This window comes from Podarcis bocagei (assembly GCF_964188305.1).
Source record: "Podarcis bocagei genome assembly, chromosome: 6".
Taxonomy (NCBI): Eukaryota; Metazoa; Chordata; class Lepidosauria; order Squamata; family Lacertidae; genus Podarcis; species Podarcis bocagei.
In genome coordinates this window covers 93,464,457-93,689,842 of record NC_138130.1, presented here as the reverse complement: position 1 = coordinate 93,689,842, position 225,386 = coordinate 93,464,457, and the positions used below count along the sequence as shown (strand labels likewise).

General features: G+C 45.0%; 3 protein-coding genes and 1 long non-coding RNA gene across 7 annotated transcripts; 3 read left to right on the top strand and 1 right to left on the bottom strand.

Moving 5' to 3' along the window:
* The first annotated feature begins 71,263 nt into the window (after positions 1–71,263).
* Positions 71,264–132,172, top strand: LOC308588721 (glutamate carboxypeptidase 2-like). Of its 3 annotated transcripts, none has more exons than XM_081197344.1 (19): positions 71,264–71,469; positions 73,168–73,276; positions 78,547–78,733; positions 80,447–80,548; positions 83,658–83,783; positions 86,325–86,511; positions 88,176–88,269; positions 106,165–106,263; positions 107,752–107,837; positions 109,157–109,276; positions 112,980–113,062; positions 114,080–114,143; positions 116,250–116,317; positions 116,828–116,919; positions 119,766–119,856; positions 126,124–126,388; positions 129,423–129,504; positions 129,787–129,879; positions 130,751–132,172. In XM_081197344.1, the coding sequence occupies exons 1-19, from the start codon at positions 71,352–71,354 to the stop codon at positions 130,938–130,940; spliced, it is 2,256 nt and encodes a 751-aa protein (XP_081053470.1). In that variant the 5' UTR covers positions 71,264–71,351; the 3' UTR covers positions 130,941–132,172. The 3 variants fall into 3 exon arrangements, with proteins under 3 accessions (XP_081053470.1, XP_081053471.1, XP_081053472.1); XM_081197345.1 differs by having other exon boundaries at positions 71,354–71,474; XM_081197346.1 differs by lacking the exon at positions 71,264–71,469 and adding an exon at positions 71,821–71,839.
* A 3,832-nt stretch (positions 132,173–136,004) lies between these two features.
* NAALAD2 (N-acetylated alpha-linked acidic dipeptidase 2) lies at positions 136,005–171,359 on the top strand. The gene is made up of 19 exons (XM_081197353.1): positions 136,005–136,182; positions 141,231–141,342; positions 143,951–144,137; positions 146,758–146,859; positions 149,471–149,596; positions 152,289–152,475; positions 152,627–152,720; positions 154,227–154,325; positions 155,444–155,529; positions 156,838–156,957; positions 158,302–158,384; positions 159,970–160,033; positions 160,767–160,834; positions 161,336–161,427; positions 163,632–163,722; positions 164,546–164,810; positions 166,802–166,883; positions 168,293–168,385; positions 170,254–171,359. The coding sequence occupies exons 1-19, from the start codon at positions 136,101–136,103 to the stop codon at positions 170,441–170,443; spliced, it is 2,223 nt and encodes a 740-aa protein (XP_081053479.1). The 5' UTR covers positions 136,005–136,100; the 3' UTR covers positions 170,444–171,359.
* Positions 171,360–171,563: 204 nt separating this feature from the next.
* CHORDC1 (cysteine and histidine rich domain containing 1) lies at positions 171,564–189,971 on the bottom strand. Its single transcript, XM_081197425.1, has 11 exons — positions 189,743–189,971; positions 182,963–183,012; positions 182,356–182,412; positions 180,981–181,141; positions 179,214–179,314; positions 178,871–178,929; positions 175,056–175,126; positions 174,832–174,937; positions 174,106–174,225; positions 173,607–173,669; positions 171,564–172,746 (listed from the first exon to the last, which is right to left on the bottom strand). Exons 1-11 carry the CDS (start codon positions 189,804–189,806, stop codon positions 172,594–172,596), a joined length of 1,005 nt encoding a protein of 334 aa, XP_081053551.1. The 5' UTR covers positions 189,807–189,971; the 3' UTR covers positions 171,564–172,593.
* Positions 189,972–190,091: 120 nt separating this feature from the next.
* LOC308588869 lies at positions 190,092–204,246 on the top strand. 2 transcript variants are annotated; one of them, XR_014008949.1, is made up of 4 exons: positions 190,092–190,228; positions 200,548–200,736; positions 201,423–201,615; positions 203,949–204,246. It is a non-coding gene; the product is annotated as an uncharacterized lncRNA (long non-coding RNA). The 2 variants fall into 2 exon arrangements; XR_014008950.1 differs by lacking the exon at positions 190,092–190,228 and adding an exon at positions 199,476–199,855.
* The last annotated feature ends 21,140 nt before the right edge of the window (positions 204,247–225,386 follow it).

The following is a 225,386-nucleotide window of genomic DNA, read 5'->3' as shown; positions in this document are numbered from 1 at the left end:
CAAGGAAAGGGAAAGAAATTGCATTTGGCTCAGTTTTGTAATCACAGCAACAGCAGTTTCTCCAAGCATAGTCAAGAGGTTTTATTTGTTTGTTTGTTTGTTTGTTTGCTGGTTTGCTTGCTTAAGTAATTAATTGTTCTTAGAATTATAGATGATCATCTAGTCCAATGCCCTGCAAAGCAGGGTGTTTTTTTTGCCCAACCTGGGGCTTGAACTGATGACCCATGAGATTAATAGTCTCATGCTTTTCTTGCACCTCATGGGGAGTTATGGGGACACCTTGCAATAGAAAGAATCTGGTGAAAAAAATGAAAAAGTAATAACAGAGCTCTTAGCAATACATAATACGACAACACGGCAATGGTGAAGAACAGCAGCCAAGTCTACAGAAGTGATGTTTACATCTCAAATCCTTGAATGTATGTAATATGGGGAACAGGTGAATCTCTCATTAGGAAGAGAGTACAATTTAAAAGTACGTCAAAGTAGATAAATAGGTACCACTCCGGCGGGAAGGTAAACGGCGTTTCCGTGTGCTGCTCTGGTTCACCAGAAGCGGCTTGGTCATGCTGGCCACATGAACCGGAAGCTGTATGCCGACTCCCTCAGCTAATAAAGCGAGATGAGCGCCGCAAAGCTGGGTGGGTAACTGAGTGCTTTTAAGGATAAAACAAGCGTCAAATGGAATTGAGTGGGATGAAATGAGAGTCCAAGACTTTATCTTGCTCAAGCTTCTTGTCTGAAGTTTTTTCCGGTCTGCCACTCTGCTTAAATTCAGTTTGAATCGTTCTCCAAAGAGCATCATTTTCAAAAATGAAGAGAGAACAGTAACCATCGAGCAATTAATATATATTATTTCCCACAGTCCAATGCACTCAAACAAATAAGGCCCTGAACTGGCATTTGCTCTAAGCTGTTTCGCTGATCTTAGGCCAATAAATGTGGAGGAGGGAAAGGCAAAAAATGTTATATACTGAGTCAAAATAATGAGCCAATTTTTCGGCGAAATCTTCCGATGTATTTTTTTTTTTTTTTTGCAGTATCTGAATTCACCAGCAGGAGAGTGTGAAAGTAAAGCCCCCAGATTCCACACCCCAGGAGTTTCATTTCCCTCCCTTCCTCTTTGAAGCATGAAGACCAATTTCCCTCTCCCGAGTTCCATTCAAAATATAACATAAGGTCACCCGGAGCGATGTCCTCAAATAACCCCTCCCACACATTCCTACCTTAAAGGAAAACGAAAAGCAAGGAGGCAGCGCTGCCATGCGTGGCAGCAGGGCTGGCAAAGGTAAACAGAGCGGGATGGGAATGCAAGGAGCATGAGTGCGTGGGAACAGCATGACATCAGCAAGCCATGACAAATGGCTAAAAAGAATCAACTGGATCCATTTGGTCCTGCTGTCCGGGTGATATTACATTTCATCTCATCATCATCACTGCACTAGCCAAAGACCATGGTATCATTCACAAAGGGAACAAAAGGAAAAGCAACAATCATCATAAAAACCATAAAAACATCAGGCACTGCAAATACAGTAAACCACGATCGCGTCTCCTAGAAGTTATTTGTTGCATACGATAGAATATGCCATCTTAAATGTCCAAATCATCTTTGCAATTGACCGCTATTTTATCTAGTTCTTTTCTCCTGATCTTCTTAGCTGCCAATGCATATAAAGGTAAAGGTAAAGGGACCCCTGGCCATTAGGTCCAGTCGTGGCCAACTCTGGGGTTGCGGTGCTCAGCTCGTTTATTGGCTGAGGGAGCCGGCGTACAGCTTCCAGGTCATGTGGCCAGCATGACTAAGCCCCTTCTGGCGAGCCAGAGCGCATGGGAATGCCATTTACCTTCCCACCACAGCAGTACCTATTTATCTACTTGCACTGGTGTGCTTTCAAACTGCTAGTTAGGCAGGAGCAAGGACTGAACAATGGGAGCTCACCCCACTGTGGGGATTCGAACTGCCGACCTTTTGATCGGCAAGTCCTAGGCTCTGTGGTTTAACCCACAGTGCCACCCACGTCCCACCAACGCATATAGTGCTACTTTATAAGTGATAAAGTCATCAGTATCACTCAGCAGCCATTTCACCCTTTCCACCCCGTTCAAGTGTGTTCCATTCATGAGCAGGGGTTTATAAATCGCTCTCTTGGTTCTATATATAGTGGGCATTGCAATAAATAGTGGTACAGGTCCTCTACGCAAGGTTGCGCACACAGGCAAAGTCTCTCCTTGTGCTGAACTTTGCCATACCCACCATCCACCACCGCCGAGGGCAGCGTTTCATCTCAGTTCCTAGCGCATAGCCTTAGGAAATCAACACAGACACCCCCCCAACACATTATATAAGAAATGAACATTACATACCCTCCAACATTTCACCAGTGAAAATAGGGACGTCCTAAGGAAAAGCGGGGCATTCCGGGATCAAATCAGATTCTGGGATTCTGTAAATCCAGGACTGTCCCTGGAAAATAGGGACACTTGGAGGCTCTGACATTAAACACAATTATTGTTATGGATTGCTTAGGGCTACACCCTGGGTTGAATGTGCAATGGCGGTGTTTGAATTCCACAGAGGGTGGCTCAATGCAATACTTTTCTTCCCAGGACCAAAAAGCAGCTTGTACGTAGATGGCCCTTTGGTAGCCTTCCATGTAGGACCAGATTCACTTTGTTTCCAAGGAGAGGATGCGTGCAAGACTGAAGTTGGCTCCACCTGCCACTGGTTCTGGCTCCACCTACGAACAGTTGGTCCTTCTGCCCCACCGGTCTCAATGGGCAGCAGCCACCACTGTTGTCTTCCTTGAATGATGGCAGCTCTCCACAGACTCTGGCAGAGGCCATTCCCATCATTCCCTGCTCTCCAATCCTTTCAGTACGTTTCCGAGCACAATTCAAAGTGTTGGTGCTGACCTTTAAAACCCTAAACAGCCTTGGCCCAGTATACCTGAAGGAGCGTCTCCACCCCCATCGTTCAGCCCAGACACTGAGGTCCAGCTCTGACGGCCTTCTGGCAGTTCCCTCCCTGCGAGAAGTGAGGTTACAGGGAACCAGGCAGAGGACCTTCTCGGTAGTGGCACCCGCCCTGTGGAACGCTCTCCCATCAGATGTCAAGGAAATACACAACTATCTGACTTTAAGAAGACATCTGAAGGCAGCCCTGTTTAGGGAAGTTTTTAATGTCTGATTTTTTTTATCATGTTTTTAATATTCTGTTGGGAGCTGCCCAGAGTGGCAGGGGAAACCCAGCCAGATGGGCGGGATGTAAATAAATTATTATTATTATTATTATTATTATTATTATTATTATTATTATTATTATTCCAGCTTCAGGTGCCAGTGATGGAACCTGGAGCTCTATCTCTGAGACCTAGTCAACTCCCCTATAAACTGCTGCGATGAAATGAAAAGGAATATGCAGTTTGCAAGCTGGCCATCATGGATCCATGCACAAGGCCCATGAGGGGTGCAGAAAATAATTTATTGCTTAGCTGATTTGCAACACATTTCAAATGTGCAGGTTCTTCCTCCGGGGAGACATTAGGAGATGCAATTAACCTTCTGTTCTGACATGTTCTCATCCAGATCACATAAAGGTAGACAGATTCCTCCCCCCCCCCCCCCCCGGAAAGTAGAAATAGGAAAAGAACATACTTCTCTGGCTTGCTGCTTATAGTCACAGTCACCTCCAAGACTGGTTATTCTCTTCCCCCCCCCCAACCGTTTTTATTGGGGGGGGGGGGGTTAAGAAAGATTTTTTTTTGAAGAAAAAAAAGTAGCCCATCATCAGTTGATGTTTCCTCTCTCTCAACTGTCAGTGGGAGAGATGGAAAGCAGAGCTCATTATCATATTTTTAATATTCTGTTGGGAGCTGCCCAGTGTGGGCGGGGTATAAATAATAATAATAAAAATAAATAAATAAATAAATAAATAAATAAATAAATAAATAAATAAATAAATAATACTCCATTGGCTTTGCTGTGACAGTTCTATTGGGAACCTCTTACCCCAAGCTACACAAGCTGTTAGTTACTATAACAGTAACAGTACTATAAAACTCAGTGCCTGAGTTTGATTTCTTTTTCCTCTTCCCTCCCTGTCCTTTCCCCTTTGTGGGTTGTGTTGTTGTTGTTGTTGCTGCTGCTGCTGCTGCTGCTGCTGCTGCTGTTTCAGATTGTAAGCCCGCAGGCAGGGACTGTATTGTTTTAATTGATTGTATGGGAGCCCTTTCAGCTGAGGAGTGGAGCATAAATGCTCAAAATAATTAAATAAATTGCAAAACACAGGAAGAGTCTCACATCGCCAGGAAAGGAAAAAAACGATCGCGTTAAGTTACAGCAAAGCAATAACAGGCGCAGAGAAGCAAGTCAGGAGAAGGAATTGTGCCAGAATGAAAGCTGAGGAGTGGGGCGGGGTATGCACACTGAAAAAATAGCTCTTTCTAAAGAGAAAATAATACCCATCAAAATGCAGCCCTTTGCATATTCGCATGACAATTTCAATTTATTCGATGGGCCTCACTCCCAAATAAATGTGCAAAGAGTAGCAGCAGAGGGTTTTTTCATCAGCATTCCCCAAAGTTTCCAGTGGAGAAAACTCTACCAAAACGAAGCAACAATCACTACGACCTCTATTTTTGTCCTGACTTCCCCCTTCCCAATTTTCCTGGCCTGTCACATCTCCTGTTCCACACGATCATATCCCTGGACCCAATATTAGATGTGTGCCTTCTCAGAGTTAACATGGTATCCATAATATTATGAAGTCCTCCCTCGTTTGTGCATAGTCCCCTGTATACATGCATGCATGCATGCATGCATACATACATACATACATACATACAGAAAATGCCAATGCAGGGCAAGAGTGCTGAGTGACAGCTTTTTCTCACCCCATTCTCACAATGGGGAAAGACTCAAAAAAGCAGAGTCCCCCACCTTCAGCCTGAAGTGGTACATTCCATCTCCATCACCTCATTCTCTTCAAGAGTTCTGGAGCCATCAGAGGATGTCCTGCATCTCCAGTCCTTAACCCAGCCCAGTGGAGGCTGGTCCATTAGGGAAAATGGGGCACTGCCCCATCAACGTCATTCTGCCCTCAGCCAGCAGCCACTTGCCTTTCCTCCTACTTATAACCAGTGCACTGCCTGCCAGCTCCCTTCCTCTTTAGCCTCAGGTCTTGCCCTTGTAGAATGCAACAGGGAGGAGGAGGAGGATGGGGACCAAATTAGATCTTGTTGGCTCTGGCACTGGCGCCACCTACTGTTCAGCTCCCTGCCTTTCATCCTACCAGCTGCCCTCACTGCTTATTGCCCTATTTTCTCCCCTATCTCGATGGCAAGATTCTAGCCTAAAACTGGAGTGTGAAACCTTTTTGTTCTGTTGAGGGCCACATTCCTTCAGAGACAATCTGCTGGGGGCCACAAGATGATAGTAGGTGGGGAAAATCAGAGCCAAACAAGGGCATGGACAATTGTCTCTCTGAATTCCTTTCTGCTACTCTCACCTAAGCCTTTAGCTTCTAGATGTCATTAGGACTGCCCTCCTCTGGCCTAGAATAATACAGTTTCTTTCTCCTTATTGCACACTTACTACTCTGCCTTCATAATATTGCTCAGATCTCCACATATCTCCCTGGCAACTACCTATAAACAGCAGGGCTGATTTCTGAACTCATAAAAATCTACAATGAATTATAAATCACTTATTCCTGTTTTCATTTCGTTGGAGGGGAAGAATCATAATTATATGGCCTTGGAAAGGAGGTTGGTGCAAACCATTGCGCCCGCTTCCAAAATAAAAATTCCTACCCTATTACTCACGCTTATTTGTCTAAGATGTTATGAATGCTGTGTAAACTAGAATAGCCAGAAAATGACATTGATTTCTCCATTACCTTGGCCTCTTGTTATGATTTTGTTTTGCATGTTATCTTTTCTTGATCAAGACTATTTCATTGTCGAGCAATCCCAAACCTGAATTTGAGCCACAGGTCGGGTCTGGAAGTTGGGTTCCTACTGCCCAAGCACAGCTCTGGAACAGCTGAACCAATGTAAAAAGGAAAAACGAAAAAGAAGGACTCTGAGCATGTGCTAAAAGGGTTATTTGGGTGAGGTCTGGTTTCCGGATGGCATAGCTACGCACACTGAAGGAGCTGAGTATGTTTAGCCTGGTAAAGAGAAGATTGAGAAGTGACATTACCTTCAAATACTGTATCAAAAAGGCTGGTCATGTAGAAGATGAAACAAGCTTGTTTTCTGCTGCTCCAGAGGTCAAGACTCAAACCCATGGATCCAAATGACAAGAAAGAAGATTCTGGCTAAACATCAGAAAGAACTTTCAGACAGTAAAAAAGGTAAAAGTAAAGGACCCCTGGAGGATTAAGTCCAGTCAAAGGCGACTAGGGTACAGTGCTCATCTCGCTTTCAGGTCAAGGGAGCTGCCATTTGTCTGCAGACAGCTTTCTGGGTCATGTGGCCAGCATGACTAAACCACTTCTGGGGCAACAGAACACCGTGACAAAAACCAGAGCACACGGAAACACCATTTACCTTTCCACCACTATTTATCTACTTGCACTGGTGTGCTTTCAAACTGCCAGGTTGGCAGGAGCTGGGACAGAGCAATGGGAGCTCACTCCGTCTCGGGGATTCGAACCGTCAACCTTCTGATCGGCAAGCCGAAGAGGCTCAGTGGTTTAGAACACAGCGCCACCGGCATCTGACAGTAAGAGCTGTTTGGCAATGGAACAGACTGCTTCGGAAGGTGGTGGGCTCTCCTTCATTAAAGTAAAGGGTAAAGGTCCAGTTGCAAACAACTCTGGGGTCGCGGCACTCATCTCGCTTTATTGGCCAAGGGAGCCAGCGTACAGCTTCCGGGTCATGTGGCCAGCATGACTAAGCCACTTCTGGTGAACCAGAGCAGCACACGGAAACGCCGTTTACCTTCCCACCGGAGCGGTACCTATTTATCTACTTGCACTTTGATGTGCTTTCAAACTGCTAGGTTGGCAGGAGCTGGGTCAGAGCAACGGGAGCTCACCCCGTCACGGGGATTTGAACCACCGACCTACTGATCAGGAAGCCCTAGGCTCTGCGGTTTTAATGCACAGTGCCACCCGCGTCTCCTTCATCAGAGGTTTCTAAAAACAGAGGTTGGATGGGATTCATTTGCTGTGATTCCTGTATTGTCCCTTCCAACTCTAGGATTCTATTCTCAACCCTCCCACCCAGGAAGAGCACAAAACAGGATATTGATTTGAATCAAATTTTCATTTGCTGATATATATGCATATACACAAAATTAAAAATGATGGCTAAACCTTAAATATAAATAAAACACAAATCATTAGAGTGACCAGGTGAGATGTGTCCCTGCTCAATCTGCTGTCCGGGAGCTAAGTGTTGACTGGCAGGATCTCTGCTCCTCCTCCTTGTGGTTCATTCACTTTGATCCTGGCCTGCATCCTAATCCCTCCAGATCCTGAAAGGATGGGGAATCTCTGGTCTGGGTCTAAAATGCCAAAAGCTAAAAAATACCCATGGCAGATCCGAGAAGATGGGTGGGGGTAGGAGAAACTATGCCTCTTTGCTGTAACTTACATGTATTCTGACAGGGCATCCCTATTCTGTTTAAGCTAGTTTTAACATCACTCCTTCTGCCCAAGAAACCCTGTGGTCCATAGTTCACTGAGGAGGGCAAGTCACCTTTAACAGATAATTATCACCATGTCCACTGGATTATTTGGAGGCAAAGCCATGACAAGCTGATATCAAACTGATATAAGTGGCAGTGCAGATAATAATACACCCTTAAAAGCAAGCAGGAAGAGCTTGCTCAGGTATCACTAGACAAAGCATGGCCAAGAATGCTGATGAGATTTAGACCTTCCTCATTTTGATGCTTCCTCATCTAGGCTTTCCTTTTTAGTTAATTGGGAGGGCTGAGTACATCTTGAGTTTCTTACTGAACTTCCTATAGGAGTAGCTGGTAAGATCTGTAGGATCAATGTAATCTTCCGATATATTTCTATGACCTAAACAAGAATGTGTTCAGCATGCAAAATTGCACAGCCAAAGAGGGCATTTGACACATCTTTGGGGCTCAAGGTGTCTAGAATCATTAATCTATGCTCTAGATCAAAGGGTTCAAAAAGTGGCTCTCCGGGCTTAAACTTGCAAGGATGCTTCACCATCAAAGGTCAATGCAAAGGCAACCATTTGGAATGGCTTTGGACAATGCAACAGATTGCCCGTTGCATTCCTGACAAGTATGTTCCATCCCTTCAAATCCTCCTTATCCAAACAAGCTAACATTCTCCTGCTGCTTAAGGATGAGAACAAAAGGGGAGAATAGGACGCAGCTGCATTGTTTGTTTCCAGGAGAAGTCATCAGTGTAGAAGTTGCACTTGGTTGATGATCCCATGTGCCCTAACTGTCCCTTACTGAACAAGGGCAGTTCCTATCTGCTCAGGACTGTTGATCAGTGGTCTGTGTGCAAATGGCCAGTCCCGAATGCAAGCTCTGACATTTTCATCTCCAGCCTGAAACCCTGAAAAGCCACCACCTCTTCTTTGCAGAAAATGCTGTGATGGACAAACCAATGGTTTGGTTATGCATAAGGCTGTTGTTGTTTAGCCGTTTAGTCATGTCCGACTCTTCGTGACCCCATGGACCAGAGCATGCCAAGCACTCCTGTCTTCCACGGCCTCCTGCAGTTTGGTCAGACTCATGCTGGTAGCTTCGAGAACACTGTCCAACCATCTCGTCCTCTGTCGTCCCCTTCTCCTTGTGCCCTCCATCTTTCCCAACATCAGGGTCTTTTCCAGGGAGTCTTCTCTTCTCAGGAGGTGGCCAAAGCATTGGAGCCTCAGCTTCAGGATCTGTCCTTCCAGTGAGCACTCAGGCCTGATTTCCTTAAGAATGGATAAGTTTGATCGTCTTGCAGCCCATGGGACTCTCAAGAGTCTCCTCCAGCACCATAATTCAAAAGCATCAATTCTTCGGCGATCAGCCTTCTTTATGCTCCAGCTCTCACTTCCATACATCACTACTGGGCAGTTTCGACTGAAAAATCACTGCCCCAGTCTCTGCCTTCTTGGACTAGTTTGTTAAAATATCACCACTGTGATTTGCTGAGCATCTTCTTTACATCCAGTGGGGTGTAGGGGTTGGCTGTGGGACTCAGGCTAGAGAAACAGGGCTTCCAGATAACCATGTAGCCTTTAACAGACCTCCATCAATTTGTCTAACTATCCCATTTGAGAAGAACATGGACTTCATCCAGTGCACAGACTCAAATTGCTGGGCTCCACCCCCTGACCTTCTGTAGGCCCTGTTCATCTACCAAATGTCCCATCAAGCCAACAGCATTTTCGAAATGAGTTACTGGCCTCCCTTTGGTGGAAGGAAGTCAATTGTGAGGACCTTGATGCTTCATTCATTGAAACTCGTTGATGAACTTTGCCATGTGCAGCTGTTACTGGAAGGCTGAGACCTGCCAACTGTCATTCATGAGCTGGTGGGAACCAGATAAAACTACTGTACTACAATTCACTATACACAGGGCTGCCTCTGGAGATAGTTTAGGAACATCTGCTGGAATAAGATGTGGCAGCCTACCTTTTAACAGGTGTACATTGATATTTTCATATATCACTTGTTTTGGAAAAAGTATATATATACATATATATATATATATGAGGGATGCAGGTGGCACTGTGGGTTAAACCACAGAGCCTAGGACATGCCTATCAGAAGGTCAACGGTTCGAATCCCCGCAACAGGGTGAGCTCCTGTTGCTCGGTCCCTGCTCCTGCCAACCTAGCGGTTTGAAAGCACATCAAAGTGCAAGTAGATAAATAGGTACCGCTCCGGCAGGAAAGTAAACGACGTTTCCGTGCGCTGCTCTGGTTCGCCAGAAGCGGCTGAGTCATGCTGGCCACATGACCCGGAAGCTGTACGCCGGCTCCCTCAGCCAATAAAGCGAGATGAGTGCCGCAACCCCAGAGTCGGCCACGACTGGACCTAATGGTCAGGGGTCCCTTTACCTTTATACATGAACTGATTGGCCAGTTTGTTTTTGGACCCAACACGAAGTATGGATTCTTTGCTTTGAAGTCCTACACAAATTGGGTCCTGATTATTTCTGGAAATATGTATTTTCAAATCTCAGTGTGATTTACAGCTAATGAATAGAGAGAGAAAAGCCTAGTATTATGCATCAGTGGCAAAACATCCATTATGGGCAACAGAAGCAAATTTAAAAGCCAGCACACAGAATATTAACAAAAGCTTTCATTGTACACAGAGCTTCTCGAATAATTTTTAAATTTATCTGTGAGATATCTCTCTTTTTTGCCCCCGTAACAGCTTATCGTCAAATTAAAACACAGTCAGTCGCAGAAACAAAACAAGACAAATTGATAAAAATCTAAATAAAAAAAATTCCTTCCTGTAGCACCTTAAAGACCAACTAAGTTAGTTCTTGGTATAAGCTTTCGTGTGCATGCACACTTCTTCAGATACAGTGCAGTGTATCTGAAGAAGTGTGCATGCACACGAAAGCTTATACCAAGAACTAACTTAGTTGGTCTTTAAGGTGCTACAGGAAGGAATTTTTTTTATTTTGACTATGGCAGACCAACACGGCTACCCATCTGTAACTGATAAAAATCTGTAAGTAAGGACAAAAAAAGAGAAACCAAGAACAACCCATACTTCTTGAATATTTCCAATCCCAATGGAAAGGCTGCCAAATAGCCTGGGTAGATGTTTATTTATATATTTTAATACGCACATAAATATTCCCAAGACAAGCAGCTGACAAATGGGAATATCATTATACAGTGGTACCTCAGGTTACAGACACTTCAGGTTACAGAGGCTTCAGGTTACAGACTCCGCTAACACAGAAATAGTACCTCGGGTTAAGAACATTGCTTCAGGATGAGAACAGAAACCGTGCGGCAGCGGCAGCGGGAGGCCCCATTAGCTAAAGTGGTACCTCAGGTTAAGAACAGTTTCAGGTTAAGAACGGACCTCCAGAACGAATTAAGTTCTTAACCCGAGGTACCACTGTAAAGGTGCAGAGTGTACGTAGCATCCTTGTAGAAGCTCTGCAATTGGTCAGTGCTTACATGGAAGGCTTCCTATAAACTCATGTCTGGCCTTGGGGATCAGTCAAATGAAGTTTTTAAGGTCGGATAGCCATCGGTCCAGGATTCTTTAGTGATTCCTGCATTGCAGGGGGTTAATGACCCCAGATGACCCTTGAGGTCCCTTCCAGCCCTACAGTTCTATTGTTCTGTGACACACACTGATTGGAAATGAAGCAGTAAGTACAACAGCAAACATTTGCAAGCAGAAACTGCGCTGAAACCAGGAGCACAAGTCATCCTGAATCACCCTAAATGGCCTCGGTCCAGTATACCCGAAGGAGCTTCTCCACCCCCATCGTTCTGCCCAGACACTGAGGTCCAGCTCCGAGGGCCTTCTGGCAGTTCCCTCACTGCGAGAAGCCAAGTTACAGGGAACCAGGCAGAGGGCCTTCTCGGTAGTGGCACCCGTCCTGTGAAATGCCCTCCCACCAGATGTCAAAGAGAACAACTACTACCAGAATTTTAGAAGACATCTGATGGCAGCCCTGTTTAGGGAAGCTTTTAATGTTTGGCGCATTATTGCATTTTAATATTTTGTTGGAAGCTGCCCAGAGTGGCTAGGGAAGCCCAGCCAGGTGGGCGGGGTATAAATAAATTATTATTATTATTATTATATTATTATTATTATTATTATTATTATTATTATTATTGAACCATAGAATTGTAGAGTTGGAAGGGACCCCGAGGGTCATCTAGTCAACCCCCCCCCAATATCATATCACTTCTCAGTCTCCTCCTTTCCAGGCTACACATACCCTGCTCCTTCAACCACTCCTCATAAGGTTGGGTTTCCAGACCCTTGATCATCTTGGTTGCTGCACACATTCTATGCACGATTTTTAAAAAAGACAATTGGTGGGAATGTAAGAAAGTAAAGAACTTCTGGGAAATGATATATAATGAGATGAAAAAGATGTTGAAATAAACATTTTTTAAAAAACCAGAAGCCTTTTTACTTGGTATTATAGGCCAGGATATTAATAGGCAAGATGTTAAATTGTTTTTATATGCAACAACAGCAGGAAGAGTATTGTTAGGCCAGAAATGGAAGCAAGAAGAAATTCCAATGAAAGAAGAATGGCAGATGAAATTAATGGACTATGCAGAATTGGACAAAATGACAGGAAGGATTAGAAACCTGCGGGACCAGAGATTTACAAAAGATTGGAAGAAGTATATGAACTATTTGAAGAGCAATTGTAACCAACAAATTACGCTAGTAGGATTACAAGAAGTTTTGTAAGGAGAAATATATGAAGTGTTACAAAGTAGATAAAGAATAGAGATACTGGTTATGAGTTTTAAATGTAATAGGAAAACAAGAAATGTATACTAAGAGATTAGATTGAAAAAGTTTCAGACAGGACTGATGGAAGTCAAAAAAACTGAATAAGATGTAAAAGTATGTTTAATTACTGTTGAAAATGGTATCTTAAAATTAATAAAAATTTATAAAAAAATAAAAAAGACAATTGGAGAGGCCTCAGTCTGACACTCTAACCATTACACCACACTTCCTGTAGAACACCATTGGTTGTCTGGGAAAGATGTGAAGGTTGGGGTGAGTTTCATTGATTCTCAGGAGTTCCCATTATTGCCTTCTTCCTCACCACCCCCTCATTGCAGAAAACCTCTCTGTCTTCTGCTTGCTCCAGATGCCAAGAGTCATTCAGTCTTTGCCTCGCAAGTTCTTTGTCCTACAGGAATGCCCCTGGGAGCTTTGCTAACCTCAACAATGCCCTCTGGTTAAACAACTCTTAATCTATGTATTACCAGATTCAACTGGGGGAGGCTATCTCAGCTGCTTCGGGCAGATGCCCCTTTGCAAAACAAAACCCAGAACTTCAAAGGCAGAGCAGCGTTAGGTAGGCCTGCCTGGTGGTGTCCTAAGATAACACCCCCCCGGGCATTAGAAAGCACTCGTCTCTGGAATCAGGGAGTTACATAAGATCCTGAGCCTCCATTTTGGATCAGGAGGGCCTCATCTTGAGTTGACCTCATCTTGAGCCGACAGCTTTGTGACGCAAAGCAGCAGAATGATAAAATGATATAATTCTGTTTGCTTTCAAACACGGGGAATTTTCCAGTCGACTGCAGGGGCATGGATTTTTGCACACCAGTTCCACACAGTTTGCTCTTGGCGCCGGATATTTCAGCTGGTGGTCCTACATGAGCCAACAAGCTGACTGTGCTGCTGTTTTCACTTCGTCGTGGGAAAATCAAAATTAACACGAGTCTCTCTTTCCCAGCTTTCGGACTCCCTGTGAACTGAGTGCAAAGGAAGGAAAACTCCCACCCCCTGCAGTGCTCCAACACACCCAGAGGACTTTGGAGGGGTGGGGCCAGACTTATGTAGTCCAGGCTAAACCACATACCATGTAATTTTAGTAAGCATAATTGTTCTAAAACTCCTGATTTCATCTTATATTGTGGCACGCCACCGCAGTCTCCAAGCAACATGAGATTCCAAGGCATTCTGACGCTTACTCAGGATTAATTTTCCTAGGAGTGAAGGACTGTATTGTGTTTATGATGTATGGTTTATTTGCACATATATACAACCTGAGCCTATGACGGCTTGCAGCATTAACACCCTAAGAGGTCTTGCTTCTCCCATAGCCACAGCCAAAGATTCAAGCAGAAATCAAGCATGGCTCTGACCCTTAGGCTTCTGGGAGCCAGTGTGGTGTAGTGGTTAAGAACAGTGGACTCGTAATCTGGTGAACCGGGTTCGCTTCCCCGCTCCTCCACATGCAGCTGCTGGGTGACCTTGGGCCAGTCACACTTCTCTGAAGTCTCCCAGCCTCACTCACCTCACAGAGTGTTTGTTGTGGGGGAGGAAGGGAAAGGAGAATATTAGCTGCTTTGAGACTCCTTAGGGTAGTGATAAAGCGGGAGATCAAATCCAAACTCTTCTTCCTCTTCTGCCACCAAGAACAGCCCATACATTATGAATATTGCCAACCCCGATGGAAAGGCTGCCAAAAGTCTGGGAAGATGTTTATTTATGTATTTTAATAGGCACATAAATATTCCCAACATAAAAAGCTGACAAATGGGAATATCCTTATAAAGGTGCAGGATGTAACATCCTTGTGGAATTATTATTATTATTATTATTATTATTATTATTATTATTATTATTATACTTCGCCCATCTGGCTGGGTTTCCCCAGCCACTCCGGGTGGCTTACAGCATATCTAAAAACATAATAAAAACATCAAGCATTAAAAACCTCCCGATACAGGGCTGCCTTCAGATGTCTTCTAATAGTTGTGTAATTCTTTATCTCCTTGACATCTGAAGGGAATCTTTAATGATTCCTGCATTGTGGGGGCTGGACCAGGTGACCTTTGAGATCCCTTCCAACCCAACAATTCTATTATTCTGTGACGCACACTGATTCCAAAACATGTAGGATGCACATAATTCACAAACTCCAGCCATCAGGGTATATACTGTGAACTGTTGTAATGTGAAAATGGCACTGGTTTCTGATAAGTGCTGTGGGTGGCTAAGAAATTTCAGACTACGTCTCAAAATTGTCCATTTTCATTATTTGTTCCCTCTACAATAATTTCAGGGTCTCTCTGTTATTTTTTTTAAAAAAAGAAGGGCAAAGTTAGATTACCTGGGATTATGCCCATTGTTTGGTCTTTTGGGATATTTCAGTACTTTCTGCATGCATACTATAATTTGTGTGGGGGGGGGGCTTTGCAAAAGTTACACTTGCAATCACACAAGGAGCCTTAAGTCAGGCCATTAAACCCACGAGAATTAGCCCTCTGCAAGGAGAGCGATCAAATGCAGACAATGAGTACGTTTGCAGCCTATGGCAGCCATTATTTTATGAATCCACCTTCCAGTTGAATTCGGAATGAAAGGCAGAAAAATAGTCCTTTGTGCACGGAGCTCTCGAAATAAGTGGTGTTTATTATATGGTGGCTTTTAAGCAAGTTGTTTTGTCACTGGCTTTAGGAGAAAACACAAGTATAGTTAGAAAGGGAGGTTGGAAAGCATTCAGAAAGCTACATGTATTTGCTTTGCATTCCCACCTCAGCCCTGCTAGCAGTTCTCTACTATTCTTTGGAAATTCACTGGGGATGGGAAGGGTTCTCTAGATGAGCAGTTGAGACAAGGAGACACCATTGCCTTTCCTCCAACCATCCTGAGCTGAACAGGAAGATCTGACAGGTCTAAGAACGTTCACAAACACACTAGACTTTCCCACTTGATGCAGGGAGCTTTAGGATGGAGCAAGCAGAAATAGGAATATGTAGGGGCAGAGACTGCACACACGTTCTCTGAATGCAGAAATGTGACTTTTGACAGCCATTAGGGAGGTTTGCTTCCAAAGACTGGAGGTATACCAAAAGTTGCATTGGATTAATAGACCTTACTTAGATTCTGAATGTTGACTGAAGAATTGCAATTTGGGGGGGTGAAAAGAAAGGTCACAGCAAATGGGAAAAGCCTCCATAAAATATATTGCTGGTTGGTTGTTTGGCAACAAGTACATAGCGAGAAGCGTATCTGATCTTGGCTTTCAATAATTTAACAGGCTCTGGGGATTTTAAAAAAGGGCTTTGGATGTGTCTAGAGGATAACCTCATTTATCAGGAAGCCTTTTGCCCAAGATTAGAACGATTATAGAGCCGGGCCAGAAAATCCATTGATGAAGACGCATGAAGAAATTTGGATTCTTTCCCGCTTCAAAGAAACGAATGATTTGCATGCATTATCTTGCATGCTCACCCTAAATATAGTTACTCAGAAATAAGTGTTTGTCATGTCAATGGAAGTTAGGGCCTCAAATGTAGGCGTGTGTGTTTTTTTAAGACTCTGGGTGTGGCCAGATAATACTTTGCCTGCTTTGTATGTAGAAAGATCCTAGGTGGGCTTCTACCTAGGAGGGACAACTAGTAACTAACTCCCCAGTGTGTGAACATGGTCTTTGTGCTATGTGGGAATTTCTTTCTGTCTTTATGTTATTCATTTAAATTATAGTTTTTATTATTACCAGTACTAATATATTTCCACACCACTTTTCAACTATAAAATTATAGTTGGTTTTAAAAGCTGCTATGCTTTAACCTCCTTAAAATGTATTTATTTATTACTGTGTTTTAACAGTGTTGTGTTATGAGCTGTAAATAGCTTCAACAGAGATATGCAAATAAGTGGGAGTTGTTTCTAGCAAGTATTAGATATGTTAGTCACTTGTTACCAAGGGCTCCAAACAACTTGCATTAAAAAACCTAAACCTACATATTTTTGTTGTTGTTGTTGTTTAGTTGTTTAGTCATGTCTGACCCTTCGTGACCCCATGGACCAGAGCACGCCAGGCACTCCTGTCTTCCACTGCCTCCCGCAGTTTGGGCAAACTCATGCTGGTAGCTTTGAGAACACTGTCCAACCATCTCGTCCTCTGTCATCCCCTTCTCCTTGTGCCCTCCATCTTTCCCAGCATCAGGGTCTTTTCCAGGGAGTCTTCTCTTCTCATGAGGTGGCCAAAGTATTGGAGCCTCAGCTTCAGGATCTGTCCTTCCAGTGAGCACTCAGGGCTGATTTCTTTCAGTATGGATAGGTTTGATCTTCTTGCAGCCCATGGGACTCTCAAGAGTCTCCTCCAGCACCATAATTCAAAAGCATCAGTTCTTCAGCGATCAGCCTTCTTTATGGTCCAGTTCTCACTTCCATACATCACTACTGGGAAAACCATAGCTTTAACTATACGGACCTTTGTCGGCAAGGTGATGTCTCTGCTTTTTAAGATGCTGTCTAGGTTTGTCATTGCTTTTCTCCCAAGAAGCAGGCGTCTTTTAATTTCATGACTGCTGTCACCATCTGAAGTGATCATGGAACCCAAGAAAGTAAAATATCTCACTGCCTCCATTTCTTCCCCTTCTATTTGCCAGGAGGTGATGGGACCAGTGGCCATGATCTTCGTTTTTTTGATGTTGAGCTTCAGACCATATTTTGTGCTCTCCTTTTTCACCCTCATTAAAAGGTTCTTTAATTCCTCCTTACTTTCTGCCATCAAGCTTGTGTCATCTGCATATCTAAATACATTATACCATAAAAATTCATAGAAAACATGAACATTCTCATTCAGACGCCTGCAGTTCATTCATGTGCACACACACAAAAGCACACACATGCTCACAACAGCCACAGAAAGCTTTTGGGATAAGTGACAATCTGACTGGGCAGCCATAGTTCTGAAATTTCAGTGAGCATTAAGTCCACATAGTTGGCCATCTTGCAGGCTGGCTCTTAGCCTTCCTGCTTTTGGGAAATAAGCACTGTTTTGTCTGCACAGTTCTCATCTGAGATAAGACCATTTATCCCCTAGAACAGCCCTGTTTAGATCTATTGGTATGTCTAGCATTTACTGCATAAATAGCAACGGGTGAGGTATGCAACTGGCAGCACTTTCCTTCGCAAAACACGCAAACAAAACACAACAGGGAAAGTTCGGTGGTTTGTCTGGGCAATTCGTTTCTCAGAAGAGGTGCCAGCGTTCAAATACGGCAGATTTCAGGCTTGCAGAACCTACTTTGCTTTTAAATTGAAAATAGGGGGGAATTTCCGAAAGGAAACAATTTTTGGGGTGTCCTGGTTTTCCCTTTTTGAAATATGGCAATGCTAATCGAACACAGGGCTGCCGACTGAAACCAGGTGGGAAATGGTGGCAGGTGGGGATGGAACCAGGTTCAAAATGGTGGCTCAGGAGCTGCAGCCAATTAATTATGACTCTCCATGAGCCCAAAGATGGAAGGAGGGAGAAGTGCCGACAAGAGAAGAATGACCTGCCAGGTGAATGGAATATGCAGAGATGGCGAGACTGACGGGACAGATCAGAAACCAAGAAGATCAAGTATGTTTAAAAGACTGGAATATTTTTTATAACATACTTAAAAAGACCACTGTAAACAGTTAAAATCATTGGCAGGGATACAACAACACTTGTAATGTGAAATGAACTTTGAAAACTGAAATATACTCTGAGTCGAGAGTGGATTTCATGCTCTTTATTCAGCTCATAGTGGTGAGGAGGAATGGAAGTTCCCCTAGAATGTCTGCTTTATATACATTATTTACACAATGGGCCCCACGTGATTGGCTAATTCCGGGATTCACCTGTAGACCACTCAGGTTACGGATTCACTTCCACCTGGAGCTGGATTGGGTGGCTCCTGTGGACCAATCAGACTGCTGCCTTTTGGATCCTATTCAACTCAGTACATAACAGAAACTATGAATATATAACAGATAGATAATGGTAAAAGATGCAGAAAAAGAAGAAAGAATATATTTTCTTTGGAAATTGAACCCATGGAGGGAGGGAGGGAGGTCCAAAGTTTCGAAAGAACCTTTTTATTTTAATGGTTTGAAATGGTTAAAGTTAAAATGTATAAAATTATGTAAAACCAATATATTTTTTAAAATTAACTATGACTCTCCATGAGCCACACACAGGGAAGCTTGGCCACATCTGCATGATGCTTTTAAAGCAGTATTAAAGGTAAAGGTAAAGGGACCCCTGGCCATTAGGTCCAGTCGTGGCCGACTCTGGGGTTGTGGCACTCATCTCGCTTTATTGGCCGAGGGAGCCGGCGTGCAGCTTCTGGGTCATGTGGCCAGCATGACTAAGCCGCTTCTGGCGAACCAGAGCAGCGCACGGAAACACCGTTTACCTTCCTGCTGGAGCGGTACCTATTTATCTACTTGCACTCTGATGTGCTTTCGCACTGCTAGATTGGCAGGAACTGGGACCGCGCAATGGGAGCTCTCCCCGTCGCTGGGATTTGAACCGCTGACCTTCTGATCGGCAAGTCCTAGGCTCTGTGGTTTAACCCACAGCACCACCCTTAAAGCAATATTACACCACTTTAAACAGCCAGAGCTTTCCCCCCTGAAGAATCCTGGGAGCTGTGGTTTGTTAAGGATGCTGAGAGTTGCTAGGAGACCTTTATTCCCCTCACAGAGTTACAATTCCCAGAGTTCTCTGTTAAACCACTCTGGGAAGAAAACTTTCTTCTTCTTTCATTTTAATGTGGACTTTCATTCAAAGTGGCAATAAGAAAGCATTGCAGTTTGAATTGGCACCATCCAATTTTACAGTCTCCATCCCATTGCTCAGTCCACAATGTGCTGCCGCAGACCAGACCTTAAACCAGGTCTTGAGAAGCCGCAAGCAAATGTTTGCAGACAGATTTCCCTCCCGCTTGATGTTTCCAACACTTCATTCCACCTAAATACAGCATCGAGCTCTCTGACTCTATTGCTGGCAGCTCCCAGAAGTATTTGGCGTGCTGCAGAGTTACTGTAAAGTAAGAGAGACCTTTTAGAGACCGTCAAAACAGAGCAGGTTTATTGATGAAAGAGTTTCACAGATTGACTGAGGAATAAAGCTGGTAGGCAGTGCTGGCTCTATTTTATTTACTGAATTGTGTCAATGGAGAATTTCACACACACACAACCAGCTCAGGGTGCTTGGATACCCTAAAGGAAGATAAATAAATTGTTGTTGTTGCTGCTGCTGCTGCTGCTGCTGTTGCTTTACTGCTTAATTCCAAAATAGGCTTCTAAGTGTTGAAGCATTTAAAAAAAAAGTGATGCAAACATTAAAATAGACGCGACATTATGACCTATACCCAACTTATTTATATCACAATTGGCACTTTATGTTTATCCTTCTACATGATTGTTCCAGTGAAATATGTTATGGATATTGATATGAACGGCAGGACTGCTCTGTGCTGAATTGTTGTATTTTGCACTGTTAATCATAAAACTGAAATAGAAACATTATTTTTTTTAAACAACCATTAAATTTCTTCCCAGAACCTTGTACTGAGTGCCTCTGTGTTGTGTGTGTGTGTGTGTGTGTGTGTGTGTGTGTGTGTGAGAGAGAGAGAGAGAGAGAGAGAGAGAGAGAGAGAGAGAGAGAGAAGGATAAACTGCATTTTCTCCTCAAGGGTTTTCCTCACTACACCCCAAAGTGATTTCTGGTCCCACACAATGCTAGGAGAAAGGAAAGGAAAGGAAAAGAGAAGCACACTTGTCTCCACACCTGTTTGTGTTGCCTCAAGTGTCTACAACAGGTGTGTGGGTATCAGGCATTTCCCTGCTGCCAAAAGCAACCGATTGTGCTGTCTAGATCAGCGTTTGCCAACCCTTTTCAGACTGTGGCCCTCTTCCAACCTTGTTTCCTTCCTGTGCCACCCCCCCCCATGGGCATAGTTATTAACCCGAGGTACCACAGTACAATCATGGAACTGGAAGGGACCCCAAGGGTCATCTAGTCCAACCCCCACAATGTAGGAAACTCAGCTAAAGCATCCATGACAGGTGGGCCATCCAACCTCTGCTTGGAAAGCTCCCGAGGAATATCCATCTTCCATGTATGATAAAAAGTAAACAACACTTATTTGACCCCGAAGACCCTGATCCACTAGGTGCTGCGGTGGATTGTACCCTGTGGCTTGTAGAGTCAGGTCCAGGCTGCTACCAGACCCAGCATTGGCAGCAGCAACAAGCAGTTCTGGGCTCGTCCAGCCCTACCCATTGCTACCCCACCACCGCACTTACCTGATGGGAGTTCTGGACCGCGGACTTTACTGGTCAAAATGGGAGCCTCAGCAATTGCCCTCTCCTGCCCGAAACAAACAAAAACTGCGCCAAGAAAGCGCTCGTGGCAAAAATGAGCGCTAGGTCGCCCCCTTACCCGCTTGTGATTGGCTAAGCAGATAGCCAGCCAATCAGGACACACACACATCCATGTGTGATCCGTGCGGGATGCATGTTCGCAACCTGCAGTGTTCACATCCTGCAGCAGAGCATCTGCGCACCCACAGGTTGTGAGTCGGGCCTTCTGCATATGCGCAAAGTTGTGATTTAGCACTTCTCCACATGTGCAACGGCCAAAACCCAGAAGTAACCTGTTCTGATACTTCTGGGTTTCGGTGGTCCGTAACCCGAAAAAACACAACCTGAAGCATCTGTAACCCAAGGTATGACTGTATATATAACGTATTTTTCGCCCTATAGGACGCACTTTTTCCCCTCCAAAAATGAAGGGGAAATGTGTGTGCGTCCTATGGGGCGAATGCAGGCTTTCGCTGAAGCCTGGAGAGCGAGAGGGGTCGATGCGCACAGACCCCTCTCGCTCTCCAGGCTTCAGGAGAGCCCCGCCGCCAGCCCCGCAAGCTCCGGGGACAGTGGGGAGGCGCAGCACGTCTCCCCGCTGTCCCCGGACCTAATCTGAAGGCAGCCGGCCGGGAGAAGAGCGCTTCTTCCCGCTGCCGGCCTTGCAAGCTCCGGGGACAGCTGGGAGGCACAGCGTGTCTCCCCGCTGTCCCTGGACCTGATCTGAAAGCGGGCTGCGGGGAGAAGGGTGCTTTTCCCCTCTGCAGGCCCCACAAGCGCCTGGGGAGGAAATAATTTTTTTTTCCTTTATTTCCCCCCCCCCAAAAAAAAACTTGATGTGTCCTATGGGCCGGTGCGTCCTATGGGGCGAAAAATACGGTATTCACTTCTCAATTCCCTCTGTGGCCCCCTAGCCCCGTGCTGTCCCCCCCCCACACACACACATTTACACAATTTTCACCTGTGACCCCCTTGGAATATCCTAGGGCCCTCCAGGGGGTGATTTGGCCCCCGGTTGGGAAACACTGGTCTATAGGGTTAGGAGAGAAATTCACCTCAGTTTGCATTCAAAAGGGAAAGTACCTAATCTGTGGTTTCCTGAGCAATAAACGAAACGAAACCCAGCAACCCTTCAAAATTCATGCTTCTCTGAATTTTGCTGTGCAGCTCCCCAGGCAAGTAATAGGTTCAAAAAATGCCATGGCAAAGTGTGCATAGGAATGCATATGCTCTGCCCCCCCCCAGGCTATATGCTTCTGAACACCAGTTGCTGGAAGCTGCTGGAGGGAATAGGGCTCTTGTGTTTGTCTCCTGCTTGCAGGCTTTCCACAGGCATCTGGTTGGACCCTGTGAGAGCCAGTGTGGTGTAGTGGTTAAGAGCGGTGGACTCGTAATCTGGTGAACCGGGTTCGCGTCTTCGCTCCTCCACATGCGGCTGCTGGGTGACCTTGGGGTAGTCACACTTCTCTGAAGTCTCTCAGTCCCACTCAAATTAGAGTGTTTGTTGTGGGGGAGGAAGTGAAAGGAGAATGTTAGCCGCTTTGAGACTCCTTCGAGTAATGATAAAGTGGGATATCAAATCCAAACGCTTCTTCTTCTTCTTATGTTCTTAAGGGTTCTTATGCTCTGCTGCTCTGAGTTACTAATATAGCTAAGAATCATTGGGAAATGTGTTGGGCGATATATGTTGACTAAAGGTGAACCTGAATCACTTCTTGAGCTTAAAGGAGAACGTTGCTTGAAAACCTGATGAGTCACATTTGCCTTCTTGGAAGAGAAGGAAGGAGATAAGCAACCCAAAGCAATGACATTATGGAATGATCGAGGGAGGTTAGCAGTAGCCAAAGGAGAGAAAGTGAAAACAGGAACTTTGGCTGATCTATTAGGTCAGAGGGAAGCATCCATCAGCGAAGTCCTGCAGTGAAGCCTTGAATAATGTAATTTGCGAGTGGCTAAAGAGGGAAAGAGCTTTGTTGACAAGCATGTCCAAGGCAGCCCTGTATTCAAAGAACCTGCACAATTCATAGAATCATAGAATCATAGAATCATAGAATCATAGAGTTGGAAGAGACCACAAGGGCCATCGAGTCCAACCCCCTGCCAAGCAGGAAACACCATCAGAGCACTCCTGACATATGGTTGTCAAGCCTCTGCTTAAAGACCTCCAAAGTAGGAGACTCCACCACACTCCTTGGCAGCAAATTCCACTGTCGAACAGCTCTTACTGTCAGGAAGTTCTTCCTAATGTTTAGGTGGAATCTTCTTTCTTGCAGTTTGGATCCATTGCTCCGTGTCCGCTTCTCTGGAGCAGCAGAAAACAACCTTTCTCCCTCCTCTATGTGACATCCTTTTATATATTTGAACATGGCTATCATATCACCCCTTAACCTCCTCTTCTCCAGGCTAAACATGCCCAGCTCCCTTAGCCGTTCCTCATAAGGCATCGTTTCCAGGCCTTTGACCATTTTGGTTGCCCTCCTCTGGACACGTTCCAGTTTGTCAGTGTCCTTCTTGAACTGTGGTGCCCAGAACTGGACACAGTACTCCAGGTGAGGTCTGACCAGAGCAGAATACAGTGGCACTATTACTTCCCTTGATCTAGATGCTATACTCCTATTGATGCAGCCCAGAATGGCATTGGCTTTTTTAGCTGCCGCGTCACACTGTTGGCTCATGTCAAGTTTGTGGTCAACCAAGACTCCTAGATCCTTTTCACATGTACTGCTCTCAAGCCAGGTGTCACCCATCTTGTATTTGTGCCTCTCATTTTTTTTGCCCAAGTGCAATACTTTACATTTCTCCCTGTTAAAATTCATCTTGTTTGTTTTGGCCCAGTTCTCTAATCTGTCAAGGTCGTTTTGAAGTGTGATCCTGTCCTCTGGGGTGTTAGCCACCCCTCCCAGTTTGGTGTCATCTGCAAATTTGATCAGGATGCCCTTGAGTCCATCATCCAAGTCGTTGATAAAGATGTTGAATAAGACCGGGCCCAAGACAGAACCCTGTGGCACCCCACTAGTCACTCTTCTCCATGATGAAGAGGAACCATTGATGAGCACTCTTTGGGATCGGTCAGTCAGCCAGTTACAAATCCACTGAGTGGTAGCATAGTCAAGACCGCATTTTACCAGTTTCTTTACAAGAATATCATGGGGCACCTTGTCAAATGCCTTGCTGAAATCAAGGTAGGCTACATCCACTGCATTCCCTTCATCTACCAGGCTTGTAATTCTGTCAAAAAACGAGATCAGGTTAGTCTGACATGACTTATTTTTCAGAAATCCATGCTGACTATTGGTGATCACAGCATTCCTTTCTAGGTGCGCACAGACTGTTTGCTTAATGATCTGCTCCAGAATCTTCCCTGGTATTGATGTCAGACTGACTGGGCGGTAATTATTTGGGTCCTCTCTTTTCCCCTTTTTGAAAATAGGGACAACATTTGCCCTCCTCCAGTCTGCCGGGACTTCGCCTCTTCTCCAGGAATTCTCAAAGATGACTGCCAGTGGTTCTGAGATCACATCTGCCAATTCATCTTTGCGGAAGGAAACAAGGATGAGCTGGAGGCATCACCTCCCAAGAATGATCACACATCCGTCAGTATTTTAAATTTAATTCTGGGCTTTTTGCCCTGCCAGACAAATTTCGCAATGTCTTTCTGCCACCTCTTAAAACAGTCTATCTTGTCCAGGATCTGCAGGGTTTGAAACAAAAATAACATTCTAGGCAATACATTCATCTTGATAACTGCAATTCGGCCTAACATTGAGAGTTTCAGATTTGACCATATTTCTAGATATTTTTTAATTTCTAACCAACATTTTTCATAGTTGTCCTTATACAAATTCAATTTTTTAGATGTCAAGTAAACCCCTAGGTATTTCACCTTCTTAACCACCGTCAAACCTGTCTCCTCTTGGAATTTCTCCTTCTCCATATCTGTTAAATTTTTTCCTAAAACTTTAGTTTTTTGTTTATTCAGTTTAAATCCAGCTACCTGGCCAAATTGTTGAATTATTTCTAACACCTTTTTCGTACTAGTGTTTGGCTCTTGCAAGGTCAATACTAGATCATCTGCAAATGCCCTTAACTTGTAATGTTTCGCTCCGACCTGTACACCTTTAACCTGCTGGTCATTTCTAATCATATTCAGCAACACCTCCAGAACCGAGATAAAAAGCAATGGGGAAATTGGGCACCCCTGTCGTGTTCCTTTTTCTATCTTGAGTTCCTCAGTTATTACGTTCTTTACAATCAGCTTAGCTTTTTGTTCAGAATATATTGCACCCATACCATTCTCAAATCCTTGCCCTACCCCCATCCCATGAAGATTCTTTTTCAAAAAGCTCCAAGAAATATTGTCAAAGGCTTTCTCCGCATCCACAAAAATCAGCACTGCTTTAGTATTTATATTCACCTCTAACTTTTCCAAAATATCTATTATATTCCTTACATTGTCTGATAGGTGCCTTTTTGGGAGAAAGCCTGCTTGGTCCTTATGAATCTTCTCCATCAACACTTTTTTAAATCTTTTTGCCAAAATGTCTGCAAAAATTTTGTAATCCACATTAAGTAATGATATTGGGCGGTAGTTCTTCAATTGGGTCTTTTCAGTCTCTGTCTTTGGTATGAGTGAAATATACGCTTCTTTCCACGATTCAGGTGCCTTTTTTCCCTCTAGGATCTCGTTGCAGACTTCCTTTAACGGTTGGATCAACCACTCCTTCAAAGATTTGTAATATCTGGAAGTCAGTCCATCTGGCCCTGGAGACTTGCCCAATTGCATATTCTGAATGGCACCCTCTATCTCTTGTTCTGTTATTCTCTGGTTCAGATCCATCTTACTTCGATGAGAGATTTTTTGTAATCCATATTTATCAAAGAAATTATCTATATCTTCTTCATTTTGTGGTCCTTGCGCATAAAGTTTTTTAAAATAACTCAAAAAGCAATTTCTAATCTCATTAGGTTTAGATATATTCTTTCCATCCACTTCTAGGCTTGTAACTGTATTTAGTTTCTGCCTTTTCTTCAATTGCCATGTCAGAAGTTTGCCACATTTGTCTGCCGATTCAAATGTCTTTTGTTTCATTTGCTTTATCTTCCATTCAATCTCTTGGTTCATCAATTCCATATATTGTGTTTGATATAACTTAATCTCTCTCAGAATCTCCTGGGACTTTGGCTTTGCTCTTAATTTTTTCTCTCCTTCCTTTATCTTTTCCAAGATCTTTTCCTTTTTCTCGTTTTGTTTCCTCTTCTTTATTGAGTTTTGTTGAATCAAGAAACCTCGCATCACAGCTTTACTTGCGTCCCAGATCACTCTTTTTTCCACATCGAAAGAGGGGGATTTGCCCTGCCGGACTTAAAACTGTATTATGAAGCAGCTGCGTTTTGCTGGCTGAAAGAGTGGATGCTCCTTGAGAACACAGACATTTTGGATTTGGAAGGTTTTAATAACGCATTTGGTTGGCATGCATATCTATGGTATGATAAAATCAAGGTGCATAGGGCCTTTAAAAACCATATTGTTAGAAAAGCATTGTTTAATGTCTGGATAAGATATAAAGATCTGTTGGAAAACAAAACCCCTAGATGGGTGTCACCTGTGGAGGCTAAGGCATTGAAGAAACTCAATATGGAGGTCGGATGGCCGAAGTATTGGGAAATTTTGGAACAGGAGGGAGATAAACTGAAATTACAAAGTCATGAGAAAATGAAACCTAAAGTACAAGATTGGTTTCAATATCACCAAATAATGGAGATTTTTAAACAGGACAGGAAAATTGGCTTTCAGGTGGAAAAATCAAAATTAGAGACTGAACTGTTAGAACCCAATACTAAGAATTTGTCAAGAATGTATAACTTGCTGCTGAAATGGAATACACAAGATGAAACAGTCAAATCGGCTATGATTAAGTGGGCACAGGACATTGGTCATAATATTATGTTTGCTGACTGGGAATGGTTGTGGAACACCGGTATTAAATTCACAGCATGTAATGCCTTAAAGGAAAACATTATGAAAATGATATACAGGTGGTACATGACCCCAGTCAAGCTAGCAAAAATTTATCATTTGCCTGATAATAAGTGTTGGAAATGTAAAGAAACTGAAGGTACTTTCTATCACCTTTGGTGGACATGCCCGAAGATTAAGGCTTTCTGGGAAATGATATACAATGAAATGAAAAAGATACTTAAATGTACTTTCTCTAAAAAACCAGAGGCATTTCTCTTGGGCATTGTCGGCCAATTGGTGCCAAAGAAAGATAGAATTTTCTTTATGTACGCAACGACAGCAGCAAGAATACTCATCGCAAAGTATTGGAAGACACAAGATCTACCCACCCTGGAAGAATGGCAGATTAAGGTGATGGACTACATGACATTGGCTGAGATGACTGGCAGAATCCGTGATCAGGGAAAAGAGACGGCGGAAGAAGAATGGAAGAAATTTAAAATTTATCTCAAAGACTACTATAAACTTGATGAATGCTAGAATGTCGAGGTTTTCAGAAAGAAAGGGTTACAGCGATATAAGATTAGATTAAAGAAAAGATTAAGAAGATAGAGGTTGGAAAGAAATACTTAGAAGCTGCTAAAAAATTATGGACATTGGGATGCAGAAAGGGGGGGGGTATGGGGGAGTCCGAGAAAAGAGGTTTATGAAAAAAATGTTATGAAACTATACGTGTTTGTATGTCTTTTTGTGTGTTTGTTTGTTTTAAAAAAATTTTGTAAAACCAATAAAAATTTTTTATAAAAAAAATAAAAAAAGAATGATCACACATCCATTATTACCCCTTGTAAATGTGGAGGGTGGTGACTAACGCCAGCGAAAGACAGACAGGAAGAAAGGTCACTCAAAAGAATGCATGAACAGCTGCTCGTAATGGCACAAGTACTGGAACAGAGCAGGGAGGAACTTCTTGAACGGCCACAAAGTGCATTCTTCAATCCATCAAAAGGGAAGGCAGAGAATGAAAACTATGGACCTCGAGGTCATCAAAGCCCTCAGAAGCGAGGGGGAGACCATTTATTGCAGGGATGGCAAATCCTTTGGCCCTCTAGTTTATGAGCTATGGGCTATAATTCCCATTAGCCCTGCTCACTGAGTGAAATATACTCGGAGTCGAGAGTGGATTTCATGCTCTTTATTCAGCTAATAGAAGTGAGGAGGAATGGAAGTTCTCCCAGAATGTCTGCTTTATATACATTATTTACATAATGGGCCTCACGTGATTGGCTAATTCCGGGATTCACCTGTAGGCCAATTAGGTTGCAGATTCACTTCCACCTGGAGCTGGATTGGGTGGTTCTTGTGGACCAATCAGACTGCTGCATTCTGAATCCTATTGTTCTAGGACCAATCAGACTGCTGCCTTTTGGATCCTATTAAACTCAGTACATAACACTGAGCCTGATGGAGGTTGGAGTCCATAGCAGGAGTGGGAACCAGGCCATGAAGAGCTTGTCTGAGGCTGGGGCAGGAGTCTTGTTAGAAGAAAGTTATAAACTACAGGGTAAAATGTCAACTCCACCCCCAAAATTTCCTACCATTCAGAGGAAAGTTACAGCATGGGGTGGGCATTCTCTCTCTCTCTCTCTCTCTCTCTCTCTCTCTCTCTCTCTCTGTGTGTGTGTGTATACATACACCTTCACACACAACCCCCCCCCCAATGCATCAACCTTCCAAAGCCAAAAACAATGTTACATTGTGCAATTGAGGAACGTCATATCATATCATTATTATTTCAGGCAAGATTAGGATGTTCAAATAATGCAATGTTCCTAGATTATACTGCAGGATACTTGGGGAATCCAAAGTTCTTGAGAAGACAGATCATTCAGAGGACAAGACTGAGATAAACGTAGGCTAGAGGAATACAAATTAATTAATCCCCCCCCCCAGCCTGAGCCAATGTTATTTTTCTTTTTTGGACAAAGTTATCATGTTTCCTCATCATATTTGCTTTCGGCAGAAGCCCTACATGTTCTGAAGGGGGAAGGAACAGTTCCCAGAACAGCAGAGAAGCACAAAAAATACTCAGACTTTGGAAAGCAAGAAATCTGGCATGACTTGGCTGGATTCTAACCTCTCCATGCTAGGCTACATGATGTGCTGGTCCCGTGGGTCAACCGAAAGGCAAAGTCCGAGTCCAGTCTGAAATCAAAGGAGCAATATGGAGGCAGTCCGTAAAAGCTGATGAGGGGTGCAGGGCAGGGAGTCCGAGCAGGAGAGCAGGACAGGGTTCAGGCAGGAAGTGGCAACCTACAAAGTTGCTCCCGCAACCTGGGACTGGGGCTGGCTGGCTTTTATCTGCCCCGAGGCATAGGGCGGCCCCGATCCTCTGGTGACTCGCCTCTCCTGGCCTGGAGTCACGCACTCCTCCTGCGGGAACTTAGTTCCCTCCACCTCTCTGCCCTGAGCCTCTGTAGCTCAGGAGAGGCTGGAGGGTTACCAGACCTAGAGGCAACCTCAGCTTCCTCTGACGGGGCTGAGAGTGGAGCACCTGCAGGCAATGGGTCCTCCATCACCTCAGGAACCAGAGCAGACTCAGCTGGTGCCTGCACCTGAGGACCCAGCACAGGTGAGGACACTTCAAGCTCATGCCCCAGCTGGTTCTGGAGGCGGGGAATCCTGTGTAGGCTGGGATCCCTCAGGTTCAGCCAAGGGATCCCAGGCCACCACACACTAGGATATCCTAAGTGAAGAGAGCACTGTGGCACTCAGGTCCTGCTTGTGGGTTTCTCACAGACATCTGGTTGGCCACTGTGATAACAGGATGCTGGACTAGATAGGTCACTGAATGTTACTTGAACTCCAACTCCCATCAGCCCCATCCAGCGCAGCCAATGGGCGGGGTTGATGAGAGCTTCAGCCCAACAGCATCTTGAAGTCCACAGATTCCAGACTCCAGCTTTAGAAGCAGTTCATGTTCTTGGCAGTAGCGTTGGAGGACATATCAGGAAAGAACCGGTGGGTCTGTGTTCAGCTGCCCCATGTGGTGAACCTTTGAATTGCAAGTCCAGGCCTACCCCAGTTGACCATTGGGTCCTCCTTCTCAGGAAAGGTCTAGGAGGGCATTCAATTCCAGTTGGGCGTGGCGTGAGCAGCAAGGTCTTCCTGAGCTCTGGTGGGCTCCTAAATAGTTGGTTATACTTTGATCCTGATTTCTGGTTTGCTCCTGCATCCAGCTCTGGATTTGTCTGTTGGTTGCGGCTTATGATTTGTTCCTCAAAACTCTTGGCTCCTATCAGCACTCCTGGTTCCTAAGGGAAGTATTTAATGTTTGATGTTTTATCGTGTTTTTAATATTCTGTTGGGAGCCACCCAGTGTGGCTGGGGTATAAATATATTATTATGATTATTACCATTATCATTATCATTAGGCTGTTGACAGCTAGTCACTGCATTTGGCTGTAGACAGCCTAGCACTGAATGCAGAGCTCAGTATTTTCGCCATTGAGGGGCCATGCTACAAAGCAAGACTTTATCTCTATATTATTATTATTATACCCTCTAAATCATCATCATCATCATCATCATTATCATCATCATAAATTATTATTTATACCCCACCCATCTGGCTGGGTTTCCCCAGCCACTCTGAGCAGCTCCCAACAGAATATTAAAAACACGATAAAACATCAGTCATTACAAAACTTCCCTAAACAGAGCTGCCTTCAGATGTCTTCTAAAAGTTGGATAGTTGCTTATTTCCTTGACACCTGATGGGAAGGTGTTCCACAGGGCAGGCGCCACCACCGAAAAGGCCCGCTGCCTGGTTCCCTGTAGCTTTGCTTCTTGCAGTGAGGGAACCACCAGAAGGCCCTCAGAGGAGGACCTCAGTGAGGAGGACCTCAGCTGAATGATGGGGGTGGAGACGCTCCTTCAGGTATAGTGGGCCGAGGCCTTTAGGGCTGTAAAGGTCAGCACCAACACTTTGAATTGTGTTCGGAAACAGATGTAGGTTTTGGGAGCCAATGTAGGTCTTTCAGGACCGGTGTTATGTGGTCTCGGCGGCTGCTCCCAGTCACCAGTCTAGCTGCCGCATTCTGGGTTAGTTGTAGTTTCCGTGTCACCTTCAAAGGTAGCCCCACATAGAGCACATTGCAGTAGTCCAAGCAGGAGATAACTACATAATGCTTGCATTCAGTGAATATCCATTCAAGGCATTTTCCAAGGTTTTTTATTTGAGGATGTCCAGACAATGCACTAGTTTCTCTCTGTGTGTGTTTTTCCATGTATAAATTGAATTCTTTAGTCTTCAGAATTTAGATTTTGAATCCTAAATATTGCTGGACTTAGAGTAAACAGGATGCTTTCTAAATAAGTAAATCAACATTCGGTTTTATTGAGTTTGGTCTGGAGCATTTTCTTTCTTTCATTTTAAAAAATGTTCATAATGGAATGTATTTTTGTTTCATATCCACTGTACGTGACCTTGAGTGTGTCATGTGTGTGTCAGGCAGAGAAGGCAGGCTCAGAAATCTACAAGCCAGTGCTTCATTGGCAGAAAACGCAACCCTAAAAATGCCTCAAACATTTAAAGAAATCACTACACAAATATGCCCCTGTCTTTCAAGGCAGTTCAGGGTCTAAAGCAATGGCTTCCAAACAAGCAGACAAGATACAAAAAAAGATTAAAAGGGTTAGGAGGAAGAAGGAAATGAGCAAAACTGAAAAATGAATGCTGCCTTAGAAGACAGTTCTGGGAGGAAGAAGTTAAATGGCAGCTGTTCTCTGCCAGGCTACTGCCTAATTTATCCCTGGTGCAGACAAATGGAATGGTCAGTGATGGAAAGACAGTTTTAGAAAGGGAGGAGCCAAATGGGAACTGATTCCAGCAGAGCAAAAGTGGGAGGGGCATTGTTATCTCACCATTCCGTCATGCATCCAGTGCTATTTTTTGAGGAAAAGAGATGCTGAAACTCACCATGAACAGCTCCCTCATCCTCTTAGAATGGCAACGGCGCCCACCTGAGAGATGCCGGAACTGAGTACTGGCGACTTCTGGCTGAAAATATACCCTGTGCTCAGTCCTTTTTTTCCTAGAAAAAAGGTGCTCAAACGGAGCCCTTCACTGCCCTTCCCTTCCCAGGTTGATGGAATTAATTGTAATAATAATAATAATAATAATAATAATAATAATAATAATAATAATAATAATATATTTATACCTCGCCCAACTGGCTGGGTTTCCCCAGCCACTCTGGGCAGCTCCCAACCAAATGTTAAAAACACAATACAGCATTAAAGATTAAAAAATTTCCCTAAGTAAGATAGTTGCTTATTTCATTGACATCTGATGGGAGGGGGTTCCACATGGTAGGCGCCGCTACTGAGAAGGCCCTCTGCCTGGTTCCCTGTAACTTGACTTCTTGCAGTGAGGGAACCGCCAGAAGGCCCTCTGAGCTGGACCTCAGTGTCCGGGCTGAATGATGGGGGTGGAGACGCTCCTTCAGGTATACTGGACCGAGGCCATTTAGGGCTTTAAAGGTCAGCACCAACACTTTGAATTGTGCTCGGAAATGTACTGGGAGCCAATGTAGGTCTCTCAGGACCAGTGTTATATGGTTTCGGCGGTCACTCCCAGTCACCAGTCTAGCTGCCACATTCTGGATTAACTGCAGTTTCTGGGTCACCTTCAAAGGTAGCCCCACGTAGAACGGATTGCAATAGTCCAAGCAGGAGATAACCAGAGCATGCACCACCCTGGCGAGACAGTCTGTGGGCAGGTAGGGTCTCAGCCTGTTTACCAGATGGAGCTGGTAGGGAGCTGCCCTGGACACAGAATTGATCTGCACCTCCATGGACAGCTGTGAGTCCAAAATGGCTCCCAGGCTGCACATCTGGTCCTTCAGGGGCACAGTTACCCCATTCAGAACCAGGGAGTCCTCCACACCAGCCCACCCCCTGTTCCCCCAAAACAGTACTTTTGTCTTGTCAGGATTCAATTTCAATCCATTAGCCGCCATCCATTGGTCTTGACCGCTCAATGTGCCAGAGCCTGTCTTCACATGCAGGGGAAGTCCCTAACTCACCAAGGGTTTGAGGCCTATCAACTACCCTGTTTTAGCTGGCCAGTCAAAGCCATTCCTGGGATGTGGCTGCTGTCACATGCTGACAGCTTCTAGGAGCCACAGGTGAGAGCTGAGTGCAGGCTGGGGACCAAAGGTGAGCCACTTACCCCAGAAGGAGCACAACGTGTCCCCCAGCCCTAACTTCCCCATCCCCTAACACCTCATACAATAACAATAGAAAACCACAATATTAAAATCAGTTAAAGCAGTGTACAAGCAGACATGGGTTCCTGTTCTGTTTCTGCTGCTCTTTTGCAAGCCCCCGATTCTGATCATACCTCCCTGGCGATGTGAGGATGGTATCATTTTGGCTATGTAAGGGTCAACACTCTTTTGCTTAGCGAATGAGATGGTAGCAGGCACAGTTTGTTATGCAAAGATAAATAGAGAGTAAGCTGCAGTTACTGGGTTTTTCTGTCCTTCCTTATTGAGAAACAACCTGCACTCTGCGCAGTGCCTGGTCACTGAGTCACTAGAAGAAGGAGGAGGAGGAGGAGGAGAAGAAGAAGAAGAAGAGGAGGAGGAGGAGGAGGAGTTTGGATTTGATATCCCGCCTTTCACTCCCCTTCAGGAGTCTCAAAGCGGCTAACATTCTCCTTTCCCTTCCTCCCCCACAACAAACACTCTGTGAGGTGAGTGAGGCTGAGAGACTTCAAAGAAGTGTGACTGGCCCAAGGTCACCCAGCAGCTGCATGTGGAGGAGCGAAGATGCGAACCCAGTTCCCCAGATTACGAGACTACCGCTCCTAACCACTACACCACACTGACTCTCAGTGGAGGAGGAGGAGGAAGAGGAAGAGGAAGAGGAAGAGGAAGAAGAAGAAGAAGAAGAAGAAGAAGAAGAAGAAGAAGAAGACTGCCACTGGCAGTAGGAGTACAATATGGGCATGTATTTAAGTTAACACCTTACATTAAAAACCTGACAGTACCAAATGATCAAAGGTTATTCACCAAGGCCAGACTAAACGTCTTTCCTTCTGCAGTGTTGGATGGCAGGTTGAGAGGAGTTCCCTACCAGGACAGACTTTGCTCGTGTGCTCAAGACATCGATTCTATAAAACATATTTTGCTGCACTGTGCGAAATAGGAGCAAGCCAGGGCTGAACTGATATTACCCTTGCTGGTACCTTTCCCGGGAAAATCTATTGGAAGACCAGACAAACGCTAGAACATTAGCAGTGGCGAAGTTTTTATCGGTGGTTGCAAGAAACAATGATCCCCATCTTTAAGTCTGAACAAAATGCTTGTTTAACCTGGAGGTAGGCTGTCTGAATTGTGCATTGCTTTGTAACGATTTGTTGGGTCTCTGGACCGTAATAAAGATTGATTGATTGATTGATTGATTGATTGATTGATTGATTGATAATAATTTTGAAAGTGCTCCCTTGTGACTGGTACACTGCAAGATGGTTGAGAGAAATAATGAGTGTGGATGGAGAATGAGATGGTGGTTCCTCTGCCATGAAAGCTGGATGGGAAATGAACCCTTGAAGTCTTCTTCCCTCCCAAGCCAGGGAGATCCTCCAGCAGCTCGCTTGCCTGGAAGAGGGAATCCACTTGTGGCTGCAAATCAAGTCTCCAAAGAAAATCTTTGCTTTGGCAAGTTTCCTGCTTTGAATTTGCACTCTTCATGATGACATCTTTGGCAAAGCGCTTCGATAGAAAAACTCCCCCAAATGCCTTCTCCTCCTTTCCGCCTCCTTGCTCATTTTCAACCCCCTACTCCACCTCCATTTTTTTCTTTTCCCAAGCTTGCTGTTGGAGTGCTGAACAAACATTGCCAGGTGTTAAGGCAATGTGATATAGTGGAAACACTCTTTGCGCTGGGAATTAGCAGGTCCAGTGGCAGACACGAAAGATGCTGTTAACTGTTTGTTCCCAAGATATGTTGGGCCGTGTTAAGAAAGGACTATTTTATTTTAATCCATTTATGAGTCACTTCCTATTAAACCTCCAAGCTTATATGTGTGAGGGAGAGTGAGTTAGAGAGTAAGAAAGATGTTCAGTTTTCATTTTCATTTTCTTTTTAAAAATTATTATTATTATTATTATTATTATTATTATTATTATTATTATTATTAAAATTGTTATACAAGATTCTGCAAAATACAGTGTCACAGGATCTGATGGCAATATACCGTATTTTTCGCTCCATAAGACACACCTGACCATAAGACGCACCTAGTTTTTAGAAGGGGAATGCAAGGGGGAAAAAATATTTATAAAGGGAGCACTGAGCAGAACCTGTATGCATCCCAGGCTCTGCTCAGCGCTCCCTTTCACGAGCTGTGCAGAGTGTGTGTTGGCACTTGCAGGCTTTTCCCCAGGAGGACTGCCCTTCTCCCTCCTTAGGGGGAAAGCCCCCAAGAGCCACACACATGCTCCGTGCGGCCCTCTGTCCCTTCCCCCACCTCCCACAAAAGCCCGCAAGAGCCGCACGCTCTTTAAAGGGTGCTTTTCCCTGAGGAGGGAGAAGGGACTGACTGGCCACATCAGTCCCTTCTCCCTCCTCGGGGAAAAGCCCCCAAGGACTGTGCACTCCTTAAAGGGTGTGCGGCTCCTGCGGGCTTTTCTACGAGGTGGGGAATTCCCCCACCTCCCGCAAAAGCACACAAGAGGGAGTGTGGCTCTTGCTGGCTTTTTTACAAGGCGTGAGAAGGACAGCCCATCTTGGGGGCTTTTCCCACCTGCCTCCTGCCTGCATTCGCTCCATAAGATGCACACACATTTCCCCTCACTTTTTAGGAGGGAAAAAGTGTGTCTTATGGAGCAACAAATACGCTACATAGAATCACAGAATTGTAGAGCTGGGAGGGAAAAGAAGGTTTATCTAGTCCAAACCCTCTGCATTGCAGGAATCTTTTTGCTCAAACCCAGAACCCTGAGATTGAGTCTCATGCTCTGCTCCATATACAGTTATAGATCACTGCCAAACAAATACAGACATAAAATGAAACCAAAATAAATAAACCATAGGTAGAAGGTAGCAACTAGAACTATTTACAACATAAGTGATTCAGATGGATGCCAGTCAATAGGTTTAAAAAAGCAATACAAATAATACTGTTTGTGGAAACAATTAAAAGCAATCCCATGTATTTAAAACAGTATCAAAATCCAATACAAATGCAGACTGGGGTAAAGGAAGGTCTTCAATGGACACCAACACCAAAAGGACAATGGAGGCATAGACTGCCTGATACGTAATGGGAGGGATTTCCATAGTCTCGAAGCCACCACAGTAAATGCCATATTCCCTGGGCCTGAGGTTCCCCACTGGTCATAGACTGGTTGGTCTCAGAGGAATGGTGGTGAAGAACCAGGTGGGGAACCCCTAAAGGAAGAAGGCTCAGAACGTGGGGAGTGGTGGTGGGACAATGGAGAGTGGCCAGAGGGAGAAGGGTGGGAAGAAGAGGAGTCAGAAGCTGAAGAAGTGACAGGCCTTAGTGAGCTGGGAGAGTTGGTGACTGTGGTGTTTGCCCTCCTATGTGTGTGACACCATATTGGGTTCATAGGGAAAGGGTTAACTAATTGTAAAATGACTAACCAATGGGAACCCAGGGAGCAGAATTAACTGTTTATAAGGTTTAAGCACAGAGGGGTTTTTTGGAGGATTTAGAGTGGTTGAGAAGACGGTCTGGAGTTCTTAAACTCAAGGTACTATTTCTGGGTTAGTGGAGTCTGTAACCTGAAGCGTATGTAACCTGAATCGTATGTAACCCGAGGTACCACTGTACTTTATGCAGAGATGGCTAGATTGACTGGGAAAAGCAGAAATCAGCAGGATCAAAACTTCAGTAGAAAATAGGACAAATATAGATTGTATTCAAAAGAACACTGTAAACATTTGAACTCTATGGCAGGCTTTGAATAACTCTTGCAGTGTCACAAAGGCTTTGGATATATTGGAGGATTATGATTTGGATGAACTATAATATGGAGTTGACTAAGATATTTAAAGGACTCACGGAGGGCAGGGGGGAATTCTAAGATCCAGAAGAATCTCATTTTATTTCAAAATTTAATTGTGTTGTGTGATTTATTTAGTAAAACCAATAAAAAAGTATTTCAAAAAAAGAAGTCCAGAAACTGAAGCAAGGGAGGAGGGAAGCCAAACAGCAGAGATGAATCCAGCTGGTGAAGTCACAAGCGTCTTCCCATCCTGCTGTGTCCAGCTCCTCTTCCCGCTGGTCTCTCAGAACCAGGAGAGGCATGAAGAGAGCAGAGGAGAAGTTAGCTTCATGCAGGCGCAGTCTCAGATTGCTTGGGGAAAACCACGGAGAGGAGGAGACATTGGCAGCTGTGGGGAGGCGAGAACCTTTAGTCTTGGCAACTGTTTTTTTTTTGGGGGGGGAGGCAAGACCTGATGCAGGAGAGTTGCTGCTCTCATTAGGCCTGGCAGATCCTGTTTTTGCTAATAGTTAGCTCCAGGTTGTTTGGTGTGCTTTCTCGCTGGCTCCCTCCTTCCACCATCTCTGAAAAGATGGCTATGTGAACTAGCCTAACAACTCCAGGTTGTTATGAAATGTAGGGTTTGCAATTGCCTCGTAATTTCTTACCTCTGTGGTTTGTTCCTCTGTACTGTATTGAGCTGTTGCCATTGCACCCAGAAGTCATTACAACATTCAGGTTTCTGATACGCCGGATATTCATTCATCCTGTTTGGTCTTATAATTACTAAAGGGCGCCACTTTAATTAAATGTGTGTGCAATAACTTACGGCAGATTCTTCTGAGGGAATACTCGGGTCTAAGAGGTTATTAATGGAAGAGCTAAAGCAGGCAAGTGCTGATGAATCGCAAGAAAGAAGCATTATTAAGGCTGCAATCCCAAACACACTGACTGCGGAATAAACCCCACTGACAAGAGCGGGGCATATTTCTGGGGAAACATAGATGGAACAAAGTTTTTGTATTAATTATACCCCACCTTTCTCTCAAGGCAGTGCCCAGGGCTGGTCACTGCATCAATTAAAGCAGATGCAATTATTAAACACAATTAAATAAGTAGCCCTATTTTTAAAAAAGCACTGAAAACATTTAAATTGAATTGTGCCTGGAAATGGACTGGTAGCTAGTGGAGCATTTGTAAAAGCGAATTGCATTGCAAGGGTTTGGACTGGAGCCCCTTCAAACTCTACAATTCTATGCATCCATGAATATATTTTATCCCCATTACTGGCTAATACAGTCTTGTTTCGCCAAGGCCACTGGAAGAGAGGAAGCTAGGCTGCAATTCAGAAGGTAATGCACAGAGTTAATTCACTGTACGCGAATACAGCTTGCTTGAGACTAAAACCTACTTAAAAGCTTTGCCTCTGACCTTGGCAAAGCTCTGATCTCTTATCTCATACGAAGAGAGGTGTGGAAGTGCACTATGACTGATGAGGTTAAGGCAATCTCAAAATACTCACTGATGCATTCTCCTCCCTAGTCAAATAACAAGCGAAATGCTCTCATTAGAAAAGGACAAAAAGGGAAGCTTTAAGAACAGAGAGGGATGGAGGCAATTTTCAGGACGTGGCAATCTTCCGCAGAAGGAGTATCTAATTCTGGGTGCACAAGGCAAGTCCGCATTAGTATTCAAAGACAATTTGTACAAACCACATTTTCTTTTCTTTAAAAAAATAATAATTAGAGAGACAGACATTTGTATGAAAATAAAATATCTCATTAGAACACAGAGGCAGTCATACTCTTTGCAGTAATAGATTGTGGGCCCAAAGCAATGGAAGATGAAATAATCACAGGACAAGCATCCTGGGTTTTATACAAGCTGCAATTTTATTCATTACAGATGTCAGTAGGTTTTGGCATAGGTATTAGGTGTGTATCCTGAATCCTAAAAACTCCTTCAGCTTTTCGAAATTGGCCTTCTTAAAGACCAAAGTGCGTGTCCGACTACACTTGGTTTTCCCTTGCCTCTGTATATTGAAACCCAGGGGAACATGATCACTTCCTCCCAAGTTTCCGACCACTCCCACTTCATCCATCAGTTCCTCCCTGTTGGTGAGGATCAGGTCCAAGATAGATGATCCCCTTCTTGGTTCTTCCACCTTCTGGGAAATCAAATGGTCAGCAATGCAATTGAGGAATTGCATCAGACCTTACACTCTTGGCAGTGTTTGAGTCCCAACAGATATTGAGGAAGTTGAAGTTCCCCATGAGTACTATTTCACTCCTTTTTGAATATTTGGTATTCTGCTCTAGTAAGACATCATCTAAGTCTTCAGTCTGGCTTGGTGGTCCATAGCAGACACCCACAGTAAGGTCACTGTTGTTTCTCTCTGCTACAATTTTTACCCATATACTCTCAATCTGCTTTTCATACTCCAGGTTATGGATTTCTTCACAAGTGTACACATCCTTTATATACAATGCTGCTACTCCTCCCTTCCTGTTTGATCTATTCCCTTTGAACAGGTTATACCCTTCAATTCCCACATTCCAATCATGAGTCTCATCCTACCAGGTTTCAATAATGCCTACCAGGTCGTATTTGCCATCCTGTATTAAAGCTCCAGTTCATCTTGTTTGTTTCCCATACTCTGTGCAGTTGTGTAGAGACAACTGAAACCATGAGTCATTCTCTGCAGCTGCTTCCTTCCTGTAGTTTCTTGCCCTTTAGCAGGTTTTTGGAGCACCAGCTCAGTTTCGTATGCATCAATGAAGCTATAATCCGCAGTGCCAGGTGCTCTTTTGTCCCGCTCAAGATCTAGTTTAAAACTTTCCTGATCAGATTCACAAGGCTCTTGGCAAGCAAATTCAGTCAGCCCCTCCTTTAAAATTATGGAATTACAAAAGCCACCCCAGCTTCTAATTTGATCCTGGAATGTCCCTATTTCCCCCACCCACATAGTGAATCGCAAGGAGTCTAGTTTTTTTTTGTTGTTTTTAAAGGCTTTGTGTGCATCTAATCTTTCCCCTTTCTAAAATGTATTTATTAGTGTGTGTTTTTCTTTCTGTAAATCTACCTCCAAAATAAAATATCTACCAAAATTTGTGAAAATCTACCAAAGAATGGACAGAGGGTGTGTGTTCTTTGTCTGGCTGGTGCAGCAGTGGTAGCACACATCTTCCTTCTGAGAGGAAATGCTCTGCAAAAAAAGTGAGGGCAAAAAATGGGAGTCGATGAGGGTAAGTTGCCAGGGGAGTGAGAAACGTCCCTGTTTTCATCTGAGGAACGTTGGAGGTTATGCCGTGCATAAAACCACCTTCCCCCGAATCCTTCATCTTTGTGAATTTGAATGAAATCTTTCCCACCCACAATTGAGCATCATTTGCCCAGCAAGGAGCTGGGGGAAATCTAAAGTGTGAAATGCAAAAGGGGAGTGAATAATAATAAAGATAAAAAAGGATTCAGAATTACATGATGTGCTTCTGTCCCCTCTTCATAACAAATGCCCCCTTTTCAGTGCATACTTTTGAATTATGGTGCTGGAGGAGACTCTTGAGAGTCCCATGGACTGCAAGAAGATCAAACTTATCGATTCTTAAGGAAATCAGCCCTGGGTGCTCACTGGAAGGACAGATCGTGAAGCTGAGGCTCCAATACTTTGGCCACCTCCTGAGAAGAGAAGACTCCCTGGAAAAGACCCTGATGTTGGGAAAGATGGAGGGCACAAGGAGAAAGGGACGACAGAGGACGAGATGGTTGGACAGTGTTCTCGAAGCTACCAGCATGAGTCTGACCAAACTGCGGGAGGCAGCGGAAGTCAGGAGTGCCTGGCATGCTCTGGTCCATGAGGTCACGAAGAGTCGGTCACGACTAAATGACTAAACAACAACAACAACATATAAAATAAAAAAGATGACCAGAAGCCAAAGCTGCAAATGACTCAGCTCTGGCATATCTGCTGATGCCTGTGGCCTGCGCCACCTCTGGCTAGCTATTCCAGCAGCCGGATTATCAGAGCGGCTGCAGCGGAGAATATTTCCATTCATCGTTTCATGTGGCTCAGCGAGGGAGAATCTCAGTTATAAGCTCACTTGTATGTTCACCTTATCGGGCAGAGGCATGCCTGCCTGTACCACGTTTGGCTTTTGTATTACAGTCCCGCAGGTCCCCATTAAATGAGAATAGTGTTACACATGTGGGACCACCAGGAAAACAGTGCATTTTCAATGTGTGTGTGTGTGTGTTTTATCTGGTCCAGCAAATGAGCAAGGAGCATTGCTGGAGCACATCAAATCACTCCTATTATGCCTAGCGGCTACAACTCCAAGAGGAATGGTTTTCCTAGCCTTTAGAATCACAGGCAGAAAGCAATGGTTTGTTTGCCCCTATTATTAAGGGGAAAGGCACTCAGAGGCTGTCTGACTTTGCTTGGTGGGTGGGCAGATAAAGGTCAAGGACCCCTGGGTGGTTAAGTCCAGTCAAAGGCGACTATAGGGTGCAGCACTCATCTCACTTTTCAGGCCAAGGGAGCCAGCGTTTGTCCACAAACAGCTTTCTGGGTCATGTGGCCAGCAGGAATAAACAGCTGCTGGTGCAACAGGACACCGTGACGGAAACCAGAGCGCCTGGAAATGCCAATTACCTTCCCGCTACAGTGGTGCCTACTTATCTACTTGCACTGGTGTGCTTTCAAACTGCTAGGTTGGCAGGAGCTGGGACAGAGCAACGGGATCTCACCCCATTGCAGGGATTCAAAATGCCATCCTTCTGATTGGGAAGCCCAAGAGGCTCAGTGGTTTAGACCACAGCACCACTCGCATCCCTGCCATTCATGTTACGGTCCCAGGATGGGTTGCAACATTAAAACAATATCAAGGATTCGGGGGCCAATGGGAAAAGCAGGTGGCAACCAAGCAAATGACCATTTTAGCTCTCTGTTAGAGGAAGGGCTGTAGCTCAATAGTAGAGCATCTGCTCTGCATTCAGACAGTCCCAGGTTTGATCCCCAGTATCTCCAGAGAGGGCTGCCAATGTCTCCTGCATCCAACCTTCAAGTCAGTGCAGAGACAATACTAAAACAGATGAACCAAAAGTCTGAGCCAGCATAAAGCAGCTTCCAATGTCCCAAATGTGTTTATGGTTTTTATACTGCAGACAGTAAAATGGGTGCATTAATATACAATCGGCATGCTTATCTGTAAAATATTAAAGAATATGCATACAGGCAGAGTGCTGAGGCTTCTGCTCTGATTTTTATTTTTATTTTTTTTAAGCTTTTAATTATGATTCCGAAACCACTTTCTATAAACCTGCAATCACTCTTACCTTTGGAATTCTGCTCACTCCCTTTGATTTACTTTTGGTATTTTACGTTTCCTTCCTCTGTCTGCAGAAACATAAAGGGAGAAGAAAGTATTCAAAGTTCATGCGTGCAGGGCATGCATAATTGGAAATATTTTATTGGCGACGACAGAAAGATGAAACGTTAACAATGCGTTCTCCCCCACCTTGCAACCAGACACATTTTTTAAGAAAGTAATTATGCAGGTTGAACATAAACCACTGTCTTCTCTTCCACCTAAAAAAGAAAGGGAGAGAGGAAAATGCCGCATCATCCAGAAATCATTATTTTAGACAAGCAAATGAAGGCTAGGAAACATACAGCGCAAATGCAATTATTTATCTGTAGTCACAAAGTACTTGCCATATACAGAAGAGTCTTAGGAGCACAGAAAGAACCTTGGAATGGAGGTGGTGGTTGAGCAGCTATGTACAGCTATGCACATCAAGGATTCTGAGGCTGGATCTAGACACATTAAAAAAAAAACGTTTCAGGAAAACGCGTTGTAATGGGAAATCACGTTGCTGAAAGATGGAGCTCTACAGTGCCATCCGGTGTCACAGTGTTATAGCGCATTTAAAACTGCAGGGAGCAGGGCCAGAGAGGAGCAGGGTCGGGAAGGGTGTGGTCTCGGGAGAGGGGTGTGGCTTTGGGAAGAGGCGTGGCCTGGAGAGAGTTTCAAGGGGGGGACTGTGAAGTCTGGAGGGCCACACACAGCCCCTGTGCTGAGGTTCAACGTTTCTGCTTTAGAAAGAGAAAGAGAGAGAGAGAGCAAGGAGAAATTGGTTGTGCCCTGGAACAGCAAGTCAGTATTTCACACACCCTGCGAATTGTTGGGAAACTGTGTACGTGCAGCTACTCACACAGAGTCAATTAAGGTTTAGCAGACAGCCAGAAGGCAATCTGAAGGAGTAAGTCTGCCTGGTGATAACAGAGACAAGGAGACCTCTCCCTGATTGGTCAAACTCTCTCAAGGGAGTGATAATGGCCTACTAACTGGAATGTGTTAGTTTGTGAGTTCAGAGGTTCAGAGTTATGTGTGTCAGTGTAGGAGTTGTGAGTCGTGTCAGAGAGAGCTAGCAAAAGATCCGTGTTGTGTTCCTGTAAACAGTCCACTGTAAATAATAAACACCTAACTACAAGTTCCTGGTTCCTGCTTCGTCTATCCTGTCTGCAGCCAAGTTGCCAATTGCTTCCGTGGATTCTGCGTTTACTCTGCTAGGTCTGGCTAAGGTCTTGCAACTAGTCAGAAAGTTTGCAAAACACCAATAGGTTCTACCAATACGAATGTCCTTTTGAAATCTGTGCGCATTGATTGATACCATCTTCCTGAGCCAAAAACATAGTCAACGTGTCATCTTAAATTACCAGCTTGGCATGTGTGTCTCTTCATTCGCACAAAGTGCTCCGCGTTTTTCTGACGATGCTCAGATATGTCTTGAAAGGCAGAGACGGCGACGTGTTTTAACTTAGCTCTCTGTCGGGAATATGGTTAACCCTGTCTTTAGGCAATCCTGAAACTATCAAAAAGGCAGGTGCCTGTGAATAGCACTGTACTGAGAACAGACAAATCAATGTGAAATAATGTTATACAAGAAGGTCTTGGAGAAAACATACTGCAGGGCAAGACTCCTTTCCAGAGCCCATAGTAACCTTCTCTGAAGCCTATAGAAGATGGCTCTGATTTCAAATCAGCCTATAGTTTCAGATCCCTGGGTGGTTTCGTTAGATTATTTTGCAGGTCAGGCTGAACTGCAGGAAATGAGAACTTGCCAGAAAAAGGCTAGTGGTAGCTAAAACCATGGTTGCATATACAGTGGTACCTCGGGTTACAGACGCTTCAGGTTACCAGACTCTGCTAACCCAGAAATAGTACCTCAGGTTAAGAACTTTGCTTCAGGATGAGAACAGAAATCGTGCTCTGGTGGTGCGGCAGCAGCAGGAGGCCCCATTAGCTAAAGTGGTACCTCAGCTTAAGAACAGTTTCAGGTTAAGAACTGATCTCCAAAACGAATTAAGTATTTAACCCGAGGTACCACTGTACAGTCGTACCTTGTTTTGCGAGCAGCAAACCCTGAAGTAACTCGTTCCGGTACTTCCGGGTTTGCTGCGGACGTTCGACGAAATGGATGCTCAACAAGGTGGACTCAAAATGAGGTACCACTGTGTGTGTGTGTGCGCGCGCACACACACACACACGGCACAACTCTTTAAAACAATGGTTTGCTAATGTCTGGAAGATGGCTTGCTCTCTCTGCAGGGATGTCAGGGCTGCCAATGTGTGCTCCGTTCAGTTAGGTGGGTCTCTGTCCATCTGTAAATGTAGCAATAATAATAATAATAATAATAATTTATTTCTACTCTGCCCATCTGGCTAGGTTTCCCCAGCCACTCTGGGCGGCTTTCAACAGAACATTAAAAACAGAATAAAACTTCAGACATTAAAAACCTCCCTAAACAGGGCTGCCTTCAGATGTCTTCTAAAAGTCGAGTAGTTGTTTATTTCCTTGACATCTGATGGGAGGGCATTCCACAGGGTGGGTGCCACTACCGAGAAAGCCCTCTGCCTGGTTCCCTGTAGCCTCACTTCTCGCAGGGAGGGAGCCACCAGAAGGCCCTCAGCGCTGGATTCTAAGTGACAAGACTGCGCCCTCCTGCTCAGGCTCCTGTTCAGTTGCTGTAGCCTCTTGCTGTGCCCCTTTCCGCAGTTGCCCACAGTCCTCCACAGCCTCCATCAAGGCTCTCCACTGTGCTGGAAGGTTGGAAGGTAGAGCCAGCATCCATAGCAGGTGAAGTGAAGACACCATGGAGAAATCTCCTGCCTCCAACCTCAGTTCCCATTGTTCAGCCCCCACCCACACCCCGTGTTTCTTCTTCTTCTTCTTCTTCTTCTTCTTCTTCTTCTTCTTCTTCTTCTTCTTCTTCTTCTTCTCCTCCTCCTCCTCCTCCTCCTCCTCCTCCTCCTCCTCCTCCTCCTTCTTCTTCTTCTTCTTCTTCTTCCTCCCCCTCCCGTCCCCCTCCTCCTCCTCCTCCTCCTGTCAGGGTCTGCCATTCCAAACCCAATTCCTTTTTTAAAAAATTTCTTTTTATTGAGTTCTTTACAGCAAAAAAACATAAAAGCATTAAGAAACAAAACAAAGAAAAATACAAACAACAAAAGAACGAAAAAGAACCGAAGACAACACATATAGCAAATAAACAAACAGATCAACTCTAAAACGCTAATTGACTTCCCTCCATCTCGGCTTGAGCTATACACACACCATACCTCTCTGCAGTTTTATTTGACCAAATCTGTACGCCGCAAGTTTTACGTTTCACCTACTGCGATTTTAATACTTCCTAGATTTCCCAATTCCAACCATGTGTCAAAACTCAGAAGTTGGGAATGAACAGCGTGTCCAGGTTTACTACAGAAAGAAAATAGAGGGAAGGGGCACCTGCTTCATTTGCCAGGTGTGTGTGTGTCGGAGCCAGAAATCTGGATTCCTTTCCATGGAAAATAAAATAAAACCTGAACATTTGAGTACAAGCTGCATTTTATTTGCTCATTAACTCAATTTATAGGACCACTCCATAACACACATTTCCGGGGCAGCTCACAAAACAAAGCACATGCAACAATTAAAATTTAACCCAGCCTTTATCTATATTGGATTTGAAATTGCTTTTGCGTCAGAAACGGGTTCTTTGGAATGTTATCATTTTCAATATATGAAATTGTGCAATTGTTTTTATGGCTTGTTTTTTTTTTATAGTGAAATGGCTTCGGGATATTTCATGGGGAGCAATTCATAAATGGAAATAAATATATAATTGTTCTCTCACTTCCGGGTTGACGCGATCTGGAAATGGCGGATTCCCTCCGAGCTGCGGAGGGAATCGGCTCTACCGAGGACGGGTCTTTGCCGCGCCGGCGACGCGGGGACCCTTAAAAACCGCAGGCGCGGATGCCTGCGGACTGAAGACTCGGCGGGTGCCTTAAGCGCCCCCCCCGATCCACGAAGAGCCTTTTTAAAGGCTGCGGAGAGGATACGGGGGTGGCGTGGCACTGAGAGTCGATCGCTACCTCGGTGGAGCGAAGCCGCGAGCCATGACCAGAGAGCGCTGACTTCCTTCCTTGAAAATTTGGACTGAAAGAATCACCCGTGAGTAAGACGGATTGGGACTTTAAAAAAATTTACCCTGAATTGGAGACGACCGGGGGGTGTGCTAAAAGGAAGTCTGCACCCCCCCCCCTTGCAGACGATCTAAGCAACGACATAAGAGCTAAGCTGGAGAGCCTACCCTTGGTGGGGTGAGTTAAAAAGGACACTAACTTTCAAGATTTGGCTAAAGGAAATTTTGGGCTGGAGAGTGGAGTTTTGGAAACCTTCTTTTTGTTTTAAACAACCCCCCTCCCGGGCTCGGGAAAGTCCTGCCTTTGTGCCTGTGTAAGAGCTGCGGAGTTTGACAGCTGTCAAAGCTGTCAAACGGGCGGTTTAAAGTGGAAAAATCGCTATCTAAGATCCCTCTGGACTAAGACGAGTTATAATTGAGCCAAAATTGTTGGAAACAAAGTAATAATAATTTGTTAAAGGACTGTTGGAGAAAAGACTAATAAGTAACCAGATTCCCTCTAGGGGGAATTCTGTGAAACTACAATGGATACAATGGCTGTGGAAGGAAAGTTACTAGTGGAAATCGAAAGGATGTTTCAATTGGTGGGAACCTTACAAGAGCAGAGCTTGGCCATGAATAAACAACTTGTGACTATGACCTTGGGAACAGGCAACTCTGCTCTCTGTATTGAGGACCTGAACGAGAAAGAATCCACAGCTGAATGGGAAACAATATCTTCAGAGGTGGAAGAGACTAAACAACAAGAAAAAGAAGAAGTAACCTTGGGAAGTAACAACCAAAAGCTGACATCTGTGGAACACAAGCAAGGAGACGCTGGGAACTTATCTACCACAAGTCTGCGAAAGACACAGAAGAAGAAGGAGGAGGTCCCGGGACAATATGGAATACAGGAACTTAAAATAAAGAAATATGACTGGGGCCTCCGTTTGGACTTTGATTCTGAAGATACAGGCTTTGTGGAAATTTTTCAGCAGTTACTTTCCAATCTCCTTGTGGGAAGAGAATACACTTTGATGGTGAAAGAACTTTTTCCAGACTCGACGATTGACATAAAGGACTACCAACAAGACAGGCGGAGAGGGACTGAAATAGACTTGAAAGCCTCGGACGTGAGGAACCCAGGCTGAGAATCTCGAATTTGGATTACTATTGGGAAGGGACAAAAACCGGGGATGGGAGGGAGGGAAGAGGAGATTCTTAAAAACTCTTAAGACTTTTAGGTTTGGTTAATATGACTCTTAATTAAGACAAAATGAAAATCGATGGAAGAGAACTTAAGTCCAACTTAGGAAAATCAATTTTTATTATAAAAGAGGTAATAAGATGAATAAGATGGTTAAGAGGAGAAACACCAACTTGCTGATATAATCTTGGGAACTGGGATGCACGAGGGGGGGTGGGGGGAAGTCAGGGAACAAGGTTATGAAATGGAGATTTGCTGATTTTATACATGTTTTTGTTTTGTGTCTTTTCTTTGTGTGTGTTTTGTTTTTATAAAAGCAGAAAACCAAATAAATTTTTTTAAAAAAAAAAAATATATATAAAATTGTTCTAAAATTATTTTAAAAAGCAAACCAAACACAGATTTTTGAACTAAGAGGAGTAGCTCACTGCTGATACTGGTTATTTCAAAGGCCTGAGTGTATAAACAGCTCTTCAACTGATGTAAAAAAAAGAAAGGCTGCAAAGACTTCATTGGGAAGGCTGTTCCATAACTGGGGTGCCACCACTGAAAAGGTCCAGTGAGGACCTCCTTGGCAAAGGCATGCTCAACAGGGCCTCTGAAGAAGATTGAGCTGTGTCACTCATAATGCTCAACAAGGCATCAGATAGTAAGCTCTGTCTACTTTTGAATGTTACTCGAAACCAACAATTACCGGTAATCGACAATGCGGAAGGTAGACTGGTGACTGGCAGTGGCCGCCGAGACCACATAACACTGGTCCTGAAATATCTACATTGGCTCCCAGTACATTTCCGAGCACAATTCAAAGAGTTGGTGCTGATCTTGAAAGCCCTAAATGGCCTTGGTCCAGTATACCTGAAGGAGCGTCTCCACCCTCTTCGTTCAGCCTGGACATTTAGGTCCAGTTCTGAGGGCCTTCTGACAGTTCTCTCACTGAGAAAAGTGAGGTTACAGGGAACCAGGCAGGGGGCCTTCTCGGTAGTGGCACCTGCCCTGTGGAAACAACTATCTGACTTTTAGAGGAACGCAGGTGGCACTGTGGTCTAAACCACTGAGCCTAGGGCTTGCCGATTGGAGGATTAGCAGTTCGAATCCCCGCGACAGGGTGAGCTCCCATTGTTCGGTCCCTGCTCCTGCCAACCTAGCAGTTCAAAAGCATGTCAAAGTGCAAGTAGATAAATAGGTACCACTCCAGCGGGAAAGTAAACGGTGTTTCCGTGTGCTGCTCTGGTTTCACTAGAAGTGGCTTAGTCATGCTGGCCACATGACCCAGAAAAACTGTTGTGGACAAACACCGGCTCCCTCGGCCAGTAAAGCGAGATGAGCGCCGCAACCCCAGAGACGTTCGCGACTGGACTTAACTGTCAGGGGTCCTTTACCTTTACCTGACTTTTAGAAGACATCTGAAGGTAGCCCTGTTTAGGGAAGTTTTTAATGTTTGATGTTTTATCATGTTTTTAATTTTATTGTGTTAATATTCTGTTGGGAGCTGCCCAAAGTGGCTGGGGAAACCCAGCCAGATGGGCGGGGTATAAATAAATTATCATCATCATTTCTTCTAAGAAGCAACCTCAGCTCTGCTAAAAGACCAGCACCATCTGGAGCGAACTCCTGCCCCTCCATCCCCCCACCCCCCCCCCAAAAAACCCCTGGGTATGCTCAGTAGGCATGGCCTGCTAACTGAATTAATGGGGTCTGGAGATTGTATGGAATGGAGCACATAAAACTGCTAGCCCATTTGCAAAGCTAAGCAGGGTCCGGTGTGGTTTCCAATTGGATGGGAGACCATTTGTTGAGATTTCTGCATTGCAGAGAGTTGGAATAGACAGGAGTTGGACTAGATGGCCATCAGGGTCCCTTCCAATCTACAGTGTCATGATTCTGTAACTCTAAGATTTACATCGTTGACCTTCAAAGTGTGTTTTGCGAGATGATGCAGAGTGGTCTGCCTGCGCGGCTGCAACACTGCTGCCCCCTGGCTGTGAGTCTGCAACTTTACAGCTATCAGCTCCTGCCGCCCCCAACCAAGTACATCACGACTGAGGTGATATATGTAGAGACTTCCCATTTCGGGATGTGAGTGCGTCAAAGTGTGCAAACAGTTCAATTGCCCAAAGGCAAATAGACCTAATATTGTGTTGTGGGAATTATTCCTCTTCCAGCAAATAATTACCTCTTGGAAACATGACAGAACATTATTATTTTTTTGTACTTTTAATACCAGTGTGTCGGTAAGGCCTGAGGCCTACCTTAAATGTAGACCTTTCTCTATTGCTGTTTGTTTATAGTGCTGGCTGCCACCCGAATCAATGGATTTCTTAACACATTATTTCCTTGCGTCCTGGCTCCAGGTCTCTCTCATGTTGAAATATGGAATAAATTTGACAGTCATAGAATCATAGAATCATAGAGTTGGAAGAGACCACAAGGGCCATCAAGCCTCTGCTTAAAGACCTCCAAAGTAGGAGACTCCACAACACTCCTTGGCAGCAAATTCCACTGTCGAACAGCTCTTACTGTCAGGAAGTTCTTCCTAATGTTTAGGTGGAATCTTCTTTCTTGTAGTTTGGATCCATTGCTCCGTGTCTGCTTCTCTGGAGCAGCAGAAAACAACTTTTCTCCCTCCTCTATGTGACATCCTTTTATATATTTGAACATGGCTATCATATCACCCCTTAACCTCCTCTTCTCCAGGCTAAACATGCCCAGCTCCCTTAGCCGTTCCTCATAAGGCATCGTTTCCAGGCCTTTGACCATTTTGGTTGCCCTCCTCTGGACACGTTACAGTTTGTCAGTATCCTTCTTGAACTGTGGTGCCCAGAACTGGACACAGTACTCCATGTGAGGTCTGACCAGAGCAGAATACAGTGGCACTATTACTTCCCTTGATCTAGATGCTATACTCCTATTGATGCAGCCCAGAATTGCATTGGCTTTTTTAGCTGCCACGTCACACTGTTGGCTCATGTCAAGTTTGTGGTCAACCAGTCATACCCCTTGCCTCCTTCCCTCCCTTATAGTACACCATAACCTAAGGAATTCTCATGCTAAGTGTTTCATACCCCCCCTCCCCCAGATTTAACAAACTCTGCTTCCAGAAAAGAACAGAGATGAGTTAAAAGGGAGTCCATTTGTATGTGTTACATACTGAGTTGAATAGGATCCAAAATGCAGCAGTCTGATTGGTCCTAGAACAATAGGATCCAGAATGCAGCAGTCTGATTGGTCTTAGAACAATAGGATTCAGAATGCAGCAGTCTGATTGGTCCTAGAATAATGCAGCAGTCTGACTGGTCTGCAGGAGCCACCCAATCCAGCTCCAGGTGGAAGTGAATCCACAACCTGATTGGCCTACAGGAGAATTCCGGAATTAGCCAATCACGTGGGGCCCATTGTGTAAATAATGTATATAAAGCAGACATTTCAGGGGAATTTTCATTCCTCCTCACCACTATGAGCTGAATAAAGAGCATGAAATCCACTCTCGACTCCGAGTATATTTCAGTAAGGTAGGGTACATCTGGGGAAAGAAATGAAAAAGCTCAAACAACTTTGCCAAAAAATAAAAAGTCCAACAACCAACAAAATGAACAAGGGGATGGCGCAATTCCCCTATGAAGAAAAGTCGTTGGGACTTTTTAGTTTCGAGGAAAAGGTGATATGACAGAAGTTTATAGAATTATTTCACGGTATGGAGAAAGAGGGTCCAGACAAGCTTTTCTCTCTCCGTCGTAAGACCAGAACTCATGGATATTCATGAAGATGAACGCTGGAAGATTCAGGACAGATAAAACAAAGCACTTCTCCATGCCACACATAGTTAAACTGTGGAACTCCCTCCCACATGAAGCAATGATGGCCACCAGCTTGGATGGTTTTAAAAGAGGACTAGACAAATTCACGGAGCTGAGGGCTGGCGATGGCTACCAGCTGTGCTCTGCTCTCCACAGTCAGAGGCAGTCCTGCTTCTGAAAACTCAGGAGGGGTGAGGGTTCTGGTACTGAGGTCCCGCTTGTACTGAGGGACCACAGGATATACTCCTTAAGCATATCTTAAGGAGCGTCTCCACCCCCATCGTTCTACCCGGACACTGAGGTCCAGCACCGAGGGCCTTCTGGCGATTCCCTCATTGTGAGAAGCCAAGTTACAGGGAACCAGGCAGAGGGCCTTCTCAGTAGTGGCGCCTTCCCTGTGGAACACCCTCCCACCAGATGTCAAAGAGAACAACAACTACCAGGCTTTTAGAAGACATCTGAAGGCAGCCCTGTTTCGGGAAGCTTTTAATGTTTGATGTATATTATTATTATTATTATTATTATTATTATTATTATTATTATGATGGTTGGCCACCGTGAAAACAGGATGGGCCATTAGCCTGATCCTGCAGGCTGGTCTTACATCCTTGTTCCTTGTGTTTCCACAAGGACATTTGCAAGGCTGGGTGTTATGGATGCAGCCTGCAGCCCATGGCCCTGCAGGTTAGCCAACCCCTCAATGGGTTAAACGGCAAAAAAACAGATCTAGCCAGCTTAGTCTTCCAACCAGACATGGATGTGGTAGCTTCATGTGACCTGAGCTTACATCCTTTACTCGGGGCTTTTTTTTCCAGCTGGAACTCACAGGAACTCAGTCCTGGCATGGACAGAGGTCAGAGATGATGGGGCTCCAAGCCCAGCAACGCCTGGAGGGCTATATACAAAAGCGCCAGATTTCTGAAAGGGAGTCTCCAATCCCTGCTGACCTTAGTGGGTATTAAGATCTGCAGCGGGGGGTGTGTGGAATGCTCTCTCCATAGTTCTTCCACCTTTGGAAGAGTAAATAATGGTGGCCTGGGAGAGGGATTTCTCCCCATAATTGCTGAGAAGGCCCTGCTCACAGTCTGGCTAAGTTGCCTCAGTAAAGACAGTGCTATTTTTCTAGAGAAACAGGTGCCAGGACTCACCATGAACACCTCATTCGTTCTTTCAGAATGGGGTCTTTGCATATGGAAAATAACCATTTACAGTGGTACCTCGGGTTAAGAACTTAATTCGTTCTGGAGGTCTGTTCTTAACCTGAAACTGTTCTTAACCTGAGGTACCAGTTTAGCTAATGGGGCCTCCCGCTGCCGCTGCGCCACTGCTGCATGATTTCTGTTTTCATTCTGAAGCAAAGTTCTTAACCTGAGGTAATATTTCTGTGTTAGCGGAGTCTGTAACCTGAAGCACCTGTAACCCGAAGCTGTAACCCGAAGTCTGTAACCCGAGGTACCACTGTATATGGTTTTCAGTCTTCTTTATATGAAATGGTTTCCATAATTCTTTAAAAGATTCTAAATTTGTATCTTTTATCAGTGCCGTCCATTTTGCCATCTCTGCATCTTCCAAGATTCCTGTCAGCCATTCTCCCTTGGAGGGTGATCTCTTCTCCTTCCATTTCTGAGCGTTGAGAATCCTTGCCACTAGAGTCACATACATAAATACCATGGAGGCTTTCTTTGGATTTCGCTGTCTGGTATCCCAGAAGGAAGGATTCTGGCCTCTTGGGAAAAGTCACTTTAATTCTTTTTTTCTTAATTTCATTATATATCATGTCCCAAAAGGCCTTTGAAAAGAACCTTAGAGAAAGGGTCAGAAGTGCTAGCATTATATTTGGGGAAACTAACGCAATAATTCCAATGTCCAAATGCACCCTATGAAAAATGGTCCTTTCTGTTTTGCTTATCATCACGGTTAATCTCTCTACTCTGTATGTCTTCCACCACTTCCTTCTCTTCCAACAGAGCCCTATCAGGGTTTGCCGTTATTCTGTTTGAAAGGCAGCCGATGATGGATGGCTGATGTTTTTCCCAGCACCAGATGTTCTCTCCAACTGCTGCTGGATAAATGAGGACCCTCTGCAAATATGTCACCGGGTAATCATCCTGAGCTGGCAACATCTGGCCCATTTGCCGATGCCCCACGTCGCCCTAATGGTATCATCTTCAACGTCAACGATCTGCCATGAGTGACTAAAATAATGGATGTTTCTGCCAGGCAACAATCCTTAAAGAGCGGGGAGGGAAGCAGGTGGAGGATGAGGGAATCAGGGCAAACACCGAAAACTCCATCATATTAGCACTATGACCAGAAGTTATAGAAATGGGGGGGGGGGGACTCCGCACGAGAGGAGCATTGCAGGGTGCAGCAAGCAAACTCTGCCCCGCTGTCCCCATTGCCCACTGCAAGATGAGGGGTGACTGTCTAAAGTGGGGAGCCTGCTTCTATTCGACACCCCAAACTATGGAGTCCCCACCACATACAGGTTCCTCACTTCAGACAGTCACTTTCCGGAAGCTTCTAGCAGTTGTTGGAAGGGGACTTTCTTGGGTCCTACAGGAATCTCATTGGCCAATGTGAAAACAGGATATTGGACTAGGTGGGCCACTGGCCTGATCCAGCAGATTCTTATTATGTTAACCTCAGACAGGACACTCATGTGTGAACACTGTGGGCTGCATTTAATGTTGTTGGCATCTGTGTGTCTCAAGAGACAATGGAGTGCACCAGGGCCGGATTTAGGTGTGATGAGGCCCTAAGCTACTGCAGGTAATGGGGCCCTTTTTATATACTTTGTCAACAACAAATTGTCGCTGTTTTTTGTGTTGAATATACGCTATATGGTAATTTATGGACCTAATAGGGATCTAAAGCCATTTGCACATGTAGAATATAGGCACCTTATATATAGAAATGATCAAACCAGTGATATTTTAGGGAGCAGGCTAGCAGGCGGGGCCCATTACTTACATCATAGGAGCCTGCACAGCACAAAACACTGCTTCTGTATCTAGTTTTTATTTTATTTTATTTTTTATCTTATATTTTGGAAATGTACATCCAGGTTTGTTTTTTTTACTTAAAAATTTTTGAGGGCCCCCAAGAGAGTGGGGCCCTAAGTTATAGCTTTTTTAGCTTATACAGTGGTACCTTGGGTTACATACGCTTCAGGTTACATACGCTTCAGGTTACAGACTCCGCTAACCCAGAAATAGTACCTCGGGTTAAGAACTTTGCTTCAGGATGAGAATAGAAATTGCATAGCGGCGGTGTGGCGGCAGCAGGAGGCTCCATTAGCTAAAGTGGTGCTTCAGGTTCAGAACAGTTTCAGGTTAAGAACGGATATCTGGAACGAATTAAGTACTTAACCCGAGGTACCACAGTATACTTGTTCCTCCGGCAAAATATTTTGTGCCAACAGAATTTCGTCGTGCAAGAGAATGTCTAAGCAGGTTGCTGGTAATGTTGTTGCACAATTGTTGTGCAACAACGTCCCACTAGTAGAGCTGTTGCACTGCATCCCTCCACTGCACAACATTAGAAGTCACCCCTCGTCTAGCGCATGAGACTTTGTGGTAGTGGACAGAGAACATTCCTGCTTCCTGTTCTTTTCATGCATCTAATTACAAAGCCCAGTGGTGTCGCTGTTTTCATCTGCTCACCTGGAGCAACCCATACAAATTGAAACACAACAAAGCTTTTGATGGTGATCGTTGGCTACAGACCAGCGTACTCGTCGGTGCGCAGTGCAGTCCCATTGTTAGCTTTGAAAGTAGAGCTGTATGTCAGCAAAGTATTCTGCCTCCGAGAGTGGGACATCCCCAGCTGTAAGCGTTGTGCTCTGTCCCTGGCCCCTGGCCATGCATTTGAAATTAAAAGCGAGAAACAAAAGAAAGTATTCTGTTTGTCAAAGTGCTATATCAATAGATCTTTAAAAAGCATGCCACTGAAACTGTGTTTCTATCCCCCCCCCCCACAGCACTGATTTAAATTACCTAGTTTTTCAGTTAACTTTGCTTTAAAAGACACAGTTCCTTTTTGTTGACACAACCACTTTCCTCCATACTCTTTTTCCTATTCATTTTGATTTGGCTTGTTGTACAGATCACCCCGGGGACATGGGTGGTGCTTTGGCTTAAACCACAGAGCCTAGGACTTGCTGACCAGATGGTCAGCAGTTCGAATCCCGGCAATGGGGTGAGCTCCCGTTGCTTGGTCCCTGCTCTTGCCAACCTAGCAGTTCGAAAGCACGTCAAAGTGCAAGTAGATAAATAGGTACCACTCCGGCGGGAAGGTAAACAGTGTTTCCGTGCGCTGCTCTGGTTCGCCAGAAGCGGCTTAGTCATGCTGGCCACATGACCTGAAAACTGTACACCGGCTCCCGCGGCCAATAAAGCGAGATGAGCGCCGCAACCCCAGAGTCGATCACGACTGGACCTAATGGTCAGGGGTCCCTTTACCTTTACCTTACAGATCACCCACTTAAACGGATGTCTTAAGCAACGGATGCCAAGTGACAGTGCTTTAACCCGGTTTTGATTTTTAAAGATTTGCTTATGTGTGGCAACGGTTGCAGAGGTTCAAGAGCAATTGTGCCCTTCTGAATTTAAGTTAGATCAGGCCTCCTCCCACAAAAAAAAGATCCCGGGTCACATCAAGGCATGTTGGGGGTCAAGGAACAATGTCTACTGTCTCTTTGAAAAGACAAAAAATGACAGTGATCCTGATCTGCCTCTCTTACTTTTCAGCATGCCAAGAGAACTTCCAAAGCACAGAGCAGCAGTAAAGAAAAATGTGACATAATAGCAAAGCTGGGGAGATCTTTGAAGGCTGTGATCCAAGGGTTGGAGAACATGTCTCAGCCTGAAGGACACATCCCATTCTGGACAACTTTCCAGAGGCCACAATTGAGTGGTGGGTGGAGCCATGGGCAACTGTGGGTGGAGCTACCAATATAAATGTTAGCTTTGTAAAGGAGATAAGATGTTGTTGTTGCTGTTGTTTAGTCGTTTAGTCGTGTCCAACTCTTCGTGACCCCATGGACCAGAGCACACCAGGCACTCCTGTCTTCCACTGCCTCCCGCAGTTTGGTCAAACTCATGCTGGTAGCATTGAGAACACTGTCCAACCATCTCGTCCTCTGTCGTCCCCTTCTCCTTGTGTCCTCCATCTTTCCCAACATCAGGGTCTTTTCCAGGGAGTCTTCTCTTCTCATGAGGTGGCCAAAGTATTGGAGCCTCAGCTTCACGATCTATCCCTCCAGTGAGCACCCAGGGCTGATTACCTTAAGGATGGATAGGTTTGATCTTCTTGCAGTCCATGGGACTCTCAAGAGTCTTCTCCAGCACCATAATTCAAAAGCATCAATTCTTCCGCGATCAGCCTTCTTTATGGTCCAGCTCTCACTTCCATACATCACTACTGGGGAAACCATAGCTTTAACTATACAGACCTTTGTTGGCAAGGTGATGTCTCTGCTTTTTAAGATGCTGTTTAGGTTTGTCATTGCTTTTCTCCCAAGAAGCAGGCATCTCAAGAAGCAGGAGATAAGATAGCCCTCTGCAAATAGCTAAAGGGTTGTCCAATGGAAGATGGAGCAAGCCTGTTTTCTCCTGCTCCAGAGGAGAGGACCTGAACAAATGGCTTCCATGACTCACAGCCAAGTAGGTAGCCATCATGTTAGCATAATGGAAATGGCAGTGATGTCAAATTGACAAGTTGTTCAATTGTCAATACTTTGGGATTCTCCTACTTCCACTCTTAAATCGTTGCCCGATATTATAAAACCAGATTTCAATATCTATTTGCTTTGCAAGATCTGAAGGTTGTTACGGCAGAAAATATTGCCATGGCGGTTATTGGAAACACCAAGGGCAAAACTGCCTGTAGACTTTCTTCACTCAGGTCCTATTGAAATGAATGGGAGCTGTGTGGGAGCTCCTAATCATTTCAGGGGTGCTTTCCAGAATAACATCTCCATGGACCATGCCCCGAAGCAGGGGCAGGTAGGAGAACTGTCGGGATCTACTAGATGTGATTTGATCTCCATTCTGATTCCCATTTGCTTAGTCTCAGCAAAAGGACTTTTTCTTCTTTTGTCGATTATGTTGCTCAAATGAAGAAAACTTGAGGTGGTGGCAGAAACCAAGAATGGATTTTTATGCAAAAGGATTGTGAGCTTAGGAAGTGGAAGGGGCCAAGCAGAATATAAAATGGAAGAATGGTATAAAGAGGTGTGGAATATAGCTATTAAAGATAGATTAACATGTACCATTATGGTAAGACGGGGAATGTGCAGGAGAAATGATTTTGAGGAGAGATGGGGAGTTTGTAGAATTTGTACTGTTAAAACCGAAAGAGGTCAAACCATCGCAAGTGGTGTTGAAATTTTGGGAAGTTGGATAGTTACAATGGAATGGTCTCGGTGGTGCAGTGCACATTTTTATTCCTATTTATTTATGATTATAGTCAAAATAATTTTCAAAAAAGAACTGAGGGAAAAAAGGATTGTGAGCCTAACTCTTTTTAAAATCATATTTTATTGAATTTTCAAAATAATAATAATAATAACATATACACTCTAATACATTGTGAATTTTCCTTTTGTTTATTGACCTTCCACCCCGTTTTCCACAGCGTTTTTTATTGCCGCACCTTTGCTGAACCTTATCTTCTGCCCCTTATACCACAACACAACGATCTCCAATTCCTTCCATTGCTCACAGTTCAAATCCTGCTGGCGAGTTCAGCACACTAAAATATTTCTTTTAAGTAATCTGAAAAAGGCTTCCATTCTTGCATAAAACAATCATCATTAGGTGATTGTGAACTCAGCTCTTGTCCTGAAAAGAGATTCCTGGGCAGAGAATGTGGGCCTTAATTCTAAGAGCAATTTGCCCTCCCATTATTTTGCTTCTGGTTCTTATTGGTGGATCTTGGGGTTCTTCTTAAAAACAACACCACCACAAACCCCCAAAAGTGGATCCCACATGCCAGAAGTCTTCCTTCCCCTGCCCTAGAGGATCCTTTGAAATTCAGCAGTGTAGTGTATTGCAAGAGAGGTGGGAAGCCTGGTGGGAGCTGCTAGATCAATAAACATAAGAACGAGTGTAGCGCAAGCTAATGAGATTATTGTTGCAGAGAAAGGAAGTTGCGCAGTGAGAGAGAGAGAGAGAGAATGTTCCTGCCAGCACCATAAATCTCAAGCAGATGCTAGGCATTTAATTTTTACTACAGGGTGCTTGCGCCGGATAGTTGAGAAACGACTATAAATATCTGCTTTTTTATTATGTCTCTGTGAAGGCAAGAAAACCCCACAAAGGGAAGGAAAGCTCACAGTGTGTCGTTTGACCGGGGAGCCACCAGCTTTAGGAAGCACGAATCCACAATTTTATGAGCTGGACCCCCAGGCTAAGCTAAAAGGAAATGGCTCCCCAAGACAATTTAGACTCCTGTACATCCGATTCTCAGGTACCGGTCATTCCATAGGTTCGAGACAACTCTCTTTGTATGCTCTGTGCTCCATGATAGCAATGGTGGCTTCATTATTCAGCATCCTAAGGGCCACGTTCTTAATGTGAGAGATATTTGCCTTATGACACAAATGTGACAAGGTCAGTGTATGATTTAAAGAATACATTGTAATTTGGCGCGGGGGACGGGGGACGTCTAAAGAAGCGAAACGAAGTTACCAGGGCCGGATATAAATTTGATGAGGCCCTAAGCTACTGAAGGGAATGGGGCCCTTTAGATGTCCAGCTGTCCTGTGTCAACAAATTTTCGCTGTTTTTTGTGTTGAATATATGCTATATGGTAATTCATGGACCTGATAGGGAACTAAAGACATTTGCACATAACAAAATATATATTTTATCAAAGTAATTGTTGAACTGAAATACAACTGGAAATCTACATCCAGGTTTTTTCGCTTAATTTTTTTGGGTGGGCCCCAACAGAGTGGGGCCCTAAGTTATAGCTTTTTTAGCGTATACGTAAATCTGGCATTGGAAGTTACAGGGAACCAGGAAGAGGGCCTTCTTGGTAGTGGCGCCCACCCTGTGGAACGCCCTCACATCAGATGTCAAAGAAATAAACAACTATCTGACGTTTAAAAGACATCTGTTGGCAGCCCTGTTTAGGGAAGATTTAAATGAATGATGTTTTAATGTATTTTTAATCTTTTGTTGGAAGCTGCCCAGGGTGGCTAGGCAAACTCAGCCAGATGGGGGGGTTAAATATTATTATTATTATTATTATTATTATTATTATTATTATTATTATTATTATTAATGTGAATTTGTGGGGGAACTCATCACCCTGGCTGGTCTCCTCAGGCTGGAGCATGTGCTCACCCAGAGTTTTGCAAACCAATCTGATCTTTTGATGTTATTGCAGCTCTATAAACCAACAGACAAATAAAATTCAATTGGACAGTAAAAGGTTTTCATTGTCTAATCTATTTAAATGATAGCTATCTGCATGCAACTGAATTAGCAGACAAAATATAAAGCTGTGCTTTGCTTTAAAACTGGCAAGGGCATTATTATTATTGTTGTTGTTGTTGTTAATTTATATACCTCCTATACCCACAGGTCTCAGGGTGGTTCACAGAATAAAATCATAATATAGAAACACAAGTGTCAGGGGTTCAGAAGCAGAGACGCAGAGAAGGGAGGAGACAGAGAGCGAGGGGGAGGAATACGAAGGAAAGATGAGTGGGGATGACGAACCGAGATCGCCGAGCTTATCCAGTGAGTCCGAGGATTCCCAGAAGGGAGCGCCAGCAGTCAGAGCAAGGGGGGAAAGCAGGGGGACACCCCAGGAAGAAGGGTCCAGAGAGGAATCAGAGAGCAGCAGTTGGAGATCGGGACCCACGTACCCAGCCGGGAGCAGCGGGGAGAAAGGGGACCAGATATCGGGTTCCGGAGGCTTTCAGAAGGAGGGAGGGCATGAGTCAGGAGTAGTCACGCCCACCTCGGGGAGCGACGAAACGATCAAGAGGAAGGTTGAGAGTTGGGCGCGCGCGCCAAGTTCAAATGTAGCGGAAGCTGGCGCAGTAAGCAGCCCAGAGAGTGAACCAGGTCCCAAAGCCCGCCGCAAGGAGGCGGAAGGGTCAGGGGGGTCCGCGTCAGAAGAGAGTAGGAAAGAAGAGACCCCGGGGGGCAGAAGGACCCAGAGACGGAAGGAAAGGCGCAGGAGGTGGAGCAAGGCTAGGGTATTAAGCTGGTGTGCTAGAGGCGGAGACTCAGACGGGTCTTCGCCGGTCTGACCTAGAAGAAGTAGGGCTGCATATTGCAGTTTGGAAATGGAAGCTGTAATCCAATAAAGACTCTTTTAACCTGAACGCTGGCTAACGTGGTCCTATGTGAGCTGGGACTGAGTGGCAGTCCTGACAGTAAGACCCGTCTCATTTAAGCTTCGGACACCTGATACCTCGCAGTGGAGGCAGAAGCAGCGAGAGGAGGAAATTGGTGTTTGGGAGCGAGCTCACAACGGTTGGCAGAGATGACGGAAGCAGAGAAAATTTCAGCGCTGCAACAGGCAGTGACCCAATTGAACGCGGAGGTACAGGCATCCAAGAAAAGGGAGGAGGATGCGGCAGCCGCCTACAGAGATCTCCACGCCAGGTTTGAAGCATTGGTTAAGCATGGGCAGCCAGGACCCAGACCGGAGGGGGTTGGGTTGGCACGGAGAGCAGGAGGGCTTGTGGCTCACTTCGATGGGAATTTACAACAGTACCCCAATTTTCGAGCAGACGTAATGTGCGCACTGCAACTGCTGGCGAAAGACTTTAGGGATGAGGAAGAGAAAGTGGGGTTTATACTATCCCATTTGCATGGGGATGCTAAAGCGTGGCTACGCAATTTGTGGAGGGATAAAGATCCGGCGCTTCAGAATGCAGATGCCTTTATCAAAGCGATGGATGCGTGCTTTTTATCTACCATTGACGTGGATCTTGCCCGACGGGAGATTCATGGACTGAAACAAGGGAGGGCGAGCGTACGCCAGTATCACGCCCGCTTTTTTGCGCTGGTCAGTGCCTTGGAATGGGACCGGGATTCGCCCCCAGTCAGAGACCTCTTCTGGGAGGGATTAAGCAGTGCTGTTAAAGACGAAATTGCGAGGGGGGAGAGGCCCCGGAGCACGCAGGAGGTGGTCCAAAGGGCGCTGACTGTGGGGGTGAGGCTGGAAGAACGTCCATGGTGCAGAGACGAAGGACGTGGAGGGCGCGAAGCAGCGAGAAGTTTCTCTTTCGTTCCCAGGGACGCTACGCGTGCGCAATCTACACCTCCGCCAGGAGGGGGAGTGGAACCTATGGAGGTGGGAGGAGCCAGGGCTCAGTCAGCTACCAGAGCCCCTGCACCGGCGGCAGTCAAGACTAAACCTCCTAGAGGGACCAGGAAGTGTTATATATGCGACAGCTCTCAACACTTGGCGAAAGAGTGTCCCCAGAGGAGCTCCAAGCACACTGCAGCCTCCGCAACGGTGAAAGCGGCCACGCAACACAGCGAACACCAGCAGGGAAACGACGATGTCTGGCTGGAGACAGAGGCACTGGGGCCCAGCCAGACGCATCACTGAAGCAGTCCCCAGCGATCTTGCAACCCACAGACCCCCTCCCACCCAAACCAGTAGTGCAACTCACAGCATCTCTCCAGCTGCCCGATGGCGTCACTATCGAAGTCCCGCTTTCTGTGGATTCTGGAAGCAACGCAGACTTTATAGCACAGGATTTTGTGGAGCAGCACGCTATACAGCTATTGCCGGCCACTCTGCCCCTGCAAGTCGTCACAGTGGATGGCAGAGAGTTGCTGGGGGGGCAGGTGGTGAAGCAAACGCCGCCAATGGTGATGCGCCTTGGCAACCACAGGGAAGTCATCAGTTTTAACGTCACACGACTGTCGGACACACCCATTGTGTTGGGCATGAGTTGGCTGGACAGGCACAGTCCGACACTGGCTTGGTACCAGCGACAGCTGATCTTCGGCTCCTCTTACTGCGCAGAACACTGCATCCTGCCCGGACAGGAGGGAGAGGAGGAGGAATCACAACTGCAGTTGGGAACGTTGCAAGCAGTCCCCCACAAATACGCGGACTTTCTGGAGGTCTTCTGCGAGAAGGAGGCAGACAAGTTACCACCGCACAGGCAATATGACTGCAAGATTGACCTCCTACCAGGGGCGACGCTACCGAAGGGGAGGCTGTATTCCATGTCTGAGGATGAACTACAGGAACTCAAACAGTTCATAGATCACAATTTGGAGCGCGGTTTCATCCGGGAGTCCAGGGCAGTAGGGGGCAGTCCTGTTTTCTTTGTGAAGAAGAAGGACACGCCCCAAAAGAGGCTGGTGGTGGATTTTCGCCTCTTGAACAAGATGACCAAGCCCTCTGATTTCCCCATGCCCAGGATTGACGACCTACTGGCGACGGTGCGCAAGGGACGCGTGTTTACCAAGTTGGACCTGCGAGGGGCGTACAATCTCATCCGCATGAGGGAGGGCGATGAGTGGAAGACAGCCATGTTCACGCCTCTGGGCACCTACGAGTACAGAGTGATGCCGTTTGGATTGCAAAACGGTTCTCACTGTTTTCAAGCTTTCATGCATCATGTGTTGGCGGGACTCCTCTACAAGAAGTGCGTCTGCTTTCTGGATGACATCCTGATATTCTCCGAGTCGCAGCAAGCGCATGACCAAGACGTTCGGGAGGTGCTGGAGAGGTTGCAGCAGCATAGACTGTACGCCAAACTGGAGAAGTGCCAGTTCGACACGACGGAGGTGGATTTCTTGGGTTACAAGTTGTCGGACAAGGGGCTAGCCATGGACAGCGCCAAGGTGCGAGCGGTGTTGGATTGGAAGAGCCCGCGCAACCGGAAGGAGGTCCAGCGGTTTGTCGGCTTCGCCAACTTCTATCGCAAGTTTATCAAAGGGTTCGCGATGCAGACGGCGGCTATTACGGACACGCTAAGCTCCAAGAAAAAGAAATTCATCTGGACGGAGCAGGCAGAGCAGTCCTTTCAGGCACTCAAGCGTCTCTTCGCGTCGGAAGAGCAACTGCTGCATATCGACCCCAGCAGACCGATGTGGGTAGAGACAGACGCGTCCGATAGAGCAGTGGGAGCTGTCCTGCTGCAGAGGGACCCACAGCGGGTCTGGAGACCGGGAGCGTTCTACTCCAGAAAGCTCAGCAAGTCGGAGCAGAACTACACCATCTGGGACAGGGAGTTGCTTGCCATTCATGCAGCATTCAAAGCATGGAGGCACTTCCTGATCGGCGCCAAGCACACGGTGCAGGTCTGCACGGACCACAAGAATCTGGAGCACTGGCGCACGGCGAAGTTCCTGAACCAGAGGCAGATACGTTGGGCGGAGTTCTTTGCTGACTTCGATTTCCGAATAGAGTACGTCCCAGGCGACACCAACATCATGGCGGATGCACTGTCCCGAAAACCGCAATACCTCGAAGAGGCGACGCCAGCGGCAGCCATGCACATCTTCGCGCCAACAGCGTGGGCGTGCGCTTCAGCCACAGTAGACCTGGAGGCGGTGCGGCGGGCGTTGCAGGACGACTCATTCGCGCAGGCGAAGATGGCCGAGGTGCACAAGGGCACGGCGAAGAGCGACGAGTTCCAGATACGGGACGGCTTGCTCTTACGTAAAGGGGCCATCTACGTGCCTGGAGATGACCTTCGCGCCAAGGTACTGCAGCAGTTGCACGACGCACCCACGGCCGGGCACTTTGGCACGGAAAAAACGGTGGAATTAGTCGCAAGGGACTTTTGGTGGCCCAGACTGAGAGGGGAAGTCGCGGACTACGTCGCGAGGTGCGACACCTGCCAGAGGGCCAAGCCGGTGCACAAACCACCGGCGGGACTGCTCGAACCGCTGCAAACGCCGTTTGAACCGTGGGAGAGGGTGGCCCTGGACTTTGTCACGGATCTACCCAGCTCGAGAGGCAAGACGGCTGTACTAGTGGTGGTGGACTTGTTCACCAAGATGGCACACTTCATACCGTGTGCGAAGGTGGCCACGGCAGAACAAACAGCCAAACTGTTCATAGATCACGTGTTCAAAGTGCACGGGCTGCCGCGGTCTATACTGTCCGACCGCGGTCGCCAGTTCATCTCGAATTTCTGGCAGAAGCTGATGGGCTTCCTGAACGTCAAAATCAACCTGACATCAGCGAGACACCCGCAGACCAACGGGCAAGCGGAGAGGGTCAATGCCATCATGCAGCAGTACCTGAGATGCTATGCCAATCAACAGCCTGCGACGTGGGTGGATTACCTGCCGCTCGCCGAGTTTGCCTACAACAACACGAAGCACGTGTCCACAGGGGTGACACCGTTCTTCGCCAACAATGGGAGGAATCCCAGAACCTTCCCGGGACTGGACAGAGTGGGGGAAGGGGAACCGCAGACGGCGGACGCTTTCGCGTCTGAGTTGCAGGAGGTCCACGATCAACTCCGACGGCAGCTGGAGCTAGCGAAGCACGCATACAAGGTGCAAGCGGACAAGCACAGGCGGGTTGGCGAAGAGATCCGAGTGGGAGACTGGGTCTGGTTGGCAGCCCACGCAGTGCCGACCAGATCGTTAGCCAAAAAGAAGTTGGGGCACAAGCAACTTGGTCCATACCAAGTCGAAGCGCAGATCAACCCAGTAGCTTTCAGGCTGGTGCTCCCGGAGGGTTCCAGGATGCATCCGGTGTTCCACAGGTCGGTGCTCACTCCCTACAGGACACCTCACAGGTTCCAGGAACCAGGAACAGCACCGAGTCCGTCTCAGGAGCGGTCGGAGGCGGGAAGATTGCCACAGCAGGACCCCATCAACGAAGTCACGGAGATTTTGGACTCCAGATGGGGGGAAGACGGAGTGGAATACCTCCTAGCCAGAGAGGGCACCCGGGCTAGTGCTAATAGCTGGGTGCCAGACTACGCTTTGGAGGAACCCCTGCTCAAGGACGAGTTTCATGCCCTTTTCCCACACAGACCCATGCCAGCAGGCTTCTTCGACGACTGGTTGTTCACGCCCACACTTTCCTCCAGCACGTTCCATGGCTTCGACTCGGACGGGGAGCCCGCACAGCGCACACATTCCCCAGAGGGGTCACCGGAGGGTTCGGCGTCCGACACCTCGTATTGGTGGGACGATCGGCCAGAGGAGCAGTGGCGCCGGAGGTGGCTGGAGATGCCAGGTCAAGCGACCGACGCAGAGACTGACATGGACGTGTGCGGGGAGGATCTCGGTTTCGAGCACGGCGGCACTGAAATGGAGGCGGAGCAGCTCACCGTTGACGAACGCGAGGAGGAAGACTCGGAGGTCTTCAGTTGGCGGCCAGCAACGAGGAGCGAACTGTATCCGGCATTCACTCCTGTGATGATGGAGCACCCTGCAACCACCCTTGAAAGTGGGGAGGGGGGAAGGGGGGGCTTCGAGGGGGGGATGGATGTCAGGGGTTCAGAAGCAGAGACGCAGAGAAGGGAGGAGACAGAGAGCGAGGGGGAGGAATACGAAGGAAAGATGAGTGGGGATGACGAACCGAGATCGCCGAGCTTATCCAGTGAGTCCGAGGATTCCCAGAAGGGAGCGCCAGCAGTCAGAGCAAGGGGGGAAAGCAGGGGGACACCCCAGGAAGAAGGGTCCAGAGAGGAATCAGAGAGCAGCAGTTGGAGATCGGGACCCACGTACCCAGCCGGGAGCAGCGGGGAGAAAGGGGACCAGATATCGGGTTCCGGAGGCTTTCAGAAGGAGGGAGGGCATGAGTCAGGAGTAGTCACGCCCACCTCGGGGAGCGACGAAACGATCAAGAGGAAGGTTGAGAGTTGGGCGCGCGCGCCAAGTTCAAATGTAGCGGAAGCTGGCGCAGTAAGCAGCCCAGAGAGTGAACCAGGTCCCAAAGCCCGCCGCAAGGAGGCGGAAGGGTCAGGGGGGTCCGCGTCAGAAGAGAGTAGGAAAGAAGAGACCCCGGGGGGCAGAAGGACCCAGAGACGGAAGGAAAGGCGCAGGAGGTGGAGCAAGGCTAGGGTATTAAGCTGGTGTGCTAGAGGCGGAGACTCAGACGGGTCTTCGCCGGTCTGACCTAGAAGAAGTAGGGCTGCATATTGCAGTTTGGAAATGGAAGCTGTAATCCAATAAAGACTCTTTTAACCTGAACGCTGGCTAACGTGGTCCTATGTGAGCTGGGACTGAGTGGCAGTCCTGACAACAAGATACACAATCAAAATAAAAACAAGAACGACCCAGTAAGACCCCTCTCAACTAATTAGAGAGGGAAAACAGAATTTAAAGCACACATTCACAATATTTCTAATAAAGCGCATAAATATAAGCATCCATCAGGCATTGTCAAGGAGTAGATTAAAAGATCGATTTGACTATCTCTCAAAAAAAAAACATTTTAGCCATTGGTCCCATCCCCTCCCCAACTGCAACCATTCATAGAAGCTCTTTGATCCAGAGGAGGCTTCTATGAAGGCCCGCTGGGAGGCAATCCTCTATCATCCCTCCCTTCCTTTGCTCCCATCCCCAAATCCCCAAAGGGCTGGTGAAACCTTTGGGACAGAATTTGGTGGGAGCAGGGGAGATGGCCTTGAGGGCTGCAAGAGAAAGGTGGCATTTGCAAAAACTGCCTCCTACCTGTTAAGTTGTGGGTGAGCATATCAGAAGACACAGTGATTCTTCAAACAGCTCTTGTTTATTCACAGGCCAGAACAGAACTGAACTGAAGGCTTCAGCCAGCCTGCTTATAGCGAGCTCAACTACAACGCAACAGTAACAACTTTCTGTAACTATCCAATCACTGAACGTCACTTTCAATTCCTTATTTGCATATGTGGACCTGAGTGAAAACTATCTACAGTATCCCCCTGCTGGCCCAGGGTGAGAACTTCAGTACATAACACTACTGTCCATGAAATTGGGGTTTGGGGTGGGGGCTCGTACGGTCGAGTCCCACTGTGTATATTCCTCCACCCAGTGGCAACATGAGAAAAATAACTGGGGAGGGGGACACAGAAGGAGCAAAGCATATTTCTAGGTGAGCAAGGAAGAAAAATAACAGCACGTGCTAATGACAGGAGTTCAGAAATGGGGGGCAGGAAAATAAATGCAGAGTGATCTCCTTTAATTGGGGGGGGTCATTTGTCCCCCTCCTGTGTGCTGCCTGTCACAAAAACATTCAGCTTTCATTATTTTATTTCTTAAAGCGAAGTGTGGAGATATTTTGTTTGTTTGTTTCATAAAATTTATGCACTGCTTGATTCTAAAACAAAAACAAAATCCATCTCAAAGCAGTTTACAAAAGACATATGCAAGTTAAAAGGTAAAGGGACCCCTGACGATTAGGTCCAGTCATGGCCGACTCTGGGGTTGCGGCGCTCATCTTGATTTACTAGCCGAGGGAGTTGGCGTACAGCTTCCGGGTCATGTGGCCAGCATGACTAAGCTGCTTCTGGCGAACCAGAGCAGTGCATGGAAACGCCGTTTACCTTCCCACCGGAGCGGTACCTATTTATCTACTTGCACTGGTGTGCTTTCGAACTGCTACGTTGGCAGGAGCAGGGACCAAGCAACGGGAGCTCACCCCATCACGGGGATTCGAACCACCAACCTTCTGATCGGCAAGCCCTAGGCTCCACAGCGCCACCCGGATTAAAGTACTCATTGAGGGGCAGTATTTCAGTATGAGTAGGAAAATGAGAGTACCCCTAAACTTTGTTTTAGAAAAAAAAAAGCACTGCGCCCCTACAGTTGTTAGCAGGCAAACATCCAACACAGCTATAACCATATTGGTTCTAAGGTTGGGAGGAAAGGCAGGCAGCTGACAAATGTACCACAGAGGGAGGGGAGGCAGGAAAGGTGGGCTGCCCCATAGATCACCGTGTTACAAGCCTGAGCAGGGAAGGAAGCGGTTTTCTGTAACTGATAATTTCTTATTTAAAAGCCCAGAAAGCAGGGAATGATGGCAGCGATTGTTCGTGGTGTATTCCTGCCATCTAGTGGTAAATTTGAAACATTAGTGGAAATTGAAAGCTGCTTCCTTTGCTTGCTTGCTTCCTAGAATTAAATAAGGGATCATAAAATAGTGTAATTGTAAGGTTGGAAGGGGAAGGGACGTGGGTGGTGCTGTGGGTTAAACCACAGAGCCTAGGACTCGCCGATTAGAAGGTTGGCGGTTCAAATCCCCGTGACGGGGTGAGCTCCCGTTGCTCGGTCCCTGCTCCTGCCAACCTAGCAGTTTGAAAGCACGTCAGTGCAAGTAGATAAATAGGTACTGCTCCGGCGGGAAGGTAAACGGCGTTTCGGTGCACTGCTCTGGTTCACCAGAAGTGGCTTAGTCATGCTGGCCACATGACCTGGAAGCTGTACGCCGGCTCCCTCGGCCAATAAAGCGAGATGAGCGCCGCAACCTCAGAGTCGGACACGAGTCGGTCAGGGGTCCCTTTACCTACCTTTTTAAGGTTGGAAGGGACCACAAGGGTCATCTAGCCCAACCCACTTCAATGCAGGAATCTTTTGCCCAGTGTGGGGCTTGAACCCACCATGTTCTACCAACGGAACTATGGTTTTCTCTTTCACTCAAGAAAGGCTCATAAAACAAACAGGCCTGCAGCCTCCTTGAACATACAAGGTTAATGGGAGCCATAGGAAGGCAGAATGCAAGACACTGTATTGTATTTGGTCTTTAAACATTGCATTTATAATCGACCTTTTTCTCCAAGGAACTGTAAGTGGTCGTCATGCATGTGGTTCTTCCCCATCGCCACAACAACCTTGTGATGTAGGCCAGGGTGAGAGGCAGTGATTGTGACCCAAGCGAGCCTCATGACCAAGTGGGAATTTGAATCCTGTCTCTCAGGTCTTAGTCTGACACAAATCAGTACACAGTGCTGCCTATTTATTTATTTCTGACTTGGAAAATGGTTGACTTCATGGAATTGGCTGAGATGACTGGCAGAATCCGAGACCAGGGAGAAGAGTCGGTGAAAGAAGACTGGAAGAAATTTAAAGACTACTTAAAGAAATATTGTAAAATTAATGAATGTTAGAAAGATGTTGGATAGAAACTAAGCGGTTTCCAGCTGTAATGCTTTAGGAGATATGAAAAAAGGATTATAAATGGGTAAAAGTTTAATGGTAAGGATTTGCTGAACTAACAAACTGAAATGGAATACAAAGAAGGGAAGTATGCGGAGGTCGGAGGAAATAAGGGTATGGAAGTTGTGTTATTGAAAATTAATGTGTGTTTTTAACTGCTTATTATTTTGTATGTTTATTTTTATTTTTTCTTATATTAAAAAAAATTCTCAATAAATATCTTTTTTTTAAAAAAAAAAAAGGAAAATGGGCTCTGCAAAACACCTATTATTATAATTACTTTATACCACATAATGCCAAAATAGGATTCTAAATGGCTCAGGACCACAGTGCCTCAAGGGCTGCCGCTCCCCACATGAACTGATCTGGACTCTGAGATCATCTTCTGAGGCCCTTCTCTGTGTGTCTTCTCCATGAGAGGTCCAGAGGGTGGCAACACAAGAATGGGGCCTTTTCTGCAGTGGCTCCCCATTTGTGCAATGCTCTCCCTAGGGACAGATCCTGAAGCTGAGGCTCCAATACTTTGGCCACCTCATGAGAAGAGAAGACTCCCTGGAAAAGACCCTGATGTTGGGAAGGATGGAGGGCACAAGGAGAAGGGGACGACAGAGGACGAGATGGTTGGACAGTGTTCTCGAAGCTACCAGCATGAGTTTGACCAAACTGCGGGAGGCAGTGGAAGACAGGAGTGCCTGGCATGCTCTGGTCCATGGGGTCACGAAGAGTCGGACACGACTAAAAACAACAACTCCCTAGGGAAAATACAAAACACAATAATAATAATAATAATGATTTATTATTTGTACCCCGCCTATCTGGCTGGGTTTCCCCAGCCACTCTGGCCGGCTTCCACAAAGACCAAAAATACACTAATATGTCATACATTAAAAACTTCCCTGAATAATTGTATAGAAAAGAAAAAGAGCAAAAGTAATAAAAAAGAGTAACTTAAAAGACTCTCTGTCATATTTATATTGTATATATATCTTATCATTTATCCACACATAGAAAGGCAGACTCCCTTCCTGTCTATGTCCTCTTTAATCCATCATAAAGGAATACATCCCTCACTATTAGCCATAGGTAAAGGTAAAGGGACCCCCCGATCATTAGGTCTAGTTGTGGCCGACTCTGGGGTTGCGGTGCTCATCTCGCTTTATTGGCCAAGGGAGCCGGCGTACAGCTTCCGGGTCATGTGGCCAGCATGACTAAGCCACTTCTGGCGAACCAGAGCAGCGCATGGAAACGCTGTTTACCTTCCCGCCAGAGTGGTACCTATTTATCTACTTGCACTTTGATGTGCTTTCGAACTGCTAGGTTGGCAGGATCTGGGATAGAGCAACGGTAGCTCACCCTGTCGCGGGGATTCGAACCGCCGACCTTCTGATCGGCAAGTCCTAGGCTCCGTGGTTTAACCCACTGCGCCACCCGCGTCCCTCACTATTAACCATACTGGCTGGTACAGATGAGAATTGGAGTCTGCCCACATCTGGGTTGCCACCGTTTCCCCATCCCTATATTTATGACGGCCAACACCTTTGCCTGTTTTTCAAATTCATTTATTCCTGAAGGGCACCTCTCATTAATTGACAACGGATGCTGCCAAAACCGAGGCTGCCAAACCAGCCCAGCCCTTCCAGAGCATCCCCGGTGGGACAGCGGTGGCCTCAGCCTGAGAAGACACCTGTTCCTGGCTTTGCTCTCCTCCCGAGCGAAGGAATGGCAGTGCCAGGCCGCAGACCTTGGCAGCGGTACAGTACTTGGAGCCTGGTTTGCAGAGGATCCTTCTCGTCTCTGCCTGCCCTCTTCGTAGCCTGCAGGAGGAGTCGAGATCTGTGCGGAGGAAAAGTGTGAGGACTTTGCCCCCTTGTACAGAGTCTCTCTCTCTCTCTCTCTCTCTCTCTCTCTCTCTCTCTCTCTCTCTCTCTCTCTCTGTATATGTGGCAGGGGACTGGAAGAGGCCAGGCGGAATCCAGAGCCTGGGAAAGCTTTCTTTTGCAACAGGAAGGATGTGGAGCTCCCTGCATGCTGCCACCGAGCCCACCTACGCAAGGGGCAACAGGAGCCGTTCCTGGGTGCTGGCCGTGGGGGTGGCAGTTGGCGTGTTTCTCCTCGGATTCCTCATTGGTATGGTGCTGGCTGAGCCAAGAGTCTCGTTTTATCTGCAAAAGGGCTTGGAGAGGAGGAGGCTGGAGGTCGAATTGCATGCGCTGCTGCTCTGCCACTCATTACGGGAGGGAAATAATTGCCTTCGCATTCCAGGGAGCGAGTTCTCCTCCTGGAACTTGTTAGGAGGGGGAAGAAGAAAGTTTTTTTTTTTAAAAAAAAAAAAGTTGTTTTAGTTTGCAAGTAAGAAGCTTTGTTTCTTTAAAGATTTGAACAGATGAGGTTGTTTTTTTTAAAAAAAAAAAAAAGACATGGAAAGCTCTCGCCTTCCTCTCTTGCAGCTTACTAAGAACAGGCAAAGTGGATTTGCGGTATTCGCTCAGCAGCATAAGTCAGTGGCTTTTAAAAAGCGGAAAGATTCACGGAGGGCAAAGTCAACAGTGACAAGTTGTGATCATTCAAGAGAACCTCTGCATACAGCAGCAAAATACCTTTGAGTGCTGGTTGTTAAGGACAGAGTGCTGTTTTTGTGTCTTGCTTGTGGGTTTGGCGGGGTTGGTTTGGTTGTGGTTGCACTTTACCTGCTGAGAGTAAGCCCCCTTGAATGCTGAAGGGACTTACTTCTGAGTAAACATGCAGGTGGACTGGACTGCAGGTGGATCTTTGATCTGATGTGCCAAGGCATTGCTTGTCTGTCTGTTCTCTTGCCCGTTAAAGGCACATTTGCTTTGCTTTAAACAGAACAGAACAAAAACAAAATTCAATTTCTCTGTGTTAAAATCATTTCAAACTTCTCTACTTCCATCCCTTTGCGTCTTCAAGGGGAGACTCTCATTGCTTATGGAGCCTAATGGCCCCACATACATACACTCAGTATTGTCAGGCTTTGGGGACAAAAAAACCCTGTGGGGCACCTCAAAAACAAACCCATGAGAACTGGACATGCTCAGTGGGTTCCTTGTGTTTTGGATTCCTGAATGGAAGCACTTCACACTGCAACATTTCGTTGCAGGGTCCCGCTTGCTATTTATTTACACTAGAACCAATGCACATAAATAAACCCTTTACAAAGGCTGTATGCACACAATTTAAATCTCATGTCTTATCCCCAAAAATCTTGGGTATTGTGGCTTGTTAAGGGTGCTGGGAAATGTAGCTTCATGAGGGGTGAACTACAGCCCCTAGGGTTTTTGTGGGGGGGGGGATTGTGCTTTAACTGTGCTTCAAATGTCTGGTGGACATTAACCCTAGGTGAACAAACCAAAATGGTATGCCTTCGCCCCAAAGGAGCTTACAATTTATTTATTTTTTAAAAAATAAAGACTATAGAAGGAGAGGACAAAGAAACAAATTAGTAGGGGAAAATGTTTCTCTCCCCAGCCTTCCCAGTTTCTGAAATTTTAGCAATCAGTAAAAATGAATGGATTTCCTCTGGCATTTTTTCATATTCCATGAAGGTGAATGCATGGTTAACATTATGAACCTCAACGGTTGTATGGATAAAACTCACTCTGTAACAAGCAAATGGCCTTTAAGCCATGTCTGTCTAGGATTTGGGTCTTCAGTCAATGAGTTGACACTGCCACCGCCATGTTGGATTCCATGTTTTTAAGCAGACGGGTGGACTAGAAGACCCTTGGGGTCCCTTGCAAATGTACAATTCTGTGATTCTGTGATGGCAGTTGCAGTTGTTGCAGCTCTCTCTGGTCTATCTTGCAGGATGGCTGAGTAAACCTGAAGGTCATTTGCCAGCAACAGGTTCTCACGAGAAGATGAAGAAGGCGTTTATGACAGAAATGAAAGCTGCAAATATCAAGCAATTTTTATAGTAAGCAAAGTGCACTGCGTTGATTTTTGTGTGTGTCTTTAAATTGACCCAGAAACCACTTTTTGTGACTCTTTTGGAACAAGGTGGTTTTAGCAAATGACAATAAACTCAGTCACCAGAGATCTATCAGTAATGGTAGATTTCTGATCTCTGATTCTAGTTGTACAGGATTATTTATTTGTTTTGAATCTTTACTTTTCCCATCCCAAGAAAAAAACAAAAGACAGGGCAAAAGAGAATTAGATCAATGCCTAAATTCACCCCCAAGCTGGTGATATATAATAGCTTTTTTGAGAGTTAGAAGTGGCAAGATAAGGGGTTCATTGTCCGCGATGTGCACACTCATTTCTTTTGTCTGGCTATCATCCCTGATCAAACACTAGAAAAAAAGAAAAAGACTGATGCACAGTCCTGAACTTGTGGCACTGAACTGAAAAAATAACAACCCTGTATTTGAATAACAGAAACAAGAAGGCAGATATGGGTAACTGCTCTAGCCATGCCTCCCTATGGTGCAAATATTCCTGGTATATGCTGCCATTTTTAGAGACTGCCTTAAATTAGATACAGTGGTGCCTCGCAAGACGAAAAGAATCCGTTCTGTGATTCTCTTCGTCTAGCGGTTTTTTCGTCTTGCGAAGCAAGCCCATTGACGGATTAGCGGATTAGCGCTATTAGCGGCTTTTAGCGGCTTTTAGCGGCTTATCGGCTTATCGGATCAGCTGATAAGCGGCTTAGCGGCTTAGAAAAAGGTGGTGGTGGGGAAACCCGCAGGAACTCGCAAGACATTTTTGTCTTGCGAAGCAAGCCCATAGGAGATTCGTTTTGCGAAGCACCTCCAAAACGGAAAACTCTTTCGTCTAGCGAGTTTTCCATCTTGCGAGGCATTCGTCTTGCGGGGCACCACTGTACTTCAAGCACATTGCAGCAAGGAGCCCTTAAGTCAGGGGTAGCTAACCTCCAGGAGGAAAAAAAGAAGAAAAATTAAAAGTAGACTGGGTGCCGAGACCATTTAACACTGGTCTTGAAAGACCTACACTGGCTCCCAGTACATTTCTGAGCACAATTCAAAGTGTTGGTGCTGACCTTTAAATCCCTAAACGGCCTCGTTCCAGTATACATGAAGGAGCATCTCCACCCCCATCGTTCTGTCCGGACACTGAGGTTCAGCGCCGAGGGCCTTCTGCCGGTTCCCTCACTGCGAGAAGCCAAGTTACAGGGAACCAGGCAGAGGGCCTTCTCGGTAGTGGCACCCGCCCTGTGGAATGCCCTCCCACCAGATGTCAAAGAGAAAAACAACTACCAAACTTTTAGAAGACATCTGAAGGTAGCCCTTTTAGGGAAGTTTTAATGTTTAATAATTATTGTATTTTATTGTTCTGTTGGAAGCCACCCAGAGTGGCTGGGGAAACCCAGCCAGATGGGCGGGGTATAAATAATAAATTAGTAGTAGTCGTAGTAGTAGTAGTATTAGTGTTAGTATTAGCATTAGTATTAGAATTATAAGCCAACCAGACCCATGTAGCTTTCCTATGTACAAGAAGCTGGTGTAAATTTACATCAGATGTAAACCAGCAGGGCTGTTGCTCTTCCTATGCCTGGTAGAGGGAAAGCAAGCCTTTAAAATAGTGTTCTTTGCCAAGCGGGCAGGTGAAATGTTCTGGCCTTGCCTCAGCCAGATTCAGCTCAGCTGGTTGAGCCGCAGGTGAGCCAGGATGAACAAGCTACACTGAAGTACCTTTGATGGTGCCAGGACTGCAGGCTAAAATATATTTTTCGGTTTGGTGGCATTTCCTGAGATTAACTTAGCGGCATACATTTGTAATTACAGCGTTTTTAGTCCATGACAAGCGTTTAGTAATCAAAAAGCTGGCACACAGAGCACGTTTTCAAGTAGGAAAGAAAACTATCGCTCAGACTTATTTAGCAAATGAGTCAGTGTTCCAGTTATAAATGCTAATATGTTGACGTTTGTCCACCCAGCGCCAGCTCAGTGTGTTTTGTGATTGTTAAGCAGTGTTAAAGAGGAACATTTCCCTCCTTTTATTCCTACTTGTTCATGAGGGTGTGTTACACATTTTAGATGCCTACAAAATGGATGCAGGGTGAATGAATGAATGAATGAATGAATGAATGAATGAATGAATCTTTATTTGCGTCAGCCAAGGGCCATAGCAATAAACCAACAATACAATATACAATGCCACTTAAAGGCCAAAAGAATAAGCATGTAGGTTTGAATTGCTTAGTCAATCACAGCTTTTATTTAAGCACATAAGAACCTTAGACAAGCCTGTTGGATCAGGCCAATGGTCCATCTAAGTCCAGCATCATGTTCTCAAAGTGGCCAGGCCAGATGTCTGTGAGAAACCCGCATTCAGGATCCAAACAAAAGAGCATTTTCCCTCCTGTGGTTTCCAGCAACTGGTGAATTCCTGCCTCCAACCGGAGCTTTACATCTCCAGAATTGCTTTTGGCCAAGTTGTAGATCTATCCTTAGAGATGCAGAGAGGTTCTAATTCACTTCTTGCCCATCGTGCAACAAATCCGAGTTAAACAGAAAGCATAGTTCATATATAATAATAATTTATTATTTATGCCCCACCCATCTGGCTGAGTTTCCCCAGCCACTCTGGGCGGCTTCCAGCAAAAAATTAAAATACAAGAATTCATCAAATACTAAAAGCTTCCCTTAACAGGGCCGCCTTCAGATGTCTTCTAAAAGTCAGATAGTTGTTTATTTCTTTGACATCTGGTGGGAGGACATTCCACAGGGTAGGAGCCACCCCTGAGAAGACCCTCTGCCTGATTCCCTCCAACCTCACTTCTCGCAGTGAGGGAACCACCAGAAGCCCCTCAGAGCTGGACCTCAGTGTCCGGGCTGAACAATGGGGGTGGAGACGCTCCTTCAGGTATACTGGGCCGAGGCTGTTTAGGGCTTTAGCAAGCATGCCAACTGGCCAAGCCAACCAACCAACACACTTGGGGTACATTTCAGAACATTCTCAGTTGCTAACTTTTTTTTTTGCCGCAAAGCATTTGAGAAACCTGCGAGTGAAGAATAATTAACGATTTGTTTAATCAAATCTTTCCCCCGCCCCAGCCGGCATGGTAGCAGGGCTGAGAGAGATGGGAAATGTGCAGTAGTTCAAATCAGCCAGAGGGCATCAGGTTGTGGAAGGCTGCCTTAAACAAAGAAACAGAAATAGTGGTGGTGCGAGCTAAGTGACTGAAGAGGTAGCAGGGCCTAGGGATTGAGGAGTGTCCACAATCTGGGCAGAAGCTGATGCAGGAGAGGAAGGATGGTGAGAGGCAGAGATGGGTCAGGCTTGTGAAGAAGCCTTGTGAAGAAGAACCAGTGAAGGTCCTGTGTGAGTGCCTGGAGGCAGTTGGAGGATGGATGGCGGCTAACAGATTGAGGTTGAATCCTGACAAGACAGAAGTACTGTTTTGGGGGACAGGGGACAGGGGACAGGGGGCAGGCAGGTGTGTGGGACTCCCTGGTCCTGAATGGGGTAACTGTGCCCCTGAAGGACCAGGTGTGCAGCCTGGGAGTCATTTTGGACTCACAGCTGTCCATGGAGGCTCAGGGGTCAATTCTGTGTCCAGGGCAGCTGCCTACCAGTTCCATCTGGTACGCAGGCTGAGACCCTCCCTGACCACAGACTATCTTTCCAGAGTGGTGCATGCTCTAGTTATCTCCCACTTGGACTACTGCAATGCACTTTACATGGGGCTACCTTGGAAGGTGACTTGGAAACTGCAATTAATCCAGAATGCAGCAGCTAGACTGGTGACTGGGAGTGGCCGCCGAGACCACATAACACCACTCCTGAGAGATCTTCATTGGCTCCCAGTACGTTTCCGAGCACATTTCAAAGTGTTGGTGCTGACCTTTAAAGCCCTAAACGGCCTTAGTCCTGTACACCTGAAGGAGCGTCTCCACCCCCATCATCCAGCCCGGACACTGAGGTCCAGCACTGAGGGCCCTCTGGCAGTTCCCTCGCTGCGAGAAGTGAGGTTACAGGGAACCAGACAGAGGGCCTTCTCAGTAGTGGCCCCTGCCCTGTGGAATGCCCTCCCAGCAGATGTCATGGCAATAAACAATTATTTTACTTTTAAAAGACAACTGAAGGTGGCCCTGTTTAGGGAAGTTTTTAATGTCTGATGCTGTGTTGTTTTTAATATTCAATTGGAAGCCGCCCAGAGTGGCTGGGGAAACCCAGCCCGATGGGCGGGGTATAAATAATAAATTATTATTAATATTATTATGGTGTCTCCCCATCCTGCTGTGACAAGCTGTCTTCCTGTTTGGTCTCCCAGAACCAGGAGAGGCATGTAGCGGGAGAAGCAAAGAGAGACACACAGGTGCAGTCTCTGATTGCTTGCGGGGGGGGGGGGAGCTGGAGAGGAGAAGACATACCTGGCTGTGGGAAGTTGTGGATCTTTAGTCTCAGCAATTTGATTCATGGGGGCAAGACATGGGCATAGCCGGGGGGGGGGCAAGGGGGCAACTCCCCCCCCCCCCGATCAAGTAAAACATTCTAAAGAAGAATGGCAACTTAAACTGATGGAATAAGTGCAGCTTGCGTACCTAACATATAGAATAAGAGAACAAGGAGAACATACGTTTAAAGAAGATTGGAAAATGTTTATTGAATATATGGGGGGAGATTGTGTACACTTGAAAACGTTGGCAGCATTAAGATAAATTCAACAGTGTAAATAAGTTTTGATGGATGTAATAATGGAATAGTGAATGGTTTCGTTTATGTAAAATATGCAGGGATTTATGATATGCAAAGTGAAGCATAGAAAGAGAAGAAGGGAAATTATTGGTATCTTAAGGTTGTTTAATATTCTAAATTGCAAAACAGAATATGTGTGTGTGTGTGTGTGTGTGTGTGTGTGTGTATAAATACTTAACTAACTGACCAGTCACATCAGTTTTGCCCCCCTAACAAAGTCCTGCCCCCCCCCAAAAAAAAATCCTGGCTACATCCATAGAGCAAGACCTCAGTTTCTGTGCTCATTAGGCCTGGCACTCTTTTAGACATCCTGTTTTGCTATTAAAGAGTTAACTCCTGCTGGATTGGTGTGATTTGCTGCTGGCTCGCTCCTGTCAGTGACCCACCTTTGGTCAAGATGGTCACCTGGCTGCGATTTGTGCAACCTGCACAGCGAGGACCGACGTCCAACAGCAGCAGCAAGCCCAATGAAAAAATAAATAAATGTGATTTCATTCATTATACCCTTCTCCTCTTTTGCAGTAATTTCACTCGGCTGCCTCACTTGGCAGGCACACCAGAGAACCTGCGCCTGGCCAAACAAATTCAGACCCAGTGGAAGGAATTTGGCCTGGATTCGGTTCAACTGGCTGCCTACGACGTTCTGCTGTCCTACCCAAATGAAACAAATCCCAACTACATCTCAATTGTGGATGACCAAGGGCATGAGGTAAAGGGGAGAGGGAGAGAAAATGGATTTCCCCATCTGGCTTTAGCGTTTTTTTAGTCAACCATCCCTGTCCCTTTCAGAACATTCAGTTTAACAGATAACGATGCAGTTATGAGAGGTAAATTCTGCTGAGCTTTGAAAAGAGCAAAACACCTGGAAGAGATCTTTTCTCCAGGTGAACCTGCCCACACTTTGAGGTGACGATTCCTTAAATGCCAGTGTGGTGTGGTGGTTAAGAGCGGCGGACTCGTAATCTGGTGAACCGGGTTCGATTCCCCGCTCCTCCACATGCAGCTGTTGGGTAACCTTAAGCTAGTCACACTTGTCTGAAGTCTCTCAGCCTCACTCACCTTGCAGAGTGTTTATTGTGAGGGAGGAAGGGAAAGGAGATGGTTAGTCGCTTTGAGACTCCTTAGGGTAGTGATACAGCGGGAGATCAAATCCAAACTTTTCTTAAATGGCTTTCCCACCTTCCCCCAAAAGGAGTTCACACCAGCAGTGGAACAAAGCGAATAGAATAAAATGAAAACATATTTTATAGCTTTTAAGTCAGTCACACACCCTCACAGGTATTAATTTCAAGGATGCCAGGGTAGTGTCTTTCAGCCATCAAATGCCTGGGTGAAATAGTACTGTTTTTCTATTCCTTCTGAATGTTAATAATGAGGAAGACAGGCACATCTCTCCAGAGAGAGCCTTCTTTGTCACAGAATCCCAACCTTTCCTCAGATATACCGTATTTTTTGCACCATAACACTCACTTTTTTCCTCCTAAAAAGTAAGGGGAAATTTCTGTGCGTGTTATGGAGGGAATGCCTACGGGTGGCATGCCTACGGATTTTCCTCCTCTAGAAACTACGTGCGTGTTATGGTCGGGTGTGTGTTATAGAGCGAAAAATACGGTATATGCCCAGTGCTTACTTTCTGTGTGCATTGTGGAGGGAGGGACTGACCACATTTTCTTTTCTCAAGCTTTTAGCAACATCTTCTCTCATTCTGCTAGGTTGTTTGCTTACAGTTGTGATACCCCAAGTTGATTTTGGTGCCTGGTCATAGATGCCACCTGCAGCCCTAACATGAATGCAATGCGGGACGTTAACTGCGATTCCTGCATTGCAGACAGTTGGACCAGAGGGAAACCCTTTGGATCCTTTCCAACTCCACAATTCTATGAAATTTAACAAATGGACTGACAACATGATAGCGCTCACAACCTATGAACGGACTGCTTACAGACGTTGACTTGAATCAATATGGCAATATTTGGAATGAGCTTCTATGAAATGTAGTAGGCTATTAATATTTGCATATGTCTTAGGATAAGAATATCAATTTCATATAAGAATGTATGGGCTAGGATGTTTTCCATATATTGTATATATTCGTATACTGCTTCTTTCTACATGTTTTTGTTTTTGTTTTGTTTTTATATATACATTTTTATTGATTTTTTAAACATATCAGTTCCAACAGTCATACACATCTTATACAAACTTCCATCAACACGTCTGATGATTTTCCATTCCTTATCACTTACTTTCCACGTGTTTTTGAGCCTTTTTATTTTTTCTTTTCCCACATGCCTCACTTTATTTCTTTATATTTGAAAACTTTGCAATTAAAATATTAATATTGGGGGGGAAATTATATGAAATTAGTCTAAACCTGACCTTAATATTCTGCCTCCTCCTCTGCTCCTTGTTAACTGCCCAGATTTTCAACACCTCATTATTTGAGCCTCTCCCTCCGGGGTATACACACATTGAAGATGTTGTTCCACCCTACAGTGCTTTCTCTGCTCAGGGCATGCCAGAGGTAAGGACTGATGTGGGGTAACGGGTTGTGTGAATGTGCCCTTTGGTTATGCGAATGACCCTCTCTCTCTGGATCAGGAGTGGTGATCACTTTTCAGATCCAGTGTCTCTTTCCCTTGTGTGCAACCTTCTGGGGACCACGTACCAGAGGTGGGCGGGGCCAGAGGCAAGAGTAGGCGGAGCATCCGATGCAAATTTTTTACTTTAGTGCAGCAGTAAGCTAGTTTCCACACATACACACACTGTGCCCTCCACCCAGACAAGCAGGAGGCATGGTCAGATCTTAAGGACATATTCCAAATAGGCAGATAATCTCAAGGGCTGTGTGCATCCAAGGCAGCAAGGGGTGTGGTCTGGGGAAGATTCAGGGGCCAGATAGAGAGACCTCGGGAGCCACATGTGGTCCTCCTAACCTGAGTGTCAGGGGCTGGTCTGAATCGGAAGATTGGGGAATGGAGTCACAGGGAGATCAGCTCCTAACAGAAGAGGAGGAAGACTCCCCTGCTTCCAGCATTTCCAGAAACAGAGAGACAGGTAGACACAGCAGCTGCTCAGTTGAGAGGAGCTACCCAGCTATGAGATAGTAGCTAAGCAACCAGAAGGGAGGGAGCAGCTGGGTGATACATCAATAGAGAGTGGGGGAACCCCCTCCCCCCTGAACTCAGAAGTCCAAGCGTGTCAAAGAACAAAGGAGACGCAGAGGGGGAGGAACTTCCCATTGGCACGCTTCTTGCTGTGGAAGTGGGGAGGAGTCAGAGTAAGGCAGTATGGTGTAGTGGTTAAGAGCGGCAGACTTGTAATCTGGTGAACCGGGTTCACTTCCCCGCTCCTCCACCTGCAGCTGCTGGGTGATCTTGGGCTAGTCATACTTCTCTGAAGTTTCTCAGCCCCACTCACCTCACAGAGTGTTTGTTGTGGGGGGAGGAAGGGAAAGGAGAATGTTAGCCGCTTTGAGACTCCTTAGGGTAGTGATATAGCAGGATATCAAATCCAAACTCTTCTTCTATCCTTGCGGAGTGTTGCCTGCTTGTGCTTGCAACATAATGCTGTAATAAAAGGCCTATAAATCTACCAAATGCTCGTTAATTCTTATCACTGAGCTCCCAGAAGAGAGAGGGGAGCTTGAGTACCTGACACTGAGGTTCTCCACCCCTGCTCTAGGTTTTTATATCTCCCAAGTTTGTTGCTATACAAGAGGATTGTGACTAAACTTGATGGTCAGCAAGAATTTCAAGCTACTAGGTTTCTGCCTCACCTCTCCTGCCTAGGTGGGAGCTAAAATAAGCCAGTTCCTAAATTTGGGTATCTGGGCTGGATCTACACTGACCTGTTTAACATTATTTCCCCCCATTAGACTAATAATAGATATATCATTCTGAAACATCACGGGCTATACTTGTTGATTAAAAGGTTTACTACCTTGGTTTGTTGGTTTGGCAAATGAAAGTTATACCCGGCCACACTGTTTTCCAAAACACTGTTTCTTTCCCTGCTGATGATTTCTGGTTGCTCTGCTCTGCCCTCCAGTATCACATTTTAATTCTCCCTCCCTCCATTTTTAAATAAAATTTATTTAATCATTTTTTCAATACAAACAACAACCGCAAAAGACACATACAACAAAAACCATAATAACACTAATAACACAATTTGACAATTCAGATTTGAATACAGTGATATACCTATGACTACACCTTTTTAACAATATTTTCCCACCTCTCTCTCCTCCCCCTACTTCCCACCACTATCCGCCTTATCGCTTAAATATTCCTTCCAGATTTCTTCATATTTATCCATTCTTAATTTGCGTCAACATGCAATTCGTTCATATGTAGCTAATCTGTCCATATCCATGTGCTCAATGGAATCTTTTTGCCACAAAATTCTCGCTCCCTCTGTGTCCTTTGTTATCTGCACATGCCACCACCCCTCAAATTCCACTGGAGGGCGGTCAGCGTTTGAATGCAGTGGAACATTACATAGGGACATATATAGAAGCATAAGACACAGGGACCAATATGGCAGCATAAAACTATTAAAAACTAAGCTATAAAAAAGGCAAGGTGATAAAGCATTATGAACATAAAAAGTAGGATGGCATGTGCCCATCTACATTATCAAAACCCTGCCTTAAACCTTCCTTAACGTTAAAAACCATGAGTGTAGATCTGTCCCTCATCAGAGAAAGATATTTTTGAAAAAGATATGAGGGTTCTTTTGGCGCTCCCTAGGAAGAAGCAGCCCCCCAGAACTGCAAAGGCATACAGCTGATATTGGGGGAACTGCTGTTGGCTGAAAGACTCTGGGCACCACAAACTGATATTTTAGCATTATACAGAGCAAACAGCAATCTGGGGAAACCCGACTGCTGTTTATCCGATTCAGTGCTAAACCACAGGTTTTCCCAGGGGAAGTGGCAGGGCAAACTGGCGTGGATGAACCCTTGATCTTGACACAAGAATAGCGCATTGTTGGTAGACTTATTCTGCTCTAGTTTGTATTCTGCTGCTTCTCCAATGCCATCATATTGGGTGCATTCACACAGAAGCATATTCTATTTTCCCTCCGTTGTTTTCTGCTATTCTCTGCATTTGAGCTTTCAGATGCCACAAAAACCACTTCTGGAAATATAGCAGAATATAACTTAATGCAAGTTTAGCACTCATATCTGTATTCTGTGCAAGTAAAGGTATGGTAAAGTAAAGGACCCCTGGACGGTTAAGTCCAGTCAAATGTGACTATGGGGCTGTCGCTTTTCAGGGGCTGTCGCTTTTCAGCTGAGCAAGCCGGCGTTTGTCCACAGACCGCTTTCCGGGTCATGTGGCCAGCAGGACTAAACCACTCCTGGCACAATGGGACACTGTGCCGAGTGCCAGAGCGCACAGAAACGCTGTTTACCTTCCTGCCACAGTGGTACCTATTTATCTACTTGTGCCGGTGTGCTTTCGAACTGCTAAGTGGGCAGAAGCTGGGACAGAGCAACAGGAGCTCACTCCGTTGTGGGGATTTGAACCACTGTCCTTCTGATCTGTGCAAGTAATACAGAATTCAGCACTAAACTTCTTCTATCGAGCAGGCTCTTCTTACATTCTGGTGTTCTTATACCCCAGGGAGATCTGGTTTACGTGAACTATGGAAGCATAGAAGATTTCCAAAGGTTAGAACGAGAGCTCGGAATTAATTGCTCTGGGAAAATTGTCATTGTCAGATATGGGAAAATCTTCAGAGGAAACAAGGTAATAATGATTATATCCCATCTCAGTGTGTAGGGGATGCTTTGACACACAGACGGAATTTGCCCAAATGTGAGAGCTGCTTTTATATTTTTAAAACAACAACTACGAAGGCAGAAACTTACGGAGAGTAACTTAATACTGATGTGTGGTATTTGGATATTTTTTCAGGTGAACATAACAACAGTGAAGGAGGGATCTCAGCATAGAGGAGGGCCTGGGGGCACTTTGATCATGCTCCCCCCCCCAACATACCCATTTCACAGAAGGAAAATGGGCAATTCTCAAAATGCACACACTTCAAAACCAGTAGAACAAGTACAGTGGTACCTTGCTTCTCAAACTCAATCCATTCCGGGAGTCTGTTTGACTTCTGAAACCATTTGAAAACCAAGGCACAGCTTCCGATTGGCTGCAGGAGCTTCCTGCACTCAAGCGGAAGCCGTGTCGGACATTTGGCTTCTGAAAAATATTTGCATACTGGAGCAGCTACTTCCGGGTTTGCGGCGTTTGGGAGCTGATTTGTTCTGCAGCTGAGCCGTTCGGGAACCAAGGTACCCCTGTACAACAAAAACCTTGCACCCCTTTGAACAGAAACAGAACCCACAAAGCATTCCCACAACAAGCAAACAAAAAACACCTCCAAACATTAATGTTTAAGATAAAAAATGAGACGGCCAGGGAACCTTTGGAGGCAACAAGGATGCTATGGTGACCACCAGTACCACATTGGGGACTCCAGGTTTAGGGGGCAATCCTATGTCCTGATTCCCCATGATAAATAGTTTAGGATGCAACCGATTTCCAGCTCAGGCAGCTGATTCCTGGCTCTGCCAGCATTAAGTCTCCAACCTCAGTTCTACCAATGACACGCCGGTGTAGCTTGCTGATCCCGGCTCAGCCAGGGCTCAGACAGCTAAGCCAAAGCTGGCTGAACAAAGGCCAGTGTCAGTCCCCCAAAAGAGGTGTTCTGGCGGAGCTATGTGGATGGGACCAGCGAGGGCAGGGGCTGAGGCTGTATCCTGGCAACTCAGCACAGAATACTAATTTAAAAGGCTTGTTTTCTGACTGCCAGGCTTTGGCAGAGCAGCAACCTGCTGCTGAACAGGGTTTGGACGTGCTGTAGTTTTACACCAGCCTAACTTACGCCGGCATCTCACACATAGAATTGCTTCTTTAGTGTTGGAGCTCATGATTTCCTTACTCCTTCGGTCCTGGTTGGCAGAAGTTCTGGAGAGCTGGTCCAATACATTTTGTTGCCCGAAGCGAACAGCAAGAATCCAACTCTCCACCTGTCTCTCCACCAGTGGCCAGGGCTGGATTTAGGTTTGATGAGGCCCTAAGCTACTGAAGGTAATGGGGCCCTTGATATGTCCAGCTGTCCTTTGTCAACCACAAATTGTCGCTATTTTTGTGTTGAATGTGTGCTATATGGTAATTTATGGACCTAATAGGTATCTAAAGCCATTTGCACATAACAAAATATGTATTTTATCAAAGTAATTGTTGAACTGAAATTAATCTGGAATGGATTAATCTGTTTTGCATTACTTTCTATGGGAAAGTGCGGCTTGGTTTTGGAACGCTTTGGGTTTGGAACAGACTTCCAAAATGGATTAAGTCTGAGAACCAAGGTACCAGTGTATATAGAAATGAGCAAACCAGTGATATTTTAGGGAGCAGGCTAGCAGGCGGGGCCCATTACTTACATCATAGGAGTCTACACAACACAAAACACTGTTGCTGTATGTAGGTTTTATTTTATTTGTTTTTTATCTTATATTTTGGAAATGTACATCCAGGTTCTTTTCCTTTCAATTTTTTTGTGGCTCCCAAGAGAGTGCAGCCTTAAGCTATAGCTTGTTTAGGTTATGCATAAATCTGGCACTGCAAGTGGTTCAGCAGTGGAATCTTATTTGAGCACTGGGATCTGGTGGGGATGGGATAGAAATCCCATTAGGTTAGGATTTCAATGCAAACCTACCTGCTTTGCATTGCCTAAAACTGTATGCAAAAATGAAACGCAGTGGTCTGAATTTTGTGATGCGGTTCTCCAGCCAAATAATGTGTACAAAAATGTTATATTGGGGAGGGGGGATGTGTGCATAAAACATATGAAAATATATTTTAAAAATAGCATGAACTGCATTGTTTTAGGGTAAATGGCTTGCAAAAAAAAAAAAAATCCCTAACATGTTGATGAATTTTCATGAGCTTTTTTTTTAAAAAAAGAAACAAACTGATCCAGAACAGTGAAGAACTAACATAAGACTGGAAACTGGGATAAATTGGAAGCGATAGATTCATCCATCCCTAGAAACTGCTGACACCATCAAACTTTGAAGGCAGCATATTAGGGAATGTCATATGCAAACTGGGGGGGGGGGATGTCCCCATTGGCTGCTATGGTGTCTGGCTGTGTCCGCAGATACAGACTTGGCCATCTCTGGCAACTACCAGGCTTTGCCATATGGAGGCAACCTCTCACCTTTGCACGAAGGAACAAACTAACTGCAGCATCAATGTGATTCCCGCCCTCACCAGGTGAAGAATGCTGCTGCTGCTGGAGCCAAAGGAGTCATTTTATACTCCGACCCAGCTGACTCTTGTGCTCCTGGAGTAGACCCTTACCCAGCAGGGTGGAATCTTCCCGAAGGTGGAGCTCAGCGTGGGAATGTCCTGATTCTGGATGGAGCTGGGGACCCCCTCACGCCAGGGTATCCCGCCAAAGGTGGATGAGACTGAAAATTGCACTGCTTTATTTTGCATTCCCCCATTGCGTTAGAGGGATACATTCTGAAATGTGGTTAACTGGACGTTGGGGGAAACGGCAAGACAATACCATAAGGTGATATATGTTTGAAAGGATAGTGGAGACTGCGGATTATAATCGTACTTCTGTATCCCAGATTTAAACTGGATTAGCAGTGTTTCCTCTGCTCGGGAAAATTTGGCAATATTGTTTTTTTCCCCATTCCTCAGAAAAGTTTATTTATGTATGCCACTACTGCAGCCCGTGTTTTGTTAGCCCCAAAATGGAAAACGAGCGAGGTCCCAACTAAAGAAGAATGGCTACTTAAGAATGAACGTTTAGAGAAGATTGGAAAATGTTTATTGAATATATGGAGGGAAATTGTGTACACTTGGAAATGTTGGCAGCATTAAGATGAATTCAGCAGTGTAAATAAGATTTGATAGATGTAATAATGGAATGCTGAATGGTTTAGTTTATGCAAAATAGGCAGGGGTTTTATGATCTGCAAAATGAACCATGGAAAGAGAAGAAGGGAAGTCACTTATATTTTAACGATGTTTAAATGGGCATTCTAAATTGTAAAACAGAAAATTTAATAAAAATTAGGGCGGAGGGAATTCAGGGTTAGAGGAAGCCAGGGCTCTTTAGAAGAAGGATGGGGAAGAAGTGGCCCACCAGACGCACCAGCAGTTGCCCCTCCTTTTCCTTTCCCATCATGCACCAGCTTCAGTGCAGAGATCCTTGCTTATGGGGCTTTTTCTGCAGATCAGGAAGCGCAAGGAACAGGCTAGACTGCAGAATGCTGGAGAAATATTTATAGTGGGAACAAAAAAGCATGCGCTCCCCATGACCACCTCCCTTTGATAAGATAAGCCCAAGCCTGCACCCACCGAAACTCTAAAGGACTCTGAGAAAGAGGCAGAAAAAGTGCAAATGTCTTTCACAGGGGGAAAGGGGGTTTGAGAAATTATGGGACAGGGTTTGGCACAGCAGTTTTTAGAAACCTGTCTCTGGCACCCAGGCCAATTTTGGGAATGCATCGCATGAAGTTGGAGCACAGTAAACAAATGATATTGACAGTACCAAACCATCTGCCAGTGAGCGGTTCCTTTTATATGACAAACCTGCAGGCAAGGTTTCTTGCTTTTAACTTGGCTGGCAGGGAGTTTGAAGCCCTTCGTAATTAAGCAATATTGTAATTAAATACATGGGGTGATACTCCAAAACATTTCTCTTCAAAGGAACTGCTAATGGTTTCTGGTAGCTGCCAGACTTTCTATTGCACACACAAAAATGGAAGAACTTAAATGATGTGCCTCTTGATCATTGTGGCATAAGAACTTATGAAACCTCGGAATTGCTGAAAAGATAACTCACGGGATTCATGTGATGGAAGGCAAAGAACCAGCAGAACAATTTTATGCAACTTTGTGGGACTTTTTCATCCTTACCTGCCCCTAAAAAAAGAAATACAGTCCTCCAAAATTTTGCTTTTGTTTAATGTATCTGTACTTACCATTGTTGCATAAGCATCTTTCTGGTGACTTTCTGCATACTTGTGTTGGAAACTTAATTAATTAATTAATAAGCGAGCAATGTTGTAATTATTATTTTCAATATTTCCCCCCCCCTTGACCCAGAGTACACCTACCGCTACGATGAAGCCCAGGCGACAGCCCAGTTGAACATTCCTGTCCACCCTATCGGTTACCATGATGCTGAGATGTTGCTGAGGTAAGCATACCCGGTGGTTAACATTTACAAGTTTAGTCAATTCCACAATCAGCTTTGTGGGCCAGCATGGAGGGTTTCATTCACCTTGCTCCCACCCAGCTCGGGCACCAACAGATGCACAACACCACTGGTGTTTACTCCCAAAGCCTATATAAAAAATGGCAAAGGACCGTACAGTCTATTTACAATTTTTTGTCTCTCCCCTGCCCCCGCCCTTATATTGCTTTCAGGTAGGCAAAGTTCTTGCCCTTCCACAGTGGTGAAACATATCTGATACATAAACCACTGAGCCTCTTGGGTTTGCCGATCGGAATCCCTGCGATGGGGTGAGCTCCCATTGCTCTGTCCCAGCTCCTGCCAACCTAGCAGTTCGAAAGCACACCAGTGCAAGTAGATAAATAGGTACTGCTGTGGTGGGAAGGTAAATGGCGTTTCCATGCGCTCTGGTTTCCGTCACAGTGTTCCGTTGTGCCAGAGCAGTTTAGTCATGCTGGCCACACGACCTGGAAAGCTGTCTGTGGACAAACGCCAGCTCCCTCGGCCTGAAAGCAAAATGAGCGCCGCAACACCATAGTCACCTTTGATTGGACTTAACCATCCAGGGGTCCTTTACCTTTACCTACATATCAAACTCCTTTCCTATGGTGATGTTTGCCCTAATGTACCGCTGTGTTTTGTCTTGACTCAGTCAACTGTGATTTCTGTACTTGCCTTGCCAATTACGGGATTGTTCGTCTGCTTGCAGAGCCTGATTTCTGTGTAAGAGTAAGATCTGCAGTGCAATGAAAGCATAAATATGCAGGCTAGCAAAGCTTTCCATTTCTCAACAGTAGATAGGTAGCCGTGTTGGTCTGCCATAGTCAAAATAAAAAAAATTCCTTCCAGTAGCACCTTAAAGACCAACTAAGTTAGTTCTTGGTATGAGCTTTCGTGTGCATGCACACTTCTTCAGATACACGTGTGTATCTGAAGAAGTGTGCATGCACACGAAAGCTCATACCAACAACTAACTTAGTTGGTCTTTAAGGTGCTACTGGAAGGAATTTTTTTATCATTTCTCAACAGGCTGTCATTTTCCCCCAGCGCTACAAAAAGGGTCAGGCTAGTCGGTTAAACAAACACCACACCCTTGATTCACTGAGAAGCCCTGCATTCGTCACTGAACAAGGTAGAACCCACATATACCCAAGTGACTTGTTTATTTTTGAAAGGGCTCAGAACAGAGCCATTGAGATTCCAGAGCATGGCTTGGCTCCAAGACGTCAATCTCCAGTAAGCTAATGCCAGTTAAAATCCTAAATGTCCAGTTTTGAGCAAAAGGTTACCTTGTGCGTCTACCCACAGTGACTGACAAAGCCAGCCGGGGTTACAGTTCCCAAGCCGAGACTTGTTCCTTGACGCTGGAGGAGTCCATCTAAGGATATGGGGGCAACAAATAATGACAAATTATAGAAAAATTTATAGGGAGGGAGGGAGGAGGATGGACGGAAAACAGGGAAACGGCTTTCAAAAAAGCTATTTCACTTCAAGCATCAAGGAAGCTGATGGGAAAGAGACTTATCTGCACTATACTTAAAGAGTCCTTGTGTTAGAACAATTAGTTATAAGAGAGATCATTCTTTTTTTAAAAAAACCATTAAGAGAACACTCTGTGCTGGTACATGTTTTTCAGCCTTTCCCCACTTTTCCTTGTCTTACAAAGGCAGAAACCTTGAGCCAAAAAGAGAGAAAGTCAAGGGGTGGGAGAGGAAACCAGGGCTTAATACGGCGAACAAAAAGGTCATAGAATCATAGAATTGTAAACCCCAAGAGTCATGATTTTAAGATGAAGAGTCTCATGCTTTACCGACTGAGCTTTCCTAGCAGCTTCTGAGATGAAGTTCTCAAATATATTTTCAAAGAACACATTCCCCTCTTTTCCTAAACGGATCGTGAACTTTATTCTCACTGTGGCAAGTCTTGAAGTATGTGGTTCATTGTGTAACTCACAGCCCCTTTTCTGCAACTCCATCCCAGGCGTTGCCCCCTGCCCCAGTTTAAGCTATAATGCTAAACCTGCTTCTTAGGAAGCAAACTATTGACCACCGTGGGATTTCTTTCTCACTTAGACATGCATTGGGTTATGTTGTAATAATAATAATTTTTTATTTATACCCCGCCCTTCCCGGTTCAAAAACCGGGCTCAGGGCGGCTAACAAAAAATATAAAACACTTAATTATAAAAGCAGCATAAAATACAGTTATAAAAACCTGAATAACAATAAAATTCAAAAATCAATTTAGGGGAAATAAGCATTAGATAATCCCCAGGGCTAGCTGGCTGACTTGGGCCAGCGAGGAGGCCAGGGGGAAATTAGCTGTGGGGTCTCAGAGCGGGTGATCTTCATAAAAGGGGAGGGAAGAGAAGGGAAATAAATGATCAGGCTGAATTCAAATTAAAGGCCAGGCGGAATAGCTCTGTCTTAGAGGCCTGACGGAAGGAGGTTAAATCCTGCAGGGCCCTAGTCTCATGGGACAGAGCATTCCACCAGGTCGGAGCCATCACTGAAAAGGCCCTGGCCCTGGTGGAGGATAGTCTAACTTCCTTAGGGCCCGGGACCTCTAAACTATGGTTATTCATGGACCTTAAGGTCCTCTGCAGGGCATACCAGGAGAGGCGGCCCCATAGATACGTTATGTTGCCATAGAATCCTAGTTGGAAGGAAGCTGAAGATCATCTAGTTCAACCCCCTGGGATTCAGCAATCTTTCACCAAATGTGGGGCTTGAATCCACAACCCCCTACGTTAAGAGTCCCATGCTCTACCAACTGAGCCATGAGTGATCTTGTCCATGTATGTCTACATGGTTCTCAGCCACATTATTGCACTAGGAAGATTTTTGCTTGCAGTCTTCCCACAGAGATTTGGTTGGCTGCTAGTGGGAAGTAAAAGACGAGCTTGTCAAAGCCTCAATGACACACTGGGCAATAGATATAGGTCATGATATAGATTTTAACCTCTGGGAGGGGGGACTCTGGAAAAGCTATTTGAAGTTCACAGCATGTTACTCTTTGGAGGAGAACTACTTGAAAATGATTTACAGATGGTGTTGAACTCCGAGTAGGCTTGCTAATACGTATAAGGCTGAATCAGATAAGTGCTGGAGATGTAATGAGTTTGAGGGAACGAGAGCCAGTGTGGTGTAGTGGTTAAGAGCAGTAGACTCGTAATCTGGGGAACCGGGTTCGCGTCTCCGCTCCTCCACATGCAGCTGCTGGGTGACCTTGGGCCAGTCACACTTCTCTGAAGTCTCTCAGCCCCACTCACCTCACAGAGTGTTTGTTGTGGGGAAGGAAGGGAAAGGAGAATGTTAGCCACTTTGAGACTCCTTCAGGTAGTGATAAAGTGGGAGGTCAAATCCAAACTCTTCTTCTTCTGAGGCATCAGGCATAAGCCTGCATTTTATTAATGTTTGATCAGGACTTGTATATTAAAGAGGGCTTAGATTTTCAAAAGTAGATTTTCAAATGTTTCATGCCAGGCAAGAAGGCTAGCTGCTTAAGAAAACAGTGTTTTCCTCCTCTTAGACAAGGGGCCCCTTTTGATTGATAGCAGAAAGCAATTCTCAAAGTCATAAAAGCTGAAATTACAGACTGAGTAATGACACTGACCCTACATGTTACAGAAGATAACAAAGGCAGAGATAAATATAATTAGGAATGGGCAAATAGTAAAATGATACCATGGGCCTCTCTTAAACCTTGAGCTGTATTTTCTAAGGCCAGAGGCAAATGGGGAGAAGCATCTAGCTGACAGAGAAAGAGAGGCTTTTTTGGGAAGTCTTTTTAAAACTGTTTCTTTCTTAAACTGAGAGAAAAGGCAACTGGCTTGGCTGGGGAAAAAGAAGCTTCTTCCTATTTTATTTTGAGGCTGGAAAGGAGGGTGAAAGGGGGAGGTGTAAACTAAAGAGCCTTCTTTAAAAACTGTTTTTTTTACTGAGTTCCTTCCTTTCTACTTTGAGAAGCTTTATTCTTTTAAAAGGTTACCTATGATAATGTATGAAATATATTAGCTTAAATATATTGGCTTAAATGTAATTATGCAAAGGATTTAACAAATGCTAGAAGAGTTGTATTTATCCTGGAATTAAGTCAGCCAGCAGTTTAGCCCCCCTGCCAGACAGGAAGACGCCATCAAATGCTGTCCTGATATATTAGCTGTCAGACATTTGTTTAGAAACCTTCAAATGAAGGATATCTTTCAATGTTGATGTGAAACTCAAGATCCTTGACATATGTTTAAGATAAAAATTTAAGATTAACCATTTGTTTTAGAAGGCAATAGGGCAGGGAGGGCAAGAGGTGAGCTGGTAATTAAGATTCCTTGTTGAGACACATGTAAGATATATTACTACTTATTTGTCATTTATAGATGTAACAATATATAGCTGTTTGTGTTCCATATAAGGACAGGAGGATGTGGGTGTATCTTTTAGGATTGGATATAGCAATCAGCCAATAGGAAATCCAACTAGGCTGATTGGACAGAGGCAGCCACAGGAGGAGCAAAGGGGGGCTGGATTAAGGGAATATAAGGGCTGGCCATAATGGCAGGAGCCAGGCCAGAGCTTGGTAACCATATACCACTGTGCCTCTCATTTATTTGTCTGACAAATAAATAATTATTTTAATTTCTCTATTGCTGCGTTGAATATTTCATTCCAGCTAAGCGTTAACCACAAGCAGGGTGCTACATTTTATGGTGCCCCTGTGACTCGGATAAGTGGTCTGCTGGAACGCAGCCCCTTCGCTCTACTGAGCAGGGTACAAGAGAGAGGATCTCTAAACTGCTTACCCAAGCGCGCACTGGTAAATTTTTCCAGGGGGAACGCAGAAGTCTCGTCTGTCTGATACCCTGCTCACTGGCGGCGACGGACCGGGGGGGAAACGGAACCAACCAGGGGTAAGTGCACAAAGGGATTTTTGGCCCTCCAATTAATTGGGAGGAAGAGAAGTCTTGATCAAACTTCTGCGTCTCAGTAAGTGGGAACTGAGTACGCTAGGTGGTTGGATACATCAGATGGTGATCTGGTGGGGGAAAAGGGAAGAATGGGAGGTAGTGTGTGGTGAAGTATCTAACGCATTGTATGTGTGAGAAAGTACAGAGCAATCTGTAGCTGACCTGAGTGTGGAGTGGGTAGTACTTCGGTTCCCAGTGAGGCGACTCCATCTGGGCAAGGAAACCCACGAAGCGTGTGTGTGAGTGACTGAGTGGATACTTCACAGGGCCATACAATGGGAGTTGGGGGTTCAAAAGGGGAAAATACACCTCTTGAATGTATGTTAAATAATTTTAAGAAAGCCTTCTCAGGGGCGTATGGAGTCAAAATGACGCCAGAGCGCCTGAGAACGTTATGTGAATTAGAGTGGCCGAAGCAAAATACTGAATGGCCATCTCAAGGAACCTTTGATATAAATTTAGTAAGCAAACTTTGGTCTAACATCGCCAAAGAAATTGGAGGGTGCCCAGAACAATTTTCATATATAGATTCCTGGCTGAGCACATTAAATAAAAATCCTCCATGGATAAGGGAATGCAAAGTCCAACGATGCAAATTATTGGCTGTAAAAGCCGAAGCTAGGAAAGGAATCTTGCCAAATAAACTCAAACCCATTTTTGAGGGACCAGAGGAAGAGCTGCTTCCACCTCCACCTTATGCTCCACATCGAAGGGAGCCTAATCCAAACACTCCACCAGTTGTAACCCCAAGGCAAGAAAGTGGAATGAATAATGGGGCTGGAGTCACAGAACTTGATTCCTTGATAGATTATGATAAATATCTTCAGGAGGCATTGGAGGCCTATAATAAAGCCCAAGCAGAAGTGGTTATTCCATCTGTGAGTCCCAGTAGAACTCCATCTACAGTCTCTTTTAGTGAAACAACTGATTTCCTACCCCAAACCCCTGTACATCCAAGTCCTAGAGAATTATTACAGAAGTTACAGGGAGACCTTAATCGGTCAGCAAGCAATACAGCCAGGCGTATAAAGCTGCTAAAAGAACGCCTTGGGACAAATACCATCCCCTATGATTTGAGGCCCCTAGAGCAAGGCGAAGAGAAAGATCACGTAGTAGCCCCTCTCAGAAGAGTATTTGATGCACTTGAGGAGCCTGTGCTGGTTAACGGGCAACTCGGACCACGGCCACCTCGAACTTCGACCCTGCAATATATTCCATTCACGACTACAGATCTGATGAATTGGAAAACACACACCCCATCTTTTGCAGAAAAACCTCAGGCTATGATGGACTTGGTGACTTCAATAATAAATACTCATAGTCCTACTTGGACAGATTGCCGCCAGCTCCTGAATACTCTGTTCACCACTGAGGAAAGGAGAGACATAATTGAAAAGGCACAGATATATTTGCGTGAGCAGGCCAGAGTGGGAAATATTTATAATATTGACCGTCATCTCCAAGACAACTTTCCCTTGGAAGATCCTAATTGGGATCCAAACAATGTAATTCACCTGGCCAGACTTACCACCTACCGCCAGACGCTTGTGCAAGGTATCCGCAGGGCATGCCAGAAGCCCACTAATATGTCTAAAGTCTCAGAAGTAGAACAGAAACCAAATGAGAGTCCAGGAGACTTTTTAGAGAGGCTGCAAGAAGCCTATCGTATATGGACTCCTTTTGACCCTGAAGCCCCTGAAAACAGCAGAATGATTACTGCTACATTTGTGGCCCAGTGCGCTTCTGACATTCGTAAGAAAATTCAGAAATCCGAAGGATGGGAAGGGATGCTGATGAGCCAAATTATGGCCATTGCACGCCGAGTTTATCGGAATAGGGATGAGGCTGAGAAACAAGAGAAGAAGAAGTGGCAGAAGGAAAAGATGGTAATGCTAGCCACAGCAGTGAAGCAAGACTACCGCCCCTTAAATGGAGGAAGAGGGCGGGGAAGGAATCCACCACTGGGAAGGAATCAATGTGCAAATTGCAAGAAGGAGGGTCATTGGAAGCGGGAGTGTCCTGAACCCCTGAGGTTGGAAGAAGTACGCCCAGGCCCAGGCCCAGGCTCCGGCCCAAGAAACCAGGGACGGGGACGGGGAATGATCCGAGATGGAAGATATCAGAGACCTGGACAAGGACGGAGTAGGGACAATGTCATTGGACTGGCAGAGGAGGATTTTACCCAAGACTAGGAAAGACCGGACTCCATAAAGTTAGGCTTCCAGGAGCCCACGGTCACGATCCAATTAGGAAGCCATTTAATAGACTTTATGATTGATACTGGGGCTGAATACTCAGTACTCCCAGAACTATTGCAGAAAAAGGCATCCAAAAGTGTAGTCATTAAAAGTGCCACTGGTCAGTCAGCTAAGAGGTCTTTCCTCCAACCTTTGGAATGCCAGATTGGGGGACATCGTTTAACCCATCAGTTTTTGTATATACCTGAGTGTCCAATACCTCTCTTAGGTAGAGATATGCTGTCCAAATTGCAGGCCCAAATCACCTTCACTCCTCGAGGTCCAGAAATGAAACTGCCATCAAAGGCAGCAGGAATAATTTCCCTCTCAGTACCTAAGGAACAATCATGGCGCCTAATGTCAGCCCTGCAAGTCCAACCCACATTGGATACAGAGTTAAACAAGCTCCTCCGAACTCTACAGGTGCCACCAGGAGTATGGGCCGAAAATAGCCCACCAGGAATGGCCAAGAATATAGCTCCAATTGTAGTAACCTTAAAACCTATGGCTACCCCTGTATCTGTAAAGCAATATCCTTTACCCCGGCGAGCAGCAGAGGGCATCCAGAAACATTTGGACCGCCTATTAAAATATGGTCTGCTTAAGCCCTGCCAATCAGAATGGAACACACCCCTTTTGCCTGTTCGAAAACCTGGGACAGATGAATACAGGCCAGTGCAGGACTTGAGGCTCGTAAACCAGGCTATCGAGACCTTGCACCCAAATGTACCAAACCCATACACCCTGCTGAGTTTGATCCCACCAGAAGCAACATTTTTTACTGTATTGGACTTGAAAGATGCATTCTTCTGTTGCCGGCTGGCACCACAGAGCCAACCTATATTTGCCTTCCAGTGGGAAGACCCTTTGACAGGAACAAAAGGCCAGCTAACCTGGACGAGATTGCCCCAGGGATTCAAAAATTCCCCAACTTTATTTGGCACTGCCTTGGCGAAGGATCTAACAAGTTACCCCTCAATACCTGGAGAAAAGGTGGTTCTGCAATATGTAGATGACCTTATACTAGCAGCAAAGGATTTTGATACCTGTAAAGAAGGTACAGAGGAACTGCTCCACTTGCTCTGGGAAGCTGGCTACCGAGTTTCCCAGAAAAAGGCACAGTTATGTTTAGAAAAGGTCAAATATTTGGGCTTTGACATCTCACACCAACAACGAGCATTGAGGCCAGAGAGGAAAGAAGCTATTTGCCTTATCAAGGAACCTACCACAAGGAAACAACTCAGAGGATTCCTGGGAACAGCAGGGTTTTGTAGACTATGGATACCTGATTTCAGCAGTCTGGCCAAACCCTTACATGAAAGCACTCGAGGTGCAGAAAAGGACCCATTCGTATGGGGACCTGAGCAGCAACAAGCCTTTTTAGTTATCAAACAACGACTTATGGAGGCCCCAGCCCTTGGACTGCCTAATTCGGAAAAACCCTTTCAGCTGTATGTACATGAACAGAATGGGATTGCAGCGGCAGTCCTGACCCAGAGATTAGGAAGTTGGAACCGTCCAGTAGCTTATTTGTCAAAACAATTGGACTCAGTAGCAAAAGGATGGCCTCCATGCCTAAGGGCAGTAGCGGCCACTGCCAGCCTTGTCAAAGAAGCTGATAAATTTACCTTCGGCCAGACGATGTATGTGAATGTACCTCATGCTGTTCTGACACTCATGGAATATAAGGGTAGTTATTGGCTAACGAACCCAAGGATGGCTAGGTACCAAGGCCTATTGTGTGAAAATCCCAGGATTCATCTACGAGTAGTGAATATGCTCAATCCAGCGACTTTGCTGCCCCTACCAGAGGTAGATGATGAAGAATCACATGATTGTCTCCAAATAATGGATGAAGTTTATTCCAGTAGACCCGATCTGAAAGATGAACCATTGAAAAATCCAGATGTTGTATATTATACTGATGGTAGCAGTTACCTGCATGAAGGTGCCAGACGAGCAGGATATGCTGTGGTCACCAATGAGGAAGTTGTGGAAGCTGAAGCTTTGCCTGCTGGCACCTCGGCACAAAAAGCTGAACTTATAGGTTTAACTAGAGCTCTGCAATTGGCAGCCGGATGTAAGGCAAACATCTATACTGATTCTAAATATGCCTTCTTAACCCTGCATGCACATGGTGCTCTATGGAAAGAAAGAGGTCTAATAGGAGCCCACGGGAAGGCCTTGAAATATGGACCTGAAGTAGAAATCCTGTTAGAAGCAGTATGGGCTCCAGAACAGATTGCTGTAATGCACTGCAAAGGTCATGGACGAGGAAGGGATCCAATAACCAGAGGAAATCATGCTGCTGACAAAGCAGCTCGAGAGGCAGCCCAAAAGCCTGTGGGAGGATTTATAGCAGCCCTCATACCAGAGGTAGTTCCAGAAGAAGTTAAACCTCACTATACCCCAGAAGAGAGGAAGTGGGCTGAACAGGAAGGAGCAGTTGTGAAGGACGGTTGGATGATCCTGCCAGACAATAGGATTTATGTACCTCATCATCTAGCAGGCACAATTGTAAGAAATTATCATGAATCTACTCACCTTGGCGGTACTGCAACCAGAGAGAGTCTCAGTCGGAAGTTGTATATTATTAACCTATCACAATTAGCAACTTGCATTTCACAGAAATGTGTTCTTTGTGCTAAAAACAATCCCAGGCAGGGACCGGTACAACCTCCTGGAATCCAACATGTGGGATATGTCCCCATGGAAAGCCTAATTGTGGACTTCACAGAGCTGGTCCCTTCTAAGGGATTCAAGTATCTCCTTGTGTTTGTAGATACTCTTACCGGATGGGTTGAAGCTTTTCCCACCCGAACTGAAAAGGCACGAGAGGTAACTAAGAGACTCCTCACTGAATTGATCCCGAGGTTTGGATTACCTAGATGCATTGGAAGTGACAATGGGCCAGCGTTCATTGATCAAGTAGTACAAGAAGTATGTCGAGTCCTACAAGTGAAATGGAGACTGCATGCAGCCTATAGGCCTCAGAGTTCAGGGAAAACTGAAAGAATGAATCGGACTCTGAAAACCCAATTGGCAAAATTAACCCAGGAAACGGGATTGGGATGGGTAGATGTGTTACCCATAACACTGTTTCGTGTTCGGTGTGCACCCACAAAAAGACTTAAGTTGTCACCTTTTGAGCTCCTGTATGGGAGACCGCCCTCCTTTGTTCAGGATATTTCAGCTGATCTTAAACAAATAGGAGACCATGTGACACAGGGACAAGTGCAATCTCTCTCCCGTGTTTTTGTTTCTCTTAACAGGTGGGCCCTCGAGCGTACGCCGTGCAGCATTGCCGAGCCGATTCATCAGTTCCAGGCTGGCGATAGCGTATGGGTGAAAGAGTGGAAACGTGATCCACTTGCACCTAAGTGGCGTGGACCTTACACCGTCTTGCTCTCTACTCCAACAGCGGTGAAGGTAGCTGAGGTGACCCCCTGGATTCATCACTCCCGTTTGAAGAAGTCCGAAGGCAGTTGGACGTGCAAAGGTGACCCCTCTAATCCTCTTAAACTGACTCTCTCCAAAAACCCCTGTATCTAGCCCTACCGGGAACGGGCTAGGTCACGGGCAACATTAGACGACCGGCCTGCTGCAGCCACAACCTGGAAGCTGGCTGACCTGCGCACGCCTGAAGCTTGAGGAGCATCTGAACCAGCGATTGTGAAAGGACAGATTCTCTTATACAATTAATTGACTGCCCCCCCCCTTGTGGAACAATTATCAGAGATATTACTCATTGGGGATCCTCGGGATATATGTTTTGGTCTTGGTGGTTCCCCATTTCTGTCACTGGGGGAATTATATTGGGACTAATATTTATTTGCTATCACAATAAGGTAATCTTTTGTGGGAGGAATGCATATGCTAGACATCAACATGATTCTATTAATCCTGATCCCTTGGGAAGGGGAAGGGTCCTTGAATCTGACCAAATTGACTAAATATGGATTCCGCCATGACCACAATATGTGGGTAGGTTTAGCTGAAATGGTAGCCAATGTTGCAAATAGGACCAATTGCCTTGTTTGCTCTCTCGGGCCAGATGATTCAGAGGGAGGTATGCCCTTATTACCGATACCATTAGATGCCATTGGTATGGTAAGCGAAATACCACACCAAACAGAAGTACAGAATTTCCCCGGATGGAACTCAACTAAACCATTACGAGTTATACCTGTACAAGGGGAATTCTGTGTACATAAATCATCAAATGCAGCTGATTCTACCATGATAGGCTCTTCTCATTGTCACTATACTTGGGATAATATTAAGAATACCTGGGCACACGATACTACCTATCGAACTCGGGATGCCTTGCCCTGTGCACCTCCTTTTATTCATGCATGGAAAGTGGTATGGAACATAACTGTGACAGAAAAAGGCAATCTAACATACTGCACTGTGAACTCTCTACCTCTTTTGCTATTTCGCCTTCTGTACTCCACGTACCAAAGACCTCAGACACGATGGTTGTGGTGGATATGTGGAGAATGGGCATACAAGAAACTCCCCTCCAAATGGAGTGGGACTTGTTTCCTGGGATGGGTATTACCACCAATGTGGATTATGCCCACTAATTTGGCCAAGCGTACACGAAGAAACGCTGATATTTCTCATATAGCAGGAGGAAGTACCCAAAGTTGGAGCGGTACTGATGATTGGCCACCAGAGCGCATTATAGCCTATTATGATCCTGCCTCCTGGAATCCTGGTGAGCTCATACAAGGGGCACGGGATCCTATTTATAATCTAAACAGAATAATTCGATTGCAAGCAGTAGTGGAACTTGTAACCAATGCAACGGCCCGGAGTTTGAGACTTATTGCACAACAGTTGGATGAAAGTAGAGCCGCCATTTTGCAGCTGAAAATGGGAATGGATTATGTACTTGCCAAGCAGGGAGGCCTATGTGGAGTCTTGAACTTGACAGGGAATGCCTGTTGCTTTAACATTTCAGATAATGGTGAGGCAATCCGTGTGTTGGCCACAAAGATGGAGAATATAGCACATGTCCCAGTACGAACATGGGAAGGATGGGATATGGGATGGCTCACCAATTGGTTACCTAATGTCACAGGACTCAAAGGGATACTATTGTCTTGCTTGTTTTTCTTGACAGTAGTGGTAATGGTTTTATGTATGATGCCATGTATCATTTCATGTTTTAGAAGTACAATTAGCAAGATGGTTTCAAATGAAACTCTACCTCATATCATGGCCCTATACAGAGCTTTACCTCAGGAATATGATGAAGGTCAAGCTATCAAGGACACTTGGGATGAAGGTCCTTGAGCTTGAAAGGGGGGAATGAGGCATCAGGCATAAGCCTGCATTTTATTAATGTTTGATCAGGACTTGTATATTAAAGAGGGCTTAGATTTTCAAAAGTAGATTTTCAAATGTTTCATGCCAGGCAAGAAGGCTAGCTGCTTAAGAAAACAGTGTTTTCCTCCTCTTAGACAAGGGGCCCCTTTTGATTGATAGCAGAAAGCAATTCTCAAAGTCATAAAAGCTGAAATTACAGACTGAGTAATGACACTGACCCTACATGTTACAGAAGATAACAAAGGCAGAGATAAATATAATTAGGAATGGGCAAATAGTAAAATGATACCATGGGCCTCTCTTAAACCTTGAGCTGTATTTTCTAAGGCCAGAGGCAAATGGGGAGAAGCATCTAGCTGACAGAGAAAGAGAGGCTTTTTTGGGAAGTCTTTTTAAAACTGTTTCTTTCTTAAACTGAGAGAAAAGGCAACTGGCTTGGCTGGGGAAAAAGAAGCTTCTTCCTATTTTATTTTGAGGCTGGAAAGGAGGGTGAAAGGGGGAGGTGTAAACTAAAGAGCCTTCTTTAAAAACTGTTTTTTTTACTGAGTTCCTTCCTTTCTACTTTGAGAAGCTTTATTCTTTTAAAAGGTTACCTATGATAATGTATGAAATATATTAGCTTAAATATATTGGCTTAAATGTAATTATGCAAAGGATTTAACAAATGCTAGAAGAGTTGTATTTATCCTGGAATTAAGTCAGCCAGCAGTTTAGCCCCCCTGCCAGACAGGAAGACGCCATCAAATGCTGTCCTGATATATTAGCTGTCAGACATTTGTTTAGAAACCTTCAAATGAAGGATATCTTTCAATGTTGATGTGAAACTCAAGATCCTTGACATATGTTTAAGATAAAAATTTAAGATTAACCATTTGTTTTAGAAGGCAATAGGGCAGGGAGGGCAAGAGGTGAGCTGGTAATTAAGATTCCTTGTTGAGACACATGTAAGATATATTACTACTTATTTGTCATTTATAGATGTAACAATATATAGCTGTTTGTGTTCCATATAAGGACAGGAGGATGTGGGTGTATCTTTTAGGATTGGATATAGCAATCAGCCAATAGGAAATCCAACTAGGCTGATTGGACAGAGGCAGCCACAGGAGGAGCAAAGGGGGCTGGATTAAGGGAATATAAGGGCTGGCCATAATGGCAGGAGGGCAGGCCAGAGCTTGGTAACCATATACCACTGTGCCTCTCATTTATTTGTCTGACAAATAAATAATTATTTTAATTTCTCTATTGCTGCGTTGAATATTTCATTCCAGCTAAGCGTTAACCACAAGCAGGGTGCTACACTTCTTCTTCTTCTTCTTCTTCTTCTTCTTCTTCTTCTTCTTCTTCTTCTTCTTCTTCTTCTTCTTTCACATGTGGTAGACTTGTAAAAGGGTAAAAGAGTACAGTGGACGCTCGGGTTGCGAACGTGATCCAAACGGGATGCACGTTCACAACCCGCAGTGTTCACAACCCATGTCTGTGTGTGTGCGCACGCGTGGGTTGCAATTTGGTGCTTCTGCGCATGCGCAACCATCGAAACCTGGAAGTAACCCGAAAAAATGCAAATTGAAGCGTCTGTAATCCAAGGTGTGACTGTACTGGGGAATGATCCATAATGAATTGAAATAATGTTTAAAAGTACTTCCCCTCCCCCCTCCAAAAAACCAGAGTCCTTTCTTTTGGGGATAACTCAGACTGAAATCCCCAGGTGTCAAAAAACGTTATTTATGTATGCCACAACTGCAGCCTGTGTTTTGTTAGCCCCAAAATGGAAAATGAGCGAGGTCCCAACAAAAGAAGAATGGCAACCTAAGTTGACAGAATATGCGCAGCTTGCAGACTTAACATATAGAATAAGAGAACAAGAAGAACATACATTTAGAGAAGATTGGAAAACATTTATTGAATATATGGGAAATAACTGTATAACTTAATGCTGACAGCATTAAGATAAGATCAACAGTGTAAATAAGGTATGATTGATGTAATAATGGAATGCTGAATGGTATAGTTTCTGTAAAATAGGCAATGATTTATGATATGTAAAATGAACCATGGAAAGAGAAGAAGGGGAGTCATTGATATTTTAAGGATGTAAAAATGAGTGCTTTAAATTGTAAAAAAGAATTTTTTAAAAAATATTATATACAAACATTTGGTTGGTTGCTGTGAAAACAGGATATTGGACTAGATGGGCAAAATACCTTATCCAGAAGGCTCTTTTTTATGTTCTGATGTTGCTTATGGCACAGAAGGGCATAAACAGGGAGGGCAATTTATCCCTTTTAGGGAGAACTCGACATCTGAGTGGCACCACAGCAGTAAAGGCCCTACTCTGTGCCTTAGCAGTTCTGACATTGGAACACTACTAAATTTGTATCAAGACCTTATTTGATGGTGTGAGGATATAGGGAGGTGAAAGAGAGATGTTTTCCCCCTTAGATATGAAGATCCCGAGCCATTAAAGAGAGGGGGAAGTTGCTTGAGTCTGGGTGTTAATAGGGAAGGAGTGCAAATATTTTAAAACTGGTGAGACATGTTCTTTGTGAAGCCAACTCCATTCTGTGATGCGCCATTCTGTGCTAGCAGAATTTTCTTAAGGAAATGTATAAAATTATGGCATAATCAGAAGTATACACACAGCCCTTAATAAAATAAATGGAAGTGGGATTTTGGAGGGAGGATTTCTGATGAGACATGGAAATGAGTTTGGTGGCTGGTCCCTTCCAAAATTCCACGTCTTTATCATGAAAAAAGCTTCTACAAAGCTCTTGTTGAGTTGCTATCTTAAAGAATGAGCTACCTACTTCCAGAAGTTGAAGATAAATATTGGGTATATTGAGGCGTAAGAGCTGACTTTGTACTTATTTTGAGGTAGTGTGCTGGTATTTTTATTTTTATATTTTTAAAAAAGAAGCAATGTCAAGAAAATGAAAGGATATTGATTGACTCCTGTTGTGATAGTTATCTTGTTTGGCAATCTTAAAAGTGAAGTATTGGATGGAGATGGAGAAATGATTGCTGCGCTGGCCAAATGCTGTACATAGATAAGCAATCAGCCATAAGTGCAGACAAAAAGTACCCTCTATTAATCAGAGATCCATGGAGCAGGATATAGGCCGTGAAAGCAGGATTTATGTTGAAAATGACTGACAGTATTAAATATAGAGAAGGCAGGCAAAGGAAGTAAAAGTTTCATTGGGAAAATGGCCAGTGGTTATTATTGTACTGCAACAGATAATGTGCAACCATATAGCTTATTTTGGTGTGCTGTAATCCTATGTTATTTTCTTCGTTTTCTCCTCCTCCTTTATATGGAAACTGTATATATACAGGAATCGTAAAGTTACTTTTTCATTTCAGGTTTTTTTTCTTTCTTTTTCTTTTGCCTTGCTTGTTTCTGCATTACAGACTTTTGCATTCCAGATTTTCCTTCAAAAAGTAATAAGCGGAAAACGATGCACTGTTCTGCATTGGTATTCTATGGCTTGGGAACTATCTTCAAGGGGAGATCCACAAGGAGTACATTGTAGTAATCTGTGTTGGAGGTTCCTAAGGTCTTGTTTCTCGGGTCATAACACAGAGGGCCTTCTCGGTAGTGGCGCCTGCCCTGTGGAACACCCTCCCTTCAGATGTGAAGGAAATAAGCAGCTATCTTATCTTTAAAAGGCATCTGAAGGCAGCCCTGTTTAGGGACGTTTTTAATATTTAACGCTGTATTTTTAAACACTTGATTGGAAGCAGCCCAGAGTGGCTGGGGAAACTCAGCCAGATGGGTGGGGTATAAATAATAAATTATTATTATTGTATGGTGTCCCTGTGCCAAAAGCAATAGTGTCCAGTCGAACCATCCCATGCCTCCAAAACTGCCTCCTTTCACTCCTCCAAGAAGTACTGATGGCCACCAACTTAGGTGGTTTTGTAAGGGGGTTAGACAATTTCCTGTGGCTACTTCCCACGCTGACTGTGTTTCACATCCTCTGTTGGAAGCAGTAGGTCTCTGAATACCAGTTGCTGGAAACAGTGGCGGAGGAAGGATGAACCGCCCGGTGACGCATGCGTGGCAGCCTGTACGCAAGCGGCAGCCCATATGGACACTATGTGGACACGCCCTGAATGGCACCCACACTGACTGCATGTGCATCCTCCGCCGCTCTACAGCTGGGGGGAGGCAGTGGGCCATCTTCTCACCCCTCCCCAGCACGGTGCCGGGGTGAACCACCCCCTCCGCCCCCCACTTCATACACCCCTGGCTGGAGATCACAAATAGGGTGAATTCAGGTCCTGCTTGCAGACTCCCCATAGACATTTGGTCAGTCGTTGTGAGAACATGATTCTGGACTGGATAGGGATTTGTATTGATCCAGGAAGTCTCCTCTTAAGTTCTTGTGTTCCTTATGGTCGCTGGTAAGTTTGGGTTTTCCTCTTCTCTCTTGATCCTTCTGCAGCAGATGGGTCTTCCTAGTGCAGGGGTCTGCAACCCGCGGCTCCGGAGCCGCATGTGGCTCTTTTACACCTTTGCCGCGGCTCCGGGGCGGATACTAGCAAGAGGAGGAGGCGCATTGTGCGCCCCAACACTCCCCACTGTGGCGGGCGCTGTACTGGCTGTGACGTCACATGGGGGCGGTGCGTGCGTTAGTCATGCACCGTCCCGACGTCACCTTCCCGCCCACCCGCCCGCCCGCTACACTGTAAGGGGCATGTACGCTGGTCACTGCATTGAAAGGGGGCATGTATGCTGGTCACTGTTTTGAAGGGGAGTGAAGAACACACACACAAAAAAAGGTAACTTGTTAATTTAACGTTTAATTTCTATGAGGAGGAGTAATTCTGAGGGGTCAAACAAAGAAATAATAAAAAGTGTCAAAAAAGTTATTTTTATAATGACGAGTTTTGTGGCTCCCAGATTTTTTTCCTTCGGAAACGGGTCCAAGTGGCTCTTTTTGTCTTAAAGGTTGCAGACCCCTGTCCTAGTGGATCACCCATCTCTAGCCGAAGGCATTCTAGGAAACAAGGTCTTCCACCCTGTGGCACTCAGCTGGCAAGTGATCTTCCAGACAAAACAACCCACCACCAAGTTTGAAAGCTTGGTTATGCCTGAAGTCTTTTCACCTTCCAATTTTTATTTGCCAATCATTACCCTTTGGGGTTTCGCAGTTACAAAATGGAAGTGCCAAAAGAGGGACTTGGGGGGGGGATTATTCTGGAAGCCTACATGCCAGAAGTTACTTCAGTTTTGGAATTTTTGTAAGGAGGATCACACAATTGCTCCTACTACTTTCTCGGATGGATGCCAACTGTAATGTTATCTTTTTCCAACAGGGACATGGGAGGGCCACCCCCGCCAGATGACAGCTGGAAGGGAAACCTCTCTGTGCCTTACAACGTTGGGCCAGGCTTCATAGGAAGTTCTTCAAAAAGGTGGGAGGAGAATGTAATCTTGTGATGTTGAGTAAATGGTCAATAGGAAAATGGAGCCACAGAACCTGCACTGAATAAGAAAGGTTTAGTTGGTTAGGGTAATGAAGGCTGTCTGTCAATCCTCTTTGTTTGGGACCAATCGAAGATCCCTCCTTAAGACCACCTTATTGTACTTGTATGAGCCTACCTGAACTTTATTTATTTACTTATACGCCACCTTTTTCCTGACGGGACTCAAGGCAGCTTACATATAAACTCAATTACCACTAAAAACATGGAAAAAAATCAATCATTAAAATACAATTACATATTGATGGAATTAAAATGATGTGCGTATATAAAACTTGTTCAAAACATACCAATAATTACAATAAAAAAACAGCACGGCAGCAGCCCTTTAATGGAAAGCAGTCAGTTCCCAAAATCCTGTTGGAACAAAAAAATATTCACTTGCTGGAAGAACAATAAGGAGGGAGCAAATCAATAACTTCTCTAGGGAGGGAGTTTCAAAGTCTGGGAGCAGCCACTGAGAAGATCAGTGTTTGTACTCCTGCTTTCTGGCTGACTGGTAGAAAGGTAAAGGTAAAGGACCCCTGGATGGTTAAGTCCAGTCAAAGGCGACTGTGGGGTTGCAGTGCTCATCTCGCTTTCAGGCCGAGGGAGCCAGTGTCATGTGGGTCATATGGCCAGCAGGACTAAACTGCTTCTGGCGCAATGGAACACCGTGATGGAAGCCAGAGCGCACAGAAACGCCATTTACCTTCCCACCACAGTGGTACCTATTTATCTACTTGCACTGGCGTGCTTTTGAACTGCTAGGTTGGCAGGAGCTGGGACAGAGCAACGGGAGCTTATTCCATTGCGGGGATTCGAACCACTGACCTTCTGATCGGCAAGCCCAAGAGGCTCAGTGGTTTAGACCACAGGGGCACCCTTTACCTTTTTGACCCATAGAAGATGCTAGAGTAGCAGATACATAAACAGGGTCTTCTCGGTTTTGGCCCCTCAACTTTGGAATTCCCTCACTAGGGAAATATATATGACCTCATTGCTGCTGGTTTTGCGTATGACCTCATCATTGCTGGGACTTCCGCTTTCTTTCTTCCCTCTGCAGCCCACAGCACCCCCTTCCCCTCAGATCTGCTTCAAATGGTCGCCTCAAACCCTTCAAAGCACTTTGGGTGGGGCGGGATGGGGGGACTGCAGAGGGAAGGGGAATCCATTCTGCCAACAATTTCTGTTTAGCTGATGGATGCTTACATGTTGGACTCCATCTAGAAAGATGAGCACACAGGTTCAAAAAAAAAAAGTGGCTCTCATCTGGTGTTAAAACTAAGTCCACCTTCTGAAAATGATATTTTGTAATTTATACAGGACTATAACTGTGCAGAATTTCAGCCTTAATCCGTTCTGACCTTAAAGTCTAAAACATGCATTTATTTCTTAACCTGACACTTGATTTTTTTATATATATTGCACTTGCATTAGCAAAGTCAAAATGCATGTCCACAGCATCAAAGAAGTAAGAAGAATTTACAACGTGATCGGTACGCTCCAAGGTGCAACAGAGCCAGGTAAAGCCATTCCCTTGCTCACGTTCTTTGTGGGATCAAGCCAGCGGCAGGGTTGTAGTTCAGAGGTAGAATGCATGGTTTGTATGATAAATGCCCCTAGCATTCCTGTGTAGAGATAAGAAAGGCTTTCACCTGAAATCCAGGAAGTCCTTCAAATTTAGCCAGCCCTCCAGACTAGATGGACCAATGATCCGACTCCTGTTTTAATAATAATGCTATTTTTTCCTAATATAGTTGTACCTTGGTTCTCAAACGGAATCTGTTCCGGAAGCCCATTAGACTTCCGAAAACATTCAGAAACCAAGGCACGGCTTCCAATTGGCTGCAGGAGCTTCCTGCACTCAATCGGAAGCCGTGTCAGCCGCTTGGCTTCTAAAAAAGATTTACGAACAGGAACACTCAAGCCGAAATGCTCAACCCACAAGGCATTCATGTAAAAAGCCTTAAAGTAACTTTAAGAGCATAGAGAAACTGGGGGGAAATAACAAATGCCATAGAGTAACCTATAAAATAAATCCAGCGAAACAACAGTAAAAACTTCAGTGGCAAAAAAGTACTATCATAGACACCATAATTGTCATAATCCATCAGATGCTGGCTAGAAGATGCTGAAGGAAATTAATGATGGTACCTCGTTGGTGCCTTTTTGGGGACAGCATTAGACATGCAGGGAGCCACAACTGAAAAGGCCCCTTCGCTTTAAACTTCCCTCAGAGGTGAAAGAGGGACCTCAGATTGAAGGGTCTGGGTAGGTATGTTCTGAAGATATGTTCTGAAAGATATCGAGGTCTTGAGCCATGCAAGGCTGTCTAGTCAAAACCACGTCTATTTATTTGTTTTTATCCTGCTATTCCTCCTTTCATCATGGAACCAAAGTCCAGCCATCCTTCAGAATTCACACATCTCCAAATTGAAGCACACTTCTCCAGCTACAGAAAAATGTGCTACAGCAAAAAGGCACATACTGGGGTGAAGTGTGCATTTAAATGCATTTATTACTGAACATAGCCTATAAAAATGCAATTTGTTAGGGGGAATGTCTCTGCAAATATGTATATCAGACAAAACGACATATAAAAATGTACATTAGGGGAAAGTGACGCTAAAATGCTGGTGAATTTTCATGAGGACTTTTTAAATAAAATTGCAGACTGATGTGGGAACGGAACGAAAGATTGGAAGGATGAGAAAGGGAGACCAAAATGGTCAGAACCCCTCATCTCTAGCTCCAGGTTATCTTCAGAGGGGCCCTTAAGTAGAACTCTCGCCATGATTTATTGCGCCCATTAAAAAATTAATCCTCAATTCCATTGATCCAGACAGGTATGTTATCCTAGGTGGCCACCGAGACTCTTGGGTTTTTGGTGGGATTGACCCACAGAGCGGAGCAGCTGTCGTTCACGAGATTGTCCGAAGCTTTGGAAAGCTGAAGCAGCAAGGTGAGACAAGAAGAATGCAGAACCTAAAAATCTGTTGGTTCAAGGATCCATCCATCCACCCAACATCTCGTCTTCCTGTGAGCTGTTCTGTGGGTTCTTCCACCCCCTATCCTGAGGCATTTTTGAGGGGTGCATAGGGAGGAGGAGATGGAGAGGAAAGCCTAGGCTTCTGCTAGCAGAACTTGCTACTTGAGTCCAGCCCAGCCATAGGTGCCAACTCCCTGGGGCCCTGGATGCCCAAGCACCCACAAAATTCCCCAAGAAGGGGCTGAGTTGTTGTGCATGAAGGGGGAGCAGGAAAAAACTTAAACATGTAGCAGAGTTTCCAAAAAAATAGACCAGAGGCAATTGTACTTCATCCAGCAGAGCTTTACTTGCTACTGAAGGTGAGTAGCTGTGCCGAAATGCCGGAGGAGCCTGGGCCCATAACCTGTCGTCTATGAAGGAGAAACAGAAAAAAAACTTAAACACATAGCATTTTCCGTACGTCCCCTGTACAGACGACACTGTGACACACATCCAGTGGAGTTGTGTGCACGCTTTAGCAGAGTTCTGCAAGTAGCCAGACGGTGAAGGAATGTGTCATCACGATTTTATTCTTTATAGCAAATTAAAACAACAAAACATGGCTGGTGTGAACAGCATCTCTCACACACGTCTTCTCTGTTGGAGAGCAGAGAACAAAAAGGACAAAGAACAGAAGTTCTCTAGTCTGAGTTCCATTCCCACACTTGCAGCAGTATGGAATGTAAACATGGAATCATGTGACCCAGCAATGGAAGAACGAATTACTGACATTCATGGGCACCCATGGTTGTGGGACCTCCTGGATCCAGGTGCAAAATACTGGTATGGGTGGGATGCAAGACATTCAGCCATGCAGCCAATCACCTTTTGGACCCTATAATCTGTACACTGGGATGTTTTGCATATATGATTCTTCATTTGGGATAGTAAAGATTGGGCATCTAATGTAAGGTTGGGGGAAGGGTTCCTCATTTTATCCTTGTATGATCTACATCTTCCCTGCAACCCCCTGGTGTAAACACTGTTACAAAATAGTTTTTTCTGTTTATTAGTTTGTCACTTTGTAAAATGAGTTCTGTAGGACAGCAGTTCAAATTCTGCGCTCAGGGAGGGGGACGACCTGAATTCTGCAACCTGAATAACTGATAACAATAGAACGCATTAGGGCGATTTCCCCTATTTAGACATAATTTATTCTGGTTTGGGCTATCTTGGGGATGTGATTTTGGGTACAGATTTTTTATTTATTTTTTATTACTATATTGTGTGTGTCTTTTGATCTATCTAATATGCAATGTTATGTAGCAACATGCAGAACCTTTGCAAGGAAAGGCCACTGCTCAGCAGCAGAGCAGAAGGTCCTGGGTTCAAATCCCAGCATCTCTAGGTAGGGCTGGGAGATACTCCTGCCTAAAATCCCGCAGAGCTGCTGCCAGTCAGTGCAGACAATGCTGGGGTAGATGGAACAATGGTCTGCTTTGGTATAAGGAAGCTTCCTAAAATCCAAAACGAAACAAAAATTGAAGCAAAAATCCTTGCAATTTAGAGGGTTTCAGTCTGTTTTCATTATTTCCTGTAACAGCGGCAATCCTGCATGCACTGAGATTGCTCAGATCTGATTGAAATCAATGGGATTTAAGCAACCACAAGGACTGACAAGCAGAAAAGAACAGGGCATGCAAATGTCTTGCCTTTGAATTGTTTTATTGATGATGGAGAGGCTTTAAGGAACAATGGCTTGTTGTTGTTGTTAAACGACCAAGTCAGAACTGCAAAGGACTTGCTCGATTTGGTGTGAATAACATTTTGCAGAAGAATACGGCATCTTAATGAGTAAAGAAGCATGATACAAATCACTCCAGTTGATAGCAAGCTCAGGTTGTGAGTGCTGATAGGAATGTAGCCAAAATGGGACACTGACAACATGGCCTTTTTATAATGGTTTGGGGGGAGGTTATTGGGTTGTTGTTGTTGTTATTTTGATTATGTATTTTGTGGTTTTATATTCTGATTTTATCCTGTGAACTGCCCTGAAACCTGCGGTTATATGACAGTATAATAATAATAATAATAATAATAATAATAATAATAATAATAATAACAACAACAACAACAACAACAACAACAACAACAATAATAATAATAGGAGGAGGAATCAACATGCCTGAGGGACCCTGAGATTGGCAGTAGTAGAAAAAATCTGCAAAAGGCACTTCAGAAGGGCAAAACTTCCCCTCCCCCCCAAAAAAATGCCTTAGCCCGCTGAAACTGAGCCCGTTCAGTAGCCACAGAACGCTGACTGTCAGTTAGAGAGGAAAACAAGCAAACCCAAAACGGGATGTGATGGTGGAAAGCTCTGCTTGAAGTCCTTGCAGCTTGTAGTATCCTGGATGAAGGCACGGTTGGTAGACACGCAACCCTGAATGGGATTCCCTCTTACAACAAATCAAGGAGCATACATTGAAACATACCCTTGCAGGTCCCTCTTGTTAAATTCTGGTCCTGATCCCACTCAGAAAAAGGCCTACCTCAAGGTTATTTTCACCACTAGCTTCATCCTCTGATGAGCTGTGTGTGTGTGTGTGTGTGTGTGTGTGTGAGAGAGAGAGAGAGAGAGAGAGAGAGAGAGAGAGAGAGAGAGAGAGAAGAGAGAGCGCTGGCGCAGAATGCAGTGGCCAGACTGTTGTCTAAAACACCTAGACCATGGGTAGGCAAACTAAGGCCTGGGGGCCGGATCTGGCCCAATCGCCTTCTAAATCCGGCCCGTGGATGGCCCGGGAATCAGCGTGTTTTTACACGAGTAGAATGTGCCCTTTTATTTAAAATGTGTCTCTGGGTTATTTGTGGGGCATAGGGATTCAGTCATCCTCCCCCCAAACATATATATATATAGTCCAGCCCCCCACAAGGTCAGAGGGACAGTGAACCAGCCCCCTGCTGAAAAAGTTTGCTGACCCCTGACGTAGACACACACATATTGCACCTGTGCCAAGTTTTTCCTGGTTTTTGATCAGCTGCCAAGGTCTTCTAGTTAACATATAATTTTCTTAAGAACTCAGAACTAGGTGACTTGAAAGACCACTTGCCCCTGTATAGACCTGACATCGCTGTCAACCTTTTCCTTTTTTTAAGGGAAATTCCCTTATTTCGAATAGGATTCCTCGCAAGAAAAGGGAAAAGTTGACAGCTATGGTGTGAGATCATTTCCGGGGAAATTATATTCATGGCATTGCACCCTACAGAATCTCACACTGCAGTGAACCCCAAGAATGGCCTTTTTTTTTTTTTTTTTTTTTTTTTGCTGCTGCCCCTATACTGTGGAATGCCCTTTCAGAATGTCTTCCTTCTGCCGTACACGACACAGCAACCGTTCATTGCTTCAAACGTCTTGTAAAGCCTTCTCCTTTTGCCTAGGCCACCCCTGACCCACAAGACAGGACCCTGTGTTTCATGTATGAATCCCCTGAATTTCTGTTTTAGGTGCTTTTATTTTAGTTTTATTTGCCTTTGTTTTATGGTTTCCATTTGTATTTTTGTTTTAAATCAATAGTGGTTTTTATATCTCGCGTGTCATGCGCTGCTGAGGAGGTTTTTGAAATGCTAAGTGGTTTAGAAATGGTTTTTAATAAACAAATATATTGTGTTCATAATGATGCTCTCAATATCTCAACTGCAGGATGGAGGCCTAGGAGAACGGTGATATTTGCCAGCTGGGATGCTGAGGAGTTTGGCTTGATAGGATCTACAGAGTGGGCTGAGGTAAATCAATAGGAACGACACTTCCAGGTGGTTGCTGTCTCTGAGTAGGATCCAGTCACATACAGTGGTACCTTGCTTCTCAAATGCCTTGGTACTCAAACAACTTGGAACCCAAAATAAAAAAATTCCTTCCAGTAGCACCTTAAAGACCAACTAAGTTAGTTCTTGGTATGAGCTTTCGTGTGCATGCACACTTCTTCAGATACACAGCTTCTTAGAGAAAGTGTTGCATAGTTTTCTTGCATATTCAGTGGGATACGTGGATTGTAGAGGGTTCTTAATTCTAAGACCCTTGGGTATAATGTCCAGGTTCTTGCATTTAGTAAGAAAGAAGATATCAGTCTGTACCTGTGCAAGTTTCTTGGTGAGGTTGATGGACTTCCATTTCATGCGGCTCAATGTGGTGCCTTCCATGGTTCCAGTTACAGATAGGTAGCCGTGTTGGTCTGCCATAGTCAAAATAAAAAAATTCCTTCCAGTAGCACCTTAAAGACCAACTAAGTTAGTTAGTTGGTTTTGGAACAGACTTCTGGAATGGATTAGGTTTGAGAAGCAAGGTACCACTGTATTGCCCAGTTCAGACTGCATAGTTACAGCCGATTTGGAACTCTTGTACAATAAACGCACGTCCTAAAAAGATCAGATTTTTTTGTGATAAGGAAAATGCTGAGGAAATTGGGCTAATACTATTCTTGCTGCAGTTGTCACATATATAAACAATTTTTAATCATGCTTGTGAATCTCTGTACCTACTATACCTAGTAAAAGAGCTTCTTGTTTTTTTACAAATATATATTTCAACATTTTAAAAATCTCATTATAAATCATTTCCCAGAAGTCTTTTACTTTCTTACATTCCCACCACATATGGTAAAAAGTACCTCCTTTTCCCTTACATTTCCAGCATTTATTATTTGTTTTGTACATTTTAGCTAATTTCATCTGTCCATCATTTTCACCATGGAGAAATATTTTAGGCATGAACACGAACAAACATTTTCTTCATTTCCATTGTAGGAAAATGTCAAAATACTGCAGGAGCGTGGCGTGGCCTATATCAATGCTGATTCCTCCATAGAAGGTAAAATATATGCAAGTTTTAATAGAGAATGAGAAGGCTGTGGTCACTGAGTTGTCTTTTGGGGTTAAACTTCATAAACATGTAATCCTTGGGTTGGGGAACTGTGGATTTTTAAAAAAATCAATATACCACCACGTCATGCTAAATTTCATTCGCACCAGTGGGTGTAATGTGATGCAACAGCGACCTCATTTGCACTTCTGTTCCTCCACTAAAATGAATATTTGGTCCATTAAGTTCATTGGGGGTGGATCTAGACACAGGGGGGAAACCGCGGTAAATAAGTCAAAGATTAGATTGTTATGACAAAAGGAAGAAATCTCTATGGAAAGTCGCGTTTTAAAATTTCCTGCTCTCTGGCGCCATCAGGTGTTACATGTTTATAGTGCATTCAAATCACTGTATCTTTGCTAATGTAGCTGAGTCCTGGGTTTGATCTGAATAAAACTTAGTTGAATACCACCCAATAAAGCATTCAGGCCAGCATGCATCAGAAAATACAACATCATGCACTGAAACTCAAAAGAGAAGAAGATAGTGAATTGAAGGAGTTAATTTTATTAGAAATATGATCTTGGAGAACTGTTACAATGTGATACAATGAAATTCAGTTAGGGAGGATTTGAGGAAGTCAGTAAACAATGAAAGTTAAATTAGGTCTTTGAAGTAATAAGTGTTTTTCTTGTTTTTCTTTAGTATTGTAATGTGTTTCTCTTTTTTATGTGTTTTGTATATACGGTAATTTCTGTTATAAATGTGGAAAATTAATTTTAAAAAATTGAAGAAGAAAAAAGAAACTCAAACTAGAAATTTAAAAAGATGGGTTGTATCCTCTGCTCTTTGGAGGCTAGTGGAGGCTTCTGGGACTGGGGAAAAAAAGGTCTTAAATTTCTGTTGCCTCCCACAGTTCCGAATGGCCCCCATTCCCTGGGGGTGCAGGGATTGCAGATACATAGCTGTCAACGTTTTCTTTTTTTAAAGGGAAATTCCCTTATTCCGAATATAATTCCTCGCAAGAAAAGGGAAAAGTTGACAGCTACAATCCCCTCCTTTCCCTTCTGTTTATGGAAGCTGTCCCTTGGATTAAAGAGCCTTCCATTAGTGGAATTTGGTGCATGCTCTGCCACTGGTTGCACAAATGCGCATGTTGTTGTTTAGTCGTTTAGTCGTGTCCAACTCTTTGTGACCCCATGGACCAGAGCACGCCAGGCACTCCTGTCTTCCACTGCCTCCCACAGTTTGGGCAAACTCATGCTGGTAGCTTCGAGACCACTGTCCAACCATCTCGTCTTCTGCCGTCCCCTTCTCCTTGTGCCCTCCATCTTTCCCAACATCAGGGTCTTTTCCAGGGAGTCTTCTCTTCTCATGAGGTGGCCAAGGTACTGGAGCCTCAGCTTCAGGATCTGTCCTTCCAGTGAGCACTCAGGGCTGATTTCCTTCAGAATGGATCGGTTTGATCTTCTTTCAGTCCATGGGACTTTCAAGTGTCTCCTCCAGCACCATAATTCAAAAGCATCAATTCTTCGGCGATCAGCCTTCTTTATGGTCCAGCTCTCACTTCCATACATCACTACGGGACAAATGTGCATATGAATTTTCCACCTCTATGATTCTATTCCATGACTATTAAATGGGGCCTGAACATGAAAATCATGAAGTTGTTTTAAAGGTCTATATACAAATGCGCATATAGACCTTTAAAACAACTTCATGATTTTCATATTCAGGCCCCATTTAATAGTCATGGAATAGAATCATAGAGGTGGAAGATTCTTCCAGTCTAACCTTCTGCAATGAAGGACCCCCTTGCCCAACGTGGGGCTCAAACCCACATCCCTAAGAACCAGAGTCTCGTGCTCTACCAACTGAGCTATCTAAAAGACAGTAGAGTAGCAACTACCTGTGTGGCATAGTGGTTAGGGTGACGGGCTATGATGCAGGAGACCAGGGTTCTAATCCCCACCCAGCTGTGAAGATTGAGTCACCACCTCTCCGCCCAACCTACCTCACAGGGTTGTTGTGAGGATAAAATGGGGAGGAGAGCTTGACCTCCCCGGAGGAAAGGCATGATACAACTGCAATTAATTGATGTTACTTCTCTTTCAGGCAACTACACCCTTCGAGTTGACTGCACCCCACTGATGTATAGCCTGGTATATAATCTGACTAAAGAGGTAAAATAAAAGAAGAGGAAGGGGGGAAATGAACTCTAAGAAGAAACATAATAGATTTATAATATTAATAATAATTTATTATTTAGTACCACTGTACTTACAATCAAGCGGTGTACAAATTTTAGGACATGAATGAATGGAACTCCCAGCTGGGCAAAAAAACCCACCTGCCTCTAACAGTGCAATCTGAAAACTTTTTATTTGCTTTGAGATACAGCCATTGTTGTCTCCAACTTTGTTGCTGTTCTGTCTTTGATTGGCAGGTGCTAATGTGGTGGTTGTTTTTCAAATTACTGTTTTGTGATTGCATTCCTGTTCTTTTATATCACTACCTGCTCTGTGGTGCTTTGGGAATGGGGTGGGGGAAGGCAAGCAATAAAACTGATGGGGGGTGGGAGGAAGTTCTTTCTGCTTCCTGTCTCTTGTTTCCCATGGAATAGGAAGAGGGCAGCTTGTTTGTTGCCCATCGATTTCGTTTTCACGTTTGCAAAACTTACTATGTTTTAATAGATACCAAGCCCCGATGAAGGCTTTGAAGGCAGATCTCTTTATGAAAGCTGGCATGAGAAAAACCCCTCAACGGAGCAGGAAGGTGTTCCCAGGTAAATTCCAGGGGGGTTGGGATGGAGAGGGGATGGCGGAGGAAACAACTGTGGTTCCTCCCAGAAGTGGGGTCCCACCCAGGAACTTAAACAGGAGTGCGCCATGATAGAACAGTTGAGAGAAGAGGATGTTGCTGAATCTTGGGAGCCAGAAAGGGAGGAACATTTGGCCCTGCAGGAAAATGAGCCTTTGGATTTGACAAATGAACTTGGGAAAAAACAGATTTGGAAAGATAAAGTTTGGATTGAATTGGAAATGGGGGGTTGGACTGACCCCCCTATGCAAAGACGTTTGGACTTTCCGAGTCTGGCAATGGGCCGTCAGATGTTTGGAGCTGTGGGGGCTCCCAATTTTGGAGGGAATTGGAAACTTGTCTTAAAATACCACATGGAGTCTAGTCTGGATTATGGGAAAGGGGCTGATTTGTTGAAAAGGGTCAAAAACACTACCAAGCTGGAGTTCCCACGAGTGAAAGGAAAATATGAAGAAGAGCTGTGGAAGGGACATGGAAGAGACTTGAAGGCCTCGGATATAAGATCACCAGGTTAATATGCCAGACTAATGGGATAAAAAGGACTGACAGACCCGGGACCAGGAGGAAGGGACGCTGGAAGAAGATTGGATTGTTCTTACTTTTTTTTCCTATCATTAGGAATGTTTTATAAAATTGATGAATGTTAGAAAAATGTTGAAATGAAATTACTTGGCTCTTGTAAAAATGTTTAAAGAATTAGGTAAAAAGGTAATGGTCATGAGAAGTTGGGAAAAAATAAGATTTAAGTTTTAAGCTTTAAGGTTTTTTATAAGATAAGATGAAATTAGAGAAAGGTAATGTAATGACAGAATACTATGAATTATGGAAAGGATTTGCTGTGACAACTATTAATCAAGATACAAGAAAAGGGAGGAGGAGGAGGTCATAGAAAGAAGGTAATGAAAGTGGAGAATTTGAAAATGATGGTTTTATTTTTTCTTTTTCTTTTTCTGTTTTGTCTTTTTTCTTTGTAATTTTAAAAAAATTCTTTTTTCAATAAATATCATTAAAAAAAACAAAAACAGAAGTGGGGTTTCTTCATTTACCGTATTTTTCACCCTATAGGACGCACTTTTTCCCCTCCAAAAATGAAGGGGAAATCTGGGTGCGTCCTATGGGGCGAATGCAGGCTTTTGCTGAAGCTTGGAGAGCGAGAGGGGTCAGTGCGCACCGACCCCTCTCACTCTCCAGGCTTCAGGAAGACATCCGCAGCCTAGGCAGCCCTGCGGGAGGCCCCACAGGGCTCCCCACGCTGCGGATAGCAGCCTGCCGCCCAGCGCGAGGGGCGCCTTGAAGCAGAGCGCCCCTGGCGCCGGGCAGACATCAGCCAGCCCCACAACCTCGGGGGACAGCAGGGAGGCGCAGCGCCACCATCCCGCTGTTCCTCGACCTGGTTCGGTTTCCCCGATCTGCTTTTGGGGGGGGGGGAAATAAAGGGAAAAAAATTTCCTTTATTTCCCCCCCCCAAAAAAAAACTAGGTGCGTCCTATGGGACGGAAAATACAGTACCTGTTGTGTCACAAGGACCGAAGTGCAAAACAAGCAGGGCAGAAGTGGGACAGCTGTGCCCCGTTGGCCTTCACTGGATCTCCCTAGAGAGACAGTGTGGTGTAGTGGTTAGAGTATAGGACTAGGAGCTGGGACACTAGGGTTCAAATCCCTGCCTGGCCATGTAACCTCACTAGTGTTGTTGGACCAGTCAGCCTACCTCACTGGGTTGTTATGAGGATGAAATGAGAACGAACAGAGAGAGCCAAGTACACCACTGTGAGCTGTTTGGAGGAAAGAAGGGTTATGCATTTGTTACTATGCTTTCAATTTATTAGTCACTTAAACCACAGAGCCTAGGACTTTCCGATCAGAAGGTCGGCGGTTCGAATCCCCACGACGGGGTGAGCTCCCATTGCTCGGTCCCTGCTCCTGCCAACTTAGCAGTTCAAAAGCACGTCAAAATTGCAAGTAGATAAATAGGTACCACTCTGGCAGGAAGGTGAACAGCGTTTCTGTGCAGTGCTGTGGTTCTCTGGTTCGGCCAATTAAAGCGAGATGAGCGCCGCAACCCCAGAGTCGGCCACAACCGGACCTAATGGTCAGGGGTCCCTTTACCTTTACCTTTATGTAAAACAAAATAAAAAAATTCCTTCCAATAGCACTTTCGAGGCCAACTAAGTTAGTTATTGGTGTGAGCTTTTGTGTGCATGCACACTTCTTCAGATACTTTTAACTCTTTACTATGTAAAGAGTCTCTAAGTGGCAACCCAGCCAGATGGACGGAGTATTATTATTATTATTATTATTATTATTATTATTATTATTATTATTATTATTATTATTATTTGCAGTAGTATTTATTACTACTACTAAGTCACCCTCCCTTGTGGAGTGTTCCCTCAGCCTCCTCTCTTCTCCCCTCTCCTTGGGAGTCCTCTGGGCAGCCGCTACTGCCGCCTCTGGTCTCTGAGCTGCCCCCCCACCTGCCCCAAAGAGAGGTGCCTCCTCACACTGCCCCACAGGGGCCTGGGAAGCACCCCCTGGCTAGCCCCAGAGGCACCATTCACCTGGGGAGCTTGTAGCCAGGGCTCCTGCTGCAACAGACAGCCATGCAAGCCTTTGGGAGGCAGAGACAATAGCAGAATTTTAAAAGCATAACATAAAATTAGAAAAAAAGAGCAATGTGTTACAATGAAAGCGAGACAATAACCCTTAAAAAAGATCAGTGTGTACACTGTGTTGCTTTGAAAACAATAATTTTATGGCAATGTTTACCCAGTTTGCCCTCTCTCCTGTCTCTTTTTTTTCATTTCACAAAAGGATTAACAAGTTGGGCTCCGGCAATGATTTTGAAGTCTTTTTCCAGAGGTTGGGCATCGCTTCCGGAAGAGCTCGATACACGAAAAACTGGGTAAGCCTGTTCTGTTACTTCCACAGCATCTTGAAATAAGCGTCCTGGGGGATTTGGATATAAATCCCTTTAAAAGCTCAGTGATTTATTGTTGCTGGCATATGTCTATCTGGGAAGACGATGGAGGAGTGCGCCTTTTGGGGGTGAAGTCAAACAGTTGGAAGGTTGCAGCGCCTGCTGTGGCTGCAGAGACCGATATGGGAGAGACATGTTTTGTTGCAGCTGGGGCAGATGAAGGCGTCTGGTTGTGCTGCTGCACATGCACCATGACATTTCATCTCTCTATACTCCTCCCAGCCGTCATTCCTTCTCTGGTCAGCACTGTGGATTCACAACCTGACTGTCTGTCTCCAGCATAGGAGCCAGTTCCTAGGGGCTGAGGTCCCTGCAGCCCCCCTAGTAAAATATTTGTTGTTGTTTTCTTTTCAAATTTTTTTATTAAATTTTCCACAATTACAACAAAACCACATAACAGAACAACAAACAAAAAGAAAAACAAGAACAGAGAAGTACATCAAAGAAGAAAACAATATGAAAAGCACCATTCTTCCCGCCACAATAAAAAAATAAAAACGAACTTAATCCTTTGAAAACCCAACCTTATTTACATGTGGATTGACTTCGTGTAATCTCTCCCTTCTGAATTTCTGCATGTAACAGCTTTCCAATATCATTCTTAAACAAAAATATTTCCAACTTTTATCTATATTATTCACTTTTCTTACCAATCTAAATCATGTTTATATAATTAAATCCTAATTTAGTCCTAGGCCTATTTGGTACTTTCAAGTAACTTCTAATTATTTATATTCCCCTAGTAAAATATTTGAGGGGCTGGTGAGTGATTACCTGCCCCCTCCCTCAATATTTTATTCAAGCTGGCACCCCTGGTCTCCAGGCACTGTGAATTTATTGTAGATGCCAAGTTATTATTATTTTTTAAAAAATAATTTTTTATTAACTGGCCAATCACATCAAATTAAATCACATCACATAAAATTCCAAATTACAAAGCCAAATTTTTAAATTTTGTTGGGGGAACCCATACTTCAAGATCCAAAGGGGGATTCAAATCATCTTCTTATTACTGCATTAATGTCCAAATCAGTCCCAATCAGTCCAAACAGAGTTCATAGTTCTATCCAATCTTATCTTGGTGTTTCCACATCATATCTTATTCATATAATTTCTCTTTTCCCTTTACGATCTCTTCTGTTAGTCTCCTTAAACCGATAAGCAAATATAATAATCCTGTGTGAATTTCCCGTTCTTCCAATCTAAGTCCAGATGGTTTCCATATATCATCTCCTTCGTAGATAACATCGCTCTTTCCATCATAAATCTCCAGGCACCGTGAATTTATTGTAGATGCCAAGTTAACCTGGCAAAATTCACTGGAAGCGAAAGGGGTTTGGCTGTGGAGTTCTGTAAGACTAAAACCAACTCCAAAGATTATTTAAGACCAATGGAGGCTGGCACTCATTCAGATTGACAGGGCGGAAGCTACTGACAGGTAGAGGAAAGCCATTTTGCTTTTGCCTTCATCCTCCTCCCAAATCTATAAAGGCCACGCTAAGGAGGAGATCCTATGACAAGATGCACCAGGATGAGCAGTTTAGTATTCATTGCATCTTTGGCTCAATCAGCCAATCCCTGGCTCAGCTTGGCTCAGCCAGAGAGTTAAACTAGCTGCTGCAAAGGACAGTGTGGAAACAGGAGGCTGGAGTAGATGGGCCATTGACCTGACCCAGCAGGGATGTTCTTACATTCCTAAGAATGTAACCAACCCCAGCTCAGCATAATTTCCTCACTGCGGCTCAGATGGGGCTCAGCCACCTGAGCTGAGGCCAGTGAGGTTCCCCCCAAAGGGGTGTTCTGGAGGCACTGCACGACAAGACCAAGCCTGGATCCTAACTATGTCCAGTTGGGTCATGCAACTTGGAAACCCTGAATTCCATACCTGAATGTGCAGGCAGGCAGAAAGTCTGCATTGTATTTAACACTCGATTGGGAGCCGCCAAGAGTGGCTGGGGAAACTCAGCCAGGTGGGCGGGGTATAAATTGTTGTTGTTGTTGTTGTTGTTGTGATGATGATGATGTCGACCAGCAGAATATTTACCAGCAGAGCCCAACAGAAAGCCCTTAAAGCATGACATTCTAAGAGTGAGTGTCAGGCTTCAGGGAATCTGACCCCCCCTCCCTCAAGGTAGGCTGCCAGTCATGGATAAACAAGAAGCTCTTACCAAAGTCTTTATTCAGTATTTGCCTCTTGGGGTAATGGCATTGCTCCAGGTAATCTCCTTCCCCCTTCGCTTCTCAGTCGTCAACAGTGCTACCCATTTTACGGTGGCTGCTTAAGGCCAATTGCCTCTTAGCCCTTTGCTCTCCTACTTTCACTGCTCACCGTGTTCTGAAGAAGGCGGGTCTGGAATGCTCTCTAGTGATAATGTAGGTACCGGTGTTGGTCTGACGCGGTCGAAATATATAAAAAATTGTCCAGTAGCACCTTAGAGACCAACCAAGTTTGCTCTTGGTATAAGCTTTCGTGTGCGAAAGCTTATACCAAGGACAAACTCCGTTGGTCTCTAAGGTGCTACTGGACAATATTTTATTTTTTATATATACAGCGGATGCTCAGGTTGCGAAAGTGATCCATGCTGGAGGCATGTTCGCAACCCGCAGCGCTGCATCTGTGCACGCGCTGGTCATGATTCGGCGCTTCTGTGCATGCGCAAAGTGCAATTTAGTGCTTCTGCACATGCGTGAGTGCCGAAACTTGGAAGTAACCTGTTCCGATACTTCTGAGCTTGGCATGGTGCGCAACCCAAAAACATGCAACCTGAAGCGTCTGTAACCAGAGGTATGACTGTGTCATACCATAATGTGTCATCCAGCTGTTCCTGCTCTGCTTCTCCCATTATTTCCCAGCTCTGCGCCTCTTCTATCTCTGAGTTGTGACCCTCCTCATACCACTGTTCTAAATCTATACTGTCTTCCTCTTCTTGGGAAGGTTCAGGGAGAGGGGGAGGCGGTCTCCAACTTTCCTCCTCCGATGTCCAGTCCCTGACAGTGAGGCAAGGCTGAACTGACCCATATCCACCAGATCCTGAGCTGATCTCACAGCCAGTGCTGGCCAGCATGGGGCCCAATCCCACCACAGCACCTCCTGATCCTGCCATGAATGACCAGGCAGCTGATGTGGCAGTGGCTGCCAAGAGTTTGCAAAGTTTGGGTGGCTACACATTTCACCCAACCCAGCTCATAGGGCAGGCTTCCTCAATCTCGGCCCTCCAGATGTTTTTTGACCTACAACTCCCATGATCCCTAGCTAGCAGGACCAGTGGTCAGGGATGATGGGAATTGTAGTCTCAAAACAACTGGAGGGCCGAGGTCGAGGAAGCCTGTTGTAGGGTTTTTTTTGGCTGCGCATAAAAACCGATGAGATGTGAAAATGCGACAGACTTCCGGGTCAGCGCCATCAGTGAATGGCGGAGTTCCTCCGATCGGAGGAACGGGCTCCGTGGAAATTGGGTCTTCCCACCGCGGCGAAGGTGGGGACCTGCTAGAAATCCCAGGCGGAGGAAGCCTGGGAACGTGGGGTTCGGCAGGGCACCATTTTGGGGCTCCGGAGTGAAGTGGGGTGAGTGGCACGGTGCTGCGAACTGATTGCTATTTTTACGGAGTGAAGCCGCACAGCCATTGCCGGAGAGCGCTGACTTTTTCCTGTGGACAGTTGGATTTAAAACAAGTACCCATGAGTAGAAACGGAAAATTGGATCAAGAAATATCTTAATTTGGCACCGAAGCGGGAAGGTTCAAAACAGGAAGTCCGCCTTCCGCTTTCTGTATATAGACTAAAGCAAAAACTTTGTAAGCTAAAGCCTGGAAAGCCGTTTAAAAAGTCTAAATTTCCTTCATCTATAATCACTGAAACCCCCTTGGAAGTAGGAGAAAAGGGGGGAGAACTTTGTTTAACCCCTGCAGGAGAGGGAGTGAAGAAGGATAAGTTTCCACCGTCTCCAACCTGGGAACGGGGTGTCAGAGACAGAAATAGTTGGAGAGGTTCATTGACTATGAATGGAATACTTTGACAGATAGCTAAAGAAGAGAAATAAACTGATTCCAATGTTGCCTTTTGCATTCTAAAGAAACAAAATAACTGAAAAATATCTGAAAAATGAAAGTAATTTTCCTTTGTTGGACTTGCCTTAAAAAAATGGATACAAATAGAAATTGTCTCCCCTAGAGCAGTGTTTCCCAACCGGTGTTCCGCGGCACACTAGTGTGCCGTGAGACACCGGCTGGTGTGCCGTGGGAGGGAGGCGGGCGAGAGGCGGCGGCGAGAGGCGGCGGCGGCGAGGATCCGCGTCGAGCCGGGGGCGGCTCCACGGTGGTGGTGCCGAGCGGCGGGGCAGCGCGCGCAAAAGGGAGGAGCGCGAGACAGCGGAGGAGGAGGAGGCCGGCATGTCCGGGCAGCAGCAGCAACAGCAGCAGCAGCAACTCCCGGCGACGGCTCCTCCTCCGCCCGCTATCGCAGCCGCCGCCGCCTCAGCTGCCGCCGCCGCCTCAGCTGCCCTCGCTCTGCTGCCTCCTCCCACCCCGGCAAGGGGGAGGGAAAAAACGTTCACTTTTGTGCGTCCCTCCCGGCGTGACGCTGCGCGCTGACGTCACGGGGCGGGGCTTTAATGGTGGTGTGCCGCGAGATTTTTTTCCCGTAAGCAGGTGTGCCGTTGCCCAAAAACGTTTGGGAAACACTGCCCTAGAGGGAGCTTGTTAAACTGTTGCTGCAGTCTACGTGAGGACTCAACAGCTGTGAGATTAAGATCGTGGGACTAGTCTTTTCTGACCTTGACTAAAGATGAGCTGTGAGGAAGACTGGGTGCTTGCTTTATGCAAGACAAGTGCCTTGCTGGAACAGATGCATGAGAAGATGGATTTGATGAATGAGAAAATGGACTTGATGACTGTTGTGGTTAACAACTCTGGACAAACAGAGAACATTGATACAGAAACCATTCAGGGACCAACTCATGAACCTGTACTGATTGGGCAAGTGCAGAAAATAATGGAGGAGGATGCGGTTGCACCTCAAATAATACAAATGGAGAAACCCGAGGCCCTACAGGAGCATAAGCCGCTGCCATTGAAGATAGAAGTTGGATTGGGCCAGGGGGAGTCTGGAGCTGAGGAGGTTCCTAATTTTGGAGAGACCTTGAAATATGTTTTTAAATACTTTTTGGATTACACTGATGACTGTGGGGAGTGGGACTGTGGGGAATGGGTGGGTTTGATGAAGGGAGATGGAGACAATTTTGGGTTGGAATCCCCCAGAGACCTACTCCTCAATGAGAAAGGAAAGAAATTAAGAAAGAGACCAACAAATGACAAGGAAAAGGGCAAGTATAAACAAGAAGAAGAAGATCTGCAGAAGGGACATGGAAGAGACTTAAGGGCCTCGGACATAAGACTTCCAGGTTGATGGACTAGATGGAATGGACAGCAAGGCCTGACATGACCAGGAAGAAGAGACGTTGGATGAAGATTGGAAAAAAATCTATAAAGAAAAATTTTATTTGGGGAATTAGCCTAAAATAAATGAATATTAGGGAAAATGTTGGAATGAAACTATATGACTCTAGCAGAAATGATATCAGGAGCTATGTATATTTGAGCATTAAGATTCAAGTTTTAAGGTATTTTAGGGTAAGATAAGGTTAAATAAATCAAGGTAATTTAAATAACAGAATATGGGGAAAGATGGGAAGGATTTGTTCCTTAGGTTATTAGGTTAAAATGTTAAGATAAATTATTTAACAAAAATTGAGAAAGATGGAAAGAATTTGATGAAATAACTAATTAAACTAGAATACAAAAGGGGAGGTGTGAGGAGGTTAATGAAACAAGCAAATGGAAGTTAAAGATATGTAATTTGGGATTTGTGTTTTTTTTTCTTTTTTTGTTTTTTTGTTGTATTGCTGTATTGGTTTTTATGTTTTGTGTTTTTTTCTTCTTTTTTATGTATTGTAGTGTTGTTTTTTATTTTTTATTTTTTTTCTATTATTCTGAAACTCTTAATAAATATTATTATTTTTTTAAAAAAAGAGAGAGATGTGAAAATGCACTTCTTACTTTTCTTTTCTTTTTTATAATAATTTTTATTAAATTTTCCATTATACAAATATCACCATATCAAACATTTTCACAAATTTCAACTTTTGGACTTCCGTCAGCTTCTCTGCCAATAATCCGTCACTTCTTACTTTTCAGAGGGTGGACAAATACAGTAGCTACCCTGTTTATCACAGTGTCTACGAGACCTACGAGATCGTGGAGCAGTTTTATGACCCCACTTTTAAGAACCACCTTGCTGTGGCTCAGGTGCGTGGAGGGGTGGTGTTTGAACTGGCCGATTCCGTCGTCCTTCCTTTCGACTGCCGGGATTACGCCAAGGCACTCAGCGGTTACGCGAACGTCATTCACAACATGACCCTGAAACACCAGGAAGCCCTGGTGACATACAACGTGTCGTTAGGTATGTGCTATCGGGCATAAGACAAGAATCAGAGAACAGCAGAGTTGGAAGCAATCTTGGAGGTCATTTGTTCCAGGGATAGCTAACAACTAGATGTTTAGGACTACATATCTCATCAGTTCCGGCCAGCATGGACCAATGGATGGTCAGGGATGATGGAAAGTGGAGCCCAACAAAACCCGTAGCAAACCAAATTATTATTATCATGTTAGCTATCCGTACTTTCCTCCTACCAGAACCCCAAGAGGCTAAAGACATTCCGTTAGAATTTTATTTTCTCATTTAACAACATTTGTATACTAACTTGATTGTAATAAGACCTCTAAGAGTGTGGGGGGGAAACCCAGCCAGATGGACGGGGTATAAATAATAACAGTAATAATAATAATAATAATAATAATAATAATAATAATAATAATAATAATAATAATAAATTATCATTATCATCTAAGCAGATGGGGGGGACCCACAAACAATTAAAATTATAAATAAAAGACATTTTAAAAAGGCATTTTAATGAAGCCGTTTTAAAACATCCAGAAATAATTAAAATCAACACTGAGCAAAAAGGTTAAATCACCTGTCAGTAGTCTGCATGACTGGATAAAGGTAAAGGTAAAGGGACCCCTGACCATTAGGTCCAGTCGTGACCGACTCTGGGGTTGCAGCGCTCATCTCACTTTATTGGCCGAGGGCGCCGGCGTACAGCTTCCGGGTCATGTGGCCAGCATGACTAAGCTGCTTCTGGCGAACCAGAGCAGAGCACGGAAACGCTGTTTACCTTCCCGCTGGAGCAGTACTATTTATCTATTTGCACTTTGACATGCTTTCGAACTGCTAGGTGGACAGGAGGAGGGACCGAGCAATGGGAGCTCACCCCGTCGCAGGGATTCGAACCGCCAACCTTCTGATCGGCAAGCCCACAGTGCCACAGGCTTGCCTAAATAAAACCTTTTTAAACAGGCACCCAAAAGTGTACAAGGAACCCCCCCCCCATATATCAATAGGCAGGGAGTTCCAAAGTGTTGCCACAGAGGGATTTCTTTCAAGTGCAGAACAGTGCATGGTGTGCATCTATAACTGTGCCAGTTCCACAGATCAAAGGGGTTCAGAGAACATGGATGGGGTAAGGACATCCTGCCGTCCAAATGGTCCCAAGTTGTTATGGTCCTTACATGCTAATAGTAACATTTTGTACTTGTCCCGGAAACAAATCAGCACCCAGTGCTGATCTCTGAGCAGAATTAATGAACCGGGTGGCACTGAGCACACTCTGAGCCCAGGGATTTGTTTTCATTACCCTAACTGAACCGAACTTGCAGTCCTTTCACACGCCCTGGTTACCTTTCTTTATTTCAGCAGCCTGATTTAGATGGGGGAAAGTAATTTTGTTTATTGCCGTGGTCAAAATCCATGGCTGACCACTGCAAAAATCACCCAAGGATCTACCAGGTAAACCTTCTGCCCACCTTTGCCTTGCTGCAGTGCAGGAATCTTGCAGCAAAGACTCATAGAGGTTCCTTGGAAAGTCTCAAGAGAAAGGTTGCAAAGTGGGACTCCTTAAAAAAAAACAGTTCCCCAGTGACTCTGTTAATCCAGCTGCTTTGCATATCCCACTGGTGTTGGATCAGTACCCCACCTGCGCATGAGTGCATCATAATTCCCTTTGTGGGCTCTTTCCCTTGCTACGCTGGTTGTGTCCAGGTCTTATGAACAAGCCCTGGTTTTTCCCTGGTCAGCAACTAGGCTTCCCATTGCTTAGGGGAGAAACCACAGGCCAGTGGCAGAGCACATCTTTCACGTGCAGAAGGTCTCTCTTTAGTTTTTTTAATTCATTTTCACTTTTACCATTTAACATCATATATAAATCATAATCCTTTTACAAACAGGATTTTCAGAATCCCCAAACTTCCTTCCACCCCTCCGCAGTTTCCCCAGATGTTCTTTTCAAACTGCATTGTATCATATTCTCCATATTTTCATAAAACTCCATTTGTAATTCTCACTTCATTGCAAGTGTGTTTTTTTTAAAATCCTGCCAATGTTTTCAATTGTTTACGATGTTCTTTCAAGTAACTTATTAAAAATTCCCCATTCTTTGTTAAATTTATTGTCCTCTTGATCTCTGGTTTTCCCAGTCATTTTCGCCAATTTGGCATAGTCCATCATCTTTATCAACAATTCTTCTTTCATAGGTAGATTGTCCTCCTTCCATCTTTGGGCAAGTAGCATTCACGCAGCTGTTGTAGCATACATAGATAGTCTCTTCTGATCACATGCAGAAGGTTTCAGTTTGCCCCGACGTCTCCAGATAAAGCACTTTAGCTGGTGCGGTTGAAAATTAGTTCCCCTTGACATCTTGCAGAACCACTGCCCATCAGAGCAGTCAGTGTGGAGCTAGATGAGACCTTGGGGCTGTAGTGGATTTTTCAATGAAGTTGCTGACCCAGTTTGCAGAAGTTGTGAAAAAGGCACATTCAGTTATAGGGATCATTGGGAAGTGAATTCTTTGGGAAACTTAAAACCAAATCACCAGCATGATAGGCATATACAATGTCTATTTGTCTGCATTGTTATATGTAAATTGTTTTGCAATAAAGTTAAAATTATAATAATAATAAAAATAAATAAATAAATTTTCTTTATACCCCGCCCTCCCCAGCCATGACCAGGCTCAGGGCGGCTAACACCCAATATAAAAACAAATTGATTGAAATACAACTTAAAAACAAGATTAAAATACAACATTAAAACATTAAAATACAGCCTCATTTCAATGGAAACTCAAATCAAAAACTTTTTGGGGGATGGAAACATCAAGTCTTCACCAAGGCTAACTATCCAGACTGGTCCTACATGGGCCAGAAAAAAGCCAGAGAAGTCCCCAAATAGGACTTCCATCACAGGAGGAGAAAGGAAAAAGATGAGGGGGATGGAATCAAATTGATTAATAAACATTTAATATTTCCGTGGATGGAGCAGACAAGATTCATGAAATCCAATGATGAGCTTTTCCCCCTCTTTGCTGTCCCAGGTTCTCTCATGGATGCAGTGGGGAAGTTTTCAGAATCTGCCAGTGACTTTCACAAGAGATCGCAACTACTGGACACCAATAAGTAAGTCGCCTAGAATTATTGGACACCTGGCCTGTTCTGCCCAGGGGCAGAATTCTTCAGGCTGAGGTCTGTTGATAAATGCATGCTAAAGAGAGACGTCCCCTCAGTGGACTGGGAGGGTCTAGCTAGGAAAGTCCAGCGCTCAACTGCCAAGAAGCTGTTGAATAGACCTGTGTGCATTTGAGAATATCGGCTTTTGTGTTGGCTCCCAAAGGGAGCAGCTCTGTTGGAGCAGCTTTGATGCTTTTTTTTTGTTTTTTGTTCCTGTGGTGTAATTTGCAGCCCTATTGCAGTGAGATCTTGGAACGATCAGCTGATGTTTCTGGAAAGAGCATTTATCGATCCCCTTGGATTACCTGGCAGGCCGTTCTATAGGTAAGAAAACATATGCTCTTTGTAGCTCAGTTGGTAGAGCATGAGAGTCTAAATCTCCGGGTTCTAGGATCCACTTTCAGCAAAGGATTACTGCATTGCAGGACGCTGGACTAGATGACCCTTGGGATCCTTTCCAAGTCTACAATTCTATGATTTATCACCTCTACATTCCCTTCCCTTCCTTAAAAATCTTTAGATTCTCCACCCCTTTCATTACCAGAAAACAACAACCAAAAAAACAACCTCTGAGAGTTGGATGCAGTTTGTCTCACATACAGAGACATTTATCTCGTGGTTTTAAAGTGTTTAACAAGTGATGGGGAGCCTCAAACACCAACCTATGTTACAATGGAATGTAAATAACCCAAATGCCAAAAACAAATCATAATTGGGAAACGGCTCATTTGATTTCCAAGCATTTCTAAATGTGACCTGAGCTTCTGCCCCCAAACACCTCAACTCCCTTCCTCCTACCTATCCTAATCCATCCCCCTTTCCCTTCAAAACTCACTTACTGGGGCCAGCAATGGGAGTGATGGTTCTCCAACCACCTTGAGAAGGAAAAACAAGTGGTCTTTCCACCCTTCCTTCTTCGGCTGATGTTGGAGTCAGACCTAATATACATCACCTTCCTGTCTTCCTAAGTGTGATGTGCATCTATCAGAAACAAGAAAAACGCTTTTGCCTCTGGTCCATGGCAGAAAGAAATTCCCCGCTTCTGACAAAGAGGAGCAAAGGGATGGATGTTGAAAGATAGGACTTGAGTCCCTGAAAAATTTCAGTAGGGTTGGTTAAGGTTCCTCCCCAGGCACAACCTCCCCAGATTTTATCATGAGCTCTGCTTTTTAAATATGGTTGCTTGTGTTTCCAGACACATCATCTTTGCTCCGAACAGCCACAACAAGTATGCTGGAGTGTCCTTTCCTGGTATCTACGATGCCCTGTTTGACATTACCCATGCAGAGGACCAACACAAGGCCTGGGAGGAAGTCAAGAGACAGATCTCCATTGCAGCCTTCACAGTCACTGCCGCAGCTGGGACTCTGAAAGAAACAGCGTGAATCCCTAGAGGGTCCAAGGAGCTGGCTCTACTTGCCAAAGTCCTGCTGAGTTTGGAACTTGGTGGCCGTAGAGACTTTCCTTGGGGAGGCTTGTTCACATGTTGCACTGAACACAGCTACAAGCTGCCTTTACCCATGTACAAGTGATTGTGTGAAAGAGTGTGCCCTTGTTAATTTGTTCACCTCAACCATTGTGCACACAGACAACACAGGCATTGAACATTACTGTGCACATAGGTACACAGGTTGTACACTCATAAATCCCAGGGATTTCAGTGGGCACTTAATCATGGATAACCATATAGGTTTTCAGCTCAGAGGACTTAACACCAAAAGAGAAATCCAAGCTATTCACACCATCACAACCCAATCTTGACAGGCATCTCTTTCATTGCCTTCCCTGCGTTGAGGTTTTGAGGGCCATCAAAGCCAATTTCTTGATGGAAAAACAAACAAGTAGTTCAATTGGTGCGGACCTTGATGCAGAAGAATGCCCACCTTCCAGATCCCCAAAGATGTGATCTGATGGCACACCAATGTGTTGATGGATCTCAGTTCCCTTGAAGGCATGAGGGGTGTTCACACATTACATTCAATATGAGTCACTTTGCAAAAGATTTAAATTTGGGCTTTATTTTAAAACTTACTTTTAAATTCCATGGCTTTATTATCTAATTGCACCCCAAAGTTTTGGGTGAATCTTTACAAACTTGTACACAACCAAGAACAAAAACAAACGAAAGTTCTATGGAAAGGAGGGTGAATGAGCTACTGAAGTTTTGGATATCTACGTTTAGAACTTAGAAGCTTGAAAGTCCCATCATGGTTGGTATTCTCACTGGTGGTGAGCACATGTTAGATACCATTTTAAATTTCCCACAATGCCACAGAACAAGTCTACATTGGCTATTCGGGGGCACTGTGTGAAAATTAAATGCTGGAAATTTAAATAAAATTAAGTTCTGGTGCTACCTGGAGTGCCATCACCATGGAAGTCCATGTGGGGAGGGGAGCATTGGGCATAGGAGTGGCCCCACAGACAGATGTGGCCCTGGGGGCCCCTATTGGCTTTGAAAAGCAAATGATCCCAAGCTCAATACCTTCTGGAACATACACTGAAAAACGACAGATGAAGTTGCTGTACTCAGTTTCCCCATCAATAGAACCTCCCTTTAGAAATTGGTTTTGCTTTTGTGCCTTTACAAATCAAAATAAAGTTCCCTCTAAAAAGATTCCCGAGTGTGGCATATTGTTCTCCCAGGATGTTGGTTTACAGAGCAAATGCTTTAAACTTAAACCTGACCTGTTACAGGATGAGAAGGCTGTTGATCCATTGATGAGAAAATAATTACTATTATTAATATGAAATACACCTAACCACCTTTGGGAAGAGCAACCAAGCTAGCTACTGATGGGCACCTGCAAGGCCCTGGAGCTCTCCTTTGTAGTCCTCTATCTTTAAATTGGACTTCAACCATACAGGACTTCAGATAGAGGCAGTTCAAGCTGTGACTGACTCAAGGTCACCCAGTAAGAGTAGTGGGTTTTTGAACCCAGGTCTCCGAAGTCCTGTTCTGATTCTCTAACCATGACACCACACCAGCTGCAGAAATGGTCAAAGGGATGAACAAGGACAAAATTTCCGCTATCATGTCATCTTCTCATCCCTCACCCTTGAAGTATGGATCCTGAGCCCCAACTCTGATATAACATTTATGGCTACGCATCTTCTGCTTTCCGTGGAGTGAAGCTTTCCTAACATCACCACCTAAACGCTTACATAACACTGCTAATAATACATGTTGCTTTCACAGCTATGGTTTGTGGAGGTGGCATCCCATCTGGTTAGACATATCTTTGGCGAGATTTGTTGAAGCAGGGGCACCTCAGATTTGTCCGTGTTTTGACGAGAGCGTCACAAGATGCCCTCAAAGGGCATAATGACAAACCTCGAGGACAGCTAGGTTTTGAGAGATCCAGAGGATAGCTAAAAGCAACTGATACAGCTCGTATCTTGAAGGAAACAAGAACTGTGGCAGAATCACAGCCAAGGAGCATCGAGCAAAGTCTCAGCTGCCTTATTTTGAGTCGGGCCATTAGCTGACTGGCAGTGGCTCTGTAGCGGGATTGAAAGCAAGTTTGGACATAGCCACCCCTATTCAATGGGGATGCTTAATGGAAAGGACATGTGGAGAAGTCCATGTGCAGCATCTGCTACATGACTTAAAGCTGCAACTGGGCATCCAAAATACCTGATTCAGCTAGTACAAAAAGTAACTAAAGGAAGCAGCAGCAGATATTTATTTTCTGTGGCTACAAAGAGGACAGCTTTTAAAACAAGAGCAGCGAATGGGACACCTACACAATTTGCCCCTGGGGGTGGGAGGAACATATGTTTTAGACATTTTGGAAGAGTATTCATATTTTCTTGATAGTATTTCCTTGGCATTTGGGTGTTAGGAGAGAAATAAACGCCACTTCATAAGACTTTTTCTTTCTGTTCTTTCTTGCACAGATTAATCTTTTGTCTCCAGGCAAACTACATACAGCACAGGAAATCCAATTGGCTCTCCCAATCTCTCTTTTTAACTCTTATCTGCAGTCGTGGTGTTGGGAGGGGAAGGGTTTAATGTTTCTCCCCACGTACTGGTACTCCCCACTGCAAAGCTCCTAGAGGAGGGGAAATGTTATGTATAACATTTGAATAGGATCCAAAATGCAGCAGTCTGATTGGTCCTAGAACAATAGGATCCAGAATGCAGCAGTCTGATTGGTCCACAGGAGCCACCCAATCCAGCTCCAGGTGGAAGTGAATCCGCAACCTGATTGGCCTACAGGAGAATCCTGGAATTAGCCAATCACATGGGGCCCATTGTGTAAATAATGTATATAAAGCAGACATTCTGGGGGAACTTCCATTCCTCCTCACCAATATGAGCTGAATAAAGAGCATGAAATCCACTCTCAATTCGGAGTATATTTCAGGGAAACAGGTACAAGTGGGCCTTGCTTCTTGGTCCTATCACAGCGAGTGTTAAAGGCTAATAATATATCTCAAGAGATTTCATTTTCCACATCAGATGTGACTTGTCCAATGCCTGTCTTTGCCTGCCTCAAACCTGATATCGTTTCCAACATCAGGTGTAGGGCGAGTGGACATAGCTTGGATAAAAAGACCTCACAGGTCAAACTGAGAGAAATGGTAGAACACAGAGATCAAGGCCCATCTGTACTATACAATTAAAGTGGTATCATCCCACTTTAAAAAGCCATGGCTGCCCCCCACCCCAAAGAATCCTGAGAAAGTGCAGTTTGCTAAAGCTGCTGAGAGTAGTTAGGAGACCCCTGCTCCCCTCGTAAAGTTACAATTCCCAGAGTTCCTCAAGAAGAGGACTTGACTGTTAAACCACTGAACAGGGCCTCCTTCATAAGCTAAAACTTGTACATACTTGGCCTTGACAAGGATAGAACCTGGGACCACGGCTGGTCCAAAACATCTTGGAACCTGAGGCAGAACCTAAGAAGGGAAGAAGGGACAAAGGAAGACCTAGTTCTTGTAACTCAAAGCCATTGGTTCAAGTCCTACCCTCCGGAGCAGGAGAAAACAAGCTTTCTCCATCTTGCACGTGACAGCCCTTAAGACAGGCGTCCTCAAACTCTGCCCTCCAGATGTTTTTGGCCTACAACTCCCATGATCCCTAGCTAGCAGGAGGGGATGATGGGAATTGTAGTCTCAAAACATCTGGAGGGCTGAGTTTGAGGAAGCCTGCTGTGCTGGTCCCATGGGCTACCCAAGAGGCGAAGTGCAAGTCCGGTCCATGGTCAAAGGTGAAACATGGAGGCAGTCCATAGTAGCTGAAGCTGGGTGCAGGGCAGGGAGTCGGGTGAAGTCAGGAACAGGCATGCAAGCAGGGAACCAGGGCGGGTCAAGAGCTCAGGCAGGAAAGCAGGACAGGGTTCAGGCAGGAACTAGCAACCAACAATGTTGCTCCCGCAACTTGGGACTGGCCTGGAGGCAAGCACTCCTCCTGCGGGAACTTAGTTCCCTCCGCCTCTCTGCCCTGGGCCTCTGCAGCTCAGGAGAGGCTGGAGGGTTACCTGACCCAGAGGCAACCTCAGCTTCCCCTGACGGGGCTGAGAGTGGAGCACCTGCAGGCAATGGGTCCTCCATCACCTCAGGAGCCAGAGCAGACTCAGCTGATGCCTGCACCTGAGGACCCAAGCACAGGTGAGGACCCTTCAGGGTCATGCCCCAGCTCCGGCTCAGCTGGTTCTGGAGGCGGGGAATCCTGTGCAGGCTGGGATCCCTCAGGTTCAGCATCCGAGTCCGAATCCCAAGCCATCACACCTGCCTTAAGATATTTGAAGATGGCCATCATTATCTCCCCTCCAGTCTCCTCTTTTCCAGGCCAAACATACCCAACTCCCTCAACTGTTCCTCATAAGGCTTTGTTTCCAGTTAGTGGTGGGTTGCCCCTTGCAGGCCAGCTGTCCTCCATCTTGTATTTCTGCAGCTGGCTCTTCCTGCCTGAGTGCAGAACCTGACATTTGTCCCTGTTGAAAGTTTCCTTCCAAAGGGAGAGAGAGAGTTGCAGGAAGCAACACGCAACCAGCGCAACGGAAAGGCACTTTGCACATGCTTGAGGGCCCTCTCTCCCTGATTATCCGCCACAGATGTCCCAGGCCCAGCCACTACAAAACAAACTCAAAACTCCCTCAAAACAAGCCCTGCTTTGCAGGTGCCGAGTCTGAGAGTAATCATTAAGAAAAAACACAACCCTCTAATTATTATTTATCTGATTCCTATACAGCCCTTTATCCAAAGATCGCAGGGCAGTATAATTAAGTACAGGGGGGGGGGTGGAAAAGAGAAAAACATCTTGATCTTTCCTTGTTTTCTTTTTTAATGGCAGTTTTGCAAACTTCTGGGGGAGGGAACCTTTGTGTCTTGCCGGCAGGAGACGTCCAGTGCCCACACAGGGCCCCCCTCCTGGCCTGGAGCGCCCCTCCAGCAACCTCGGCTCAACTCTCCCCTGCCCCCTTTCTCTCGACGTGAGAAAGATCTCACAGTGGGAGGAGGGACGGCTCGGATCCTCTCCCAAGAGGGTTGCGAAAGCCCGTCCCGTCCTGAGCAAGCCTCCTTTCGCTCCGGGACGCGCCATGGCCAGGAGGAAGGTGGCTATCTGCAGCTGGCTGGGCTTCGTGGCTCTCCTGGCGATCTTCCTGCTGGGGCTCTTGGTGGGTGAGTCGAGTGAGGATCCTGGCTTGTGGGCTCCGGGAAAGGGGGCAGCCCCCTACTTGGAACAGGGCGCGCGAGGTGGGGTGGGCGAGGCGGAAATCAGAGCTGGGCTTCGCGCGCGTCAAAGCAGCCAGACGGGCTTCCCTGAGCGCACGGATCTCTTCGGGGGAAGGGCTACGGCTCAGTGGTTAAAGCAAGAAGATCGCGGGTTCGATCCCCGGCATCTCCAGGGAGGGTCGGGAGAGAAACCTGTCTGAAATCCTGATTTGCTGCTGCCAGTCCTGAGCTGGGCGCAGCGCACAGTGAGAGGAGAGGTGGCGGTGGGGTGGTCAGGTAGCAACAGAAGAGGGAAATCTCTGCTGTCTGACACTTCGGTGGGTGTGGGACAAATAGTTCCGACCTAGTTAAAGGCAGCTTCCTCTGCACCCACACTGCATGGGACAAGCGCTTTGCACATGCTCCGAGGCGCTCTTGTTGCTCCCGCTTTGCGCATGCTCCAAGGCTGAGCGTAGGCATTCCAAACGGACTCTGCCGTTTGCTGGAAGTCCCAGCGAACCCCAATAATAATAATAATAATAATAATAATAATAATAATAATAATAATAATAATAATAATAATAATATATTTATACCCGCCCATCTGTCTGGGTTTCCCCAGCCACTCTGGGCAGCTTCCAATGAAACACTAAAATACAGTAACCTATTAAACATTAAAAGCTTCCCTAAACAGGGCTGCCTTCAGATATCTTCTAAAAGTTTGGTAGTTATTTTTCTCTTTGACATCTGATGGGAGGGCGTTCCACAGGGCGGGTGCCACTACCGAGAAGGCCCTCTGCCTGGTTCCCTGTAACTAGGCTTCTCGCAGCGAGGGAACCGCCAGAAGGCCCTCGGCGCTGGACCTCAGTGTCCGCGTAGAATGATGGGGGTGGAGACGCTCCTTCAGATATACTGGACTGAGACTTTTTGTATTCCTGTTATGTACTGACCTCGTCACAGGCACCCTTTGGATTCGGAACCTCTTCCCACCAAGGCACAGGGTTTTTGGCAAACCTGCTGGACCCTTCCGCGGGCGATGTTATTGGGGAAGCCCATCCCTTAAACCTTCCATGCCCATCGCATCGCCCATCCAAGCTAAGTTGATGCTTGGATAATCAGATGCCTTTTATTCTCCCAAAGCGGCACAACCAATTACAATGGAAGGACACCCATTTTATCATCTAGGACCTAGATAATAGCAGAGTAATCAATATGCTTCTGGCACCACATTCTCAAATTTCCCGTTTCTAACGTATTTATAGGGCGTCAGAAAACAAGCCTCCTGTAAAACCTCATGGCTTTTTATATAAAAAAAAATGTTGACAGGTGATGAGTGTGACCTGCAACAGAGTGTTGCAGCGCATCTTCCCTCTGAAGAGGAGTGCTCCTGTTGAGGGTTCAGATCAGCCATTCATTCCAAACAGATTATCCCAATCCTCCCAAATCCTGGTTTTCTGTTTGTTTGTTTTCCAACTGATAGTCAATATTCTGTGGATATTGAGCATGCAGAGTAGTCTCCTATTTTGTGTGTGACCTTTGAGGTTTTGTACTTCCGCAAGCTTCAGGAGATGCCTTGAATACACTGGATAACTCTGTTTTGGCTCCAGTCCTGTCGGCACCTGAGTTCACTGTTAGAAGGACTAATGAGAAAGACCTGAGACCTTGGGGAACTGCTACCAGCCAGAGCAGTCAATATTGGCCTAGATGAATTGGCCAAAATGATAATGACTCCCTGTGTTCTGTTGCAGTGAGACTGTTTCGGCTCAATGCATCTTTATGCTTTTTTTTTTTTTACGGTCCTCTTTATGGGGGAGGATAGAGGTGAAGCTTTGAAACAGCACAACTCTTAAGACAGGCAGGCCTTTTGCTGAGACTGAACACTTACATAACCCTGGTAAAGGAAGCAAGTCTGTCAAGGCAAGATTGTTGTAATTGTTGTTTTTTCCCCTTCCGTCTGCTCACAAATACACAAAAGGAGTAATTTGGAAAGCTCTGTGTTATGTTCGATAAGCTGACAGTGGGGGCTTTTATTTCCTTAGCAAAGACATCGTGTCGTGCTGGTTCCTCACCCCCCAATCCACCCCGATCATCCAAAACTTCTGTTTTTGCTTTAAGCTGCTGAGGTTTTTTCTAAAGAAGGCAGGCTTACAGCTTCCTAGCAGTGGTGCTCTCTGAACAGGACTTTGTGGCAGATACCCCAGGGTCCACTCAGCAGAAGAAGCAGCCCCAGCATTGGCTTATCACGTTTTGAAACCAGTGAAGTAATGTGCAAGTAATGTATGGGGTGTTAGGGGAGGGGTCATATTTCTGGTGGGGACACATCATGCTCCTTCTGGGGTAGTTTGTCTACCTTTGGGTCCCACCCTGCATTCACCTCTCACCTGTGGTGACAGTACAGTGGTACCTCGGGTTAAGAACTTAATTTGTTCCGGAGGTCCGTTCTTAACCTGAAACTGTTCTTAACCTAAGGTACCACTTCAGCTAATGGGGCCTCCAGCTGCCGCCGTGCCATCACTGCATGATTTCTGTTCTCAGCCTGAAGCAAAGTTCTTAACCCGAGGTGCTATTTCTGGGTTAGCGGAGTCTGTAACCTGAACCATCTGTAACCCGAGGTAGTCACAACCTGGGGAAGCAATCTGTAACCCGAGGTAGTCACAACCTGGGGAACAGCTTCCCTGGCCAGCTAAACCAGGTAAGGGTAGCTGGTGGGGTTCAAACTAGCCTACTGCACAGTGGTAAAATGCACATTCATTGCCCCACCAATAACAACAACAACAGCAACAACAATAACAACAACTTATTACTTACTCCCCAACCACTCTGGGCGGCTTCCAACAGAATATTAAAAACACAATAAAACACTAAAAACTTCCCTAAACAGGGCTGCCTTCAGATGTCTTCGAAAAGTCAGATAGTTGTTTATTTCCTTGACATCTGATGGGAGGATGTTCCACAAGGCGGGCACCACTACCAAGAAGGCCCTCTGCCTGGTTCCCTGTAACCTCACTTCTCCCAGGGAGGGAACTACCAGAATGCCCTTGGAGCTGGACCTCAGTGAACTATGGGGGTGGAGACACTCCTTCAGGTATACAGGACCAAGGCCGTTTAGGGCTTTAAAGGTCAGCACCAACACTTTGAATTGTGCTCGGAAACATACTGGGAGCCAATGTAGGTCTTTCAGGACTGGTGTTATATGGTCTCGGCAGCCACTCCCAGTCACTGGCCCCGCCCACCCCTGGCATGTGGCCCCCAGAAAGTTGCCCCAAAGAGAATGTGGCCCTCAGACTGAAAAATCTTTCCCACCCCTCACTCTAGAGTGGATTCATTTCCCTCCTGCAGCTCCTCTTGCTGACAACTCTCTTTTGTGATCCCTGAGCGAGGGAAGGCATCTGAGCAATGCCACCGAACCAGCCGAAGCTCTGCTCATCTCTTTATTAGGCAGCCCAAGGGAGCAGTGACTCAGATAGCTCTTGCTCAGCTCAAGGGCTTTCTAATTTTATTTTTAATAAACAGAACAAAACAGAAATGCGGGCCGCTTACTGGTTTAGCTCCAAACTTGCCTGGGTATATATACAAGATTCTTTCCTGTGTCTTGGCAGCTTGTTTCGTTTAGCCTGGTGTTGCCAACTTTTGAAGCAGCTCCTATAGCTGTCTATTTGCTCCTAGAGTACATGGGGAGGAGTTAACCCTTCCATCCCCAGCTGCGAGCCTTCCCCAAAGATGTCCCCTATAGCCGCTGGACTGAATACAGTCTTCCATTGGCTCTAATAGGAAGCCAATTCCAAACCTAACTGCCACACCAGGGAAATTGTGGAATGGTAGAGTTAGAAAAGAACCCAAGGGCCACCTAGCCCAATGTCCTGCAGTGCAGGAATCGCAACACATGGTTCCCCATCCAGTTTGAAACCACCCAGGACCCTGCTTAGCTTTGCAAATGTGCTAGCAGATTTACTGCTGCACCACTCCTCACGGGGTTGTTGTGAGGATGAAATGGAGAGGAGGGTGGGGGGAGATCCATGTTGGCCACCTTGAGCTCCTTTGAGAAAACACAGGGTGATTCATAATGGAAGCTGTATCCTTCATTATGAATCACCCCGTAATAAGACCTAAATATATCTACGCAGTATATACCTGAGGTGTGAGGACACATGGGGGGGGGGGAGAGAGGGAGGCTGCTCCAACCATTACATTACACTGCCCCCCATCAGATGTGAAGGAAATAAGCAGCTATCTTATTTTTAAAAGACCCCCTGTTTAGGGGAGTTTTTAATATTTAATGCTGTATTGTTTTTAACACTCGAATGGGAGTTGCCCAGAGTGGCTGGGGAAACTCAGCCAGATGGGCGGAGTATAAATAAATTATTATTATTATTATTATTGTTGTTGTTGTTGTTGTTGTTGTTGTTGTTGTTGTTGTTGTTGTTGTTGCATGACCTTGGGCCAGTAACTCCCTCTCAGCCTAGCTGACCTCATGGGGTTGTTTTGAGGGTGAAATCAAGGGGGGAACGACATCTGGGTAGGCCCCCTTGAACTCCTTGGAAAAAAGAGCACGCACACACACACACGAAACTGGGGGATGAGGACACAAGGAGAGGAAGGGAGAGAGAGAGAGAGAGAGAGAGAGAGAGACTGCTCTAACCACTGTGCCCCACTCCCTTGCATGACCTTGGGCCAGTCACTGTCTCTCCCTCTCTCTCTCAGCCTGAATCCAGAAGAGGAGGCCACTGCGGTTACATATGGTCCATGGAGCAGAGATTCTTTACCCCTCCTTTAACAGATGCAGAACTTGCCAAGGATAGTGTTTTGTTCCACAGTATGAGAAGCCTACTGATTTCTCTGGTCACATCCACATGGCACATTTAAAGCACAGGTTTTCCCTGGAAATAATTCCATCACATTGGATGATGGGCAAGTGAAAGGAATCTTGATACCTTGGCTGGTGCAATCCCATAATAGTAGTGCTTGGAAGGACAGGGGGGTCAGAACTGACGGTTGTCATTGCGATGGCATTGCAGGATGGTGCGTGAAATCGTCGAACAAGCCAGCTGGCACAACACACGTCTTTCGAAATGCAAGAAGGCAACTTTTTGCAGAACTGAAGGCGGAAAACATCCGGGAATTTCTGCGGTGAGTTTTGGTGCTTTCTTTGGTGACTGTTTTAAAAGTTGTAAAAATGCAGAGCAAGCTCCAGAATGACATGAACAGACTGCCAAGTGAAAGGCAGTGGAAGCCAAAACAGGATCAGGCCCCTGCTTCAGTCTGTTATAGGAAAAAATGGGGTTGGCATATGCAGCCCAACTCCCCATCGAGGGACCCTGTGCCCTCTAAATCCATTATCAGTTAGAGAAGAATGGATGGAGGCAAAATCCAGTGAAAACAAGTCAGATCTTTATTTTTCTGTTGCAACAGAGTTCCCTCCCCACCCCACCCCCATTGCAAGGAGGTGAGGACCCAGAACAAAGGTGTGCAAGAACTTTTAAAGACTTTAGAAATCGCCCGGCCCCTTAGCCAAAAAACACCCCAAAAGCATCATGCATAACATCACAGAAAGAGGCAGTCTACAACAGAAATTAGAGTGTGTGGCTGAGGGCCATATTTCCTTCCTTCCAAGGATCCACATGTCAGTGGTGGGTGGGGTCCCAAGCAAAAGTGGGGAGAGCAATAAATGTGAATTTTACTTTTGTGCAGGAGGCTAGCTTCTGCACATGCTCACACACCCTTCTCTATGTGGTGGAACGCTCTGTCACAAGAGACTAGGGCCCTGCGGGTCTTGACATCTTTCCGCAGGGCCTGCAAGACAGCTGTTCTGCCTGGCCTTTGGTTTGGACTCAGTCTGACCCTTATGGTCTTGATTGATCAGCTACTTTAAAATGAGGCTGCATTTTAAACTGCATTTTAACCTGTATTTTAATCCCCCCCTCTTTCCCCCCTATTATTACTGTGATTTTATTGGTGTTAGACGCCCTGAGCCAGGCTCTGGCTGGGGAGGGCGGGGTATAAATATATTATTATTATTGTTGTTGTTGTTGTTGTTTATGTTGCATTCAGATGAGCAAAAGGTGCTATCAGAGGTCAGGCAGAAATGCTCCTGGTACAAGGCAGGGGTGGGTGGGCAAGGGGGATTTCCAAGGCTCAGAGAGAGAAGCTTGGAGGGCCACATTTGACCCCTAGGCCTGAGGGTTCCCCCACCTCTGTCCTAGAGGGGGACAGGGGTGGTGCTTAGCATTCTTCCCCCCTGCTCTTGCTGCTCAAACGTTGAACATCTGGGGAGAGATAAAGGAGGTACAGATTGGAAACCTTCTCAGATGCAGAGCATCACGTGAAGAACAGACTCAGCTGACTAACCATCAGAGTTGCTTGGACTGTAATTTGCTGCAGACGTTGATTAATCATTGAACCACAATGTCTGCCTTTGGAGAGGAGGCAGTCATGTGCCTTCATCCTATCTAACCTGGTTTTCTTTTATCCCTCACCACCCCCACACATATTCCGCATACCCTACTGACCACAACCCTGCAATTTCACATATAGACATAGCACTCATTTAAACTTTAACCAACTTGAGAATCCACTCTTGGAAAATACTCTGAAAAGTTGGAATTTTTCCAGTTTGCCACATATCTGCTCTGCTCAAGGCAGCAGTTAATCATTCTTGCCCCTTGCCAAATGATGACTACTTAATTTGTTTGCTTTTGGACACGGCAGTACAGACTTGTGGAACTGTAAGCATTATCTTACTATATATAAAGAAAAGTAAGGCTGTTGTCACGCTGCAGTTTTCATGGCCAGAAGCAGGCGGCCCAGGGAAGCTGTAGAATGAAGAATCATACAGGGAGGGAGATACTTCACAGATGGACTAGATAGGCTTCTGGTCTGATGCAGCAGGATCTTAGGTTCAGAGTAGTACAATAGTTCACTAGATGGACTGATGAATTTTCTTAAATAAGGGGTAGGCAACTGCTTTCAGACCAAGGACTGTATTACTATCTGGGAAACCTTCTGAGGGGCAGATACACAGGGCAGAAAGGGTCAGAGGCAAACTGGGCAGAGCAATGCATGCAAATAGTGTCTTTACACAGCAGGCTAGTCACGCTCAAACATCTTTCATCCAGGAAAACAAGAGACATCATAGAATTGTAGAGTTTGGAAGGGGCCATTAGGGTCATCTAGTCCAACCCCCTGCAAGGCAGGAATCTTTTGCCCAGTGTGGGGCTTGATCCCACAACCCTGAGATCTAGAGTCTTGTACTCTACTGACTGAGCTATCCCAGCAGAGTTCAGGCCAGAGCTCAGCCAGGCAAATAAACCCAAGGCCCAAAGTAAGGACCAGTGAAAGCAGTGGCCCCTGAGAAGAGTTTTGAGGGCCACATTCAGAGGGCCACATTCAAGCCCCTGGACCAGTCCCTCCCCAGCTGTTGTTGGACCACAGTTCCCATCATCCCTAGCTAGCAGGACCAGTGGTCAGGAATGATGGGAGTTGTAGTCTCACAAGAGCTGGAGAGAATAAAACTGCCCTGGACTGTCTTAAACCCCCACACCCATTTTTTAACACAAAGATGCATCCTTTGTGGGAGGGGCAGAGATGATATGGAATAGAATTATTTTGGAATCACCTACCTTGGCTATTCTAAACCATTTTGGAAAAGGTTTGCCTGCTTTGCCCTTTGGGGAACCGGAGATCCCAGCGCTTATCCTCTCTCTTTTTTAAAAAAACCAACCTCTGTGGTTCATTTCAGCTCTTTCACGAAGCTCCCTCATGTGGCAGGAACAGAACAAAATCTTCACCTGGCAAGACGGATACAAGCCCAGTGGAAGGAATTTGGCTTGGATACAGCCGAGCTGGTTCATTACGATGTCCTACTTTCCTACCCAAATCAAAGCGCCCCCAACTATGTTGCCATTACTGATGATCATGGAAACGAGGTAAAGAGGGCAGAATGTTCTCTCTGCTGCATGAGAGCTGAAAGAAAAGAAAGAATCGCATTCAGGAGGGCTAAACTGTGACAGATCTCGGAATCAAATTTGAAAGTGGGTGGCTTTTGTATTCCAGGCGCTGCCAATCTTTCTTGGGGGAGGGGTTTACACGGGTACATTTGGATTTTTGAGAGGGTGCCAAGAGTACCACCTCTTCAGGTTGCTTCTCTCCTCTGCCCTGGCAGACACACAGAAAGAGAGGAACCACACACATGTGTGTGCAAACACAGAGAGTGTCTTTACTGGGTAAAAAATGGATCCGGTAGAATGAAGATGGATTCGCATTAGTTTGCATGATTTCATATGATGTCCTCTCCAAAAAACAAACAAACACCCCACTATCAAATCAAACCTTTGTAGGGCACTGCAAAGTAAGAAGAGCAGTGCAGGATCAGGCCCAAGGCCCATCTTGTCCAGCACTCTGTTCTCACAGTGGCCATTCTTATGGGAAGTCCAGGATTCCCTGGTCCTGAATGGGGTAACTGTGCCCCTGAAGGACCAGGTGCGCAGCCTGGCTGTCCATGGAGGCACAGGTCAAATCTGTATCCAGGGCAGCTGTTTACCAGCTCCATCTGGTACGCAGGCTGAGACCCTATCTGCCCGCGGACTGCCTCGCCAGAGTGGTGCCTGCTCTAGTTATCTCCCGCTTGGACTACTGCAATGCGCTCTACGTGGGGCTACCTTTGAAGGTGACCCGGAAACTACAACTAATCCAGAACACGGCAACTAGACTGGTGACTGCGAGCGGCCGCAGAGACCATATAACACCGGTCTTGAAAGACCTACATTGGCTCCCAGTACGTTTCCGAGCACAATTCAAAGTGTTGGTGCTGACCTTTAAAGCCCTAAACGGCCTTGGTCCAGTATATCTGAAGGAGCGTCTCAACCTCCATCGTTCTACCCGGACACTGAGGTCCAGCTCCGAGGGCCATCTGGCAGTTCCCTCACTGCGAGAAGCCAAGTTACAGGGAATCAGGCAGAGGGCCTTCTCGGTAGTGGCGCCCGCCCTGTGGAACACCCTCCCACCAGATGTCAAAGAGAACAACAACTACCAGGCTTTTAGAAGACACCTGAAGGCAGCCCTGTTTCGGGAAGCTTTTAATGTTTGATGTATTATAGTATTTTAATATTCTTTTGGAAGCCGCCCAGAGTGGCTGGGGAAGCCCAGCCAGATGGGCGGGGTATAAATAAATTATTATTATTATTATTATTATTATTATTATTATTATTATTATTATTATTATTATTATTAACAGAACCTGTGAAAAATCACAGATCTAGTGTGTTTGCCAGAGCCAGAAAAAGATTGGAATGCTTCTGCAAGGTCAAGGCACAACACTGGAACCAGTGCTGTGAAGAACTAGACCAGTGTAATAGTTAGTGTCAGACTAGGACCCAGGAGACCAGGGATCAAGTCCCCGCTTAGTCAGGGAGCTCCCTGAGTGACCTTAGGTCCAGCACAGCCTCTTACTATAACCTACCCCAATAATAATAATAATAATAATAATAATAATAATAATAATAATAATTTATTATTTATACCCCGCCCATCTGGCTGGGCTTCCCCAGCCACTCTGGGTGGCTTCCAACAAAATATTAAAATACATTAATGCATCAAACATTAAAAGCTTCCCTAAACAGGGCTGCCTTCAGATATCTTCTAAAAGTCAGGTACTTGTTTTTCCTCTTTGACATCTGGTGGAGGGCGTTCCACAGGGTGGGTGCCACTACCAAGAAGGCCCTCTGCCTGGTTCCCTGTAACTTGGCTTCTCACAGTGAGGGAACTGCCAGAAGGCCTTCAGTGCTGGACCTCAGCATCCAGGCAGAACGATGGGGATGGAGACGCTCCTTCAGATATACTGGACCGGGGCCATTTATACTACCTCAGAGGGTTGTTGGGTGGATTCAATGAGGAGAGGGAGAACCATACCCACCACCGAGTGAAAAAGGTGGTGTATAAACCAACAAACTTTCCTTCCCTCTCCTCTCCCTGAACAGATTTTTTTTTTTGGGGGGGGGGGTTAACAGGAAAGGGAAGGGAAATTCTGTTGGACAGCCAAAATTCCCTGCATTAGCTGAAGCCCATTGCTGGATGTTGCCTATTAACCCAAGGCACGGGTCGTCAAGTCTTCAATATTTTTTTAAACAGTGTGACCAACAAATTATGCCACACATCATGGGCCAAAATGTTTGGCGACCCCTGTTTTAGCTGCTCAGGTACCGCCCTGAGCCATGAGAAAAACACAGAGTTAGGAGAGGAGTTGGGAAAGGCAGTACTCTCCCAATTCCCTCCTTTCATTCTGTGTGTTTTTCAAGAGGGGTAGTCATGCTCTCCACCTCGACCAGTGAGCAAGGTTGTTGGAGGACTTGGAGAGTTTGTGGACACCAGCGAGGTCCTCAAACCATGGGCACCTACCTGGTAGCCCAGCTCTTTCCAGAAACAACAACAACAATAGAGGCTATTTGGCATTCAAAATATCAAATTCCAATTCTTAATGAGTACAAACTTTTTCTGAATGTATGTGAGATGCTACTCCAGCTCTCTAATAGTGTCTCTTCTTCCGAACAGATTTTCAACACGTCACTCTTTGAGCTTCCTCCTCCAGGATATGAAAACGTCTCAGAGGTGCTGCCGCCATATAACGCTTTTTCGGCACAAGGCACGCCAACGGTAAGGAGTGGGAAAACACAAATCCAGCCCTCGGAAGTCAGTGTGGGAAGGAGAGTGAAAAGTTTGCAAGCTGGGCAAGAAGACAATAATGGTATTGATATTGAGTATCTCCACGTTGTGCCTCTGAGCATGGGCGAAGTGTAAAGGGAGGGTTTGGGGTTGGCGAGCGATATGAGTTTCATAAACATTTAGTCTGGGTGCCTGGGTCTGGACACTCTTATTATGGGGTGCAGAGCTGACAAGACAGTGAGTTAGGGTATTGTTGCCCCTTGCACATCTCTCTACATCTCCCATACATCTTCCTGACATGTGTGGACTTACAGTCTTTCCAGCTTGCGCATCACTGGTTTTAGAGTCATTGAGCACCCCAAATGTGCTGTTCTTCTATCTTCTTTCTCCTTTCCTCCATATCGACGGGACCTTGAAAATAACACTTATCTCAGCCTCCTTGCTTCAGCTTCCTAAAACAAACCCATCCAGGCATTCTGTGACTTCGTTGTGATAAGGTTCAAATTGCTACAGCTAATAGTGTGGCAGAAAGCAGGTGTTAACTTCAACTGTAACCTAACTTCAAGGTTTTAAGGGTTTAACTGCAGGCTGCAATTTGATTTATTTATTTTTGTAGGGTAATTTTTTTCTTAAAAGATTTCTGTTACATATATTCCACATTTATACAATAGCCAATAAAACAAAACATCAAACAGTTACGTATTGTTTGTGGAACGAAAGCAACAGCAGTAAATACCAAACTTATTCGCTGATATGATTTCCATTCTGGACATGAGACAAACAAATGAAAGACAGTAATTTCTGCTTCTGTTTTTCCTGGGATATCCCAAAATCTCTAGCCAGTACCCTGTTAGCAACATTGGTATCTCTTCCTCTATACAGTGGCGTAGCGTGGGTTGTCAGCACCCGGGGCAAGGCAAGTAATTTGCGCCCCCTAACCTGTGGATTTGCGCCCCCTAACCCTAACCCCCAGATGTTGCGCCCGGTGCGGCCGGCCCCCCCTGCACCCCCCACGCTATGCCACTGCCTCTATAACAGGGGTCAGCAAGCTTTTTCAGCAGGGGGCCGGTCCACTGTCCCTCAGGCCTTGTGGGGGGCCAGACTATATTTTTTTTTGGGGGGATGAACAAATTCCTATGCCCCACAAATAACCCAGAGATGCATTTTAAATAAAAACACACGTTCTACTCATGTGAAAACACGCTGATTCCCGGACCATCCGCAGCCAGATTTAGAAGGCGATTGGGCCAAATCCGGCCCCTGGGTCTTAGTTTGCCTACCCATGCTCTATAATATTGAACTCAAGTAGTCAGTGTCAACAGCTGTGGAGTCAAAATTGAGAAACAAGAGGGAGATATCAATATGTTCAAACTTACTGTGGAAGAAGGGAATCCCTCCCTCCACCAAAGCAGGCAAAAAAAATTGTTTCTTGAGTTTCAAATGGTAAAGAAAAAAGGAAAATTGGTTGTGGGACACAACGGAGTATCCTGGAAGAAGGCATGGCTGGAATCCTGAACAAGGAATATTTTACCAGGCGCTAAGAGCACAATACAACATTTTGTAGCGGGTCTTACTTATTCATTTTCTGGCCCATTCCCAAGGGCATCCCCCTATATAATGTATCACAGTAGTCTAGATGCGAGTTGACCATTGCAAGGCTCCCCTAGTTCATGCATTTTGATATAGGTGTTTTAAAGTGTACCACAAGTACAGTGGTACCTCGGGTTACATATGCTTCAGGTTACATACGCTTCAGGTTACAGACTCCGCTAACCCAGGAATAGTACCTCGGGTTAAGAACTTTGCTTCAGAATAAGAACAGAAATCGTGCTCCGGCGGCGTGGCAGCAGCAGGAGGCCCCATTAGCTAAAATGGTGCTTCAGGTTGAGAACAATTTCAGGTTAAGAACGGACATCCAGAACGAATTAAGTACTTAACCCGAGGTACCACTGTACAGTGGAACCTCGGTTTTCAAACGTAATCCATTCCAGAAGACCGTTTGACTTTCGAAACGTTCAAAAACTGAGGCACAAAGGGCTGAGAAAATTGAAAAACATGCAGCGGGAGCCATTCGACTTCTGAGGCACGTTCAAAAACGGAAGCATTTCCTTCCGGGTTTTGGGCGTTCGGGTTCCGAAACGTTTGTCAACAGAGACGTTCGAGAACCGATGTTCCACTGTATAAGAGATTCCCAATGTAACCATGGACAGTGACATCAAATGTAATATTTTTGCAAGTTAAGATGCTGAGTAAGGCTAAATGATAGAGGGTAAGGATTTGCTGAACTAAATATCTGAATTGGAATACAAGAAGGGAGGTGTGAGGAGGTCAAGAAACTAGTGAATGAAATATAAGATATGAAAATACTATCTTTTTTCTGTTTTGCTTAATGGCGTTTTTTATTCTTTTTTATTCTATTCTGTTAACTGTTTTTTATTGTGTATTTCTTATGTGTTTTGTTTTGTATTTTTTATTTTATTTTTGTAGTTTTCTTGGCTTTTGTATTCTATGTTTAAATTTTGAAGCCTTTGATTGTTTATGAAACTTCAATAAATATTACTTTAAAAAAAATGTAATATTTTTTTCCCCACCCCACAAAAAGGCAGATCTGGTGTATGTGAATTACGGCCGCACCGAAGACTTTTTCAAACTAGAGCGTGAGATGGGAATCAACTGTACAGGAAAGATTGTCATTGCCCGATATGGGAAAATATTCCGAGGAAACAAAGTAAGTTGATGATATCTCTGCTGTTGCTGCTGCATTCTCTTTCCTTCTTCCCCCCCCCCATTCCCTTCCCTAATAATAAATCTTTTCAGAGGCTGCTTTTCAGGTTTCTGTGTAGAAATACATCAGGTGGGAATGAGGGAGCAAACTCCCCAGGTGAGGGGGGGTTAGGGTGGATCATACCACTTCAGTTTGCAGGTAGAGATCCCATTTTTTAGTTCTACCTGCTATAAAAACACCTCCCCACAAGTAGAAACCTGCATAGCATAAAGCAAATTATGCCAGAAGCAATATTCCTAATATTACTGCGGTTTGTTTTTACCTGAAAAGCTTTGTTTCATTGTTAATGCCAGGGAGTGTTTGAATATGTTATCTTCCCCTATAATCTGCAGTGGTGTGTTCCATTTCATCATATAGTTGTATGGCAGGCGCTCCCATTAAAGGTGGCAGATGGGTAGCCAGTGTTCTGGGTGTTTAAAAGAGTCAACTCTCCCCCTTAGCTGTAATGGAGATGTCTGTTTTAACTGTTTGTTGTAAGGTTCCTTTATTAAAGAGCAGCCGGGTATTTTGTTCATGTGTAGAATGCCTTGTGTCCACTTATATCCCACCCAGAGGGCATAGCTGTCAACTTTTCCCTTTTCTTGTGAGGAATCCTATTCGGAATAAAGGAATTTCACTTAAAAAAAGGAAAAAGTTGACAGCTGTGCCAGAGGGTAACATTAAAGAGGAGGCACTTCTGAAACAAAACTATATATTTTTAAGGACCAACTAAGTTAGTTCTTGGTATGAGCTTTCGTGTGCATGCACACTTCTTCAGATACACTTCTTCAGATACACTTCTTCAGATACACTATGGCAGACCAACACGGCTACCTATCTGTATATATTTTTAATTTATTTACACTCAATGAGGGTTTCAAGCTTTATGGTTTATTCATGTGAGGCGCAATCCTTAGCTTCAGGCAAATACTCTTTACAGAGAACTTCAAAAGCTTATTCAGCTTATTTAAACATAGGGTGGATCTACACACAGGGGGAAAACATTATAAATAAGTCAGAAATTAAATTGTTATAACAAAAGAAAAAAACGATATGGAAATTGCTTAATGTTTATTATTATTTTGCTCTCTGGTTCCACCTGATGTTGCATGTTTGTAACGCATCCCGAACGTTGTTTCTTGGCTAATGTAGCTGAGTCCCTAGTTTCAGGATAGACTATTTCCACCTATTAATATTACCATACCAGCAACACTCTCACTGTCCCTTCTAGGAATTGGACTTGGAATGAAACTGAGTTGTGCTGCCTAGCTAACCCCAGATCCCTAGCCGGGCAGATCCTTCTGTTCCCCAGAGAGCCAGTGTGGTGTAGTGGTTAAGAGCGGTGGACTCGTAATCTGGTGAACCGGGTTCGATTCCCTGCTCCTTCACATGCAGCTGCTGGGTGACCTTGGGCTAGCCACACTTCTTTGAAATCTCTCAGCCCCACTCACCTCACAGCGTGTTTGTTGTGGGGGAGGAAGGGAAAGGAGAATGTTAGCCGCTTTGAGACTCCTTTGGGTAGTGATAAAGCGGGATATCAAATGCAAACTCCTCTTCTCCTTCTTCAGAGGCGAGGGGGTGTCAGGGGAGGCAAAAACTTGGCCCCCACTGGAGAGGAGCCGCGGGGTACAGCCAGAGGGGCTCCCCCAATTCCAGCAGGGTGGACAGCTCTTCTCTGCCTCCTCCTCCTCCCTGCTGCTCCAACGCCACCTCAGAGTAGACCACTTTGAACTTCTCCTCCTGCAGGTCCCACTGCAGCAGGAGGCACAAATTTCGTCCTTGCTCCAGGCACCATATTACCAAAGTCCGCCTCGATAGTAGCTGGGGGTGGTTCAAGCACATCTAAAATGGCCACAGGTTCTCCAGTCACATCATCATCATCATCATCATAATTATTATTATTATTTATACCCTGCCCTCCCCAGCCAAGACCTGGCTCAGGGAAGCCAACACCAGGTATAAAACAATTGATAAAATACAACTTAAAAACAAGATTAAAATACAACATTAAAATGCAGCCTCATTTCACTAAAGGTAAAGGGACCCCTGACCATTAGGTCTAGTCGTGGCCGACTCTGGGGTTGCGGCGCTCATCTCGCTTTATTGGCCGAGGGAGCCGGCGTACAGCTTCCGGGTCATGTGGCCAGCATGACTAAGCCGCTTCTGGTGAACCAGAGCAGCGCACAAAACCGCCGGAGCGGTACCTATTTATCTGCTTGCACTTTGGCGTGCTTTTGAACTGCTAGGTTGGCAGGAGCAGGGACCGAGCAACGGGAGCTCACCCCGTCATGGGGATTCGAACCGCCGACCTTCTGATCGGCAAGTCCTAGGCTCTGTGGTTTAACCCACAGCGCCACCCGTGCAGAAACTCAAATCAAAAACTTTTGGGGGGTGAAAACATCAAATCTTCACCAAGGCCAACTATCCAGACTGGTCTTACGTGGGCCAGAAAAAAAGCCAAGGAAGTCCCCAAATAGGAGTTCCATCACAGAAGGAGAAAGGAAAAAGGATAGAGGAGAAGGGGATCAAGTTGATTCCAAGCTAAAGGCCAGCCTTATTCCAGTGGCAACAAGACAAGGAACAAATGCCACTGATTTCTTGGTCTACGGCGACGCACCTTTTGAAAACCACTTCTTAATGTTTGGCTGCTCTGTAGGTTAAAAATGCCATGTTAGCTGGAGCTAAAGGGATTATCCTTTACTCAGACTCTGCGGATTACTGCGCCCCTGGAATCGAGCCCTATCCGCATGGGTGGAATCTCCCTGGAGGAGGAGTGCAGCGCGGGAATGTCTTAAACCTCAACGGTGCAGGAGATCCCCTTACCCCGGGGTATCCAGCCAAAGGTTAGTGATGTACCCAGCACAGTCTTACACTTGGGAAGTAAGTTTAACTATTTGCTTCATGGGGTGAGTTTCAAGGTTTCCTGTCTGTTCAGCATTCAACCAGATCTGCTTGCACAAAGCTTACACAGTGGTTATCCTCTTGGTTCCTCAGAATATACCTTCAGATATGGAGTTGACGATGGAGTAGGGATTCCCAGAATCCCAGTTCATCCCATTGGCTACCACGATGCTGAAATTTTATTACGGTATGTGGATTTCAGTCGTCTCTGGTGTTTGCAGAAAGCAGGCTGAGCTCATATTGTTATTCTAGCAATATTAAAATATTGTTGTTTTACCCCCTGTTTTTATTGATACAGTGGTACCTCGCAAGACGAATGCCTCGCAAGACGGAAAACCCGCAAGACGAAAGGGTTTTCTGTTTTGGAGACGCTTCGCAAGACGAATTTCCCTATGGGCTTGCTTCGCAAGACGAAAGCCCATAGGGAAATCTCCGGGGACCTCTTTTAAATGCTCCCCACCGCCAGCATTTTAAAAGCAGTCCGGGATAGCAGGGAAGCGCTTCCCGCTATCGCGGACGGCTTTTGAAGGCAGGCGGAGGGGGAGCAAAGACTTTCGCCCCCCGCCCGCCTTCAGAAGAGACCTCTTCTGAAGGCGGGCGGGGGGCGAAAATCTTTGCTCCCCCCCCGCCTGCCTTCCCGGGAGAGCGGAGAAAGGCAGCGCGTTTCTCCGCTGTCCCGGACGGCTTTTGAAGGCAGGCGGGGGGGGGAGCAAAGACTTTTGCCCCCCGCCCGCCTTCAGAAGAGGTCCAGGACCTCTTCTGAAGGCGGGCGGGGGGCAAAAGTCTTTGTCCCCCCTGCCTGCCTTCCCAGGGGCTTTTACATCGCCCCGGAAAGCGGAGAAGTCCTCTGCTGTCCCGGGCGATTTTAAAATGCCGCCCGCCAGCATTTTAAGATCGCCCCGGACAGCGGAGAAGTCCTCCGCTATCCCAGGGTTTTTTAAAATGCTGGGGGTGGGAAGAAAAGCCCTTGTCCCCCCCCCCAGCCTTCAGAAGAGGTCGGGGGACAGACTGTCCCCAGACCTGGTCTGAAGGCGGTTTCCCTAGGAACACATTAATTGATTTTCAATGCATTCCTATGGGAAACCGTGCATCGCAAGACGAAAAACTCGCAAGAAGAAAAAACTTGCGGAACGAATTAATTTCATCTTGCGAGGCACCACTGTATGGGAAAAGAACTGGCGTGACACCGTATTTATCTTGGAAATATGAGCTTGGCTCCTAATCTCACACTGCTTAAACTAAGATTTAGGCTCAAATCTCCATTTAGCCATGAAGGTCATTGGATGGGTCAGCCTAGTTTATTTTTAGCCTAACTAAATTTCAATGTATCTGTGAGGACAAAATTGTGAGGTGGGCATGCTTTATATGCTCTCCTGAGCTCCGTGGAGGAAGGATTGGATTGAAAACATTATAAGTAAAGAAAATAAGTTAAACTGGATGTTTCCTCTGAAAGGGACAGTGAAACACAATCATTTTGACATAGTAGGACTGCTACCTGGAATACAGCAATTCACAATTCTGCATGCATATCCAGAAGCCTTGACCCTAAAACAGAAAGCATATCACATATTAATTTGATGACAAGCCCTAAAGCCACTAAATTTTGGGCCCCCTTCATCCTTGACATTTGGAAATTAAGGAGATGATGGCTGCTAATTTAATGACCTTGTCTGTCTTGGTTTCCCTGCTACAGGTCCATGGGAGGCCCTCCACCTCCAGATGAGAGTTGGAAGGGAAATCTCAATGTGTCCTATAACATTGGGCCCGGATTTTCCGGCACCTACTCCAGAAGGTCAGTCTGAACACTTCTACCATCTAGCTGCCGTTCCGAACCCTATGAAACAGCATATGAAATATGAGAGTTGCTGCCATTTCCTGGAAGGTCTTCTGTGTCTTTCACGTATCATATTGCCTACACAAATGGCATATCCCAGTGGTACCTGGTGCCCATCAGAACTGGCAAGGCAGAAGGTATGGAGGCCAACAGTAGGTGGCGCCAAAGCCAAGGACGGGCAGAGCCAACTCATTCTGTTTTTGTCCTTGTTCTCCCTGCAGAGTTCAACAAGGGGAAAACTTGAGACTAAGGAGAAATAGAAGAACATAGGAAGTGGACTTATATCAAGGCAAACCATTGGGTCTCTCTAGCTTTGCTACTAAGCTATGGCCCTTTCCCCCAATCATGGCCAGCCCTATCATTAGGCAGAAGGACGTGACCATCTCAGATGGTGGATGCTGGAGTGCTGGGAGTGGTGGTGAGGTGTTGTGGGACACATGACCTGTTTTGCACCTCCCTCAGCTACCCTGCAGTGGAAGATGCCATTCTGTCACCAGTGTCAATGTTTCTACTGCCAGTTGAGTCAACTTTGAGTGGTGGCGGCAGGTTCCATGTTGCCTTTTGCCTCAGTCGGCAAAATCTCTTGTGCTGACCCAGTTCATGAATTCACCCTTTGCTCCCAGAAAGAGGTTGCATGAGCCAGAGCAGGAGTACCTGAAGGCTTGATCCAGGGCAGCTTCTCGCAGTACCAAAGCCTTGTTTTCTTGTATAGTCGTACCTTGGAAGCCGAACGCCTTGGCTCTTGAACAATCGAAACCCAGAAGTGCTTGTTCTGGTTTCCGAATGATTTTTGGAAACCGAACGTCCAGCGTGGCTTCCGATTGGCTGCAGGACGTTCCTGCAGCCAATCGGAAGCCAAGCTTTGGTTTTTGAATGGTTCCGGGAGTCAAACGGACTCCCAAAATGCATCCTGTTTGAGAACCAAGGTATGACTGTACAATCAAGAGATGAGCTTAGCTCTTTGGCACCAGGAGCAGACCCCCAATGCTAATTCATCCCCTCACTGTTGATCTGGCAAGTCTTAGTTTGGTTGACACTACTATGCTCTCACAGAATACTGTGTTTTTATTCTACAGGAAAGTCAGAATGCACGTTCACACAATCAATAAGATCACGCGAATATACAACGTTATTGGGACCATCAAAGGAGCCGTGGAACCTGGTGAGCTGTTTCTGGCCTAACGGCTGTTGGTTTTAGTGTTCCTAGAGTGAAAGGAAATTAAAAGGTGTCTGCTCCTTGGGAGAAAGGCGAGGGCAAACCTAGACAGCATCTTAAAAAGCAGAGACATCACCTTGTCAACAAAGGTCCGTATAGTTAACGCCATGGTTTTCCCAGTAGTGATGTATGGAAGTGAGAGCTGGACCATAAAGAAGGCTGATTGCCAAAGAATTGATGCTTTTGAATTCTGGTGCTGGAGGAGACTCTTGAGAGTCCCATGGACTGCAAGAAGATCAAACCTATCCATTCTGAAGGAAATCAGCCCTGAGTGCTCACAGATCATGAAACTGAGACTCCAATACTTTGGCCACCTCATGAGAAGAGAAGACTCCCTGGAAAAGACCCTGATGTTGTGAAAGATTGAGGGCACAAGGAGAAGGAGACGACAGAGGACGAGATGGTTGGACAGTGTTCTCGAAGCTACTAACATGAGTTTGACCAAGCTGCTGGTCGCAGTGGAAGACAGCAGTGCCTGGCGTGCTCTGGTCCATGAGGTCACGAAGAGTCGGACACTACTAAACAACAACAACAACAGAGTGAAAGGTCCACCCAGAGGCCCATTTTGCCATCTTGTCCCTCCTTGAGATGGAGTTGTTGTTTTTTTACATGGTAGCGCAAGCGCAAGCTCAGGCCCCATAAAGCGATTTGCAGATATTGGGGTTCCTTCTGTCCTGCTGATTTATACAGCCCCTTGGAAACCCGGCTTGGAAGAGTTTGTTGGGAGAGATGGTACAAGGGGCTGCTGTTAGAAAGGGGGGAGATCAGTAAATAAATGCCGCTCCTTCCTGGACTGTAGCAGGAGCTTCTGTCAGACCCCAGCTCCTTCTGCTTTATTCTGCTGAATGGGGCTCTAGGATTCTGCCCCCGAGCCTTACCCCTGCCAAAGCCACTGTGGGGAGCTGCAAACACCGCTAGCAAAGCCAATCCTTCATAGATCACTTCGGCTCAACCCTGGTTTTGAGCCTGTTAGTGCTCTGCAGTCATTTCTTTTGCAGAAGCTTCAGAGCTAACCGGAATTTGAGAATCTGAAAGAGCACTTTTTGCAGCATCGCTGAATGGAATGAATTGGGTTTCCTCTTATTCTTCCTCTGAAAAATTCTATTCTTCTCCCACCCCACTAGCCCCTTTGCAGGGGGAAAGTCTGATCAGAATAAGGAAAGAAAAATCTGCCAAGTATATTTTGAGTTAGATCCAGTTCTTTGTAACGTTTCTCTCTTATATTTTTGTTTTGTTTTTGCTCCCTCTCCCTAGATAGGTATGTCATTTTGGGAGGCCACAGAGATTCTTGGGTCTTTGGCGGCATCGATCCAACCACTGGGGCAGCCGTCCTTCAAGAGGTGGCTCGGAGTTTTGGCAAGTTGGTGAAGAAAGGTAATGAACTGCGCAAATAGAAAATAAAACATGAAACATGCTGCCCAGGCTATCTGTTTCTAGACCCAATTCATCGTAATAGTGATTCACTTTACAGCTATATCCTGTTCTTAGAAATAAGTCTTGGCAAGTCTAGCACAACTTTCATAAAGTTAAATGGGTACAGGATTGCAGACTTATATAAGCCTAAGGCAGCTTTTTAAAGTTGTTGGACTTTAGCTACCATCAGTCCCTCCCAGAATGGCCAGGGGACATGAATTATGGGAGTTGTAGTCCAACAATAGACACTAGTGGCCAAAATTGTGGAAACCTTTTGGAAAAAGTGCATTTCTGAGGTTTGATGGCTCATAATACCATTTTATTTTGATAGTAATACCATAAAATTGCATATCAATGGAAAGATAATTTAATGAGGAATGTAATGCAACAAATTTTGTTCAGTTATCTGTATTCTATTAAAAGTTATAGCCAAATAACCAGAAAAAGGAAGCACAACTTGCTTAGGTTGATATGCAGTAAGTTTCCTTCATTTGAATGTAGCCAATGAGCAAGAGTGTTTAGAGAGTCAGTCAGGTGTTATGAGCCATCAAACCTTGGAAATACACTTTCCCCAAAAGATTTCCATAATTTTGGCCACTAGTGTATGGAGGTCACCAGGTTGGGGAAGCTGGTTTAGATCCTCAAGTCCATTCTGAGCCCACAAAGTATTTCTTCCTAAGTCCTAAGATCTGGAGATGATTTGGGTCCCAACACTTAGGTTTCATGTGCACTTCCATGGGGCATGAGAATTTCTTTGGTGGAACAGTTTCCCCAAAGATGCTTATTAGTCTTATCATCATCATCATCATCATCATCATCATCATCATCATGTTTCAAAGGCATTTCTAAAACCCGATTCCATTTTTGTAATGGCATTGTCTTTTCAATTTTAATTGCTCTTGTTGATCTGAGTTGAAATTTTAAATGATTTTTTTTTTTAAGAGGTTGTAAGGCTGCTTGGTCCTTTGCTTAAGGAATATAATTGCCGGCGGATGGAATGAGAAGCAACGAATAAAACAAAATCCTGATCCCAAACTAAGGCAATCAGAAACAGAGCCTTATTTTATAGAGGTTCCTGAAGCATGGTTTTTAACTGCCCTGGGGCTGTGTTTAAAAAGCAGGCATGGGAAAAGCTTTGGTCCTCCAGGTGTTGCTAGACTACAACGTCTATCCTCCCTGGCCATTGGCCATGCTAGCTGAGGCTGATGGGAGTTGTAGTCCAATCCAGCTGGAAACCTACAGATTCCTCAGCCTTGTTATAAGTTGAGCCACCCAGAGAGATGATTACCTTTTCAATGCCAACAGGTTGGAAACCTAGGAGAACAATAATTTTTGCCAGCTGGGATGCAGAAGAATTTGGGCTGTTGGGTTCCACCGAATGGGCAGAGGTAAGTGGTGAAACCGGTTCCAGAATATTTTGCTGAGACTCAAAGGAACTATCTATTTTTTTACTCAGAACATACCCATGGAATTTAATGATCTAACCTAGTCTTGTTCATTTATTGCAATGTGCCCCTCCAGACAGCAAGAATACACTGGTCCGGAGGGGGCCTGAATTTTCCCACAAACAGTGCAAACATCTTTTAAACCATGGGTTATGAGCAGATTTGGGGGTCTGTCCCAGTAAATCCCATTAGCAGTGATGTGATGACCTCATGGGGGAGCCACCCTTCTATTGTCTTCATTTCACTCTGCCCCCAATCCTGCTCTACATGGTGATTATCATTATCATTAATTAAAGGAGCCTCTCCACCCCCATCGTTCAGCCCAGACACTGAGATCCAGCGCTGAGGGCCTTCTGGCGGTTCCCTCATTGTGAGAAGTGAGGTTACAGGGAACCAGACAGAGGGCCTTCTCGGTAGTGGCGCCCGCCCTGTGGAACGCCCTCCCACCAGATGTGAAGGAAATAAGCAGCTATCCTATCTTTAAAAGATACCTGAAGGCAGCCCTGTTTAGGGAAGTTTTTAATATTTAATACTGTATTGTTTTTAACACTCGATTGGGAGCTGCCCAGAGTGGCTGGGGAAACTCAGCCAGATGGGTGGGGTATAAATAAATTATTATTATTATTATTATTATTATTATTATTATTATTATTATTATTATTATTAAATTTCTATATCTCCTTCCTTGGTGGTTGGATGGCCATCTGTCCGGGATGCTTTAGCTGTGATTCCTGCATTGCAGGGGGCTGGGCTAGATGACCCTTGGGGTGCCTTCAAACTCTAAAGTGTGTGTGTGTGTGTGTGTATATATATATATATATATATATATATATATATATATATATATATATATGAGACATCATTTTCATCAATCATTTCACATAATTTCATAGCTTATACCATTTTTTTTTACTTCTATCAATCACATCTGAGAATTTCCCCATCTTTTTCACTTAATTTACATTTCTTAATTTCACTATTACTTTTAATTATCTTAACTAATAACTCTCTTCATAATCTTCTCTTTCGCAAAATCCTCCTTACAAAACTTCTTGTAGTCCTACTAGCGTGATCTGTTTATTACAGTTGCTTTTCAAATAGTTCGAATATTTGCTCCAGTCCATTGTGAATCTCTGGTCCCGCAGGTTTCGAATCCTTCCTGTCATCTTATCTAATTCTGCATAGTCCATTAATTTCATCTGCCATTCTTCTTTCGTTGTAGTTCTTCTTGTTTCCATTTCTGGGCCAACAATACTCTTGGCTGCTGTTATTGCATACAAAAACAGTTTGTTGTCCTGTCTGTCAATATCCTCACTTACAATACCAAGTAAAAACGCTTCTGGTTTTTTTACTCTAAAGTTCTATTGTTCTATCCCTGCGTCAACTGTAGAAATGTGCATAGCTATCACAGTTTATACATGTGGTTGCACCAGGATGTTGGTTTCATATACAGCTGCTGCTGTGGCAAAAAACAACCCAGTTAACTTTGTCATCAGCCTGTGGTGCTTGTATCTTTTTGTAACTGCAGGAGAATGCCAAAATTCTTCAAGCACGGGCTGTGGCTTACATCAACTCGGACTCTTCTATAGAAGGTGAGCATCGTTTGACCATCTTCAGCTCTGTGCCACTTTTACATTTGGAGAGATACCGGGGCTTAAATAGCCAATACTGAGAGACGGCACTCGAATAGCCAATGTCGAGAGAGGTAGATTTAGGTTTGATAAGGCCCTAAGCCACTGAAGGTAATGGGGCCCTTTATATGTCCAGCTGTCCTTTGTCAACAACAAATTGTCACTGTTTTTCGTGTTGAATATATGCTATATGGTAATTTATGGACCTAATAAGTATCTAAAGCCATTTTATTTGTTTTTTATCTTATATTTTGGAAATGTACATCCAGGTTTTTTTTCCCTTTAAATTTTTTTGGGGGCCCCAAGAGAGTGGGGCCCTAAGCTATAGCTTGTTTAGCTTATACAGTGGTACCTCTGGTTGCGAATGGGATCCGTTCCAGAGGCCTGTTCACAACATGAAAAGTTCGCAACCTGAAGCGCCGTATCTGCGCAGGTGCGCGGTGCAATTTGGTGCTTGTGTGCATGCACAAGCGGCGAAACCCAGAAGTAACCCTTTCTGGTACTTCCGGGTCGCCACAGGACGCAACCTGAAAAAACGTAACATGAAGCAAAGGTAACATGAGGTATGACTTTACGTAAATCGGGCACTGTCTGGTATGACGTAGCCTATTATAATTTTTTTAAGTCACATTTTATTTTTTTAAAGTGTCCCATTAGTATTAATACAAATGTCTATATATACTTTGGTTTCCAGGCAACTACACATTAAGAGTAGACTGCACTCCTCTTCTCAATCAATTGGTGTATAATCTGGCAAAAGAGGTACAAATCATCTCATTTTCCTGGCTCCGCCCCCACCCCCCTTCTTCCTTCTCCTAGTTTCATCTGTCCTTGTGTGGCAGGAAGAAGCACTTGAGGTAAACAGTGGCAGGGATCCTCAGTGCAGGGAATACTTCTTAAGGAATCAGTTTTTTAAAATAAAAAAATTCAAGTTTCTAGACCTCATGGTTCTGGGGAAAGTTGCAAATGCAGGTCTTGTGTTTTTTTGCACCGTTTTGTGCTGAATCAACATTCCAAAGGAGGCAGGGTTCCCACAGTTCCCTGGGAAGTGGAATCGACTGTTAAACCACTCAGAATTTTGGCTTTCCAAGGAGAATAGGGGTTTTCTAAGAACTCTCAGCATCCTTAACGAAACTGCAGTTCCCAGGGTTCTTTGGGGGAACTGGCTGTTTAAAGTGAAAGGATACTGCTTTAAACGTATAGGACAGATGGCACTTCTGTTATAGTGCTGAAATCGTCATATTCATTGTTTTCCTTCCCTAGATAGCAAGCCCTGATGATGGATATGGAAGCAAAACCCTCTATGAAAGCTGGCTTGAGAAAGACCCATCCCCAGAAAGTAAGACTCTGCCCAGGTAAGAGAATCCCTTGCTTCATCCACACATGCAAGTCCATAACTTTTCATTTTTAATTAGAAGTTTGTTGGCATAAACTAGGATTGCCAAATTTTTTTTTTTGGGGGGGGGGGTGTTGTTGAGCTTTCTGTTGCATAGGCTGACAAAAAAAAGAAGTTTTGAGCTATTTTTAAGGAAATTCACCAAAATCTACACTTCCATGCATCTGGATTTTCCTGGATGATTGCTGCCCTGACACTGTTTGTGAGGGCCAAATCCAGGTTATGTCCAGGAAATTCCGGATGTATGGCAGCCCTAGCACAAATATCCGTTACTTACATAATTGCACGTATGAGTGTGCCATCAAAATTCCCACACAAGGGGCAGCTAGAGCTTTCTTATCCTTGCTTTCATTCATTTAGTGTCACCAGCCCTGTGCTGCAGAACACTCTTCCAACAGGGATTTGGCAGGCACCCTCGCTTTTTATTTTCAGAAGTTCCTTGAACAACTATTCATGCCAGCAGACATTTTTGCGCTTTAATTTTCATCTTAATTAGCCAGTCACCTTAAAAATTATTTGTGGAATGCCCTCCCCAGGGAGGCTTGCCTGGCACCCTCATTACACCAGGCAAAAAAACATTTCTCTTCAACCCGCCTATGGCTTTTAAAATGTGTCTGTGGGAAGTGGGTCATTGGTTTGCTTAGGTTTTATTATGTATCTTACTTTGTATGTTTCACTTGTCAGCCGCCCCAAGATCTTTGGATGAAGGGTGGTATACAAATTTTAATAAATAATAATAATAAATGTGTATTTTTATTCACATTTTTAAATGTGGCTTTATCTATTTATCATTAACAACGTTTATATCGCTCTTTATTGCAAAACAAAAGAAACCCCTCTGAGTGAGTGCTTTAAAGAAATAAAATAAAACATTAAAATCATTGATTTAAAACAGTCAAAGCCAGGTTTTTTTTATTATTTTAACCAAAAGAGGATTAAAAATCAACACTAGCTTAAAAGAAGAAATAAAGCACACATAACTTCTGCATGTCTGGATAGGCGTTCCTAAACAAAAAGGTTCACCGGCAAGTGTATTGGGAAAGCGCTTGCCTGATGTCATGAAGCAGGGCATTCCAAAGTGTAGTTACGGTACGTTTTATGTTTCAAGATTTTATGGCATGGCAGAATAGAAATACTTAAATTAATAAGTAACTAAATTGTAGTCCAAAACATCTGGGAGGCACTATGGTGGAGAAGTCTGATACAGATCCTTATGGCCCTATCTAACAACCCTCCCCCTTCCACGTATACTCCCAGTTTTCGGGTTTAGCTTCAGAGTTTCCTTTCCTTTTGGATGTCACCCATGGTGATCTGGCAAATTGTGGGCATGTAGGTAAGCATCCCATTTGGGTCCCTACTTTGAGTCATCTTCATTATTTTCAGAGTGCTCCAAAGCTTCTTTTACCCCCCCCCTTTTTTCTGCTGTGCCATTGCAAGAAATCTAACCCAGGCACAGGCAAACCCATCATCCCTGACCACTGGTCCTGTAAGCTAGGGATGATGGGAGTTGTAGTCCCAAAACAGCTGGAGGGCTGAGTTTGCCTATGCCTGATATAACTAGTACAGTGGTGCCCCGCAAGACGAAATTAATTCGTTCCGCAATTTTTGTCGTCTAGCGAATTTTTCGTCTTGCGAAGCACGAAATCCCATAGGAATGCATTGAAAATCAATTAATGCGTTCCTATGGTCAAAAAAAGTCGAAACAAAGCCAAATTTGGTACAACAACAGTTTATTAACTGCTCTTTAAAGTCACACATACTGTAAAGAGCAGTTCAAAAATTGAAGGGAAAATAAATTAACTTTATAAACAAAACATGTCTTTGTTTTTAGACAAAGGAAACAAAGCCGCGAGACGTTTTCGTCTTGCGAAGCAAGCCCATAGGGAAATTTCGTCTTGCGAGGGAACTCGAAAACGGAAAAACCTTTCGTCTAGCGAGTTTTTTGTCTTGCGAGGCATTCGTCTTGCGAGGTACCACTGTACTTTTTTTCCTAAAAAAAAACATGTTTAGGGGTACTCTCATTTTCCTTCTCATATTGAAATACTGCCCCTCAAGGCCAAACTTAGATTCACAAAATGTTTAGGGGTATGCGTACCCCTGCGTACCCCCAGAAAAAAAGCACTGGATCTAACTATAGCAACGTCTTCCCCTCTTTCTGGGCAGGATCAGCAAGCTCGGATCAGGCAGCGATTTCGAAGCTTTCTTCCAGCGATTGGGGATTGTGTCTGGCAGAGCCCGGTACACTAAGAATAGGGTAAGCCGAACAGCCTGTCCGAAAGATGACATCCCTCTGTTTATTTCTGGACAGCTGTGAACACACCACAGCAAGTGGGTCTCCTTTTTTATTTTTGGGAAAGCTCCCAATGGGGGGAAAATGGACAGGGAAGCACTAATCCAGTCTTCTGCAAAGAATTGTAAAAGAATAAAGCAGCAGTCCACTGCACGCTTACCTGGGAAAAATCATAAGCCCCGCTGAGTGGCAGAGCTTTTGAAAAAGGTCTCAGTTTCCATCTCCCTGCTTGAAATACTGGGGTGCTGCTGACAGTCAGTGTAGACATTATGGAGGTAGATGGACCAATGGTCTGACTCTGTATAAGACAGCTCCCTATATCCCTGTGCCCAATTTGCCCCTTAGTGCTTGATCTTGCCTTTACCAAACTGACAGTGAGCCGAGTTGGACTGGGCCTGTGATGTGGGGAAACTTTAATACAGTGGTACCTTGGTTCTCAAACTTAATCCGTTCCAATCCTGAAACTGTTCAAAAACCAAGGCGCGGCTTCCGATTGGCTGCAGGAGCTTCCTGCACTCAGGCAGAAGCCATGTCAGAAGTTCAGCTCCGTAAAACGTTCGCAAACCAGAACACTTACTTCCGGGTTTACGGTGTTCGGGAGCCGATTTGTTCGGCAACTAAGCCATTCGAGAACCAAGGTACAACTGTAATTGAGTTTCCACCTTTATTAGAATCATAGAACTGTAGTTTGAAGGAACCCTGACGGTCACCCCCTTCAATGCAGGAATCTCAACTAAAGCATCCAGGAAAGGCACATTTGACCCATATCTTTGCTCTCCTTTTCCAGAAAGTAGACAAATTCAGTAACTACCCTCTCTACCACACCACGTACGAGACCTTTGAATTAGTTGAGCGGTTTTACGACCCCGAATTCAGGAAGCAGCTTGCCGTTGCTCACCTCCGGGCGGGCTTGGTCTACGAACTGGCCGATTCCCAGGTCCTTCCTCTCCGTTGCCAAGATTATGCAGAAGCGTTGAGGACCTACGCCGACGAAATCTACGGCGTAGCCAAGGGGCACAAAGCGCAGCTGAGAACCTACCAAGTATCGTTTGGTGAGCCTGACGCAAAAGGGGTACAAAGTCCGTACAGATGTGCTTCATGTTGCTACGGGCCTCTGTTAGCGACAGATGTTGGTCACACCCACACGTTTAAAGCACATAGGTTCCCCCCAGAGCATCCTGGAAACTGAAATTTGTTATTTGGAAGACCGTATTCCCTCCTGTGAACCTGTCTGGGTTCCGAGATCTTCAGAAGATCTCTCGGTCCTACCACCCTCACTGGGACGCTTGGTGCAGGAGAGGGCCTTCTCGGTGGTTGCTCCCAAAGAACTCTGAAACTCCTTCCCTGGAGGAGCCAGACTGGCTCCCTCCTTGTGGTCCTCCCACCAGCAGGCAAAGACCTTCTTCTTCCAACAAACTTTGGGAAACTGACTGCTTTTAATGAAAGGGCTGGTGCTGTGCTATTTTTATGGTAGTTATTTGTACGTTTATATATGTGTATCTATAATAATCACTTTAATTCTATTAATGTTTCATCCTTTTTTTAATGGCATTTCCCCCAATGTTTTTAGTTGTTCCTATTTTAATTGTAAGCCATCATTGTAAGGGGCAAGGCTATAAAAAAATATTATAATAATCATAATACTTCTGGGAATTGTAGCTCTGTGAGAAGGAAGCTACAGTCCTCAGGATTAATATTTTTTTTTGGGGGGGGGGAGTCATCTGCTTTAAATGAATAGTGTGGAATCATGAATCTGGCAGGGAAGCCGGAGCTAAAGTATCTCCAAGAAATGGTTGCCCAACATCTGCTTGAAGACCTCCAAGTCTGGGAGAGTCCACTACCCCATTTGGAAGTTGGTTCGGCTTTAGAACTGCTCTTACAAAAGGTAAAGGGACCCCTGACCATGAGGTCCAGTCGTGACCGACTCTGGGGTTGTGGCGCTCATCTCGCTTTATTGGCTGAGGGAGCCGGCGTACAGCTTCCGGGTCATGTGGCCAGCATGACTAAGCCGCTTCTGGCGAACCAGAGCAGCACATGAAAACACCGTTTACCTTCCCGCCAGAGCAGTACCTATTTATCTACTTGCACTGGTGTGCTTTCAAGCTGCTAGGTTGGCAGGAGCAGGGACCGAGCAGCAGGAGCTCACCCCGTCACAGGGATTCGAACCACCGACCTTCTGATCGGCAAGCCTAGGCTCTGTGGTTTAACCCACAGCGCCACCCACGTCCCTTAGAACTGCTCTTACTTTCCAAGATTTTCCCCTAAGGCTCAGTACAAGAACGTAAGACAAGCCTGCTGGATCAGGCCAACGACCCATCTAGTCCAGAATCCTGCTCTCACAGTGGCTGAACAGATTCCTGTGGGAAGCCTGAAAGTTGGGCATGGGCGCAAGAGCACTCTGTCCATCTGTGATTTCCCTGCAACTAGCATTTAGAAGTGTAATGCTTCTTTCAGTGGAGATGGAACATAGAACATAGTACTCACTGATAGCCCAATTCTCTATGGTAAAAAGGTAAAGGACACCTGGATGGTTATGTCCAGTCAAAGGCAACTATGGGGTTGCGGCGCTCATCTCGCTTTCAGGCCAAGGGAGCCGGCGTTTGTCCAGACAGCTTTCCAGGTCATGTGGCCAGCAGGACTAAACTGGCTCCGGTGCAATGGGACACCGTGATGGAAGCCAGAGCGCATGGAAATGCAGTTTACCTTCCCGCTGCAGTGGTACCTATTTATCTACTTGCACCGGTCTGCTTTTGAACTGCTAGGTTGGCAAGAGATGGGACAGAGCAATGGGAGTTCACTACATTGTGGGGTTTTGAACCGCTGACCAGCAAGCCCAAGAGGCTCTGTGGTTTAGACCACAGCACCATCCTCTATGACAGCATAGTCAATACTGAACTAGATCTGATTGGCCAGCTTAAGGCAGCTTCCTGTTTGTTTGGAACTGGAGGTGACCAGGATTTAAGCCTGGGAATCCCTGAAACTAAACTGTGAGCTTTACTCTTTTCTAAATTAGGAAATTGGCTTATCAACTCTGTATTTGCAGATCCTCTCTTTTCTGCTGTGGCTAATTTCACAGAGGCAGCTGCTGATTTTCACCATAGATTATCACAGCTTGATCAGAACGAGTGAGTATGTGTTTGCAAAACTGGTTTTTCTTTTTTAAAAAAATAAACAGATGGAATGCGCTACTGTTCAGCATTTTTCAAATACTCTATTCTTAAGAAATTTATGTAACGGAGATGGAGATCAATGTTGAGTCGCAAGACAAACACAAGGCACATTTAAAAGCAGTAAGCAACTAAAAAATAAAAATAAATGGTTTGGGGTTAATAAAGAGCCTGGCAAACTTAAGTCCATATCCCTGATTTGCAAACCACAGTTTACTTGGAACCAGCATTGCATTTCCATCGGACCCAAGATTCCTACAGTGTTGCTGAAATGAGAATGCCTTTATGCAACTTAAGTAAAGATGCAGGTGCAGCTACCATCACTTGTATTCTTCTTCTCCTCTTCTTTAGTGATCACTCATAGCTGAGTAAGATTGTCTTCCATAAACACGGTTTTAACAATGAGTCCTTAAGTGACTGTGGAGGCCAATTCTGGACCCACACGTCCTTCCACAGTGGGGACATTGCTTTCCGGGCGGGAGTTGATCATGATATGGATTTGCCAAGCGTGCCTTCCTCTTAGCACGTTTCTCCCTTGTGTCCTGAGTTCGAGTGTCTTCAAAGCCCATGACACCTTTGGTAAAGGCTATTCTCCAATTGGAGCGCTCGCAGGCCAGTGTTTCCCAGTCGTCAGTGTTTACACTACATTTTTTTTTTAGATTTGCCTTGAGACAGTCTTTAAACCTCTTTTGTTGACCACCAGCATTACGCTTTCCATTTTTAAGTTCGGAATAGAGTAGTTGCTTTGGAAGACGATAATCAGGCATCTGAACAACATGACCAGTCCAATCAAGTTGATGTTGAAGAATCATTGCTTCAACAGTAGTGCGGCTCGATAAATTTATATATGGAAACAAAGCCACAGAGACCGCTTCTGTATGTCACAGGCTCTGTTGACAGCAGATGGAAGGCAGGTGAGCAGCTGAGTGGGTGAATGAAAAAGCAAGGAAAGGCAAAACAGCCTGGATCTTCTAAGCAACATGATTGCTAAAAATACATTAACTTCAAAGCTGGTTGGAATGTAGTATCACACACTTTAGGAGAGAGCCTATGGAAAGCAGAACATTAAGCTAAAGCGTATAATCATCTGATGTCATACAAACTTACAGATCTAAGAAAGGACTGGACAAACTCATCGAGGATAAGGCTAGCATTGGAGGTAGCATATAGCCTGGAGACAGTAATGGGCATAATGTCTGTCTTCTACCTCCAGGCTGTGTATTTCTGAAGACCCATCGCTGGGTTATTGTCCTTTTGCTGCGCTTGTGGGCCTTCCCAGAGGCATGCTTGACCATTGGAAGAAATAGTCATTGGTGTGGTCCAACAGGGCTTTCCTATGTTCTTATGATGTCTCTCTCACTTTACAGCCCCATTGCTGTGCGGATGGCGAATGATCAGCTGATGCTTCTGGAGAGAGCATTTATCGATCCCCTTGGGTTGCCAGGCAGGCGATTTTACAGGTAAGCCATCATAACACAGAGAGGGGTTGTTTGCAGGGCACAGGGCAGGAGACCTGTTTCCCCGCTCTCTCAGACAAATGGATTAGAGCTGTGGTTCCCCACCTCTGACACCCAACAGACCACTCAAAATTTGCTAATGGCCTTGGAGGGAGGGGGTGGGGACTTAATAGTTTTTTCTGCCTTTTGTAGCAATTGTAATGTTCTGGGAAAGACAATTCATGATTTTTAAATTTTATTTTTTTGTTGCTTCTTTTATTTCAACAATGCTGTATTTCCTTGTATTACAACCTGAATTCCACGGAACTCAAAATTGCAGTACAATAAAAAGCAATGTAAGAAAAGAAGCAATAAAAGTGCTATAAAAATCCAGCATATATATTTAATATGTCATGCAGCAGACCACCTGAATGAAGCTCACAGACCATTGGTGGTCTGGGAAACCTTGAATGAAGGTACCCATTTCCCCACACACTCAATGCCCATAGTTACCCCAATAGGAGGACAAGTTAGATAGCTTCTAAAAGCAATGTTTTCTGTGATAACAGTTGAGCAGATGGATGTGGAACCATAGTTAATGCCAGCAAGGAAAAAGAGGGAGTGCCCATTCCAGAGACAGCATTTATTATTATTATTAGAGTAGTGCCCCGCAAGACGAATGCCTCGCAAGACGGAAAACTCGCTAGACGAAAGAGTTTTCCGTTTTGGAGGTGCTTCACAAAACAAATCTCCTATGGGCTTGCTTCACAAGACGACAATGTCTTGCGAGTTCCTGCTGGTTTTTTCCCCCTTCCCCCCTTTTTCTAAGCCGCTAAACCGCTTATCAGTTGATCCGATCAGCAGATAAGCCGCTAAAAGCAGCTAAAAGCAGCTAAAAGTCGCTAATAGCGCTAAGCCGCTTATCAGCTGATCCGATCAGCAGATAAGCAGCTAAAAGCCTCTAAAAGCCTCTAATAGCGCTAATCCGCTAATCCTTCAATGGGCTTGCTTCGCAAGACGAAAAAAAAAACCGCTAGACGAAGAGAATCACAAAACGGATGCTTTTCGTCTTGCGAGGCACCACTGTATTATTATTATTATTTATATACCACTCTTTATCAAAGGATCCCAGGGTGGAAAGTAGGGAGTTGGGAATATGCACTTCTGCATCTGCAGATTTCCAAACCAAAAATTAAATGCTTTTGCATAGTCCGAGTGATGTTGACCCCTCATGTGAGCAATGGGCACCCTTACCGACCACATACTGCACTAAAACCACCCAGGCGACTAAACACCTAGCATTGGGACAGGTCTTTGCCAACCTATCTTGCCAGTAATGTCTTGCACAATTTCTAAGCCAGGTGCTGCTTAACTCAACTCATAAAACCCAAATGCCTGACAGGTTTTCATTTACTGGGCTATACATTAAGGTCATCAGCAGTGGTCCTTTTCCAGGGAGGGGAGGCAGTGCTGTAAGAGGAGAGGGAGTATTCTCAATTGTAGTGTCCTTGTTTGCGCAGCTGATCCCCAAGAAGGTTCAGATAGCAGCTGTGCCATTATCATTTGCGTCAGGAAAGATGTATTTTAATTATTTCAGGCTTCTAAAATGCTCACACTTGTGCTGCTTTAGTGTAATGCTCTCCCTGAACTGTAGCTTCTGATGTTTTATTGCTTTGGAAAATGGCCCTAGGAACCCTATAAAGGTCCTGCAACAGAAATAAAGACTTTGGGGGGTTGTAGTCAGCTGTTTTACTCGAGTAGACCCACTGAAATTAATGAAACAAATTAGGTCCATTAATTTTAATAGGTCTACAGTGACTAAAACTTGGCTAACTTCCTGCAAGAATTTGCTTGCTTTATTTTTTAAAAAAATGTGTTCCCTTGCCCCACAGACACATCATCTTTGCTCCAAGCAGCCGCAACAAGTATGCAGGTGTGTCCTTCCCTGGAATCTATGATGCCATGTTCGATATTGACAGCAGGACAGATCAACGGAAAGCTTGGGAGGAAGTCAAGAGGCAAATCTCTATTGCAACGTTCGCAGTTCAGGCTGCTGCAGGAACACTGAAAACTGCGTTGTAGGATAGTTGGGAGCAGCAGGAACGAGAACAGAAACAATCTATTTGCAATGCATGCCCAGAAAGCTGATTCTTCTCAACACGGACATAATATTCAAACAGCAGCACCGTGAGGCTACTTCCCTTGTCATGTTCAGTGCTCATGATCAGAAAGACCCACCAGAAAGTTTGACTGGAGGGGATGGAAAGTTAGACTGCCCCCCTCCAAGGACCTTGGAAGAAGGGGTGGGATAGACACCATTAACAAATGGACTTCGCAAGAGATCTTCTTTGCTGCTCATCTACACTTTCAACCCAGACTGATGACAATAATACTTTTTAATCAGACAGTGCTACTTCTGGCAGTTTTAAGCATTCACTCACATGCCATTTCTAAGCTGTCCTAAGCCAGCTCTAAAGCTCTCGTTTATAGCATGGGCCAAGACTGAGAACATTTCCAGCAAAGTGTGCAGCTGCCAGTGATTTTGATAGCCACAGTGGAAGAATTATAAGTTTTCAGCACCAGCCACCATTTAACCTTGCCTGGAACAATATTTCACTCAGAAGCCCAGCTGAATCCATTTCACCTTGCATTCATTTGACGCTACTCACTAGTTCATCTAATTCCACTCCTCCTTCCCTGACAGTTTGCAGTTTCCACCTCTATTCTACCAACAGTGATATATGGCTTGCATGAAACACACAAGACTGCAGCTGAGCTACCTTAGAATAAATCCTCAAAAATCATAACTCAGACGCTACTGGAAAGAGGGTTTCCCTTCAAAGCTGAGTAGAAGAAGCACCTGGATGTAGAACAAAAATGAAGAGTGAAATGACTTTAAAATTCTATTAAATGTTCAGCGTGGTTGTGACTACAGTTACCCATTTAAAGAAGCACTATGTGTAACCACTCTTAAAATAAAAAATATCAGTGTACCTTCTACATCGTTTTACCACCATAAAGAAAGCCATCAAGGTGTGCAAGGAATGTTTTCTGACTGGGGTAGGCAGAACAGAAGGCAGGATGTTAGACCAAAAGTAATATTTACTGAATTTGTTTAACTGAACTCCTAATACATAACCAAAACTTGTTCAAACACTCATTCTGCTCACACTGTAGAAATCAGAAACTGAATGAAACCAGCTCCAGGTTAACTATTTATTCCATAAATTTATAAAAAGGTCTGAAGGGATGAGACCTTTAACAAATGTTCTTCATCAACAAAAATTAAACACACATCCATGCAGGGAAAAAAACACTAGGAAAAGAAGTTGGTTTTTGTTTTTTAAAAAAAGAACCTTGATTTTTTTTTTAGGTGTTCCAGACACCTACTTTTTCCAGTTTCCCTATACAAATGAAATTCACGGCCGCAATATGGAAAAACTCATTTAACTTAACCACTGTTGTATATATATCTTTTTAATCCTCATGCTATAATTTAAAGCGAGTAGTTGCATTATTACACAGAATCAATTCTTTTCAAGGCAAAACAATTAAAAAGCACAGGCTGCTGAAGTGGTGACTTGGCTGAGTAACATTTCAAGCACTGAGAAAATCTTAACACAGTGTGGACCACAATATGAACGTATGTCGATGCTGAACCAGGATGCACGTACAGCTTTGGAATTCTAAAACTAAAAGTCGTGGTCCAGGGTTGATTGCTGCAGCAGCTGCCAAAACTGACAGCTGTATTAGGTTGTGAACATTGAGCCTGGCCCTACGCGCTGCCAGTAAGCACCCCTGATAGAGTACTCACAGTAGAACACAGCCATAAGCAAATAAAAGGTTGCATAACACTGCCCTACAATAGGGAGGAATAAACAAACAACTTCCTCAGCCCTTTTCTGGTGTTAAAAACAGGGACTTGCCAGGGGGAGAGAACCAGCGAGCAACGGCAGTGCTGAGAAGGTGGCAAAGGGCATCTTCCTCGGGTGCCTGTGGCTATTGGTTCCAACTGCTGCTGCTCACACCCACAACACTTCCATAAGCACCAGCCTTAACTGTCTGGGGAAGATCCAGTACAACAAACAAAACAAACATTGTGCTACTGAAAAGCCTAGAACTACACCCAATCTGGAATGCAACTTTTTTTGTGATTATGCAGAAAATTAAGTTACATTAAAACAGCAAAGTCACCACTTCACCAGGGGCAAAAACTGGCCTCTTCTCAGATTTCAAGCTTGCGCCGCAATTTCTTGCTGCTCTTTTGGTTTTACTTTGGATACTGGGAGTTCCAAGCCTGCCCATAGCATGGGCTCAGCTTTCCGCATTGTGAGCTCAATCTTTGTAGCCGTCATATTTACGTAACTCCTTTTCACATCAATCACCTGGAAGAAGACATGTACATTTCAGTTTACTACTTAACTGCATGCCTGATTAACACTACAGAATTGAGTTTTTTCCAGCTTGCTGCTATAAAGTAACTGCTTTTAAAAACAAAGAAGCAAAACCCAGAAAAAATATTGTAACTATTCGTAAGAGAAAATTTAAACATTGCCCTGTGTAACGTAGGACTAGAAAAATTAGCCTAAGTGTAAGGTCTAATGAATACAGATAAATAAGTGCTTCCCCGTTGACACATGTTCCAAGATACAAGTTGCCTCCTATGTTGAACACACACCCCTGACTGTTTTGCGCACAGATTATGCTGCTATCAAGGAAAGAGTGAATTGTTTAAGAGCAGGCATTTACTTAAGAGCATTTTGCTCTAAACCAGATACTTACTAATTCAGTCAAAACTGAAAAGCAGAAAGTTATGTTCAGGAAACTAAGCATAGAACTACAGCAAGACTGAGGAGCAGGAACGGCTTTAAATTACTCATCACAATGCCAGGATTTTTATTTTTACACAAAAGTAGACTATTTTAAATGCCTCAGGTTTGCAATAAATCAGAATACAAAAGGAACAAGGAAAGTGTAGATTTTATGATTTGTATCTTCAACTGCATTGAGATTAGTAGACTATTGAATGAGAGGTATTCTGTAGTTAGCATCTACTTATCCAACTAAGTTATACTCAGAAGTTAGTCATGTCCATTAATTTCAATGGATGTACTCTGAGCAGGACAAATGCAAGATATACATATCTTGTAGTACTTAATCTTGTCACTTAATCTTGCTACAAGCGCCTGGTCGTGATTTTGAACCTGCCTGAAGTTTACTTGAATGCAAATATGTATGTACTTACACCCCATAGATTCAGATTCTGATTAAATTCCTTATCACCTTCGAAGACAATATGGATATTTAACTGGAAGAGAAGGAAAAGATTATGCAGTAGCAGTAGTAGCTAAACATGCAGTATTTCAGCTTGCAATGCTAGAATGCAGAGGGGGTTTTGCCCAGGTGGGAGTTCCATTCATTCATTCACTCACTCACTCACTCACCCCATAAAATTTATACATTGCTTGATTGTGAAAAAGATAGAACAGTACACAAGATAAAACAGTAAAATCAAGAAATATTTACAACCCTGCTTTAAAACATACAAATGGTAAAATGCTAAAACAGGTTAAAATTACCTAAACTTTCTACGCAGCTGAGTAAGCTCGTCTAAACAAGAATGTTTTTAGCAGGCGCCGAGAAGAGTACAGTGAAGTTTCAAAATGCAGGTGCCACCACAGTAAACAATCAATTTGAACTTGGAGTTAAAACGGGAACAATACAGGCTAATTAGGGTAACTCACCACCGTGCTATTTGCTTCTACATGACTAAGTTCAGGAACGGAATTCTTGGCATAAATAGAAATTGTCACTTCACCTCCAGTTTGATGCCAATCGTGCCTGCATGGAACCACTTTTTTCTCCTGTAGGCGATTAGAGTTAAAGACACAAATCATGGTTTCAACCCATTTGCAAATACTTTCCTTGCTACTTATCTTTTTCCAAAGTACACTGGGCTCTATGGAGGCATAGCCTAAGACTCTTTCCATACCGATTCTTAACAATTCCTTCAATGTCATTGTTATTGCACCCCCCCCCCCGCCCCCCAATGTTCTATGGCTGAAGCCAGAAGCTCACTTTAACAGGATGGAAAGCGAGTCAATGTTTCAGCATTTGTCATCATTTTACAGTATATAGCCTAGGTAAAAGAAAACAAAAACAGAGAAACCGACAGAACCACGTTTCTGAAGAGATCTTTAATTAATTTGAGGCACAACTTCTGTGTTATGGTTCTATATGGTTAGTTGCTCCACTAAACTCTGTGCCCTCTGTTTTATTCTGCAAAGTCCAAATATTGTCATCTCACTGCATTCAAGTCGTTGTTGTAAAGTGAAAGTTGATTGACCAATGATGGAAAAAGAAATATTCAAAGTTTCATACACAAGTCAGTCTATCCAAGCAGGTGTATTAATGTTTAGCAACACAGGTAAGAATAGTAAGCTATTAATAACACAGCCCTTGCTACTTACAGCATCCTTCTTAATCCATGCATGTATTCCTGTCGCACAACCCTCTTGAGACAAGAAAGTATTGAAGTCTGATGTTTTCCTCTTGCAGCAACTCCAGTATTTCATCCTGTGTATTAAGATTTAAAGACTCATATAAACAACTGCAACAAAACTAATCTCAAGTTTCATTGTGCCTAGCTAGCGGATGGTTAACAGAGAATTCGAGGAAGACACATACTACTAACCCTTCATGGAATATAGGGACACCTGCGTGGTATGTACATGTTTCTTCCATGCTGTGTGGTCCTTCAAATGTCTAAGGGAAATAATAATAACAGACAAATAACGTTTTACTAGTCATTACATTAGATTATCGCTTTACAGCTTCCACCCAACAGCTGAGGTAGCCGCTTACAGTGCAATCCCAACCACATCTGCTCAAAAAGTCTATAGAATTCAATGGAGCTTACTCCCAGGTAGGTAAATTTAGGACTGCGCTTGTATCAAGTAGAAGCTCGGTTTCCTCCGGTTGACTGGTCCAATCAGTGCCAAAGCATTCGTTTGGGGGTCTAAGTAGAAACTTGTAACAATGCCCCCCACCTCCCACGTGACCCATAACATGACCCATCCCATCCATGCAACCTTTTGAGTTATGAAAGAGATTTCTCCTTTAATTCTAAAATTACGCTTTTAACATTTCTGAAACTACACCATGGCACCATAGCCCACAATGGGACTCTTCTGCCATGCTCTCAACTCCCTCTATTTTTGTGCTATTTTTGTTTTAACATCTAAGCCTGAAGAATATAGTCTTACAACGCTTGCTGACTATTTTGTAACTTTTTAATTGGACCTAGGAAAATCTCTAATATTAATATGCCTGGGGTTTCCTTTCCTATCCTAAGAGGTTGTACTGTGTTATGATTGTTTTTAAATACCGTATTTTTCGCACCATAGGACGCACTTTTCCCGTCTTAAAAACTAAGGGGAAAAGTCTGTGCGTCCTATAGAGCGAATGCAGGGAGGAGGCAGGCAGGAAAAGCCCTCAAGAGCCCCACACAAGCTTCGCGCGGCTCTTGTGGGCTTTTCCCCAAGAGGGAGAAGGGACTGACGCCGCCAGTCAGTCCCTTCTCCCTCCTCTAGAAAAGCCTTGCACAACCTCTCCAGCCGGGGGGAGGCTTCGCAAGGCTAAAGAGGAAGCCAGGGCAGCGAGCGCGATGCATCCCGTTCGCTGCCCTGGCTTCCTCTTTAGACTTGCGCGCCTCTCCAGCGGGGGTGGTGGGGGTGGGAGGCTTCGCAAGGCTAAAGAGGAGCCAGGGCAGCGAGCGCGATCCATCCCGTTCGCTGCCTGGCTTCCCCTTTAGACTTGCGCGCCTCTCCGGGGGTGGGGGTGGGGAGGAAGCCAGGCAGCGAACGGGATGGATCGCGCTCGCTGCCTGGCTTCCCCTTTAGACTTGCGCGCCTCTCCGGGGGTGGGGGGGGGTGGGAGGCTTCGCATGTCTAAAGGGGAAGCCAGGGCAGCGAGCGCGATCCATCCCGTTCGCTGCCTGGCTTCCCCTTTAGACTTGCGCGCCTCTCCGGGGGTGGGGGGTGGGTGGGAGGAAGCCAGGCAGCGAACGGGATGGATCGCGCTCGCTGCCTGGCTTCCCCTTTAGACTTGCGCGCCTCTCCGGGGGTGGGGGGGGTGGGAGGCTTCGCATGTCTAAAGGGGAAGCCAGGGCAGCGAGCGCGATCCATCCCGTTCGCTGCCTGGCTTCCCCTTTAGACTTGCGCGCCTCTCCGGGGGTGGGGGGTGGGTGGGAGGAAGCCAGGCAGCGAACGGGATGGATCGCGCTCGCTGCCTGGCTTCCCCTTTAGACTTGCGCGCCTCTCCGGGGGTGGGGGGGGGGGTGGGAGGCTTCGCATGTCTAAAGGGGAAGCCAGGGCAGCGAGCGCGATCCATCCCGTTCGCTGCCTGGCTTCCCCTTTAGACTTGCGCGCCTCTCCGGGGGTGGGGGGGGTGGGAGGAAGCCAGGCAGCGAACGGGATGGATCGCGCTCGCTGCCTGGCTTCCCCTTTAGACTTGCGCGCCTCTCCGGGGGTGGGGGGGGGTGGGAGGCTTCGCATGTCTAAAGGGGAAGCCAGGGCAGCGAGCGCGATCCATCCCGTTCGCTGCCTGGCTTCCCCTTTGGACTTGCGCGCCTCTCCGGGGGTGGGGGGTGGGTGGGAGGAAGCCAGGCAGCGAACGGGATGGATCGCGCTCGCTGCCTGGCTTCCCCTTTAGACTTGCGCGCCTCTCCGGGGGTGGGGGGGGTGGGAGGCTTCGCATGTCTAAAGGGGAAGCCAGGGCAGCGAGCGCGATCCATCCCGTTCGCTGCCTGGCTTCCCCTTTAGACTTGCGCGCCTCTCCGGGGGTGGGGGGGGTGGGAGGAAGCCAGGCAGCGAACGGGATGGATCGCGCTCGCTGCCTGGCTTCCCCTTTAGACTTGCGCGCCTCTCCGGGGGTGGGGGGGGGGTGGGAGGCTTCGCATGTCTAAAGGGGAAGCCAGGGCAGCGAGCGCGATCCATCCCGTTCGCTGCCTGGCTTCCCCTTTGGACTTGCGCGCCTCTCCGGGGGTGGGGGGTGGTGGGAGGAAGCCAGGGCAGCGAGCGCGATCCATCCCGTTCACTGCCCTGGCTTCCTCTTTAGCCTTGCGTGCCTCTCCAGCCGCAAGAGATCTACCAGAGGTAGATCTTAACCCTTGCCTCACCTGGGAGCTTCTCTGGGCAGGAATTCCCTCAGCTTAAGTGAGGTGGGGGAAGTGTGGCAAGTAGGGGGGTACCTACCTAGACACTGAAGCCACATGTCTCTCAGATGAAAATTGGGAGTGGGCATTGTGTGAAGTGCTCTGATGGTGTTTCCTGCTTGGCAGGGGGTTGGACTCGATGGCCCTTGTGGTCTATTCCAATTCTATGATTCTATGATTCTAAGTGGCTGTGGATCTCCTGCTGCAGAACTGTAGGACTGTATAGAGTTGGGAGGGCCACCTGAGGGTCATCTAGCCCAGCCCCCTCACAATGTAGGAATCACAGCTAAAGAACGCCAGGCAGATGGTCCCCCAACCGCTGCTTAAAAGCCTCCAGTGGTGGAGACCCCAAACACCTTCCGAGGTCATAGAATTGCAAGGTTGGAAGGGAACCCCAGGAGTCTGTGCTGTTTTATTAGCCGTGACCCCCGCTAATTGATTTACGAACCACGATTAGCGATTTATTAGCTGCCCGGCACACTTCCACTCCAGCTCTTCCGTCACGGTTCAGCAGAGCTTCGCACAGCACCCGGGCTTCCCCCGCAGCCCCAAGAAGCTCTGGGAGAAGCAGACAGGCTGCGCACAGCCTGTCCGTTGCTCTTTGTGGCTGGGGGGAGGGATATTTTTTTCCTTGATTTCCCCCTCTAAAAACTAGGTGCGTCCTGTGGTCCGGTGCGTCCAATAGAGCGAAAAATACGGTAGATTAAAAAATTTTGCATGCTGTTAATTTTGTTGAAAGTTGCCTGGAGACTAACTGATGTTACATGACTGAACTAAATTAATAAGAAATGATTTTCTGAACAGTCTCTGAAAGCCATAAATGTTTACATGTGCCAGTGCTGACCAAACACATGACAAAATTCTGATGGAAGTGTAATGTAGAAGCTTACACAATACTTTATAACTGTAAAAGAAATGAGTAACAGCTCACATTCTTGGCAGTGCAAAAAGACATGCCCATACAAATATCCCTCACCTGTACTCAAGAACTATATGCTACAATAATTACTGGTGCGTGCCGAGAGACGTCATGCAATATTGGGTAATGTGATCTGTACTGAAGTGATAACTTACTGATTGGTTTTATTTATAAAGATATTTTTATATTGCTATACATAAAATAAATCAAAGGAACTAACAACATACATACATATATACAATAAATCTAAAATCCAAGACCACCTAATTCCCTGCATAAGCTTGGCAGCAAAGAAAAGTTCTCAGCAACTTACAAAAGGATGGGGAACTAAGGGGGTTTGAAGTGTGGCACATTTCCATAACATTGAGAAATTTACCTTTTTACAGCCTGCATTTTTACATGGAGTCCCAATCTTTATCTCATCACTATCATCCTCTGTAAAACAGGAATAGTTTGCTTTATAAGTCTTAAGAATTCACTTTCTTTTCTAAAGAAATGAGCAGAACTCAAGCATATAGGAGAATACAAATGACATTTTCTACCCAAGATGTTTATCTTTCAGGAACCGTCTGCTATACAGACAGGATACTTCCATGTTCAGTGCTCTGAACTCCAAGGAGGGGTTCAATAATAATAGCAATAGATTCACTGAACCTATCTAGCACTGAGCTACAACACACTCAATTAGGTAAAAACATGAACCCTATCAAGCTATATACCATTTTTTATTTCGTTTCCCGACGACAGCTTTAGCTTCTCTAATGCTTGCTTCAAGGAAGCAGATACTTTCAGCTCCAAGCAGCTCATCGGCTCATCTGGGCTAAAGAAAGAAGAGGGAATAAGTTGTGTTACTTTTTAATGTGACAAAAACAATTCGTTTCAAAATACTTATGAAGTCTTCTAGAACACGGGTTTTTACAGGTGCATTAGGACAGATAAATAGGCTGCAGCCTGACCCAAGGTAGTTTGCACCAGCATGCACACATAAGTGCTGTATAAATACAGTGGTACCTTGACTAAAGTCCAGTCTATTATAAGTCCGTTTTGGACTAAGTCCAATTGCAACCTGGAAATGAGTACTCTGGGTTCAGTCATTTTTTTGATATAAGTAGGGCCCAGTTGTTTTAGGGGTCGCTTTTCATCGTCTGGTTCCTGTTGAGTGTGTTTCATTTGTTAATTGAGTCCCTTGCTGCTAATCAGAGGCTTCCTGTTGAGTCTGCCAGCTGTTGCAACACAGAGGTGATATTTGGAGGTTTCGTTTTTGCTCTTTTTTTTGCATTTTGGTTTGTGTGGCTTTTTCGGTTTTTTGACTGTGACGTCGTTTTATGGGACCGACCTGTGACTGTGAGTTGTGACTTTGTTTTTGTGACTTGTTTTTGTGACTGTGTGGAACCCAGTTCAGCTACTGGCTGATTGTGTGACTGCAGAAATGGATAAAAGCCCCCCATTCAAACAATGACTATCATCAGTGCACATAAGAAAAACAATTAATGGTAATTTTTTTTCATCTACAATACTGTCATTTTTATTTTATAGTACAGTACATTGATTATTGCCTTTTATGGATCAATAGTCTCCTTAGACAGTAAAATTCATGTTAAATTGCTGTTTTAGGGGGTGTTTTTCATTGTCTAGAACAGATCAATCCATTTTCAATTACTTTCTATGGGAAAGCACACCTTGTTTTAAGTCCGCTTTGTTTTAAGACCGGACTTCTGGAACGGATTACAGTCTTAAATCAAGGTAGCACCATAAATGGAAAAATGGGGATTATAATTTGGATCTGACTAAAGGTGCACCCAGGGTCTGAAAAGGTTGAGAAGTACTTTTCTGGAATTTTCATCGAGAACTTTCATATGAACACAGTAAGCTACCATAGCAGCTTGTATGACTGGCCCCTCAAGCCCAATACTGTCTAGCCTGACAAGGAGTGGCTCTCCAATACCTTTCGCACTCTTGCCTCCAGGTCCTTTAACTGGAGGTGCCTGGGATAGAATGGCAACTTCCATTATGAGAAGCTTATGCTTATTCCGTAAGCTATAGTTGTTCTCTTTCCATTTCCCATGACTTTCATCTGTGCAAACTCTAAAAACAGCAAACCAATTCCAGTCCCAGAGAAGAGGAATAAGCCCCAAGACCCAGCAAAGGATGCTCAGGCTCTGGAGGAAGAGAAATGGCTCTGCTCTCCTATACATGGTTCAAAGAAGCTCTGCCATCTGACTCAAGAGTTTCATCACTACTGGATGCATATCATTCCCCCCAGAGACAAGAAGCACTTCTTTCCTTTGCCTGATATTTGGTCACAGAAACAAGGCACCTTCTGACTGCATCCTGAAGCTGCTCAACTGCAAAATATACACATAAAGCAGGTTTTAACATTATATATCCACTCCCAAAACGCTGGAAAATGGGGCATATATATGTAAGATAGATAGATAGATAGATAGATAGTAATTTGGCACAAATGCCCGCTCTCAGGACAATACCTTGGCCTCTGTATTGCTTCCACAGGCTTTGGTGCCTGAATTATGTGTTCTTGAAATTTAGGCTTCAGGTCAGCTAACTCCTTTCGCTCAGAGGTAGTTTTAACTTCAGGTTTGACAGGTTCAGGGGGCTTCTCACTATTATGGAAGCCCTTTGTACAGCCCTGATAACAACAACAATAATAATGTTATTATTTATACCCCGCCCATCTGGCTGGGTTTCCCCAGCCACTCTGGGCAGCTTACAACACATAAAATCATGTATGTATTACAGTAGTAACAGTACCTAACGTTGACTGTATATTCAGCTCTAACAATGCAATTTCTTAAGCTAGTTCTGCCACTTCAGCGCTTAATATTTAGAAGTAAATACTAGGGTTAAGTACAGACATTCAGATCAACTTCCTCCCATCAGTTTCTCAAATGCAGCAGCCTATGGTCTTTTAAGTTATTACATGCAGGCCTGTGCAGACAGGTACACTCGCCCCAAGCCTCAGAGGGCTAAGCTGGCCGGGGGACCTGTCGGACCATGACAGGAACAAGACTCCTGCCCCATGCCTCAGACAAGCTCAGCACAGCCCTGCACACACACATGGTTTTAAAGGTCTTCCATACCTATTAGAATCATACAAACTAATAGCAGATTCAGTTATTCTACTGTCAATCATTATCTAGCCCAAACAGTAGCATTCATGTGTAAGAGGGAAGCAGCAGGTTCAGGGAAGCACAACAAAATATTTAGGGGGAAAACCAAAGAGCCTAGTGAGGCCTAAGCATGCACGGTGACCTTGGAACAGAATGCTAGGGAGAGAAATGAAATGGAGTAACCTGGAAAATGGCATGGCTAGCACACACACTACAACTTTTGATTCAGGCCTCTCTTTTATAATCAAAATGTCAAGAAATAATTGAAACACCTGCAGAGAAGACACACACTTTCTTCACTTGAAGGCAGCTGATTTGACTACTCCATGTCAGTGGCAAACAGCTGTATAACATCTACAGTGAAGCTACAAGCAAATGCAGGTTTTTAGAACCTGATTTTTCTAAGTGTGCCTAGAGCAACCTGTGGCCCTAATGTTGCCTATGCCAGGCATAGGCAAACTCGGGCCTCCAGATGTTTTGGGACTACAACTCCCATCATCCCTAGCTAACAGGACCAGTGGTCAGGGATAATGGGAGTTGTAGTCCCAAAACAGCTGGAGGGCTGAGTTTGCCTATGCCTGGTCTAAGCTAAAATGCAAGCCAGAGTCTAGCAACAACAGGAAGGCCACATGCTGCCCATTCCTGTTCTAAGGGATTCCCACCCCCTCAAATGAGCAACTTTCAATTTTTCATTTGTAGTAAAATACAACCATTACAAATTATTAATACATACCACAATGCTTAAGAAGTCAGAAAAGTCTGTTGTCCTTCTTTTGCAGCATGACCAGCCCTGTAAGATACAAGCCATGAATTTACCATCTTAACATCAAAAACAACTAAGGAGAAAAAAGTGAATGTTTCCCCAATGTGAGATAACAAAGCTACACGAAAAGACCATAAATTATTCAACAGCTGGTACAGCAATGTAGGGCCCAATCTTTCAAATTCCCAAGACATGTTATTTTTAGATAAAGTGATAATCATCACTTTGTTAAAAAGCAATAAAAACTTACTAAACATTCCAACCCTGGTATCCAGCAATACACAATAACAAGTGTCACCAACATACTTTGGGAGAGATGTACTGTAGCATAAGGTTCAATAGAGACCTGGAACGTGTTTAACACAATGCATTCAAGTGATCACTGCTGTCTGGAACAGCTTATGTTTCTATAATAACTAAACAGGGTAAATCTTTTATTTCAAGAAAAAAGTGGGCATTCCACCAAACTCAAGCAGATTGATACATCAAAGGTCACGAAGGGAATTGAAATATTGCCATGAGCATGATTTAGTTGAAGTTTTGGAAGGCTTTTCAACAATTATGTTTGTACACCTACTTTAAGAGCATCATGAAAGACTGGTACTCCTGGGTGATAGGTACAGGACTCTAAAAGAAGGAGAAAAAAGGATTAGCAGAGGACAGCAGTGATACCATCCCTAAAGCTACAAGTTATATTTAGCAAAGTAAGTTAATCAGTCTTGTGATTGCTGTCAATATTTTCATATTCATCAAGGCTCAATATCATGTAGCAGCACACTGAACACTTTTTCAGTTGGAAACAGAACACAGAATTCAGGAAACACAAGCGGTTGTTACAAAATACTCCCTTTGGACGTTTGTGTGCTTTCCTGGATGACATGTTATCTATAAAATCCAGAAATGAATTGAGGCATAAAATTAAATATACATTTTAATAAGTAGAAATACCCAGCCTAAACTATTAGGTGGATTTGTAGTTGGGTTGAATGACCAAATCCAAAGAGTGCTCATTAATGGTTCCTCACCGTCCTTGAAAAAAGGGACAAGTGGAGTGCCACAGGATTCTGCCCTGGGCCTGCTGTTGTTCAGCATCTTTATGAATTAATTGGATGAAGGAATTGAGGAGATGCTCAATTCTGCCAATGACACCAAACAGGGGGTAGGGGATGGGTGGACAGGTAGGCAATACCGCTGAATACTGAACTGGTTTCAATATGACCTAAACAGATTGGAGAACTGGGCCCAAACTAACAAAATGAATTTCATGGGACAAATACAAGGTTTTAAACTTAGGCCGAAAGAACCAGCAGCACAAATAGCAGACCACAATATGAACATGAATCAACAATGTGAAGCTACAGGGGGGAATGCTAACGCTACTCTAGGTTGCAACAACAGAAGTACAGTGTCAAGGGAAGTAATTGTACCACTCTATTCTGCCTTGGTCAGACCACACCTGGAATACTGTGTCCAGTTCTGGACTCCACAATTTAAGGAGGATACTGACAATCTGGAATGTGTATAGAAGACGGCAACCAAGATGATCAAGGGTCTGGAAACCAAGCTTTATGAGGAATGGTTGAGGGAATTAGGTATGATTACCCTATTAAGAAGGAGATAGGATAGCTTCAAATATCTAAAGGGCTGTCACATGGAAGATGGAGCAACTTCTCCTACTCTGGAAGTTAGGACCTGAACAAATGGCTTCAAGTTATAAGAATGGAGATTCCAACTAAACATCAGGAAGAACTTTCTGAAGGTAAGAGCTGTTAGATAGTGGAAGGACTCTTCCAGGATGTGGTGGACACTCCATCACTAGAGGTTTTAAGGAGAGGTTAAATTACCATCTGCCATGGATGCTTCAGTTGAGATCCCTGCATTGAAGGGGGTTGGACTAGATGAGACCCCCAGGATCCCTTCCAACTCTATAATTATATGATTCTATGACCCAGCTCCACTGGCACTGCCTATATCACATACAATTGAAACATGAATACCATACAAGAAAGAGGTCACGGCTAGGATTCAAGTAGAGTGTTTTGGACTTGTATTTCTTTAAGCACTCTACTTGTAACTGATGGGGATTTCAAAGGAGAAGGGCATTTAAAAGATGAGATCCTACCAGGTGTGCCCAAATCATTTGACATGCCTAAAGTAGGTCTTTGGATTCCAGCTTAAGTGTTTGCAATGGACTCATGTACCACTTCTTAAGCGTGCAAACAAGTTTCAAGGAGCTACATAACACTTTTCCAGAACAAGTAACCAAATAAACATAGGGCAGTTTTGAAACCCACAATTTATATATAAAGTTCCACAATCCAACACTAAAATACTTGCCTGAAATGTCTAGGCAAAGCATACTTTGTGGAGTGAGGAGAAAGAGGAAATGGACTGTCTCTCTCTTTCTTACCTGTTAGTCATTTCTTACCCCACCCCCCTGCAGGATTTGCATCCTGAAAAGTGGGATGTAAGTAATTATAAATAAGAACTTGTGCCCACTATCCAGGCAGTAGTAGTTCAGGTACAGTTCAGGTGATGCACGGCAAGCACTTATTCCTCAACAGGAAACACAATACAGCATCTCAACTTCACATGAAAGTAAGGCACCTTAAACATTAAGTTTCTATTCCAGCAAAACACCTGACATATCCAGACCTTTCCCCATCCAAGAAGTAGACAACTTCAGAAGCAGTCTGCTGATACAATTAAAAATTTTCCACAGTCTAACTTCAACATATCTTTCTTCCTAAGCTTGCCAGTCAAACAAAAGTACTAACAGAATCTTTTACTAATGACAGTATATTCATATGATGCCTTTCTCACCATCCAGACCACACTGTAATACCAGCTTAGTGGGTACAGATCTGCTGTCTTAGCAGCAGGACCAGATGAGTTACTAAATGCCAGAAAACAAGTGAAAAACAGGCATTATTTGCTTTCTGGAACTCATATAAAGTGTGAAGCCATTCTGACAACAGAATCCCCATGCTTAGTAGAATATATACCAGTAAATTCAGAAGAAGTCGAAATGCCAGTTCTATTATATACTTGTTCCAAATAAGAATCATTAACTTGCTTACAGTTCTATCATACGTAGCACAGACCCAGTTGCTTCCAAGTTCAAGACGTCTTATCCTGTTATGATAAACAGTATGCCCAGTGCAATCAAACCGCAAAACATTAAATATAATATAAAATAAATTAATCAGCATTTTTTTTACAATACTGAACATGCTACTGACATTCTTAGTCCTAACACTGAGCTCTTTGAAGTGAAAAAGTTGTTACTGATCAGTATCTACAGTAGAACATCTGAATTACTATGGGTGTACCAGTCTAGATGGAAAAAATAAGCAAATTGCAGGTGCCACACATGTAATTATTCTAATGACTAACAGGAGTCTCAAAGGTGCTGAGAATTGCAAAGATGAAATGTTTGGATTTCTTCACAGTGGGACCACATTCATATCCACACTCAACTCTTCCTTCTTCTGCTCTTTTCAGTAATGCCAGATCACTTATGTCAGGCGTGGTTACCTTTCACCCACCAGTAGTTGCAATAACTCCCATTGGCCCCAGCAAGCATGGCCAATGGCCAGGGATAATGGGAGTTGTAGCGCAGCAACATCTAGAGAAGGGATCAACAAACTTTTTCAGCCGGGGGCTGGGCCACTGTCCCTCAGACCTTGTGAGGGGCCAGACTGTACTTTTTCTTGGGGGGGGGGGGACGATGAATTCCTATGCCCCACAAATAACACAGATTTGAATTTTCAATAAAAGGACACATTGTACTCATGTAAAAACACCAGGCAGGCCCCACAAATAACCCAGAGATGCATTTTCAATAAAAGGACACATTCTACTCATGTAAAAACACGCTGATTTCTGGATCGTCTGTGGGCTGGATTTAGAAGGCAATTGGGCCGGATCCGGCCCCTGGGCCTTAGTTTGCCTACCCATGATCCAGAGGGCCAAAGATTCCCTTCACCTGAATTACACAGCTCCACCCTGCTTCAAAACCACTCCTTACATCAGTCCTCATTCCCCACTAAAGGAGCCCATATGTGTAACTGCATTTACTTGCAGTCACCCTGTCATTCGTTCATTCCTCCCTCTCCACTAGTTTATTATGGTTGCCCCCTCTTACTTCATTGTTCCCACCCGCTAGACCAAATTTACAGTTTAAGCTTGTCATGGTAAGATCACAGAATCAGATTTGGAGGCTAGGTGGGTTGTAAGCCCTTTGGCCCACCCACCTCCCTGCTCAATTCAGGAAGTATGGAGTACTGTATGTGTTTCGCTATGTTAGTATAATGCCATATTGTGATACCACCTCTCAGGGTTGTATGCTGTAAGTTTCCAGGGTGAAATCATAGATCTGTTATTTTTAAAACACCACTTGAACGGTGTTGGAACAGGGTGAAATCATAGATCTGTTATTTTTAAAACACCCCGCTTGCACCCCAGGACTCTGCATTCTGCATGGGCATTTGTATCACATGTGCTACTAAGGCTCATCTCAATGTTGCTTTGTAACTCAAGACCAGTATCAGTGCATGGCAACAAAACATGATGTTCCCAAAACAAGCACAAAACATTATCCATGCCAGGAGAGGACAAAACAACTGATGCAGGGTCTTCTCTATTGTTGACTTAAAGCCCTCAGAAACTATCCTGTTCCCACAGAAGTATTTGAACAATGTTGCTGATAAGCAGCACAGAGCACCTGCTGTATCTTAGTTCAACCTACGTGATATGGGAGAGGAGGAACACATTATTCTAATACAATTTAGTGTCAAACAAGTATTTCTTCTATAGGTCTTTTACACATACATTTGTTACATTTATAACCACGATGCTATGGGGAAAGAAGAGTGTGCAAGTCGTACATAAACAAACACACTTTCCAAGTAGCCCTATCACTATACAGTATTAGGAAAAAATCTGAAAGAGATACAATACAGTGGTACCTCTGGTTACAAATTTAATTCGTTTCAGAGGTCCGTTCTTAACCTGAGGTGCCACTTTAGCTAATGGGGCCTCCCGCTGCTGCCGCGCCACCGCCGCACGATTTCTGTTCTCGTCCTGGGGTAAAGTTCTTAACCCGAGGTACTACTTCCGGGTTAGTGGAGTCTGTAACCCGAAGTGTTTGTAAGCAGTCAGTGCAGATGATACTGAGCTAAATGGCCCAATCGTCTGTTCCAATTGAAGGCAGCTTCCTATGCTCCATGGTCACCCAATGAGCTTCATAATAATAATAATAATAATAATAATAATAATAATAATAATAATAATAATTTATTATTTATATGCCGCCCATCTGACTGGGTTGCCCCAGCCACTCTGGGAGGTGATGACGAGGGGAGAAGCTGACCCTGGATTTGCCTGGTCCTAACAGGACACTCAATTTCCCCTCATTCCTGGGCTGCCACTCATGCTGGCCAGGACTAACAGGAGCTGGGATTCCAGCCCGGCCATGGAGGGTGAGGACTCATCAGGTTGGGGGGGGGGGGAGAGAGAGAGAGACAAAGACTCCTCTAACCACTTGTTTTGATGGTAGAATCAAGGGAAGGGAAGGAATGCATGTAGGCCACCTTGAGCTCCTTGGAGAAAAGATAGGATATGAACAAAACACATATCTATAAAGCATAGAATAGCGGGTGAGGACATGCATAGGTGCATGAGGCTGCAACACTCCCTTGCATGGCCTCAGGCCTGTCACTCCTCTCTCCCTCTCTCTTAGCCTGGCCCACCTCACGGGGTTGTTGTGAGTATGAAATCAAGGGGGGGGGGGGAGGAGAGATCTGTGCAGCTCCCGACCTTGAGCTCCTTAGAGAAAAGATAATATATAACAGAATACAACACACACACACACACACACACACATATATACAGTATACGGGATGAAGACACACGTATGTAGGGAGAGAGAGCGAGACTGCTCTAAGCACCACACCACACTCCCCTGAATGACCTTAGGCCAGTCAAGAGGGGGGAGCTCTGCATAGCCCCCCCAGCTCCTTAGAGAATAATATATAATATAAACACACTCACACAGAGTATATGCAACGGGATGAGGATGTGTGTAGGGAGAGAGCGCGAGACTGCTCTAACCACTAGGCCACACTCCCTTGCATGGCCTCAAGCCAGTCACTCCTCTTTCTCTCTCAGGCTGGCCCACCTCACGGGGTTGTTGTGAGTATGAAATCAAGAGGGGGAGGGAGATCTGTGTAGCTCCCAACCTTGAGCTCCTTAGAGAAAAGATAATATATAACAGAATACAAACACACACACACACACACACACACACACACACACACAGATATATATATGCACACAACGGGATGAAGACACATGTTGTGTGTAGGGAGAGAGAGCGAGACTGCTCTAACCACCACACCACACTCCCCTGAATGACCTTAGGATAGTCAAGAGGGGGGAGCTCTGCATAGCCCCCCCAGCTGCTTAGAGAATAATATATAATACAATATAAACACACACAGAGAGGGAGTATATGCAACAGGATGAGGACGTGTGTAAGGAGAGAGCGCGCGAGACTGCTCTAACCACTAGGCCACACTCCCTCGCATGGCCTCAGGCCAGTCACTCCTCTCTCCCTCTCAGGCTGGCCCACCTCACGGGGTTGTTGTGAGTATGAAATCAAGAGGGGGAGGGAGATCTGTGTAGCCCCCAACCTTGAGCTCCTTAGAGAAAAGATAATATATAACAGAATACAAACACACAAACACACACAACGGGATGAAGACACACGTTGTGTGTAGGGAGAGAGAGCAAGACTGCTCTAACCACTACGCCACACTCCCCTGAATGACCTTAGGCCAGTCAAGAGGAGGGAGCTCTGCATAGCCCCCCAGCTCGTTAGAAAATAATATATAATACAATATTAACACACTCACACAGAGCATATGCAACGGGATGAGGATGTGTGTAGGGAGAGAGCGCGAGACTGCTCTAACCACAAGGCCACACTCCCTCGCATGGCCTCAGGCCAGTCACTCCTCTCTCTCTCAGGCTGGCCCACCTCACAGGGTTGTTGTGAGTATGAAATCAAGGGGGGGGGGAGATCTGTGTAGCCCCCAACCTTGAGCTCCTTAGAGAAAAGATACACACAGTATATGCAACACACACACAGTATATGCAACGGGATGAGGACATGTGTAGGGAGATAGAGCGAGACTGCTCTAACCACTATGCACACTCCCTCGCATGGCAACTCTCTCTCTCTCCACCCCCCTCTCTCAGCCTGGCCTACCTCACGGGGTGGTTGTGAGGGCGGAGTGGAGAGCAGAAAAGCTAAGATACCATTGTAATAGAATAATATCCTATTATTCCTCACCGTCCACGTTGGCCTCGGGGTCGAAGCGCTGCCCGCAGCCCCGGTTGTAGCACAGCAGAGCCATGGCCGAGAAGCGACGAGGAAGGAGCCGGCGGTTGCGAGCGGAGAGGGAGCCGAGCAGAAGCCGCCGCTGAGCTGACGGGAAAGAAAGAGGCTCTCGCGCGCTCTTTCCGGAAAAAGCCGGGCGGAAGCTTCGGCGCGGGAGGGGGGGACCCTTCGCGAAACTTCGGAGGAGGGAATGCTCAGGGCGCACGCGCAGGGCGCTTCGGCCGGCGCGAGGGAAGGTGGACTGTGGGGGGGGGGGAGGCGGAACGGCGACGCGGGGACGGCACATGCGCAGTGCGGGGTGAGGTAGGTGGTGTGTCAGAGAGCGGGGGCGGTATGGGGGCGGGGCTTAAGTATTGCGTGAGTGTCTGAGGGCACGGCAATGATTGGATGGCGGGACTTTTTTTAAAAAAAAAGAGGCGCAGGTTCGATGGAAATACGGTAACTGGCGCTGCAGATATTTATATGCATTTGTTCTGTCCGGATCAGTTTATTTGGAATGGTGCATGTTAAGTTGTGGTTAAACATATCAGACGACACAGCGATTCTTCAAACAACTGTTGTTTATTCACAGGCCAGAAGTGAACTGAAGGGTTCAGCCAGCCTGCTTATATTCTTGTTTAGTCGTTTATAGAATCATAGAATCATAGAGTTGGAAGAGACCACAAGGGCCATCGAGTCCAACCCCCTGCCAAGCAAGAAACACCATCAGAGCACTCCTGACATATGGTTGTCAAGCCTCTGCTTAAAGACCTCCAAAGTAGGAGACTCCACCACACTCCTTGGCAGCAAATTCCACTGTCAAACAGCTCTTACTGTCAGGAAGTTCTTCCTAATGTTTAGGTGGAATCTTCTTTCTTGTAGTTTGGATCCATTGCTCCGTGTCCACTTCTCTGGAGCAGCAGAAAACAACCATTCTCCCTCCTCTATGTGACATCCTTTCTCCCTCCTTTCTCCCTCCTCTATGTGACATCCTTTTATATATTTTATATATTTTATATTTTGAAGAGTCGTGTCCGACTCTTCGTGACCCCATGGACCAGAGCACACCAGGCACTCCTGTCTTACACTGCCCCCCGCAGTTTGGTCAAACTCATGCTGGTAGCTTTGAGAACACCGTCCAACCATCTCGTCCTCTGTCGTCCCCTTCTCCTTGTGCTCTCCATCTTTCCCAACATCAGGGTCTTTTCCAGGAAGTCTTCTCTTCTCATAAGGTGGCCAAAGTATTGGAGTCTCAACTTCACGATCTGTCCTTCCAGTGAGCACTCAGGGCTGATTTCCTTCAGAATGGATCAGTTTGATCTTCTTGCAGTCCATGGGACTCTCAAGAGTCTCCTCCAGCACCATAATTCAAGAGCATCAATTCTTCGGCGATCAGCCTTCTTTATGGTCCAGCTTTCACTTCCATACATCACTACTGCAAAAACCATAGCTTTAACTATATGGACCTTTGTTGGCAAGGTGATGTCTGCTTTTTAAGATGCTGTCTAGGTTTGTCATTGCTTTTCTCCCAAGAAGCAGGCATCTTTTAATTCCGTGGCTGCTGTCCACCATCTGCAGTGATCATGGAGCCCAAGAAAGTAAAATCTCTCACTGCCTCCATTTCTTCCCCTTCTATTTGCCAGGAAGTGATGGGACCAGTGGCCATGATCTTTGTTTTTTTGATGTTGAGCTTCAGCCCATATTTTGCGTTCTCCTCTTTCACCGTCATTGAAAGGTTCTTTAATTCCTCCTCACTTTCTGCCATCAAGGTTGTGTCATCTACATATCTGAGGTTGTTGATATTTCTTCAGGCGATTTTAATTCCGGCTTGGGATTCATCCAGCCCAGCCTTTTGCATGATGAGTTCTGCATATAAGTTAAATAAGCAGGGAGACAATATACAGCCTTGCCATACTCCTTTCCCAGTTTTGAACCAATCAGTTGTTCCATATCCAGTTCTAACTGTAGTTCTAACATGCCAGATTAGGGAAGGCTGTTACAAGGGATAACACTAAGGCTTCTCTACCTTTAAAAATTGTACAGTCAATAGGAATTTGGGTGTGTTCCAGCTGTCAGTCATGCAGGAGTGACAATAGCTGCCTTTGCTTAAATTCTTTCTCTCAAAAGAGACCTTTGTCCTCCTTTGTTTTTCCTTCATTCTCTGTCTGTCTCTTTAAAAAAAGGGGGTGGGGAGGGGAGGGAGCTCTAAGCAAAGAAGGAAAATGGGGTTGACAGTACCTTCTGCAGTCTATCTTTGAGTCAAGGTGTCAAAGACCAACAATACAGAAAATCAAAGTCAATTCTCTCCACCTCGAATCTTCAAAAACCTTATTGGACTATCCTACATCTTAAGTTTTCAAAACTCGATGGACAAAGAAAATACCCTTAGATCTCCCCATAAACAGGACGCTTAAATCCACAGCTGTGAAGTGATCACAGAAATCCATAAAGGCTTATATTTTCATGAATTCTTACTTAACACACAAAATATCTGTGTTGGAGTCTCCTGTAGAGAGAACCATCTGTGATGTTAAACTGTCTTAAGCTTCCAACCCCCTCCCCCTTTTTCTAAGCAAAATAAAAAAATGCTTCTTTGATACCGCACAAGTATGCGCACGCAAAAAGGCCTTGGCTTTTCTTTTCTTAAAAAGGCATATTTTATTTTGCTCGTGACATGATGTGTTCCCAGCAAAGCGGCAGGTTTGGGATAATTAGCTCAGCGAAGCCTTTGCGGATTCAAATGTCTGGGCCAAGAGCTCTCTGGTGAAGCCAGATGTCGCCCTGTTGAAAAATTCCTAGCTCCTTGGTGGAGCTAGAAGCAGAATGATCTGTTTCGATGAGTGACATTCATCAAAGTTTTCAAGGAAGCCTGGGTTTCTTTGGATGCATCAGAGGACAACGACAATAGACAGTAAGTTTTCTTGAGAGAAAGCATGGCCTCCAAGATCCGTTTCCGTTTCCCCTTGCTCTTTGCAGCCTCAGGAGAGTGCTAGTATGTTCTAGGTTGTGATCCCAGTTCATGTGGATCACTGGACTGCTTTTGCACTCTAGAAAAAAGGATGGGGTACAATTTTATTCATTGAATTTATATCCCACCTTTTCCTCTAAGGAACTCAAGGTGTATGTCGTTCTCCCTCATTTCATCCCAGAACAACTTTGCAAGGTCGTTTAGGCTGAGAGATGGCGACTGGCCTAGGGTTGCCATGTTTCAAGAAGTAAAATTCCTGACACCCTCAAAGTTGGTGGACAGGGCGAGAGGCAAAAGTGGTCAGAGCGACAATGGAGATTGTTACCTTTATACAGTAGATTAGTAGTATCGGAGCTCAAGGGCAGATTCCAGTCAGGCAAAAACCACTAAGGCGGGTACTAAGCAAGTTGGGTGTGGGGTTTTGCTTAGGGAGAGAGACCTGGAGTAGCCCTCGAATAAAATTTAAGATATTAACAGATGCCAAAGAAAGAGGTGGATTTGCCCTGCCAGACCTTAAACTTTATTATGAATCAGCCGCTTTTTGTTGGCAGAGAGAATGGATGCTTCTTGAAAAAAACTGATGGACCACAGGTATGAAATTTACGGCATGTAATGCCTTAAAAGAGAATTTAATGAAAATGATTTACAGGTGGTACATAACACCAGTCAAGCTTGTAAAAATCTACCATTTGCCCGATAATAAATGCTGGAAATGTAATGAGACTGAAGTACATTCTTTCACCTTTGGTGGACATGCCCAAGGATTAAGAATTTCTGGGAGATGATTTATAATGAAATGAAAAAGGTATTTAAATATACCTTCCTGAAGAAACCAGAGGCCTTTCTCCTGGGCATGGTCGGCCAATTGGTGCCAAAGAAGGATAGAACGTTCTTTATGTATGCCACAACAGCAGCAAGAATACTTATTGCAAAGTATTGGAAGACACAAGAACTACCCACTCTGGAAGAATGGCAGATGAAAATGATGGATTACATGGAATTGGCGGAAATGACTGGCAGAATCCCGAGACCAGGGAGAAGAGTCGGTGGAAGAAGATTGGAAAAAAATCAAAGTATATTTACAGAAATATTGCAAAATTAATGAATGTTAGAAGGATGCTGGAATGAAGTTATATGGCTTTAGTAGAAATGTTATAAAGAATTAAGCAAAAACAGATTGTTAATGGGCCAAAGTGGAAAATTTAAAGTTAGATTGTGTTAAGATAAATTATAGAACAAAAATTGAGAAAGATGGAAAGGATTTGCTGAAATAGCTAATTGAACTAGAATACAAAAAAGGGAGGTGTGAGGAGGTCGATGAAACAAGTAAATGAAAGGTAAAGATACGGAAATATTGGATGTGTTTTTAAATGTTTTTCTTTTTCTTGTTGTTTTGCTGTATTGTTTTTTGTTTTTCTTTTTATTTCTGATGTACTGTAAGGCATTGTTTTGTTCTGTTTAATCTTTTATTGTTTCTTTCTTCCTCTTTTTTGTAACTATTAAACCTCTAATAAATATCATTTTAAAAAAGAGAGAGAGAGACCTGGAGTAGCCCATTCATCCTCCTGAACTGAGGTTCCACACCTCTGCTCTAGAAGGTGAGAATGTGGAGAGCTTCCTTAGCATTTTATAGCACCTGCAAATAAAGATGAGCTCACTGTGAGACCGTAGGCAAGTCTCACGGGAGCGTGCTGGTCAGTAATCTCACAGTTCAAAAAACACGATCGCTACAGACTTAGTTTGAGTGTCAGGCCTAATCATAGCTGTCAACCGTCCCTTATTTGGCGGGAAAGTCCCTTATCCCAGCGCTGTGTCCCGCTGCTGTCCCTTATTGATGATGTCCCGTAAATTTCCCGGGTTTCAAAGGAAGCAGCTCCTCTCCCTCCCTTCCTGCTGTCCAGGGAGGCTCCAACTGTGTTGCTTGGCTGCGTTGCTCACCCAATAAGGAGTCTAAGAACGACTGGGGGGTGGAGCTTGCATGCCTTGTGCTGATCAAATCGTCTGCATTGCCCGGGGACTCGCCTTTTCTCAGCGCTTCCCAGCGGAGAGATGACGGTGGTTTCCCTTGCTGCATCCCCTTTGCCGGGTTGCTGTGCTGTGGGAACCACCGCTTGAGGTTTCGTTTGGCTGCTGGCTGGGCTTTCTGCCTTTGGCTTGGAGGGGCTCCGAAGTTGAACATACCTGTGCTGATCCCTTATTTTTGAGGCTGCTGGTCCCTTATTTTCAAATCTGTAAGTTGACAGCTATGGGCCTAATGAAGAGAGCAGCTCATTTGCGGGGGTCTTCCTCCATGAGAATCAGTTGCCAACACTGAAAGTCTCCGCCTCGTCACCAGGGCTTTCCCCAAGCAATCGGAGACTGTGCCTGCATGCAGACAACCTCTGCTCCGCCCTTTCCATGCCTCTTCTGGTTATGGGAGAGCAGCAAGGGAAGGGAGCTTCTCGTAGCACCATTCCTCTGCATCCAGCCCGTCTGTGACACAGAAACATGCACCCTGCACATCGCGATATGAAGAGAATAGTTCTGAACTACCTTACGAGGCTGCTGTAAAAATTGCACAGGGGTTGCCAACATGGCAATCATGGATTCACACGTGCTCTCAGAGCCCTTTTCTGGCAGCCACAGGTCCCCTCTCCTTGCTTAAATCAGCCTTGAAAGAAGCAGAATCAGTCTTGGATTCCAGCATGGTAATAATGTGCATGAAGCCCTTTGAACCCCAAAGCACTGTAGAGTATTGTTCTTGTCCGGCGTTTTTTCCTGACATATATGAAAAAGGACTTGTGAACAAAAGCACCCCCCTGTGTTCCAGATTAATGGATGCTCACATTCCCCATATGTCGTATTGCTTTGCAATTTTTATCCAGTATGAAGTCTTACGAGGTCGGCTGTCAGATACTAAGTGCCACCGCGTGCCGCCAACTATCAAGCTCAGCGTTACATGCCAAGCCTTGTCAAACACCGACTGTCAAATATCAAGCCATGGAATGAAACGGAACCGGCTGCCAAATACGGGCAATATTTGGCAAATATTGAAATAGGCAGAGCATCCAGTGAGTATTCTAACCTTGAAATCAGATGTTATCAGACGCCAAATGCAAATAACGTTTGGCAAATCTTGAAACATGCACAACATCCCGTGACTATTCAACTCTAGGAGAGGAGTATTCTAGACTTGTGCACAGTCTTGGGGTGCCAAGACCTCTTCAGTTTTCCTTGTCATTTTATGCAATAATCTTGCACGTTCCTTGTAATATGAGTTATTAGTCCGCATCTGAAAAACGTTCCAATCGGTCGGAGCCCATTAGATGTTCCTGTTCCCACCAGGATGTTAAAGTCACCCTACTTAGAAGGGATGATTGCTCATTAACCCCACTTTTACTGCTCTTTCCGACTACACTGATGACACGCTTAATGACTGCGGCAGCCTGATAAATTGGACAACGACCATTTACAATGTCAGTGTGACATTCAAGAGCGTGTATACATGACTTCAAAGGACATGATGTGGGCTGTAATTTGCAGCTCCATTCACGTTGGCTGTAGCCCATTGGCAATAAGTCAATGAGGCAGTGACACTAAATCAAGGAGACAGTGTGGTGTAGTGTGGTTAGAGTCTGAGACTAGAACCTGGGACACCAGGGTTCAAATCTGTCGATGAAGGGCAATATCACTGTCATCTCGTCAGCTTCCTGCCAGTCCTGACAAATGTCCCCAAATGTCTTGGGCTGGCTCTGCAATTCAGTAGGTCTGAGCAATGTCTGGCTTTCAATATAATGATATATCACCAAGTAAACATCGTGATACACCAATATATCACAATGTCTGAAAAAAGGATGTAACAGTGGAGAGGCAAACAGGGCAATGTCCTGGAAACGGCTACTGCTTAGGGGTCTAAAACTAATTTATTTTTATTTACCTTTAACATAGTGTTACAACTGTTATTTTTTAGTACAGATCAACAGGGGCAACAGAAATCCTGAGAGAAGCAGTGACTGGCGTCACGGTTTTGCCCACATCATGATTTTTTCATGTGGCACACACACACACGTTGCGATTTGTGATATATCACCATGTTGAATATTATGAAACCATTACCATGATGTGGACTTGAAACCGATTTTTGGTGATGTATCGATAGATTGCCCAGCCCTACCAGTCAGCGTGGTTGATGGTGAGGGACAAGGCCGGTCAGTACATTTTGGCACCTGAGGTGAATCACAAAATGGCGCCCCACTCCCCACTAGGGAATAAGGGGTGAGAGAAGATCTACATTAGGAACAAGGGGGTAATAAAGATCTTCGTTGGAATCTGCTGTCTCTCTGGATCCTCTCACCTCGGTTTACCTCATGGGTGGGCCACCCCGGGTGAGGGATTAGTCCAGCTGGAGGCCACCAGAATGGCTACCCCTGAACTAGCTTATGAAGAAAGGTGCCTTTCACTCAGCTAGCATTGTCTTCTCTGGTTGGCAGTGGCTTTCCAGACTCTTGAGCTGAGGCCCATCTCATCCTGCTTCCCGAAATATTTTTTCTAGAGATCCCAGTAATTGATCCCAGGCCCTCTCTCATACAAAGAGGTGACAACCTCAAATAAGTGCATAGACCCCCATTTTCAATGTGCTCGAATATTTCGTTTTGCCAAAGTAATGAGCACAGCTTCTGCATGTACCAGTAGATGGCACTCCTGGGCTAAACTCCGAAAACTCTTGTAAATTAAAAACCCAAGCGATTATGACATATTATGGCAAGGCCTTTACTGAGGTGATGTAAAAACTGCCAATGATCAAATATATGGTTTGGCATTCTCCCCTCGTATCCCAGTCACAGTATTTAAAATAGCAAAGGCCTGGGATGCCTCAGTCCTTGCATTCAGGTCCTGTCACCTCAAGTCAAACAATCCCATGCAAGCCAATCAGCATTTTATTTTTATTTTAATTTTATTTTATTAATAATTTTGAATTAGTTTTACATAAAAGTTATACACCACAAACATATCATTTTCACACATTAAAGAAAATGGTTCTTTCAAACCTTGAGACCTCCATGGGTTCCAATTCTAAATTTTATTCCTGCACCTTCTACTGTAATCTACCTGTTATATAATCATAGTATCCTAAATCCATGTTGCATTACAAGTGTCATTGTATTCCTGCCAATGATTTTAACTGTTTACAGTGATCTCTCAAATACGTTAGAAAGTTATTCCAGTTTTTTAAAAAATACCTGGTCTTTCTGATTTTTCCCGTCAGTCTTGCCATTTCTGCATATTCCATCAGCTTGATCTGCCACTCTTCTCTGGTCGGAACTTCTTCTTCTTTCCATCTCTGGGCAAGAAGCATCCTTGCTGCTGTCGTTGCATACATAAGCATTCTTTTATTTTATTTTGGTAGTTCTGCACCTATAACCAATCATTGTTATTAGTAGCAGACAAAATGGACTAGTGGCCATTTTGTCCTGCAGGACAATATTGCTTCGTGGACCTCCCATCACCTCCATCGCTGTAGCTTAACAGGAGGAGGTATCGACGAGGTCAGCATGGTGCAAACACACCCATGGGAGCACTGTATTGGCTCTGCCAGAGTGTTTGCACCACACCATCACCTTGCCAACAAAGGTCCGTATAGTGAAAGATATGATTTTCCCAGTAGTGATGTACGGAAGTGAGAGCTGGACCATAAAGAAGGCTGATCGCTGAAGAATTGATGCTTTTGAATTATGGTGCTGGAGGAGACTCTTGAGAGTCCCATGGACTGCAAGAAGATCAAACGTATCCATTCTGAAGGAAATCAAACCTGAGTGCTCACTGGAAGGACAGATAGTAAAGCTGAGGCTCCAATACTTTGGCCACCTCATGAGAAGAGAAGACTCCCTGGAAAAGACCCTGATGTTGGGAAAGATGGAGGGCACAAGGAGAAGGGGACGACAGAGGACGAGGTGGCTGGACAGTGTTCTCGAAGCTACCAGCATGAGTTTGACCAAACTGCAGGAGGCAGTGGAAGACAGGAGTGCCTGGCGTGCTCTGGTCCATGGGGTCTCGAAGAGTCAGACACGACTAAACAACAACAACAAACTCACTGTCCCCTTGACCCTCCCTGTAAGCCGCAGCAATGCCAGTGATGGGAGGTCAGGTAAGTGCTTCCACCCTGTTCCACTGAATGCTGCTGGCACCCTGTCCCGCTGAAACTGTATCATGAGGCAGCTTGTCTTTCCTGGATCTGGGAATGGCCAACGTTAAAAAATACTGATTTGCTGGATCTAGAAGGATTCGATAATAGATATGGCTGGCATGCCTACCTAGGATATGAGACAAAGGCTTCTTGAACCATGTGGTTAGGAAATCTTTTTATATGGTGCAGGCTAAGTATAAGGACTTACTAGAACCAAAAATTCCATGGTGGCTTTCCCCAACAGAAGCATTCTTGGTTAAAAAAACAACATGCGAAGTAATTGGGCAACTTATAAAGATCTATTGGAAGAAAAAGAAAATAGGCTAAAATAAAAAATAAAGAAATAAATTCTGACCCATTTTACTGATTGGTTGCAATATTTCCAACTACATGAAACATTTCAGGAGGACAAACAGAAAGGCTTTTCCACAGAAATTTCAAGACTTGAGAAAGATCTAATTCAAACACACACAAAACCGCTCTCTAAAATGTACAGACTTCTCCTTGACTGGGAGGTCAAGGAGGAAGAAGTAAAATCTGTTATGATACAATGGGCCAGAGATTTTGGTTACAACATCCAAATAGATGTCATGGGAAAAATTATGGAGGGGGGGACCTGAAATCCACTGCATGCTATGATTTGAAAGAGAATTTCATGAAAATGCTCTACGGATGGTACTTAATACCTGTAAAATTGGCCAAAATTTACAAATCCAGGTTGCACATCTGTTGGAGATGCAGGGAGATGGAAGGCACTATGATCCACATGTGGTGGAATTGCAAAAAAGGGGAATTTTGGGGAACAATATATAACAAACTTAAAAAAATGTTTAAATGTTCTTTCCCTAAGAAGCCTGAAACCTTCCTGCTGGGCATGATGAGTAATGAAATTCCAAAAAGTGCAAGGAGAATTTTTATGTATGTGGTAGCAGGAGCAAGAATTCTAATGGCCAAGGTATGGAAAGGAGATTCTATTGCCTCTAAATTAGAATGGCAGAACAAAATGTTAGAATATGCAGAGTTAGCCAGATTGACAGCAAGATTCTGAGACCATACAGACCAAATATTCAATAGAGAGTGGAATATTTACAGAGAATACCTAAAAGAACATTGTAGAAATCTAAATTCGTTGACAGGCCTGGATTGACCTCTGCATGAAATCAGAGAACTTTACAAAACTAACACAACCGAATAACCTAGGAGAGATAAAGTTAAGTGTTCAGTCAAAAAATGTAATTCAGGAATCACAATGTGGGGGATTGGAAGTCATGTTGGAATTAGTTATGTGTGAACTTAAATCCTTTTTTTTAAATGAGTGTTGATTTTGGATTGTCTTTTGTTGATTGTTTTGTATTGTTTTGTATTTGTATTGTTTTTGTTATGTACTGAAGTTCTCACCCTGGGCCAGCAGGGGGATACTGTAGATAGTTATGCAAATGAAGGATCGAAAGTGACGTTCAGTGATTGGATAGTTTTAGAAAGTTGTTACAGTAACGTTGTACTGGAGCTCTATATAAGCAGGCTGACTGAACCCTTCAGTTCAGTTCAGTTCTGGCCTGTGAATAAACAAGAGTTGTTTGAAGAATTGCCGTGTCGTCTGATATGTTCACCCATAACTTAACAGTTTTGTTTTTAAAACCAATAAAGCATATAAAAAAAGAATGTTGCTGCCGGCCATGCCTCAAGGGAATGTACCCTCTAGTGGTCAAGAGACTGAGCTATGAACTATTCAGATAGATACTCTTCTTGGACCCTAAATACTTTTTTAGAAGCAAAGTGAATTCCGACCTGCTTGCATATGATATAGGATGAACACAGACTGCAGCATCTGTGTTGGTAAGAGTCAACCTTTCGTGTTTTGGCTGAATTCTTTGGCACCCTCCTACTAGAATTCATTTGACTGCATCTTGTATTCCTTTGTAGTGTCTACAGGAACTTGACAATGCCTATGGCTGTCTGTTGTTTTTTTTTGCCCTCCTTTCGTGAACATGTATTTCCTTTCTTCCCTCTGTGCATAGGGCTCACATTGGCCCACCTAAGTGACTGCTTTATGTATCGGGCAATGTGGATTTTGGCCTGCGAAAGCTTTCACCACAATAAATAAATTAGTCTTCAGGGCTGCAAGATTCTCCCTTGTTTTTGCTGCAAGAAGAAAGGGATTGAACCATAAACTAAAGGCACATCAAAGGGAAAATAAACACCAGCAATTTATTTCATTTAAGGGTGGAATTCAGAGTTGAAATAAGCTTCAATTTTTTTTTGGGGGGGGGGTTGTTGTTTAAAAACGAGGGGATTATAATGATATGTAAATAAAAGCAGGAACAACAGAAGGCGAGGGCTCCGAATGCTTCATGAATAACATTTCCATAACTCTGAACAGGGAATAAAAATCGTTCTGCTAAAATTAAGATGCATACATCTTTTGAAATAACTAATTGTAGCTCTGGAGCTAGATCATTACATGTGCTGTAGTTTGTATTATCTGCAGCCCCCCCTCCTGTTTGTCTTTTCAATCAATACAGTTAGTGGGAGAAAAACTTCAGTAACTAACTGGCCGGAACCAATAAGTTGTTCGAAATCTGCAACTCTGCAATGCCTAGGACTGCGGCTGTCAAATGTTCTACCTTCAAAATCCCCTTTCCGTATCAGCTTGTCTGTGGAAGGACCCCTGCACAACGGATACAGAAACCCTGATACGCTACAGAGGATTCTGAAGTATGTTCAAGGTTGTATGTGTCACAAGTTGCATTTCTTGGGGAAGGGCCATAGGTCAGAGAGAGAGCATCTGTGTGCTGAAGGTCCAAAGTTCGGCATCTACTTCATTTCCTTATTGCATTTCTATCCCACATTTTCCTCTAAGGAGCTTAAGGTAGTATAAATGGTTCTTTCTCGCTGCTCATATAACAGCAACAACATCAACAACAGTTTATTCTTTATATGCCACCCATATGACTGGGTTGCTCCAGCCGCTCTGGGTGGCTTCCAGCAAATTACACCTCAAACAAAGTAAAATATTGAGCACTAAAAACTTCCCAATACAGGGCTGCCTCCAGATGTCTTCTAAAAGTCAGATACAGTGGCACCTTGGTTTTTAAACGCCTTGAAACCCAAACACTGCAAACCCAGAAATAAGTGTTCTGGTTTGCGAACTTTGTTCAGAAGCTGAACGTGCTCCATTTTGAGTGTTATGCTTCCGATTTGAGTGTTACACTTCTGTTTTGAGTGCCACACTTTCGTTTTGAGAAGCTGAGATCTGTCTGTTTTTGCTATTTATTTTGCGTTTTTGTTTTTGCAGCTCTTTTTGCTTTTTTTGTGACTGTGTGGAACAAAGTTCAGCTACTGACTGATTGACTGTCTGACTGCAGTACATTGTTTTTTGCTTTCATTTTATGGATCAGTGGTCTCATTCGATAGTAAAATTCATGTTAAATTGCTGTTTTAGGGGTTGTTTTTAAAAGTCTGGAATAGATTAATCAATTTTACATTACTTTCTATGGGAAGGCATGCCTTGCTTTTGGAACGCTTTGGTTTTGGAACCAACTTCCGGAATGGATTAAGTTTGAGAACCCAGGTACCACTGTAGTTGTTTATTTCCTTGATACCTGACTGGAGGGCATTCCACAGGACGGGCACCACTACCGAGAAGGCCCTCTGCCTGGTTCCTTGTAACCTCACTTCTTGCAGTGAGGGAACCGCCAGAAGGCCCTTGGAGCTGGAGCTCAGTGTCCAGGTTGGACGATGGAGGTGGAAATGTACCTTCCGGTATACAGGCCCAAGGCCTTTTAGGGCTTTAAAGGTCAGCACCAGTACTTGGAATTGTGCTCGGAATGTACATTGAGCCAATGTAGATATTTTAGGACCAGTGTTATGTGGTCCTGGTAGCCGTTCCGAGTCACCAATCTGGCAGCTGCATTCTGGATTTGTTTAGTTTCCGTGTCATCTTCAAAAGTAGCCCCACAAAGAGCACATTGCAGTAGTCCAAGCGGGAGATAACAAGAGCATGCACCACTCTGGCAAGACAGGACATGGGCAGGTAGGGTATCAGCTGTCATACCAGATGGAGTCGGTAGACAGCTACGCTGTGAGGTATTTTAGGCTGAGAGGCAGTGACTGGGCCAGGGTCACCCTGGCCTCCCTCTAACTGCCACACCACACCACTAGGCCAGTCAAGGGTCCGTAACCCCAACACAGACCCACTGACGAGTTATCTTCACTTGCTGGAGTGAGGAGGTAGACTCACTGAAGAAGGGGATGCTGTGGAGGGCGTCTCGCCCAAGGACCCTCCAAAACCTAGAGCTAAACCTGGTGATCACCACTGGTTTCTCCCTGGAGAACTTTGTATAGGAAGTCTGACCATTGGTCCAGCTAGCCCAGTGTTGCTCTACACCAGGGGTGAGAGGCCCGCCCCTCGCAGGCCAAGCCTGGCAGGCAAGTGAAGCTCCCCACCTGTCAATCACCTGGTGTTGTAATGGGATTGGGTGACCTTTCCTGCTCTTTTCCTCAGCATTTTGAACTGAGTGTCTGACGATCCAACAACTGGATTAGAAAATAGTGATTCCAGGCACCTTCAGAAGCCAATTTCAGATCAGTGTGTTGCCCTGTACTTTGAAAGGGGCTTTGTGGGCACCATTGATCAACCGATTTGCGGGTTCTTTAAAGCTCATTTCTTCATCATGCTGCCTAATGATAGGGCCGGTTTTGGGGTCTGCAGAGAATCTACAGGCCGTGGGATCAGGTGCATAACACCTGGGGAACCAAGCTGTGAAAATAACTTCCCAGTCTACGGGATTGCATGATACTTTGATACCGTCTTTGAGCAAAGGGAAACACAACAACCCCACAGCCTTGGAAATTGGTTTCTGTCTATTAAATAAGTCCATCTCTCACAGACATTCTGTGCCGTTTGTGTATTAAAATAAGATTGTTATATTTGTGTGTGTGTTTGCGTGTGTGTCCATAAAGCCCCTGGAAAATTGCACTTGTCCCTGGAAATGCTCTTCAGTAACCAAGAGGTGGCACTGCAGATATGTTTCACTTTTGCTTTTCAGGAGGTGGGGAGTTTAACAAGAAGAAAGAGTAACATACACCAGACGACAGATTTCCCTCCTTCTTCAAACACATTTCCCTTGCTCTTATGTATCTGCGTTTGAACACTAAATGATGCGAAGGCCCCGGGAGTGAGGCTGTATCTTAAAATAATAATAAAAAATAAATAAATGAGAAAGCCACATGTCAGGCCAGCACAAATTGCCTGATGCTGACCTGTCGGATTTAATCCGGCCTGAACATCTTTGTCGGAGATGATAGAGGACATGCTAGCTTGGAAATTGAGATTAGCCAAACGATAGCTGGATACTGCGGTTTCAAAGCGCTGGATGAGATTAGTGACCGCTGTTTGGAAAATGGTAGGTTCCTTAGGAGAAATAAATTGAGGCTTCTTGTTCTTTTTTTCTTTTTTCCAAAAAATCTAATAGTGAAATTTGGAGATACTGGGGGTTGTGTTGAATGTAGCACAACGGCAAATGTTCTGTCAGCATAAGGAAGTCTCCTTGGACAACAGAACATTTCCCACCCTCTGTGTCTCCCCTTAATTCTGTTCAAGGTTTTCCCCCAACCCTCTGGAGCAGATCTGGTGATGGGGAGAGAGGTTGCTCAGGGGCGGGGTATGGGAAGGCGCCCCCTCTCCCCTCGGATGGCTCACTTACTGGAGCTGCCAAGATCTCAGAAGATCTTGTGAGATCTCATAGAACTCTCATGAGATTTCGGCAGCGGCCACCGCCACTTCTCCTTGCTTCTATGGCAGTGGCAGTGGCAGGCAAGGGCACTGTCTCGTGAAATTCTGCCGCCTGAGGCGACTGCCTTAGATTGCCTCATGGGTGGGCTGGTCCTGCTAATGGACCGGTCACCATGAGATGTGATCCAGAATGCTTGCCCTTACCTTATTTTCCCAGAAAACCTCAATTCTCCTTGCTACTTGGTAAGATGATACGGACAACCATAGAATCATAGAATCCTAGAATCATAGAGTTGGAAGAGACCACAAGGGCCATCGAGTCCAACCCCCTGCCAAGCAGGAAACACCATCAGAGCACTCCTGACATATGGTTGTCAAGCCTCTGCTTAAAGACCTCCAAAGTAGGAGACTCCACCACACTCCTTGGCAGCAAATTCCACTGTCGAACAGCTCTTACTGTCAGGAAGTTCTTCCTAATGTTTAGGTGGAATCTTCTTTCTTGTAGTTTGGATCCATTGCTCCGTGTCCACTTCTCTGGAGCAGCAGAAAACAACCTTTCTCCCTCCTCTATGTGACATCCTTTTATATATTTGAACATGGCTATCATATCACCCCTTAACCTCCTCTTCTCCAGGCTAAACATGCCCAGCTCCCTTAGCCGTTCCTCATAAGGCATCGTTTCCAGGCCTTTGACCATTTTGGTTGCCCTCCTCTGGACACGTTCCAGTTTGTCAGTGTCCTTCTTGAACTGTGGTGCCCAGAACTGGACACAGTACTCCAGGTGAGGTCTGACCAGAGCAGAATACAGTGGCACTATTACTTCCCTTGATCTAGATGCTATACTCCTATTGATGAGGCCCAGAATTGCATTGGCTTTTTTAGCTGCCACGTCACAGTGTTGGCTCATGTCAAGTTTGTGGTTAACCAAGACTCCTAGATCCTTTTCACATGTACTGCTCTCAAGCCAGGTGTCACCCATCTTGTATTTGTGCCTCTCATTTTTTTTTGCCCAAGTGCAATACTTTACATTTCTCCCTGTTAAAATTCATCTTGTTTGTTTTTGCCCAGTTCTCTAATCTGTCAAGGTCGTTTTGAAGCGTGATCCTGTCCTCTGGGGTGTTAGCCACCCCTCCCAGTTTGGTGTCATCTGCAAATTTGATCAGGATGCCCTTGAGTCCATCATCCAAGTCGTTGATAAAGCCAGTGTGGTGTAGCGGTTTGAGAGTTGGACTAGGGTCTGTGAGACGAGGGTTCGAATCCCCACTCAGCCATGAAGTGGAGTGGGTGAACTACCTCATAGGGTTGTTTTTGTGGATTAAATAAGGAGAGGAGTACACCATCTTGAGCTCCTTGGAGAAAAAGGTGGGATATGAATGCAGTAAATACAGTGGTACCTCAGGTTACATACGCTTCAGGTTACAGACTCCGCTAACCCAGAAATAGTGCTTCAGGTTAAGAACTTTGCTTCAGGATGAGAACAGAAATCGTGCTCCGGCGGCACGGCGGCAGCGGGAGGCCCCATTAGCTAAGTGGTGCTTCAGGTTAAGAACAGTTTCAGGTTAAGAACAGAGCTCCAAAACGAATTAAGTACTTAACCCGAGGTACCACTGTAAATAAAATGAAAACAAGCTTTATGTGTGAAAATGCATGCCCCGCTAGCGGTTCCTTCGTAGGGGAAGCTTTTTCCCATGACTGTACCTCAGTCCTGGAGAAATCCTTTCCCCTTGAACCTGTGCCTGTCACAAGGATGCTTAGTAGTAGAAGAAGAAGTGTTTGGATTTGATATCCCGCCTTTCACTCCCTTTAAGGAGTCTCAAAGCGGCTAACATTCTCCTTTCCCTTCCTCCCTCATAACAAACACTCTGTGAGGTGAGTGGGGCTGAGAGACTTCAGAGAAGTGTGACTGGCCCAAGGTCACCCAGCAGCTGCATGTGGAGGAGCGGAGACGTGAACCCTGTTCCCCAGATTAGGAGACTACCGTTCTTAACCACTACACCACACTGGTGGCACAGTCACACAGGTGGGAGAAGGAAGCTGGCAATCCTTTTCTCTATCAGCCTTATAAATCTCACAGAGGTCTTCTTTTTAGTTTAGTCCGTTGCTGCTCCCAAAGGCTATTCTGAAAGAAATGACGGCCTTAAACACAAGAGAGCCAGTTTTCCACACGATTCGCTGTAGCCCATAAATTATTCTGTCCCCCTTTCCACCAACCACGGCAATATATACCGAGCCTGTAAATAGTCTTTAATCTACAGCCATTGTTAACTAAAGAATGCAGGTAGCCTCAGAAGCAAATTGCCACTGTCTGCTTGGAATGCCATGAAAGTGAAGATTTCTCGTGCAATCTTTCTCCCCTTCTAAAAATAATGCATAATATATATGGCACAGTTATCTGTTTTCAGTCGCAATCAGTTTTGCATTTTCTCCTTCCCTTCTCCCCCCCCCCCAGCCTGAGCCTCCGCCCTTGTGTCTCTTGTTAGGCATATGATGAATAAAACAGAGAGGGGGAGATGATTGAGCTGATAGGACTTATGGAGAGAAAGCGTAAAGCCAGAGACTCAGTATTACCTGGTGTCTTTCAGTCTTCTGGGTTTAGACACACCATGCGCCCTCAGAGAAAGATGTGCAGCAGCATGCAGGCATGAGGATCAAGTCATTCCTCCTTAAGGACACAAGAAGAGCCTGCAGGATCAGGCCAGTTGCCCATCCAGTCCAGCTAATAATAATAATAATAATAATAATAATAATAATAATAATAATAATATATTTATTATTTATACCCCACCCATCTGGCTGGGATTCCCCAGCCACTCTGGGTGGCTTCCAACAAAATATTAAAATACAGTAATGCACCAAACATTAAAAGCTATCCTACTTTTAAAAGACATCTGAAGGCAAGTTTTTAATGTTTAATGCTGTATTGTGTTTTTAATATTCGACTGGGTGCCGCCCAGAGGGGCTGGGGAAACCCAGCAAGATGGGTGGGGTAAAAATAATAAATTATTCTTATTATCCCAGTTAGTGGCCATCACTTTTTCCTGTGGCAGTGAGTTCCATAGTTTAACCATGCACTACATGAAGAAGTCCTTTCTTTTACCAGCCCTCATTGATCCTGCAGCTGGAATGGGGAACCTGCGGCCTTCCAGATGTTGCTAAATGCCAACTCCCAGCTGCCCAATCCAGTACAGCCAACGGCCAGGAACGGTGGGGTGCTGCAGTCCAGCAAAACATCTGCAAGTCCACAGGCTCCCCCACTCCTGCTCCATGGGATTGAATAGTGAGTCCCTGCACCAGGCAGGTTGCTATTTTTGAATGCAAAGCAAGCCGATATTTCACAGGAAAGCTCATCAGTTATGACAGCCAAGGCGGCGGCGGGGGGGGGGGGGGTGTTTAATTCCCTTTACTCAGTTTACAAGACTTTTTAGTTAAATGAGGTTGAGGGTAAAGATTAAAAAGCATTCGTTGGAATGACAGAACTTTCATCTGGAGGAAGTGAGGCCACATAATTCTCAGCCAATACTAAGTGACCTCCTCAAGGTTTTCATCTTAAGCCCTGCTACCAGTCCCTTTCATCTCTGACCTGGAGGATTGATTATCTGTTTCCAAAGCATTAATAAATTTGCTGAGCATCTTTGCCGCACTAAACGGCAGCACTAAATTGTTCCCTTTTCCTCCAAGAGCTTATCATGGGAAGCGGGCAATTTTAAATTATTATTTTTTAAAGTCCCCGGTTTAATCACCCATGCAAGTTGTGGGTTATTTGCTTGCGAAAGTTATCTTCCTTTTGGGAAGATTACAGGGGCAGAACTACCCAAACTGTATAGAAATTTATTCATGTACCTGACCAAAGCGGCAAGAATGTTATTTGCCCAAAAATGGAAAGAAGGAGAAAGTACGGTGAAAGAAGAATGGATACAAAAACTGATAGAATATGCAGAAATGGCAAAACTTACTGGAAAAATTAGAAATCAAGATAACAAACTTTTTTATAAAAGAATGGATATGGTTTATAGAATATTTACAAACAAGTTGTAAACAGACAAGAACACTGGCAGGATTATTGTAATAACCTGCAGTTTTATAAGAGTATATATTTAAAGTAGATGAATAAATTTGGAACATGCAGAAAGTTCAAAGAATAAATTTAAGGAACCGCAGAATGAGGGGGAAGGGAGTTTCAAAATGTTAAAATGAGTGTAAAACTATTGAAATGTATATAACTGAAAATTATAAATAAAAATTTAAAAAAAGAAAAGAAAGTTATCTTGCACTACATGCTGAGGGGTGCGTGCAAGAAGATAAGGGAAGTTATTGTTGTTTAGTCGTTTAGTCGTGTCCGACTCTTCGTGACCCCATGGACCAGAGCACGCCAGGCACTCCTGTCTTCATAAGGGAAGTATTACCTTAATAACATAAAACGTGTTCTCTCTGGGGTGCAGGAAGTGAGACAGCCAAGCCTTGCTGGCTATTGGAAACAAGGATTGGCTACAACATCCAGCCAAGATTTGTGGAATGTATAACTTGTTGCTGAAATGGAACACACAAGATGAAACAGTTAAATCAGCTATGATTAAGTGGGCACAAGACATTGGTCATAATATTATGTTTGCTGACTGGGAACAGTTGTGGACCACCGGTATAAAATTTACGGCATGTAATGCCTTAAGAGAGAATATTATGAAAATGATCTATAGATGGTACATGACCCCAGTCAAGCTAGCAAAAATCTACCACTTGCCTGATAATAAGTGTTGGAAATGTAAAGAAACTGAAGGTACTTTTTATCACCTTTCGTGGACGTGCCCGAAGATTAAGGCTTTCTGGGAAATGATATATAATGAAATGAAAAAGGTACTTAAATGTACTTTCCCCAAGAAACCAGAAGCCTTTCTCTTGGGCATTGTCGGCCAATTGGTGCCAAAGAAAGACAGGACCTTTTTTATGTATGCTACTACAGCAGCAAGAATTCTCATTGCAAAGTATTGGAAGACACAGGATCTACCCACTCTGGAAGAATGGCAGATGAAGGTGATAGACTATATGGGATTGGCTGAAATGACTGGCAGAATCCGTGACCAGGGGAAATCGACGGCGGATGAAGATTGGAAGAAATTTAAAATTTATCTTAAGAAACATTGTAAAATTAATGAATGCTAAAATGTTGAGGTTTTAGAAAAATGGGGATTACGGCTGTAGAAGATTAAGTAAAAGAAAAGAACAAGGTGAAAATTAGATAAATTTAAGGGTGAGGATTTGCTGAAACAAATTTGGAAACTGGGATGCAGAAAGGGAAGGTACGGGGAAGTCGCTGAAGTAAGGTTTAAGAAAAAAGGATCTGAAATTATACATGTTTGTTTATGTGTTTGTTTGTTTGTATTGTTTCGTGTTTATATAAATTGTGAAAAACCAATAAAAATTTTCAAAAAAAATAATAATTGTGGAACCCAGTTATAGTTTTCCTAAACTCTTTCACACTGGAGTTGTTGTTGTTGTTTAGTCGTTTAGTCGTGTCCGACTCCTCGTGACCCCATGGACCAGAGCACGCCAGGCACTCCTGTCTTCCACTGCCTCCCGCAGTTTGGTCAAACTCATGCTGGTAGCTTCGAGAACACTGTCCAGCCATCTCGTCCTCTGTCGTCCCCTTCTCCTTGTGATCTTTCCCAACATCAGGGTCTTTTCCAGGGAGTCTTCTCTTCTCATAAGGTGGCCAAATTATTGGAGCCTCAGCTTCACGATCTGTCCTTCCAGTGAGCACTCAGGGCTGATTTCCTTCAGAATGGATCGGTTTGATCTTCTTGCAATCCATGGGACTCTCAAGAGTCTCCTCCAGCACCATAATTCAAAAGTATCAAGTCTTCGGCGATCAGCCTTCTTTATGGTCCAGCTCTCACTTCCATACATCACTACTGGGAAAACCACAGCTTTAATTATACGGACCTTTGTTGGCAAGGTGATGTCTCTGCTTTTTAAGATGCTGTCTAGGTTTGTCATTGCTTTTCTCCCAAGAAGCAGGCGTCTTTTAATTTCATGACTGGAGTAGAGGGAGGTTGTTGTTATGAGTCAGGCTAATGGTACATCCAGCTCAGTATTGTCTACTTGGAGATTTTGGGGATTAAACCTGGGACCTTCTGCATAGGCTCTGCCATTGAGCTGTGGCCCTTGCGCCCAATTCAGGAGGAATGATTCAAGGCACAATTAATAACACAAGAACAAAATGTCAGCTCAATTGCATCAGGCCAGTTTGGTCCATTATCCTGTTTCCCATTAGATGCCTACTGAAAGTCCCCAAGGAGGACATGAGGGTCATAGCCCTCTCCTCCTGTTCTAGTGTCTAAATCATACAATGACACCCAGGAACAGGGTATTCAGAGGCATCATGCTCCTCTACAGTCATCCTGGCCATTGAGAACATTGTCCACAGTCAACATGTCTATTTTTAAAGTGATCTAAGTTGGCGGCCATCACCGTAACTTGCAGAAGGAAATCCCATCATTTATGCATGGTGTGAACTTTGAAGATGCACTTCCTGGGATCTCCTCCCATTCGGTTACATCGGTCAACCCTGGGTTCTGGTATTAAGCAATTTTGCAAATCTCTGTCACCTCGAATCCCCCCTGGCACAGGGCAATGGCTCAGTGGTGGAGCATCTGCTTTGCATGCAGAAAGCCCCAGATTCATTCTCCTGACACCTCCTAGTAGAGATGTCTGAAATTGTGGAGAGATGTAGATAATAGTCAGGAGTGAGCCAGCTCCAAGCGAAGGTTTGCAGCCAACAGCAGAAAGCAGCCAGGAACAGAGAGGCTTAGTCAGACAGGGAGAGCCAGCAGCTGCAGACTCCAGCTTTTCCTGACCTTAACAGACAGGCTGATAAGGGAGTAGCTGAGAGCAGGCTAGAACACAGCCAAAGCTCGCAGGACTCACAAAAAGGCATGAACAGTCTCGGAGGCAGACTCTCAGACCAGGAAGAAGGTGGAGCTGATCCACTAAGTCCAAGGAGTTGGCGAATGGGAGGGCTGTTAGATAGGAAGCAAAACAAGAGATGTAAAGGTCGTAAGTTGAATATCTTCTGTAGACACCGGAAGCAGTCTTCAGAAGGGTCATCTTGAGTGATGATGCCGGAGGCTTTGTCAGAGCCGTTCGGAGCTATCTGTTTGTTTTTGCAATAAATCCTCCTTTTTAATTACCTACGCTTACTGTGTTAACAAGCTGAGAACCGGGACTCCTGAAAATAATCCTGAGATGGCTGGGCCAAGGGTCTAACTTAGAATAAGACAGGCTCCTATGTTCCCCATATTGACCAGTTTGCTAAGCTAAAATTCCCCACGTGTTCTAGCATTTCCTCAAAGGGGAGTTGCTCCCATCCCATGACCGTTAAGCTGCCCTTTCCTGAACCTTTTCAAAGAACTTTGAGTTGTGCTTGGAGGACAGGATCACACCAGAAGATGCCTGCTGGATCAGGCCAAAGAAGGTCCAGCAAGGTCCCACATACTGTTCTCATGGTGGCCAACCAGCTGCTTCAGATGCAAAAGAGGACAGCACTCCCAAATTTGGAAGAGTTGTGTGAGAATTTGTAGCTATGCAAGGCGTAGCTTCCCATGGTGGCCAAGATGTGCTGAAGCCCACACTGAAACCACCATTAGAGATGCAGGAGTTTTGTCAAATGGCCAATGCATGGTTCCGCAGTCATAAGAACATAAGGAACGCCTGTTGGATTGGGCCCAAGGCCCATACTGTTCTCACAGTGGCCAGTCAGCTGCTTCTGGGAAGCCTCCTATAGTTTTGGCTCCCGAAACAATACGCAGAGTGTAGGACTGTGCAGAAGGAGGAGCGAAGGGGATCAATAAACCTCCTTGACTTTCCTTCCTCGTGCTCTTCTTGGTAGCCTTTGAAGATACCCGGTTGTGAATAACACTTGGAGATTTATTTCATGTTAATCATCATCAGTGGGTTTTTAATTTTATTTTCCTTAATGAACACATTACGCTTAATGTTTTCGGTGCTAAATGTACCAGTGCTCCACAAAACAACCAGGGCATGCTACGCAGTTGAGTTCATGATAATCGGCTAAAATTTCCACCCATTCCTATAATGAACTTAATGGTGGGTGAACAATTACTCTTGGTTATTTGTGGGGGACCTGTTTGGATTTGTTCTTCTGACAAATGAGTTGATCTGGGATGGTTTGACAAGCAATGTTTCTGCTCCAGATGCAGGGACAGATGCTGTGAAAATACCCCCATTGGGGCTAGCGACAGTGAAAAAATGTTGCATCTAGGTACAGTATCTAGGTATTACTGGAAGGACAGAGCCTGAAGCTGAGGCTCCAATACTTTGGCCACCTCATGAGAAGAGAAGACTCCCTGGAAAAGACCCTGATGCTGGGAAAGATGGAGGGCACAAGGAGAAGGGGACGACAGAGAACGAGATGGTTGGACAGTGTTCTCGAAGCTACCAGCATAAGTTTGACCAAACTGAGGGAGGCAGTGGAAGACAGGAGTGCCTGGCGTGCTCTGGTCCATGGGGTCACGAAGAGTCAGACACGACTAAACGACTAAACGTATCATTTATATTTATTGGTTGCCTCATTTAAAAAATCCAGGCAATGTACAAATAGCTTGGTTATTTAATATTCCTCACTTCAGTCCATAGGACCATCTCCACTCCTGTTCTTCAGCCCGGACACTGAGATCCACCTTTGAGGATCTTCTGGCGGTTCCTTCATTGGCTCCCAGTACGTTTCCAAGCACAATTCAAAGTGTTGGTGTGACCTTGAAAGCCCTAAATGCCCTTGGACCAGTATACCTGAAGAAGTGTCTTCACCCCCATCACTCTGCCCAGACACTAAGGTCCAGCTCCGAGGGCCTTCTGGCAGTTCCCTCACTGCAAGAAATGAGGTTTCAGGGAACCAGACAGAGGGCCTTCTCGGTGGTGGCACCCGCCCTGTGGAACGCCCTTCCATCAGATGTCAAAGAGATGAGTAACTATACAACCTTTAGAAGACATCTGAAGGCAGCCCTGTATTGGGAAGTTTGTTAATGTTTGATGTTTTATTATGTTTTTGTATATGTTGGAAGCTGCCCAGAGTGGCTGGGGCAACCCAGTCAGATGGGTGGGTATAAACAATAAAAAATATGATGATGATGATGATGATGTCCCTATTTTCATCGGAGAGATGTTGGAGGGTGTGGATCAGGAAATTGTTCTCCTACGTATTTGCCATGTTAAAAACTCTCCTTTTGTTTGCAAAAATCATTCCTTTATCTTTTTCAAGTTGCCCGACTGTCTGAGGCCCTGACAAACTCCACCATTCTTGTGTTTATCGCTGCAGCACAGAGACCGTCTTGTCTGGATCGGCGCTGCCTTTGCTTCTCACACTGGCATTTATTAAATTGTCAGCGAAAGGAGAGGGGGGACACCGCCTTTGTGCTTCAGTGGCATTGTTAGGGATAGGGAATGTCGGCACGCCGAAATGGCAAGCGATGGCTCAAGGCCAACCTCCCATGATCCTCGCTTTATAGTATCTCCATTGCCTTGTGCAATATATATCCTGGCTGGATATTTACCTAAGCATCTCTTCATACAACCCACTCCAGGTGTTCCCATATAATTGGCTTATGCATTCGAAACAGCCTGTGCGGTACATATCTAAATAAAGCACAATGCTTGTCTTCTCCTCGGTTTTTCTCTGCTGTCAGACCCTTTAAAAGGAAAACAGAAAAGAAACAGAATGCAGATGTCAAGCTGCAAATTGCTTTTTGCACCTGAAGCAATCTCTCCTTTTCTTTCCTTTTCTTGGATGCTACCACTCTGCAAATCTTTGGTTCCTTATCAGTGAGCTTAAAGGGGACATAGTCCTGGGTGTCTATCCTTCAGGTTTTCTGGTCTCAATTTGCTTGGTACCTCTGGTTACGTACTTAATTCGTTCTGGAGGTCCGTTCTTAACCTGAAACTGTTCTTAACCTGAAGCACCACTTTAGCTAATGGGGCCTCCCACTGCTGCTGCGCTGCCGCTGTGTGATTTCTGTTCTCATCCTGAAGCAAAGTTCTTAACCCAAGGTACTATTTCTGGGTTAGCGGAGTCTGTAACCTGAAGCGCATGTAACCCGGGGTACCACTGTATTGACTCTGATCCCACCCCCCTTATTTTCAAGCCCGTCTGCTTCTCTCTTTAAAGCAGGGATGGGTGACCTGTGACCCTCCCGCGTGTTGTTGGACTCCCATCATCCCAGACCACGTTGGCTGGTGCTGACGGGAGTTGGAGTCTAACAACCTCTTGAGGGCTGCAACTTCTCAGCCCTGCATTAATGCGTGCAGAGTGAGCTAGCAGTAGTGTAAGCCAGTCTAGCGCAATGGTTAGAGTGTCAGGCTAGGACCTGGGAGACCAGAGTTCAAATCCCGGCTTGCCATGAAGCTCAGTGAGTGACTTTGAGCCAGCCACTGTGTATCTATGTCATAGCTGTCAATGTTTTCCCTTTTTTAAGGGAAATCCACTTATTCCGCATAGGATTCCTTGCAAGAAAAGGGAAAAGTTGACAGCTATGATCTATGTTGTGGTGAGGATAAGATTGGGGTAGGGGAACCATGTAGACCAACTCGAGTATATTAGAATAAAGGTGAAATATGAATGAAATAAAGAGAAAGCTAGTGTTGAGTGTCGAACTAGGACCTGGGAGATCGGGGTTCAAATCCCTACTTAGCCATAAAGCTCTTTAGGTGACTTTAGGCCAGTTACTACCTCTCAGCCTAACCTACCTAACAGGGTTGTTTTGGGGATCAAATGAGGATGGGGAGAACCATGTTTGCCAACTTGGAGAAAAAGGAAGGATAGAAACAGTGGTGTAATGTGGGGGGCACAGGGGCAGTTGTCCCAGGTGCAAAATTGTTAGGGGTGCAAAATTTCAACACCTGGTGCTGCCTCAATACGGCTGTGTGCTTCTGTCGCTGGGTTTCATTGAAAAGGGCTTCTGCATGTGAACCAGGAAGTGACCTCTCCAGACAATGGAACACCTCTTCTTTTTTTAAATGTCTGTGGCTGCCAACTCCTGGGTGATGCGGATGCTGTTAGGCTGTTGAATGCACATGCATACTCTGGCTGTTTCCCTTCCTCCCACCCACCGCTTCACATGGCCCTGGGCACTGGCAACCCACGCTATGCCACTGGATAGAAATGCAATGCAATGCAATGCAATGCAATGCAATGCAATGCAATGCAATGCAATGCAATGCAATGCAATGCAATGCAATGCAATAAAATAAATAAAATAAAATAAAATAAAATAAAATAAAATAAAATAAAACCAATAACTAAGTCTTAAGTGGCCTTATGGTAAGGGAAGTGAATGTGATGCTCTCAGATGTCACTGGACTACAATTTCCATCAGTCATTGGCTACCTTGCCTGGGGCTAATTTGGAGGGTGGTAGCAATATGTTAAGGGATGTGGGTGGCGCTGTGGGTTAAACCACAGAGCCTAAGACTTGCTGATCAGAAGATTGACAGTTCGAATCCCCGCGACAGGGTGAGCTCCCGTTGCTTGGTTCCTGCTCCTGCCAACCTAGCAGTTCGAAAGCACCTCAAAGTGCAAGTAGATAAATAGGTACAGCTCTGTCGGGAAGGTAAATGGCATTTCCGTGTGCTGCTCTGGTTCTCCAGAAGCGGCTTAGTCATGCTGGCCACATGACCCAGAAGCTGTATGCCGGCTCCCTCGGCCAATAAAGCGAGATGAGTGCCGCAACCCCAGAGTCGGCCACGACTGGACCTAATGGTCAAGGGTCCCTTTACCTTTAGCAATATGTTGTCACACCTGGACCAGTGTGAGCAGCAAAGTATGCACAGCTCTGGCAAAGTAGTCCAGCTGAACATCAGGGGCTTCTTCCCCTGCAGTTGGTAGCTTTTCCAGGGTTGACGATTAAGAAAACTCCTTGCCCCCCACAGTTCAACGTAAAGTGTTTATTGCCTCAAAGCACCTGACAAGTCCAACACACTGTCTGAACTTAAAAGATGCTGGTGCATCACGAACTATTCTACTAAGTACAGCTCTCTGGTCTTAGGGGCAGAAAGTCAATAACACAGAGAGATCCAGCTCAATCCTATCCACAGTTGTGCCTACAGCACAGCTCAGTAATGCAAGAGTGATGCTAAGTTCGGGCTTCCTGTAATCACAGCTGAACTGCAGCCTTGGCTTTATAACTGCTAATATACATACACATATTCCTTAGAGGAAGGGAGGGTGGATGAGTAATACCAGAAGCCTTTAACCTTGATCTGTTTCTAACAACCCAGCTGGCGTGCTGACCCTGAACAGAATTCAGACATGAGAGATGGGCAACTCCAGACGCTGAACAAGAAGTTAGTGCAATTTCACCCGTATCGCCAAATTGCACCAACTGAGGGCATCATGTTCGCTGCCCTCTACCTTAGCCTGTGCCTTCTCCTCCCTAGCACCCTATAAGTTGAGATTAGTTAAAGTGATGTGGTTTCTGTTGTCTCTGCCATCTTAAAGGTAAAGGTAAAGGGACCACTGACCATTAGGTCCAGTTGTGACCGACTCTGGGGTTGCGGTGCTCATCTCACTTTATTGGCTGAGGGAGCCGGTGTACAGCTTCCGGGTCATGTGGCCAGCATGACTAAGCCGCTTCTGGCGAACCAGAGCAGTGCACGGAAACACCGTTTACCTTCCTGCTGGAGCGGTACCTATTTATCTACTTGCACTTTGACATGCTTTCGAACTGCTAGGTTGGCAGGAGCAGGGACAAAGCAACGGGAGCTCACCCCGTCGTGGGGATTTGAACCGCCGACCTTCTGATCAGCAAGTCCTAGGCTCTGTGGTTTAACCCACAGCACCACCAGCGTCCCTCATCTTAGACACTGCTTAAACCAGGCATAGGCAAACTCAGCCCTCCAGATGTTTGGGGACTACAGCTCCCATCATCCCTAGCTAACAGGACCAATGGTCAGGGATGATGGGAGTTGTAGTCCCAAAACATCTGGAGGGCTGAGTTTGCCTATGCCCGGCTTAAACTTTTGCCTTGCCTCGCTGGTTAATGCCTGCAAGGAAGAACTGCCCCATCTCACCAAGGAAATAGTAAATTCCTACTTGAGAGAGGAAGTCGCAACCCCCTCTCAAAAATTCCAGAGACGTTTCCCCCCGCCCCAGCCAAATCTTCTGAGAATGTTTTATTGTGGTCCACCCACTGCACCAAACAAATGACCAAAAGAGACTTTTTTTTCAAAAAATTTAGACTTGTCCAGTGATTAAAGGGAATGTATGTTGTCACCTGTTTGAGTCATGAATGTGGGAGTTCTTCCCATAGCGAACGACATACTTGAAATTCTTTATTTCCATGTGGCATTAAAAAGAAAATCAATTTCCTTACTGTCATTAGACTGAGTTGCCACCTATATCCCTGAATCCCTGTGGCCATTTCCAGCAGCATAAACTGGCATATTAGTTAAACTGAAAGAAGACCTCATATAAAATTTCATTAGCTGAGGAATTCTCACTATCCTCCTGGATGAGCCAAGTCTCTCTGACACGTGAATTATGAATTCACTCCGGGGGTCTTTTTCGGTTCTGAGTGTGTCGAATTTGCTAAGGGATTTTGGAGAGACAGCTCCAGTTAATTGAAATCATGGAGAATATATATATATATATATATATATATATATATAGAGAGAGAGAGAGAGAGAGAGAGAGAGAGAGAGAGAGACGGAGAGAGAGAACTGTGTGCCAGGTTCCCCTCCATCTGAAAGGAAGGAATTGTACTCTACGATTTGTTTTTGCCACTTAGTTATTACTTATAGCTGCTTCGTCTGCTCCTGGTGCAAATTCTCAGGTGGTACACAAAAAATGAGCATGAAGCGAGATTCAAAACATGTCGGCTACATGGTGAAGTTTCACACTAAAATCCCAAACCAGCAGAAACAGACAAAGCTGACACCAACCACAAAGAAACCGTTCAACTCATGAGGAAAGATGAAGCTGCCATGTTAAAATTATAAAACCTCCATTTTTAATAGGTTTCTAGATTCTACCTTAGGGTGGGGTTGGGGGGACCTCCAGACCTCGAGGCAAATGACTAGCTGGGGATTCGAACCCTGATCTCCTAGGCCCTTAGTCTACGACTTCAACCACTACACTGCGCTGTCTCTCTATGCAGGGCCGGATTTAGGTTTGATGAGGTCCTAAGCTACTGAAGGTAATGGGGCCCTTTAGATGTCCAGCTGTCCTTTGTCAACAACAAATCGCTGCTGTTTTTTGTGTTGAGTATATGCTATATATTTGTGGATCTAATAGGTATCTAAAAGGGACTTGGGTGGCGCTGTGGGTTAAACCACAGAGCCTAGGATTTGCCGATCAGAAGGTCGGCGGTTCGAATCCCCGCGACGGGGTGAGCTCCTGTTGCTTGGTCCCTGCTCCTGCCAACCTAGCAGTTCGAAAGCACAGTGCAAGTAGATAAATAGGTACTGCTTCAGTGGGAAGCAAAACGGCGTTTCTGTGCACTGCTCTGGTTTGCCAGAAGTGGCTTAGTCATGCTGGCCACATGACCCGGAAGCTGTACGCCGGCTCCCTCGGCCAATAAAGCAAGATGAGCGCCGCAACCTCAGAGTCGGCCACAACTGGACCTAATGGTCAGGGGTCTCTTTACGTTTACCTAGGTATCTACAGCCATTTGCACATGTTGCCATGCAACCAGTCCATACAGAATGTAGGCACCCTATATATAGAAATGAGCAAACCAGTGATATTTTAGGGAGCAGGCTAGCAGGTGGGACCCATTACTTACATTATAGGAGCCTACACAACACAAAACACTGTTGCTGTATGTAGGTTTTATTTAATTTGCTTTTTATCTTATATTTTGGAAATGTACATCCAGGGTTTTTTCCCCTTTAAATTTTTGGGGCCCCCCAAGAGAGTGGGGCCCTAAGCTATAGCTTGTTTAGCTTATATGTAAATCTGACACTGTCTCTCTGTGCTATGCACCCAGCTGTGCTTTTGCACCCCCAAACTCGGCCCTCCAGATGTTTTTGGCCTACAACTTCCATGATCCCTAGCTAACAGGACCAGTGGTCAGGGATGATGGGAATTGTAGTCCCAAACATCTGGAGGGCCGAGTTTGCGGGTGCCTGCTTTAGATGGACCTGTGCATGTGGAGGAGATACAAGTGAGCTCTGCAAGCAAAGTGTAGCAGTGTGAAGAGCTGCCGTTTACGATTGCAGCCTCTCCACTCCCCCCCTCCTATTGCTCCATTTCCCTGAACAGTCAGTCAGCATCCTGTGGACACTCAGCACACTTGGGTCCTCATTAATTTGCCCCCCCTCTTAATTATTTTTCCCACTAATGATTTTTTTAGGCACTTCTGCAAATATCGGGGTTGTTGGGCCCCCGCAGTTTCCTCTTCTGCACAGTTGTTGCCCATTTGACCGCATAAGGACTGGCGCTCAGAGAACAGAACCAGATTTAGAATACAGGGCGACTCTTTTGCCTGCAAGCCACGCAGTGCCATCCTTAACGCATCTCTGCCTGACTTTCTTTTTAAAAACCGAGCCTCCAAAAATTCTGAAGGGCAGTTTTCCCCCTCTAGGTCATCCACAGCCTCATTAAAATGTACAGGTAACAGTGCCAGGCTGCAAGTGTAACAGACAGCACTTGCCCTTTGCAATTACCAGAGGATTCCAAATCAAAGAGATTTATTCTTTTCTTGTTTGCGCATATATATATATATATATATATATATATATATATATATATATAGCAGTTCCCCAGGGAACAAGCAAGAAAACAGTGCAATATAATGAAGGGATTAATGTTAGCACAAAAGAAAGTTTGCTTCTTACATCCTTCCTGGCAAAACCTATCTCATCATAAATTAGATCCAGGATAGCAATTTGCAAAAAAATAATAATAATGTGTATCCCGGCTGTCTGGGAAACAGAGTTATCATCATAACAATAGAAGGTTTTTTTTATATTTTCCCCCTTAAGAATGTGTTCTTCATTACAGCTCCCTTCCTATGCGGTTCTCATTTATTTAATATATTTGGGCGCAATTTAAGCCCCGATGAAATTTCTGATTTCGCACGCGTCTGGATGACGAAGAGCAGTTCATCGTTTGTGAATTCGTTTTTTAGTGAGGGATGTGAATGCTGATAAGAGACAATGGTTTTAGCAAAGCGTGAAGAGCGATTGCTTTGGGTGGTGGTGCCTTCGGGGAAGGACTTTGGGGGCAGACGTCTAGGGCCCCAATTCAGCAGAATGAGCTGAAGTGGCCCCAAATGGTTGGCCTACTATATTTTGAAAGAAGTGCAATAAGGGCCTAGCCATACTTTCTCTTGTCCTGCTGTTTCCTCTCAGGGAAAACAATAGTTTAGCACTTTAGCACTCAATCGGAGGAAACAGCAATTTGGGTTTTCTCTGGATTGATGTTTGCTCTGATTTCGAGCTAAAGAATAGGTTTTTCCCTGGGAAAGGAGTGAGGCAAGGGAAAAACCACTTGGATCCGTGCTTTCTGGGCATGGAACAAGTGTGACCAAGGCTTTATTCACAGGGTTACCCAAAGAGGTGGAGCACAAGACCTTTAAGTCTTGAGCTTAAACTTTCCGAACTGCACTGTTGATTTCATACAGCCCTTCTGCAAGTCTTCATCTAAGGTCCTGTCTGGCTAGACATCAGAAACATCATCAGAATTTCCTGCATGTGTCTCATATCTTCCAACATTTTCCCAATAAAAATAGGGACATCCTATTCCATCCTCTCCAATACTTCACGGGTGAAAATAGGGACATCCTATTGCATCCCCAGCAACATTTCTCCACTGAAAACAGGGATATCCTAAAAGGACAAGTGGGACATTCTGGGATCAAATCAGAAACCGGGACGGCTTCTGTAATTCCAGGACTGTCCCTGGAAAATCGGGAAACTTGGAGGGTATGACATCTTTCAATTAGCATCTTCAAATACAAGGTTCTTTAGGGGCAGAATGTTTAATACTGCTTCCTGTGTAATATGCTAGGCAGTATTGCTCGGGAATTCCCCCACAAAACAGGAAAAAACGAATCATAGAATCATAGAATCATAGAATCATAGAATCCTAGAGTTGGAAGAGACCACAAGGGCCATCGAGTCCAACCCCCTGCCAAGCAGGAAACACCATCAGAGCACTCCTGACATATGGTTGTCAAGCCTCTGCTTAAAGACCTCCAAAGTAGGAGACTCCACCACACTCCTTGGCAGCAAATTCCACTGTCGAACAGCTCTTACTGTCAGGAAGTTCTTCCTAATGTTTAGGTGGAATCTTCTTTCTTGTAGTTTGGATCCATTGCTCCGTGTCCGCTTCTCTGGAGCAGCAGAAAACAACCTTTCTCCCTCCTCTATGTGACATCCTTTTATATATTTGAACATGGCTATCATATCACCCCTTAACCTCCTCTTCTCCAGGCTAAACATGCCCAGCTCCCTTAGCCGTTCCTCATAAGGCATTGTTTCCAGGCCTTTGACCATTTTGGTTGCCCTCCTCTGGACACGTTCCAGTTTGTCAGTGTCCTTCTTGAATTGTGGTGCCCAGAACTGGACACAGTACTCCAGGTGTGGTCTGACCAGAGCAGAGTACAGTGGCACTATTACTTCCCTTGATCTAGATGCTATACTCCTATTGATGCAGCCCAGAATTGCATTGGCTTTTTTAGCTGCCGCGTCACACTGTTGGCTCATGTCAAGTTTGTGGTCAACCAAGACTCCTAGATCCTTTTCACATGTACTGCTCTCAAGCCAGGTGTCACCCATCTTGTATTTGTGCCTCTCATTTTTTTTGCCCAAGTGCAATACTTTACATTTCTCCCTGTTAAAATTCATTTTGTTTGTTTTTGCCCAGTTCTCTAATCTGTCAAGGTCGTTTTGAAGTGTGATCCTGTCCTCTGGGGTGTTAGCCACCCCTCCCAGTTTGGTGTCATCTGCAAATTTGATCAGGATGCCCTTGAGTCCATCATCCAAGTCGTTGATAAAGATGTTAAATAAGACCGGGCCCAAGACAGAACCCTGTGGCACCCCACTAGTCACTCTTCTCCAGGATGAAGAGGAACCATTGATGAGCACCCTTTGGGTTCGGTCAGTCAGCCAGTTACAAATCCACTGAGTGGTAGCAGAGTCAAGACCGCATTTTACCAGCTTCTTTACAAGAATATCATGGGGCACCTTGTCAAATGCCTTACTGAAATCAAGGTAGGCTATATCCACTGAGTTCCCTTCATCTACCAGGCTTGTAATTCTGTCAAAAAATGAGATCAGGTTAGTCTGACATGACTTATTTTTCAGAAATCCATGCTGACTATTGGTGATCACAGCATTCCTTTCTAGGTGCTCACAGTTGAGCACCTAGTTGAATCAGTTGAGTTTTTAAATCGATGGCTAAAATCAGTATGGTTTTGAAAGGTTGTCTGCCATCTTTAATCAATTTTGAAAACTTTTTAATGTTTACCACATCCTTCATCCGACAATCACAGGTCGTTTTACAACTTAGAAATACAAAATGAAAGCACATAAATGCTTTTTTAAATTTTATTTGATGGCTTTATATATAACTGTTGTAAACTGCCCCAATATTTTTATGCAGAGGGGTATATATTATTATTATTATTATTATTATTATTATTATTATTTGTCAGGGGTTCAGGAGCAGAGGCGAGGGCAAGGGAGGAAACAGAGAGCGAGGGGGAGGAGGCCGAAGAAAAGATGAGTGATGACGACGACCCGAGATCTCCGAGTCTTTCCAGTGAATCAGAAGATTCACAGAAAGGAGCGCCAGTGGCCAGAGCTAGGGGGGAGCCTAGGGGGACACCCCAGGAAGAAGGGTCCAGAGGGGCTCAGAGGGGAGCAGTTGGAAATCGGGACCAGCGTCACCAACAGAGCGCAGTGGAGAGGAAGGGCGCCAGGTATCGAGCTCTGGCAGCTCGCAGCAGGGAGGGGGGCATGAGTCAGGAGTGGCCACACCTCCATCGGGGAGCGAAGAAACGGTTAAGCGGAAAGTGGAAGGTTGGGTGCGTGCGCCAAGTTCAAATACACAGGAAGGTGGCGCAGTAAGCAGCCTGGAAAGGGAGCCAGGTCCTAAAGCCCGACGCAAGGAGACAGAAGGGTCCGGGGGGTCAGCGTCAGAAGAGTCCAGGAAGGAAGAGACCGCAGGGGGCAGAGGGACCCAGAGAAGAACGGTCAGGCGGAAAAGGTGGAGTAAGGCTAGGGTATTAAGCTGGTGTACAGGGGGCGGAGACTCAGACGGAGCTTCGCCGGTCTAACCCATAAGACGTAGAGCTGCACGCGGCAGCTTGAGAATGGAAACTGTAACTCAATAAAGACTTTTATAAAGTGAACGCTGGCTAGCGTGATCCTCTGTGAGCTAGGATCTGGAAGCAGCTCTGACATTATTATTATTATTATTATTATTACTATTACTATTACTATTACTATTACTATTACTATTACTATTACTATTACTATTACTATTATATTATTTAAAGGCATCAATCCAAAGAGAGACCCAAACTTGCTCCTTGATCTCAGGAAGCAACACGCCAAATTTGCTCACCATATCGTAAGAGGTGTCGTAATATAGGGAGCTGCCTTACGCTAAGGCAGAACACGGCTCCATCTATCTTAGTACTGGCAGCACTGACTGGCAGCAGCTCTCTGTGGTTTAAGGCAGAACGCCAGAATGACAGGGATTGAACCCAGGGCCTTCTGCAGATGGAGCACATGCTCTATAACTGAGCCACAAGCCTACCGCAAATCCTCTCATTTCTGCATCCATCTTTCTCGGAAGAAGCCATTACAATATACAGACAAGGCACACCCAAGGAGAGATCCTCTTTAGGATTATTAAAGAACAATTAAGACTTCCCCTTTTGGAGAATGCCATACTCATATCCGCCAGCCCTTTGTTATGCGGCTTTGCTTGAGCATATAAACAACGACCTGTGCATTATTTTCCATTAAGCGTGGCACACTCATTTCTCCAGAGACGGACTTCCCAGGGCTCTTATTTGTCACTCCAGTGAAGCAAAATGGAATGAGCTATTTAAGCCATATAATAAAGTAACCAGGAAAGAGGCAAGAAAGCCTGTACATCGGTGCCATTATTCTACCAAACCCCCTTTTTGTTGCAATTGCCTTTTTCATCATGAACAGCTCCGTGCCATTATTTCACCTTTGTGAAACTGTGAGTGTAATTACTTTGATTCAGGGCAGTGGGAGCTTACAGGTAACAAATTCCATTGGCCACCCGTGAGTAATAATTCAATTATTCAGTGGTCTTGTAACAGCTCTGAAATAGCCTCTTCCCATTTTGCAAACATCATATTTACTGCTGGAAATAAACCCTTTCTTCAGAGTGATATACGAGGTCCATCTGTCTCGGCCCATGTAAGCGTACGATAGGATCGACACATAACTACTTTCCTCTGGTATTTTCAATATTATAAGAGAAGCTGCCAACTTGCGGGGAACCTGTGGTGGTCCACCTTGTTTTGTCCATGTAGCACGGGGTAGGTAGTATGTGGCCCTCCACATATTGTGGGATCTTCCATCAGCTATGGTCAGTATGACCAGTGGTTAGGGATGATGGGTGTCCAGAACACAGGAGCTCAGCTGCTGATACACATGGACCACATCACGGATTGCCAATCTTTCGTTGAGAAAGTGCCGCGGGTGCCATCACAAAATGGCGGCTGCAGGAAGTGACATCGCAAAATGGCTTGAGGGGGGAG

Excerpts from the sequence above, each read along its gene's own strand:
- LOC308588721 (XM_081197344.1), top strand. The coding sequence starts at position 71,352 with ATGTGGAGCTCCCTGCATGCTGCCACCGAGCCCACCTACGCAAGGGGC. Across the intron at positions 107,838-109,156 it reads CCAAGGTGCAACAGAGCCAG|ACAGGTATGTTATCCTAGGT; the intron begins GTAAAGCCATTC and ends CCATTGATCCAG. Across the intron at positions 129,505-129,786 it reads CAACTACTGGACACCAATAA|CCCTATTGCAGTGAGATCTT; the intron begins GTAAGTCGCCTA and ends TGTAATTTGCAG.
- NAALAD2 (XM_081197353.1), top strand. The coding sequence starts at position 136,101 with ATGGCCAGGAGGAAGGTGGCTATCTGCAGCTGGCTGGGCTTCGTGGCT. Across the intron at positions 160,034-160,766 it reads CTCGGACTCTTCTATAGAAG|GCAACTACACATTAAGAGTA; the intron begins GTGAGCATCGTT and ends TTTGGTTTCCAG. Across the intron at positions 166,884-168,292 it reads TCACAGCTTGATCAGAACGA|CCCCATTGCTGTGCGGATGG; the intron begins GTGAGTATGTGT and ends CTCACTTTACAG.
- CHORDC1 (XM_081197425.1), bottom strand. The coding sequence starts at position 189,806 with ATGGCTCTGCTGTGCTACAACCGGGGCTGCGGGCAGCGCTTCGACCCC. Across the intron at positions 182,413-182,962 it reads TCTTTCATGATGCTCTTAAA|GGCTGGTCATGCTGCAAAAG; the intron begins GTAGGTGTACAA and ends TGTATCTTACAG. Across the intron at positions 174,226-174,831 it reads CATGGATTAAGAAGGATGCT|GAGAAAAAAGTGGTTCCATG; the intron begins GTAAGTAGCAAG and ends AATCGCCTACAG.